This window comes from Lagopus leucura, unplaced genomic scaffold, assembly GCF_019238085.1.
Source record: "Lagopus leucura isolate 7727_CA_CO unplaced genomic scaffold, USGS_WTPT01 Super-Scaffold_100015, whole genome shotgun sequence".
Lineage (NCBI taxonomy): Eukaryota > Metazoa > Chordata > Aves > Galliformes > Phasianidae > Lagopus > Lagopus leucura.
In genome coordinates, this window is record NW_024962269.1 from 7,401,112 (window position 1) to 7,663,496 (window position 262,385).

The following is a 262,385-nucleotide window of genomic DNA, read 5'->3' on the forward strand; positions in this document are numbered from 1 at the left end:
TTAGAAAAATAATGCAGTGTTTGTGACAAACGCAACAACTGAAATAGTTAATTTTTACTTTAAACTGCAATCATTACGTTTTACTGCTCTCGGTTCTACAGGCTGAAAGGAAGCAATTCCCACGCCCAAGTGGCTGCGCTCTGCTATTGAGAGCCCTGCCCAGCTGTGCTCTGCATCTTCAGTGTTGGGACCCCACACTCAGTGGGATCTCAGTGTTGGTTTTAATTTTGTTGGAATTTAAGCCATGATCAACAGCAGTTCAGCAACAATTTCATCAGGTGGCAACTGCAAAAAAAGTTCTATCTTCCTAAAAGTCAGTCTGTACGTGATGTGAGAGAATGGGACTCCTCATATTCACATATTTACATCTTGAGAGTGTTTTCCATGAAAGATTATTTTCAGTTATTGTTCCCACCTATATGATGCATGTATGGTGGAAATATGCATGGCACATATTTTTTCTTGTTTTGTTTGCTATGGCATGAAAACACGCTTAGCATTTTCTAAACCTGTCCCTCCTCTAGAAAACCCTGAGAATTGCTTTTAACAACAAATACACTTCCTAAACCAGTTATCATTTGCAGTTCATTTAAAGATTCCTTTCTGCAAAGCCACAAGTATTTCCAAACCAGTTTGTCTTGCCTAAGACTGCACCTAACATACACTGCTTTACTCCGTGCTTAAAAAAGAAATAAATAACTACTCTGTAAATGAAACCTTCTTTTACAGAGGTGTTTACTACAGGACCCGAAGTAAAACAAATATCTTCCCTAAATGCTCTCTTTTGCAATTAAATACTATCTTCCTAGTCTGGGAAATGTGGTGGTTTTTAACTCCGGAAAAGAAAACATTTTACACTTCAGAAGGGCAAGCTATCAAATGCAACAGCCTGTGTGCCTGCAGGTATCTTCTAGAGACAGAGCAGAGCCCAGCTATTGCACAGCTAGAGCCCACCTACTGCACAGACCTTCACACCTGCAGCTGCGGTGCCAACCGCTGCCTCTCTTGCTCCCTCTCGCAGAGAAGTTTGCCTTCTCTGACTTTCTTCCTCCCCCGACCAGAATAAATCAATAGCACTTACTGACTGAGTTCCCCCAGATAAGAGAGCGTACAGATGCCTGATACAGGAATGAAACTGCATGTTGAGGCTTTAGTTCAGTGTGTTGTATACTCATAACCAGAAAAACAGCGCAGCATCCTATGCCCAGAACTTGGCATCAGTGACAAACGGGAGCCCTGCCCTACTTGATCTGCAAGGATAAAACCACTTTTTCCCTTAGTGGGGGTTTAAATCTTTAAACGATAGATTATCACCATTTTTTCCCTGGTGTTATGCAACCCTTAACCACAGCTTGGGAGCCTAAATCTAATCACCCATTTTTTAAGAAGGCTGCATAACAACATCAGACGATGACAGCAATTTTACTGGTCCTATATTGAAACAATTCACATCACCCCCACTCTCCCCAGATCACTTCTTTAGCTACTGAAATTACTACAGAAAACAAAACTGAGCAATCTGCACGTTGGTCCTTCCTTCCACAACACGTAGTCTATAATGAGGGGCTCAGTGCCCCTCACATACCCATCAGCTTTTCATGGTGAGGCAGGAAATACCTCCTGCAGGTTTAAAGGGAACCCATCCCACCTAAGGCTTTAGAAGCCTCTGCCTTCTCCTTGTTGGCCAGGGGCCTTCTCTGAGCTCAGCGGAGGAGGGACCCAGCCCCCCTCCTGGCCCATCACACCAGGTGGCACTGTTGCTGTTCACTGTATGCACACACCGTTCCACCTTCCCCAACACTAACACTTAACCTGCCTCAGTTTCCGAATCCCTAAACCCTTGTAAGCCCACTCAGATCTTTTACACAGGGAGATTGCTGTGTAGAATTGTTTCTCTGCCTCATTCTTGGCAGTACCCTACATATTCCCAGGACTGCAGGCTGGACATGTAAGCAGCAGATGTAGTCAGTATCTGGTAAAAGCACAGCTTTTGGAGGAAACAAACAAGCAAACAAACGAAAAAGCCACCATGGTAGAACAAAGGTGTTCATCCTTTTTAAAACATTAAGAACCCTGGAATAAATTATGTAAAATATTTGCCATCTGCAATTCTGTTCAATGCATGCATTTCTATATAACCATTTTTCAGTGCCCTCCCCCAACTCTATTACTGCTTTTATCTCCCCCATATATTATTGTCTTCAGCTGATAAATTTCTCATGAACTTGTTTACACTTGCTTGAATTTGCTGATGAGGGGAGTTGTGAATTGATGTGTTTTTAACGATACTTCTGCACAATGCTCTTCAGTGGCTCTACCCTTCCGTGAGCCTGTTTTGAATCTCTAGAGGATTTGTTTGTTTGTGAAGGAACACTCAGAAAGCTCTTTGAAGCTATGGGGAAAAGGTGCTACAATGGAGTTAGTTATCCTTCAAAATAGTTACATTTCATTGACGCACCACTCAAACGATCCTTAAACACTAAGAAGTCCTAACACACAGTAGCTCAAAGAGCTCCCTATTGCCTTTTCCTCCTTGGCACCCACTTGGCTTTAAGCGGCCGGCCTAAAATTAGTCAGTTCCATTTGTGGGGGCAATGTACCAAATCACTGATGATAACATCTCTCTTTCTGTTTGAGGGCTCCCCATTGAAAACACACTTGACACTCCCTAACATAAGGATCAAATCAATCTGAAATATGACTGAAGTCATTGATAACAGTTGTTATTCTGCTGAACACACGGATGGGCGTGGTAAAGAAGCAGAAAGTGAAAAGTAGCGAATGCTCCATTTGTCTCAGAATGCTCCATGGGCACATACACTGCTATCTCATTTGCCTTCTGTCTGGATCCTAATGAGAAAAAATTAGTGATCCTTAAGTGAAAGAAAGGATGAAATACAGGAATAAATTAAGTTATTCCATTGCTTCTTCTGTTTTAAAATGTATCAGCACGAACAAAAAAACAAATGACCAACAGCAACAAAAAAAATGTTATCTGTCTGATGACAACTGGCAGCAGAAGGAGACTCATTCTCTGTCTGTGGCTGCCAGCTTCTGTTCCACCTTCATATCCACGAAAAGTGGATCTTCAGCACAACTGAAAGCTCTTTTAAATTGAACAGTGAGTATCAGATTCCCAAAAATGATCACGCGATTTCAACAACTTCTGCCATACAAGAGAAACAGTGACTTCACAGTCTAAAAAACAAAAACAAAAAACCAAACACAAAATCTCTTAAATTCACCTCTATAAGAATAATGACAGAAAAATATAATACATTTAAGGGCAGGAAGATACTACAACTCAATCTTTTCCAGGAGAAAAGGCCTACTTACAGGAAGGTTCTCCAAATACAGCAATGCTCAATGATTATCAGGAAAAAATGGATACCTGCCACTCTCCCAAACTAGTTGTGTTAGGTGGGGATAGGGTGGACGGGGGCCTTGTGTCTTTGCCAATCCCCACATCCCAAACCATGGCCATTCCTCTTTAGCAAGAGATCTTCATGGGCCCCAAGTTAATCAGGGACAAGGCTAAAAAAGAAATCTAGAGCTCATTAGGAACAGAAGAGGCTCCTTATATACATATTCTGAAAGCACAGTCATACCATTTGAAACGATCTATTTATAAGCTCTTCATGGGTCTTTAAATATGAGAGGCACTTCAAAAATTAGCTTGGCTTGTAATTTCAGCAACAGACATTGTTTACCAAATTACTGACACTGCAACATTAGATGATCAAACTAGCAATCATTAGTGAGCGCACGGCTAACCATCCGTTTAACCATTGGTTCTACCAGAGGGACACAGCATGCTTTGAGACTGGCCAGTGCTGAACTGCAGGCACAACAGTGCAATCAGCTATTAAAATGCCTGGTAACGCAAAACTTTTTTCCCAGTGTGTATTAGGATAAAAGAGACTTAACCTCTCGTAGTGTTGTTGCATGCAGTAAGAAACACGTGGGGTTTTCAAATTATTTTCTGCAGAACAAATTCTTCCAACGGTTCTACAGCAGCCTTCAACAAATCTCTTCGTGCCTGGCACTAAATACAGTGCCGTCTCACCGGCCCACGTGCACCCATCCAGGGCATCCAAATAGTGCATCACTATCATTTAAAAACAGATTTGCTGTTTATTAGTGCAATACACAGATCCAGCTTTGGGAAAATAAATCCTCTTTCCTTATCCACCTTAAACACCTGCTGCCGCCGCAAACCGAAGCCTCTTTAATACACAATCAGCATCAGCTAAACGCGGCTAATGAAAGGCTATAAAGCGAGAGCCAGGCTGCGGCCCCAGCCGTATGTCGCCACATGTTCCGCACTTTAATCGTTATTACCGCCGAAGCTGCAGGGAGGGACCGAGCCCTCGCCGCAGGACGCGGCGGCGGCGGATGGAAGAGGCGTTCGGCCCCCGCGCACCGCGACTCGGCGGCGCTCCTCGCCGCCCGCGCGGGCTCCACAGGTCGCAGGGCTCCCGGCTGCTGCGGCACCGCAGCCTGAGCGCGGGGAGGGCCGCCCCCGCAGGGCGCCGCTTACCGATGCGCCGCACGTAGTGCTTTGCAGGAAGTTTCCACGCTCCCCGGTTTAATCCGCGCGAGGGGGGTCGGAGGGGAGCGCCAACGGGCCGAACGGCGATGGAAGGGGGCGGGCGGCGAGGAGGAGGCGGCGGCGGCCGCCTTTAATTTTTTAACGAGGGCGGCTCGAGCGGCACCCGGCGGGGTCGCGGCGCCGGGCGGCGAGGGGGAACGCGGCCGAGCCGCCCCCGCCGCCCGGGACTCCGCGCAGCCCCAGCGGCCGGAGCAGTGCCAGCCGTCGGGGCTCCCACCTGGGCTTCGGCCGGCCGGGCCCGGAGCTCCGCCGTCCGCCACCATGGGCAACGCGGAGGAGACGGGTCGGTAGCGCGGGCGGTTCGGCGGGGCCGGGCGGGGCAGGGCGGCGGGGCTGTGCCGGCGGGGGCCGTGCCGGCGGCCGAGAGCCCCGGGCTGCGGGCGGCGCCCCGGGGGGAACGCGGAGCCGGAGAAAGTAGGGGCTGCGCAGGCTGCGCATGGAGCGGCGGGTGCTCGGTGTCCTGCGGTTCTTGTAGCCTGCATGCCCCAGGGAAACAGGTAGCGGTTTTCCACGTTCGCAAGTTAAAGGTGGCACCGGTGAACGTTTTATTTTCTTGCCTCTGTTATCTGGACCTTGGCCGCATATCCGTGAATTCACAGCACAATGCATAGCGCAGGGTCTCTTGTTCCTTGGAGACTCCAGGCTTGTCTATCTACTAAGGATAAAATCTCATTTCTGCAATTCATTGCTTGCCTGGAAGCTGCAAATGTCACTGCCCAGCTGCTGCTTCTCTGCAGGAGAATGCAGTTTATGTGGAAAAGTGTCGTTTCTACCCTGAATTACATGCTGCAAAAACACTGCATGTCGGGGGGTGCTTTGATACACTCACACAAAAGTTAAATGTGCTCCATTTGCTGGGCATCGGTGCCCTGGCCTTCCCACCTTACACCCACCTGTCTGCTGCCTCAGAAACCTCACCCTGAGCAAGCAGTTTTCTCCCCAGCAATGTACAGAACACAGGCATGCAGCATGTGCATGAACATGGCAGGTTGGCTGTGTGCTCAGAGCTGCTTCTGCAGCATTTCTGGCCATGCATTGTTAACTCAGTTTGGATCCCTTGGAAAATTCCAAATTCATGCTGATCTCTATTTCATTTGGTCTTCTTCGTTGATAATCTTCTTACCCTACCACCTCCTATGCCCAATTCCTGAAATTCGGTTTCTTTGACCAAGTAGTTGAGCACAAAAATGCCAGTTTCTGTCCCTAAGCACACAAACACCTTTTCAAGTTACATTTGCTGTCGCTCAGAAACGTAGACCTTGGACTGAAACTATTTGAAGTGCCTTTAGAATGACCAGCGTCAGCAGCTGGACCTGCAGCACATCTAAAGGGAGAACAGATGGCAACTGATTTAGTGAATTCTGTAACACACTCTGGTTTATGAACTGAGTTTTCAGGACCTGAGGCTTAATCCTGCCAATGGGATGAATGCTTCCAGTTTGAGCAGCTGTCAAAGGTACTCCTTTACACTACTGAGCCACTACAAAACAAAACAAAACCAAAAAATCACCAACCAAACCAGAACCCCAAGGGGGTTCTGTGGGAGAAAGGATGAAACTCAAAACATAAGGGAAATTCCTGCCTTTCTCAGGATAGTCCAGAATTATTTAATCTTCTCAGTGTCTCTCAAAACATGAGGATCTGAAAAAGGTGACCAAAGAGCTGGGACTGGGAATCTCAATCAACACCAAACACTGGCAGAGTTGGTCTGGAGATCCACTAGACTAGTAAGAGTTTCAACAGTTTTCTTCCAGCTGACTCTCCGTGCATAATGCCATGGTATTGCTGTTCATCCCACACATGTACAGCCAGCATCCCCAGCTCACACCTCCATTCCCCTTACCTTAATGGTCTCTGTGCCAAGCTATTTTCCTCATTGCTATTTTCTCTTAGACTCGCTGTTCCAGCCTCACAAGGGCCTCCTCCAATGGCCTTTCTACTCACAGCAAGATGTTAAGGAGCCTTTCTTTATGCCAGTGTTTTTATATGGGCAGTAAATCAAAGGACGAGTGGTCTTCACCTATAAAAAAGTCAGGAGACATCAGTCTGAAGCCAGCCCCTACAAAATGACTCTGCAGATTCTAACTGATTTAATGCCTGTCCCCATCACATTGCCCTAGAGGTTATCTTCAAGAATTTTTGGATGCAGGCCATGTTAGTTAGCATTCACAGTCTTCTGACTCATGATTTGACACACACTCTGCAGCAACTGAAAGGATATCTGACTAACTGGGAGAGGACATCTAACCTGTATGCAGCACTGAAGTGTGAAAACAATGGAAGTGCACTCAAGGTCAATTTGGTACCACAGTTTTGGGGATATGTAATTAGAGCAGAATGTTCTGTGAACTTTAAAGCTTCAATTACAAGTTATGAAATTCAGGACAGGGGAAAGAAGCACACAAAGCCGTGTACTGGAGTTTCCCAGATCTCATTTCCCCAGGAAGAAAATACCCACTGTTTTCTCATGCAGCCATTTCAGACAAACTCTTGCCAAGTAAAACTAAGACAACCACTCCATGTCAGTCAAACCTTGCAGAGATTTGTCCCACAGTGTCTGATAAACAAACAAATCCAGCTAATTTAAGTGCATAACCTGCAAAATGAGTGTGACATTTCCCAGGATCCAGCTCCAATGTAGGGCTCCCCATGGCCATCCCTAAGATTTTTTCTATGTACCTTTCAAGATAGCAATTCTCTGCTGTTTTTTCATTTGTTTTTAGTTGTGGTGTTGTTTTGTTTGGGTTATTTGATCTGGGGGGAGGTGTGAGCTCTGTCTTCCTCAGCATCTACATTTCATTTTCCCATACAAGCCTTTCATTTAGTTTTTATAATCCAGTGTCTTAGGAATTCTGGAAGGATAACTTTTCTTGACTGGCTCTTGTTCAAATCAACTGACTTCTGACACCAATTTGTGATATTTTTTCTGCACAAGGTCAGACTTACAGAAAAACTGGAAGGATAAACAATGAAAACCTGTGCAGCATGTGCTATTATATTTCCAGAAAGTAAATATTGATTACTGTTGACATTACTTCTCTTGTAGGCTATATCCAGATCTTTTCCTCAACTTAACAGGAATTAAAACAGTGTTGACCCAAAGGGCAGAATGTCATTCAAAAGAAGGATCACATACAGCTCTATAGAATAGACGGTTTGTATGCTCTAGAAAATGTATACAGAAAGTAAAAGAAAATCACACTATTTAATACCTATGTTGAGGATCAATGCCTAAAGAGAAGAACAAAGAGTTGTGTCCCATCCTTTTCATCTTTGTTTTAAAGTTTGCATTCTTTAAGATGACATGTACAAAAATCCCACCAATTTCTGAAGTAAGAAAGGAGACATACACAACGTAAAAGTTTTGCCTGTTTTGATATTCTCAGGAATACTAAATCTTGTTTTTACTTCTGTTGCTATTAATTCTAGACTTAGTCAAGATATGGCTATAGTGCAGCATCGAGTAGAGATACTGGAGCTCTCTTTGAACTGGCTAGGGCAGGTACCAGTATCAGTGTAGTCATGGCAGCACAGAGCTTCCAGTGGCCTAATTACTCTGCCAAGAAATAAATGGATGCCTGGAAATCCCTGGGGAAGGAGGTGGTTGAATTGTTAACAAAAAGAGTTTTCCCCTGAGGCATGTTAGTTAAATAGGTGTTAACAAGAGCCAAAAATCCCCAAGCTCTAGCCTTAGAATAAAAATGCCTTTGTCCTTTGGTAGGTATGATGTCCCAGGCCTTCCAATCTTCCTGCTGTCTATTGAGACTTAAGAGAGAGGGGATTTCAGTATCTGACAGAACACCCAAAATAAAGCAAAACAGCTTCCTCTGCCTCCCCTCCCGCCCCCCAACTTAAATCTATACATCAGATCACCTTAAAGCTATAAAAACAAAAGTATTTCATGTCTGGAAATACACAAAAGTCTCCTGGTGGTGATGGCAGGGTGGGTCAATCCCCTGAGCTCAGCACATTCTAAGCTCAACTGTTTCAACAGTGTATGCCCCTAGGCACGCTTGGATCACATAAGAGTGGTACCCACTGCATGGACGTGTGTAGAGGAAGGTAAAGGAGCAGTTCTACCAATATATTCACTTCCAATTCCTGCATAGCTCAAAATGGAGCCCAAGACTAGAACTGCACACACCATTTTATTTTGCAAGTCATACCTATTTATTTAGATTTCTAAGCTAAATTACATGACCAAAATTCATACTATTTGGCTGAAATTCCCTTTGAGATCAATATGAGTTTAAGGACTAGATTAAGGACTGAGGTAAAGCCATTCCAGAAAATGTATTAGTTTATCCAGGCAGATACCTTGTGAGTATTGTCTAATTAAAATCTGCAGGCTTATGCCCAGTCTGACAAAATGCTATTTGCAACAGCCATGTGTGAGATCATTGTGTTGAGGAGATAGAACGCCAGAAAATTGTGAGTCTGCTGTTAGTAAGTGGATGGTACGTAGGAGCTGAAAGTTTCAATTTTATCACATTAACTTAAATGTGAAAAAAAAAAAACAAAAACAACAGGACACTACAAAAATCCAAGCTGTTTTTGATTTCAAACTGTTCATATGCCACAGAGCTCAGACATACACACCCCATTTAGTAACTGATTTCACTTTTCTATGCAGGCAAAGAAGCAATAGAGGTGAAAATCCCACAGAGTCACCAAGATGTGATGTCCAATGATGAGCAGTAATTACTGCGGCAACACTTCAGCCAGCATGAGCGTCAGTGAAATGTCTGCCTTCCCTCTGACTTTGGAGCAAAAAACTGGTTTTGCCTTTGTGGGGATTTTGTGTGTTTTCTTAGGACTTCTAATTATCAGATGCTTCAAAATCTTGCTAGACCCCTACAGTAGTATGCCTTCTTCAACATGGGAAGATGAAGTCGAGGGGTTGGATAAAGGGACCTTTGAATATGCTCTTGCATGAAAAGTCACATGATATCCTGCCTTAAATTTGATGTTGATTTCATTTTGGAAACCAACTGTTGGTACATTTGTTACATATGCATACGTACATTTTGGAGATGTGTTGGTATCTGTGGCATTCATTTTGTTAAATAAATGTTTATTGCAAACTCAGAAGTAGCCCATTTGTATGTGTTATATTGCTGAGATGAGAGGAGAATCAACTGCTAACTCAATTCTTGTCTCTCAAGAAGAGAATGTGCTGTACTAATTACTGTTTGTAAGGAACCTGTACTTTGCAACTCCTGAGTGAAACATTTAAGTGGTCTCCTGCAAACAATTCATACTTCTATTTCCTCCCACTCACCTGACAGTATGTCTTGATGGAACAGGTCTTCCTTCTATTCTACAGCAGTGGAAAGACAAATGGAACTAGTGGAAAGGAAACAAACATCATTAAAAATATTTTGTATTCTACACATGCAGTATTTCAAAGTACATTACCTACTCAAAAGTCCAGTAGGAATTAAGAACACCACAGTTCTACTCTCCCAGTGTCAGGGAGTTAAAAACTTAAGGTGAAAGAGACCAAGTAAACATTATGCAACTAACCTGATAATCCTACTGAACTGGTCAAAGCGTGTCAATTTTTACTCTCCTTGGGTACAGAAGATCTGGAACTTCACCTGTTGTACTATTAGTTGCAATCTGTTCTGTCTGGTTAATAGCTCCCAGTAGTAATTAGACCAACTTGTCAAGGCAAACAGAGACACTCACACTGCACATACTCACTTGCGCCCAGGGTCCAAGAGCTACGTGCAAATCTTTGTACCCTCTGGCTCCTCTCCTCAGCTTTTTCTTTTCATTGTGCTCCTACATCTGTGCACAGCGTATAATCTTGAGTGTCAAATGGGAAAACTGGTCACAGGAAATCTTATCAAGACAGAAGAACTGACAGTGAAAGTGGAGACTAAAACCACAAGGTCACCCTCAAATACACAGCTGTTTAGCAAGTATGATAGTACTTGACAGAAATACAATTTCACTTTTAAGAAAGTTGTCAACAAAATTTTAAGCACTGCCACCTTTGCTAAACAGCTCTCTTTGCAACAAGCAGTAAAGACAGAAACCAGTTACAGAGATTGGTTTCTTTTGCACATAATACACATGCAAAATACATGTGGTTCCTTTTGCTGTGTATATTAGGCAGAGGCAGCCAGTGAAACAGTGAACCTCAAATGCCATTTGGAACATGAAATACCAGATTGCACAGGGAAGGACACAATCTCCTGTCTGAAGAACAATAGGTACAGGCAACACCTATCAGCACTGGCTTATCTAAATTATAAATAATTGTATGAATGCAAGAGCTTTAAAACTGCTTCAGAGTCTGACAAAGAAAAAAGTGCCAGACTCTCAGAGATTCAGTATATTGCATTTATCCTAGTTAATTTAACCATAAAACCAAAGGCAGATACTGATATGCCGTTTCACATGATCTGTTCTGCTAGATAGGATCATCCACTGCAGTGACCTGACACTGTCATTCTTTTTACATACACCTAATCAGCAAAGCTGAGCTCTGTGCTGTCAGGTTAGCATGCTGAAGATACTTAAGTTATCTGGGATAAATATAGTTCAGTTATCTCTAAACTACATGGCAAGTACAGCAAACATACCTGAAGAACCCCACTACTTACTGACTTCTTCTGTTTTTGACCCTAATCTGTTGCTGAAAGCAATTACCAAATTTCCTTATGATTAAAAAGCTTTGCCATTTCTTTCTTGTCTTCCCTGTATCCCTGAAAAACATCAGTGCCAACCTTCCCAGAAGAAATGCACAAAACCTAATTTTTCAAAGGCTTTCCTTAAGTATACAGAGTAAAACTTTCAGCAGGGCTAGGAGTAATTAGCTCAAAACCACATGTGGGACAAGGAAACCCACCAGCGTCTCTTAAAGAGCACAGGAGGGATCCCAGTGACTTCACGGAGCCTCTTGTGCATAAATGCACTCTGAGCATTTTATAAATTCTTGCTATCTGCACTACAACATATGCACGGCTGAAAAATAAGATTATGATCTGTGCACAGCATCGGACATGGCGGGGAGGGAAATGGAGATAACAGAAGTATTTTTGGGCCCCCTTGGAAATTTTGCAATACCATAAAGCCAGTAATTGTAATGGATAGGTACATTTGCTGGTTAATAGTTAACAAGCTAGAATGCTTCTCTAAATCACCATCTAGAAATGTTTTGAAAGTAAGGGATTGGGCAGTTTATTCAATATATTAAGCAGAAGAAAAACCTGACCAATAAGGCACAGTCTGAAACACTTAAAAGTGAGGGACATGCTATATGCATGAATAAAAGAAGCAGCTTGTCCTTCCCAAAAAACACAAGGTTGAGTGGCAAGTTAAATTATCCTGAATAAGGTAAATCTGATAATTTTTGAATAATGATAGAATATCAAATGTAAAATTAATGGCAAGTAACAGTTGAGAGACTTCTGGAAATACACTGTGGAAAACATCAAGTATTATTTTCAAGAACAGCAGAAAGGTAAGAAGTTTTATTTTCCTAGCCAAACAGTAACATTATGGAAATAAGACAGTGATATTACAGTTATTTTATTTGGTAGCAAAAGTCTCATTGCCATCAAATAATTGTGATTTCACTCAGTCACGGGGACAGAAACAAACTTAATTTCACTGACCTTAGTGACAAAAGATTTGTTTTCACTCTTTCATGCCTGAAGATGAAACACATTCTTACAATTTTAAAAGGTTGAAGGAATACTGTGATGAGAAATGTGTAATTATGGTAATAATAACAATGCGGATCATCCAAAAGCAGAAGTGAAAGGAATTCAATAAATGTAACGCGTTGCTGTGAAACTTACAAAATGTTAAGCAGGAAAAGTAACAGAAATATGAGAGGGTTGTAAAGTGCTTGCATTGCAGGGAGGTTACAGCAGATTGTCATTTATAGCTGATGGAAGAAGGGAGGAAATACGCCTTAGCTGTACCTCACACTGAAGTTGGAGGACATCTGATTATCTGTTCTTCAAATTATCATTTTGATACACGATTTTAGACAAAAATACACATTGCCAAGGTCTAAATATCAACACAGTGTTTTATCTTGCAATGCCAGAGCCAAATGCATTTCACAAAATCATAGAAAATTTTAAATTGGAAGCAATATCTTGAGGGTTCCTAGTCCAACCTCTTGCTGAAAGTACGAAATTCTAAACGAATTATTCTAATGGGCTTGTTTACCCAGATTTTCAGTTCACATATTATTTTTATAGATATATTTTTAGAGCTTTCTGCTATTATGCAAACTTGCAAATTTTCAATATCTAAATAGGCTTTTAGTTAGTTTTAGTCAGAACAGGCCGAAACTGTTAGACCCAGACTCCTATTGAATTATACAGGTCAATACAATCACACTCTTGTGTCTCCTTTGAAAAACATTTGAAAACATATACATTGCCATTGCTTTCTATATAATCTGAGTTTCTCGAAAACAACAGGTGATGCATGCCACTCCAGGGCCATGTAGGCCATCCCACATGCTGCAGTGATACTTCACCAATTAAAGGCCTTAAATATTAGCACCCCTTTTGTTCTTGGGGTTTTTGTTTATTTATTTGCTTGTTTTTGAGGGATCTGAATGGAAAAGTGGAGGTGGGAAGCAGATAGTGCAGGTATTACGTGTTACAGACTGCCATTCAGAGGGACCTAGACAGGCTAGGCAAACGAGTCAACAGGAATCTCGTGACATTCACCAAGGACAAATGCAAGTCCTGCACCTGGGACAGCAATCCCCTGCATTGTAGGGGATGGGACCTCACTGGCAGGTAGCAGCACCGCAGGCAGTGACTGATGAGCCTGCACAGTCAGCAACATGCCCTGAGAGCAATGAAAGCAGTGTCCTGGGCTGTTTTAACAGGACCATAGCTGGCAGACCAAGCGCAGTGATCATTCCCCTCTTTTACACACTCATCAATCTGCACCTGAAAGCCAGCTTCTAGGTTTGTTTACCTGTCCCCTGCAATTCCCCATGTAAGAGAGAACATAGAAAACCTGCACGCATCACATGGGGAGCTTCTAGCAGAGTCAGGGGCAGGAACATAAAGAAACTGGGCTTGTTTAGCCAGAAGAAAATGTATTAATGTATTGCGCAGCCCCAGTACCTATGGAGAGGTTACCGACAAGGCACACCAAGGCTCTTCCTGAAGTACACAGCAGGAGAGTGAGAGGTGACGGTCGTGAAGTAATGCACAGAAGGTTCTAACTGGGTGCACATGAAAAAATCACGACAGGACAAATGAGTATTAGAATAGCTGCCCTCAGTTCTGGAATTTATCCTTGCAGGACAGGATTGGGAGACTTGACTGATGACAGCACTAAGAGGCCTGATTTACATTCAGTGTTCAATCTGCTTTGAGCAGGATACTGGACTAAATAAAACTTTTAAACTCCTAATCTGTGGGATTCTATGACTTGCTACACTTTCTATCAAACTCTCTTAAAGGGTGTCTTGAGTGTACAAGTGTAAAACAATAAAATTCTATGAACCTTTCAATGCTAAACCTACTGTTAATATTTCTCAATAATTAATATTTCAGCACAGATTTATACTCCAGTTATTTAGTTTGGCAAAGCTAGTGCTATTTTTGCATATGGCTCAGCTGTTGATCTATTCTTTCATATGTCATTAACTTTATTTACATAGAAAATAAATGAATTGCAGTGTATTAATTCTCTGCTTATAAACTGTTGCCATTCTGGAATGGTTGAAACTTGAAGTCTAACTTTTGTAACTAATTTAAAAAAGCGCGTTTGATTCAAGATTTTTAGGCCAATGTACTTGTTATAGACTGTGGGAGAATTATGATGCCATATGTAAGTGGAACATAAACAGTAGATGGACTTCATGTAATTCTCGTACTGCCTACACTTCCACAGGCTTCAGTTCAAAATTTGCCTTATTAAGAAAAGTACTGTATCTGAAATACAATTTCAAGCACTTACAATCTGATCAATAGCCCATTTTATTAAGATAGAAAAATCCCCACAAATTTCGTCTTTGATGGGACTACTGATTATTTGACACAGGATGACAGTCTCATAGAAGAGGGAAATTTTTTTTGGAAAATTTACCTTACTGTGCAAGTTAACAGAAATGTTTTACTCATAAATGTTTGTAATGGCAGAACCACAGTGGACAAATTTAGGAAGACTGCTTAGGAAGCTTATTATTTTAAGAACAACGACTTCATCTGTAACAGCACTAGCCCTTTATTGCAGCTAGAAGAGTGGTACCTGCAGCCACAGATCAGAAGACTCAGTGACCTAAGTCTGTCCCAGTCCTGAAGATGTCAATGAATAATTCTCCAAATGTATTCTTGGATCCAAATGCAAATCGGTTTCAAGTTAACATAATTAATGAAAGCCATGACAGCAACGAAGCATCCCAAGAGGACGTGGGCTCTGACCCACCACATTATGAAGAAACATCTTTTACTGAGGAAGCACACAACAGGCTGAGAATCAGTTACAGACCGGGAAAAAGAGAATTGTATGACAATTTTCTTCAAAATGGGGAGAAAACAGAAGCCAGTTTACATCCCTGTGATACTCACCATAAAATGTACTATCTACAAACTTTTGGCCATAACACCATGGATCCAGTTCCTAAAATTGATTATTATCGAAACACTGGCAGCGTCAGTGGGAATAAGCTCAACAGACCAAGCTTATTAGAAATTCATGAACAACTGGCAAAGGTAAGTGAAAAGGAAACACTCGATTTTTCTCTGTTCCATTTCCAGGCTGTTAATTCTGTTTATTAATATGAAAAGGTCCTTAAATTCGTGGATCTTGCCCAAGACAAAAGTACAACTAATCACCATATTTCCTATGGTAGCTGCAGTATGTTTTCTGCCCTATGACCTGCTTAAAGCAAATATTTTTATTAAATGCTGATAGCAATGAACTCGATTAGCAGGAAATCATAGCTTAATCTTCCCTAAAAATGTAAAACTACCATATTTCTTCTGTTTCACTTAAGATGGCAGACGATGAATATCAACCCGTAATTTAAACAAATTACACAATTCACATTTATTCCAAATTTAAATTTAACATCAATGCGTAACAAAGTTTCACAAACTCCTGAATTTTGTATTCACTAAAATATATATCTACAGTTATTATAAAATATATTATGAGCAATAAAAGCAATTTCAACCAGTCAGAAATCAAAGCACTTCCTGTTTATTGCAGTAACCATTCAGATAGCAAGAAGGAATCAAGAACACACATGGAGAAAGAGAAAAGTAGACAACAATTTTCAGGTACCAATTCAGTGAATGAATTTTGTCCTTGGTCATTGTACCAATGATTCTGGGAAAAATCTGAAGAGTCTCTGGAATGACCACATATAAAGTATTCATCGAAGAATAATCTGGCTGAATTGCTTCTAACCTATCATGAAGCTCGTCAGCTTTTAGGTTTGTCACCCTCTATACCTTCTTACCAGAAGAAAATACAGTGGTCACATATAATCTTTGGGGTTTGCAGATTCAAAATTTCCACTGCAAATAATTTGATAAGCTAGCAACATTAGATATCAGATTTCAGAATTTCAGTACCATGTGTGATCCTGCCTCAGCAAAATTCACCTATCTATAGAGCTTTTAAGGCTCAAACTCCAAACTCCAGGAATCATCTCCATGCAAAATAGCATGGAAAATTATTAAGGAACAACTAGATTAAGCACTTTGAAACAATTAAACTATTCAAAAATCTACTGCTAAGCATTACTGGAATAACTGCAATACTCAACTGACTTTGATGAAATCAGATTCTTTCCCCTTGAGCTATAATAATAAATTCTTCATAAAAAAGCAGAGGAGAGACCCTAGGATACTCCCACTTACAGAACTAAAATCAAACCTTTCTTGAGTTTCTTTTGTGCGCTTGTCAGGACAGGGCTGGAAAGAGATCACCACTATATTCAAACACACTGAAAATGTCAATGGGCAGACAAAAAAAACAAGCAAACAACTAACAAACAACCCACCACTCACTCTTTTTCTGTGTCAGGCAATACTGAAATGACAGATCTCCATAGAAAAAAAACACTCTCATTACCTGTCCACTGTCTTTTACATACTTCTGAGGTCTGAATAATTCTGATAAGCATCTATTTTTTGGTCCAGATCTTACTCAAACTCTATTTCTTTGGAGATTCACCTGTCCTAAATAGGATCAATAAAAATAAATGAAATGAAGCAGAAAAATACTAGGAAAATTAGGACCTTATTCTATAGTATCCGTTTAAGACAGCTAAATGTCTACAGTCCCACTTTTTTAAGGTCTCCACAAACCTGCATAAAATGGTTTACATAGAAAGGAGAAACAAGTTACCTGAGTAATCACTTATATTTCCATAAATGAATGCAAAGTGGATGTGAATAGGGGTGAATATGAATTCTGCTCTGCCAGATGTGCAGATGAGTAAGTGCTACTGAAGAAACTAAACACATTTCCATGCTCAAAAGAAACTTCCTGTTACAGAAATAATTTACATCAGTGGTAGGCAGGTAGAGGGAAAAATAGTGTATTTTGGCTCTGAACACAGTGCTAAACGAACTTGTACTGAACATGAGCATATTAAGGGATTTTCAGTTTTGAACACTACCAGAAAATTCAGGTTTTTTGCTATTGGGCATCTCATTTGGGCTAGCAGATTGGTTTGTTTGTTTTAAATGAACAGACAAATTGCTTGGGCTTTGTTACAACTTTCACTGAGAGAAGGTTAAAAAGAAGGCATCTTCCATTCTAGAATAAAATGAATGGAAAATTGCTTCATGGGTTGGGACTGCAAGGGATGAGAAAAGAGCATCGTCTAGCTCACTTGTCCCCATACTTTTTCTATTACCTATTATCCAGCTTACAGAAGAATAATCTTATGCTTCTCACAATACAAAGGTGAATGTCAGAGGTAATGAGATTTTTGTTATGCTGGCAATCTGCTGTGCCCATATGTGCAGTGAGGCCTTGGTTTGAGAATCACTGGAACAAACAACCCACCATTAGCATGGCTGAAGTCCATTCCTGACTGTCCCACAGACTCATTTTGTGACCTTGGACTGACAGACCTTTGTGGTGTTTTCAAGATAGCACTGAACAGGATAGTTCCTAAGATAGAAGAAATTCAGCAGCTGCCAGGTTAAAAAGTACAGGGATATTACAATATATCAATATATCAATACAATAAATAAACCTGAGATCACCAAAGAGTAGCTTAGTAGAGATGAGCACTACAATAATATGAAAAAACTGAGCTCGTACTAACAGGCGAGAGCAGAATGTGCAGCTGAAGCTGTAGCAGGCTCTATAGCAATCCCGAAGGAGAGGATGAAATGCCACAGTGTGTGTGGTGGGGCTTAGACTAATATCCCAGGATGCACATCCAGAGATGATGCTTTAATCCTTTTTTCTTTACACCGAAGTCTGGATTTACCACAACATACCCCAAGGCAATTCCTTCTCTCCCCAGCTTTTTTGAAACTGAAATTGTTGAAGACAGCTGTCTTGTCAAAAACCAATGCCAAATTTTGATAAGAAATTGCATGTATTTGACTTCAGATTTCTAAACATCACATAACCATTCCCATTGTGCTTTGATGCTGGCTTAACTTCAGAAGATAAATATTAATATTTAATACATTTTAATATGTAAGTTTTCAATGTCAGAATCTAAGGCAGGCTGAAAGGAACTTCAGATATCTAGTTCCCACACCGCTGGAATCAAATGTGCATCCTTTTTTAGCAAGATATGTCAGCTTTTGCACATATTAAGCCACAAAACACCAATTAAATACCTAAAAAATAGTCCAAGTGCTATTTCACAGCTGATGGATGGTGATAATTACTTGGGCTTAATATATGTCCTACATAAAAAATGATCTAACCTTTCTTCATCTTGGTTATTCTCCACACTTGTTATGATGACTTCATGAGCTCATCATCTTTATCCTCAGGAGAGATGAAGGCTAACCTGTTCTGAAACATGGAAAGGAAAATGTTGTGTTTGATTTTTTCTGTCTTTTTTATTTAAAAATCAATCAATCAATCAAACGAAAAAAAAAACCCACACAAAAAATCCAACAACAACAATAAAGTTTACTTCTGATTTTGGTAGATTTTCAAATTATCCTGCCACTTTATTCCACATACTTCATGCATGAGGGGCATGAGTACACCTACTTAGTAAACAACCAATCATTGACTAAAGCACACCAATTTAAAATGCATTTATGGAAGGTTTAAGGCCATAATTTATGATAATGGCATGTGAGAGCACAAATTAATTCAAAGTGTGAATGAAACAACTTGTTTCAAGTGCAAACACTGAACACTTCTTTTTTTTTTTTTTTTTTGCCTTTGAAATTCTAACCAGCATGTATGTAAACAAGCCAAAAAACAAACAAACGTTATTCTGATAATTCTCCATAATTCATTTTAATTATGTACTGCATTTAGAGCAAACACAGCATTGTTATTTTTGGGTGAGAATTGTCAAAAATAAATATTTCAGGAGCTCAGTCACAGGTTTTCAATAGATTTTGCATTCCCATTTCGCTTAGAGTCAAAAAGGCCATATTCACCAACTTGAGTATATGTCAAAATGCATTATCCAGTCACTTATTTCTCATCTGTGAGCACTAGCCTAAATTTATTGTGTCAAAGGCATTCTAAAATTTTCCATTGTGGTGACTGGAGACCCATCCATGAGGAATCCAAACATCAGCATAAATATCCCATACTACTGGTCTTTGTGCCTGTACCATATTTTATTTTTTTAAGTCTATGTACAAACACAGAAAGAGCCTTAAAACATAAGCAAGATCTAAAAACCTCATCTGTTTCCCAGAATCACAGATGGTTCCCCTCTTCAACTTGTTTAGTTAATCTGGAAACATCTTCATCCCTCTCCAAATCCTAAAAGCACCTTGATTCCTCTCCAGAAGTGATGCACACTCCTGAAAGTCTGCCAGGCAGTGGCAATGCACACAGTCCTTCCTGAAGGTCCTTGCACAGGACCCATACAACATTAGCAACAGTTAATCTAATTCTGATTAAGCAAAGCCAGTCAGAACTTTGTATAAACATTTTTACAAGAAAGAAAACAGCAGTGACAGAAAGTATAAACCTCAGCACTGTGACTAATTCCTATTCAAGCCACAAGAAACATATCATGGTGCTAAACAGAACTGATGAGATAAAGTACAGATTTAAGTCTGTAACTGAATGTGAAAGATCCAAAATTCTGGGCTATTTATTCTAGTTACATGGCAAATGTGCTGATTTTTAATCCTATCTAGGACAGTTAAACAAGAGCTGAATAAAACACATGAAGGGTTATTCATTTACCACATTATTAATCACATTTCACCAGTATTTCTGATTGTTTTCAAGAATGCGTTGCTGTTTCGAGGACATTTGCTGCTGGAATTATGTTTGTATATTCATCAATGGAAAATACCAGAGTTCATCTCACAACTTATTTGCCATGCAGGTAGATCTCTTTTCACCAGTCAGTCATTATCCTCCTTTCTATTCTACACTTATTAACATTCATAAATTGTTGCAGCAGAATACGAAAGACAGGAATGAGACCCTCATTACATTAGGAGATCTACTAAAATATCAACACAACATAACATACGTTGAACAGAGTTTAAAATAAAACCAATTTATTATCAGGTAATGATACATTTACTTTGCTTAAGTGATTCTATCATCTTGTCTTAGCTAGCAAGCCCACCTGTTGATGCCTGGTGCCAGCAGAGTACTGCACTCTATTCATGGGACAGTAAAGCTTAATTTTTCTTGGATTTGCCTTATTCTACATCTTTCTAACTCAACAGTGTGTTTGTTTTCTCTGTGATCCTTCAGAACATAGCTGTGAGCACTGGCTCAGTGGAGAGGGTGGCTAATGGAGAAAGCACTGCTGGAGATGAGACAGCAGCCAGCAAGGAAGAAGAAAAGAAAACAGGATTTGTCAAGTTTGGATGGGTGAAGGGTGTGCTGGTGAGAAACTTTTCTGCATTTTCAAAACATAAAATAAAATAAAATGTAGGATTAGTCCTACAATATCAAGCTCTTTTAAGAAGAGAGGGAGGTATAATTGAAGGATGTTTGGGGTGGTCCCCAGGAGCCTTCATTGTGTACCATCATGTTTCTGATTAACACTACTTTCAGTGTTATGCTAATGCAATATTATTTATTTAAAACCTAGGTAAGATGCATGCTCAATATCTGGGGCGTGATGCTTTTTATTCGACTTTCCTGGATTGTAGGTCAAGCAGGAATTGGTATGTATCTTATTTAATACCATTTTCAACAGTGAAAAGAATAAAGAGGATAAACTATACATGACTGTGATTAATATATAATCTGAGATGTGTATTTGCATGTGGAAATAAATAATGTTTTCAAATGCTTCCCAGGGTAAAATATGTTAATCCTCCAAACTATTGGAATTTTCCAGACTACCAGCCAAATTACTGCTTAGAGGCATAGATCTGTTAACTATGCATATGATCATCACATTTGAATATTTCTGAGCTTTGTTGAAATTTGTATTTAGATCCTGTAACAGATGTAAACTTTGGGACTCGAGCCAATTTCTAATACGTGTGTACAGAATTAACCTGTAAGAGTTCACACTCTGCTTATCTGTGAATCCCAAACCTTGTCATCTGCATATTAAAAACAACACTTCTTCACACTTGTCTGCAAAGATGAAAACGGAATTGGAAGGAGGTCTCATCTCATCAGGATTTTATTTTTAACTACAGCAGAGCACTAGATACTACACTTATTAAAACTTTGTTACCTCTTTTGTTAACAAAGTACACCTCATAGCCTGCTGTACCTTCGCTTCTCTACTGTATTTTAATTAACCCAATTCCCACTTCGCACCCCTGGGAGACTGGGCCTCAGGGGCTCCATTCAGTATGTTGAGCAATCAGTGCAAAAGAGCTCAAAACACAGCAAGAACCTCCCACAACTAGAAGCAGCCCAGGAAGGTATCATTAACTGCTGCGTGGCACAACTTCCTTTTGATAGCTGCTGTTGAGAGGAAACACACACTGAACCATGACAGCAGTGTCACTGTGTTACATGCTTAAAATTAAAATGGGGCCCTAATTTTTGATTAACATCTAGACATCATAAAAAGCACCAATCCAAAGGGCCAATGGCAAGTATTTCAGTTTGTATTCTCACAGAATGGAAATATTGAGTAGACATGAGCTGGAGTCCAAAGTCTGGCCTCTGGGTCTCAGCTCACCACATCTTGGACAAAACTCAGTGCTCAAATTCAGACAGAGTAAGACCATCACTGGTTGATTTGTTATTGGCTGAAATGAAACACTGAACAGAAACATCTCCAGAATTTTGCCCGACTGAGGTGGAACTTCCAGCAAAACACATTAACTTTACATAAGTTTTGTTTGAGGAAGACTGAACTTTAAAAAAACAGATACAAGTGAAATACTCATTAAGGGAAAAAAAAATAAAATCCAGCCACAAACCTCTAGGCACAAGAAGGAAAAAAAGCCAACACAATAAAAGTTCCAGAACTAAGCGGAAGAACTTTACCTACTTTTGCAGTGCTCCATGCATGGCTCCAGCACTGTGCCTGACAAAGGGGTGCTTGCTGACTTTATGATGCATACCAAATGAGAGCACGCAGCCCAGGGCACTCATAAGTATATGCCTTGCCATGAAAACTCTGCATCTTAATATTGCCAAGACTTTGCTCTGGGGTTTCATGCAAAATTAGTTTTTAAGGGCAGTTTAGTAACTTATTGAGATCATCAAGAAGTATTACTTTGTTTTGAGGTGTGAGAATAGCCATAGGCAAGAGTAATTCATTTTAGAACAACTTACTTAGCAACCATACACCTAGGTTTCAATCTAAATTTTAATCAGATTTTAGCATTAATTTGCACCAACATCAGTAGCATTTCTGCTTTCATGTTTAATTTTACCATTTTAATTCACAGATAAGCAGATCCTCTATTCCTATGCTTTATTGCCCTGCTTTTTTAAAATTGCATGTCTTATTTAAGGATGTTACTTCTACTACTTCTGAAAATGAAACATCAAATTCTATTCGGATAATCTCTCAGTACGTTTTCAGAATGTCTTGTAAACAATGAGTTTAAATCTGTAGCCAAAACTTAAAGAGAACAGTGATAGAAGCTCAACATCGTGATAACCTGGGGATTTCACACAGTAGTACTACTAACATGAAAATTAAATGTTCAACCTACCATCTAGGTACCATTTATATTCCCATAGTTACCGGGCCAAAGAGAGAAAAACCCATTATTTCCATATCCTAATAGGCTGTCTTGGGGAAAAAGCTCTAAGAAGGAAAAACCAGGGCCTGGGTTTATCATCAAGTAGGACAAAAGGCACAGGCTGATTCTGATAAGAATCAAGGTCCACAACCAGTCCTGTATTTTCATGATCTCTGGGTACTCTCCATCTGTATTTGTACCTAAACATAGAATGGTTAACCAAAGACACTGAGGCACCATGTTTATGTTAACTGAAAATGTGGCCCCAAATATTACAACAGTGTTACACTAGATTACATTACAATAATGTTTTGGTTGTGTCACTTGAATTATTTTATGCATTTTTCTTGTTAAATGTAAAAAATCTTTTTTTTTTAATTAATATTAAGTCTTCCCAAGCAGATATTACTCATCAGATTAGGAAAATATGTGCCCCTAATTAACATATACATTTACAATATGGCCTGTGAAATCTAATAGGAAATTCCAGAAAAAATAGTCCTCAGGATGAATGTGCACTTGACAAACGATTTTGGCACAACTTTAAGAATAATGTCTCTGATGTTCCATTTAGGATGTAACAGCTGATTAATCGCCATATTCAGCCACTTTTTGCACACAAAATGTATACAGTTCAACAAGATCCTTCTATGCAACATGTGGTGGTAGCTGACCAAAAGAAATGCCCACTGGGATTATTATTTTTTTTTTAATGTGGACTACGTACAAAATAAGTGTATGACTTGTTATAAAATGGTTCAGAAATCAGTAGGGTAAAAGTGATTTATTAGAGTCTCAAATCACTTCATATATTCTATGTTGTGCTATAAAACTTTTGTATTCCTGTGTTACATTGTTTTCAAAGGATTGTGATAACAAGTCTGTAACTTAAGCAGTGAAAAACATTCACTCATAGGCTGGATGTCTATAACCATACAGTATGAATAGAAGTTAGTAACCTGATCTAGAAACCGGGATGTAGAAATACAGCAGATGAATCAATATATTTGTAGTTCTAGTTGAAATCAGTTGAAGGATCCAAGTTCCAATTTGCAGGAGCCTTGGTCAATAAGTACTGCTATAGGCAATATATTATCTTCAGTTCCACACTGAAGACCTCTGTACTTTACAGAAAGAGAGCTACTCCAAAAGTGTCAGTAAGTTCAGATAAAACTAAGAACTGATTCAAAATTTTTCTCCAAATGATAATTATTTCAATTTTTTTCTCGTCTCGTAGCTAGAAATGGGAATATAAGCTATAAATTTGAGAGAAAGTATCTTATTTCTTCATCAGACTTGAAAGAAGAAAATACTCTTCAAATACAGAGCCAAACTTTTCTCCATATTTCCAGAAAGCATAGCAAAAGCAGAGGCCATAATTGTAGTTCAGGAGGTCCAGATAGGACATAAGGACATATTTTCTCCATGGGCGGGTCGTCCAGCACTCCAACATGTAACTCCAAAGAGGCTGGGGGATTCTTATGGAGGTTTGGGGGATCCAACAATCTGAATCTATCACTGAGTTAATCCAGTGTTGGTGATAGTTCAGCTCTGGCTGAGAGGCTGAACTCTACACCTTCAGAAGTCATTTCCAACTGATGTTTCTAGAAATCTAAAGCAAACTAGACACTTAGCATGGTTTCACAGTTGGAAACACACTCAAACTTCAAAGTCTTACTGAAATTGAGTTCACTTGTCAGTAATATTGATCTTCAGATGTTTATCTGTTTCCATTTAATTATATAATTTTCTGATGTCAGCTAAAAAAGGATGCTAAATTATTGAAGATTATCCATTACAGGCTACTTAAAGTGAATGAAATCTGGGAAGCAACATTTCCACTTTTGAATCTTGATCTTGTGTTACAGTAAAATTGCTTTTTGCAGGGAAAGGAGGAGATGAAGAGAGAGTAGGTTAGCACAGCACTTGACAGCCTAGCAAATAAGAATGTTGAAGGATCATACTCAGGCCTTGTTTCTCTACCTGATAGATTCCTTGTCCTGTCCTGTCTGAAACTATACAGTCAGTCTGTCTCCAATTCAATATTTAACTAACTGATGAAAGACAGAAACATTCTTACAAGAAATCTGGTTAATCTCTTCTCCTGAAGAGCCAGGATGTATATTAAAGGTACATAGAAGCATTCAGACCAAGGAATACTTGCTTGCTCATTTCACTCTGCTATTGAAGAAAAATATAAAATCAGAAAGGGGCTTCTGGCTAGGGTGCTCCTATCAGAAATCATCATTGCTCGGAGACTGAAGGGAATAATTTACTGCTGGCACACGGGCTCCTTGGAAGCGTTCTGCAAATTCCAAATGGTCAACAAACCAACTTTCCGTTTATTGCTCTGATTCTGGCCTGAAAATTCCATTTAAATAGAGAATGATTTGTAGGAATCATGGAACATGAGTAAACTATTTTATCTTGTTATTACTGACAGGTCTTGGAGTAATCATAATTCTCCTCGCCACGATGGTAACCTCAATTACTGGGCTGTCAACTTCTGCAATAGCAACTAATGGGTTTGTCCGTGGAGGTAAAATCTTTAGGGTTACTAATGCTTTCAAGCTCCAAAAGATCTTTATGTATTATTTTTCATATGATGCAAACCAGAGGGACGCTAAACCAAACGATGGATCTACAGGACCGGGAGGTAACAATTCTAGACAGCTCTAATCACAATTAACTGCGTGTTTGAGTTGTCACTTTTCATAAATTCCACATTTCAGTTCAGTCTCTGAAGTACATTTCAGAAGTTCCTGCCAAATGCAGAGTGAGGAGTGGCATCTGGATTTGCAATTTTTTCATTCTTACCTTTCAGCAGGTCTTTCTTATTCAGAGCCTTTCAGGTTGGACATCCTTGGACAAAACAAGCACTGCACTCTTCCTCTTATTTTTAAGTCTGATGCAGGTCGGTGGATATCTTCAATTTAATTCCTTCCAGTATAATTCTTCATAATACCCCTTACGTTTCAGCTACCTCCTTAGAAGATGAGCAAATATTTTCACTGGAAAAGTAAAGCACACATCAGATATCTTATCAAAAAAGGTTTCAGTACATTTCAGAGCCTTAAAGTTATAACCAGTCCATGCTAAACCTCTGTGGAAAACAGCAACTTCTTACTACATCATTTAAGCAGAACAGGTATTTGAATACACTTGAATATACTTTCTTTTTCGAATCTTTCAGGTCTTGGAATCATAGTTATTGCTCTGAGCGTAGTAGTAACAACTTTAACAGGTATCTCCATGTCTGCCATTTGCACCAATGGAGTAGTAAGAGGAGGTAAGTGAAAATCATTGCAGGAAAAATACAGAATTCTACAGATTTGAATTAGAAAAAAAGTGGGAATTAAGTATGTTATAAGCAAAATAAGAATAAATAAATATATTTGGGATGATCTCTCTCAGTGGAACAACAGTAATTTAAAACATTTATAGTCTTAAACATTTCTTGGCAAAAAAAATATTATGTAAGAGGGGATGAAATAATTAACTGGCAAAGTAATATGCTCCATTTATGGTGACACACAAAAAAGGATTAATGACTCATTGCATTCCTCTGTGGGAGCTTTAAAAATGTATCACAGCATAAGATTATACATGCTAAATTGGGATGGATCTAAGTAAGGTAGAACTTATCCTGAGGTGAAGTTTCCTCTACTCTGTAGAGGGCTCACAGTGGAGTGACCCACAGTAGAGTGGCCCACAGTGTCAGAGGCAGATGTTGGTGGTATGACAGTAGAGGATAAACCTTCTGTCCATTACATGTTGCCTGCTGTGCAACAGATGGCAGCAGAGGGGCAGTCTGACAAAATGGTGCCTGACATGGAAGCGCATATAAAGGAAAAGTGTGGAAGTGAATTCGCCCACATGGAAAAAATTTCACCCATTGAAATTCGTCAGTGCATAATGAGCATTTATAAACACTGGAAGTGAGCACAGTGAAGTGGTGGGTTGTAGATTTCAGCAATGATGTCATTCTAGCACCTGTGAAACAGTGGGTCACCTGCACTGATACAATTTTTACAAGCACAGCATGCACTCTTGTTCATCACTGGTGAAAATGCACACCTAATGGTGATGACTACATCCAAAAATAGTGTTCTGTAGCTAAGAATTTGCTATTTCAAACAGTGTTATTGCGCTCTTTGTATTTGTTGTAGCCTCCATGGAAATAAATAAATGGAAATAAATAAGAGGCATTACTTTCAGAGCAACCTACGTACATTATGTATCATGAAAAATTGTTTGAAGATCTAGTTTTGCAAACTAGCATGTCCTGAAGGATTACTGCAGTGGAAGGGCATTCAGAATAGTCTGAAGGCAGAGCCGGTACAAAGCACATTCCTTATTTTTCAGTGTCTTCTATTAATCTTTATTACGTCTGTTAGGTTTAAAGTAGATTCCTGTGGTATTATATGAGAAAAATAAGCAAACACTGAGCATAATTTCTGCCTGCAGGTGGCGCATACTATCTTATCTCAAGAAGTCTAGGTCCAGAGTTTGGCGGATCTATAGGACTTATCTTTGCTTTTGCAAACGCTGTGGCGGTTGCTATGTACGTAGTTGGATTTGCTGAAACGGTCGTAGAGCTTCTTAAGGTAAATACTGATGTTTCATGTACACTGTTAAGTTGGGGCTCTTTTTTTTTTTTTTAGCATTTGTTTAAATTGTGATACTTTTGCTGTACTTTAAGCAATGCCTTTAACAGGAAAGAAGCTGGTCTGTCTAACTGTGACACAGTGCTTCTCCATTATTTCTGTCTTATGAATATGCCAATGATTTCTCAACAAGAGCCTCAAAAGTCAGGAAAGGAGATAGATATCCATCCAATTAGATAGCCAAATAACCCCAGCTAAGTGCAAGCTGAAGCATGAAATATGAATAGTTTGTCTCACAAAGTGCTGAAACTACTTAAACTGTGACAACTCATTTCCTTTTATTTCACCTTGTTACCTAACCCCACCAGCTTGATTAAGAAAGGCTGGTTTTAACAGTATTTCTTACTCTTTTCAGGAGAGTGATTCGATAATGGTAGATGAGTCCAATGATATCAGAATAATAGGTACCATAACTGTTATATGTCTTCTTGGCATCTCTGTTGCTGGCATGGAATGGGAAGCAAAGGTAAAGCTTTAAAACTAAATACAAGCAAAGAATATATTAGAATACTGTGCAGGGTTAACACATGAGGAATGCTGTACAACAGGTGGGAAGCCTAACCTTTCTAAAAGCAAAGCAGCTTAATCATTACATTCAATGAAAGCAATACTACTCTATGTTCTTCCTTGAACATTCATTTAAGAGGGAAAAAGGAAGTTTACGTTCCACAGACCGCTTGTTTACATTGATTTTCATAAGCCATGGCATCATTTAAAGCCTTGAGTAAGCGCCCCTTTTGTCCTTATTTTTGAAGCAGCTTGAGAGAATAAGTAGCAGTTAAAACAATGTTTTTGTCACTGTACCCTCCGAAGCTCTGCCTAGCAGGAAAGCTCCATTTTCTGTCCATTCCATAATCTCTGATGATTTCTGCTATTCCTTTACCTTACATTAAAAAAATTAAAAATGGAAATACAAATGAAAATACCTCAGAATGTAGAAATCAGTTCTAGAATAGGACTTCTCTTTTCGTATTCTGCTGTGACAAAAGCTCAGAACTGCTTGTAAAAGATATCAGAAAACCAATTACATATTATAACACTTCAAGTGACCATTCACTGCAACTAAACAATTCATATAACAATATAAAAATGTCTCATACATGATGTTTATGCATTAACTTTTTCATTTTCTTTTTTTCCTTTGAAGAAAAAAATATAAAATAAATTAAATTATAACTACTTTATAAACACTGTTAGTAAAAACTATCTGCTGTTATAATTAGCTGATAGCAGTTTGTTTTCTTCAGCTGTTTCAATTCCTGGTGTTTTCTAGGTCTATAACAATTTGTAATCTGTCATAGGGAACACAAACATCACTTAATCACTTATATTTAGCCATCTCCATTGTCAATGTAAATTAAAATCATTGGGGAAATCTTTGTTTCTGTTAACAGGCTCAAGTTATTCTTCTAATTGTTCTCCTTATTGCCATTGCAAACTTCTTTATTGGGACAGTTATTCCTACCAATAACGAAAAGAAGGCAAAAGGCTTTTTTAATTACCAAGGCAAGTATTGCTTGTCTATCACAGAACAGTAACTTCTTTCTTTGCGGCTGCACGCTGAGTTGAGGATTCTACTGAAAGTCACAAGATCAGGATCTTTAGCCCAAGTTTAAATAGGCTTGCAAACCAAGGGAATTTATTTCACCTTCAATTTTGAGTCTGTCTCTCTGCTGCTGAAGCTGACAGCAAAGTTAGCTGCAGTTTGAGTCACATATATATCAGCAGAGCACAAACCTTTACACAGAGCTAAGTGCAAGTGCTGTAGTGACACTGCTGTCACTTCAATGTGGAGCTGTAGCTCTGAGATGCAGACAAGCACATCCTACTGGGGATCAGACTGAGGAAATCAAATTCGTTTTGCTATGATATGAGACAGATTCAAACCCAAATGTACAGACGTGAAAGACTAGATTATTCATCCCCCTCATTAAGTAACTTTGGAATCAAATCCCATCAGCTTCTTACATTTTCACCTGTATTTGCAGCATCAATATTTGCAGAAAACTTTGGACCAGATTTCAGAAGTGGAGAAGGATTTTTTTCAGTGTTTGCCATCTTTTTCCCAGCTGCAACTGGCATTCTTGCAGGAGCCAACATCTCAGGAGATCTGAAAGTACGTATTTCATTAATTTCATAATACTAGCTTTGGGTGAAGAAAGAACAAGAAAACTAATTATGAATCAGCACTGTATTCAGTTTTAAATCATGCCTGATTTTGGAAGCAAAACTCTCTTTTAAATATCTGCTATGTTATTTAAAACTACCAGTTCACATTTTCTTTCCTAATAGATTATGAGTATTTACACAAATTATTGCATTCAGATTTGGGTTTCTATATAATTTAAAAGCATATTTCCATAAGCTGCAGTAATGTAGCATTAATGGGCCATTTGCAGAACACTACACAGAGAAATCGTGTGTATCTCCTGGTGCATTTTTGCAAAATCTGTATCATCCCAAAAAAACACACCTGTAAAGCTTGTGTTTGTACTCACAAGAATCACGGGAGACCAGCTTTTTCTATTCAGGGTCATAGCAGAATGAACAGAGCGTTTATTGAAAGCAAATATGTCCCAATCCCTTGTCACTATGGCTGCTCAAAGGAAAAAATGCAAGTTTGCAGCTGTGACAGAAGAAAGGAGTCTGAGGAGAAAGGGAAAGGAGGTCCAAGGGCAACTAAATGTCTTGCTGTGGCTGTTCTGTCAAGCTCTCACTCTCCTCTTGCAATACAGCAGTTGTGTAAGATGGTACTTCAGTATTTAAACAAACTGGTAAGTCAGAGACAAGATATTAATTATAACTTTGAGTGCTCTCTAGTTTTCATGACTGTGCACAGCGAGTATATTGCAGAGTGTTTACAGCCAAATAGAAAAATGAACAAATTCAAAGCTCAGCAAAGCATTTTGTAAAACATCTCTAGTAAATATACAGCAGTGCAATTCTTCATAGCATTACAATAAACTAGAAATGTACCAGGGTGGGTATCCATGACTCAAGTTTTGGAATCTAGTGTTTAAAATTAAAAAAAAAAAAAAACCCAAAACCCACAAAATAACAAGCAAATAAACCAAAACACTAAAAAGTCACCAAAAGGACACAAGTCAAACCTAGCTTCCTCCAGCATATCCAGAGATGGCTTTATCATACAGACCCATTGTCCTTGCTACCTTAAGGATTCAACCAAACATCTATTAAATCTGTATTGGCACAGCAGTCACAAGTTCATCAGGATCCTACCATCCCTGATAATCAGATTTGTTTCCCTCCCTTACACTGATTGCATGCCTCATCTCCTTAGTTTCCAGAAGACTGCTTTGAAGCCAAGCACAGAGAGAAATAGGTGGAATTGGAGCCACTAATAATGATGTTTATGAGATTCCATTTTTAATTAAAAAGAAAACAAAGCAAATCATTGTACTTCTGCCCACTGAGACTGAATCAGCCTCACAGTCTCCATCTTTTTAACAAACAAAAATAATTATTTTGCCATATATGGTGCTCTCTATCTATGGTAAACTCCCAAAGTAGCAGCACTTCTTTCATAAGCTGTTTGAAAGAGTTTGAACAGACCAAAGGAACCAACTCTCCTGTTGGCTCCCTGCAGTTGTTCCAATCTGGCAGTAGGTAGAGGTCTATGACCAGCTCCTCCAGGCTGTAGATTCCCCACTGAGCATATTTAGATGCATTAGACAGGTCTAATTAAATTAACCACCTTCTCCAGAAATCTAAAGGACAAGCTAAGAATTATTTTAGATGTAAAACTGTCAAACTAGATTTCTTGTAAACAGCTATGCAGAGGCTTCCGTAGACACTACACATTCAAGCGGTGAGCTAGTTCAAAGCCTACTCACAGAAAGAGTCTGTCTTCCTAGGGACTGCAGAGGGCTTGGGAGCAGATATTAAAATGCTAGCAACATATTAAATGTTTCATTGCTAATATAATTTAAAAGTTGTAAGGCAGTAAGAAGCTCAAACCCTAAGATTTAAGGTTAAGGTGTTTAAGACTGCAACATAAGACTTGGCAGAAACAGTGACCCATGACACACACACCAAGACTGTACATATTAAAGCTACCACGATTTAAAGGGTAAAGATCTTACAGAGTTGAAATGACTTCAAAGTCATTTTTCAGTTCAATAAATCCTTACCTCATTAAAATTATGTTAATTTTTAAATGCAATTAAGTCATTCATCCCCATTTCACACAACTCACCAAATTATATTTTTTTCCATTCAATGAGCATAGTTGTTATAACAGCACAACAACTTATGGCTTAAAATGTATGCAACCAAAATAAACCTCACTGAAAACTTAAAATAAACCATCTGCAACCAAAATAAATCTCAATGAAGAAACTTAAGAAGACAATTCACCAAGTGCATTCTAGCATAAACAAACACACATTAAATTATAATGCAAATCACTGGACTCACAGCTGGACGAATGAAGTCAAAATTCTTGGGAACTAGTTTATAAGCATGATATTCCCACCTTATTAAATCTTCCAAATTCAAAGTCAGAACAGTGAAAAGCAGCAGTGTCTTGTCAAGGCGTAAGTACTAACAATCACTAGCTGCCAATCACAGAAGTCCTGTATTCTGCTCCACGTAACTTATGTGCAACTATCATGCTGACGAACCAAAAACAGTCTCATCTTCTCATCCACACAAGTGTCAAGGCAACTTCATAAACTGCATTAATGCAGAACTGCATTATACTTGCTTAAACAATTGCTTACACCAAAAGCCTGATCTTTATGAAGGCGCAGAAGGTTTAGTGCCAAGCTGTTATAGGAACATGAGCTGTAATCATGTCCTAAAGTGGCTGCCTGTACAACTGCGTCCTGCTGCCAGAGGAAAAGGCATCATGTTGAATGGAATAGACTCATGGCCTGAAAATGAACATCATCTGGACCCACTGAATCAAGCAGTTTGATTAGTTCAGCAACTATGTACCATTTCACCATTAAGACATTAAAATAAAGCTCACTGCAGTGTAGGGGGAGTTCAGAGCACTCAGAAATGCAGAGTTAGTCCCACTCCTGCTGAAAATCCTACACTATGCCGAAGGTAGGAGCACTGCACCAACAACCGCTTCATGGCTATGCATGCACAGGGACAGGAGATATGGGCAGCTCTAAGTGATAAAAATCTACCTTCTCCATATCACAGTGTGATAGGACTCACCAGTATACAGAGTGCAGCATGTGAACTCAGTGTTTTTTGGATCACTGCTTTATTTTAAGGATCCGCAGGGTGCGATACCCAAAGGAACAATGCTGGCCATTCTGATAACAACAGTTGCTTACATAGCCGTTGCGGTATGTGCAGGTAAGCAAAGAACCTCTGTTTCGTGACTTAATTTATACAGCTAAGAAAATCTGAAAGCCTGGTATACAAAGGAGTGATTAGTCCTGTGGATTTATTATGTAGAGGTAGTTGCTTTGATTTTATTGCATGTAAGAACAGCGAATTAAAAGAAATAATAAGCAGAAACAAAAGTCTCTGTTTCAGAAGCCGGGTGGCATTTGTCCTGTTTTAATTCACATAGAAGATGGATTTTCATGTACTTTGATTGCTTTTACATTTGATTCAGCATCAAAGACAACTATCTGGTAGCATCCATGAGTGCATTCAAGGAACCTCAGATCAATCTGCTCATCTTCGTTTTTCCTTCATATTGAGGTTTCACATGGCTTCTTCTTGTTCTCCTTAGTCTTACTGAGCACTCACAAGTGACGTGGCAACGTTTGTTTTATCTGTTTGTTTTATCTGTTGTGTGTCAACATTAAAACCAATTGTATCTCTCCATGAAGATGTGCTATGTCACTAACTGCTCTACAGTGTGAGGTAACAAAAAAGCACACAGGTATCAAAATGAGGCCTGTACTGCAGCCATGAACTGGTGTTGGAAGAACACAGAATTACATTCTCATTACAAGGATACAATAAACCTCTGTTCAAGAAATAAAGATTTTTCTTCTACTTGAACAGTACTGTAATAAAGAGTGTTGTAAATGATGCTCTTCCTTGTGAGCAAATACCTCAGCACTGTATGAAAGCCCTGCAGGGACTCCCTTTTTTGTACTTTATGCAAAAAGGCAGAATACCCAAGTCAGATGTTACATTTAGACCTAAATTTCACCTGCAACTACAGTTGGAACAGTTATTCTTCACTTTCTATTATAAACCTGTGTTACTGCATTGTCCTGTTTTGATAAGCAATAGCTTCAGAGCTGTCTACCTTTCAGTGCAATACTTTTTCCTATTTCCTTATCTAGTTTCTAAGGAGATGATGTTTATTTTGGGATTCTCAACATATTTGAAAATTTCATGTAAATTCACATTTTGGCTGCTAAAAATGTAGTTATCAATTGTTGGTGGTTTTTTTTTTTTTTTCCATTTCTGGTAGCAAACAAAAAAAGACAGCATAAATATGCCCTTATTAAACACAGAGAACATAGACAATTTACTCCTGTTAGAAGTTTTTCTTGCTGTATTAGTATCTGTAGGGCTGTGACAATTTAAACAGCTAAGGATCTGGGGCTCCAAAGTAATTGTGTGCCCTTGATACACCAGAAGAAATATGCCTAGACCTAAGATCCTCACTGCAATGATACCTTTGAATACTGTCTCCTGGAAAAGTGGCGTCAGACTGACAATATACTTCTTAGTTAATACATTGTTGATCTCCAGAGCATCTGTTTCTCTACTCTTAGATAAATGCATGTCTTCTTTAGTCAACTGGATTATTATTTTAAGAGTAACAGAAGAAAATAGCTGTCTACAAATAACATGAAAATCTATAATACGGGGAAGTAAATTGGGCCTAACACAAAACATTACTTTTTGAGATGATGCTAAAGTAGAGATTGAACAAAACATATATAGACCAACAATCACAGCATGGCAAGAACATCATTCTGTTGTCACAAGAAAGGAAAGTAATAGTATATTCTTGTTTCCACAGCCTCCTGTGTTGTACGAGATGCTACTGGGAACATCAATGATACAGTTACACCTGGGATGAGTTGCAATGGATCATCTGCCTGCAACCTAGGCTATGATTTTTCCAGATGCAGAAGTCAGCCATGTGATTATGGGCTGATGAATAATTTTCAGGTTTTAATAACATATACAACCATAAGTGATGCACAAACACTTTAGTACAAACATGCGAAGATATTATTTACTGACAAGTGACAGCAATAGGAAATTCACTTTTATCTAGTAAAAATCAAAAAACAGGAGTAATGTGAAAAGTCTGCGCATTTCATGTTAGCTTCATGGACGCTAACTGACGCCACTAGTCTTCCCAGTACTCTGGTAACATCCTAACCTCTTTCAACAAGTACCATGCAGGAGTATATCCTCCAACACCTTCAAACTCGAAGCCTAGGCTTAACAGAGACATCTGGAATTCCTGCCAGATGAGCAGTTCATCTCACTTTTCTTAACACATGGATGTGGTTTCACCTCAGGGGTGCTGCGGCTGCTCTTAAAGGTTTAATCCACAATACAAAAGCCAAAGTTCAGACTTCTTCTAAAAAAGTATCTGAAATAGTCAAGTGAAAAACCAAGTGAAAAGTAACAAGATCTTTCTCCAAGGCCAGACAGAGCGCCATTTCTATTCTTCAAAACAAAGCTTAGGCAAAGGATCAAAGTAAAGCAGTTCTGCACGACCACGACCATTGCTCCCAGATGTCTGTGCAGCCTCTCTGCTTCACAGCCACCAGAGGAGCTCACCGCCTACCTGCACTTGCTTTTCAACTCGCCATTTGGAGCTTTCAAAGTCACTTGCTTTTTTTCCCAACTGCTTCTGCTAAATGACAGGGCTGGGTAAAAACCTTTAAAGGGATATGCTATCTGTAGTGCAGACTGCTTTCCTTCCATCCTCATTTCCACCTGAGCTCAGATGCTCAAACTCAGGGGAACCCTTCAGAAAAAGGACCTCGCCAAAAGCATGAACAGAATTTCATTTTATGCATTTATCCTTGCCAGACTGACGTCAGAAAAGCCAAATTTTCAGTTGACAAATCTCTAGAATTAACTGTTCTCTTTCCTGGAGTACTTCTAACACACCAAAAGTATCAGGCAATCACATCCATCTACTTCATCTTTTTACCTCCTTCTCTGCTGCTTCTGAACTTAACAACCCTTTTGGTTTAATGGTGGTGAAGGCCAGGAAAGGCCCCAGGAAAGAGAGGCCTGATGGTGCCCACCACTGCTGTTTGCAGAACTGCTGTTGTACCAGCACAGACGCACATTCTCTTCCTTTTTTAGCTGTGTTAAATAATATTAAAACCCCAACAAACACAAATCTCTTTGACCATATTAAATACTTCAGGGTTCTGTCCTGCTGTTTCCACTTTCCCTTCTTGCTACAAGTGTTTACCTGTCAAGCAGAGGCCGTTACTTATGGCAGTAAATTAGTGAAGGAGGTAAGAAAATCTCAGAGTACTCATGTGCCCTTGCACACAGCTGCAGGTTTGTATTCACATTTGGCCGTGGCTCAGTTGCTTTCCACTAAAAAATGAATAATAGTATTCCCATACCTCACAGCAGCTTTGTAGTATATATATATATTGAATTTAGGACTACTAAAAGCTGAGACACGCAGAAACATACTAATTAAACAGATCTGTGATTAAAAAATGTATTCAAATGCAAGCCTGGCTATTTTTTTCCCTTCTTTTTTTTCTACAGGTGATGAGTATGGTGTCTGGCTTCGGTCCTCTCATCACAGCTGGCATCTTTTCTGCTACTCTGTCATCAGCTCTGGCATCTCTGGTCAGCGCACCCAAAGTTTTTCAGGTAGAAATCCAAGTATCCATTTCTTTATACTCTATTTTACTTCAAAAATAAACAATTTAGCTGAACTCTATGTGCCAAGTGCAATAGGTATTTGAATAATGCTGATATATGTATTTCTACAGAAATAGGCAGGTCTTATCACCTTGCTACAGACATGGGCATTTAGGATTGCTGCATGCCTTTGGTCAGAGCTCAGCTTGGTGGCAGGAGAGGAGAGGGGGATGCACACGTGTTTGTTAACTTCAAGGCTACCTTCAGGACCACTATCTCCTGAGAGAGCCAGCCTCAGGAATGCCAGGAATCTGCAGAAGCTCTCATTCCTGTGCTGGCAGGTGTGCTGAGACATGCTGTCCACAAGCTGTTGGAAGCAGCAACGCACACAGAATGGCAATGGAGGGCACGGGACAGACAGATAACTTGCACAGATCTGACTTCTGCTTCAGTTCCCATCAACTTAAGCTCTGTTTAGATACTCTATTAATGTCTCTTTAAAGCACTGAATAAGTGTTAAATGTCTGTGATTTTGTTTTGATTTGGCAAGATATTCGCTTATCACCTTATTTGAATGTTTATATGCCATAGCAGTAGACGTATTTAAACTACTAAGTTAGATTAAATTTTTGTTTAGCTAAAGTCTAGTAAGCTGTCACTCACAGAAAACTTCTTCCGATGCAAGAATGCCCTGCTTAGCAGAATTAAGTTCTGATTTGTCCCCCAGGCTCTTTGCAAGGACAATGTCTACAAAGGACTCCACTTCTTTGCCAAAGGATACGGAAAAAACAACGAGCCAATCAGAGGATACGTACTCACTTTTGTGATTGCTATGGCGTTCATTTTGATTGGTTTGTATGCAGTTACATAAATGCAACAATCTGATGTTCTGAAATTCTATAAACTGATATCTTAACACAATGATTAGCTATAGTTAGAAAAGATTCCAACCAAGTTAGCACACCCAAACTATGTCAAATATGGCAAACTTAGAAAATATATTTCTAGTTTATACTGCATATAGAAGTGAAATAATTTTGATGCAATTAGGAGGCCTGCTCTGCCAAGCCTTCTCTGTAATTAGCTCAAAAACACAGCTCAAATTACTAGCACTGGCATCAGAAAATCCCAGCTACTGTATTGAGTGTGCTATCACATACAATATTAATCATATATTAGCAGTACATTTGGAAGTGTTGAAATTTTAAAATTGATTTCTCCAGGACTTCAATTTCAAATCGTGTGGCACTGTCAATAAATGCAAAGTGTAGTTAGGAGAATCCAGATTGCCATTTAAAAAGCAAAACAATACTTTTTAACTACAAATTAATAGTAGCCTTTTTAGGATCACATCTGTCCTCTAAATTACATATTTGAAGTTCTGAAACTTACATCAGCTCCACATCATTAAGAGGCAATCTGTAGAATCAGAGCGTCAAGTATAACCTTGCATAGAGTATAGATTATATAAATGAACAGACACATTGGTATGAAATGAGGTATATCAAGGTGACCTTAAATTAGTTCCACAGAAAAATACTGGAACTCTCTCTGGACAACAAATCCAGACAGTATACAGATTTAATGTATTGTCAGGAAAAAGCTGTAACACAACTTAGGAACCTACGTACCTACGTCTGAATTGTGTCTTGCAGCTCAACTGAACACCATTGCTCCCATCATCTCCAATTTCTTCCTGGCTTCATATGCTTTGATTAATTTCTCCTGCTTTCATGCCTCATACGCAAAATCTCCAGGTGAGTCGGTATTCACCAGTGATTTCAGTGTGGGCTTCACAAACTCATCTCTGCAAGTTCTTGACTGTGTGTCAGAGAAAGCTGCAGTACCTGTAAAACATCTAAGCTACGTGATTTCAGGTTTTACTGCTCCCATTGAATATGATGACATTTTATTTATCTCCAAAAGACAAAAATAATGGCTCTTTCCCTTATGTTCCCTGCAGTTGTGTAAGATGAAAAAGGCTTTGGTGGATCTCACTGGAGCAAGAAAGCTGCTCCTTAGGGTGTTTTTCCCCTCACTATCAGTCAACAGAGATGGATAAAAAACGTATAGTATCTCTGACCACATAAAGTAAGTAAGGTGAAATGGGGTCTTTATGCCCTCCTGCCAAAACTACAGTCACAGTTGAAGAAAGTTTGTAAGAACAGTAATTGTGATGGAAGTGATACAGCCTGGAAGAAAACACACAGAACAAGAACAGTTCCCCAGACCAACATTAAGATAGCTCCGCAGTGGCTAGTAGCAGAATTGTAGGGTAGAGTACAATGAGGTCCTGTACAAGGATATCTTGAGAGTCACTCTCTACATTTGCACTGCAAGGGAAAATACAGGCTTACAGGCATACGCATCACCACATCAGAATAATCCACCTCAACATCATTATTAAGAACAAAAGTCAATCAGCTGAGCAGCACGACTGTGGGCAAAAAGGAAAGACAATTTCCTGCTACTATGAATCAGTTATTCAATTCTAGAAGCAAGGAATACATTTTTTATTTCCAGTGTGAAGAAACCTGCAGTGGTAGCATAAATGCTTACATCAACTTCCTTCCTACAGATCTGCATGGTGCCATTTGTTCAGAGGGCAGAAAAGATGAGCACTTCTGCTAATTACCTGCACAGCTGAACAAATGCAGATCTGCTCTATGTGGCCTTAGAGCTGAGTAAAAATTACTTTTACAGACTTTGTGTATGTGCATCTGTTTCAACTCTGCCACTACTTAACATTTTCTGACAAAACTGCAGCCATTTTTTTTCTTTTCTCATTTCCCCCAGTTAATTTCTGCCAATTCACAGTGATAGATTATTATAATTGCAAGCCTGCAGGACAGCAAATTTCTTCACAGCAGGACCTTCCCATTCCCTCATTACAAAGACGATCCAAGACAGGGTTGCTCAGCCTCTCCTTGTATCTTCAGTGTTTTTCCCTCTCTCCAGAAGGGTCTGCTCTGCAGAACACCTGGCAGAGACCTGCAAACCACGGAGACTCACTGCTTGTCTCATTTTAATTGCTAGCAGGGGAAGGATTCAATACTGCAGCTGAAGAGCAGCAGGAATAATATCTCTTTAAAGACAACTGCAAATTATTTTATTTTTATGCGTCAAGGCCAGACAATTGCCAAGTTTAAAATACACGTGTACTTGGAATATTAGTATATACTTTCCTCTCAGCAAGCATTTAGTTTCCATTAATAAGTTCTATACATATGCATCAAAAGGACATAATAGCCTATTACTGGAGTTAAAGGAAAACCTATTTTCAGTTCCGAACCAGTGAACTTTAATTTGGTAAAAATGTGTATAAAAAGAACAGCCACTCAAAGCCAAGCTGGACATAGGAGAAAACATTATAGCGAAAGCCTTGCAAGCTCCAGTGCTCAGTGCAGATAGAAATCTACATCAGTTAATACCTGGAAGCACCTGTTGATAAACTGCCTGAGAATATGCATGAATCTTTCCCACCCCTTCTGACAGAGCTGAAAAAAACTGCATGTGGGTCTGTATGTGCAAAGTCAGTGGATTGCCATCTGCTCAATTTATCTTCTACCCTTCCAATCCCTTCAATTCTCTTTAAACAGGTTGGAGACCTGCATTCAGGTATTATAACATGTGGATATCCCTTTTTGGAGCCCTGTTGTGCTGTGGCGTTATGTTTGTCATCAACTGGTGGGCAGCTCTCATCACTTATGTCATTGAACTCTTTCTATATATTTATGTAACATATAAGAAACCAGGTAAGGCCACAAGACTTATTTTGTGTATGTTTAGCAGCCTCACTGGACTTTATCAGAATTAATTCTGCTTACAGAAATAGACCGTCCTTTTTCTTCAGCACCATTCTTTAGAGGAAAGTCTGAACCACCATATTAAATCCCACTTTACATAATATACAGTAAGACAATATCCTGGTGAACTTTTCACTGTTAAACACTCATTTCAAAAATGGTTCAGGGCTTTCTATAAACATCCCAGTGCATCATTTTACTCCCACATCTTTAATAAGAGTTAATCTGGGCTTTTGCTTTACTACCACTTGTAACTTTTCTTCATCCATCCACAAAAGCTTGCTTGAATTTTGCTGTGCTCTTAGCTGTCTTATCTGGGACTCTCATTCAAAAGAGAAACTTTCTGCCCATTATATGACAACAATACAAGATGCATTATTTGTGAACTGATCTTTTTCCAGTGCCTTGCTACAATTTCTCACTAAATTAAGAAAAATAGGAACATTTTACTGTTGAAAAAGATTACTTAGTAGCTCAGTTAATCACAGGAGCAGTGCTCAGGAATCTGTGCGCTAATGTAGTACAGCATCAGTATGAGACCACTTAGTCTTTTTTTCATTTCCTAGACTAAATTAACCCACATTCAGATTTCATGCAAACCATCTGATTTACTTGTTCAGTAGAATAAATAATTCAAGGAAAAAAGATGAGTTTCCCAACATAAGACGTACTTTCATTGCTCATCTTGGGATAGCAGCACCTGGTCTGTGCCTAAGTTCCTAAGTTTTCCTTTTCTCTGTTTTCTCTATTTTTGCTTGCTCTCATACCTACTGAGATGGCATGTGGATCTCTTTCTGTAAAGATCATCAGCTGTAGGGAATGCACCTGTGAAAAGCAATGTGTCAGAAAGGCATCTGAAGATTGCTATCCTTCTCCTAGCTTATTGCAGTGTCCTTGCTGCAAAGTAGCAGCTTAAGGTCTGGTTAAATTCACTGAAGACACTGTACAAAAGCTATCAATTTCCAGCTCTCCAAGGATAATAACTTCTGTTCAGCACTCACCTACCAACAACTGAGTGGTTCAGAAAAGTCTAATATTCCTCAAAGGTTGTTTTTTCATCTGTCTCCTTCCACCAAATGGCTGTACAATAGAGAAGAAAGGATAGGTATGCCAAAATTGGTTCTGGAGAGCAACTTTTGACCCATATAGTAGAACAGAAGTAATTGGAGCTGGTGATGATGCCTCCTAATGGATTAATTTGAACTTCATGACGTTACATACAAATACAAATGCATTACTCGGGGCTGTCCATTTTATACATGGGAGAAGGGTACAAACTCTATGAAACAGAGAAGAAAACATTTATTGAGCAGAGGAAAAACACTGCTTATGTTTTACTTTGAAAGAATGAGATGATTTATTTGCATGTTTGCATAACCAAACCTATTCTCATGACGCACAAAGAATGATAGATGTGTATCGACAAAGCACAATAGAATATACCCTGCTTTGGCTCAGAGGTAAATGACTCCTGACCTTTGTAACAGAACAGAGAAAAGCCCATGGTTTAACATGCATTATTTATCTTTATTATATGCAGAAGTAAACTGGGGCTCTTCCACACAGGCTCTTTGCTATATTAAGGCCTTAGACAGTGCACTGGCATTAGCTACAGTGGAAGATCACGTGAAAAACTTCAGGTAAGATTTCCAGTGCAAAATAGAATGGTTTATTCAGGCTAAGTACATCTCCCAATTAAATACAACCTTTTCCCTCCTAACAGACCCCAGTGCATAGCATTAACAGGAGCTCCTATGATCAGGCCTGCTCTGCTCGACATCACACACACTTTCACAAAGAACAATGGTCTGTGCATCTGTTGTGAAGTGTACACGGTAAGGTCAACTCATATAGATCTGAAAATTCAGCACCAGTGGGTGCTGCAGATCCCCATTACACATTCCACTCTCACTTGGCACAAAATGTTCCCAATGGTGCTGATGGGCTTCTGTGCAGACCGTGAAAAAGATTCGTACTGAGAATGAATTTTGTCATAAGCCTTGACAAGAAAGCTATCGGCTGATACAGAGCCTCCTGGTAAATGCCTCATTGAGATGCATTTCAGAGTTCATAGCAGACGAACCAAAAAACCGATAAAGGTTTGAAAAAATAAAGCATTACAAGTGAATATATATATTTTTTAATTGATACAGTAAGGCTAAAAAATAAAATTAGGGAGGCAGAGTTCTGTCAGGAATATAGCAAAAGAGTCAAATTAACTAAGCTCTATTTCTAGCTTTGTCACTGATGTGCAGTGCTGGGATTTGGCATATAATTCAGACCTCTGTGCAGTGGTTTCTCCAAAATTGTAACAAAGCTGATTTTTGAGGATAAACATGCTTTTCTTAGATCTTCTTAGAAGCAAAGTATATTTCTAGCTAAAATTCATAATTTCCTGTCTACTTATAAAGGATGATCACCTAGCCTCTCATTAGGACAGAATTAAAATAGATGGGCTCGTAGTAGAAGATGTATTTTAAATATTACAACAACCTTTTGAGGGGAAAAAAATAAAAGGCTCATGGCATCAAAACATGCTGCAGAATCTAACTAATAGAACCAGTCCAGACAAGATAGTGTATTCTTCCACATGAGTATAAGAATAATTCATTTGATGCTGTCACTTTGAGGAAAGAGAGTATGGAAGAGCTAAATGTGACTCTTTCCAAATTGAACAAATCTATAAAAAGTGAATGACTGTAATCCTTCTCTACCATAATTTGTAGCCTTACTCCTGCATCCACTAAGTACAGAATCAAACCCAATAAGATCCTGAAACTAAACAGCTTCATAAAGTTGAGTTTCAGCAACTTTCCTGATTTATTAGATGTTTCTCTAAAATTAGCACTTTCTACGTAGAACTAAGATTTCACTGTAGTCTATTAAAAAACCTATATTTATTTTCCAAGAGTAAGCATTTTTTACTATTATTATTTCTTCAGTAACATAAAGTAAATTTAGTTTGGTTGGTCATGATGCTGTGACACAGTGAACCTTCACAGACCACAGAACCATGACCGCAAGTAAATAATAAAATTTCTGAGAGTGGGAATGCCAAGCACTTAGAAGCAGTTTGCTGGCACAATACAACCTTGTGAGATATCTTACTGCCACAGAAGCTTGCAGGGCTCCAGAAAGAGCCAGGACTGGGAACCCAGACACCATGTTGAAAACTACAGTATATATCATAACAAACATAGCAAGACCATTTAGCCATAAAAGTAACGTCCAATATTTTGCCTTAAAGTGGACACACTGCTAGCAACACATAATGTTTTGAGATACTGTGCTAAAGGGAACATCTCCCATTCCCTCTTTGCAAAGGGCAGCAAGAAATTTTCAGAGAACATGGTAATGAATAGTTTAGAGATAGGTACAATAAATATGGCATGTTGGTTTGTTTTTTTTTTACTCTCCCCGGTCCCACAGCAGACAAAGTAACACCTTCAAAATCACTCTATGATGTATAATACATAGCATTCTTAATAATATGTTACTGTATCACACAGGGACCACGCAAGCTGTGTGTTAAGGAGATGAACAGTGGCATGGCAAAAAAGCAGGCCTGGCTTACAAAGAACAAAAGAAAAGCCTTTTATGCAGCAGTGGCAGCTGACAGCTTCAGAGATGGAGTGAAAAGTCTCCTTCAAGTAAGCTTTTTGTTTACAGAATGCACACAAGAGTGATACATCAAAGCATCCTTATTTGGAAAGCATTTCTGTTTGCTTATTAACAAGTCCCATATATATATATATGGAAAATGTAGTAGAGAGGGCATTCTGAGGGTACATATGTTTACAACACAGGTTATTTCATAATAAGGTATAGTTCTGGGCTATGGAATTATGAGACTAGGCTGGCTAATTGTTTCCTAAATGAACAAAACAGGATTATTACAAAAAGAAAGAGAGAGAGAGAGAGATAGGTATCTACAGGACAGCATGAATCTCTGTGCAGCTGTCACATGATACACTTCAAATCAATTTGATTGCATGGCATTACACAACAGATTAAGTATCTAAGAATGTTACTGTGTTCACTGAAAATTCAGTGTAATAACCATTTTTTTTTTTAACAGCAAAGGCTATCTAAACAAGCATGCAGTATTTTTCTCCTATTCTAAGAATACAGCAGACCACTTCCAAAAGTTCACTTAAATTAACTTGAATTTTTAAATTTAAAATGATTTCAACAAAAGTAGCACAGAAGCCCTATTTTTGTACTTACCATCTCCCTCTCTCTCTCTCATATATCTGAAAATTTAAATATGTGGAGAATGTAGAGAAATTTCATTCTGAGAACAAATGTAGAGAAAATTCATTCTATCAGAACCCGACATGGATATTTCACCCTCAGTTTATGTATTGTCTCAGTAGGAGATCCCTGTAATGCTTCTAAGAACTGTCATAGTCAGATCTTTTCCTTTCTGTTACTATTTAAGCCACAAATTATTCCCTTCCAGCAGACAAAAGGATAACTTTATCATCATTATGATATGCTAAGGACACCTGTGTTGGTTTGTCAAGCAGTGAATCATTTAAGGCAATGCAAATGCAACAGTACTACTCTAATTTTCAGTCATTCTGAAAGTAATGCCTTCTATTTCTTTCCAATCACAACTGATACAAAGAGCACAGTAACGCTATGAGAGCAAGTTCTCAGCTACAAGATACTATTTCTCAATATATTCACCATCATTAGCTGATTCATGCAGATGAGCTGATTGAAATGCTCTTCATTTCACAGCGGGACAGTTGGGCACTGCCATGTAAAACATGGCTTGTGTTTCATGGCACTGGCACCACAGCTGAAACATACCACCCATCATCTCACTGTGCTCACTTCCACTGTTTGGTCTCCATAAATGTTCAGCAAGTGTCAACAAATCTCAGTGGGCGCAATGTTTTCTGCAAGACTTCTGTGTCAAGCACCATTTTACCAGACTGCCCCTCTGCTGCCATCTGTTGCACAGCAACAACACGTAATGAAATATCAGCAGGAAGGTTCAGCCTCTACTGTCATACCACCTGTGTCTGCCTCCTGTGGGCCAACATACTAAAACAGGAGGGATTAGGATTAGTTTTGGAGCGGCCCTCATAAAAACAATCTCCAAGACTCTACATTTCTATCTATTTTCCTTTTGCTTACAGTAAAAATTGGCAAGTGTAGTAACTTGTATAAGTTATAAGCTAGTGTATCTGTGGGTGTCCTCCTCAAAGTTCCCCCATACACTGAGTATTTAGATTTCTGTAAGAGTTAGGTTACCTGAATACAGACCTGATAGCCCTTATTTTTTCAGGTTTTAGTATCCAGACTCAGTTCTGGGGACGATCTAAAATCTTGACAAACCATTTGTTCATGTTTATAAACTGTACTTTTATCTATAAAGCATATCTAGCTAGTTTGGACAGATAATCCTTTGGAAAGAATATGACAAACAGAATAGAAGCAGTTTCTAAGCTCAAGGCAAAAAGGATATATATTATTGAGAGGGTATGCCTTCTCTGCATATCTGAGGTATTTAAAAGGAAGACAGGCCGTCTATTGGGTATTCCAAATCTGATAAAAGCTTTATGCTATTACGTTAGAATGAGCATACAAACAGCACTTGAACTCTCTCTTGATTCCAAGTTATTGAACCATTTTAATAAGAGCATGTCAGAAGAAATGCAAATGAATGCTAATTTAGCAAAACTACATTTCTGACATCTAAAAATCATTTATAGTTGGAATGATTTAGAGCTAATCTTTTTACACGGGTATGAGCGTGAAGGACATTCATGAAATGCAATCTAGGCACAAGCCTCTCCACTACATTACTTCAGTTATTTTTCACCATTACTTCTCATTTACAGTAAGAGCGCGTGTGTGTATGTTCTCATGAAGTGCTTTAACATTGATAGGCCTCAGGATTGGGTAGAATGAAACCAAATACTTTGGTGATTGGATTTAAGAAGGACTGGAGAAGTGCTGCTGTCACACAAGTTGAAAACTATGTGGGTGTTATACAGTAAGTACCAGATCAGCATCACCCCTATTTTCTCCCTCTATTCTGTATTAATACTACATTTACATACAGAATTTGACAAGTAGAAACAATGTAAGAATATACCTAGAGATCTGGGTTCACAAATGCTAGCTCTAAAACAGAAGTTTCTGTTCATTACAAAAAGCTCCACGGCTTCACGCACCTAGCGAGATCTGCTCAGCAAACATCTGGCACAATCAGAGATTATGTGGCTTGACAACGTTACATAAAGAAGCTGCACGGCTGTCAGCAGTGCTTTTGCAGAACTATATTTTCCCTTTTTTTTTTGTAGGCTGGAGCTCAGTGAAAAACAACCCTAATGCACATACTTAGGGAATAAGAGAACATCATGGAATTCTTCTTTTAAGCCTAGGAGACAGACAAAGAGCCTTGCTTCAAATCTCTTGTGTGCCAAAGGCTCAGCAGCTCTGTGGGTTGGGATTTAGCCAGAAACAGTCATTTAGAAACAGTCTTCTCGGATTCTTGTTCAAAATTCACCTGCAAAACTGCAGCAAAACCCACCGCAGCTTTTTTATTTCCTTAGAGCAGGGAGAAAAAATTACCTACTGGCAGCCTAGCTCCTAAAAAGTGCTGTATGAAAGACCCATTTTAAGGAATAGCCTATCTTTTCCCATACCCAGTAGTAGTACTCTTACTTTTTTTTTTTTTCTTTAATGAAAAATAATGTTGATACTGAACAGTACTTAATCTTGGACAATACCTCCTGCAATTTTATCCAGAACAGCCCAGCACACGGCAGTAATAACTCCCACTGAGTACTAACACTGAGCAGATGCTCAAGGTAGCTTTCCATCAGCAACATACATGATACAAAAGGATATATTCTCTTCTTTTGCAGTGATGCCTTTGATTTTGAACTTGGCATGATTATTGTCAGAATTAGCCAAGGATTTGATATATCTCAGGTACTCCAGGTTCAAGGTATGTGTTATCTCAACATCTAAATTATATTTCACATGCACAATTGCTACAGGCTCTGCACAAGGAAGACTGATGAATACATGTAGTGCCACTATCCAGCTTATAGAGTAGTTTCTACACGTGACCTCTACATTTCCTCATTGCTTCTTCAGTTTCAATTCTGCCAAAAATCCTTGCTAAAGCCAACATCCTCTGGCAGTTGCAGAGAAGGCCAAGCCTCACAAAGTTATAAGTTCTACACACCAGATAACTCAACTTCCAAAGCACTTCTAGCACAGGCACAAGCTAAAGCAGTAAAATCACGCTGTGCCAGAGCAGCCTGTCACTGTGCAGCATGGCTGCTTCCTGCTTTTGACACATCTTCCTCACTGCCTACCTGAGACCTATGGGCTGCTGGGAATTGGGAAGCTATGCTTTCAGTGACCCAGAAAGCCATAAAAATCTTGAAATCACAGGAAGCAATCAATTCCCCTTTCCACTTTTTTGTTCATTCTTCCTCAGATTAGCAGTATATACCCTTTAAGAGTTCCCTCAGGGAAAGAGTTTTCCCTCAAAAACCTTTTGCCATGGAGTTCAGGAAGAATGTCATATGGGTTGAAAACATGGAGAGAAAGCACACAGACAATCTAAACAAAGGGCTTTCAGGAATGACATACAGAGGTGGCCTTGGTTTTCCTCTTTAGGACACAAGAGTCCAACTGGCTCTTCATGGATGCTGGGGAGGGAACAGCTCCATTTAGGGACCCCATTAGAACAATAATTATGTTTTCAGCATGATAACTTTCCCACTTTCTGCAAGCTTCTCTACTTGAGCAGGCAGATACAACCTAAACCTAGAGATACTCCCAGAGCCCCATGTTCTTCTCACCAGAGAAAGTCTTTGTGCTATAGACAATACCTATAGAAAAGAGCAGAAATGCTCATAGGAAAGGAGAACGGCGACTCTCTGCTGCCGCCTGCTGCAAACTGCCTCCAGCTTCTCCCCACAGCATCCCCGAGCTGCTGACAGATCGCGCTCCCGGCTGTTAAAAGAGCACCCGGAAAGGACGTAAGAATCCTAGCTCAGCTAAATAAAACTGAGTCTAGCTCCTACCTAACCTTTCCTCCTTCTAGGATGGATTCTAGGGTAAGGCAGCCCTCAAAAGCAAATCACCTAAGAATTAAAACGATCCAGAAACACAAAAAAGAATATGCAAATATTTACCAAGCAGCCTCTCTGGCAGCCTGATGTGCATGGAGAGCTGCAGTACAAAACGAGAACTTAAGAAAATAGACCCAAAAGATCTATGCTTTCCTCAACCCCTCTAATACCTCCAGTAGAACTTTCTACCCTCTTTGCATGCTCTAAGTCAGAAACTGACTGATGAAAAAATACCTTAGTTAGAATACCAGTGAAACTACAGCAAGTACAAAGTATTAAGACGCTAGAAATGAGAGTTAGAAACAGTAGGGAAACAAAGAAAATCCTCAAATATACAGAAGTGCTTTGAAGCAGATGCAGTCTCTGAAATGGAAAAAAATGATTATTTTCTATTTGCTATGAAATTCTGTTCAAGAGAGAAACTGAAAATCTATTTCTGAATAACCATTAAGTTAGTGGTTATCATCAGCTCTAATAATTAGAAGCATATGGTTGTCATGGATTCTAAAGTAAAAGAAATTATATTCATTTATGTTGGCAACCGAGAGTGCCAGCAGTGGTGATGATGTCTAGCTGATGAGGTTTTTTCTTTGTTTTAAAACAAACAAAAAAAAAAAAACAACTTAACATTTACCTCACTCTTAGCCCACATACAACTCAAACGGACGACCTTCCCTCTAGAAAAAAGCCTTCTGAAGGTAAATGTTTGTATCATATTAATTAGCACCTCACCATAGTGTATTCCATAATAACACATGGTTCTCCTTTCTCAGCAGAAGTCTAATATTGCTAAGATGGAATTATTTTTTACATTACTGAATTTACAGAATTGTTCAGCTAAATCTTAACTCTTTGCAGCAAATGCTAAAAGAATAAATAAGAAATATTTCAGCATAGAAACCGATCACGTATTCAGTACCCTCACATTTTTCCACGAATCTCAAGTCAAATTGATGCAGCCCTGTTCTTAGTCCAGCGGCCCAAGGGCTTAAAACAAATACATCAGCTTTCTCACTATATGAAAACAGCTTTCCTAAAGTGTCTTCAAATTCTTAAGAAAAACAACCCACAAACATAACTAAATACATAGCGTACTTTAAGTGACCATCAAGTGCAGTAAGACTGAATTTGGCCTGGAAAAGGAAATCTGGGAAGAGTTAACTAATCCTTTAGTACACACCACTGCTGCAAAAGGCATGGGCACTCTGTGTTAAGGATTCCAGAGATTAATTCAGCTTCCTCTTCCCTATTGGCACAAGAACAAAGTACTTTCTTCCAGCAGCTTTACATTTTGTACTAAGAGCTACAACAGCAATTATAACATCACTATTATTTCAATAAGTGATTTTATTTAAAGTAGAAAATGATGTGTTCACAGTTCCCTTACGTTTTCCAATATACAGAGGAATTAGAGAAGCTGGAGCAGGAGAGATTGGTACTGGAAGCTACAATTAAAGAAAATGAATTTGAAGAAGAAAGAAGTGGCATCTGTGGATTCTTCAGAAAAGCCAGAAAGCTCAATATCACAAAACATGAAACAAAAAATGGTAAGTTTCAAAAGGAGAACTTCTCCCTGACACTTTAATTCATCACACTCTCACCAATATGCAAAAACTGGACTTCAACTCCAAGGCCAAATCTCTCGAGCCACACAGAAGCTCCTGGAATGAGGCCTCTCTTGTGCAACATGCCCTAGTGGCCATAATATAGTCCAGAATAGCACATCCTCCTGAGGTAGAAGACCATGTAGAACACAACTCCTGTCTGCTCCCATTCACTACATAGATTTAAAAACAAGCTCTCAGTTGAAAAGTCCATCTGCCAAAAATTGTATGTGATTATGAATGCTTGAGGAACACAGATCAAGTCTTACTTTTTACAGGTATTTTCTCTTTTTAAACAAAGCCACTTTATTCCCCCTCTAAAGAAAACAGGAACACATGCAAAATACTCAGATACGAAGCAATCCCATTTTATTCAACATTCACACACACACACACACACACACAATCCATCTGGAAAACAGGTAAAAACAGCACTACTGCTCTATATTCTGAGCATAATTTCACAAAAATGTACAAATGAAAATGGTAAAAATACTGAAAGTACATATACAGCATGTGGTAAAATAACTAATTAACACAACATAAATGTACAGCATATGAAATCAAAATTACGTTTCAGATATAGTAAAATGAGACAGAAGTACAGACAAAATTAAAGGTCTCATTTCAGAATTGCTAGGCTGCAATGATAATGACCCACCTGAAGCTACGCTTGTATGCAGATAAGTATTTTCAGAATTTTCACCTGCAGAGTCTATTACATCTGGCTGTGCACGCAGCTCTTGGAGGTATCAAGAAGATCTACAGACTGAAAACACAAAATGTTGTTATTCTTTACTTTGCAGACTTCAGTTCATTTTGCAGGCTTCAGTAAAATATATTTTTATTTAAAAAAACGCCAAGAGATGTGCACCCTTTCTTCAAATACCTGCTTATTTAGTTCAGAAAGGCACAAATCATATAATATGCTTCCTCCCCAAAGTTGTTGCATCTTCTAGCACAAATGTTACAATCATAGAGGAAAGCGCACAGCTTCTTTAGAACTGTTGTGTACATGCTTTAGAAATATAGGAAACAGAACAAAGCAACCCGGCAAAGTAAAATCTCTACAGAAGCCTGTCTGCTCCATTTATGCTGTTCTGAGATTGTCTTTTTTTAAGTCATTGGAAGAGAAGCAGTAATAAAGCCACAGGCTTCAAAAGATGGAATTAGAGATGCTATTAGTGCATAGACGGGACCATAACTTTTGACAACAGCCAAGCAAAGAGCAGGAAGCAAAGTTTATTTTCAGGAAATAACAACCCTCTCAAGCACACAGAAATTGCCATCCTTGCCTCCGTTTTCTGCCTTCCAGTCTTAGTCTAATGTGTGTTCTTGCTAGAACCAGTTAGCGGTTTGTATTAACTGTTAGCTTTATGAAATTCTGTACTTTCCAACAGAAGATAAGCTTGTAAACAAACACCAAACAATAGGCATTTATTTCTAAAATTTATCATATAGTCCTGAATTGCTTTTGAAAGTGCCAGTGAAATCTAGGATAGTTAACAAGATCCAGAGAACAGATAATCAGATAAACTTTTTGAAGACATTATGATGCAGTGACACAATATTACAGAAGGTTTGTTTCCTGTGTGTACTGGTACATTAGGAGTCCATACTACCTGTGCTGTCAACTTCTGTAGTTTTAGAGTACAGGAATTAAAGCACAAGCAAGTCATGTCTTTACACAAATATTTCACATCTGTTTTAACAAGACAGACTAAAGAAGAAAGCAAACCCATGTGACAGCAAACAAGTACTTTTCTAGTTGCCCACCTTGATTCAGGCAACAGAATGCAACCACACATTTCAGAAAGATGAGTTCTTGTTCCTTGTGGGAACAACAGCCAATTCTACTTCCCTAAGTTTATAGAGGCACTCACAGATCTGAGGTATCAAGCAGATTAATTGATTTTAGAATCTGATAGCAAACGTCATACAAACATGCCAGGTTAGAGAAGCAATTGATTGAGTTTGGACAAACCCAAACATACAGCTTGTTCCTAAGTAAAAGGTGAACTAAGGCAAGGTTAAACAAGATTTCACAAATCTTTTTCTCCTTTATTTTTGTACAAAGGAACTAAAAAAACTATGTGAAAGTGACAAAATAAGTCCAGATGTTTTTTCTCCAATGGCTCCCTACAGCTATTCAGCTTCTCAGAAACCTGCCTTATCTTCTTGTTCTCATTTCAGAAAGCACCATTAACACAGTACAGTCAATGCATGTGGGAGAATTCAATCAGAAGCTTCTAGAAGCCAGCACTCAGTTTAAAAAGAAACAAGGAAAAGGCACAATTGACATTTGGTGGCTGTTCGATGATGGAGGTAAGGAATTAATGTAAGAACCACAGGAAGAGAGATTTCTATGTCGCCACGCAAAAACACTTGGGAATTTGCACAAAACTGTTTTACAGTTATGTAGTTAAGTTTATCTTGAAATACTATAAACAGACAAAAAGCATCTCCAACGTTGGTGGGGTTAAGGATAGCATTTTTACCATACAATGCACTAATTCTATCTTCCTGCAATTTTCTATCTTTGTCTAGGTCTAACAATCCTAATTCCTTACATTCTAACTATCAGGAAAAAGTGGAAAAATTGCAAATTAAGGATCTTCACTGGAGGAAAAGTCAATAGGATTGAAGAAGAAAAACTAGCGTAAATATCCCTACTTTGCCTCACTGTTTAAAGAGTTTGAACTGATGAATATAACACATATACAGCAGAAACTGGAATTACTCAGGACAACAGGTTTGCTGTAGCATGGGCAGTTCTAAACGAAAAACAAAGTACCTCGCAGAAAGGTGCTGAGTTTATGGCATGAGCCTTAAGGCTCAGTGTAAATGGTGATTACCAAAGAAAACTCACATCCAGATATTTTCCCATTAACAGCTCATATTCCTTTCTCTGAGAAGAGCACTCTGCACACTGTAATGAGATTATCACTTGTTTTATGGGATTTACATGAGATTATCTAGTTAACAGTAAGTGAAATTGCACACGATGCTTCTCATATGCAACTATCATAGCCCACATGAATATAATTAACCATAGTAAAAATGTAAGGAAGGTAAAGATCAAGTTAATCAATTAAAGACCAAGTCAGTTAACTTTTTTAAGAAGTCTAGATTTCATAACCATTTGCCTTCAAGCAAATGAAAGGTACTCATACAAGCTTATTATCATCATTGTATGTAGGACCTTTTCTTCTGAAGCACTTTACACACTACAGGCACAGCCATTTCACTACCAGGTGAAGTAGGCAATTTAGGATGAAAATCTGGGATGGATGCTACTTCTTAAAGAAATATTAGCACTATGTAGTTAGTTATCTCCATTTAAAACTCCAGTGGAAAGCAGGCAAGACAGATGCAAGAACAGGAGTATGAATTCAGCCAGTATCACTAGGATTACAGCACCGTGCCCCATCAAGACAGTTGCCACAGGTTTTGTTTCCACATAAAGGAAACCTTTACGGAGGAGAGTTCCTCCTCACTGCTGTGGTACTGCCAGTTACAAGGACTACCCTTAAAGTTAATGTCCTTAAGCAGAACAGATATGTACATGTTTGTAAAAAAGAAATAAATTTAGGAGTTCCCAACCATACTTATACCAAAGGCAAAACTGACAACTGATTCTCTACACTCAGCATGAGCACACAAAGCTGTAAACTATTCCTACTGTCAATTGGTGCAGAAGAGCACTGTATTTTCTCTTATGAAAATATGGAAAGACAACATTCGAGTAGATCAATATAAACTTGTGCATAAAAATATTTTAGGTATTTCATATCAACATTCTGGACCACATTTTCACTAGAACATACACTACCAACTACACTAAGAATTGTTCTTAATCCATGCATTTTTCCAAAATGTAAACACTCTTCAGTTTTTGTTATTTTCATAAATCATCATTTAAATAAATTATACCAAAGCGATCACATCAATCCAGTTCTGTAATTGGAAACTGAAACACTAACTAGGGCATTTAAAGTACTCTGTCATATAGTTAAAGGTAATGAGACAAGTGCGTTTGATATCTTAACTCATTTACACGTTCTCTTTGATGCAAGGCACTCAGAAATACAATGATAAAATATTATCTCTTTTGTTTTCAGGATGGCTTCACTTCTAAGCAAATTTAGAATAAAATTTGCTGACATTAATATCATTTGTGACATCAATATGAAACCCAACAAAGAGAGGTAAGAAAAATTACCAAAATGCATTATTTAGCAGCAGGCATTTATCAGGAGCTTGTTTCTTGTATGCTGAGCTTTAAAAAAGAAAAAAAAGAAGAAGATGATGAAATAACAGTCACTTTATTGCAATAATTTCCCAAGTACCCAGAGCACGAAAAAAGAGAATAACATTTTAACAATCACAATCCAAAGTGTCAAAACTATAGACAGCCTTTTTCTTCATGTTGCAATGGTAAGACATAATTTTAATGAAGACTAACCAGACAATATATTTAAGAGCCACTACATTTAACAGGGCAGTTTATACTGGCTTTTCATATCCATTAGTTTGCAATACACTTCATCATATTAGCCAGTTAGTCACAGTTCCCTTCTCTGCTAACTCACTTTTCTGCATTTTACCATGCATTCATAAACTTAACAACTTTCTGGTCAAAAACAAGCATACTTTTTCCTTTCCCCTGAGAATAATATTATAATACACCCCCATAACTCAAATACATTTTTAAAATTTTTTATTTATCTATGGAATTAATGTTCTCAGGTGAGTTAGGAAGTTGGTAAGATAGTGCTCAGGAAACTCCACCTCCAACTGTATTAGCTACGCTTATTTTCAGATCCTGCAGCTACTAAACATTTTGCTCTCCATAGCAAATTATAAAAAATAATAATAGTAATCTGACCTTCACAGATGTCTCCTGGTTTTTCTGGCACTTCATATAGCAATGCCTTCCATATACACATTATAGGAAGCCCTTACTTCAGAATCTGTTGTAAAAAAGCCCAGTAAAAAGGATAAATGCACCTTCTCTCTTCTGCTCAAGGGTGATCTGCTTGCTCATATAACATTTGGATTTCTCCTTCCATGCATTGGAGATTATCCAAGATATTCAAGACTCCCTGCTTTCTAAAGCATCTCTCTATTACTATAGCCTATTTCTTCTACTTTTTGTATACAAAAGTATATAGTGCTTTGCTCTAGGAACAACTAAATCCTAATTAATAATATTGCTCTTGGTCCTAAAGAATGTTCTCATCTTACTATCCTCCCTTCCAACCCACCCATAGTCCATAGATACTTCACAGTCAAAGGGCTCCTCTTCTCCCCCCAGAGCCTTCCACTGAGCAACCTAAGGTTAAGTCTCTTAATTCTTTTAGGCTCCGGTTTTCCCCACAGATAGCATAGAATATAAAACACACATTAACAGAAATAGAAACACATTTGCATTAACAAAACATAAACTTCCTGGAGTCTCTGTGGGATTCTAGAAATTTCCAACCAACAGACAAGCAGGGATGTACGGCAGGATGATAAACTTCTCCAGATAATCAACAGCTTCAAGAACAAATTAAGAGAGAAACTATGGAAAAGGTGGAAAATGACTACAAATCTGATCTCCATATAACAAAAACTAAAAAAAAAAAACAAAACTAAAAACAAACAACAACAACAACAAACACCCAAAGCTGCAGCATTTCCCTCAACCCCTTGCTACAGGAGATTTATATCGTCTGTTTTTCTATTTCATTACATCTGTGACAGTAAAACTGTATAACCAGGAAAATGCAGCAAATTCTCTGCAATTGTAGCAGGCTAAACACAGTGTTTCATTATCCTCAAATAACCTTTTAGTCATCCTCAAATTACCTTAACATACTGAAGAAGTACAGATAAAACCTGGGGCATAATGCAGCAAAGAACAGTTAAAGTTTTTGCATGTTTTTAAGCCACATTTATAGTCAGCAGGGCCTGCCATACACAGCGTCTACAAAATAAGCTAGCGAGTGCATATCCTGAAGCAAGGCCTCCTTTGTAACTCCTGTTTCAGTTGGAAATTCTTTGAAGAGATGATTGAACCATATCGTCTCCGTGAAAGCTGCAAAGATATAACAACTGCTGAGAAATTAAAGCGAGAGACTCCATGGAAAATTACCGACGCAGAGCTGGAAGCATTCAAAGAAAAGGTAAAGCCTGGCCTACCTTTTTACTCTTGTACCTATTCTTATGCTTCAGACCAGATGTTTTGAGTTATTAGTAAGAAAATGTGAAATACGAGATATGAAATTAGAATCATGACATGAAATAACCTGTATTTGCTATTTGCAAATTGGATTTATGTTGTGAACACTGGAGGTGTGTTATGACTGCATTAATCAGCACTTTGTAACACCTCAGCATGTTTACAAAGTATCTTCAAGGCCAGTGGGAAGCTCTGCCCACATTCAAAGCCAGCCAGATGAAAGCCACTTCTAAACCAGAAGCCAGAGTACTGTGCTAAGCCTGAGCTAATAAGATCTGCTGAGAGGTTTATTGGACAGTTCCACTGTTTAGAGTTTGAATGTCTTAAAAAGAGAACAGTTCAAAACATTAACCACTTTGGGAAATTAGAGTTGAGCCCAGACCCTGCAACCAGCTCTAGGAATTTGCCCAAAAGGCAAGATTTAACATGGATTCTTACTTCAATGGCAGAGCTAAGTTTAAACCTGCCAATAATGCAGGAACTCTCCCACAGTCCGGAGATATTTTAAGGCTGATGCTGGCTAATCCACTGGGTAAACTGGAGACTGGGATGCACTTTAATATTGCTGGAATGCACCCTTCTAGCAGTGATCTGCCAGGCTTCATCAGGCCAGTGCTGACAGGTTATTGAGAAGCATTCATTCTTAAGAGACAAGTTCTGCTGCAACTCTCAGAGAATGAATCTAGGAATCTCATTTATGGCTCCTGCTGGATTAACCTGAGCGCACTTGGAGTTTAGTTATCTCTGCTTTATGGTGCTGGCAACTTCCTCAAGTGGAGCAAGGACTGTGAGTCAGAGCTCAGAGCTGTCAAGGGTCACGGTCTGACATATTAACATAAGCTGAAATCAATGCCGATTTAAGATCACACACCGTAGTACTGACGGCAGCAGCTGGGAAGCAGACTGGCTGCTCACAGTATCACCCTTTTCACAGATTTGATAGCCAGCATAACGTTACGGCAGTCAGCTGCCTGCAGAAAACTTTTAAAAGCACTCAGCATAAATCAAAGGCTGGGAGTCTTTATAACACCTCCATAATAAAAGACTCCCAGATGTAAGCTCTTGTATGCAGAAACAATGACAATGCAACAGGAGCAAAAATAAGTATCAGTACACAAACATTTATATAATGGTTAAGCTTGGTCCTGCCTGGTCACTGACTAAAGAACCAAGAGAAAAACCTCCATGTTTAAAGCAGTCAGCAGTATGATAAAGGCTAAATCTCCATAAAATAAAATCGCAAGGACCTCAAGAGATCATGGAGTCCAACCCCCTGTTAATGCAAGTTCCCTGCAGCATGTCACACAGCTTGGTGTTCAGATGGGTCTTGAACATCTCCATGGAGATTCCACCACTTCTCTGTGCAGCCTGTTCCAGTGCTCCGTCACCCCTTACTGCAACAAAGTTCTTCTACATGTTTGTATGGAACTTTCTGTGTTTGAGTTTTTGGCCATATGCACCACTAGGAGCCCAGCCTCATCCATTTGTAGCCCAGCACTGGCAGATATTGGAATTAATATATTATCCACCATCAAATAATAGTACAAAAGTCTCTGAATAGTTCCCAAACAGCTATATCACACAGCCAAACAAATACTTAAAAACTACATCTGATCCAGACATGGTACTGTGCCAGTACAAAACCAATCTCCATTCCTAGGAAACCTTAAACAGATGGGAATGACTCTGGCCCCTGGGTAACAAGGCAAATCAAGAAGAACATCCTAGGACAGGCTCATATTTTGCCATCTCTGTCGCACTGGGTCACAGAGCAGACCTGGCTTCCAGAGCTGCCAATACAGTAACAGAAAACCTTATGGGCAACAGGAAGGACTGCAGATCACTGGCTGAATCTTTTTCTTTAACCCATGTCTTGATTTAAACAGAGTTATCGCCAAGTTCGTTTGAATGAACTCTTACAAGAGCACTCGAGGGCAGCTAACCTCATTGTCCTGTGAGTAGCAAAGTTTTATCTTTAACTTGGAGAATAAGCTGACGTGAGCAGGGATTCTGGAGTAGATCAACAGAAATACTTGTATTAACTCACTGAGGGGAAAGTTACTTTTTAAGCATATTTTGAGAGCTTAAATCCAGGCTGACAGTTCTCTGGGACTACTCTAAATACGAATCTTTCCTCATACTTCTTCATAGCTTAAAGTAAATCTTTGAAAATGTATCAAAAATGTCATCTTCACACCCCACTCTACATGTCGAGCATTACACCTGCTTACCCACCTGCAGGAAATACTCATTATGCTTCCTTTCCCCTCTTCTCCCTCAAGCTATTAAGAACAAAAAGTGTGAGAAAATATTATTTTGGTTTGCACACAATCAATAGAGTTGTTAGCCAAGACTGAATTCAAGTTATGTGAAACTGAATTAGCTGATGAATTGCATAAAGGAAAATCTCACCAATAAAGATACAGAAACTCATTTTCAAACCAGTTTTCAAAAAGTTTAAACAGTTTCTTAAACGTAGTCCATAAATCAGTATTCCCAATGCAGAGATAAACATCTTTAGCCCACTTAACTGGGTCTCAAAATAGGAGCGATCGTGTCATATTTACCATAAATGGAATCACACATCCAACCTGCCATCTTACGGTATCTACAAATCAGGAGATACTGATGGACTGCAAAAAAGTGCATGCACTGCACTTTTTTTTTTTTATTATTATTTCACTGTGTGTGCAGCTTGATGGTGCTCAAAATGCTTCTTTAGCTATTCGGGGGGAAAGATACTCTCAAGCAGTTCAATTTCACCACAAATAGCCACGTTAAGCCAAGAGTTTGCAAGACTAAGACCTGGTGTTAGCTTTGTGCTCTCTAAGATGAAAATAATCATACAGACTAATTATGAACATTCTGAGTTGCACATGAATAGCCAACACTTTCTGCTTAATATTTAATGAGAATGCATGTCTCCCTTTTTCTTAATAATGTTAATGCTGATTTTCTATCTATCTGAACAGGAGTCTGCCAGTGGCAAGAAAAGGAGTAGTGTCCGATTACCTGTATATGGCTTGGCTAGAAATTCTCTCAAAGAACCTTCCTCCAATCTTAATGGTCAGGGGCAACCACAAGAATGTACTGACTTTCTATTCTTAAATCTGCAAATAAATACTGCTTCCAAATGGCACGGTCATAGTTACTAGCAAACACAAAGCAGAATGAATGAAAATCAAATGCACCAACTTGGAGGAGAGAAAAAAAATTATGGTATCCATTAGGTCAGAGCCATAAAGTGATATAAAGCAAGCAGAATACCCACGACGCTGTTTAATTATAATATTGCCAAATTAAAACCTATGCCTAGAGCAGATGCCTTTACCTAAATTGTAATGCTAATTTAATGCAATGTTAATTCAAATGCTTCTAATTAACTTGCAAACAAAAAAAGTTGCATAGATAACGAGATGGATTCTATATGACAAGAGCTGATAATGAATTTTCAAGCTCTGACATGGACTGGAATGTATGATTGCAATAACTAAAGGTGGTATGTAAATTTCAAAAGGAAATTAGTGAGCTACTAAATATTCAGACAATTTTTGCTATGAATGTTATGAGTTAAGAAAATCTGAGATTATACTTCGGGATAATATATACAGTGATTCATGCAAGTGATTAGATAACAAAATAAATTTGATTAGCTGAGTTGAATTGAGTTATTCTTTATTTATATAAAGTTTTACATAGTTTCATATTTCCTCGACTTTCTAAATAATACTCATTATACATCAACTTGAAGTAAAATAAGTCCATTAAGCTGTGCATTTTTCTATTTTCTATTCTGCACCATTATAGCACTTCATCATTTCAGCTGTCAATAAAAGTAGATTCTCCTTTTAATGGGGAAAGCTATATCCAATGGGTAAGCATTATTTGAATTAAAGACCATGAAGGAGTGCAGCTCCTCTAGAGAGCTTAACAGAAATCTAAGCCCCAGGAAAGCCAGCGGACCCTGATTTTCTCTAAATGCTCATCACAAAGCAGGCCTCAGACCCCATCTCTGCTTGAATTATGAGAACATAACTTGCGGAGGACCTAGCGCTTCATCTCCAAAAACACCAAACGCTTGATATTCATATTTTTCAAGTTTAGCAGCAGCAATTCAGCAGAACATGGTAATATAGTCCAATAATCCATGTTTTATTTTCTCCAGCTATTGAAGGCATAGTATGAAATACTGATATTTTCTCCCAATGCTCTTCCTTTGCCCCTTCTTACACATTTACAACCAGGGTGAAGGATCACTTTGCAGTTTAACTGCAGGACACAGATATATGAGTTTCCTGGATACAATAAGACTTCTTCACAGCTCTGAGCAAACCAAACCTCAAATTCTGCACTTGCAAAACATGGAAATTATTTCCATCCTTCACACTGACATTAGCAATACTAAAGGAGCTTGCTACATGCTGTCAGGTCCTTCTGCATTTGTAGAATTGCAATGGCCACCACCCTGTCGGTCTCTCACTGCAGACAATAAGCAGATATAATCTAAAAACAAGTTTTTAGTGAGGCTCTAATTAGACCTTCTGCAAGAGCCTCTTACCACAAGACACAGAAGGTAGATGAGCAAGGATAGCTTCCTAAATATTCTCAACTACTGCAAATTCTCAATCAATGGGGAACATCGCCCCAAGCTGATGGCAGGGACCTAAGAAGATCTAAAAAGAGAAAAATCACAATACACATTAGCAATGGCACTTTCAGTACTATATGCACCTTCTCTACAAACATCGCTGTGAGCATTGCAAAAATGAATCCCAAGAGGTTCATTTCTAAATGAGCAGCCATCAAAAACTAAGTACTGCCAGACACATCAATGTAAAACTCCTTGCTCAGACTACAGAGATAAATTAAAGACGTATCCACACCGCAGTGCTGTGGAATTTACAACCAGCAACGCAAACGCACAACAGTGCTTTACCATCTTAAAGTGAAGCATTATTTCCACAAATTGACAAGTCATTTCAACACAGCAGTTTCCAAGGAGCTTCCACTACATCGTCCTCACAGTATTTTTTAACACGTTTGCACAATTAATGTGCTGAAAATGCTAATTATGAACTCTCGAATTGCAACTTGCAAAATTTTATCAGTCCAGCTCCCTTCCCACTCTGAAACAGATACTTCCATTTTTTTTAGCATACATTATGCATAAAACAACTGCTGAATTTTAATCACTATGTTAGTAACTGAATTTTAATTACACATTTGACAACTCTAGGAAAAAAAAGTGGCTCTAAAACTGTCTAGCACATTTTGAGCATACACCACACTACCAACTCAACACATTTTTATAACCTAGCGTTGATTTGATCAGATACAACAAAAGCAAGCATTGATAAGGTGACCAAAGATATGCAAGATGGAAAACACCCTTCTACGAAGCAAGAGCAAAAATATTCTGAAATTTCTTCAAATGCACATCCTACACTTCAGACAGCTAAGCTACAGCCTAAGGGCTCAAACATACGGCTCAGCCACTCGTGGAGGTTTATGAATGGGCAAATTTACTGTGCTGCTCCTGTCCGAAAGGCAGATTCGTTACCCGGTGTGCAGTAAGCCAGCCTCACACACACAGCTGAGATACTGACTCACTGAGAACTGTGCAAGTTTGGGTGCCATGTGATCTTCCACAAAGCTAGCACACTCCAGGGTATTTGCAGCACTTCTTTATACCTGTTGTTATCACTTGACCACCACCCTGATACAGGCTCCAGTCTTCAGTGGATCAGTTAAAGATAGGGCTCATCTCCCTATCCTCAGGCTAACTAGCTGTGCTAATTAACTACACGCGTTCTGAAGATGTTCCTATCTTCAAATACAAGTTTAGTCACCTCACTGTGATTAAGAGTTGCTCTTCTTAATCGCTTCAGCAGTTTCAAGTAGAGAAAAGTACGTATTTTCTATATCTAAGGATTCATATACAAAGATTCACACAAAGTTTAGTTCTTACTGACAATTCCTTCCTTTGAGAATTACCTAACAATATAGGTTATATCAATCTCATACTCTCCAAAGTTTGGTTAATTAACATCAAGCAACACTTAAGATACACACTTCAATACAACATATAAACAGACAAAAGCTAACACTACCAGAAAGGCAGCTGCTGTGACTTTCATAAATCAGAAACTTAAATCAGGAAACCAGGAAGCCAACCATTTGAATACCTGTCAAACCTCTAAGCAGTACTGTCTTTTTGAACCTCGTGCAATACTTTTGCCTGCTTCCAAACTTCATCCAAATCTGTAGAAGTTTTACCACTTTGGTCTACATATAAGCAACAGCAACTTATATTAATTACTGTACAACTCCCTCCTTTTGGGGCAAACAACATACCTAGAGCCATTCTATTTCAGAGGGCTTCCGTTCCTGCTTGAGATATTTCTTTCTGTGGTGCATAAACAGCACCCGTTGTTGTATTTTGAATTACTTCTACAGTGGCTGACATATTCGTGATTCCCTTTTCCAATTCACTCACCCCTAACAAAGGAATAAATCATAGAGCAAAGGAGTGGAACGCACTGGACCTCCCAATTAAAAGATTCCCACTCCTTTGTCATCACCAACTGTAAAATTTGTCCCAACACACAAGTTTCTCCAAGATATATTAGCTAATGAAATTCCCTGCTCAGCATGTTCGAGAAGATGAGCACAATCCCAGCAATTGCTCTTATTAGCAATTTGAATTGCCTTTTGGATTATTTTACAAAACAGATCCCAATCCCTTGGGTTCCCTGGTTCCATACATTCCCCTTAGTTTTCTGTATCCCCCAAAGGTAACGGAGGAGCATTACTCCATTAGTTCTTTCATTTATTTCTTTAAATGAAACTGTATAACTAGAGAATTAAGTAAAATATAAAATGAGTAAAATCAGTTACAAAAGCAAAACTGATATTGCCTGAGTAAAGTCTACTCCTAAAAAGGTATTCAAACTGCTCCAAGGGCAGCTTATGTATTTCTCCTGATTTTTAGCTTCGGGAATTGATTCCTCAGCTCCCCATTTTTCCTGTGGATCTGCTATCTCCTGCTGTAATGTACCCAACAGTTAATCCCTTTTACTTTCACCACAGTGCTTGCTGCTAGGAGTACCAGACAAGGTCCCTTCTCAGAAAAAGGTTCATCTTTCTGAGATCAGTTCTCACACTTCCAAGTCACTTTTTTTTTTTTTTTTTTTTTTTTTTTTTTTTTAAAATCAAAGCCTACATACCCTACTCTTAGGCATCCATGTGTCTGACCAAATACAAAATGCTGGCTAATTACCAAACAAAATCAACAAAATGAAAGCCTCTTATTCTGCCCTGACACTGTAAGGTCAGTATCTCAATTTAAGTGTCACTTATCACCCCAGCAAGTGAGAGGATTTGATGGAATCCCCTAACAAAAGGCCAGTGGGCTCTGAAGTCCCATCAGTCCCCCGTCTCGTGCTGCTGCAAGTCAGTACAGGCAAAGCCTCTCAGCTGTTGCACCTGGATCTTTAGAAAACTGTTGTCCAAAAAGTCCCAGTGTGCAGTAAGCCAACCTCACACACACAGCTGAGATACTGACTCACTGAGAACTGTGCAAGTTTGGGTGCCATGTGATCTTCCACAAAGCTAGCACACTCCAGGGTATTTGCAGCACTTCTTTATACCTGTTCTTATCACTTGACCACCACCCTGATACAGGCTCTGGCCTTCCATGGGTCCATTAATGATAGGACTCATCTCTCTACCTGACTTAACTAGCCATACTAATTAACCACACGCGTTCTGAAGATGTTCCTATCTTCAAATGCAAGTTTAGTCATCTCATCATCGTTTAGTCATCTCATCTCTCCTCTACTTAATCACCCTACCAGTTTCAAGGAGTGCCATCCTGACTTATATCTAAGTACATATTTGCTATATATCTATGGAAACACAAAGATTTTACGATGATTAGTTCTTACTGACAACACTATTCTCATTGCATCTTTCTGGCAAAACAAAATATGACAGTTAACCTTCATTCTCAGAAAGCATGGACATACCTCATCCTTTCTCATTTTTGTACAATTCTGCATGGTATTTCAAATTCATCTTTAAGGCAAAAGCAGTTTTGGCAACTGGTAGCCTTCAAGTGACAGACATGGCAACAGGTAGTGTGATTAATTCTGAAATTCCAGATATGGTGCACACAGCTACACAGTTTAGCTAAATTGGGTGGGGTGGTGGGGCCACTTGGCAGAGTGTAGCCATGCAGCCAGCAGTGCTGCGAGAACGCCGCACGCTACCTCAGCTGCTGGGAAACACAGAGTACAGAGCTGTGCCAGTGTAACCACAACCAAATGCAACAGATTTTAGCTTGCATTCTCCACAAATAATAAAAGCAACAATTCACACAATTACGCCATTGCTGGCATTTCATCAGAGGAATTTTAGTTTCAAACAAGGCACTAAGGTTGTTCTGGAACGGCACTGACAAAGTTCTACAGCCCTCTGCACAGTACAGCAAAACACAAGATCAAAAATAAACTTAATTGCAAATAAACTCCCCCACAGCAGCCTTTTAAATTACACATCTTAATCACTGAGAGAGAGGCAGCTATTTTAAGTGAGACAGGAATGAATGTAAGGAAATCTCTATTTTAAAGGCATCTTTTTCTCCTAATAAAAATGCTCGTTCTAACACCAAAACTTCAGTGCAGAGAATTTTACGGATTACTATCCATAAAAGAAGCTGGCATCTCTTTCTGTGTACAAGAAAGCAGCCTCCACTCTTTTAGGGAAAAGGCAGATAATTTCAGTTTATCTCACTATTACTCTTCAAAGCCAGAAGGACATGCCTAACAGAAAGGCACAAGTCAGCAGTCAAGAATGCAGAAATGTTGACCAAATGACTGCTTATCTCCTGAGCAAACAGCACAATCCCAGTACTGAGGCTAATCTGCCACACTTTAAGCAGTGATCGGGAAAAAAAAAGCGTTGGGCAGTTGAGAACTTTCTCCTGATGACAACAGGACCTCTTCCACATTATGCACAGAGCTTCAGGCTACCTTAGCTGCAGGCAGAACTGAGCCCACCCCATGCCTTCACTACAATGCAGGATGTAGTTGTAATCATTGTGAAGTTTTACTTGCATAAATAACCACTTATAATTAGGCGTTCATTTGATAGAACTTAGAAATCCAGTTAGCTTTCAATTTGCCAATTATATCAGAAGTCAGATATTCTAAGCTTTTTTCACACATGTCTATGACACACAAGCATTCTCTTTCAAACCGTGCACATTATTGAAACTAAAAATGCTGAACGGCAATAAAGAAACTCCACATTTGCATGTTTTTCTGAATACTGTTTTTCACAACCGACCAGCAGCGTGCAACAATGATTTCACTGCCACCTGGCTGCATTTAGGAACTGTAACAGCAAGAACAATCACATACACTTGATCTCATGCAGAGATGAAATCCAAAGTGACCAGGCACAGGTATTGTAGCCAAAAATCCTGCAGGAATCACTTCCACATCAGGAAAGCTTAAAGAAGGCTCCGAGGGAAAATCTCCTCATGGCCTTCCAGTATACTTCAGGGGAGCTTATAAGCAGGAAGGGTAGCAACTTTTAATAGTGATAGGACAAGGAAGAATGGCTTTAAACTAAAAGAAGGCAGCTTGGGATTAGATGTGAGGGAAAAGCTCTTCACTCAGAGGGTGGTGAGGCCTGGGCATGGGCCGCCAGGAGCCGTGGGTGCCCCATCCCTGGAGGCGCCCAAGGCCAGGCTGAGTGGCTCTGGAAGCTGAGCTGGGGGCACACAGCCCGTGGCAGAGGCTGGGGGGGCTGTAGGGTCCTCTCCAATCTAAGCCTTTCTATGACTGTGTGTGCGAACTCAGGCAAGTCCTTTAGAAAGGGTGGTACGGGTGGAGTGATTATCACAACTAAACACCCCGAAATCTCACCAGAGCCGTGCTTAAGCTGAGACACGCGGGCAGCCATGACAGCAAGGGGTTTTCCTATCTGCAGCCTCCTCAGGAGAGCAGCTTTATGCCCCGGCAGAGCGAGGCGACCTGAACCGCTCCCGCCCCACGCAGGCACACCGCTCGGCGCAGCCCCTCCGACTCTGCCGGCTGGCTCCTCCCGCCGTGCACCCGCCATCGCTTCCCCCGGCAACGCTGCGAGCCACGCGGGGTCCGCCCAGCCCTGCGCGGCGCCGCCCCTCCTCGTCCCGGGGAGCCCCGCGCCGTTGTGCCGCTGCTGGGGCCCCCGCCACGCCCCATGGCAGGTACGGCCCAGGCGTAGGAGCAGTGGGGCCGCGGACACCCCCGCTGCGCCCCGGGAGGCTGTGACCGCCGGACGGCGGCAGGAAGCACAGCCGTCCTGACGCGTTCCGCTGTCCGTATGGCGTCCGCCTTGAGGCACGCCTTGCGCCTCAAACAGCTGCTACGGCCCCGCTGGCGCAGTAAAGCGGGGGGGAGGGAGGGGGGCGCGAAAGGGGACCGCGGTCTGCCTCAGCGCACCGCTCCGCCCCTCGCTCTGCCTCGCTCGGCGGGGAGCGCATCTGGGCGGGAACTCACAGCGGGAGGGCCCTCGGGGAGGTGGGCTGTTGGGAGGGGTCGGGCGAGGCCACTCCAACCGGCGGGGGGTTCGGTGATCGGGACTCACCTCCGCCTGCTGTGGGCGCTGCTGCTTTTTCGCGCGTTTTTTTGCTTCAAAAGCTCGTTTCCCGCCTTCACCCCCTCGTGCAGCTATGCCGTGCTCCGAGGCCGCTCTGCAGCCATCCCCCAGCAAGAGGCAGAAAGGCTCGGCAGTCGGGGAGCCCTCCGCTCGGCTCCGCTTCACCAAGCTGTCTGAGAATGCCTGCGCTCCGTCCAAGGGCTCTGCGCGAGCCGCGGGCTACGACTTGTACAGGTGAGGGAGGGGCCGCGCCCCGAGTCCGCGGTGATTTCAAATTAAACTTGCGTGCTTTATGTCTCTTAGCAATTAAAAGCAGATAAGAATAGCAGCCTCATGATTACGCTATCCAAATGACGGTACGGAAAGCTAGCGCCATCAAAAAGAGATTATCTCGTCTGTAAGGATCTGCATTCGGTATCGTCGGTCTATAAGCGTTTCTTGTACGATAAGCTCACGATGGTAGGTCGTGCTGCCTGCCACAGCCCAGCAGGAGTAATTCTTAATAACTTTGTACCTTGAGATACAGCATTTACTATTATTTTTTTTAAGGATTCTATATAAACTAGTATTTCTTCCCACAACGCAGTGCCTATGACTACATCATCCCACCCATGGAAAAGGCTGTCGTGAAAACAGACATTCAGATTGCCCTTCCTGCTGGATGCTATGGCCGAGTAGGTAAGCAAACAGGCTATAAAAAAAGCTGAGATCTCATACCAGGGAGGTTTGGAGCTGCCTTTACATTTAGGTTTTGCTTTCAGAATTACTCTACACACATAAAAAAGTTCACATGCCTATGTAATTATTAAGCCCCATGCTAGAGAGCTGCATCCTGCCTACAGCTTTGTGTGTGATGTGATTGATCACTGATTATTTCCCTGCAGTTTTATAATTAAGAAGGTGAAGACCAAAAGGTAAGGGGCATATGGAAAACACACAGGTTGTTTAAAAATTGGTCCTGAGGTTAGAACCTCATCTAATAGACTACTTTTAGTGACAATCATAGAAAGCCTGTCAGAAAACCCATACAAGATATTCTACCCCGGTGAAAGGAAATACTCAATTTGCTGTGCTCTTTCTTTTAAAAAGAGAGTGTTTATGCATTTATTTTATCCTAAACAAAGAAAATTTTGAAAACAATAACATTTAAGCATCTCATCAAAGTAGACCAAGGAATATAAAAAGCCCACACATAGTTTATCTGTATGCCGTGTTCTTAGTAAACTGTCAAATATTGTTTTCAATCATAACTAGAGTGGACTGCCAGAATAGTCCTTTAAGATCAGTCCAGAACAGTGGATAACATCCTATTCCAGCATTCTTTGAAGAAACCTGTTCTGTATTTGGTGGTCTAATCAAGGATGAATTTGAATCATCCAAAGGTGTCAATTTTACTGTAGTCTGTAGCAGCTGGTTTTGTTTGTATATACAATAATATCTATAGCCTTTCCTCTAAAGTCACATTTATTTTTGATAGACTGTGGGAACAGTTCCTGCTAACACAACTTTGTACAAACACACTAATCTATAAGTATCTCGTATTGCACTTACAAAAATAATTCTTTTTTTCTAGCACCACGTTCTGGTTTAGCTGCAAAGCACTTCATAGATGTTGGTGGTAAGATTTTTTGTTATTTTTACTATAACTTTGTAAATTTTAATTGCAAAATGCCCTAATTTCATATAGGTGTAAAATAGTGCTAGCTTCACTAGCTGTCTGGCAAAAGGAGAGAATCTGATTAATTCCACAGAGACTCAACAAATCACAGTTGGTTTAAAACTTGATGAGTTACAAGATACTATAAGGCTACTATAAGAAAATCATTGATAATGATCTTGTAAGCAATGTCTGACAAATTATATTTTGGTTTAGGCTTTAAAGATTACTTTTAGTCTGTTTTTCTTCATTTTCACTGAAGAGTTATGCATGATTTTTTTTCTGGTCTGGTGTAAGATTTGAATTAATTTAAATGAAGGCATATAGAATTCCAGCTCTAACTTTGTAAATTAAAGTCTGAAAGTGAAACAAAAAACCTACTTCCTACCAGGGTGCTCTACCACCATTATTGTAAAACAACTTTTTCCTTAAGTCTCCCTTCTTATAGTTTCAAAACATTTCCTCTTGTCCTGCCACAGCAGAACTCACTGAGGAGTCTGTTCCTTCTTTCTTGTTGCCCCCCCCCCCCCCTTAGATACTGAAAGGTCTCCCAGAGCCTTCTTATTTCCAGGTTGAACAGCCCCAGGTAGTTTAACCTATCCTCATAGGGGAGGTCACATCCAGCTTGCCTTCCACCAGTCCCCCATGTCCTCTTCAGAAGAGCTGTGCTCAGTTCTTTTGTCACACGGCTTGTAGCGATAGTGAGACATTGACACAACCCAGGTGTAAGTACTGAGCGACTTACAAGCTCAGACTAGTACTGAATGATGCTTAGCCTGTATTTGCTAACAGGCAGGATTAACTCTGGATATTAGGGATGGTAACTGCAGGCATTGTTCTCTGATGCCAGGCTAGCCATAAAGCAGAGGCAACTCTAAGTAAATTTAGAGTTGCTGCAGAACTCTTTATTGGGTTTGCTTTGTGGCACATGAAAGACTGGCAGTATCTGCTGTATGCCTCTGCTATCAGGTTAAAGCAGAGCATCTATGCCAGCTTTATGTTATTTAGGCTTTATGTTATATCAGAATTATTTTAGGCCTCCTGGTGTTTTTAGGCTTTCCTGAGTAACCAAAAAAACAAACAAACAAAAAAAAACCTAACATGGGAATCAAAGCTTCTCCATTCTATACCCAAAACACCATAGTATACATCATCTACTGTAGTGTGATTCTTACAGATAATATTTCTAAATTTTTTCTCCACTTTTATGAAATAAATATATGTTCTCTTGTAACGCTATAATATAATGAAAAGCACAGCAATAATAGCAAGTTAACAAAGTCCTTGGCTGCAGGAAGTAAGGATTAGCCCAGATACTGCAGCCACGGACACAGAAACAAAGGAAACAATCTACTTACCCTCAAAAGACCTCAAGGGAAGGCAGGAATCTTCAGCAAGACCCCCTTGCCTCCACTGCCAACCCTTAAATGAGGTCTGGGAAGGGGTGGATCCTTGCTGCACCCCTTCCAGTTACTCAGATGCATTGCATTTCATTGCATGCACCTGAGCTCCCCTGGGTTGGCCCTGCCTTCCCACCAGGTGCTCAATCACTGGTTCAGGCCATGACTTAGCATTTCTGCTACACCTCTGTAACAATCTTTCCAATCCAAAAGTTAGACTAGGAAGTGCTTGAAGGAAATAAACAGTGCTTAGCAGGATGACTTGCACTCAGTTTGTAAAAAAAAAAAAAAAAAACCGCTTAAAAATAATGAGTGAAATTATTACTGACAGTAGAGGACTTCTGGAAAAACAAAATCAAACCAGTTATAACATTTTAATTGTCCTTCCCAAGTACTTCTGTCACAATGAAAGCCGTTATCCATTTAAGGAAAAATACACAATAAGAAGTCCTGCAGATCATTGGGTTAGAGAAAAAAATAAGGGATCATGCGAGAACACATTCAGAATTCACATCTGTTAGGTGTGGATGCTTTCCCAACAGATGACATGCCAAACTTCTGACAGAGTAAGACCATATGTCACACTGCCAGTTCTAATGCACAATTTTTCCAAAAATGACTTAGATGATTTCCACCCAGTACACATATTTTAGAACAGCCTTGGTGCTCAGCAGTGCATATAGTTACTGCAACTTGCTGTTCTGGAATAATAATGCCAAGAGAGAAAACTTTTGGATACCACGTTTTGCCAGCATGCCCAAAATACTGAATTTCTGTTCAGGTGTTTCTGTAATAAAAATAGTGTAGTTTAAACTCAAAATCTAGATGGTGGTGGTGGTTAAATTCAGTAAGACCAATTGAGTATAATATGTGAAGAGAAAATCTTTGGAAGGCAATTAATTTCAGAAAATCTCTACCCGGATTTGAATCAATCGTAACTTTGTAAATATCACAGCCATTCAGCACAGCACTTAGAGTAGTAGTTTTGGCCACAAAGATTTTTTTTTTTTAAAGTTATTTCTTAATAATAATGGTTTTCAAGTCTGATTATATCATATATTATTGTTCTGTTTATATTAGATGTACAGCTGAGGAAGATTATCCTTCCTCTCTGTATTCTCTGGAAAGCTTTCATCCTCAGAACTGAGTGGGAAGTGCAGTTCTTGCCTGCTAGAGAACAAGTCTGAAGCAGTATGTAGATTCATTACAAATGTAGTTTACTTTATAGCTAAGCTTACAAAATTTGAATGCTTAGTGAAAGCTTTTCTCCCTCTGGTGAATAATACAAATGACTTAATGCCACTGACTTCAGTTTAAGCACTAAAATATTCATCAGTCGTTTCTATCTTGAGTATCGCACAGTTTTCAATTCCTAGAGAGCTAACCTATCTGTCTTTTTACACATCATTTCATTTTTGGGGGGCTAGATCATCGTCCCCAGTGGTAAGCTTGCTGAAACAAAGAAGGACGCCTGAATTCTGACGCCTGATGCCTGAAGTGACATTTACAAAGTAATTGAGAATTTCTCAAATGAAAGGAAGTAAAAGTAGCCAGAGCTCTTTCAGAGAGCAATGCTAAGGTCTAGAATTTCTTGTAGATGCTGCTGCTAAATATAAAAGCTAGCTTTTACTTACATCTTTCTTTGTTGGCAAAAAAAGGTATAGTGCCTGAGGAGCTGTGTTTTACTGAAGTCATTTGGCAAGATTCAGTGGTGCTCAAGCTCTTCTCACATACAACGTATCTGTTAAACCTGCATATTGGACAGGAAAGGATGGAGAGGGCTGCTCAACAGTCATTCAGCATTTGCAGCAAGATCTTTATGTAATTGGCACTTAATTAACTGGTGCCTGGTCTAAAATAAATAAAAATTGCCACTTTCAGGTCCAGAGACATACAGTAATGTAATGAACAATATATAATGCAGTATTTTCACACAGTTGAAGAAACTAATAAAAACCCTCAAGTGTCTATTGTTAAGTATATATGATCAGTAATAAACCTTCAAGACGTAGTCATACTACAACTTTCTTTGGCATTTATAGTCTCTATGGGTAGTATTTTGTATGTATGGTACCTGGAATGTCTAGGAAGGACATGTAACTTTGTGTAAGCAGACTTCAAAATACGTTGAATGCATTGAAAATTGGACCCTGTGTTTAATTGTGCATGAGCAGCATAAAGTGTACCAGCATGAGGTACTGCAGTTGTTACCAATGTAAACTTGTGTTGTTTAAAATAGTGGCAATGTTTATTAATTGGATATCTCTTAATTTTTCCATCTATCAGCTGGTGTTATTGATGAGGATTACAGGGGAAACGTTGGCGTGGTGCTCTTCAACTTTGGCAAGGAGACTTTTGAAGGTAAGCGTCAAGCTAAGCAAAGCCTGTTTTTAGACTTCTGGTGGGAAATGAGAAATTAAGTTTTCTTTCAAAATCTGTGAGATGGCAGTTTTATCTGAGACCGTTTTTACAGTTAACAAAATCTTGGCAACTTAACAATGTCCTATTAAGGAAATCTGAAAAGTTTGCACTCCTAGTAAATGAACCAGTGTGCAGAAAAGAACTACTTAGCTAACCTTCAGATTCCTTTACTGAAGGTTAAACCTTCCAGATGACCTTTACTGAAATGCAACTTTGTATTAGGATTCTTTCTTTATCAACAATAAACAATTTTGAGATAAAAACTTCTCTGTGATTCTGAGAAACATGAATAATAAAGAATGATTTTCCCTTAATCGTGCTCTCCCTTCCCAAATGCATCGGTTTAAGCTTCAGGACCCAGTTAAAATATTGCCAATATTTTTACAACTTTTTCTGCAACTTCACAGCACAAGCCTGTTAAAAAACTTCTGTGAATCAAGCTGGGTACTAGCCATAGATTTTTTTTTCCTTTTATCCATTCAATTTTTTGTTATTTTTTTTCATAGAGTAATAGAATCCCCAGGGATTAGAATATAGAATGCCCCAGGGAAACAAGTTTTTAGATTGAATCCACACAAGAGCTACATCATACAAGCAACTATCTGAGTCTCTGTAGTATTTATGCACAACAGTGCTTAGGATGCCTTGGTATAGCAGCAGGAATGAGGGGATTTCCCTTAAACTGCTATTGCTGCTGGAACTTCACGTAAAAGGGCTAAGCACAGTTTATCACAGCCTGTATTTGTCTGGGGTTTCTAATATTTGCTGAACTAAATTTCGAATAAGTATTTTATTACATTCTGAAACTCTTGGAAAGAGATCATCTAAACTTGTATGGATTTTTTTAAGGAAATAATAATAATTTAACTTCTTTGTAGTTAAGAAAGGAGATAGAATTGCCCAGCTCATCTGCGAACGCATTTTCTATCCTGAGCTAGAAGAAGTTCAAGTAAGTTGCCAAAGGGAAATATTTGCTTGTTTTCAACAACTAGTAGTTTAAGATAGTTGTAGATAAGATGGAATTTCTGCTTTAGGTAAATACTTTGCTTTAAAACTATTCTAACTATTAAGCCGTGATTCTGTTACTTTTTATGCAAAACCCTTTATGCTTCGCATGCATTATTTTATTTTTTTTTTTATTTCAAAGTTTTTCACAAATAGCAAGTAGGTGAGAAATGCTTCAGTGTATGCTAGTTTGTAGTCTCTCAGTGTGGGATTTATTTAAGCTTTTACGGAAGGTATTGAGAACTGACTCATAAAATATTTCGGTTTAGTTCGAGTTACTGACAGTTCTGATCTACTGTGAGAAGCCAAGTACGCAGGTCACTCTGAAAGCAATGCCTCCTATGTACTGCTGTGGAAACTACAACAGATACAAAGAGTACAATAACACTGGTTGATAGAGCAAATTCTCACCTGCAAAACATCATTGTTCAGCATAGTTATCACCATTTTTGACAGTGATGAATAAGACGCTGCATGCTGCGCTTACAAAAATCTGCACTAGCAGAATGACCACTGCTGAAATGCACCACCTGCTGCCTCACTGTGCTGGCATGCTCTTTGACTGCCCCTCTGCTGCCATCAGTGACACAGCAACAAAACGTAAAGGCAAGCTGGTGGGAAGGTTCAGCCTCCACTGCCCTCCCACCAACGTCTGCCTCTGATGTCATGAGCCAACATAATAGCAGGCGTAACTTTCAGGGCAGCCCTTGTACGTGCACTGTCTGCATGATAAACAATACTGCTTATATGGGAATTGAAGGCAAGTTAAAACTCTAAACAAGCTTGTTACAATTGTTGTCTTTCAGACTCTAGATGATACAGAACGTGGTGAAGGTGGCTTTGGTTCTACTGGAAAGAACTGAAAATGATTTGAATGTGCTGTCTATTGCTTTTTTATTGTTCTACTTCTAAATTTTCATTTGAATTGGATATAATATTTTGAATTACTTGGTCTATTAGTTGCTTTTTAAAAATATTTTGTCCTCATTAATATTTGTGTTAACCTCCTGAAAGAAAGCTTTTGTGTGTATCAATATTTTGTACCAAGAGTTTACTTTGTACAGAGATAGCAATAATATGTGTATTGATATGACTTCCTCCTGTAATCCCTAAATTAGAATATGGTGAAGATATTCAATATTGCGTCTCCTATGACTTGTCAAAAATGGTTGTTTCAAAGGTAATGTTCTAATTTTGATCCTTATCTGGTTCTCAGATAGCTATTTTTTCAGCTCACTAGATAAAGAGCAGGAATATGGGATGTAAAGGATATATTACAACTCATCTGGAAATTAATATAGTAAATAAATGCTGTGAAGCATGCTGCTGTTCACTGTTCATGAATAAGGTACTGTATGGAAGAACACACTGTTTTGATGATTCAGAATCAAACCTTTTTTCTCCAGTTGGAGTATTTAATCCATTTTGACCAGTTAACAAAACCTTTTGGAATGGATCCTAGTGGCAAGGTAGAACTTTGTAGACCCAGATGTTCACAGAATTCTCCTTGCTGGTCTTGGGTCACTGTTTTTTTTGTCCTTGTTTTGCATCCTTTTCTACTACTAGCCATTTCCAGAGTTTGGCACATCATGATGTTGTCCCACTACCCTGAAGAGCTGAAAAACAAAGATGACAGCATTCTAATTCCATTATCCACAGTCATTACTTTGACTTGGCAGTGGTGAAACTGCAAGTACATCTTTGACCAGGGTAAAAACCTTTCCCCTTATGTGCATTACCTGCTAAGCAGTGCTTCTTTTCCCTTAAAGCCTTATCACAGCATTGTTGTATGTATCTGTATATACAGCCTTACCATGCCAATGTTGTGAGTGAGAAGCACGTCACGTTAGTAAGGTTCTAAATCTGTTGCAAAAATGATCTTGATATTAAGCATCTTCCCTTTGTAATCTGCCAGAAAGGATCTTCAGTTACCAAAGACTATTTAAATATCTTAAAATAAGAATAAATCCTTTTCTGTAAACCCATTTCTTCTTGCTGGAGTTTGATAGTAAGTTTTGCTGCTCCTCTTCCCTCCTAGCAAAAACAAACAAACAAAACAAAAACAAGATCTTGTTAACATTAAAAATTTGGCATGTTTGAGAATTTTTGTGTAGGCAGAAAGAAGAAAGGACTGGTAGATGCATTGATGTTCATTACTTCATTTGAGATCTAGCCTATCTAAATTAAATAGTTGTGAATTACTTTGTGCATAAAGCTGGTTTCGTGTGTCATTGACTGGATGACATTAGGCCAAGTCATTCCACAAGAAGCTAGAAATATGCATCAAGTCTTACATTGAATACATCTACCTATACAGGTTCTTTTCTCCAGAATCTTCCCAAGGAGTAATTCCCAATGTCACTGTATGCGTGGCACTGAAGAAAATTGAAAGCTCTGAAGCAACTTGAAAGTAAAAATGCTGTACAAAATATATATATATAAAATAAATATGTTGTTGGTCTGCTCTATTATCACTAAAAAGGTTCAAACAGAGCTATTAAAGTCTATACTGTTAATTACTGGTTATATGTAGAAAGGACACATCTTCAAGAAGAGTTGTCTAAAATTTGAGGAATTGTACAGCTGTGTACTTGGAACGTGAAGCTTTTCTATTAGAAGATATTTGGGTGAGGAATTCCTACCTGCAGCAGAAAGTGGCTTTTTCCTGTAGAGAAAGGAAAGGGACACGACTAGCTAACAGTCTGCCTTCTTTTAGAAATGAATTTGACTTGTTACAAATCAGAGAATAGAAAAATCTGGCCTTGAACTCCAAGTGAATTGGGTGGAAAAGCCTAACTTGAATTTAGATAATTGGGTCTAGATTCATCCCTATGAGTTGGCTTCCATTTTGAGGTGTGAAAGGGTTCTGTTTTCTGATTTTAACTGAAGTACACCTGACAATTTGGAAAGATACGGATTCTGATAAGCTGCTGAGGGTCATGAAGGAGCAAGTGATCTACAGTTCCTACCATTTGAGCTCTCCAATTAAGGCTAAAAATCTTCAAAGTTACTTCAAAGATGCTATTTACCTTTTCCTGGTTCCCCAATAATTAACCAGGTCTTTGCTGGTTGTGAATTCAAGCACTGCTTCTTCATTTCAGCTAGTTACCTTGCCCTGTGTCATGGTCAGAATTTTTTTGATGTGATGTTTTTTTAATCTTCGGCCACTAGATGGCAGTTAAGGTTTGCTTTCTTTTCTACTTTTTTTTCCAAGGTATTTTTCAGAGATCTGTTCGTCTGTAATTAAGAGTTGATGACTCCCAGTGGGGCTAAGTTGGCAGAAAGCAAGATGCAGCAATATTTGAGTGAAAGCAGGCAAAAGTATAACCATTAAAGGGGGAACAATGACTATAATTTAAATAAGATTTGGGTGGTTGCAGTGTTTGCATAATCCCTCCTGGCATGCAAGAGCAGTAGAGAAGCCTGTGGCTTTGCTCTCCTGCTGTGTTTCAACAAAAATGGAAAATTGTAATGAACAGCAACATTTTTCCTATCTTTCATATTATTTTGCTCTTCCTCCTCCTTCATTCCTTTAAGAGAAATGCAGTTTACTTAAAGATTGAATTGTAATGGCAATAAGCATGTAGCGTGGTAAAACACACTGGATTCTCTAAATCAAATTCCTCTTGCTGCAGTTTCAGGGCATAAGTTAAAACTTCCTCAATGCACGTTAACCCAGTAGAGACAGGTGATGTACAGCAACCTGAATTGCATGAATTTTTGTTAAAGCTCCCTACCTTCTGTACTGGCTGTTGCTCCTGTAATAGCTTACTTGTATTTCTCTCTCTCCTCCCCAATATATACATATAAATACGTATATGAAAAAATAACATTGTATTTTGGCTTAAAGGTGGTTAAATAAGTTTCAGTATTAAGTAAACTTCTGTGACCCTGCCTATTTCCTGTCCTGTCAAACCTTTCCTTGTAAGAATAACAGTGTCCTTTTATTTGGTGGAGTGTAGCATGATGTTTTTGGCAGGCTCAACATTTTTGACTTGCATAAATTTGTGACCTCAAGTGCAAGAAAAGTGAATGCTTGCTTCAGTGCCTCACGGTTTCTGCCTAAAGAGAAAAGTGTCCACATCACTAATCATTACAGTTTCTGAAGGAAAATTATCAGCACACTTATTCCACCTGATTGCACATGACTGCATTTCCAAAGAAAAGAATCAGAAATAAAACTGTATTTTGTACCTAGTTATGTAAGGTACCAAAAGTCTGGAAATATAGGGCAGACTGTCCTGCCGTACTGATTTCTGGAATTGGCACACAGGGCACTTCCCTCACTAACAGCTCCTTGGCAACCTCTAGCTCAGTAAGGATGTTATTCTGCAAAGTGTAAATTTGGATCTGCTGCTGGGCTAAGAATGTCTGTCATTGCATGGTTAAAGGTCTGATCAGGTCTGAAGTGAATTAATGTAATTATTTTCCTACATTTTCTCTCCATTAAGTTGTGGTTATTTAGCTCCTTACTAAAGTAGTTATGCTTTTCCCCTTCTGTCACAACACAGCAAGAAAATCTTTTGCCCTGCCAGGTCTGAGAGCTTGACAAATTAATTCTATAATTTGAGAGCCACTATCCAGAAAGTAACTAGTGCTTTTAATATGAAAAAATATACTTAATTAAACAAATGAGAGCTGCTTATGCACACTTGCTTGTTTCTCCATAAAGTTTGCTTTTCTCCCTTATGTCACAAAATATTACTATTAATCATCAGCTTTTTACAAAATATTTATATAGTACATTTTTTAACAGAAATAGGAGTTTTGTACTAACGTTGTTTGTAGCCTTAACATTTAAAGGTGATACCCTTGAACTGAAGAAAGTTGTCTTTTGATTACTATTGATTACTGCAAAGGAATTTGTTTGTTTTAAAAAAGAAAAAAAAAACAACAGTCACAAAAGTAGCATCTTTAGCCAGATTCTTCTAGCATGAGTGTTTTGTGGTTTACGGATTCCTAGCTAGTCCGAGAGGTTGTCTCCAAGTGGCCAAGACAAAATAACTGCATGTCCTAGTTGGAAGAAAACTTCTCCCCTTCCTTTGCAACTAAGCTGACTGTGTGCGCTGAGCCTAGAGAGCATGTGGTATTCACTACTGCCTTGCTAAAACGCCTTACTCCTGACTGTAATCTTCCTGCTTGGGCCAACTTGCACTTCAGTTGCTGACAAATTACAGGTACCTTCCCTTAGGATAACAGCAGGGAAGCTCACCTCACAGGTCTTCATAGCAGCAGAGAAAACGCAGGTCTTATTTTCCTGTAGTTTCACTTGCAGGTACAAGTTACCTCTGAGCCACAGTCAGAACCATTATAGGTAATTTGGGCCATTCACATTCTGCAAGAATACAGCTTTTCTTTGGCTGCTGCCAGCCTATATATTGCTATGATGGACAAAATAAAAGGAGATCTTTGGAGGGGGAAATACAAAATTTCAATTATATTCTTACCTTTCTTCTCAACTTCCTTTAAAGCACTGACAGTGTGGGAGAATTGAAAAAGGAATTGTGATAAAGCCAGGAAATCGTGGAGCCAGCAATAGGGAATTGAAGGCTCTCTTGACATGGAGAGGAAGAGAGAGCTGTGTATAAATGGAGTGAGGATTCATCATCATCACGGTGAGGTTTTTTTGTTCTAATATTAACCAGATCAATTTCATTAATAGTAGAGGGTAAAACTGCCTGGAAGAGTGCTGAAATGCTGCTGAATGAAAAGCCAACCTGCTGCTCTGGAGAGGCAGCAAGCATTTTTGTCAGGACATTGTTCCTCACTCAAGTGCAGCAGCATTCTACATCATTTTATCATTTTCCGGCTAAGAGCAGCTGTAAAGAGGACTTCACTTTTCTGTTCTTTCTGGAAGCGTGACATAGATTGTGTCCCACTCCAGGCCACATGCACAGAGCTTTCAAACGCCATTTTCCCAAATGCCAGCTAAGACTTTTACCAATAGAACAAGCAAACCTGGGCAAACTTTCACCACTGTATTCTGAGCAGGCTGGAAGTCTGCTCTGTAGGAGAGGTAACTGTTGGCATTTGTTTTTTATTTGCAAGGCCTTTGAGATACTTAGCATTTAGAACAGTCTAGGCCAAGCAGAAAAACACAACTCAGGCACTTCTTTGATTTCCTACAAGAGGATTATGACTTTTTCCCCATTCCTTTCTGCTCCTGGGCACCTGCTTACCAACAGGACCTATTTATTTTTACATCATTATTTCTTGATAATAAAGATTATTTTTAATGTTTTTGGCACACATCAATAACAGTAATAATGCACTGGACTCTGTCTATGACCCTTTATTTCTGAAGTTTGCCTTTCAAAAATCCAGAACATACGTTGATGGCATATCTACATATATATTAAGCAAGTGTTTAGATGATCAGTGGTGCCAGGATTGCGTATAAGCTAAATGAAAAATGATTATTCATTTGCAATTACTCCTGGAAATTTTGATGAGATGCCAAAATAGTAGAGCAGCTGGATGAAGAGAGGAATACTGTCCATTCAAGCTGGCATTCGGAAATTCATGCAAAGCCACAGTTGTCTGTCACCTTTATCCCAGTGTTGAGGTGGTACACAGCAAGTGTGCACTGAAAAAGCTGTATGCTAGTGATATCTGCCCATCAAATGGGTTATTCCACCAGCCTCCGTTACATTTCAACTGTCAGCATCAAGTGCCACAGAGCCACAGATGAATGTAACACTGAAACTAGGACTATCTGGCTGTGACATAATTCCTTGGGTCTCCCTGGGTAATAGCTTTTCTCCTTATGCCTTTGGTCATTGCTCTTTATTTTCTGGTTTGCCACACTTTCATTTTCCAGGCCTTTCATCAGCTAGCAAGCAGTGCTAGGAATGTTTGAATAGCTACTGATCACTTCTAATGAACAGTAAAGAACAGATAGAGTTCTGTGTAGCCAATACAAAGAAAGAATGCTTACAAATTAGTTGTTTAAAACAAAAGTTAGACCTAAGAGCAAAACTTCATCCTTTAGTACTACAAAGGATATGCCAACACAGCTCAGGGAAAACCTTTTCATTACAACTGCACCATAGTTGCCTGTTCTAATGCTGACCTGTAATTAAGTACATTACATAGTCCCAGTGGCCTGTGCATGTTCCTGAAATCTGTTGCTGGCAAAGCTTTCTTATTATATTACTGTGTTACACTGAGCCCTGTGCAAATGCTAAACAAAAGGAAATTAAATCCAACTGCTAACAAAGGCATTTCATGTATTCAAATCCCCCCTAGCCCCACAGCCAAAGTGACAGTCAGACTACAGCTTTTTCTGAATCCTTGCTCATTTTGCAGAGTACAGCTCAAACAGTCACAAAAAGATACTAACCATAGTCTTCCATAACTCTACAACTGTTTTTAAACATTATCCTGCAGACTGCCAAACAGCCCTCATCAAAATGATGAGGGTAGTGGTGGTCCTTCAGCACGATCTCCACAGTCAACTTCAACAGTTTGTAAATACATAGATTTTCAACAAAAGTCAGAGGGCTACTGGTTTGAATAGCTGGAGAAGTTTTGTTGCTTTTTTTTTCCTTTGAAAAAGAGTTGATTCCTGTCATTTAATGCCCAATACACGAGGCCAAAAAGGACTTCATGTATTTGGCCAGAAACATTTCCTCACAAGAGATAAAGACATCAGAAAGTTATGACTTATCAACAGTATAAGGGAGCACAGGGAATTTGAATGAAAACTCTGAAATCAATAACTGTCAGAAGTCATCTGTCTATAGATACAGTTGGTTTCAGTAAACATCTGTGGAGTGTTTTTCAAGAAAATATTTTGGAATGACTTTTATGGGATTCTGGGACATCAGATTGCTAATTTCTAAAGATCTTCAGCACAATTAAAAGGTATAAGAGTCAGGCAGAATACTTCAAACATTAATTACAGCAAATTCTGAAGTTTTGCCATGTGAAATGGAATTGTTTAGGGTTTGTGCACTACTTACTACTTAAAGATGACAAAATCTGTCTAAGGAATAATTACTGAACAAGACAGCTGTGGGGTGGGACACTTATCCTCATATGATCTGTACACAAAAAATGATTAATCGAGAATTAGATCTGAGATACCGTATAGTCATAAGACTAAAGGTCCTTCTCTCAGAGTTCCTTTCCTCCATCAAAATGAGACTTAGAAAGCCTCTGTTATTTCACAAACTCAAAGTTGCTCCTAAGGGCAAGAGCTACTCTGCTATGTCATGCTTTCCCAAGGGAAGCAGTGGAAACCCCTTTGGCTTGATACAAACAAAGAAGGGGAGAAGCAGACTGCAGGATTGTTCTCTGCACTGGCAGATGGGCTGAGTAGATGACCTAACAGGTCTTTTCCATCTATAATTTTATTCTGTGCCTTTGATGCTGAAGGCCCTGTTGACATCCACAGTGGTATTGCTTTCCTGGAAGCTTTATTAAATATCTGGTTTTGAACTTGGAATCTAACACCACTGAACAAGTAACTCCACTCATGAGGTGACAGGACAAGAATGCCAATGGGAACATGCCCCGTCACAGCAGTTAGGTTCATCCTGGGCCTAAGACCAAGATACCCTGAAACACTTGCATCAGCATATAGTAAGTGCAGTGGATATCAGTGTTCTGCTTACTTGAGTGCAGAAGTTAAGCAATATGCAACCACCTACTGTACTATTTACCCAAGATGTTTGAATTTATATGCACATCTAGCATGAATTGAAGACTTAAGAGATGCAGGAATTCATCTAGAAATCCTCAGTCAGCCACAATGTCAATATTTCTTCCCTATTCTCCAGCCATCTAAGTTAACAGAAGCCTTACTCTCTCTTCACTACAACATATTCTTATGTAAAAGATTGGTACAGACTCACAAAAGCCTCTTCATCATTTGTTCTTCACTTGAAGGGCAAGAGTTTCTACTTTACCCCATGGTCAGGAGTTACTTCTGCAGCCAGCACAACTAGTTACACCTCAAAGCACAGCAGGAAGGTTTGTGACCTCTATTGTTGCCAAGATCTTGGGAAGGTGACAAGGCTCGATTCTCAGTGTGAGATACACCACTAACCTTAAGGGCAAAACAACTTTGTGTAATGTTTCTGTTGGTCCATAGAACAGAGCTCCTCATCTAGCGGTCAGTTTTCCAATAGCTCACAAGGCCTAAAGGTATTTTGCCAATACAGCAACTAGATGAAAAATGGTAGAACACAGCCCACCACAACCCAGATCTGAATCTGGAAGTCTAGCCTGCAGAAGTACGGTGGTACGAGAGGAATATTCTGACTCAGCTGGAACAATTTCTCAGATCTGAAAGAAACTTTGCCCAATGGGAGCTCACAGCAGGTCATAGCTCTGTTTCTTATGAGGTTGGCTACATCTGTTCTCTTTTATGCAAGAGAAACACTTCATTAGAACCCTGAGTAACCCTCTGTTGGGCAACACTGGGCACTTCTGGTTTCATCAGCTGATGAATCAGCGTGTCCCGTTATTGCTTCATACCTCATACAGTAAATTTTGGGTGGATTCTTCTTGGCTACAAAATGCATTTGTTCTGACAGCTTTGGACACAGCCATACTGTTCTTTTGTAACAAGTGTTTGAAATATTGTATTTGCTTACTTAAATCATTAAGCATAAAATGAAAGCTGTTTCTTTTGCTATTGTATAGCATAATAAGATAAAACAAACAAAGCAGCACTGGTATAACTCTTATTAGAGTTTGGGAGTTGCACCTCTCTACTGTAGGGAACCTGCTTTGGCAGGGGGGTTGGACTCGATGATCTCTGGAGGTCCCTTCCAACCCCTACAATTCTGTGATTCTCTTGCAGTTTCCCACTCACCCAGGTGCATCCCACTGTGGATTTAGGAAGGTACCTTAGATTCTGCACCTTTACATCTGCAGCAGAACAGCTGTGTGGAGAAGCCTTACCTGGAGTTGAAAGCAGGCTGTAGGGGCCCACACATGCCAGCGTTCTGACATTTAGCAGAACAAACTGGGCAGGTGTGGGAGGGAGAGAGGAATCTGTAACTTAGCAGTGAAAAAGTTGCTATTTAAAAGCTATATCAGGACCTCTTTAATGTTTTGTGACTTCAGTGGATTATTACTGGGCTCTGTCACAATCCACTTTTCTCTCGTATTTCCTGCTGATGGCAGAAAGAATTTGAAGCACATTAGAGAGCATGAAGAAGGACTAGGTTGTTATGTCAGTACTGATGGTAGCTGCAATTTTTTTTTCCTCAGAAGGGCAGTGGGATAAATCCCAACTCTACTGAAATTAGTGACATTCAGACTTGGATTTAACAACAGAACTATTTTTAAATTGAATGAATAGAGAGAAATAGTTTGAGCTTTAAGCTCTTGGCTGTTATCATCCTTCTTCTTTCAGGTTGGACTGACATGAGGATATTGGGCTAAAATTCTCTTACTTTTAATACAGCTGTAGACTTAAGACAGAGCAAGTGTAAGTGGATACCAGGAGTAAGGCTTGGTTCTGCCTCGAGGGACCTATACTGATACCTGTAAAACTTTTAAGCATGGAGTTGAAGGTGCAGACAGGACATTCAATCACCACAAATCTAGACTCAGGTTCATAATCTCCAGACCTAAAATAGCCATCAGTAAAACATTTAACTGAACACATTATCAGCTGAAAGCCTGTTTAGGGAAGTTGGTCCCTCACTGTATAAAAAAGTTCTTAGTGGATAAGAAGTTCTGTTCGTTCTCATTTTTACCTCGATGCAATATTGCTGTTGTATTTTATTCTCCAGAAAGCACCAGGGATGTGGCATCTCAGCTTTTTCTTTCCACTAAGTGCCTCATGTAAATGACACACCCTAGCAGTGTTGGGCCTTAGCTTGGGAACCTCAGCCCGTTCCAAAGACCAGAATTCCCGCATAACTACATAATTTGCTGCTATTGAGTTACTGACTGCCCACAAATTGACTAATGCAATACTCACTGAGGATCAGGAGATTGTATCATGAGTCTTTAATTCCAGGAGAGGGTGATTTGTCCTTTAATATCTTAAACGTTTTAATTATCAACACACAAATTAATACTAAACCTCTATCTAGCAACCAGACAACAGAAAACAAAAAACAGAATCCACATTAGTGGGGATTCTAAGACCTGTATCTTGCTGTATGTACCAAGACATTAGGGTCTTCTAAAGTCTGTCTTAAAAATTTGCACCACCAGTACAGCTCTGGTTGTGGGGTACAGGCCAAGGACAGCAGAGCAGCAGAGATTCAGTACTGCTTACCTTACTACAATCAAGGAAGACCATTCTCAGGTTAGATATCCCTCCCTCTCACTTCACGTTTTCAGCCCACAAACTAGACAGGAGCAGCTACAGAGAACCATTTTTCATCCCCCATGTGCCTCACCAAAAGAGGAAAGCTTTTGTTCAGAAAAAATTTCAGTCTTCAGAAGAATCAGAGAAGTTTTTTCTAAGCTTGAAAGGTATTTTGAAGTGCTCCTTAAACCTAGGCTTCACATCATTCATTGTGCGTTTCTCAAAGGCTCTTGGCAACTGAACTGGTTCACAACCTGCAAAGATAGATTTTGTTCCAGCTACAACAACAGCTTAGATTTGGAAAAACAGAACTTACTTCCATCTCCAACAGCTCAAAAGCCTGAACGCATTGATACTACTTTCTTCATCAGATCAGTTCAGCAATCCTACCAGTCCAGAAAGTAGGTGTAGGAGAGCAGGGTATAATTATTGGCTGCAGCTGTTCACACCAACCAGTCTCCTACGAGCTACCTTGAATTGCCAGCATTCTCCAGCACAGGAGAGCTACATAAACATTTGCAGCTGTTAACAGACATTTCTTGCTTATGCAACTTCCAAAGGTTATATAAAGATTTTTTTTTATACTAGGAAGGAAAGATTCACACTGTAACATTTTAAAAACCCCACAACCCTTAGACAGCACACTGAAGAGATGAGGCAAACTGCTGCAATAAAGGATTCTCTGAACTCATTGATTTAGAACTTGCAGGGAAGGTTTGGTACAGGTGTGCTTACTTCTGTTAGAGCTAACAATCTTTGTAACAATGTGTTTTCTGAAACTGTAAAATTTGAGCTGGGAAGCCATTTTAGAGCAGATCATCCTCTGGATGAAAAGGAACACCAGCAAGTCTTTCTTAGCATTTCACTTAGATGTTAATCAGTGGAGGATTTAACCCTAACACGCTCTTATCTTCTGTTAGCTATTACATTCACTGCATTATTTTATTTTATTCATCTGAAAAGGGTTATTATGCTTCCTTGAACTCCTCAAACCCCAAGTGCAGAGAGAGCAGCTCAGTTATCCACCCGTGTGACATCCACAGGTGTTCACTGTTCTCTATCTTAGTAATCTAAAGATCAGGTGGAACAAATAAGTCAAATTAGGTCTCAGAGCAAGCTGCATACACAGGGGTCTTTTCCTGACTGCTTTGCAAAGGAAGCAGGTGCTTCTTGTTTGGTGCTTATATTACACCATGCTGTACTGAGAGCTGTCAAGGAAATCCATTTCTATTTCTGTTTTGCTTAAAAAGAAATTTGGCTTTATGCCATCTGCTTCTTCTGATCTTAAGGGATCATAGATTCCATTGAAAAAGCTGAAGGAGTTCTTGTCTTAGTCTGATTGCTCTTTTGGACACCATTCCCTTCCCTGGGCAATGATTCTGAAGCCATGAAACACTGGGAAATGATCTTTGAAGTGACCACGAAAAGCAGAAAGGAACTGTGCATCCCAAACAGTGAAAGGAAAATAAAAATAATGGAAGGATTTTCAGAGTCCAACCTGATATGTATTTGGCTGCAAGTAAAAACCTATGTGCTGTCTCAGCACAAGGACTGTTTCAAACCTACCTCCCCAAAAAAACCAGAACAGAAGGCATTCACAAAACTTCAGATTCAAAGGAAAAAAAAAAAGAAGGAAGCACTTTTGTAATTAGCTTCTATAGTGAGAGAGAGAGAGAGAGAGGAGCGGAAAGAAATCTCTTCTATGATGCTGATTGAAACTGCGGCGAATTCTGCACGTTTGAACTTCATGGAGGCTATAAGCCATGAGCTAACTTCAGTTCTTGGTGTTGCTTTCTCTGTGTTAATGCCTAAGCACCTCCTTGTAAATTGCAAAGCTACTGGTCAACTGCAGCCAAACGCAATGAAGTGGTAAATGTCAAACAGCTGCTGTGCTCACACAGCCTTCTAGGAAAGCAGGCAGTGACAGGCGGGCCAGTTACCATCCCAGTGAAAGGATGGGGCATGAGATTCACCTCTGTTAGACCACAGTGACTGGGAAGGATCTGTTACTGATGTTCTCTCCCTGCAGGGACTGAACCCAACTGAACTTTGGGTCTTAAGAAACATTAAAAAAAATTCACATATAACTCATGCCTTTTCAGTAACGGGCTGCTTTTATCTCAGATTTGAACTCTCCACCCAATATTGGTGTTGAAAGAGCTCCATGTATCTGAAATCCCATGGCGTAGTTTAGAAATGAGCTCCCCTGTGATTGGTGGGAGGACAACTCTAAAGTATCAAAGAAGAAAAGTTGCTTGAATTCAAAATGGAGGAAATGTTATGGTCAGATTAGCAAATGAAGATGTATGGGAAAGTCAGCAAAACTAGCAGAATCCAGCGGCGTAACTTACATAACAGCACGTAACTTCCTTAGCTTTATTTTCTGGAATAAGATGCTAACCTTGTTCATTTACTCAGGCAGGTGGGAAAATATTGTCACCAGGAGTTGTATGTGCTGGGGTGCTGGGAAAGTATGAGCACGAAGCAGTTCAGTGGCTGTAAAAAAAGTTGGACGTGATATCTAGCTACAGACCTGAGCCTGTAGGTGGATAAAGCACCTTCAGTTATGGGCCATTTGAGTTCTCAAGTGACAGGTCAGACTTGTGAAGTGGCAAGCATATCATCATTACTGAAATAAGTGTTGGCAAGGGTTATGTGTCTGCCATTATGTTTAATAATGTTTAATTTTATAAGCTGTTCTGGATGATATCAAGTAGCTGTTCAGTCAGTTAAATGCACGCAGTGCAGTCACTAGAGAGGCTGGGTTGTTGGCACTGAGTCGAGGGTGTGATATCTCTCCACGCATAGAAAATTTTATTTGTTTGTTACTTATGCTCTGGCCCTCTGAGAGCTCAGGGCAATACTCCAATAACTTATAAGGTTCTGCTTCTGTGCCAAGGTATCTCTGTCAGCCACTTCAGACGCACACTGATCTCACAGCCAGGCCTGCCAGCGTTGCTGAAGTGGCGCGCTCAGCACATCCGTTTGAGCAGGACCCAGGATCAGCTGAGGAAGCACCTGGACCCTTCTCTGCTCTATTTCCTTTCTCCCACTGGAACTGTGGATGGCTGTGCTGAGCATGGGTGAGCTCCCATGGGCAATTTGAGGGTTGGGGTAAAACCTTACTCCAGTGAAATCAGTTTTGCTATTGACTTTGGTGGGGTCTGACTTCATTCATAAAGCGTTGACTGTTATAATAGATTTACCAGCCCTGCAGGCAGCTCATGCAAGAAGAGCAATAGATTTAGCACTCTTGCTTCTAGAAATGAATCCCCTGGCTCAGGCAGAGGTCTGCAGGGAGCAGCTTCCCTGAGCCAAGCTCTTTATCTGGGAAGCCTACCACCCAGTACTGCACAGCAAGCCCGGAGCCGGCCGGAGCCGACTTGCACCTCCACCACAGGAGGACAGGCTTGTGCTGGCACACTGGCCAGCTCTGGGAAAAGCCAAAACCCCACGGAGGTGTGGCACTGGTGGTTCTGCATTTCTGCAAGCCAGTCCCTCGAGGAACAGCAGCAAGGGCGGATTTCCCCGGTTTGCACCATAGCCAAGATGGCCTTCAGCAACCTCGGCTCAGAGCAGGCATGAGCCACTGTCTGAGCCAGCATCAGAGCAAGGAAAGGGATGGAGTCTGGCCTGTTACAGGGCAGGGAACTGCCGCAGCAGCCAACACTGACCCTGTGCTGCAGCTGCAGAGAGGACTGTGGTCTGAGTGCTGCCTGTCGTGTGTACTGCTCTGGCAGGATTTTAAAAGAAGAAAGGAGAGAAAGGGATTCCTGCTCCATTGTCCTTCTGCAAGTGGAAAAGGGCTGAACTAATTCAAACCAAACTCAGAACAGAAACTCCTCCCAGGCGGAGACATTTTTTCTGTCAAGTTTCAGCCCTGGGAGAATTTTTACAGCTGAGCAATAAACTCTTGAAACAGAGGTTAAGGGCCTCACTAGCTCCAGGCTTCTAGTACAAGGAGCAGCACAGAGCAGTGCACATTCTTTAATCCATAGGAATGTGTCAGGCTGGCAAGAAGCTGAAGATGCCAGGGGATGGAGAGGGTTAATCACCACAATTGCCCAACAAACATTTCCTAACATTGTCACTTTTTACCCACAAGTTACAATTTCTCTGTTACTATAGAGGCAAGATGTTGATACTGGATTCATTTTCTGGGTTTTATTCCTTTTTGTCATTTTTCCCATGAACTAATAAGCCACAGTGGATTTGAAAGTATGAGCAAATGCGAACATTATACAAAGCACTTTTATGTTCTATTGACATTTTCTTCCCACCCTAATAATTTAGAGCTGTTAACATAAAAAAAAAAATTAAGATGATCATACTTCCCATCACTTTCATTTCCCAAGTCTATGAAGGAAGAATCATGAGTAATTTCCCATAGTTATTGTTTGCAGCACAACACATGGTCTCAATTACCAGGATAAGAAACATGGAGAGGGTATTGGTGAGGATAAATGATTTGTCTGTGCATTTCATTCAAAATTCAGTTTCCATGCTATAGTTTATGTTGTACTGATCAACCATTATCCTTCTGATTTCACTTTATAAACACAACCCAGCTATTCTGAACAAGGCACCGGCTCATAAGAGATCAGTTTGCTGATACATTTCTGAAACACAGAGTGACCCTTGATCAAACCTGCCTGCCATTAAAGGAGGCTGCCCAAAAGAGCATCTCTGGACAGATCTGTACTAAGAGGGCACAAAATAACTCTTTGCCCACAGCTAATCTCAGCAGAGTGAGTTCCATCTGTGGAGCAGATGTATGTCAGCCTCATGGTTCGTTGCTCCTGCACAGGTAGCAGCACATGCTGTAAACCAATGGCTTTAGCACATACCAGAACAGTTTGGATGTGGCAGAACCATCATTTCAGGACTTCGATCTTGCAGTGAATTTGAACAGCGTTGTGTTGCCTCAGTGAGATGAGTTGACGGCAAAGCTGAAATTCACAGCAAATGGAGAGTTCTGTTTCTTGCAGGCTTTACAGGGTTTGGGGTTTAGCCCTGCTGACTTTAAAACCAGGATTCCGTGCTCTTTCACCTTATAGGACTAACCTTGGATAGAGATGATGAGGAACACAAGAGAACTGCTTAGGGGACTGGTAAAGAGGTCCCACTTAGTAAATCCTTTACCATTTCTCTAACTTTCAAATGGATTCCAGGCTGTTCTGTGGGGAACCCAGAACTGTGCTGTTTGTTAGCTGAGTGAATCGAACACAATTGGCCTTTTCCGCCGGAGTGTTGTGCAACTCTTGCCAGACTTGGCCTTCAACCTGGGCCCAGCGGTTGTGTTGAGACCCACAATTTCCTTCCATGGTTTTATCTATGCTGTCATTGTGGAGAAGAAAATGCTCTGGTTCCCAGCATATTCAGGGGTAGAGGAGTGTGTGGTAGACTATTAGACTATGTATAGACAACATGAACTTTTGTAAATTCAGCCTCATAAGTGATGTAATCAAATTACAGGGGCAAACAAACAGTGGGCAAGTTCACACAGAGTTGGCTTAGTTGAAATGCAGTTCTATCTCCTGAGAAGAAGCATCTTGTCTGTGCTCTGAGAACGTGCACAGTGGTATTTTTCAGCCTTTTTTTTTTTCTTTTTTCACTTCCCCTTCATTCTAGGTGCTGCTTTCAGCTTTAATCTGTGCAATATGGACATGATACAGTGATTGAAAATGAAGAGCAGGTCTGCTTGGGCAGCTTTTCTCACACTCCCCTCCATACCTCCACCAATCTATGCTGTGCTTCCTTGGCTTGAGCAGGATTCTCCAGCTCCAGAATGATGTTTCACAGCACAGCTGTATCCCAGGAGTAGAAATGGTCACTGATCTAATGCATGGCAGCACCTCATCTCCAGGGTGATTTGGTGGAAGAGCTCTATGGGAAGTGCTTCATTTCTTCTACCGGGGCTACTTCCTAGCACTGTGAGAACTTGGAAAAAGCGCTGAGATTTCTTACAGTGGCAGATTTGAAAACTGCAATTAAATATTGATAATGAAAAGCTTTTGGTGAAGGGTTTTATGCCTTTGGCAAGTACAGTTTCAACACGGGGAGTGGGTAATCTGTTAACCTTCTTGCCTCATTACACTTTTGAATTCAAAATGAGAAACTGTCTTTAAGGACTTATTAGTCTACACTCAGTACTTGCTAAGATCACATAATGATCTGGTTCTGATGTGCTTTGGGGATTTTTCTGTTTGACTCATTTGGTAACTGCTTACCCACCCCACAATAGGCTGCGCCCTCCAAAGATGAGCCACAGTGAGCCACAGTCCCACGGCCCTTAAGCCACAACAAACAGATAAAACTTTTGTCCAAAAAAATGCATTTTTCCTGCTGAATATTCGCACAGTTTCTTGATTTGAAAAATGAAAACACTTTCTAGAACATATTTTCCAGTTCTGCTTGCAGTATCACAGATGGAACTGCCCTCAGAAGGACAAATTTTGCACTGCAAAGACGGGTACCAGGTTTTGCTCATCTTAAAGACCTTGCCTTCCAGATCCATCCTGTGAACCAGCCATGCATGGATCACATCTGTGAGCTTGGAGCAGCTGAAATAACTATACCCTTCCCAGCTGAGTAAGAGACTAGCGGCGATGGGAGCTGTTAAGCAAGTAGGAGAGCTTTGCCCCATGCAATGACCTCTGCCTCTGGATTCAGATGAAATGGGTGAGCTTGAATCTTTGCTCATTCATGAAGGAATAAACACAGCAGGAAGGCAGCAAAGAGGGAGAAGTAATCGTTTGCTTGACTGCACACAGAAGGAAACCTGGACACATATGGCAAGTATGTGATAGTTATCCATCTAGCAAAGCTTGAAACTCTGTTCCTCTGTTCTTTTTGTCATTTTAACCACCTTCCTTGCTATGCTTTTTGCCTAAGGAGTTCCTGTTGTCCTTTTAACAGTGGAGAACGGACACCAGGAACATCACTGCCAAGGCCCCAAAGCCTGGTAGTCCCAAAGCTTCCCACTGTACCCCAGTTACAGTAACCCACTGAGCAGACACTCCTCTCTCCTCACTTGATCCATTTTAGTGCAGATGTGGTAAAAAAGCCCCATGTCCATCATCAAGTGCTTGTTGGCTCAGGAGCACCAGCTGAGGGAGAAGGTTTTGCACTACAGCTTGTAGCCTGGTGGAGCTGGCTACCACGAGAGCAGATGGCTGTTGATACATGTCAAAAAACTTCTGATCAGCCTTCCCGCAGCCGGCAGAGCCAGTGCTGCTGAGCTGCAGCCCTTTCTGCTTTCTCCTCGTTTCCTGTTGTTTCAGCTTTGCACTGACGTGAATACAGACTGACAGTGCGGTTCCTTGTCTGCTCCGCACTGGCACCTTCCTTCTCCCTTCCTGCCCATCCCTTCAGCCACGTGTTTCTCAAAGCAGCAGCAAATTGTGCTATCACCTTCTTCTCTGGATTCAGCACTTACATTCCCAGTTCAGCTGTTCATATTTTGCCTGGTAGTTGGAGCCAGATCCCGCTCAAATATTTTCCATCTACAGTTTATGTTTGGCACAAAAAGAATCTCATGATCAAGGGGTTTAATGATGATACATACTTTTTTATTTAAAAGGACAAGTTTCTGTCTGGAGATCCCTTTAAAACTCCTGAAGGAATCTTAAGAAATCTGCATGAAAAAAGTCTTCTGGGCTCTTTTCTATCTTCTGGGTATCCATGCAGTGGTAGACCTGGCAAGACTGGCAAGATGACACCTGTAGCCCCATTAGATGCCTCTGGGCTGCAGAACTGATGCTGCAGTGCTCTGAATTGCAGGAGTTCATTGAAGCAATAGGTAGAAAGTCTGTTCTCCCACTGTGAGCTTGGATGCGAGCCATGTTTTAACATAAATACGGGGATGAGGACCCTGGCCTTATTCCCCTGCATGGATTTCTTATCTGAATTTATCCTTCAAAATGCAAACATGCAGCATGGACTGGATTGTGGTTGCATAAGTCAAATCTTAAGTCAGTGTACTCCAGGCTTAGAAACTGCACGTGCAACTTCATATTCAGAGTTTTGAGGAAGGCTCAGTTGTTTGGACAACTTACAGAAGCAGCACTGGTGGGACATGCAGCGTTACCTTCAGCATGGGAACACCTCTGCTGCTGGCAGAGCATCACATGTGTGCTCAGTGTGGTGCAGGGCTTTGGGCTTCCACCCAGTGAACCCATTTCTACACTGTTTATTCACAGGACTCACCTTTCTGTCCCAGCTGTTTTGGGTTTAGGGTCAAAACTCAAGATCAAAGTGAAACTTAGCCAAAATGCCAAGATTTCCTGGTTACAGAGTGAAACCAAGCTAAGACTTCAGAGTATGTATGGTTTCTACCTAAAATCATAAATCATCTCTTATTCACCTAAAATTTGTTCCAAATTTACTCAAAACTTGGACCAGATTTACCTGAAACTTTGCCCAGAACTGTTTGAAACTGAGCCCAGCTTCAGAGAGAGGTTCATGAACCTCATCAAACCTGGCCTGAGCCTGCAGTATGTAATGAAACCTAAAACCAGGGGAGTTTCACCTGGTCTCTGTTCGGTTATACTGTTTCTCACGGCTCTAGTGCTTACTATGATTACAACAAAAATGCATCTATACAGAGCTGTAAACATACACATAACATAATAAAGGAGAAGAATCCAGGCAGGTTTCCTACCTGTCTGAGCTCACCTATACTGCGACACACCTACAGTCAAACTGAGCTCCATGCACACTGCTTAAAAAAATCTCATAAAATTCTTCTGGGTTGTCACAGAAAAAAAAAAAAAATCACCCTGAAGCACCTCATATAGGAATGATTGGAATAAAAGATCAATCTCCAAAGAAAACTAAGCAGTAACCCTGTTTTCCTGGCTGGTTCATCCCGCAGCCTTGGCTACGAGATGGGAAAGCTGGCAGAGCCAGGCCCTGCTCGCCAGCAGTGTCACTTTTGATTACCTCCACGCAGTCTGCTGACCTGGATACTCACCCAAAACCTCTTATCCAACAGAAAACCACCAGGCACTGCCACTCTGCATTTTTCTAAATGCTGCTGCAGCACCCGCAGGGCAGCTTCCCATGTGGATCCTTGTGGGGATATGGCAGCCCCAGGGGGGCTGGGACATGTCTTTTTTGCAAAGGGACTGTTGCCATGGCTTCATGCGTGCTGGGCCTGTGGTAGCAGATGAGCCCATTTGGCTTCTTACCCTTCACTGCAGAAACACTCCAGTATTTCAGAGCTGCTCCAGGCAGGACGGCCACTGACTATAGGCTCTTCCAAACTGGAAGATCTGGTTCTTGATTTCTACCCTGTAAACAGAGGATGACAAACACATCCCAACCTCACAAGGGTGTAGTAAGGATCAAAACATGTGTCTGCGAGGCACTTACATCCTACAGCCCTGGGAGCCATAGAGAAGGTCATAAACAAACAAACCCGCAGATGTGAATGCTGAGCCAAGGCCAGGGCTGGGCTCACAGTGCTGCCACACAGGAGGGAAGGGTCCTGCCCAAGAGACAGAAGAAAAAAAAAGCCTTTCCTGGGCACGCAGCAGAGGTTTAGCAACTTGAGGTTGGCCTGAAAGCACTGACAAATAGTTATCCCTTTAGATTCCTTAGAAATAGAAATATGTGTTTCCACATGTGCATGTGAGTGATGTAGGACTCAGCCATATACTAACACGCGCCAATAGCACACACTGGACCCACCAGTATGAACTCTAGGCTTTCAGCCAGCTCTGCCAGCACACTCCTGCTGCCCAAACAGCCCCAGCCTCCACTTCCTACCTCAGCAGTGTCACTTACAAGCACGTTAGAAATGGGAGAATCTGAAATAAAAAAAAACTCTTTGGTAACCTCTCTGGCCTCAACACTGCTGCACTGAACTCAAGGGAAGCTCATAACCGAGGAGTTGGCTTGGGCACAGTATTCCTCAAAAGCATTTGTTACAAGGGTGTGATGTATTTGGCAAGTTCTAAGGACAACAGAAGTAGATGGTTGGAATTTGTTAGAGCTGAAGTCATCAACATCAAGGCTTTGCTGGAAAGGAGAGGGTCTCATCTTTTGGCAAACCAAAGGGCACAACCCCCTTGGGAGAGTCCATGAGCTGCCCTCAGAAGCTCTGCATGGGCACTGAGGGCCTTGACAAAGCGTGCAGCAAACACAGCAGCAGCAACGTCTGGTCTTGCCACCGAATGCCTCCAAGGTACCTGGGCAGCACAGGACCTGTGTCTGTAAGTGAAACAACAGCCACGTGCATTGGGGCATTTTGAACAACTGCTGCATTCTCCCCTCTCCTCTTTTTTTTCCTTCTTGTTACTATTGCAACCATTGCAATCATTTGCCATTTACTTTGGTGTAAGTGATGGCACACTGTCACACAAAGCACAGCCGTATGCTCACCCTCTCCCCAAATTTTCCTCAAGTTCTCACAGCATCCAAAGCCAGTATGACCTCACAGTTTAACTCGATGCCTGGACCCACAGTGCTGATGTGTGGGCTTGCACGCAGAAGCCCTCCATACAGACATGGAACTGCAGGAGCTCACCCAGGAGCTGTGCCGGATTCTGCAGACATCCAACATGCTCAGGCCACTGCCAACAATGAGAAGCCCTGGTTTTTTTTGAACCGTTTTAGCTAAGCATTACCTTGCCAACACTGTGATAGGCTTATTCTGGGCGAATACCCTGGATTTACTGGATTAACCTGCTGTACATTGTATCTTGGCTACTCCTGCAAGCATGAAGCCAACTAAAACAGACAAAACTTAACGTCTTGCTCCAGAGAGAGGGTGAAATAGGTAAGATCCTGGGCTCACATGTCCCAGCTAAGGGAATTCCATGTGTCCCGTTAGTTCCTGTGCTACCTAATCTAAAAATTCAGCAAACAACAGTTTTTAAAGATGGTGAGAAGACTTCAGCCATGCCAGCACCTCCCCCTCCCCTCCAGTCTGGTTATGCAGCTGCAGGCTGCTCTGCACGGCACTTACCTGCCACAGTGCAGCCAGTAGGGACCAGAGGTGCCCGAACACGGATGGGGAAGCTGTAGGCAGCTGTTAGGCAATAGCTGTGGTGTCTGTCTTGCTCTCCAAACAGCCCAGGCCTCTCTGTGCTCAGGAGTCTTGTCCAGATCAGCTCTTCCAAAGCACGAAGCTGAACTTGAATCACAGCGTAGAATATTTATTTTAGAGAAAACCTGATTGTGACCCATTGAGACCTGCTGTAAGAAAGTAAACACTTTGGGTTCTTTGAAAGTCTGTGTAAATGAGAGACTGTGGAAAAATGCCAAAATACATGTCAGCCATCAAGTTTACAAGATACCGTTACAGTATACAATGAGAATGATTTGATATGCACAGTCAGAAGCCATCCTTGTTTAACAATTAACCAAAAATTATATTTATTATCCATGCATGCACCTATGCCCAGTCATATGCACAGCTGTGACAGAGGGAAGCCATGGGGTTATTTCACATTTTTCATCATTTCCTTGAATTTGAAAAGTAGCCTTTAGTTGCAAAAGCATACACATTGGAAAAAACCTCCAGTGTACCTAGTGCTTAGAGTCCTTGGGATCCCACTGTCAAATCAAACACAGGAAAACATTGTAAATCACACTTATAGGTTAAAACCACTTTTTAATTGCAGGTCTCATGCAATGTTTTCATGCAACCTTTGTGCTTCTTTGAGAGTTCAAGAAAACTGCAGAAATTCAAGCAAATGTAAATAATTATACAAATATGGCAACTAAAACTGACAGGCAAAATTGGGCTTTGCATCTTTAAACCACTAAAAAAGATGCTTGTTTTAAATATTTGAAATTTATCTTTTAGTCCATGGAAGGATAGAACGACTTCAAATTGGTCTCCTCCCTGTAGGACAAAATAACAATACTCTCGTATGTCCTTATTTCTGCAGTGCAACAAAGATGACTTGCAGAACTGTGCAGACAAGGCAGGAGCTGCTGGAACACCATCAAAGAGGTTTCAGCATATTAAGGTGTTTTAGGCAGCTTAAATGTGAAACAGAGTCCTGATAGCTCTTTCTGAAACCATTCTTCTCAGCTCCTCTCCATATTTGAGGGCTGGAGAGAGAATACCCAAACCATACACTTTAACCAGAAACCATACAATCTTACTAAAAAAAACCAATCCCAACCTGCTGAAGTTGAAGTGGCACATACAACTGTAAAGCTCTGATTATATTTCACCATAGTTACACAAGATATGGAAATAAAACACCGTTCAAGGTTTTGGCACATCAACATGTAAAATCCAGACAGAGTCTATTATAGATATCAAGGTAACCCCGTGCACATGCACCAGCTCCATTCTGTATAGCTGTATTTGTTAAGCAGAACAAAATCCAAGAGCTGAAGTTGAATTACAGAAAACAATACAACTGGGGGTAAATTGTTACAGTGCATTTCCTTTTCAAAATGAGCATGGCTCAGTGTATGTTCTCTCTATCAATCACAATGCAACCTAATCAGAATTTCCAGTGACACCATTTGCTACATTTCTGCCCCAGATTTTGAAGCATCACCTCTCAGTAGAATGTTCTTCAGCTGCTAGAAGATGCACTGCAGCACTTGAGTATACGAGAACACCGGCATCATTGAATAACTCCTTCCACATTAAAATGCATCTACAACCGATGGCTGCTTTTGGTACTGGGTTACGCCTTTGTGATCAGTCTTAGATTATTTGAGAACAGCTGTTGAAGGAGGGGTAAAAGAATTGAATATTTAGAACTAGGCAGTTTTAGCAAAAGACTTTTCATATGATTAAATGTGGATTTTTTTTTTCTGCACAGTGACTTAACATCCACTTCTGCATGCTCTGGCCGTCAACGTTACTGACTGATTTGATTATTCAGGTAAAGTCATCAGAAATGTTCTAATGCACTTTCTGGAGCCACACAATTATTTTAGAGTTCCACTGCTGCTTAGATTTGCGAAGCTTTCTGTATTTCCTCTGTTCTTTCTTTGCACGAAGAGTGAACAAATGGTAGCAGCATGCCTTCAAGAAGAAACCACCTGTGCACACATACAGACAACAAACCCTACCAAAATGCCTGAAATGTAAGAATTCAGTTTATCACTTTCAGCAAGAACACAAAGCCACAGAATAAACTAAAAAAAAAAACTGTTTTATTGTGACATTTATGACATTGAACCCTTGCTGATATGAATGACTATGGGTACTCTTGACATGTTACATAATGTCATGGCGTAGGATGGCACTGATTGTCATCTGACTTTTGAGAATGTTTAATGGTCCCTACTGACCTCAGTGCATTTTGGCAAGTCACAGAAACTTTATCATCAGGTTTGTGTATACAGTTAACAAGTAGTTGGTCTTATAAGCACCATTACAAACCCTCACATTAAGGGTATTATTAATCTAGTTTACAAATGCTTCATTGATAAAAATAGCATGATTACAGTATACACACACTTAATTTACATGTAATGTATTATAGGCATAACTGAGATAAACTACTGAGCTAACTTTGGTTGATTGAAGTATTTAGACTGAATAATGGCAATTTTGGCTTCTAAGTTGTGTAAATATTACAGTGCATTTATAAATCTAGGTTGGAAATTTACTAGCACCAAATGGATATCATAAATGGCTGACCTAGTAAGTTGTAGTTGGAGAAGCGAAGTTTAAGAATTACAAAAATAGAGCTGTCCATCAGTTGAAAGCACATTCGTGTACCTCTGCTGAAATGATGACGTGTCTCAGCATCAGTGGCCAACTTCCAAAGGCAAAAGTCCCAGTTTTCAAGATTCAACATATCAAGGTAGCTCAGCTACAGTTAAAAGCCTGAGAAAGTGGTTGTTTTGAGCTAGGGTATTCATCCTGTACCTTGTTTATGTAATAATATAATAGTGCTCGTTCATACAAATGTACTCATGTAAGATTGTACCTATGATATGGAGAATCTGATTGGGAGAAATATTCAGTCCTACCTATCTATCTTTGGTTTAATTATTTGGTCTTTGGTTGATGAATTAATGAAGCAATATCTGAATTTTCATTTTCAGGTTATCTCCCAGCTCACCACTGAGGTAGTCTTTGTCATGTTTCTCTTCAAGCTGGTTAAGTTCCTTCTTTTTATAGAGTGGAATGCTACTGATTTGTAATGAATAGTTTCCAGGCACTGGCTTCTTCTTTGTGAAATGAAGGTAACTTATTCCGTCCTTCTTATTGATTCTAAAGAAACCATCTTCGTTTCCGGAGTCAATTAAATATCGGTTATGGTTTGTCAGTGTTGTGAGGGCAGGAAGCAGTTTCAGGATGCGATCTTTGTTACTGAGATCGGAGATGTTGATAGAAAAGACTGCTGCTTTCTCAATATCCCAGCTGGCAAGACTGACTGGAGGCTCCAGCTCTTGCTCATCCTGCACAAGAACAAATGATGTTAGCTGCCTTTGTCAGAGAACGTTTCACAGGCATCTGTATGTGTATTTCTCAGCCAGCTCATCCATTATTAATGAAATAGTTTTTAAAAGGAGATCTATAAAGTCCTCTGTCTAAACCATTCTTGGAGGCTTAGTGGTTGTCAGAATAAAGTAGAGTCTTTGACACCGCCCCTGCATGGTAATGGAGGCACACAGTTTCTCCATCTGGGTCCTGCTGCCTGACATCTGGCTGTGCTCAGTGTCTGCGCCCAGTGTCCTACACTCTGCAAAGGCCTGTTGTTCTGCCTCTCTGTCAGGGAAATCACAAGCTAACAGGAATGATGCACAGAAGACAGCATGGTCTGTGGGAGAGGCATTCGTTTAGGTAGGAGTTTTCTACTTTGTGATATTTGCTCTGTTTAGACATGGAACTGGGGGCAGGCTGCTGGACAAGGAGCATTACCCCCTGCCTCCAAGTGACATCACTGTACTTCCCAAGTCTTGTATGTGTGAGTCACGCTGCAGGGGCAGACTGAAAACACTTCAGACAGCACATCAGCTAAACGCTATAATTTGGAAAGGAAGATACACATCATCTCAGACAAATGCCCTTACCCAGCACCAAGCACAGAGAAATTTGAAACGTGTTGCAGAAACAGTTTACAACCACACTCTGCTCAAAATCAAGTGTCCACTCTTCTGGTCAAAAGCACTCTCTTACTCTCTTGTTTTCCCATGTTAGCAGAGCCATACGCTGAGCACACAATGGAAACAGCTAACCTGCCCTCAGATCTCCTGTATTCATGTATGGAAAAGCAAGCTCTATCACATATACATGTGAGCAGAGAACACACATGGCAGCTCAGGGTCATGACAGTCTAACAACACTTCTGTACAAGAGTGTTCAGTGTATCTCTATTAAATTCTGAATGAAACACACATTTACATATGTGGGCACGTACTTTTAGCTGAATGGCAAATACCGCAGTTGACACCTGCCATGACCTACTGCTTCCCTGGCTAGATCAGGTCAGATCCCTTCATCTGTAACACCACTGTCACCATAGAATGGATGAAGAAGTGAGAAGTTGAATGACTGTGGACTTGGTGACATTTCTCCTGCAAGCTGTTTATTGTTTTTAAAGCCTACATTTAACTGGTGGGAAGAAGATTTAAGCGTAGTGACTTGTGCGGGACATTGGACTGAATGACTCAACTGGGCATTCTGACCCTGTATTCCAAGGTAAAATAAGCCTCAGGTAACGCAAGGGACTATTGTAAGATTGCACTTGTACTACAACTTTTGTACTCATGCTGGGAGAGTGACTTTTGGACAATGTGTGACAAGCTCAGTAGAACAAACCACCTCAGTAGAACAATCACATTGTGCCCCAGTGTTGTGACCAATACAGAACAAACTCCAGCAGGTGGGGTTTGGTAAAGGATTTACTTTTCATTAATGCTACTTCTCAAAACATTTGCCAAGAACTAATGGAAAATATTTCCCTCCAGGATGAATGAAAAAGGATGCCTTCTTCTTCATAGAAAGATAAAACTTGTCACACAGCAGCTAAGTTTTCATATAAACATGAGTGCAGATACCACTTGTTAATGTTTGGTTAATATAAAAGAAACCAATGACAACAGCTAGAAAGAAGTGGAGTTGGGTGAGCACTGCAATAGGTTTTACACATTCACTGGCACACAGTTATCCCACTGAGAGGCAAACAGAAACCTGTCTCTGTCCCTAGCAACTTCCAGGTGATGACAGATGAAGCTCAGCCTCCCTAATTCTGCCTGGACCAGCAGTGAGTACAATAGGTGACCTCACTGACAGCTTTGGCCCCAAGCTGGCAGCTTGAGTGACTGTGAGTGTGTGGATGAGCCCCAGGAAGAGCTGCAGCACTGGGATGCTCTGGGCTCCCTCGAAGTTCAATGTTCACATCCAATGCTCTTTGTTTGCTTTGCTGTGGGCTCTGGACCCAGACACAACACGATCCTGCTTGGAGAGGTCCATCCACCCTGTCCACTGCATGCCGCCTTTCTGGCCACAAGGTCACACAAATGCTTTACTGCCTGCCATCCTCTTACACCAAGAGCCCGTTTGGCGGGTGAGAGCACTGTCCTCAGGACAGCTGGGTGGGTGTTTATTTTAGTGTTGATGCAATGTAGGTAGTGGGAATCAAAGGGTTGCATGGGACAACCTTTGTGTGACAGTGACAGAACAATTTCAGAAAGCCCTGACCCAGACACCTGGTGCCCAAAACCAGCCCCTTGGTCTACTTCAGGATAAAAATTTTTCCCATGGGATTGCTTTTTGGCATTCATCAATCCGAGACTGGCTTTCATAAGATAACAAACCCCTTCCCCCCCCGAGGGTCAATTACCTCTGCTTCATTTGCAGTTTCGTTAGTACTCCTGCGCTTCCTTCCTCTCTTGGGATAGCCATTGATTTTACATTCATAGCAAGCTTCTGGAGAGAGGGAGTTGTCATCCATTTCTCCGCTGAGTGAAAGCTCTTGTCCTTGACCTTTGCCTAGCCCAACTCCAGAAACACAGTGTCTGAGGAAGGAAGAAATCCAAAATTAATTCCAGTGAGACAGGTATCTTAACAAAAGCTAAATTTGGGGACTGTGAATACAAATAATGAAGAAACTGTGTTGCACTCATTTCCCAGGAAATTTTCTGTCCAATTTAACAGGCAAAATTCTCATTGAATCACAAAGCAACTACCTCTTTGATTTCAAGAATCTGTTTCCATGGGGCTTTGTCTAAAAGAGGCCTGCCAATATGCAACATGTTTAAAAACACCAGTTTAGGCTCCAAGAAGTTGTTAGTTATTTCTGTCATCCAACCTAAGACGCAATGAGTGACCAATTTTCAGGAGGTGCAGAAAAATCTGAGAATTGGGGTCTTTCATAATGTAGTTCAAGTGAGCATCCCGAAGCTTTTAGTCACTTCTAAAATTTAAAGCACAATCTTTCTGCTTTCCAGTTCAGTGCTTGGTCCAACATGATGCACTGCCCTAACACTCCCAACTGGGCAAGTGAAAATTGGTTTCCTTGATAAAGCAGACATTTATTCAAAAAGTAATTCATTTGGAACACATAAGAATATGAAACATACAAGAACATATGAGCATATGAAATTGTAATTCCAATCACCACCTGTATAGGATCATTGAAGGAGGGAAGATTTAGGTTGGATGTTAGGGGGAAGTTCTTTACTAGGAGAGTGGTTAGGCCCTGGAACGGGCTGCCCAGGGAGGTTGTGGATGCCCCGTCCTTGGACGTGTTCAAGGCCAGGTTGGACGGGGTCCTGGGCAACCTGATCTGAATGTGTATGTTTGGTGGCCCTGCTAGGCAGGGGGGTTGGAACTACATGATCCTTGAGGTCCCTTCCAACCTGGGTGATTCTGTGATTCTGTGATTCTGTGATTTGTCTTTGGAGCTGGCAAGGCTTGTTTTGCTTTGCTTTTAAAACAGACAAGTGGTACACCACAAATCAGAGTGAGAGGTGTCAGCTCCCAAGAGGTGACCTCAGATAGCTTGGCTGGCTGCTGGGGTGTGCAAGAGAGAGGTGAAAGCAGTAACTTTAAAGGGATTATGGAATCTGGTTGTTGTGATCAGATTTCCTTTAACACTAAAACCCTGTAGCTCCTCCCTCATCTCCAAAAGAAGCAGGTGAATCCAACTCCTGAGCACCTCCACAATCCTGTCCATCTCTCTCAGTGGTGATAACACCCTGGTTCTGCTGCTCCACACTACAGAGAAGAGAGCGAGTTACGTCGCCTTTATGTCTGTTAGTTTAAAATGAGAATCCCTTACCCTTGTCCTATTCTGAAGTAACCAGGTGGACATCCACAGACATAGCCACCTTCAGTATTTGAACAACCATAACTGCATGGGGCTTGTGCAGAACCGCATTCATTGATATCTTGGCAACCTCCACTAAACTGTTCATACTGAAATCCGGTAGGGCACATACATTTATAGCTTCCCAAAGTATTGTGGCAAGATGCTCCTCCACAAATGTGTGCACTTAGACATTCATTTTCATCTGGAAAGGAAGAAGAACACACCATGTTAATTTCCACTCTCAGGTCAGTCCAACCTACCCCTTCAGAAAGAGGTGCTGCTGTACCAGATGCACAGAAACAAAGAGCAGGGCTCGGCCTCAACCCTGGCTGCTAGGAGGTGACTATGCCAGACAGTAGAGCAACACCTGGGCCACTGTACTGCAGATATCTCATACTACGTCAGTTCGTACTCTCAACAGCTGAGAAGCAGAGGAGGGAACATTTCTTGTTCCAGAAAAAAAAACCTGAGGATAAAACTTTATAAGGTCGAGGATCTGGTCTAGTAATCCCATCCTAGTAATCCCATAATCTACTCAAGATCAAAGAAAAACTAGAGGGAATCAGGCTCTGACACCTTTTCCAAGCACTGAAAATCCCAGCATGGATAAACATACAAAGCCCAGAGCAGCATCTCCAACCTACACGTCCAGGTTAGAGGAGAATAAGTGCTAATTCAGAGCATTACTGTCTTTTCCCAAACAATGTGACTGTTTGCTTTTTGTTTAAAAAGTGATGCTCTACTCTTTGCAGGGTGATTTTGCAGGGTGCTCCACAGAATTGTCTGCACAAGGCATGGGAGGAACCAAAGCATTCTTCAGTGATTATCTAAATATGTGCTGTATCAACATCAAAAGTCCCTGAACACTTCATCAAATAAGCTAAAAAAGGCACAAACTGTTTGCAGAGTTGAAATTGCAAAGTAATATGGAGGAATTGTTACAGAAATGCCTGTTACATGGATTCTTCCCCCATGTTATGCCCAGGAGATCTAGGAAAGTATCATAAGTATATAATTACAGACATCAAAAGTGAACATGTGAGGACCTGAAGAGTTAAACTTGGGTCTGAATTTTAACTAAGCCCATACGAGCTTTGCTATTAACTTAGATTGACGTTTCAATGCTCAACAAACCGAACACATCTGAATTCATAGCAATTAGGTCAACTCCATAAATGAATATTTGAACCACAGAAACTTGCTGAACCACAAGGATACATACTCTGCCTTGTTCCACAGCAAACAGAACGTGGACATCACCAAGGTTAGCTCCCATATTTTAGGTGACTGTTGAGGAAAAGGTACAGGAGCCTTGGACTGTATGCAAGCTGTGCCATCAGGTGTCAGCTTTGCACTCTGGTGTTCTGCACTCCAATACACACAGCTCTGCCATGCTCAGCCTCAGCAGGAATGAGAGGTGCTGTGAGCAGGTGATGAAACCAGGTCTCATGTGCCACTGTTTTGGGTTTCTGCCTGGACTGCCTCACGTCCAAGAAGGTGAAAGTGTTAGCCAAGTTTTTCCCCTCAAGTCTCATTTTCCCTAGTGAAGTCTCTGATGAAAGTATTTGTTGCTAAAGCGTTCTTTCATTGAGGCCTGAGAATTCAGAAACTGATAGTCCTGCCTGAAACCTGAACAGTAGTCCATGGTCACAAAAGATAAAAGTGTTCACCTTGTTTGAGAACCAGGCTAGAAATGCACTGAGTTTAAAGATGTCAGTCAGGAAGACTCAGAAACAGCAAGGATATATTGCAAAACTGCAGCAGAGCTGCACTCTTTCACATTCCACAGTGTCTTCCAGCAGTCAGAACTGCTAGTTCTTACAGGCTTGTCTGATTTTTCTCTCGTGCCAATTATTAGATTCTAATTCAACTCTATGCTCTGCTAGTTTAGTTAGCACTCAAGGCCATCCTGTATTTGAGTTCCTCCTTGTTCTCTTGTATGCAATCAGCATTAAGCACTGGATCACAAGCGAGCAAATGTCACAGCAAGGACTGCATAAAACGTCAGGAAACTTGGTAAGCACGATGAACAGAGATCTCCCCAGAGCACCACAGTGCTAACAAGCTAAGGCATTTTTATGTTTCTGAAAGCAAAGAAAGCTAAACAAAGAGATACGAAGCTCTTTGTTCTCAAAGTAATCAAACACATCTCCGCTATCTACACAAGACTAGCCTATGTGAAGCCCATTAGATGTAACTGAAACTGCACAAAGCTGTCACGAGAGGAAAACTTATTGAAGTGCTTCTTCTGTTTGCACATGCTGCATGCTATGGGAAGATACAGAGACATTTCTCATGACTCCTGCAGAGGACCCCGTTCTGTCTGCTCATGTCATACCCCGCAGCGACGCAACCTCTGCACATGCAGCCTCATCTAAGACAGCTCAGAGAACCAAATTTTAGACAAAAAGAAATATGCATTTTAATTTTCCAGTGTATTTACTTCTTAAAATAAATAAAGAACACTAGCTTTTGTCACTTATAACTAGTAAATTCTATTCCAAAGCTGCAAGGAATCATCTTTAGACAGATGGCAGCAGCTTTAGTCAGTTATGAGAAAAGACTGATTCTGTAAAGAACTTACACACAGCAAGCTTGCTGTAGGTGTTGTAACAAATGATAAAAGCATGGATTGAGTAGGATTTTAATAGAATTTAAAATTATTTACTCCAGAAGTTTAATTTTACCATATAACAACCCAAACTTTTAGTTTTGAATCTGCCAGGTTTAACCAACTCTCAGATTGGAGACTGCTGCATGGCTGAGAAGACTTCCTTCGTTCACATCACAAGATACATGTGAGTAATGCACTTTTCTTCAAAATCAATACAACATCTTGCACCCTCAAAGCTCACCTTGTTTGTACTTACCTCATCGAGCCAGGATATGAGCTACTGGCTGTTTCAAACCAACTGCCTTTCCAGGACAACTCAACTTGAAATGTAACTCCACTGAATGTAGTAAATTATGATCAGAAAAAAATATATGGCAAACTGAACCATTGCCCTTGACTTGTTGCTGCATGCATTTCCATACAGAAACTATAAAAAATGACTTGCCAACACATTGGTTCCACTGGTAATGCTGGAGATATCCTTGTGGGCAGCTACACCTGTATCCTCCGATTATGTTTTGGCAGCCATGCTGACACCGATGGTTTCCATCACATTCATCAACATCTAAAAAGGTGAGATACACTCTGAATTCTGGGAGAGAGGCTCAAATTGTACTAATTTGAAAACTGTGTTACAAGTAATCATCCATACGTACAGGGATAATGCAGGTTATTCCAAAACCCTGACCAGCAATGGGAGACCACTTCAGGCCTTTCAGGTTTGGAGTTCTGGTTCTACAGCAAGAACTTATGGCAGAAAAACACCAAAGGCTCAAATCCACCCACAGATTCCATAGCTACTGCATTCTGCTGTGGAGCAGAGAGCAGAAAGCCAAAAAAGGCTTTCCAAAGGATCCAACCTCCAAAGTGAAGAATTCCTTGCTTTTACCTAAGCATCAAACCCAGCAATCCCAAGATAACTTTTTTCAAAGCAAACCAAACCCTGTTCTGTGAAAAGGCTCTAGGGACCCAGAGAAATAAAGCCAACAGCCCGTGAAAAACCCATAGGTCACCTTGCAGATGCAAGACTTCCTGTCCTTGGTGAGTCCCTCAGAAATCCAGGCAGGATTTGACAGAAGTCCACTGAACTTGTGGTTCGTAAACTAAAACATTCCAGACTAAATTGAAGTATCCTCAGAAGATTTCAGCTCTCTAGAATCCCACAGGTTATCAATGTCTTCACACCCATGAAGAGAAATATGTCCCTGTTGATAAACTTCTAAATCCCATCCTCCCTTCAATCTGAATATACTCGATAGGATTTGGTTCTAACACTGTATATCCTTCCTTGGACAACAGCAGGATGAGAAAAGATGTAGGAAAGCAAGATGAGATGAAATTCGATGCTCTGTGCTGCACCTACCTTCACAGCTAAGCCCAGTCTGGTCGAGTGAGAAGCCACGCTGACATTCACACACAAAACTTCCCGGAGTATTCTGGCAAATACCTTTTGCCCCACATAAATTAATTTCTGTAGCACATTCATTATTATCTGAAGGAAATCAAAGTCTGAGTGTTACTTTTTATTCTTCATAGTAAAGATGATGATTTAGCAATGCTGACAATGAAAGGTTTGTGACAAGCAGTAAAGAGACATTAGCAACGTAGCTGGCTTACTGCCCACTCCATTTCTCACTTTTTACTACAGAAGAGCTGACAATTTTAATTTAAAAAAAATTAAGAACAGCTTTGGGAAAGGAAATGCTTCTTTTTTTTTTCACCAAGAAAAAAAAAAGTGCAGTTCAGTATTCCAGTCTTCAGACATCTTCACACCAATAATAGAGGATCATTAGAAGACCCAACATGCAGATCAGAAAGTGCGTTTTGCTGAAAGTAGTTTCATTTGACATTTCCACAGACCAAAGGTGCTTCTGTTTCTTTTGTGTTTCTCACATCACTTACCAATGCAGGCTGTATGGTGCTGAGTGAATCCCGGAGGACATTTACAAGTAAAGCCCCCAATAGTGTTGACACAAAGGAACTGGCAGTTGTGCTGCTTTGTTGCACATTCATCAAGATCTAAAAAACAAGCAAACATTTTTCATTTGTTTCCTTGCGAGGATCTGACAGTTCAGCTGGACTTAGAAGTGACTGCAAATAAATAATGTATCAGATAAAGGTATTTGAATCTAAATCTCATTTCCACACTGGCATCCAATTCCTTGAACACGGAGCCCCTCACATTACGAATGGGACTTCAGAGCTATAGTAGTGTCTGTGCTAATGCAGGATTACAGACACCACTCTCACCTGTCTGTAAGATGCTATTATACTGTAATGCCTGCTCTAGCTGTAGTCAGTCAATGTGAGAAGAAGTGGCAGATTGCAACATGGTATTGTATTGAAGAATGCCAAATTTAGAATCACTGCCCAAGCTTCTGTAGTTTCAGTCAGAGCTCTGGTACAAGATACAGGAAATAAGTGAAAATATAACAAATGTTTGAAAGTCTCTCCTGCAATGTTGCCCTTTATTCAGCATAATGCAGAGGAGGTAGGTTAAAACTCTGTTGATTCTGGACAATGCACTGAAAACAATGTTCATCTTTGAGCTGGAGACTATTAGAATTATTATAACTAGCATTGTAAAGATTTACCTTATTTAAATGTTCCTGGATTAGTATTTGCCCATGAAACATTAAGTTTCTGCAATAAATTGCTTGTTTGTTACCTTTGCAGCTTCTCCCATCTTCTTGAAGGATGTACCCTTTCGGACATGAACACTGGAAGCTCCCCTCTGTGTTTTTGCAGATGAAATTGCAAGGTTTGGGGGACTCATTACATTCATTCAGATCTAAAATAAGCAAAATCAGATAACAACCAGGTAACAGCCAGCATTTGTGATGTTTTTTAAGATGCTCAAAATCTGTTAATGAAGGACATTTTTTTCCTCATTTTTCAAAGTTTTTGTATTTCTTTCCACAAGCCATCTCTTCGTAATAACCTTCATGTACATGCAGCATAATAAACTTTATTTTCATAGAACATAATGAAAAACCTACCTATGCAAAGAGTGCCAGTTATATCTGTAGTATAGCCAAGGTTGCAGTGACAACGGTAAGATCCCCTTTCATTGATGCATTCCCCATTACGGCAGACATCGTGGATAACCTTGCACTCATCAATATCTGCAGTTAAATGAAGGTTAGTTCACAAGAGAACATCATAAAGAGCTAATTTTATAAAGTTACAGTAGGTTCTTGTGATCTGACATTAAAAAGCCCTACAGAAATTAAAAGACTACATAACAAAACACTGAACAGATTAGGGAGAAATATTAAGTGGAAAAATATGAAATGGAGCATTAATCTAACTTTCAAATGCAATAAGTTGTAAGTGTAAGCAAACAAGTGGAACTGATCATATATTAACTCCATGAATCAAACACCACTTTGCTCTCATGTACACAAATAGCTCTTGATGTGCACCCACAAGTCAAATGCGAGAATGCAAATTCCCACCTGAGAGCGTGTCAGTCAGCCAGCATGCCAAATAAATATCTGCCAAGCAAGGACAGATGCCTTCTCATCAAAGGCCTTTGGCTTTTCCTCCTCCCAAATGACTGTGCTCTCTCCACATGAAAACTCTTAGAAAATTTGGACTGATATCCAAAAAATTTAAATTATCTAAGGTGGTGTTTTTAGGTAAGTCAGTACCTGCTCCATTGGACATGTATCCCCGACCATGAGGACAAAGCTTCTTAAAGGCCACAGTGCCTGGGAAGGGGCAGACCTCGCAGTTTGGCCCCCAGCCTCGGCCACCATCACAGCAGCATTCAGACTTGGTGACAGAGTTTCTGTTACTTGATCCAATCTGACACATACTTTGTAAGACTTCAGTGAAGCAGTAGCCTTCCCTGTTGTCTGGAAGACAAATTATGCATTACAGAGAATCCTAATGGCAATGACCTCCAGAAGGTCATGAGATATTAGGAATTTAGTCAGAAATATAAAAGAAAGGGCATACTTCACCCTGGGACTGTGCAACTGAGAGTGAAAGACTACCAGCAGTAAGAAAGAGAGCACAACGTCTAAGGGAAACAAAGAAGACAGGAAATTTAGCAAAAGGTGGAACACAAGTTACATTATGCTTATAAAAAGATACATTTCTGTTTGATTCCAGAGAAGAAAGATTGGCTGAAAATCAGACCCAGAGAAAAGGCAGAGCAATTCCAGGCTGGCTGATACCACCCCACTGTCAGCTTGCACAGCTAGCCAACCCAATGTGACTGATCAAAGCGGCATACAGCCAGCACAGGAGGACTGAAATTGCAGGACACCTATTTAAAAAGGCCCCTTCTTGCAGGAATGTAAATTCAAGACCGTGTTTATTCACTGTTATATTTCTAAGTTTAAGCTTCTGAGTACTTCTGCAAAATAAGACAACTCACTAAGTTGTAAAGCAGCCTAAAACAAGAGTCACATCTGACTGCCAAAAAAACCCAGCTAGCGTGACTCCCAGACAACAGAATTCCTGTTACCAAAATGATTATTCATGAGGGTGTTACTGTTGGACTTACCAAGGCACTCGTTCTGAGTGTCACTGACTGTGAATCCCTCATTGCATTCACATCTGTAACTTCCCACTGTGTTCACACACCGACCATTCTCACAGAGTCCAGGCTTGGTCTGACATTCATTCTCATCTGTTTTTTTTTTAAATGATATGGGAAAAATCAAGTCCATTACTGTATTAAAGCAGACTAGAGAAGTTTTTACAGAGTTTTTGAGCTGAACACTATCTTGTAAAACTTGCACATATATTATTTATTTTTGTTAAAAATTCTATTAATTTTCAGAGGAAAGATGGCAGTCCAGCTCACTTTATAGATGTTGTTTCTAAGTTTTCTCTTCAACATATTCCTCAATGGTTTTCAAAATTGTTCATAGTTATAGCTGCATTTCTTTATGTCATCCAAAGTTTTACAATTCATATCTACCTTTATTCTTTTTAACAGAGATCAACAAGCTCACAACAGTGAGCCCAATTCTCTGCTCACCATGAGCAATTAATTCATCAATAGCAGTGCAAGCTAGTTGTACAGACAGCCACATCCAGATTTTCCACTTACTGCCCAGATCTGTGAACACCTGTACAGCAAAATGATATGTGTATAGCACTGATGATCCAGTATGCAGGTAGGTGCATAATTCTTCCCTTGAGTTCTTTAATGTTTTGCTAAATCCAAAATTTTCAGCTCTACTGAGAGACTGTGTGTTTCAAAAGCTTCAGTACTTCAGTGCCACTTACCTATACAACCTTCTCCATCTGGCCTGCGTTGGTAACCTGGTCCACAGATGCACATATAGGTGCCTATTAGGTTTTTGCACTCCATTTGTTTTGAGTCACAATCATGACTGCCTTCTTCACACTCATTCTGATCTAAAACACAAGGTTTAGACTTCATTATATGGAGAGATGCTCTTCGAAATTCATAATAAGAAATTCTGACTTTGCAATTTTAATCCAATCAAATTTAGTACTTTCTACCAGATATACCAGTCTAGAGCAAATTCATTTCTCCCTAGTGCCCTTGAAGAGAGCTGCATATCATCTGATGTGACCTCACTTATGCAGATGCCTAGGTTTACAGGCAGGACAGTAATGCAATCATAATACATAATACAATCAACTGTGTAATGCAAACCATAGAATTTCGTCCCAAATTCTTTCCGACGCCATTACCTCCTGGGATTAAAACTCTGTCCCATTACTGCAGTGAGTCAGAGCCCTACCCCTGCAGGAACTTGAAATCATTAGCTCACAACTGTGAGAGTCTGGTAGGAGTTTTACCTCTGCACATTCTCCGGTCCTCTCGCAGAACATACCCTGCAGGGCACTTGCACTCATAGGATCCAAAAGTGTTCACACAGCGGAAAGCGCAGAGCAGAGGGTTCTGAATGCACTCGTTGACATCTGGATTCAGAGTGGCAAAGACCATGTGAAGTGAAACACGCTTTTGCAAAACGCAGCAGACTTAAACACGCAGGTTTTAGTTACAGCCAAAGATCCCAGTTTAACACAGGCTAAATTTTAACTGTTGAAGACTCACATTTCTACTTGTTATGGATTTCCGTATAGGAAAAGGCATCAGACATGCCAGCATGTTTGCACAGCTACCTGAAGTCTCAATATCTCCAAAGAGAAACAGCCAACGCAAATGATTTCCACATCAATGTTGCCAAAATCCTGTAAGTTAAAACTATCTTTTTCATTTCTAGGCTCAATTTTTATTATTTACGTATTTTTAAATTCTAGATTCACTAATTCAGCTTCTTCATACACTGAATTCCTTAAAACATTGCTCTTACTAGAAAGTGCATTTACATACACTCTGGGTTACTTGAATAATTACTGTCATATAATGATGTTTACACTCTGCTAACTCCTCTGCAATTTGAGCTTTTGACCAAATTCCACAGGGAAGTAAATGAAGTTCTAACTGTATATAAAACTAATGTGAGCTGATGCAAAAATAGAACCATTCTTTTGTATGGCTTTGCAAACTAGATTGTGGCAGATAATCGAAGAACAGCTGTGTCAGGTCAGATAAGAGTGTCAGAATGTCCTAGGACATTCTCCTCTCTCTGGCTATAACTTAAGGGAAAAGTATTTAAAAAAATGCACCATGTATGCAGAGATCTTTCCCCTGATACAGCCTCTCAGTTTAAGGACTTCCATAGCCAAAAGCCACATCCAAACTATCAAGCTTAATTTCCAGTGATGGATTCCCACACAAATTTGTGCAAACTCCTTCTGGATCAATTTATATTTGTGGCCTCTCTAATGTTCTGCAGCAAAGAGTTTCACTACTTAAGTAAGCGCTATACATATAAAAATGTTTGCTTTGGTTTGTCTAACACGTTCCCTCTAGTTCTGGTACCCTCACCACTTGTGGCTTTATAAATTTAAATTATATATCTCTTCAACCACATTTACCACACTGAAAGATTCTACTCTAATTAATTTTCTGTGTGCTTCTTCTAAAACTCTGATCTTCCTTATTGCTCCCTTCTTTGTACACTTTCACTTTTTAATATCTGAAATAAGAGACCGAAGCATGAAAACCATTCAGCACAGGGGTACCACAGTAATTTTATAGTGCTGTGCTGTCTGTTTGTTCTGTTTCTTTCATAACAAACCCAAGTAGTCCATTTTCTACTTTCACCTTTGCTTAGCATTTCAGAAATCCTCCACAGACTTTTTAAGCTGCTTTACTCTCCTTGACTGTTTTCTGAAACGAGGAAGCTGTTTCAGCACACAACGGCAGTGGCTGTCCTTAACATGTGGGAGTCTCACCTTCACAGGTCATCATTGGTCCAGGCTCAAACCCATCAACACAGGTACATTCAAAACCTCCCACCACATTCCTGCAAGTTCCATTTCCACATGGATTTCCAACAGCACATTCATCAGTATCTGCAAGCAAATAAATCAAGGCAAGACTACGCAGTTATTCTCAACTAAAAGGTACAAAACTCTAATAAGCAACAACAACAAAACACAAGAACTCATTTAAGCTATTGAATTACAGTCACTTGAGATCACTGGTGGTTTTCTTGGGCAAACTCCCAGCCAAAGGAAGACTGACCTAGAACAGGTTGCTCAAGCCCTGCCTACTCAGGTTTTGATCACTGGCGTGGATGGAGACTACGTTAGAATAACATATCTCCATAACATCCTTAATGCCATACTTAGCAATTCAGTTCTTTTAAAATGGAAGATGAAGCAGCTGTACCTACCCACACATTGAGTTTCTTGTAGGATGTAACCATATGGACATTCACAGCGGAAAGATCCATCCGTGTTGATACACTGGCCAAATTTACAGTTATCTGGATCAAGGCACTCATCCACATCTGAACAACACAAGAAATACAAACAACACATTAAGTGTAATTTATTTCATATGGTTTTAGACTTCTCTCAAAGAACAAGTGTTATCCTAGCAAGAAACATTCCTAACCAAACAACAAAAAATGGTATTATTTGAGTTTTGACAGATTAGGTCGTGGGCACAAAATTTGGCTTACAGGCAAGCTTTCAGAACTCAAAAAAAGAAACTGATTCTAAATGTCATATAAAAATCTGAGTGATGCCACAAGGCTCTCCTTGAAAAGAAGAACAGCAGCCATTTAGTGCTCCTTGATTAAATGATATAGCTGAAATGATATCTGTCTTGGATGAGAGCAGAATGTACTGAAGGGATGTGGCAAACTGTGGTTTGCACTTTTGGAGCTTGGAAACAGGTTACATATATTACACAAGGAAAGCCGTGAAACACTGTGATCCATGCTCTGGGTCCTACACAAGTTTCTTAGAAAGTCTGAGAAGCTTAAATTAAAAATGCTAAATTAATTTCTGATATATGAGACATTGAGATTTATTTTTAAAATTGGTTTAAATAGTTGAAAAATAAGTAGAGAAGTTTCCAGAAGTTATGTCTTTTGAAAATATTGATTCTCAGTTGAAAGGCACAATGGTCTATGGATAAAAAATGGTGCAACAACAGCATTGGCAATTGTGTACTTCATGCACTTACCCAGTCTTGCATCACCAGGTCCAACAAGGATGCCAATTCCAAATGGACAAATTTGCCTGAATGCCTCTGTTTAAAAAAAAAAGAAAAAAAAAAGTTCAGAGCATAAGTAAAATTCTATTGTGGAGGTGAGCATTATCCATAAACTTTGCAATCAGACAGCAATTCATCCTTCTCGTGTTCAGATCCAGAAATATAGTACATAATGTACAGAATTTACTTTGGTCTTACAGCCATGAACTAACTGTACTTTTCATCTGATATCCTCTGTGTGCAAATGTAAAAGGCTGTGAACAATGAGCATTATGTAACTTGCTTCAAGGATCAAACAAATGCAAAATTTCCATCTTAAAAGTATCAGTACCAGTGACTGCATTCTTTTCTACTATAAACTAAAGAGCTCTTAGATTTTCTGAAGGAAATACTATCTCATCTGTAGTCACTAGTTGGTTGAAATAACTTTAATACAAGTAGGATGAGAGTATAATTTTGGGGTTCAGCTTAGACTGAAGTTGTGGTTCTGTTTTCAAATCCACAAAATGCTGTGATATGTGTTACAGTTTTCCAGCTGATTGGTTCAAATGCTCCAAGGGCAAATGAATGACTCACACAGGCAATATGCCCAGAAGGAATATTGCAGCTGGCACATCTGATTTCTCTTTTCTCCCCTTGTTTTTGTGTGGACTGTCTGCAAAACATCTACATGACATATTAGTGAAATGAGCTGTATTAATGTATTGCTGAAACCACTAATGCTGTTAACCACATCTGTCAGTATGAATTAAAGTGTGTTCAGCAAATTGCACTACAATGGTACAAAGGCCTGTTGACTTGTTTGATGCTTAGTTGCAGTCTTACAGAGGATGCTAACAAAGGAAAGTATTTCTTTAGTAACAGCCCATGGATGCTTTCCCTCATAAAGGCCTCTGTTTTGTCATTCTCTGTTATTTCTGCAAGCCATTTGCACTGAAAAGACTGCAAGTCAGATTTTTTTAAGAAGTAATAAATTTTAGTCACAAAATGCAACAAAGTGATTAAGGTGTAGATCTAGTTCTATTGTTTGTAAAATAAAAACACACTTGGGTTTTATTTTTATGGCACCTCTTCCTACACTTGGACTAACTCTATTTGCATCTTGCAGGTGTTTCCTCATAGAGCCTATTACCTTTCTACTGCAGTATGTGACACTTCCACAGCTAAACATTCACCTCCTGATCATATTAATAAAGCTATAAGCAAGCACTGAGTGCAGTTGAGAGATGCTTTATGAGACTGCAAAACCATCTACGTTAAAGAGGGCAAAGACAACTGTTAGGGTTAAACAGCTATGAAAAATTACTGTTCCTAATTTTTCCTTATAAGAAAGCCAGTCTTCTTTCAGTTCTGAGAGATTATCATGACACTGAGGTTACCAAGTCAACAACGCACCGTCTGCTTCCTCTGGGCAGAGTTCACAGGGATCTCCCCATCCCTGTCCTTTTAGGGCACAACAACATTCTTGTTTGGAGTGGTTTCGGGACTTTGGCACAGAACATTTTCCATCTTCAAATTTGGTAAAGCAGTAACTCACTCGCAGATCTGCATTGAGAAAAAAGTTGTTATGAGCAGTTAGAGTGACTTTGAGGCAGTTTTCAACTAGAGGTGTAAATTGCAAATTACATGAAGCCAACCCTCCAGGCCCCAACAAAACACCCAGCTTCTATATGAGACTAACAAGGACAATTACTGCCTCTGACTGGAGAAGACTGGAAGAGGGAGACACATTCTAACCCAGTAAAGGAAATCTACAGGATAGAGTGTCCTATCTCAGTCAGGGAAAAGGAAAAGATTTTCTTTTTGTTCAGCAGAAATGTCAGGGCTGCACCCTCCTCCCACCTTCACTCCTCTTCGTGAAAACTGAATACTGATTTATTTACATTTTGTTAGTAGTAAGAAACACTTCAGTAAAGAGATTTAAGTAAACTTGCAATGATAATGCTGCTTAGTGTTAAACTGAGGAGCAATTTTTAACAGCACTTTCCTTCTTCATTCTTTCCTGAGGCACACACAACAAAGAAAACTGGCCTTGCGGCACTCCTTCAAGCTGGGCAACCAGGATGCTGGAATAGAGCTGAGATCACAGACCACAAGCATCCAGCAGGCAGAGAGCTGGCAGCTCACTGGGCTGGCAGGGGAACAGCAATGGGCCAGTTGTGGAAGCAGCTGCTCATCCAGTTTTCTGGCCCCTGCATCAATGCTGGGCAACGTCCAGACTTTACAAAAGCAAAGTAACAGGAAGTTTTAAACAAAAGTTTGTTTGGCCCAAGATACTAGAACAAAACCCTCTTCTGGGGAGGATGAGGAGAAACACAGTTCTTGTGTACATACAAGCATGCATTTTCCTCTGATATTATATGTGAAACCATGGTCTGTTTTCTACACAGACGATTAAGCTGCATTTTTTATTATGATTTTGTTTCTTGTTTGCTTTTTTGTTTTCTCCTTACCTGGAGAGAACAACACCCTCAGGGTAAAGAAATCTCATACAAGCTACAAAAGCACAGCTAAAGCAGCTGTGTGACTTTCTCAAAGTTAAGGGAAGGAGCTGCGCCAAACTCCGTGGTGGTTTGGAGACTTGGACCAACGTTTACTGCAGGTTGGGTTCCCTTTTTTTTTTTTTTTTTTTAAACCAAAGCCAACCAAAGTTTCATTTAGCCCACTGTGAAGTGAAGAACTCACTACAGTGTCAACAAGTATCACCAGTCTGTGCCAAGCCTAACTACAGAGGTCCTTATAAAGGTCTTACTCATCAGCGGTTAGCACTGTGCACACTGTGTATGGGACATTTAATGATGTATCTATTTAATAATTTCCCAAGTCTTTAAAACAACTCATTCCCTAATTTGATGTGCTTTTTCTTTATCCACATTATTAACCAACCTGTGGGTTTTCATTGCTAGATGTTCAGCTTTTAGCATTTAACCTCCAGTGTACGTGGTAATCTTGAAGCCTTACATCTTGAAAAAGCTTCTGCAGATGGGTGCTTATTGTCCACATTATTCTGTTTGCTAATGTTTTCCATCTATCTTTTTTCCACCCACACATTTGAGGAAAGCAACAGTGTTTAACAAGTATTATGTAGAATTTGGTAAGTGCTAAGAACTGGCTTATTCCTGGAAATGCTGCCTGTGGCACTGCACTGCAGTAGTCTTTGGTGCTCATGCTTCATCACCATGTCAAACGTGTCACAGTCTATACAGAATTTAGGTAGCCTCAACATTTCTTCCAGGAGTGCAATAAAGGGCTGTGGAGCAACATAATTTCCCCACTTAGCACACTTGACATAATCTTCACCCCTTTTATTGCAATGTTCTCTTTAATGACAATCAGATGTTAGAGCGAGGCAGAACCTGGCCACAACTAAAGAATTATCATGTTTTTCTTGTGAAAAATACTGTTCAAGTCCAGAGCTTCCTTTGTATATTAGAAACAGGCAGCTAACAAGGCTTTTATGAAACAGAAAACAAATTCTGAAATGCCAAAAAATAAGGATGAGATTACCTTGGCACCGCCTTCCTGTGGAAGACAACACAAAACCTTCTGGACACAGGCATTTGAAACTGCCTGGAGTGTTGCTGCATGTGCCCAGGGCACAAATTTCTGGCTGTTCCACGCATTCATCAATGTCTGTAAGAAAAGTAATTACAGAGATGAGAAATAAAAATGTCTATACTGGCAGATGTTCTACATAAAATGTAACTTTACATCATTGCTGATATCTTACAGATCTGAAAATACAGATGTCAGCAAAAAGATAGACAGAAAGAGGGACAAGAAATCCAGGTACAAAATCTAGGGTTAGTTTTTCAAAACCTCATGCTGTGGGTACACCTCCAGCCATGTATCAGCAACAGGTTGAGGATCAGATCTTTCTCTTGGGATCTGATCAGGTAGTTGTGATTCAAAACAAAACTTGACCAGACCTCACCAGAAGCAAGTAACTTATCAGTGACTACAGTTCCAAATTGCATACTGCCACACAAAAAATAAGTATGATCCATGTTTATATGCAGAGGAAAGTGGTAACAACTGCGAATAGGTAAGGAAATGGACAAAAGGACTGGTCTATACACACCTTCACATTTGTCATTTTGCAGGACATATCCAGGAGGACAAATGCATCTGAATGACCCATCCAAGTTCTGGCATGTGCCTGGCGCGCATTTTCCAGGCTCCAGTGCACACTCATTGACATCTGAAAGAAAAGGAAAGCAACAGCAATTATCTCAAATAAGTTATCTCAATAAATTTGCCACTGAGGCTCCTACACTTTTGATTCCGACAAACTAACAGTGGAACCTCCTAGGAGCAGAAGAGTCCTCATCCACTTCATCTAGGTACAATGACAGCACTTTTGACAGTTCTCTGATCTCTTTCACTGTTTTACTGAACACTGTCTACTCACGGTCTACTGCATCTTTTTCCTTCCCTAAAAGAAGGCACTCACCAACACAAGTCCTTCCATCCAGAGCCACCTCATAGCCGTCATTGCACAGACACTGGAAGGATCCAATAGTGTTCACACACTGACCGTTCCTGCAGAGCATCCCATTTCCACTTGCACATTCATCCACATCTAAAAAAAAATAACATTGAAATACACCTGCACCAAGTAAAATCGGATAGCTGAGATTTCTGTTTCCACTGTATGAGCACAGTAACTGATACTTTATCAATAATCAATTTCAAAAGGAAGTGAAAGAGAAGTACTGCTACTGGTCTAATTCAAAGAGTTCTCAAAGCAAGAGTTAAAAAAGGAATGGGATATTTTACACATAAACATTTAAGTGGTTGCAGAAAAGTAAGAAGTAAATAATTGGAGGCCTTCTCAAACTGAAGAAATGGCTTTTTTTCTTATTAACAATGACCATTCAAGTGTGATCCTTTAATGCAGAGAAGATGGTACTAATGTTAATTTCATTAGAAGCAAAAAGTCTTAGAAATACTTAACTGGTCTCAGCACTCCTTACCTATGCAGTCATTGTTGTGCGAGAGGATGAATCCCAAATTGCAGCGGCAGTTGAAAGAGCCAATGGTGTTTCTACAGGTACCATTGCCACAGGCATCTCTCTCACATTCATTAATATCTACAAAGGAGAAAAAAAGAGCAGCAAGAATTGTCATCTCTGAGGGGGCAAGGAAGACTTGTAGCTATCCCACAGGCAAGAGAAGTAACCTACAGCCAACACAGACCAAATACAAGTGAAAAAGATTTTCCTGTCTTCCAAAAGGAAGATTTTACAAAGGTTTATATATTTGACAGTATCATTTATAAAAATAATCAAGCATTCAATAATAACTTATCTTTCTGTAGCTCAGCTTTCCCAAAAGACCTCTAAGCTATCTTTGGTCACAAACATTCTGAAATCTCCCTGTCTTACTCAGACAACAGACACTAAACTAACAGCTTAGAATGGGTTAAACACAGAATTTCCTTCTTTATGAAGATGTCTCTGTTTCTGAAAAGGCCATTTTTTTGGCAGGAAATCTATTCCTCACTGCTCTGTTAACAAGCAGGCTATATACAATTGTTGCACTGCAAAATTCATCTACTAGATTTGTTGCTTAAAGGAATGAATGAGACAAGTTTTAGAAAACTCTGAAGAAATAATTATTTTCTGAGAAAAAAAATGAAAGCATTAGCAGTTTATAAAACTGGATATATATATTTAAGCTGTCTGTCTCCAGTACTGAGACATTCTTCCTTCATTATCACCTTCTTATCATCTCCAGTTGTCAGCTATGGTGGTTTTGCATCTTTGCCTGAAGGTTGATGGTTCACAATCGGTTCTTGTAACTCCACTCCTTATGGCAGGGAGGTTAGACTTCCATTACAATCGTTATTAAGTACAACTTAATTTGGTATACTTGCCTATACACATTGTTCTGTCATCGTTGGTCTTGAATCCATTGTGACAAATGCAGTAAAAACTTCCAACAGTGTCGATGCACTGCCCATGGCTGCAGATATTGGGAATTTCTTGACATTCATTCCGATCTGAAAACAAAGTGACACGCAGAGTTAACACCTCTAAAAGACAAGGCTGGAAAAATGTAGTAGCAGCACCCAGGAGAGTTAGAAACCAGTGCATGTCTATAATGTAAACGAGTATTTTCAATTTAATAACAACAAAAGCATTTTAAAGAAAATCTCTGAAAATGGGCTATTTGATTGTAAATTACATAGCCCAACATTTGGGGAGCTGAAAAAAATCAAGTGTAAACATAATACTGATGAAACAAATTTTTGCTCGAAAGAAGACGTCACTGTGGATTCAAAAAGTAGAACTAATGACACAAAATTGTGACAGGAGATGTCTGAGTGCTTAAATTGACTTTGCAGCAGATGGAAAGCCTCACATATATCACGGTTGGTATCCTCATGAAAGCAGATACTTGCTTTAAGCCATATTAGATCATATGCTTGATTGACTTACTGAAATAATATAAAACCAAAATTGAGATGAATCCCCAACTTTTCTAAGTGAGCTTACAGGAAGTAAAGATGCATTAAAATATTAGCCACTCTATGCAAAGACAAAATGAGTACTTGTATACACGTGTGCTGTAGCACGCAAAGTGATGATCCTGAAAATCAGACAAATAGGGCACGATAAGCTCAAACAACAAGAACTGCTGCTGTATGAAGCCAGAAAGTGTTTTGCCAACAGAAGCAAGCACTCATCTGTATAATTCTGCACAGAAAGATGGGGAAATCTATCCTGCCAACACATTATATGCTGTCTTACAATAGCAAGGCATCTATTACACTGGTATAACAGCTGACTGCTTCCTGCTGCTCTTGTTATCACAGAATCACAGGATTGCAAGGGTTGCAAAGGACCTTTAGAGATCATGGAGTCCAACCCCCTGCTAAAACAGGTTCCCTACAACAGGTCACACAGGTCAGTGTCCAGACAGAGCCTGGATATCTCCATAGAAGCAGACCCTACCACCTCTTTGGGCAGCCTGATCCAATGCCTGTCACCCATACTGCAAAGAAGCTCTGCATGCTTGTATGGAACTTCCTGTTTTCAAGTTTTAGGCCATTATTCCTTCTCCTATTACTGGCCTCGTCTATTTGCCTCCCACCTCCCTTTAGATATTTATAAACATTAATCAGATCCCTCCCTTAGTCTTCTTTCCCCCACTTAGGAATGCTTCTAGGCAGAGCCCAGGATTTTACCAACAGCAATGAAACAAAATGTCAAAGAACAAAATGTTTGCTGTCCAGTACAACTTTTCCATAAAAAAATCAGAAACATAAACCAAACAAGGTCTATTTTTTGACCCTGTCAACAACAAAAGCTGGTTTGATTCAATATGCTTCTTGGCATTTTGCCTGCAGCTCCAAAACACAATAACTGAGGTGCTCTCATAAGCTTATACTATAATCAATTTTAGTGTTCTGTAATTTTCCTTTATGTACAATTTAAGCGGAACAGATTCAAAGCCATAACAAACCAGCTCCAGTGCTTTGCAAAACAAAGACTGAAGTTGTTCATAATTGCAAAGAACTGCATGTACTAAATCCTGCTTTTCTTCCTCCACTGCCTGTTCTCCACACTGTACTAAATGCATGGAGAATCCCAATAACCCCCGTCCTTAGGATTACTGTACTTCTACTGGGGACATCAGTAGCTTTGAATGAGGGTTCACTGATGACTGAGCTCTCCCAATGCTATTAATGATACTGCTGCTAAATAAAGTCCAAAGAAGGCAGGAAGGAAACCAATGCTGGACAACATTAAAACATCAGAAATCCAAATTCTCTCATCTTAGAAGAGTGATGGAGAAAGAAAAACTTGGACTTTCTTCAGTGCTCTGAAAACAGTGGATTAAAGCCCCAAGCAAAAATAACTTCTTTTGGGGTAAGGGGAGGAGGGTCCTTTAAAGGTCATCTAGTTCAACTGCCTGACCACTGCAGGGCAAACCAAAAGTTAAAGCATACTCATGAGGGCATTACCCAATTGCCTCTTGAACACCAACAGGCATATGGCATCAAACACTGCCATCCCTGAGAAACCTGTTCCATTGTTCGACCACCCTCACAGTAAAGAAACTGGGAGGCAGAATATAAGTGTTTCTATGAAAAATTATGTATTATATCACAACAGAATCATCACCAGAAGAATGCTATTTCTATAGTAAGGCAAATGCAGTACTCATAGCCCCAGTGAACATGATAGACCCTAGTTTTGATTCAGCAAGATGCAAGCCACTGAGTGCAGTTCTTTTTCATGTAGTAGCATGACTGATTCAATACTGCAAGGTGCTTAGCACCTTGCTCTCACAGCAGAGCCATTAGGAGTTTCCTTTCTTTGCTGGATCAAGTACTTTATCAACCACTTTTATTTTTACTCTAATTGTTTATTTTCACTAAACATAAAATAAGAGCAAAATACAGGGAAGTATTACTATTTGTGCCAATTCACACTGGTTTATTGTAACCCATATCAGAACCTTTCCTGGCTCTTCCTGTACTACTGTAATGAATGCCTAAAAACAATTACATTGAGAATATATTGAATATTTACATGTGCCACTGCATAGCTTTACAAAACAAAGTTTCAGTTCTCATGGTAGGGCTCTGGTTGCCCCTAAACCCTTTTCCCTTAAGAGTCTAATAAAACAATGAAGAACTACTCTGCAGGGAAAGCGTACTTCCTCAAACTCAAGAACTCAAGCAAAATCTCAAGCAAAACGTTATCAATTTCCTTTGTAATTATTATTTTGTTCAGAAATGTATATAGTATTTACAGCTGCTTGGCTCCCAGCACTCTTTAAAATCTCTGCAGTTCTTCAAGTAATCAACACAAATGCCTCTCTGGATTGTGATTTTAAAGGAAAGAGCAAATAGATTAGAGAAGGGCTGTCCCACTCGGGGAGTATTTAAAAATAATGTTCTGGGGCCCATTTAAACCCACAGAAAAGTTAGGAAGTTTAACAATAAGCTTTTAAAGTTATCTATTGCATATGGCCTAGCAGATAAGTCCACCTTAACAGAAGAGACCCCAGCAAGCAGTGTTTTATTTGTGAAAATATAGCTGGCAAATAAAATACTGAAAATTAAAATGAAAATCAAATAATTTATGCAGAGGAAGGGAAAAATACTGCATGTTCTCTGTCCAGACAGTAGCTAAGTTTTTAGTGTCAGAGAATAGCTAGTCAAGAAACAGTGAATAACTTGGACTACAGAAGCATCTTTGCAGTCTGTGGGATAGAGTGGAAGGCAAATACTTACTCATATGAGTATCACTTATGCCTTTGTGGAATAGGCCCAATAGATTTCTGGCAATTAGCAGAACATTTATGGGAATTCCTAAAGGGCTTTAAGAGGAGGGTTCCTGGAGCTCAGATCATCTCCCAGTACAATAAAATATACATCTTCCTGAAGTGGAGACTGCTGTTAATGCTCCTATTAAAAGCTACTACTTTCTGCAGACATTCACCCAAAGAAGCCAGGCGTACTCACCAGTGCAGCGGCCAGTTGATGTGAACCTATAGCCAGGTTTACAGTCACAACGGTAGCTCCCAGCTGTGTTGACACATTCTGCATTTTGCTGGCACACTGGTCCGTTTTGGCATTCATCGATATCTGTCAATACAAGAAGGAATTTGATGACTATGCTATCCACGAGAATGGCAACAAAACCATTTTGTTTTTAATGCAAAGGATACAGTCATAGCAAGTATATGAATTTCTTTTGAACTGTGAAAACATCAATATATTGACAAAAGTAGACATTTGGTCAGATTCAGTTTTTTCCCCCGAAATGACCCCAAATCCACATTCTCCATTTGTAAAATTCAATCCTGTTTAGAGGACTGATACGATGGTCTTCTGAAGGTATTAGAATGCACAGGAAAGGCCTGTAGCAATTGTTCATTTGGATGGATCACTGTCTTAGACTGCAATCAGAATACACCTGCATAGATCTCTAAGTAAATATCACAAGCACCTCTCTTGATTGTAACAAAGACTCGAGATCCAAGGTGGACTGTAGTAGCTCTCAATGTAAACATCAAATTTCAGACGAAAGAAATTCAACCAGTTCTCCTTACTGAGGAAAATTTAAGATGAATATATGAGTAACACTTATCCTTCTTTGATATTGGTCTGTGCTTACAATTCGGTAAGCTCAGCCCTGGTTTCTTTCCTGTGGATGGCTTCCTGCTCAAGGAAGCACACTCACTCAGGATAGCTGTACCGCTATTTCTGCTACTAGTAGGATCTTAGAGACCAATATTTCAGGCACTGGTGACCCAGACAAAGACTGTAAGAATCTGATGGAAAAAGTCATTCTCACAAAGTGTAAGACAAGGAATGAAAATAAATTATTGCAACTGGATTTGTTTATAAGTTCTGAAGATAGATTCACAGAAGTAGAGTTTTACTGTGGGTGGATTGCTGCCAGCTCCCTGGTTCCCAAAATCTGGAAGGGAGATGAAGCATTTTATAGAGAAGATGGTATAGCCAAGAGATAACTGTAGAAGAACCTTCTTAGAGAAATACACAGTGTTAGAGAGGTGAGTCACAACCACGTTCTAATAACAGATATTGACTGCAACAAATCAACCTTACTCTGGAAAAAAAAAAAAAGTGAGGGTGGAGCACTGTGCTTAAATGCAATTTTACTGTTCTTAAACAGTATGCTCAGCACTGGGTGGCACAGCAGATATCCCCTGAGCTGATTCAACCTCGGATCACAGTCAATGCAACCCTCATTTTCACTTGGGTTTTCAAATTAAATAGAGAACTTTATTTCCCTAGAAATCTGTTTCAGTTAGAAGGTGCGTACAGAAGATGCTTGTATTTGAAGGTCCTCAGTACCATGCTCTGCAGTACCTATTTTGTCAGCAGTCATAAACCACAGCAGGGAATGAAACAATTCATATTAGTATCTTCAGTTTCTTCACGAAACTAACAATGTTAGAAGGTGTTTAAATTGGCAAATAAGTTATCATGTGTTTTACTATGTACACAAATCTCTCCTCCATGAGAAAAAATATCTTGGAGTACAATAATTGTTCTCATGATCTGACTCAAGACAACTATTTTTTTTTTCTTGGCTTTACTGTCAAATGTGAAAAACAGTGTTTATTCCCATGACTGCTGATTCACGCTCCTGATGTCTGATGAAAAATCTGGCATTTTCTATGCAAAAGAATTCAGAAAGTCTTAATTAACACAGACCTATTACACCGATCCTGGTATTTCCCTTTGTTAAGACTGACTTGCAAACAGATCATATTTGCCACTGCCTGAATTGCCAGTTGGTGAAACAAGATTTCTCTGAATGAGATCAGCATTCTACCTTCACAGATCAGCAGCTTGTCATTGTAGAAGAAGCCCACCGGACACTCGCATCGGAAGCTGCCAACCATGTTTATACAGATTCCATTTTCACACACTCCAGGAATCTCTCTGCATTCATCAATATCTGCAAGAAGAATTTTTATAAATACTTGTAAATGGCACTTCGTGAAATTCTCTGTTACATGATACATCTTACATTTATCCTTCCTAAAATTACCAAATGTATGTGATCATCATAACATTCCCAACTGGACAGTGAGCATGGAAATGCAGAAATTCGCTGTTTCCTCAAGTACTCTTCACTGTAGGCCAGCTCTATCCTGCTACATGAGAAGGCAGAAGATAGCATGCGTCCTTCCTCATCTCTCCCACCCACAGCCCTGATGAACCTGCTCATTCATTCTGAGTGCTGAAATGGAATTACTGGGAAGAGTTGAATTGAAAGAATGCAACTTCCTTTGTTTTAATATAGGAGAACTGAATGCAAGCAGTGATCAGAACTCAATTCGCACTGTTTTACCCTTGTTAATCGGGGTAATAACCATGCATTTCTTTAACAGTTTGGGAGTGCCAATGCCAGGTAACATCTGCAGTGATGCCAATGTGCTATTAATTAGATTGACTAAGCCAGGCAGCCAGGGTTTGCCAGTATTCTTTATATACATGGGTTAAGTAATTGATTTAGGCAGAAAAAAGCAGCTGTTATTTCAATTATGTCTATTGGATTCTTAAGTTAATTATGTTTAATATTCTGACAACAATAAACAGACTCTCCCAAACCTCTCCTGTTAGTAAAAACTGCTACATGCATTGTTGGATACGAGACAGAATTAGTAGGGAATGAGCAGGTAATGTGAGTTTTAACCAGAAAATGTCTTTTTTTAAAAATTCTTTTATTTTTTTATTACTAGATTTGAGTTTCCTGATTAAAAATAGAAATTAGTAAAATCACCTTACTCTCTGAACCGGCCATCTGGGGTAAGTATATAGAACTTCAATCCAAACAACAGACAAGTAACATGTAAAGATTGTGACCAAATATTACAAGGTACACAGAACACTGTCCCTGCAAAGCATGTGCTATCTTGTTCCCATGCTTGGTGCCTAAAGATGTAAGGGACATCAGGAGATGCTAAGCAAAAGCATCAGGATGAACGTTGCAACCTAGTGACACCCACCAAGACATCAGAGCAGCAGGAAGAGCCTGTGGTTTGTATGGTGTAAAGCTGTGTGTTCACCCCTCTAATGCTGCACTGGAACATGTTGGTGGCCTCTCTGGGATAGCCCTTTTGTTTCAGTTGGCTCCTGCCCTGCTCTGTGGTGCGATGGGGTGGAGAGAGCTGACTGCAACACTCCTGGCACACACGCTGCTACAGGTGCAACTTTTACTTCTGTGCACGTTAGGCTGATGCACGGTCCCTCTGCAGTGCTATATCCCATTGAGTTTATATGGCTGAACATCAATTCCCATGATTCTGAATCGATGCTCAAGTCAAACCTCAGTGCCTTTTGTTGATGAATGGCCCAACTGATAATAATTTGGGTAATGCTAACAATGAGAAGTGGAAACTTTTCTCACAAGAAACCAGCCTGATAAATCATAATACTGTATATTTCAGTAACTTCTTTAAAAAAGACATTTCCTATTTTAACTAGAAAAACTTTCACCTAACTAGCTGAACACTGCATCACAGCGACAGCTTAATCCAAAAGCACCTGATTGCTCTCTATATATTGCCTCAGTGTGTTAAAGGTCACATTATCTGCTTCTTATTTGCATTCTTCTGTGAATAAAAGCAAAATGGAGTCCCAGTAGGGATTTACTCAGATCCTTGTCTTTGAATTTCTCATCCTCTCCCTCTTTTTGTTTTGCAATTTGTTACTCACCATTCAAAAGTTATACACAATAACACATGTGAGAAAAATTCCAGTTAAACAGAAGAAAGGATTTTTGTGTCAAACCAATACACTTGGGGACTGGTGTGAAATGTCAAATTAAATCCGTGCTTTAGTCTCAGGAAAGACTCCTCATTCTACCCAGACCAAATGCTGATTGGCCTTACTCCCAGTTCTTGTATGCTTGGTAATCTGTGCCCTGCTGTAGGCCTGATGACAATTTCTTTAGAGCTTTATTTTGCCTTAATAACAAGCAGCAATAATCATTGCTGCCAGCTAGGAGGAGCTATACAGAAAGCTTGCAGATTCAGAGCTAGATGGAAGTTTCAACACCATTACACTGTTTGAAATAAATAACTGGGAAAGGAAACTTCCTCTCTTCCTTGGACAGAGGTAGTATAGAGTTTAGTTCAGAACAGAAATCACAACCCACCAACTGGTAATCCTGTGTAAATGTCAATGAAGAATCCAGGCCTTTGACTTCCACAGAGTGTAGAAAACTCATCTGCAACAGGAAAACAAAACAGTGAGAAAATAAAGCATATTTTGAGTTAATCAACAGCCAAAAATTCACTATATCCTTAACCTGCAGTCCAAAATTCACTACATCTATTGTCTAAGAATTTTCTTATTCTGCTTTTAAGCACCTGCAGGACACACAGAAGTATGCAGACCTCGAGGGCTCACACTGTGATGTGCCTGGTTACACATGCAGGTTCTATTCAAAGGCCCTTGAGAACAGCATATATACAAAGATGCAGAAAACTTGGGCTCACATCCTGGTTTTCCTGTGCGTGTGCTTATCTTTGCATTACATTTTCTGTGTACAAGTCAGATCTGACTTTAAAAAATCTGAACCATAAGTTGGAAGTTATCCAATTAATTGTCTAGGAAGTCTGTTCTTGAAGCAAACCAACTCATAACAGAATGGGAAATTCTAGGCTCAATTACTAGGTCTAAATCAGTGTGGAGGATTCCTGTATCCCACACAATACATCCAGAAACTGCTACATCTTATATGTAGCTGTTTGACACAGATCATTCTCAGAAGACACTGAGGTACTTCTGTAACGGTGAACAGAAAGGCCCCTGTGGCAATCAGCAGTGAGGGCACAGCGTGGCACATACAATATTTGTTGGAGCAATGCCAGTTTTGTGCCTGCTTCAGTATGCCTTGAGTAATAGGCATTTGCAAAGAGGCAAGTGAAATCTCTCATACAGAGAAACTGTCACAGAGGAGGCGTGCATGGCCCACAGTCTGCACACACACCACTCCAAAAGGATTTAAATATACACCTTGATTGTGACTAGGGCTGATTCCACACTGACCAAAAGTAACCATTTCAGACACATAAGACAAAAGTAAGCCATCTCTTTCTCTAACAACATTACATCTGCTATCAGTAAACATGTTACTAAAGCTTTCACTTTGCTTTGCAATGAGGAAAAGAAAGTACCAGTGCTAGGGATAGGACACTGTTCACAAGGCTTATTCCATGCACGTCCAATGTTGTACGAACAACAGCACATTTTCTTGGTCATATTAAAGAGTAGTTCGCCATCACAGGTTTGATTGTCAGCATAATAATTTCTGTAGCATAGACTTCTTCTCATATCTGTAAAAATAAAAAAAAAAACAAAAACAAAAGAACAATGCATTAGCAGCTCTTACGGATGATGATGAACTGAAGGGCTTAGGAGCTACCTCCTAATGTATGTATTTTTTAGATGCCTGTCAAGTAGATGCTGTGGCACTGTAAAATACTACGTTAAAATCTGTTCCTACAAAATTTCTAGTTTTAGAAATTTTTTTCTAGTTTTAGTTTCACCTGCAGAAGCTTTTAACTGAAAAGCTGAGGTGAAAATTGGAAGGAATGAACACAGAAAATATCAAATCAAAGGAGTAATTCTGATGATGAGATACTAAAAAACCTAATAAAAGTGATCAACTATGATTCACGCAATAAAATTAATGAAAGAAGCTTGATCTTTTGTTCAGTTAACTTTCATATAACTACATTTGAGGAATAATTCTGATCTGTGCCAGTTACAGCCCTGGCCCAAAGCATGAAGATAAAGCTTAAAAAAGCCTACATACCCATACAGTTGTTCCCTCCATTGACTTGCATGTAATCAGGAGGACAGATGCAGGTGTAGTTCCCAACAGTATTGTAACACGTGCCAGGTCCACAAATGCCAGGTGTATCACACTCATTCACATCTAGAAGAGAACAAAAAGGCGGTGAGTGGCCACAGCAATTTTCTCATTATGCTTCCAAGAATGAAAACGCCTCAGCAATACCTAAGGTTCATTTTCAAGGAGAGATCGATTCTGCTACACGTTGATTTTTCATCATTTTATACAAATAAAAGCAGCAGAATAGTTAAGTGAATGCTACGTACCATCACATACTCGGGTCTCCTCATTCAAATAGTAACCTGATGGACACTGACACTGGAAGCTACCAAATGTATTAATACACTTTCCTCCTTGGCAGAGCCCAGGCAGTTCTTGACATTCATCAATATCTGTTCAAACAAATTCACAGACATTATCTCATTCATGCTTTTCCATGAAAATAACACTCCCTGAAGAGTTTTATAGTTTTAGATGTATAAAAATAGGAAAATGTAAACATTACCCTCTAATATAACTGTAATAGGGTTCGGTCGGAATCCTTCTCCTCCAGGGCAAAGAACCTTATACTCAGCTGAAAACGAAATAGAATTATGAATCTGCAATAGTAGAAACATTTTCAGCGTAATTACCTTTGAAAATTAGTCAAATTATTTCAGGAAAATTTAAATGTAAAGATACTAGATAACCAGACATCAACATTAGGTTTTACAGCCGTTATTCCATTTTGTATTGCCAAGTGTTTTATGTAATAGAATACATACACAGAAGTGATGATAATATTCTTAATAGATAATTTTTTTGAAAGGCGTGTAAAAGTTTTGGTTAACAGTTGCTGAGGTTCTCCAGGAACCTCTTTCCTGCATGTACAACAAATAACCACACCAGGACTTGAGTTACCTGGCTAAATGAGAAAAACAAGACAAAACAAAAAAAAGATGTATTGTTAACTCTAACCAGGGAAAGCTGACTTACTTGTGTTCACAGATGGGCACTGTTCACAGGGAACTCCCCAAGCTCTGCCCAGGGAGCAGCAACAGGAAGCCTTAGAAACACCCACTCCAATTTCATTGCTGCAGAAGGTGCCACCATTATCTCCACGAGTTTTAATGTCCAGGTAACAGTTGCCTGATCGTGTATCTATTTGGAATGCACATAATAACAAACATTACCAGAGAAGAAAGCAAATAATTAAAATATCTCATGAGCATATTCTTAGAAAGCCCTTCTTTTTTGCAGGACATTCACAGAAGGTAACTTGTGCTGTCCATGAGGACCCAGCCTTCCTCTCTTAGATAGGACAGTGCTGCCCCATCTCTTTGCTCCATTGTTGTACTTTTCACAAAGCAGGGAATTTCTTCAATATACCAGGGCAAGTTCAGCCAGGTCTTTTCTCATTGTTATTTACATTGTCACCCACATTTGTACATCCTTTCCAGAATGAAAACATCTACACATTAGGAATTTTAAATACGTTTGAACTTTTTTAGCATCTCTATGCTCACTTAAAATAAAAGCCAAAAAATATCAGAGGAGTACCAAGCAGTTAGACTCTAATACAAGAGCTCTTCCATTGGTCATGAAAGCTGCATCTAGCCAAGATGCACTCAATACTACAAGAGCATGAGTGGCTTTGTGCCACAGCTTCATTTGCCTATCATCCTGGGTCCAACTGGATGTTGGTTTAAGGTTGTTGAATTTTAAAACTGTCCCATGCCTTCTTTAAATTGGACACTTATAACAAGCCCCAAGGTGTTGGCTCTGACAAGGCACTGCTGGCACGCTATATCACTCTGGACATATTTCTACTGCACTATTAGAACTTTTAAAGCCAAGGGCAATAGGGTGTGAGTTTGTTCTAGCCCTCTTCCATGACCTAGAACTTTATTCCTAACACTTAGCCTTACAGCCTCTCTGTGCAACTTCACTTGTTAAATGCAATCCTTACCAACACAGCCAACGCGGGTGGGATTCAGCTCAAAATCTGGAGGGCACTCACAGGTGTAACTACCAGCTGTATTGACACATGTACCACTAATGCAGGTTGTGGGATCTGCACATTCATTAACGTCTGCAAGAAAAAAACAGCAGGAGGTAAGCAAATACACATGGACACTATCAATATATCAACTACACTGACTACCATAAATCCATTAGCTCTCAAGTACTGATATCCAAGAAGCTTTAAAATGTACACACACACTCTAGAAGTATAACACTAGCCTAAAATCAATTCTTCATTGCACTGTAAAAAAAAGTGGAAACATAATCTATGAATTCACATACAGTATTCAGAAATACTTAGAGGAAAGCTAGATAACAAGCTCACTGCTTACAATACAGTACTGTGAATGGAAACTACAGGGCACAACAAATCTCTGCCTGGAAGATGTGAACAGGCAGAACTGTTATCTTGTATTTCTTTCCTTCTTTACTTAAGGCAGTGTGATACTGGAGGCTGACAAAGAATGGGAAAGAGTAGAGAAAGCCACTAGTATCCATAGTACAGTGCCCGCTGCCTTTTCTTTCTGTGCTATACAGTAGGGAAGGGTGCATTTTCCTTATATCCAAACTGATATGTACAGATTTTTAATAGAATTTCCTTTGGAGTTGATAATAACATTAACAGAAAATTAAAAAGCATGCTGTTCAAAATCATCTTTACCTGTGCAATTACCACCACTTCTGTCCAACTCATAGCCCACTTCACACTCGCATCGGAAAAGTCCAGGAAGGTTATGACAAGTTCCATAGACACAGATGTTAGGAAGTGAGCACTCATCAATATCTGACAGAAATAGGAGGGGAAAAGTATGAATTTCCTTTAACTTTTTAATACAGGTACAGGAAACTACAAAAAGGTTCAGAAAACATGAATCTGGAAGCCAATGGCTCCTGAGCATTGGGTAAGAGCAAAAAAAAAAAAAATAACATGCAAGATTAATATTTGAGGCCTAAGTAACCTAATCCATAGCCTTTGTTTTGGGCAAAAGGCTCTTTTCAGTGTCACTAGAAGCCATGCCAGGAACAATCTGAGCTTGTTAGTGGGCTAACCTGACAACTAGCAAAACTAAACATGGCAGGAGATAAGCTTTAAACAAGAAGTTTTTCCTAAATCAGCAGCCATCTCCAGAAAGCAGGACTTCAGTGAAACAAAATTAATTAAATAAATAAATCAAAAACCAACAAAAGTGAATACTAATATTCAGGTTCCTGCATTTGACAGATTTTGAGTTTGGCACCTGGAGCTCACTTTTGTGTGCTTTGTTCAAATCATGATATCCAATTCAGCACTTAAGGAATGCTGCACCGCACAAAGAACAGCTAATTTGATATGATAAAAAGAAGAGTGTTTACAAAGAACCTTAAAATCCTGCATTTAGTCTGCACATCCAAGACATCCAGGATAGACTGTTATAGAAACAGGAATTAGACTCTATATAAGCTATTTAAAGTTAGCTAAAAGCTTTCTAAGTAAATTGTTGCATGAAACATTATGAAACCTAATATTGTTTTAGTTTACAGAAAAATTCAAGCTCATAAATTATTTCTCTTGGTAGATTACTTAAAATAATGCACAGAACACTTCTGAGGGGAAAAATCCTATTTATAGAGGTGCACTTATGAACTCCATCAAATATCAGTTCTTATTAGTATGTCAGATGATATGGCTGCTGCTTCTTAACTGACTGAACTGATAAGTGCCGCACAAACTGTGGATTTCAAATGTTACTGTTGAGAACATGACCTTAATTAAATACAGGTAAGTGACAGATTACTTTCAAAATAGTACAAAAACTTCCTGCAAGGCTTCAAATTCTGATTCTGCACATGGCAGAAGCTCTCAAAACGGGTTCACTGTGCTAGCTACAAAACCAGTGTTTTTCAGCTTCACATACACAAAGCCAAAATAAAACTTTTTCTGCTTAATTTTAATGAATAAAATTAAGAACTGTTTGCAGACTAACCAAGATAAAATGGCTGTTGACCAAGTCATTTGGATCACCAATCACACCACAAATAATATGTGGTAAGACAGTCTCCAAAAACTTTTTCTCTGTATAGAACAGGTTGATGAAGACACAAGGGCTCATAATAAATATTAGCAACCTTTTTCTGTTTAAATGACTATAAATGAAAAAAACCAAAAAACTAATGACAATTTTCAGGCAGTTCTCAACGCAACCATAACTGCAACCAATTGCAAGATTTTTCAGACATAAAGTATTATTAAGGCAGAGTTTGCTGAATGTTGTTCAAAGCTTATGGCGAATTACCTTCACATGCTTTCCCATCCAGACTTGGCAAAAATCCCATATCACATTCACAGCGATATCCTCCTGGGGCATTGAGGCACTGCCCATTTTCACAGAGATTCAAGTTTTCGGAGCATTCATCTAGGTCTGTAAAAGGAAGAGAAATTGAAGGTTTACAGTAAACACAGTGTTCTCAACACTTGTTTCAGCTACAGCATGCAGTGTTCAAGGATTTTAACAATTCTGCACATGCAGAAGAAACTACAGTCTACTTAAGCTTACAAGCTATTACATGCAACAGCTTGGTATATTTTCTACATTAGGAAAATGCAGCTTCTAACAAAAAACAAACTGAGCTAGAGAGACAGACTGCTAACATATCTGCAGTTAACAGAAACTGGAGGCAGTACACATGGTCAAATTTAGATTCAGAACAAGCATGTCTGTTTTATTATTGTTATGACTTCTATTACAGAAAGGCCTAGTGGCAGCAACAGAGATAAGAGATTTACTGTGAAATAAACAGGTCCAGTAATAGACGGTCTCTATGCCAAACATAAAACACTAGCAAAGTGGCACTGAGGTGAAAATATAACCAAAACCAAATTGGAATTAAACAGTTGAGAAAAGCCGTCTTGGTAGTACTGGGTTACCTGACCCTTCAGATAGACTGTGGCCATTATTTTCTAGCTGACATTTTATGCATCACAACCCATGTGTTGCAGCTGGCAGTGCGCAGGTTATGGAGGCCACTGAGGAGATGAATCAGATTCAGGACTAAATTATAGAGGAGACTGAATTAATAATTCAAATTTGGCCTTAAACCTGTGGAGCCATTTTCTCAGATGTCATGAAAACTGCTATCATTCATAAAGTGCTGCGGATTTGCACTAGCTGAAAATGTGGCCCAGCGAATGCCTTATCACATGGCTTTATACTGAACAGGACCCCTCTCCATATAGCGTTACCAGCAACACTGAATTTGTTAGTGTTAGCTGGGGTCCTGATGACCAAGTCTACGTGAGCTGTACTGTTCTTCAAAGTGTAAGTGAGGGTGGGAAACTCAGCTCTCTAGCAGTGATTTACAGTAACATTTACAGTTCATAAAATGAGGTTTCAGCATGTCAGCACTGTGTCTTGACACCAACTTTCAGGGTGATGCAGTAAAGTGGTCCGACAATAGAAACTTCCTTATGGAAAAACATTTTTAGGCAGTTTATACGATTATTTTAATACACATGCCCCACTACTTAAATATCAATATTGGCAGCCAATGAACTGCCTACAAATTGGATAAATTATATGACCAAGCACTGTTATAATGTTTGCAATCCACTAGCAAGAAAAGGTCAATGAAAACTTTCATTTTATGAAGAGAAAAAAGCAACTGCTTTAGGCCAGGTATAATATGCAGTACCTTTCAAGTTTTGGCAACTTAAGTGAATTAGAACACAGTGAAGGATGACATTCAACAATAATTTCAAATCTTTAAAAGGTGGCTGTTTTTTCTAATCTGACATTGAATCATAGACTAACTTAGGTCGTAAAGGACCATTGGAGGTCACCTGGTCCAGCCTCTGCCACAGAGAAGATTAATTTTAAAATTAGATCAGATTGCTCACAGCTTTGCCCAGCTGAGTTCCTAGTAATTCCAAAGATGGAAATCTCACAATCTCTTTGGGCGCTTGCTGCAGCTTAAATGCTATCCTCTGAAATAGCAACTGAATACTGGGACCATCACACTTAATACAACACAGTCCTTGAACTGAGTCGCATTTTATATTCCAGCTGAATGGAAATTATGAGTACAAAATCACAGAGTTTACACTGTGAATATTAATTCACTGATATCTGTGCTTAAATTTTAATACCAATAAAAGTAAGTGCCAGGTGAATATTCAAGCATGGCACTTCTCTTGTTGCTAAGAAAGCTCACCTGTACAAGTGAAGCCATCCCCAGTATAACCTTCTTTACACAGGCAGCGGTAAGAGCCCATTGTATTCTTGCAGTCAGCATGTGGGCTACACATGTGGGTTCCATTGGAGCACTCATCCAGATCTTTAAAATAATAATAATTTTTTAAAAAGCAACATTAGTCAACAAAACAAAACTGACTCAGCACAAATACACACTTTAAATAGCATATGGCAGACAGAACCTCTACTTAAAATAATCATGTCTATAATAAAACCTACATATCTGTGAAACCATCTGATTGGAAAAGCAGGCAGAACTTATTTGCAGGCCAGCAAAGCAGTCTGACAAGGTAAGTGTGAGTGAGGAAGCCACATGGCACCCTCAGGTTAAGAACTTCTGGGTTATATCTTGTTTTCACAGGAAGTACTGAGAGACCTCTCACTCCACAGCACAGCCACAAGCTGCTCCTAAGGACACACTGTCTCTCCCCATGGTCCAGTCCACTTCCACTGTTTCAAAAGCCAAACATGAGATAATGTTGATTTCAGTTACCATGGCAGAGAATTTGCCCTACAACGGATCATGTCAAATTGACCTAACAAAGCAGAATAACAGTTTCTCTTCTCAATTTGTAGGTGTGGTACTGTTTTTTCCAGAGTTGCTGAGCTACGGTATTGATCAGACCTTACAAATAAATACAAATGCATACAACTCTCACCTGTGCATTTGATACCATTTCCAATCCAGCCGCTGCTGCAGCTACATTTAAAACTTCCTGGTGTGTTTGTACAAACGGCGTGTCTATCACAGTTATGGGCTCCAATTTCACACTCATTGATATCTGTAAACACAGAGATGTTTGAAGAGCTCATGGATCAAACTTTCTCATAGACAGACTACTGATACAGTTATTTCTCAGGAAAGAGAACATGAACACAAATCACCACTTCTTTACAAAATGACATTTAGAAGTGATGCAGAGGGAAAGTAAAATTACAAAGAAGAGCAAAGAAGCATGCAGTGCATTTCACATGTGCTGGCTTACCACCTATTTTTCTGATAGGTATTTAAAGCAGTGTTTCTGCATTCCACTCCAAAGCTTTTTACAACTGAGGAGGAAGCAAGTAGCATAACATTCAGTGCATTCACAAAGAAGATGTGGACACAGTCTTTGGGAAGTAGAGGACTAAGAACTATAAAGATTACCACAGCAGATGTTTGGCATCCAGGGATGCATGTCTGTCAAGCAGCTTTCCCACAGGTTATGGGTCAAACCTGCTGACTAAGAGCTGATGACATGAGGACCTGTGCTGCCTTGACAACTCAGAGACACCACTACAATTTACTGGCACATTGTGAGCGCAGAGCTAAGTGTGTGTATGTGTGTGTGTGTGTGTGTGTGTGTGTGTGTAAGACAACAGCATTCCCATCTGCCTATCCTGGGGTCTACAGAGAAGGACTCAGGTGGCTCTGCAGTGCATAGTTTACTAAATGGTCTCAGAGGGACTACTGCACAGAGACTCCTGAAACATAGCACACCCATGTTCCCCACAGGTATCTTCAAGGATGCTGATAACACCAGCTGGGTACCATCTGCAGACCCCTAGGATTATCCCCAGATAGTTAATGAAGCCAGGTTCTGCTCTGCCAGATACTGTGTGGAAGGTGGAGGATGGGCTCTATCACTGTATTTGATGAGATAGCTGATGGAGGCAAAGATTACTAGGTATGCAGTTTATTAACACAGTGAAAAAAAGGTTAACATCCTCATCCGTAGAGGTACCAGGCAGCAAGCAATCCAAGCTTTAATATAAAGCATTCATGCCAGCACATTCTACTTGAATATTTGCTTTTTTCACATTATTTTGATTCTCAGGCATTCTCTGGCAATGTCAAAATTTATAGACAGAAAAAAAAACTAAACTGAACTCCACTCTTCCTTGTCATAAAACAATATTAATGTTCCGTATAAGTACTTGGAGAATGTATAAACTCAAAGGCAAAGTTTTCAGAAATTACTATTGGTAACTAAAACAAATCCATCAGAAGCTTTCTTACACATCTGAGCTATGGATTTTACAGAGCTTTCTATAACCAAGATATAACTGTGCTTTACAAATATATAGAATGTAAATTATCTAGAATTCACATCAAATCACTTAATATTTTTATCATTTTTTTAGCACTCCTAGATGCCTTTGCTATTGCAGTAAGCCAAAGCATGATATTTTGTACAAATCTGATGGAAAGGGAAAACAATCACACTAACTATGCACTATTCCATACATAAAAATCCAGCTCAGATCCCTATTGGGAAGATAATTAAGAAAGGGTATGAGCCACCAACCAGTAAGCAGTCACTGGGGGCCCCAAACCCTTAAAACTCACCTATCATAGTACCTAAAAGCAATTAGCTCCTTAAGGAGGGCAAAAGAGTGGAGCTACTGGGGAGACTGTCCAGATGAGATCTTAGCCATTTCTTTTATAGCCCTTAGGTTTTCTGCCCACCTTCTTTAGACGTAAGGCTTGATGTCCTTTTTTAATGCCCTACACATATATTCTGTCTTTTCACAAAAGCTACATGTTGCTCTGAGAAGCAGATAACACATCTTTCATCCTACTATTAAATTCTCAGGTCCAGAAATTACCCGAACACACTGACTGCTTCAGTCTATGTAGGGAAACTGCATCTAATCTTATTCCTCTGAGTTTTTTTCTAAACAAGACGCTGAATCAAAACTCCAGACATGAGTATTCCCATAATCCGAATATTGAAGTCCAGACACAGATCTAAGTCTGGCAGCTGGAATCTACTACTAATGAATGCTGACTGCACCAACAAGCTTGAAAACATACAAATGGACACTTACTTTCAAAAACTCTTTTAAAAAGAGAAGTGCCAGGAGCAGACAAACTCAGAGCATATTTGCCTTCATCATGTGCAGAAACTCATATGCCGATAACATCACCCTAACAGGAAACTAGCGTCTGTTAAAAATCTTCAGGGTGGTCAGAAAAAAAACAAAACACTCATTTTGGCTTGGACCGAAGGGAAAGACTAAAAGGAATTTCTAGAGGTCAGTTATGGTATAACATTGACATAAAAAAGCTGAGGCAAATACTCTATTTTTTAACCTTTACGTGATTTTTAAAACCAAACTGTTAAACCTCAACTAACATTGTGATTGCTCTGCATTTGATTATTTGATGCTTTGAAACAATCACATGCTTCCTTATACCCTTTGAAGCACAACAAAACAACAAAAATCATCATCAGTCGAGATACTTCTGCCAAGAATTCTTCTAAACCGCCAGCAAATACAAACAGAAACTTGCATGCAACAGCTACGCCACAATGAAGTCATGTTCAGGCTCAATTTTAAGGCAATCTAAAAACAATTTGCAATTCTACATGAAGCGTCTCCATCCCATTTTGCACTGGTTCACTAACAGCTTGCACCCAAGAGTCTCCACTATTATCTCCCAGTCGAAGAGAAAGAAATTGCTGCACCTTCTCACAGCTTATGGGCTGAGCACCTTCCCCACCACCCTTCTTGTTCACTTTGTGTCAGCTATCTGCCACAAAGGCTAAAAGGCTTGGAATCTTCTGCGGGATGAAAGTTGCGAGCACAAATGTATATCCAAACAGAGGTACTAATAATGGGATCAGCTTTCTCAGATATCACCCACTGAAATGCCATTCTACTTGCTTTGAACAAAATCCTGAGATCCTTTTTTAGCTTTTATCCACACACACACACCAAAAAAAAAAAAAACAAAAAACAAAAAACAATGCTTTTTTGCGTGGGTAAAGATCAAATGGGGAATGCCATGCCAAATGTATTTTCTAATACCAACTACCTTTAGAGGTACGTTGTAGGGATTATTTCATTGATGCATGAAAAAACTTTCATATATTTAGATGAAAGCTGATTGAAGTATATAACATACCATCACTAGCTTTGTCCCAGATTTTACTTATTTTCAAATCTATCTGTATTTAACTCACTCGTTACTTTACTGTAATCCCAATTCTCTCCTTTCATTGCACAGCTGAAGTTTAAGCCTAAATTTATTGCACTGCAATTATTTCCAAGGCAGAAGAGATCTCAGACCAAACATGGTCCTGTGTAAATGGGGCAGTAAAATCAATGGAATTTATGCCTGCTTATACTGGAGCTTAATATGGATTTATGTTGCCATAAGTATTGAATTATGACTTCACAGAACGAAAGAAAAAGGAGAAGTTGAGCTCTGCAGGGGAAAAATTAATACAACATAAATATCTTTAATAAGAGCAAGAGTCCAGATTGTGCTGTCTGCATGGCAGTACAAACAGTACTACTCTTCAAATAGCTCCAACTCTTTTCATGCAATTGTTTGAAGAGTAAGGCATTACTCAGTATGAGCAAAGGTATCAAGACCAAAAGAGCACACACGAGGATGCTACTCAGAGTTTAACACAAGGATGTCCTATTCCTATCGACTTCAGTGGGATTTTCATTAAAGAGTAAAAGAATGAGTCACTGATTTATATCAACCTTCTACTTCTGCCTCCAGTATGTGGCTGTGACAAGCCAAAGAAAATAAAGACATTCCAATCCAAGACTGACACTGCATCCTCAGCCAGTCCCACTGTGCCCCAGTCCTGCTGCACACATGTTCTCAGCTTTGTAATTGCACAACTCCCATTAATACTAAGGGAGTTGTCTGCCTAAAACAGATGAGAATACGCATGATAAATAATATGCAGATCTGACATCATAACAATCCCAAGCACTATGGGGAAAAAAAAAAATGTCAGTCACCCTATTTTGTTGGCTTCTTTAGTTCTCTTCTCTGGACAAATATTTTTTCTCTTAAGCCTTCGGCAATTAATAATGCATGTCTTCCATTAATCACAGAGGCCCAAGTTTTTAGGGCTATACATGTGCAGCAGAAATGCACACTTAATATATACCTGTTGTATAGGCAGTATGCTTGCAAATATGGCAATTGAATGCATGAGACAGACAGAATCTGCATGGAGAATCCTCACACAGTCTGCAAGTGGATCATTAAAAATCGTTCCAGGAGCAGCGCAGAAATAAATAACTTTATTCTCACTTGTTCTCTGGAAACATCCAAAATCAGAGGAAATTCTGTATTTGAACAGTGTGAGTAAACACTAATCCATGCCATGACAATTCACACATCTGTCATAGCACACGAAGGCATCGAGGTACTTAGTGTACATTTGCTGTTTAGTTTCCCTGTGGATTCAATAGCCTATAAGGTTTCTCAGCAAAGTGTGAATTTAGTGTCCGCCTATAAATTAGCGCTGCTGGTCAAGAATTATGCAAATCCCTTAAGCATTTTTTGGCTTTTTAATTTTTTTTGGCACTCTTTGCAGATCTGTGCATTCTATTCCACTGACGTTCCACTGGTATTCCAGGCCTGGGCCCAATTCCCACCAGGCTGGTTGTCTGATGGAAGTCACGAGGCATTTCCTCCTTCTGGGATGCTGCCCATGTAATCAGGTGAGTAAAGGCAGCCGTGAAGAGGGGAATACTTTTCAGAAAGGAGAAGACCATGAATTTCAGCTTAGTGCTCACTGTAACATAATGAGTAGAAATATATATGGAAAATTTCTCTAGTCTAGCTCAGTGCCTGTAAGATTGTTTTATTCTTTGGGAATCACTCTTAGATTTTATTTAGCATACTGCACCACGAGTTCCTCTTGGGATTTCACAAGGGGCAGATCAGTTCTTGCCTTACATCACCATCTTGGGGAGCAGTATGTTGTTGCTGGACAGATGCCTACTCACAATACTCTCCTTCTGTAGTACCCCCATTTGGCGGGCAACATCTTAACATTATCATTTTTCGGTATTTGGCCTGATACAGCCTGCTCCCAAATTCATAATGGGAAATGTATGTGTTTCACTGATATCAGAATTCTCTTGTGCCATCAGACTGAAGCAGAATGTACTATGAAGGGCAAGAAGCCAAAGGGAGGGGAGAGCTGTAAGCACACTGTACAAGTGTCATGGACCTACTTCTGAGGGCACATGCCAGGGCTTATCTCTTCTTTTCACTTTATCAGGTATCTTTATCTTTTTAGCTATGTTCTTTTGAGTCATGTAAGTATTGAATAGTGTGCACTCACTCTATGATTATCATTATTGAGTGATAGCAAGTAGCTTTAAACACCGAAGGGCCACCTCACCAAGGCCATGGTCATACACCCACTTCCAGCTTTTCCTGACACAGTACCACCACGGCCCTCATGAAGTCATCAGGGCAGCAACCAGCCCCAGCTCTCCAATCCCAAAGGCACACTGTGGAGAAGGCCAACTGACTATCTGATCATCTCTGGCTTTGATTTGATGAATGTCTCAGGCAACTTCGGTCCCCAAGTTCCACTCACTCAGCTTGACTTTGTGTACCCCGACCTTAAGTGTGTCCAAACAGAGCTACACTAGGAGCACACAACTCTGACTGGCAAAGATGGGTGGGGGCGAGTCAGAGAAAAATATTTTCCTCTGTGAAAGTATCAGAGCAAGGAAATTTAAGACTCTGCATCAACAGTGAAATATTGCAAATTTACAGGCAATGCTCCAGAGTGGCGATGAATCACAAAATGCAAATGCAAGTGCCAATACAGAATTCAATCTCTGCACAAACACACGAATACTTTATTAACAGAAAAAGCAGAGAAATTTGTCATGAAGCTCAGCAGTCTGGAACTGGGATAGGGGAAAGCTTGCAATCTTTTCTCTAGTGCCTATGTACCACTGCCTGCCTAGAAAAATCTAAAATGAACTGCTCTGTGTCAGTCTTGTCACAGTTTGCTTTGTAAATGGAAATTAAGCCATCTGTAGCACTTTACCTTAGAATTCTGCATTTACAATGTATAAATTATGCATAAAATATTTTAAATTTTATATTTGTTACTAAGCTCAGTTCACATTCTTAGTGAGAACCCAGGAGGAGGGGGGAATAACATCTGTGTGGGATGGGAATGTAAGTCAGTGGGTGGATTCTGAATCCTGTTAAATGATTGGGGAAAAAAAACATGTTTATTTGTTAAAATGGAAACAATCACTAATGACAAGGGAGATGAAATATTTAGACAAAACTGTAATGGAACCCAGAGGATGTTATTTAGTTGTTCTCACGAAATAGAGAACCTCCTATTGAACACATTTTTGTAAATTTTTTTTTCATGGGAGTTCCTAAAAACTGTGAATGCTTTTGATCTCTCTGTAAGACAAGAATCAAGCCCTGGGGGTTAAGGTGCTGTTGGTAGGGTCACTCCAAAAGATGTCTTGAAAGATGTTTTCATGGGCTCCTTCACCTGAGCAAAGGAAATTCAGTTCTGATAACTAAGGCCATGCAAATATGACATGTGGAATCCAGAGGTTTTCACCAGTAAAAATTTAAAAATCAGAATGCCTTTTAAAATCAGAATACCTGCACACTGCAGATCCTGCAGTAATACTTGTAACCTATGCTTCGGTCCCTACACAGTCTCTTCAGCATGAAACTAGTCTAAGAAGGTCCTGCTCTGCTTCCTCCCTTCTCTGAAAAGTCAAATCCAAAAGATTTTGGTGATACGAGTACGGTCCCATCTCAACTTTACCAGTGCAACTAATACTTCACCTTTTTTCCTTAGACCTCTTTTGAATTACTGAAGGTCTCAACAGCATCTGCCATAATAAAGGTACCATAATAAAAAGTATCATCCCCCCTGGGACACTGACATTTACCCAGGATAAGCAAAGGATGGGCTACAGAACAGGCAAATACATGGGAGGCAGTGGGAAAGACCCACATGGCAGATAGAATCCACCCAGAAGGCAGGGCTTGGCTGGGACCAGGAGGGAGGGATTTCCCTGCCTTTCTGTTAGCAAAAAATGTGTTTATTGGGACATTTGCTACTACCCAGAGCCACATGCTGCCAAAATTGTGGTTATTTCCAGGCACTTCCTCAGAAGCCATACCTCAAATTCCTCTCTTGCCTCCAGGACCTTTCTCTGCCTTTTGTCTTCTACTAGTTGCTTCGGCTTCCCTGTCTGCTCCTAACCATCACTTATTATGTTAGGAATGATAGTTGCGCCATGTGTAACTGATCAGCATGAGGGTTTTCAGGTCTAGAGAACTGAAGAGCTCCACATAATTCAGGGTAGAAACAAAGAACAATGAAATATTGGTCTACAGGGTACAATTAGGTTTTCTTGGATTTAGATCAGTTCATATGTAAGTCAAAGGCAGCTGTTACTAATGCATAACTATTCATCCACAATCCAATATGCAATGTACAACTTCAGCTCTCGGATTGTTCTATGAGAGCTGTTAAAAACCAGCTTCTATACTTGGGGCACTTACAGAAGTGTATTATTAACTCTGTACAATAAGAGTAGACCGAGAATAAAAGTTTGTCTCAAAAACATTGCCAGAAATGTGTTTACTCCAAGTCTACATTGAAAATTATATTAAACATATGTTTGCATTCATTTTTTGGGCAAAGCTTAAGACTCTCAACACCTTGGCTTGAGACACAAGCACTAGGATTATTTATATCGTGCCCTCTAAGTCTGTGTATTTGAAGCTCATTTATGTTAGTTGGCAATATATTAACTAATCCAAATTCTGATATTGCTCATACAATGTAGTTGGGTAGCTGTATTGTCGCCACTTTGCAAAAACTGAAAATATATTTTAGCACATATTTCAAATCATTTTTGTTAGCCAAAACAACACTTGGAACAGATACCTGCTATTTGCATTCATAGTATACAGTTCATTAATTTAAAACCACTGTGGTCCTCAGTAGTCTTCAGTTACAGCCAGCAGCATTTTCTGTTCTATTAAACCAACAACAATGTAGTGAGCTCCTAGCAGCCATTTTATCATTCATTTCAGCAGAAGGTGCATCGGGCAGAACGCTGTGCCACCCAAGTTCAGAAGAGAAGTTCAGCACATTTGGATAAAGATTATAGTATTTAAAGCAAATAAGTAAAAGAATCTCAGAAAGAGGAGAAAAAAGGGACTTGCAGAATCACAACTGTAACTAAAGTTTAACTATTAATTTTAAAACATACCTGTGCATCCAGTTGTGCCTTTCTTGCCTGAATATCCCATATCACAATGGCAGATAAATGAGCCTTTTGTGTTCTCGCAGGTTCCACTCAGACAAATGTTTGGATGCAGATCACATTCATTAACATCTAAAAAAAACCCCATAATTTAATATTTATTAAATAAAATTCTTAGGAAGTAACTAGAAAAATCTCTGAGATACGATTCACTGGAAAATACTCAGAATCATCACTATTGTCCAAAGAATGACTGTGACTGTTAATTGATGTTTTCTTTCTATATGCACGTTTGTGTGAGCAGTTACAGATAACTTTATGCGCACACACAGATGCATACATTATCCTGTTTTACACAAAACCTTTCCAAAAAATATCCTCCAGATTTTTTATTTAAATATGAAAATTTGGTTTGGATTCACCGTTTCTCTACTTTACTCTACCAAAGCACAGAACTTGCATAGTTTGATTAAGTGACTAGTTTAAATCAGCGCTGACAACTCAGCTTGCTAGAAAATTTCCACAGTGCCACCCATCCGCAGTTCCTCTCTACAAACCTTCTTTGATTTTAGCTGCATAAAATCTTTTTGGAAGAGCACCCAGAGATATGCTATTATAGATCACAATGTTTGCTTTTCAACTCGGTCTGGGAGTTTACAGGAACATACAGACATTACACCTGCATGTGATAAACATAGCTTGTGCACTGGAGCTCTTCTTATTTTTCAGTGGCCAAAACTAGAGCACAAGAGCAATACCCTGTATCATTGTATGTCTCCTTGGAAACAGTGCCTTAATAAATATTTTTTCCTTAGTTAAGGCAGATTGGAAAAGAGGTGTTTTCACTTACCTACACAAGTCTTCATGTCTTCAGATGCCATGAATCCATCATAGCAAAGACATCTGTATTCTCCTGGGATGTTTGTGCATTGGCCTCCATCGCAGATATTAGGATTATCTTCACACTCATCAATATCTGCAGGGAAAATTCAGATTAAAATATGTCTTAGACAGGTTACCTTCATGCAGTGCAACCAGTCTTAATCATGGCAAGCAAACATTTAATGCTCTGGTAATCACAATTAAGCTTGAATCCTTGTAAATAACTTGAGCGGCGTATTGCAAAATCCTCATGATGAGTAATCTCCCCTTCCTGGTAAAGTCAGTGGTAAACATTCCCCTCTGAATCCAAGAGGAGCGGGAACCAGATTTGTCAGTAGAAAAGTCATTAAGAGAAACAAAATAAAAACAAAACAAAACAGAACCTTTGTCACACAACATGGCTACATGTAATTGGAGATCCCGAGATACAATCCATCACTGCTGAAGTCAATGGAAGCTCTGAAGTCAAATTCAGACTTCACACAGCTTAAAAATGTTGTCTTAAAAATGTTGTGAGTGGTAACAAACTAGAAAACTGGACAAACTGGAGTCAAGACCATGATGGGAATAAGTACAGCACATATATTTAGTTCACTAAGAGATTTCATGTTTGTTTGTTTGGGGTTTTGGTGGGAGGTGGTAGGGAATGGGTATTTTAATGTGTATATATCTAATTATTTCATCTATTTACTTGTTAGCATTTCAGTTGACTGGCCAGCCGACACACGTATTTACATCTGCTAGCATATAAGATGCTTTTTCAGTTCTTGAAAGTAGCCATCAGTGATGGAGGCCAACCGCAAAAGCAGACACTTCATTATATTAATGCAGCCATGCTAGCGTCTGGAGTCTTTCAAAGTCTCTGGGATTATGTCAGTGCTTCTTGTAAAAATTTCTAGAATCTCCCTGTGTCAGCACCAACATAGACCAGCAAGAACAAAAATCTGAAACTGTGTACTGATTCCATGGGAAAAAAATCAGCACAAAAAGCACAAAATTCAGGAACCCCCTCTGAGAGAAAGGGTGTAACTCATTATCAGTCTGGTCTATTGTGGATTGCAGTAATTATGCAGCTGCAGAAAATGAACTCACTTTAACTTAAAATATTATCTTCATTATGCTTCTATATTTCTAGCAGCTAGTGTTTTTGTGAATACACAGCTTCTGCAAGGAAGAAGGCTGACCCATCCCTGTTCATCTTAAAGAGCAAATAATGTTAGCGTGGACATTAGCCTGGAAATTTAATTTGGAATGGAATTTGAATTAACATGCAAAATTAAGCTCTAGAAATGGGGATAATAATGACAGAAATAAAGAACTTTATTTACTAACCTGTCACTGTATTGATTTCACAGTTGGGGGAAAATCATCTGACAAAGAACCTGTTGTTTCTCCTAATTGAGCAGATTATTTATGCATAACCTCACCAATTCAAACCTGACCTACTACTGAACTGAACAGCATTCTTACCAGCTCAATTATTAAGAAATGTATTCTGTAATGGCTTCTAGCTTTGTATGATGTTAAAAATAAAAGACATGTTCACACAGAGTGCAAGCATAAAATGTAAAAAAAGTTATTTCACATATTCTGGTCACAGTGCTCCTAAATCATGTACCTTGTACAAACATACAACATACAAAAATCAGACATTCTCTGCAAAGTAGAAAATGCTGCAAAAAATATTTTTTCTTCTTTTTTAACTAACCTTGGGTAGAGACCAAAATTTCAACATGCAGACTGAATATTCACAATATATTTATATATGCAAACAATTTCTCTTCATGAGAAGAAAGCAGCATTTTTAGATACTAAAAGAGTGATGAACATGGCCCCTCACAGCTCTGAGCATTTTCTTGAGTAGAGTTTGACTTGACATCCAAAGGTGTCTGGCATTTCTGCCATCAGTATATGACATACCTCAAGAGATAGCTGATACCTGGCTACACAAATGGTAGGAAAAAAACCTCTGACCAAAATATAACCGTTATTTGTGCCCACAATTAGTTGTATCTACAGTCATTTCTGGACATGCTCAAAAAGATATGTAGTAATACCAAAAATCTGGTATTTCATCCTTCAAATCCCAACTATTGCCAGCATCGCTTATTAAAATTTCTTTCATTGTCACAACTTACATATTTAAAAAAAAAAACCTAAGCCAAATAAAGTACACAGGAAATATTGCTATTTCTCTATAAATACAGGATTATAACACTACAAATTGGCTTTAGAAATGGGGATAAAAAATAACCATTAGATTTGGTATAGCATCCTGCTGTAGCATAGTAACCTGTTCTAGCATGACATCAGTACTTTCCAGAGATGCAATCAGTTGTTGGGACTGTTAGGCAACTACTTACTATGATACTTTGTGTTAAACACATAAACAGGCTTACAGAAATCAGCAGAATTATGTAAGCCTCCTTACACACTGGCAATTGCATTCAAGTCTTTCTTAGAGGATAAAATTAAAATGAATAGTTCATAGCTTTTAATGGCTAAACTATAAGTGAAATTTGATTTTTCAGGGTCCATGTAAGATATAAATATGCAAAAATTAACACCATCTGATGCTTCAACATGCTTCTACCTGGTAAGACCTGACTATAAACCTCGAGGGACTTGTTTAACATCAAGTTAATGTTTGACAAAAACTCTGAGAACCTATTTTCTCCACTCAGCAAAGACAATTTCTGCCTCCCTTTTTAGCTGTGAAAAGAAAAAGATTATAATTTCCTATTCCAAACACTGTAGCCTAATAGGGAGGAAGATACTCTGATCTACTCTCTTCTTGGGTTTAGAGATTTGTCTGGGTGACAAGGGGCAAGTAGGGCAAAAGAGAGGAGAACTGTTTGTAGCCTGCTGACTTGAAATCCCTTCCTAAACATACACTTTTGTTATTCATTTCCTAGTGAAGTCAAGAAGAAGAAAACAGAAAAGTACATCACAGATCCCTGCTCCCTGTCTTCCTTTCCCTCTCATGTACATACAGTGTAGTCCTATCAAGTTTAGATTTTGATCAAATGGTTTTATTTTCTGCATTGAAAAGGTGCCCAAAACACCAGCAGTGATGTTTTTGCATGGAATTGCCTTTACTAGAAACTTGATCTATCCCTGGTCACTAAATTAAACTGTTTCTAATTTAAGAATTGTATGTTTTCAAACAGTTAATTTGCTAGAATTTTCTCACTGAACAAGGGTTGGATGCTTGCTGAAGGTTGGCTACTTTACAGAATTGTGACAGTGTAATCTTTCAGTGGGGGGGGGGGGGGCGGGAACTGAATTTAACTTTAATTTAAAGGCTCTTTTATCCTTTGCAATGGTAGCAAGCGGCCTCAGGGTAAATGAGACCCTGGTCAGAGGCTTATAAATATTCACAAATTCTGAATGTGAGCTCTCTCTACTAATTCTATATAGAAAACTCATTTGTTCAACTTGAAAGGCGATTCTATTCCAAGGGATTAAACCTGTTTTATTTCTCATGCTCTTCAAGGAACTGGCAAACAGCTGGCACGTGCAGTAAGAAGTAAGAAAAGAGCAGAGAAGAAATACTCCATTAACCTGTGTGGTAACTTTCCTGTAACCAAGCAGAATCCACTTACTGGGATTATGAATCCCAAAGGAGAACACCAAGTAGATACAGAGCTCTAACAATTTTCTCATCCATTCTGCTTAGAGTGCAAGAGAGCTGTTTCCTACGAAAGTTTAGGACTATTCAAATCTTAGTTTGTCTGAAAGTCATTCAGTTTTGAAGTATTGCAGGATATTTGCACTCAGCTAAATAAAGATTAGAAATAGGCCTTATTTTTGCTTGCTTAAGAGCAGGCAACACACAATGACAGAACAGGATAAAATAGCCAATTTTATAGCATTTCTGCCAATTAGCCCTCCAACATAATTATACAGTATACAAAGATGGCATTTTGATTTATGTTCACAATGATGTTTTCCATTTTAGATTTTGATCTATATTATGAACATCCAATTTCCTTCAAAGCAATTCAGCCTACAGTCGTCAAATTTTGACACTTTGGAGATCTTTACTTTAGAAGAAGACCTTCACCTTCCATGCATGAATTACATTATTTTGACAGTGTATTTTTAATAAAAGCCTTAATTAAAAAAAAAATTAAAAGGTCCATTTAAAAAATACTGAAATGATACATTACAGAAAAGCTCCAAAATCTCCTTACCTGTGCATGTCCTGTGGTCTGGCATGAGTGCAAATCCTTGTTTACAGCTACATTCATAGCTGCCCTCTGAGTTTGTACAGAAGTTCTCACAGCCACCATTCATTATGCTGCATTCATCAATATCTAAAATGGAGAAAATGACAATTAAAACCCACAATATTATTTACTTCAAAGCACATTTCATGGACATACTTGCACTAGCTTTCCAGAACAGCAGCAGTCCAGCTTCTACACTTGAGTTTTGCAAGCTCCTTGAACATTCAAGTGCTTACGAATAGAGGCTGAATGTCAGACAAACCATAGAGGAAAAAAAAAACGAGATTATCTGACTGCATATACAAACAGCTCTGAACATCTCTTTATGTATAAAAACATCACTGTTGGGTTACCACTGTGTCATGAAGGTAATAAAATTATCTACTAGGCAGAATTAAAGCCTGCAGACTTTTGCATGCATTTCCATTGCATATTAAAATGTAAGCAAATACAGGAGTGCATAACAGATTATTTAAGCTAAATGTTATTTACAAAACGTGGCTTTCGGGAAGTAGTTACAGGAAAAGCTTCATATTTGAGACGACTGCAGATCAAAGTAGGAAAAATTCCATTGAGCCACACAATTTACTTCATGGTCTCTCAAGAACACAGATTTTTAATAAAATACAGAACTCAGGAGTTAACAAAGAATTCTTGCTTCATGATCAAAGCCTGAAGTGTCAGGCCATTTCAAACTGTATTCAATTTTACGCACTGTGATTGATTTACTAGAAAAAATAAGATTTAGATAGTTAACTACAGCAGTGTCGTAATTTTACTCCTCTCAGGAAATGGTTAGACTTTTGAATCACAGATAAAAATATCTTAACTACTAGAAATAATTAATTTATCTTCCCCATTCATAGAGTTTATGGGTAGGTTTTGTCCTTACCAACACAGTATAACTTGTCAGGTGTGGACTGATAACCAGGGTTGCAAGCACACTGATACTTTCCAATCAGGTTGACGCAATGTCCGTTTCGGCACAAATTGGTGCTTAGGTCACATTCATTAATGTCTGTTGCAAAAGAAAAGGACAAACACATTTTTATGTCTGCATGGAAAGTATATTCAAGCAAAGAAAATAAATGCCAGGGCAGCACAGTATCAGTATAAAGAGTTGTGCACAATACTGATATTGTCTCCATGCCTCACCTATACATGCAGAGATATTTGGTGATACGTGATGGCCTGGAGGACAATCACACCGAAAACTTCCCTCTGTGTTGATGCAGGTGCCACCTCGGCAGAGAAGGGGATTGCGCTGACACTCATCGATGTCTGTGAGGAGAAAGGAAGGCACATCACTGCAGGATCCAGCACTGCCACCACAGCAGCCCAGATAACGCTTCAGCATTGCACTTCTTGTGAGCATACTTCTTGACCCAATCCCTTCCCAGGTACCGACCCTGCTGCCCTCCTAGGTGTCCAATCCACCTGCTGACACAAGGCACAGCACTGCTCCATGCACCATATTCACACAGCCCCTGCATGCCACTGCCCACTGCCTTGCACTTACATACACTGGGGCAGGCGATTACTACAGGTGAAGAAACATTCTCCTGTCCTGTCTGAATCTCTCCCCATAGCCTGCTGCCTCTCACAGCTCCATCAGCCCAGATAGACTGGAAACTTTGCTGCAGCTAGCTATCTCTTAAACCACAGTGCAGTATAAACATACAAATAAACAAAATAAGGCTGCTTTTAGATTTTCATCTGCTTTAACCTGACAGGTTGATATCCCACTCACCACACTGGGGACTCCTGGGATAATTTTAACCTCCTAAAATCCTGACCCTTGCTCGTTTATGCTCTGGCATCCTACAGGGCTAGGGAATTCACGTTTAGGGTAGAAATCAAATCAAAGTTTTCAAGTGAGCTTTAATAAGATTCAAAAATACGAGGGATCTAAATTGAGGCACAATCAGGATTTTAAAATAACCCAAGTGCTTCACAGAAATAAACCTTACATAGGATTTGTGCCTATAAAAAGACATACCCATGCAGTTCTTCATCATCATAAATCCACTTTCATAGCCTTCAAAACATTCACATTCAAAGTCTCCAGGAGTATTGACACAGATGCCTTGGCCACAAAGATCAGGAGAGATGCGGCATTCATCAATATCTGCAACATAAAATAACATCCTCAGTATTTTCAAAGCAATCCAATTTTGCCTTTTCCAAATCAAAGCTATGAGAGAGAGATCCATGCAGTTTACCTGTACAGTTCCTCTCTTCAGAATCAAGGGCAAATCCACTGTCACATCTGCATTTAAAACTGCCAATGGTGTTTCTGCATTTTCCATGAGTACAAAGACTGGGGACCATTTTACATTCATTGATATCTGCAAATGAAATGGATTGATATTAGGCATTTGACTGTACAGCAAGCTAGCAAAATGTCCAAAATTTTCCAAGGAAAACAGGTTAGTAAAAATGTGAATTCTGCTATAAGGAGCCAATCACAATTTAGACATTACAATTTACAATTTACACATACCTCCCACAACATAGCAACAATCATTCATATGCAACTATATCATTGTCATCTTTAACAATGGATTTTGGAAGAGCTCTACAGGAAGGTCTTCATCTCATAGCATCTGTTAAGTAACAAAGGTGCTAAGGAGGACCTCTGTTCAGTGCAATGCTATTCTAGCACTGCACAGATTTCTTGCTTCTTCTTAAGCCTTGAAACCTCAGAAAGGGAATGACTGAGAAAGAGGAGACACAGACCATGCAAGAGCTCAACAGCACATTCTCTTTAAAAAGCCACATTTCACAGTCCTTTTAGCTCCCTGCCTACACCTTTAATGGTAAGGACATACGATATTATCACTTCTTGTGAAAACAGCACACAAAAGAACAATGTTGACTTCAGAGGTCGTTCATTCTTATGATAGTGATCCCTACTTTTGGGAAACTTGTAGGACGCACTACATAAATTCACACTGCTTTCTGTATAGACATTCTGCAACGCAACTGCCAGGGTCACTTTCTGTTATTAAACACTACTTATTCCTCCTTTGCTCTGCAGAACCTAATTGCGGCTCACTAAAGTCAACAATAAGATTTCAGCAGACGGAAGATCAAACCTACAAAGGGAACTTCCAGAAGAGCTATTCTATCTGCTGGTTTCTGAGAAAAAATGTGACTATCATGAGTCACAGAAAATATGAGTGTAATTAATAGCACATGTCATATAATTAAAATTAATAACTTAGCAACTATTTATAAAACTAAGACTGAAACTACCAACAGCAATTGTCATTCACGTATATTTTCTCATCCTTTAAAATTTCAAAATGTTTAAGTTTTGGTAACTGGCTTTCTTTAAGTATATTCACACCCATTTGTGCTTCGTCCGGCTTAATCCCACTGGAAATCCTGGAAAGATGGCTTTTAAAACATGACACCAGGATGTCACTGTGTGATTTGCACTAATGCTGGATTTTAACAAGAGCAATCATAACAAAACGTAGTCTACAGTAAATTCAATTCTGCTGATTTGAGCTATCATGCTGGAAACATTTTTCTCTACTTCTCATAGTAGCTCCACTAGAAATTAACAAAATTATTCAACCTCCCTTGCTTGCTCCACAATAGAATTGAAAATACTACATGTAAGAAAGACTGCTCTTTCCATATGTCCAAAGCTAACTGTGCAGTTTGTTCCACTTCTTGTAGTATGAGGTGCCAGGTTTTCAAAGCTATTTCATCAGCTAGAGATGTCTTTAGATGCATCACAGGAGGCAAAGTCATGCATAATTTAACTTTGCTAGCAGACAGAGATTTAGTACTTTGCAATGCCATACAATTTTTAATGATCTGACATAGACTAAACAATCTCATGTTTTATTCTAGCCTTATTTTTTATGAAACCTAATGGGATTTTAAAGTGTGCCTCAGGATAAATGAATTGCCTAGTTATCAACTTCCAAGAATTTACCAAGAGCAGATCAAAAGGAAAAGCCAGCAGGATTTAGTAGCAAAGAAGCACAGATACATCACATACCTTTAGAGAAAGGTTTCCCAGTTATCTCTATCTTTGTAGAGAACCCAGACCCTCGGGGACAAAGAGCTTCAAATTCAGGCGATCCCTTCAGAGGGCATTCCTCACACTCAAAGCCCCACGCTGCCCCCACTGAACAGCAGCAAGCATCCATTCGGTGTCGGCCTGGTATTTGTGCAGCGCATTGCTCATCTTCATGTTGCAGGTAGCAACTCTCCAAGCGAATGTCTGTTGGGCAATTGAACAATATGTTGAGAGAGAAAGAGAAAATTTAGTTCACTGCAGAGAAATCCTTCTTCCAGAATCCCTTCACTAGACAATTTGCTCCATGTTTTTGAAGACTTAGGCACTGAGTGCTGAGACTGCATAGCTCCTAACAGCAAAATATTAACAGTAAACTTGAAAACCAACAACTGAAATAAGTTTTGTGTAGAATATTGCTCAATACTTGGAGCATATTTTGGATCAAAAAAATTGTTTTTAAGCATTCCAGCTTACTGTAACTATATAAAGCCCTTTAATTAATACAAGCTATACCTCATTCTGAGACAAACATTAGGCATTTACTATTATTAAGGGACAAAAGTGCTTTGGATGGACAGCATACAAAACTCGGCTATTTTGTTGCACAAGCCATTACGATACACAATGTGGCTGGCTCCTCACAAGCCATGGTGCTGGTCCACAGTGGTCCCACCACCGTCGTTGCCAACTTTGGTGGGGATCATGATGAAGAGCAATGATCAGCTGTACAGATCTGTCAGATAGATAATTTTGAACCAAATCTATGCCATTAAAATAGTCAGCAGATGGTGATTGACTTTTACCAATGCAATCCGTTCATATTCCAGTTGAACAGAGTTCATGTCCCCGATCAATTCTACTTGAAAATGACTTATGCCAACAAAAGTAATCTTCCTTATTTGTAAGAAAACAAGCTGCAAAAAACTATTTGCTCACCACATAGATTTGCTTTTCCCTATTAGATCTGTAAACAGAATAAATACCTACCAAGACAAGTCCGTCCAGAAGCATCTAAAGTCATTCCACTGGGGCACTGGCAAACAAACGATCCCAGGGTATTGACACACTGCCCATTGGTACAGACTCCAGGAAACACCTCACATTCATTTACATCTATTTCCAATCAAAATGTGATAAAAGTTATCATTAGCATGCTAAACATCCTCAAATCAGAAAAAGAAACGAACATTCTAATGTTTAAGATAAAATACAAAACCAGAGAAGTTTATATGACCTAAAAAAACTGCAAATATTTATGATTTCCTATGCAAGTTAGCCAGAATCAACTAATTACAGAAAAAAACTGATGATCATGAATATTACATGTTATTATTTGCTATTCCTACATATATTGAAATCAAATTCAAAAATAACATCCTTCTCCTCACAAAAAATTAAAATAGCACCAATTTTTATTTTCACTGGAGTCCATATGTTTAACTCATATCAGCAAAGAAAGAAAAAGGCAAGTGCATAATGAGAACATGCGTTATTCTGACAAGGTTTAGCTATGTTGCATTTTGTGATGTTTTTTAATATTTTTGCACTCCTACTGTTTCTGCCTCTTCAGGCACACCTCTGAATGTCTGGAAACTACAACACTGTTTGAAATCAAATCCTATGGCCACCTATGACTGGTGGGTCCTCCCACTGGTGTCCTTTGTGAAAAGCATATGCTTTGCAACTGCCTCCATAAAAAGCCTCCAGGCTTAAATATAACCCAAGATGAAGCATAACAATTTTGAAGACAGACAATAAGAACAAGCAGTCAGAAAGAAATGACTGGCCTACAGCTGAACAGTCACGTAGAGAGAGTAATCAAGAAGTGGGTAGGCTGGATTCACTGATCTTCCAAACAAAACTCCTAGAGTGAACCGTCTTTGCAACACTTGAACTGCACGGAACAGTGTGGAAGATACATGTCCAAGTGGACATCGATGGCCTCTGCCCTTTACTAGATATTATAAATAAAAGGTTCATCTTGACTGGAAGGCAGGAAGTAAAGCCAAGGGTCTATTTGAAATCACTGAAACACAGTTCACAGCTTGTGAACAATATTCCAGCTGACAATTCCAGGGCTCACCCATAAACTAGAGGAAGACTGCCAATTTAGTTTGCTTATTTCCTTGCACAAGTTCCATTACTAATTTTACAGGGGCTATGTATGGGAGAACTGAGTATCACCTTTTGGGAACTAAATTTACTCCCTTGTCCTATATCTCACTTGCCAGTAAATTTCCTAGAGCTCTTCCCTTGTCTTGAAAAATGCTTACATTGGTTGAAGCCCAAATACCACTTCAGTATGTTAAAACCAGGGGAAAGTACTCTGAACTATCTGGGGCTATCCAGGTCCCATTGAAATCAGAAAGATGAAAGCATATAATAGATGTAATCCAAAGTGCTAGTAAAGGAAATGCTGAAAACAGTTATGTCTACATCTTGGAAGGATAAATTTTCCATCCCAGCAGTGTTGAAAATGTTCTAAGACTTTCCCTGTGAATAGAGAAAGGTGGGGCCACTTTTTTTTCTTTTTTTTTTTTTTTTTTCCTTTTTCTTTCACTTACTCCAAAAAGTGTTGCTGAGGTCAAATAAGTTATGTACAATGGGTCTGCAGCATGGATGTGCCAAGGTATTCAGTCATCATTTGGAAAGCAAAGAACATGTGTGAGGGTGTTCCTCTTTCTTTCTTTCGTTGTTATTGTTTGTTTTATTTTATTTTTCTGTTACAGAGAAGAACAATGTTTCTTTATGGAAGCTACATATGGGAGCAATTTTTAAAACATATTTTAACTGCAGTGTCATGTCAGATGTTGTCAGTCAGGATGACCCATAGCAGTACAAGACACTCTGAGCTTCTGCATATTATGGAAATATGCAGTCCTTTGTCAGGGGTTCAAATCAATTGAGATGAAGATAAAATAGGGTGGGACCTTCAATTCTCACAGAATACTATAGAGTCATCAAGCAAAAAGCTTGATGAAAAAAATGTTCAATCTTTTCTTTAACCAAAGTTTAACTGTGTGCTGATGCCCATTTTTTGCAAGACAATAACTATGCTTTGGAACATGTCTTATTTAATATAATGTTACATGGAAAAAAAGCAAAGTTTAAGAAAAAAAGCTTTCATTTGAAATGTACTCTTTAAACATGCCTTTTCTATAGCATAGTAATGGTTTTGCATACTGTAACAATAATGCCAAGTTTTAATGCATATATAAAATGCACTATTTGCTTGCATGGGTTACACATTAAATAGTATTTGAAGGGAGAGCCATCTCCTTATGCTGGTAAATACTGTATTTTCAAGTGTGTCCTTTGAGACAAGCCGTATGCAGGAATGTTAAACAAACTGAAAACAAATTCATCCCTAACATAACTTTAAGGAAATCAATAGAATCATACAAGGTAAGAATTTGGCTTAGTGTTCCTCTACACTAAATTAACCACCTAACTCAAAACATTGGCATTTTTTTCCTTCGAGCTCTGATTTCTGTCAAGGCAACAATAAATACCTTCACATACTGTTCCTCTTACTCTTGAAAATCCCTTTTGGCATATTCGGTCTGTAAAACAAACAGAATGACCGTTTAGAATTGTATAGTCCAAAACTCACCATTAGCTTCTTGTGCAAAAATGATCATGTGAAAAATTATCTACAGTTTATTGTTGTGAGTGGTCTGAATGCTTAGACAATATCTCAGTATTTTCTGAAATAATAAAGAGGTAAGATGGGTCATACATAAACTATGCATACTGTCAGCCATTATCCTGTTTTGCCTCCAGTGCATCTTAGCTAGCTTACCCCAATATGGTTATATTATTCCTGCTTTGTTCAAATCATTCATTTAATTTGGTCTCAGCACATTACAGACATATTTACCAATGATAGACGAGGATGGATTCTGCTGAGGTATCAAAGATGAACTGAAGACTTGAACAAAGTAGCAGCTTTTAGCATGTATAAGTAATATCTCATGCACATTTCTGCATTCACCTGCTTATCCCGGGTTCCCAGCTCACCCCACAGTTCAGTCTAATTATCAAGTGCATATGCAGATCCTCAACTCTGATCAACCATATGATTCTCCAGATCATCAGTTAACGTACAGAGTACAATAAGGGCTACTCCCTCTCCTCCCTCCATTACCACACCAAAAAGATCCATTCGTTGCAAACATTTTCTTGAAAGCTCCAGATCACTGACTATAATAAACAATGCTAAAGTTATGCAGCAAGTTACAAGCTGTAGGCGTGGTCCTTTCCTTTCAGACTTTAACTTGTAAACTGTTTACTATAAAATCTAGTTAGAGCTACTTGCCACCTCTCAATATTTTGACACCTCTTTTTATTTATTTTTTTCCCCAGACTGAAAAAGGAATTAATGCTGCACAATAGAAAAAGTAAAGTTACTAGTCTGGCACGTGACCAAACTATGACAATACGTGGACCAGCCTCACAAAAGGAAAAATCCTAGGCTCCTGAGAATATGTGTTATATCTTATACAATGACACCTTCATCACAATAAAGCAAACCTAAAGAAGACATAGAACAGCGCCTCAGTCTCCTACAACTTTATGGATTAACTGAGAATAAAAGCTGGGTTTTTTTGTTTGTTTTTGTTTTTTAAAGTGAGTATCTGCCAGGGATTTGATAGCTAGATGCTTTTAAACAGCTGGTCTTCTTAAGCTTATTCCCCTGTGTGGAGTGCTAGATTATTCATGCATTTAAGTAAGATGGATAGACTTGTAATGCCACAGTTGTGAGGTACAGGAGCTGTGAATGGAAATTTTAAGCGAACAAATGGAGAGCGTTACCTCGTTCACACTGCGTACATGGGCTACCCCAAGCAGCACCCAGTGTTGAACAGCACTCAGACTTCAGAGTTGCTCCATTGATATTTATCTCACATCTTCCATCTACCATATTCTGCCAACAGGTACCCTTAACAGTTTCTGTCAGGAAAAAAGAAAAGGTATTGTCAGGCAAATAGTTAGAATTATACATGAAAATATTTGAAAATACATCTGAATTTAACCATAAAAAGAATCATACTTTCATCCTAACTTAACATATCAGACCTGAATTTATTTTAAAACCTCTTAATTTATCTTTTTCTATGACAGACTATAGCCTATAGTCACCTCAGCAAGGAGCCCTTCCAACTCTTAGTTTATGATTATTAATCCCAACAGAATATCTCAACACCATTCAAGACTTCAGTCGTGGTAATTTTCTTATTACTCTGATTTAAGGTACACACAGAAGAACAGGGTAGCTATGAATCCCTCTTTCACTTTCTTACCAGGTCCCCCAGACTGTATATGTGATCTTCTCATCAAGGAGAGGCAGGAGATGGCTGAGGACCTCCCAGAACTACAGTTCAATAATTTTTTCTAATTAGGCAATATCTATAAATTATCATCACTCCAGAAGAGCTGAAGGAAGAACCCAGGAGTCCACCTTGTAGTGAGCAAGTCACAGCTTTGTCCATGGCTCTCCAGAGCTGGTCTAAGCCAAACACAACTTATTTATGCTCCTTCTCAAAATAAAACCTGGCCTTTCCTGAGATCTGATCTTAAGGAGAACATGCCCACCTCTCTTGCAGGAGGACTTAAATGGGTGAGTCCAGTCCTGAAGAACTGCTCTGATCATTCTTACCTATGAGTTACAAAACTTTTTATCTCTTTCAAATCTGACATGAAATCACTCCCATGTGCTAGTCACACTTTGTTTTCACCATTACTATGAGTACATAAACACTTAAATATTGTTTCTGGAACATTTTCCACTGAACGTAACTACAGAAGTTATTTCAAAGTATTTTCTAAACTGAACGTCACTGGACATTTTCAACCAGAAAGCAATATTTTTAGAAGAATAAATACCTATGCAGATAGTTCTTGTTGTATCCAAAGTACTTTCAGGAGAACATTCACAAGCGAAAGAGCCTGGAGTGTTTTTGCATACCCCATTAACGCAGGGATTAGATTCGCACTCGTCAATATCTGTAAGAGAAGCACATTGCTGTTAGTGCCAGGAAACACTAACAAAAATACACATGGCCTTTATCAGCTGAGGTTGAACTGGAAGAAGCTCTTCTAATAGCAGGTTTCCTCATATTCTGGTTTATCCATGAAGCTCTTCACAGCAAGCTAATGATGCATGTGCCCTAAAGACACTCTAACATATTAGGACATTAAACAACTCAGCAGCAGCATCTCACTTTTCTGTGATATCCACCTGTTGCCCTGCTTTTCTGGTGATACCATATTGCTTAAGTGATTTGATACACGTCCTGTCTATGGATCAAAAAGGATTCAGACAACGACCCATCTGGCTCTGTCTTATCCACAAAAGAGAAAAGATTTGTAAAGCCTAGTAACTGCCATATTTCTCTCACTCTTGGCACAATGCAGGGCAACTGCATCATCAGTAAGGAGTGCTCGTACAGACCCGACACAGGCTATTCCACAAGTTTATGTAATGTAAAACTTTCATGTTTGAGTATACCATCTCCTCTTTTCCTACTTCCCCACATTTTCCCTTTTTTTTCTTCCTTCTTTTTTGTTTTATGTTCCATATGCAATAATCTCAGAATTCAAAGTATATCTGACGCAACACAATAACAATCCCAATGAATCAAATTAGAATGAAGTGCTATCCATTACCTTCACATGTTTTTAGGTCAGGAGTGTACACAAATCCTTTGGGACAAGTGCAAGTGAAACTTCCAGGGGTATTTCTGCATTGCCCATTATCACAAAGCAGCATGTTCAGCGCACATTCATCAATATCTATAATGAAAATTAAGAACTATTAAGATAGAAAACATTCCTAGACTAGAAACCAAAATAAAATTTCCACATTTATAGCCACATTTCATTAGGTTTTGTGTGTGTGGAGAGAAGGAAACAAAGGGATGAGAGAGAAAGAATACTTATACACATCTTCCACCGTTTATCAAAGACATTAAATAGATTTCAAGATTTTTGAGCAGACAACAGGTTTGGAATTATTTCAAATGGAAATGACCACTCCAAGTACACTAAAACTACACTGAAGATCCCATTTACTTCACCCTCCTTCATGAAAGCTCATTAAGATAATGAAAGCAATAAGTTATATGAATTCAAACTGCACAAATGTTACTAACAAAAAAACTATCATTTTCTTTTTGCTTTTAAATATGGAATAATGCAATTTTTACCCCTATATATTTTTCTTGTGCTTTTTTTCCTGCGCTTTATTATTTAGAAGGCTATTTTGCTTTTACAAGAGCGTATACCTGATTTCATAATATATGGCAGCCATAACACTGTTTAAAATAAAGCTGAGAATCACACTTTCATCTTGCATTTATTATGGAATAGGTCTATGCAGTCTCTAATTCCCTGAGCAATAGCCACCACACTCATGAAAGAAAAGAGATGATTGCTTTGGAAAGATTTGCTTGTCATTCTGGTCTTTATATCACCATTTTTTGCCAAGTCTGCTCTGAACTGTCTTAGATGTTGTGGTTAATAAGGCCAATGTGAATCTACACTTGTTTCAGAGTTGAAAAATTTAAACAGAAATGCCAGTGCTAAATTTCAAGAGCCCTTAGGAAATCTTTGGAAGAGCCGTGATCATTAGAGAGGAGTTCCAAGAAGGTGGCAGTGGGCCATGAACGGCAGGTGAAGAACAGGAGAGACCCCAATAGCAGACAGGAACAATTGGCTAAGACAGGGAGGCCTCAGAAAGCATTGAGAGAAGTTGGAAAGACTCAGAGGGTCAGCTCAGCAGCTGGGAACAACAGAAGTACTAGGAAAGGCAGGGAGATTTGCAGAATAAAGCAGACCGTGTGGGAAGCTTCACAGGAGTTCAGAAAAATTGAGAGAGGGCCAGGTAGAACATTATGGAGGAATGGGAAACAGCTGTGATGGAGCATGGATGTGGGCTGCAACAGGGCGGGCTGGGGAGCAGCTGGAAAAGTTACAGATGGAAGGGGAGAAGAGAAGGGATGCCATAAGCTACAGACAGACACTGAAATGGGACATGGATAATCAAAGCCAAAGAAGAAATGGGAAAATGGGATAAATTACATCATGACTTTTATCAAAGATGGATCAATTCAGATTTTTTTTTAAATAAGATAGTGGATAGTTTAGACTGGAATAACAAAGATGACTTAAGCCTTCTAGGTTTAAATAGAGAATACAGAACCTAAATAAAATTATCATGAAAGCTGGCGAAAACAGGAAGGAATTTAAGAACTTTACGGTGGATCCAGATGAAGCTGAAGGAGATATTACAGTAGGGTACATTAAAAAGGAGAGTCATCATAATGGAGAGATGATATTAGGAATGCTTTTCAAGGATCAGTCTTGGGAAAGGTCCTATAAAAATCTTTTTGAATGTAGAAATAAAAAATGAATGGGACCAAAACCAATAACCAACAATAAACTGGAAATTATTGCCAACACAGAGAATCATGCAATTCTTTAATCATGTAATTCAATTAAGCTTGACAACATGAATGAGAAATAAAAAGCAATCACCAAGGTCTGAAAACTTAGGAGATAACACTAACATGCTATAAACCAGAACTCATCAGTTGGAGGCAACTGAGAACAGAGAGCTCTGAGTGTAACTCCCAGATAGAAGATGACTGATTCCTGAGTACAACACGTGTTTGAGAAAAGACTCATTCACTAATAGAATCAATCCAGATAGGATTTTCCTGGGATCAATGGAATACACTGCTTGGATGTCATCAGAAGACTGTACAATGGTTGGGATAGTTCTGTGCCAGAGAAGGCTGTGGCATTTGCTTTTATGAAAAGACTGAAAGCATGGATTTGGACAGTTTAGGCAACAGAGTTTGAGAAAGGTTATGATGATTCTTTATAAACACTTCCGGGATAAGTGCTGATGGTGCTAAATCAAAGGATAATATTAGTTCAACATCAAGTGGTCATAATCAGTTGCAAATTTTAAGAGCAAGCTAGAAGAAATTTCTTATCAGTTGTACAAAGAAAATTTGGAACAATGCAATAATGCAGGAGTGGAAGAAAGGAATCTAGAGGGATTAAAGTAAAGTGCTTTTGATGGTAATGTGAAGTGGAACAAGAAAACTGTTGCTCCTGGAAGGACCTAGCATGCTGGTGATCTTAGATTTTTCTAATAGTACACTGTAATTGCAAGATCTTTTCATTTTGAGAAACACTGAGGTCATGAGGCATCTGTGAACTGACCTAAACTGTCAGTGATTTGAATTATCAGTAGTAATGGTCACTTGTATCCTTACATTGGAGGACCTCACAAGCACTGCAAAGCACCAAAATTAAACAACAATAACAAAAGAATAGCAAAATCATCCAGAAGAGCAGCTACTGGATATGATGAAATACTGAAGGAAAAGGCAGAGGAGGATAAACACACATATCAAACTTCACAACAAAAAAGTGGACATTCCATACCAATGCAATTTTTCCCAGTTGAATCCACTTCATACCCAGGGTTACAAATACATTTGTATGTTCCATGCAGATTCTCACACCTTCCATTGGGACAGAGATCAGGATCCAGTAAGCACTCATTAATGTCTACGTAAATGTTAAAAAATAAAAATAAAGAAATAAGGAAAACAACAAAAAATCCCCTTGTCAATTGTTCAGGACTGTGCAGATTCCCCCTTTTAATTCTCCAGACTAGAATAAAAAAAAAGGGATCCCCTTCATTCTGATTTAAGACCATCTCTAGCCCAAAAACATTTAAAAGAACATGTATCATAGATATGAAAGAGGATAACTAACATCCCTCCTTTCTGAATGTTTTTCCTTCTTTACTGCCAGTAAATCTACTAGTGAGCATTGACTGACTTAAGGTTTGCAATTTTTATGGTGCAAGCACAAAGCTTTTGCAGTAATCACTTGCTCCTGCTTCGTAATAATTAACCAAGCACTGTGGCCTGGCCTTTTGACTGAGATGAAAATAAGTGAGGAAGCTCAGTGTTCAGCATGATTTTATTCTTCAGGATCATTTCAGTTGAAAAATGCAAATACAACTTATGTGATTTCTAAGTCATATAGGTAATAAAACTGCCCAAAGATTTGACACTATTTTATAACAGCTATCGTATACTTTCAATGGCATAAAATAGGCCACACTGATGAAATGGAATGTTCCACTTATTTCATCCTAAGTTCATCTATTCTACCGTGTTACATTCAGCTAGATAAGCCTTCCTACCTCTCTTTCCAGCCATCATCACCTCCAGCATATTTAACAAATCAAGAATATCCAGGTTCAGTCAGAATGTGAATAGTTTGAATTACATAAGGTGATCTTACCATTTCCTCCTGCAGTCATACCAGATCCACTACTGCACAGAGCCTGATATTCAGCTGGAAAAAAATAAAAACAAAAAAACTTACTAGAATACTTTTCCTAGCTCACTGCTTTCACTTTCATCATCTACAACACATCAATTAATTATTCCAATTTAATATTAATATTTAAAGCCTTTTGGTAATTCTAAAAAAAAAAATAAATGTCCTCACAATACTCTGAACCTGTGAAACATTTTACACTCAGGGTCTGCACCTCCTGATGAGGATGGATAAGTAAATGGAATCAATTCTTCTGTCAAACAAAATCAAGTGATGCAAAGATGTTTTGTGTTGTACAGCTTAGAACAGGACTTTATAAGAGAAAGGACCTAACGCTGGGCAAACCTCCTATGACAAGATGGAGCTCAAAGGAATTCACCATTCATATAAATACACACCATTTCCCTCCTATCCCCTGCTGCTTGAATCCCTGCCACTGAATGCAAAAGAACACCTACTCTGGACATCCATTAACAAGATGATTAGTTTAGAATGGAACAAACTTCTGCAGAGTTTCTGAGGAGCAGAGTGACAATGTCTTCCTTTGAGGGATTCTTTTCAATCTCTCTGATGTAATGTTTCTTTGCAAGAAAATTTCTCCTTTACTCCTCCACTCAAAGCCCAAAGAAATGTTACACTTCAGTCTGAGGGAGACGGGTTTTTTTTGTTGTTGTTTTAAATAAAAAACACAATTGAGAGGGCAGACAAAACAAAAATGAAAAATAGCTTCCACTTGTGTAAGTGTTCTGCTAAAGTAATTCAGATATAAAAGAGAAGTCAGTGATATGGAGTCCAACATTTACAAAAGATTTCAACTCTACTGCATAGTATGAAGGGCCCACCAATAGCAGCAGAGGCTGCTGGAAAGGCTCCTTGCTGTGGTAGAATTCCCATGTTGTTATGCTAAATAACGTGGAGCATTACAACATGGTGGCCAATAAATTCTTGCTGAAGAGCTCCCATAAACTCAACAAGCCTGATCTGTTCCAGTTGCCCTTCTCTCTCTAATGCTTTACTTAAAGCCACCAGTAAAACTGAGATTTAAAAAATGAAAATGAAATATTTTGGTCTACAAAGCAGATACCAAGTCAGTGTGAGATGTTTTTGAGTTACATATTGAATGGCATATTTTGTTGTAACGACAAATTTGCTGAGTGAAAAGAATAACTTCAAATTAGTGCTTCAAATTAGCTCTCTTACAGTCACCTCCACAAAACCAGGGTCTTTTTATTTACTGGCTTTAGGACAAGGATTGTGTCAGTATAGTCTTCTTGGAAGACATGCTTTCCTAAAAGCAGATTCTACCCATGAGAATGATTAGGATTCCTCTCTTGCCAAAATGCAGTTATGTTCCAGACAGCATCGCTTGGTGGGGATTTTGGTGAGAGACTCAAACATTCTCAACTGTCTTAATCAGGCTTTTATTTTTGCACTGACTATCCAAAGTCTATATAAACAATTTAGAACACTTGGATGATGTAGAACTCAGATAGCAAATATCTGACTGGCAGGTGTACAAAAGTATTTGAATATATGAATTGCTGAAGACATTGCCATGAATAATTGGAGATTGAAATTACGCTTTTAGTAATTTATATCTATCATTCTAGAGGTTGCTGTGTAACAATCTATTTTCACGCATGTAATGACTCTGGAACAGATATGGGAATTTACTGTTGCCCCCCAAAAATCTCTTCTAGTATTCCAACATGCAAAATAGCAGATTGCTCAAAATATATCATTTGTTGTATGACAACTTAATCCTTCAGATTTAAGATTCAGTGTTAATACAGAGCTGTATTTTAACTTCCTAAAAATAGCTTAGCAACATCTTAAATTAGAACATGTACCAATAGTTATACTGTACCTGAATTTTGTGCTGGACAGGGCTGACAAGGCTCCCCGAAGGCATAGTCAGTGCTGGCACAGCAGCACTCTGATTTTGTAACTGCACCAGTTAATGGTCTCACACATTGTCCTCTCTTGTAGCCACCATAGCACGTGCTTCGCATATGAGTATCTGAAAAAAGAAATCCCTCTTAATCCTATTATAACCAACTACAATGCCATAAATTTCAAGTTTTAAATCTAGCTCTGGTGTCATAAACACTGTGAAACAGCTGTCAAAACAAATCATTTTTTGCCATTTCTCTATGCTTTTCACCTACCTATACGTTTGCTATACTTGGGACGGGAAATTCTTCTTCCTCTAGTTTCACTGAGTTCAGACATACAAACTAGCTACCACATTTAAGGACTTAACCCGCATTAGTGAACTACAGAAACTGTCACTGTGGGCTTTAATATGCAGCAAATGTTTTACGTGTAATGAATTACTGTGTAATGAATTCACTTAAAATTCTTTTATTGACCCTATAATACACTTTAAATTCCCTTCTCCTTTGCATTTAAAATAAAAATAGCTCTTCTGCCCATAGCAACTCTGTCAACTAAGGTAAATTAATTACATACCTAAGCAAAAATTAGTGAAAAATCCCTATTTTCAAGGCTTCTGAATGCTAATTGAAGTTTCCTTAATGACAGCAATTGTACACTACATAGGCATGTTAGAATTTTAAAATAAAGTAACTCAAACCTCCTTTATTTATAGAGAAAAAGAGGGAAGTGAAAAAATGATATGACCCATATTAAAGAGTTGAAAGACTAATTAAATCTTTAGTGAAAAAAAAAAATTTCAGGTTGACAGAAATGGGGCAGATTCTCACCTGCTCACTCACTCTCAACAGCACTGTGCTATATAGTCTACATGATTTCGTAATTTGGCCCACACATTTTTTCCCTTTAAACACAAATGGAAAGAAAAAATCGCAAAATAGGTCACCAAAGTAAATATCCCAGAGCTATTAATATCTACTAGTGTAGTAATTCACTACCCTAACAGGCAGCAATCTATTAAAAAAAAACAAAAAAGGTGAATTCTACATTCAAACTGATTTGTCCATGAGTTTAGCATTAATGCCTCAGCACTGTTAGTGACCTGCTCACATTGAGTTTATCTTACCAACACACACACGTCCATCGAGGCCTACTGCAAGGCCAGGGAAGCATTCACATCTGAAAGAGCCATCAGTGTTCACACAGCGTCCGTTCATGCATATTCCAGCTGTCTCACACTCATCGATGTCTGTTGGAGAACAGAATGAGCTTTATTAAATTAAATTACATAGTGTTCAATGCCTGGCTGAAACTTGTGTTTGTGCAACTTATTTTCAGCTGAAACTTGCATTCGCTGCTTACTTTCAGTGCATCCTATATAGAAAAATATCACATGAAAATGGAAACTAGTTCTGATAAAGATCTTATCAAGAATGATTAAACAATTCTGTGAAAAGGAAGAGAAAAATGCAAAATTCAGGAAAAATATGAGAAAAAAAAAAAAACCCCACACAAATAAAGCAGCCAACAAATTGACTCTCCTAGCATTTTTCTGCAGCTCAAATGTCTACATTTTCCCTAAATGTTCTCAGGAAGTACATATTCCAAAATAAGGGTCATTCAGGCAAAAACGGTATAGGAGGAACGAGGAAACCATGACTGCTAAGACAAAGGACTTCTGTATTGTGTAACAGGGTATTCCCTGTCTATGTTCACAGTTCGTTTGCATTGTTAAAAATCAGTCCAGATTGCAAATTGAATATTTTACCCTCTCGTCCTGTTCCGCTCCATGGGGTGCCTTCACAGGGACACCAAAGAATTTCCTTTCCTTCTGCTGCAGATTCAGTTTTTGGAAGAATATCTGATTGTTCACAGTTGGACCTGTCTGTACATAGCATCTTGCTGGATATTTGCATGATAATTGTTTTTTCCTATCAGATGTTCATTACAGGCCATACTATAAACTTTTAACAGACAAGCTACACTCCAGTCTTGAAAGGAATTTCTTAATGATTTGTGCACTGAGCCATTGCTGAGCACAAGCTACCATCTTTGCCCAACATCAGTACGTTAAACAGTAAGTTTCCTAGCAATGAAATACCAGAATAGAGCCTCATAATATTATCAGACTTTCATAAAAAGATGTCAAATTAGTAAAAAGAGATAAAATTATAGGATGCCTATCCTGTTAATAGCAAGATTCCCTAGTCACAGATTATACCATTATTTTATAAGTGATTAAGAAAAGAAGTGTTTAAAATACTGTTTGGAAGTAGGTATAACCTTTATAAAATAATCACTTCATAACAACTCTCCTTAATATATACAAAAGACAGCGTGTGTGTGACAATTTCCTTTTTTCTGACCTTAAAAGGGCAAATTGAGAGTGAAACACCTCTATGTTTTACTTAGTTTGTGTTGTTTGGCATAAAACATGGTTTGTATGATCCAAGATTCCTTTTTCAAACTGCATTTTAAAATAGAATTATATTTAAGTACATGGGCTCAATTAATTTCAACTTCACCCTGCAATCTTTTGTGCTGCTTCAGACAATTCTTAAATGTTTTTCCCTCTTTAAATTTAGTTCTTACTCAATGTAAGTAAAAACTGAGTCAGGACATCAAAATGTGTCCACGTTATTTAAAAGTATTGACAGTTTTTGCTTAAAAAACAATGAAATTCTTGGACAGATACATATGCTCAAAAAAAAAAAGAAACACCAAACACTTTTTGAAGGTTACTTACAGAAACAGAAAGGCAAAGTTAACAGTTTTTTGTTTTTTTCTCTACTGAATTTAAGAAAAAAGATTTTGTAAGCTAATAATGGCTGAAATGTGCAATCCATTTTGCTTTGCAGTGATTTACAGATGTGCTGAAAATACTGTCATCAGTGTTCTATGGAGAGGTACACTTGGTCATTCGGTATTGCAGAGGTAGCTGAAATCCTGACTCTAGTAAAGAAGAGCAAAATCCCTTTGCTTTTACCAGGCTGGGATTCCACCCTGTAAATCAACTGCATGTGCAGGCATACAGTCTAAATTCCTAACCCTGACATGGCTTAGCGGTAAAAGTCGCCATTCTGAAAACATCAGGAACTCTTTTCTGAATTTGGTCAGAATACCTCAACCTGGTTCTGGAAAACCCCCTATTACATTCATTCTCCATGTCCAACTGGTTTCAGCCTTTTCTGCTTAGCTTGCTCAGCAGTGCCAGCTGGGTACTCTAAGTCCTCTAATTTTAACCAGGAAAAATTTACTCAGACTACTAAACTGCCACTTCCAGTTGCCTTGCAAGAGCTTTTATAACGCTTTAAACCTCTGCCTGTTTGGTGGAAGTATTTCTGAAAAATTGCCCGCAAATTATCAGTGAAATAAGCTAATGGTGAAAAAGTTTAATATGTCTTGTATTACAAGGAATACACAAGACTATGGTGTAACATTATTTTCTGGCATGTTACTTCATAAAGTCTGAATGGAATTTTTACCAGACAGCCAAGTATATGCCCTGTACTTATAATAAAATTCTAATTTTATGGAACTAAGTGTCAATTACAGTATTCCTAACTTTGGGTTAGAAACTCTTCTTAAGATTTCAAAATTCAGCTTACAGTGCATCAAATGAGATGTTTATAGGAGTGATACATTTCATGCTGCAATTCTTACACTCTTTTGTTAATCCTCCAAAGCGCTCAGCAAAAACACGTGTTCAATTCCATACTGAAATTGCTCAGGCAGGTAGCCAATTTGCTGCAGAAATGTCGGTTTGTACATACACACATCCCCAACTCGTATGAGCATCAACTGCTTTAAAGCTTGTGTAAGATCTTAATGCATTTAGTGCACAAACAATTCAGGATATACAGGGTGAAGGATGAGTCTTTCAGGGGCTGAATGTTCTGTAGGACTGAAATTATTTACTCTGCACATGCTATATACAAAGAGGACTCAATAACAAGCACTAAAATGTACAGAAGAAGTCACGGAAGTTTGATTTTAAACTTTCATTCAAGTGACGAGAGACATTTACCAGAAAGTTGTGTACACTCTAGCCACTAAATTCCTGGGAATTATTTCATGATCCATTGGGTTAGTGGAAGAAAGAAGACATACAAAGTTGAGAATAAAATTACTTTGGGTGTCAAGGTCCCAAAACCTGGTTTGATTTTGACCCAATAGCAATTTCACACATAATGAATGCTTGCATGCTTGTTCATAGAGAGCAAGGCTTACTGTAAGTGTTGAAAAGCAGTGGGAGAAATCCCTTACTTTACTATAAGATCTGTTCCAACTTTCAGTAGGAATCAGTTGAGTTGCCTGCAATTTTGGATAATTTTCAAATATGTTCCCTTTGATGCACAGAAGAAACATTTCTCTAGGGCCAGAAACCCCATTTTGGCTGTATCCATACTCCTGTTTAGCCAGGAGGTGCGTAAGAGATGCTGTGAAGACCAGTATCTCAAGTTTGATTTTGAAAGAGTCAGAAGAAATTTATGTACCATTTTCTTGGATGTCATTTCAGTGAACAGCGTGATGGAAAAAAAAAAAATATATATATATATATATCCATCAAACAAAATTTAAGAACAACAAAAAATACACAGAAAGATGCTCAGGAATAAAAACAAGACAAGTTTTTGGGCTGAGTTTGCATGAGAAAGTCGCATCCCTGATAATGACACAGTGGTCTTTGAGAACACAACTGGCTGGTGAACCAAAGCCTGTTGGGCAATGAGGTTTTCCCTAACAAGTTTGAGACCAATTCTCACTGTCTTCCCACACACAAACCAGCAGGAAAACAATCTTTGACAAAGCACAGACACACATCTATGGCTTGGAAAACAGGTAAGAATGTAATTAAAGCTGGTACTGTAAGCGTGTTAAAGCTGCAACCAACACAGACAGTAGCTTGTATGGTAATAGTACCCTTGTACAGATCCACGCATTTGTCATTTGAGAAATTAAAGGACAGTTTATTTTCCCAATTGAAACAACCTTATTATAAAGCATGAATAGGGGCTTCTCTCACTAAAAATAAATGAATCCCCTGCCTGAAATCTGGTCAGCACCAGGTTGCACATTTGGTGCAAAAGGTACCCAAATGCAAGAGAAGTTCCAGACGTATTACCAATAAATCATAGCTCTTGTTTGGACCTAAGCCTAGACACTATGCAAGCTCAGATCTAGGACCCATACAGTGCTCAAAAAGTAAAAAGATCCAAATTAACCTGCCTTTAATACAGTAACTCTCAAAATCCAATTATTAATTCAAACATTAAATGTTGTTTCTGGTTCCCAGGATGCTGCTGTGTATCCCAGTGTGACTTAAAAAAAAACAAAAAACAAAAAACAGTTGAAGTGTAAGCAGGCACTTTTGTTGCCTTGATTCCAAGAGCTGAAAGACTGCACACTTTTCAAAAAAGAAAAATCCTAAGTAATTTGGCCCTGTACTTGTCTTCTTATTTTGATTTCTGATTTGCATTTGTACAATGTGTTGAAACATGAAGATTTATAGACAGAAAGTTTGCAGTTCCTGATGGGACAGAACAGGAAATCTGATGACATAACTAGCAAGCAGAATACTGCAGCATCTCCCACAAGGGCTATTGCTGAACTAGTGCAGGAAATGAGAAATACAATTTTGCTGTGGTACTCATGTCTTCATCTTGGACACATGGGCTACTGTGCATTTCTCAAAGATACTGTATTGAGTAGGAACACCCAGGCAGAAATGAGGGTCAAACCCCAGAAAACCAATGAGCAAGGATGTTTGGTAGTCAAAGGCAGAAAACTTCAAATGACAAATAAAAAAATTGAGGTATAATGAAATCAAACTGCAGAAGACCTCATAGGCCAAAAAAAAAGAAAAAAAGAAAAAGGAAAAGGAAAAAAAAAAAAGAGTTTAACTAGATTGGATATAACAGCCCCTGATCAAAGAATACTTCCCACTGATCAGTTAAGGCTATTGCTTAACACTGTGGAGAAGACTGAGTGCTGTTTTGTGCAATAACAAATCATTCCAGCCAATTGAAAAATCTGATGAGAACTCTGCACAGTACTTCTTGTCCCCAAGGATCACTGTAACAAAATTAGGCAACTCTTGAAGCTACCATAGAATTCAGCTCTCATGAACCCTTTACTTATTGTGCTCACCTCTGCAATAGCGTCCATCAGATGCCAGCTGGAACCCCGGTTTACAAATACATTTAAAACTGCCATCTTCATTGATGCACATTCCATTCAGGCACATATTCCTTATGTTGCATTCGTCCATATCTGAAAGTGCATATAATAAACATAATCTTAGTGCTGTTTACATACAAGAACTTCTAATTATATCCAAAAGATAATTTCCTATGTGGTTGGTCAAAACCTTAAAAAGGTGAGAAGGTACACGACTGAACAGCGCCTACAATCTCAACATCAACAGAAGCCAGGTTAGAAGCAGAGGGCATTTGGAATGGCAATGAACACTTGTGTTAGGACTGAAAACTTCTGTAACCTCTGTTTGATGAGCATAAGACTTAGGATGTGGGAGACTCCCAACACTATTCAAGCATGCAGAAGCACTCTGCATTCTGTTGCATTTTCATCATTGCTTCCATTTAAAATAAAACATATTCCTCCCTGGACTCCGCATAATGGGTCACATAGGAAGGTACTTACTAATTATTGCTTCACATTGGCATTATTCACTCTCTGACCTAACGGCACAGCATGAAGAATTCAAATAGGAAAAGGTGGAGGTCTCAGACAGTGCTACTCTGAATCCTGCACAGCCAGTTAGTCATACACACACAAGAATTCTGTGCTTGATTTCAGTAAGCTATTACATCCTCTTTACTCTTTTACTCTTTATCCTGGCACAAATCAAATCCATTCTGGACATTACCTACAAGAAAACCAGCACTATTTACTAGTTTCATGTAAAGGATTATACGCAGTAACATTAAGGGATGGCACAGCCCCGTGGTCTTTACTGATTACTGTGTGCAGATGTGTTCCTAAGAACAAAACTCAACGCATTACAATGCCAGAGATGAAACTGTTTCATAAGTGGATGCAACAGACATTCTGGCAACATATGCAATGGAATTAAAAATGTTTTACCAGACTGCTGATGTCCTGGTTCTTATTACTATTAGCACATGGTATTTGGTGGGAAAGGAAGAAATCAGAATCAAGTTTTTTTTTCCAAATTATATTCATTTTCAAATGTATTTAGGCAATACAGTTCTGTAATTAGATACTTCAAAACTAACTTAAAGTGCTAAACTATATCTAAAAAAGAGTCAGGGAAAACAGTTTTAAAATGTCTGTCTCTACTAAGGATTAACAGAATCACTACTAGCACATAAAATCATTGGATCATAATGACATTACAATGTATTCAGAATCATGCTATTTTCCTTAATGCTGCAGCTGTCTTGGACAGAAATTACGCTTCTAGACATAGTGTGTTTTCTTTTTACTTACAGGCTGTCAGACAAAAATAATTTATGATTAAAAAAAAAAAATCGTGTATCTATCCCAACCAGGAATTTTGGCATTAAATCTTTGAGCTGAATCACTGAGATAATATTCTGCCAAAAATGTTTCTAAGAACAGTGCTTGAAATTCCTTTAATGTATGAATAGATCATTGGGAACCCTCCCAAGGACCTTGGGAAGCATGATAAAGAACATTCTTCTTTTTTCCCCCTCTTTGCTAAAGGTCCAGGAGGTAGGAACACATCAATTATGTTTACAAATTTTTCCTAAAATGGTTTGTATAGGTCAGACCAGATTGCATCTGCATGAAACACATTTCTAGTCACCCAGTTAGATCCCATACAGCATACTGTTAAACACACAGTAAAATCAGGCAGCATGTGACTTGTGCTCCGTTTTAAAATGTGCTCCATTTTAAAATGTACCACTCCCATCAAAGAAACTGCACTTTGCGATAGTGGTATGTGCTATTTCTCCTGCTGGACAGACATCCTGTTGAGGTTTGCCAAGCCAAGGCTCCAGAACTGGCTGCAAAAGACAGTTTACTTGCCCTCCCAGATACAGTGAAAGGTACTCAGAAATTCAATTCCTTGCTCCTTCCCTTCCCCCCCTACCAAAGGTCCTCTTATTTTTTATTGACACAAACAATCTCTTGCAATTACCGATACGGAGTCGCTCCAGAGAAGTCTTACCTTCACAGTTTTTCCCATCAGCTGCCACTTGAAAGCCAGCGTTGCACACACAGTGAAAACTGCCATCTGTATTTATGCATCGTCCATTATTGCAGATACGGCCATTCTGTAAGCATTCATCAATGTCTGAAAGCCAAACAGAAAGAAAAATAATGTTTGGATTTTTTTCTTTTTTATACTTGGGAGGAATTTTTCCCATTTCCCCATTCCCATGGTTTTTAACCCCACATGGAAACTATATTCGCCTAAGAAAGAAATTATTTTCATTTCCATAACCAAATGCGAAAGGTGGGGAAAATGTTCATCAGCTTGAAATTTCAAGTTGCTGTGAAAGAATTTCGGTGAACATTACCCTGCAGCTTGCTCAAACATGAATCAGATCTTTTTAACTTTTTTTTTTCTCCATTTTCATTCATCATGAAAATGTTTTTACTGAAATTTAACTTAACAATAGCTAACTACTGAAGGAAAGACAGGGGAAGCTTGTTTTTGTAAGGTAGGAAGAAAGATTGAGATTTTCCCACATCAGAAGATATTTCCCCTGCTTATTTTATATTTGAAACATCAGCTCCTCATTTCCCCCTCTCTGCAGGAGGTGCTTGGCAAGTGCTTTGGAGGACCTGAATAGTGATATCACACAAGGCTGGCAGCTCTCCCTCGCCTCCAAACGAGGGGAGAGGAGATGCTGAGACAGACTGTCTAGACATTTTTCAGATTGCTCAGTGTTCTCCATCAAGGCCTGGACCATCTCCCAGAGATTCCTGCACACAAGGGACTCCGTTCACAGAGATCTCAACCAGCCTATGCAAATGCATCTAATGTACAATCACATCATCTTCACAGATATTTGGGGGGGTGCCCTTCTCCAAGCCCTCTTGACAGCAGGACACTGCTGTGCTTGAGGAAGGAATAATGGATGAGGTATCCTCCAGCACGGTGCTTCTGATCTCTAGGCAGGTATTTGAGGGACTGATGCCACTCAAAATCCTGAACTTCAATTTGCAGCATTGTAGTTCTGGGAAGCTGCTAAGAAATCCATTAAAATAAGTGTTTTGCCAGCAAGGAAGCAGGCCAGCAGAGGCAAGAGCTGCTCAAGTGGCAGTGGCAGCTTGCATCTCTCGACATCCAGCAAAAGCATACAGGCTTGAAAAATGTTTTCTCAACTGATAAACAAGCATAACTGACCAGTAACACAGAAAGTGAGGCTTTTTCAGTGCTCTGTGCCTTTTCCTTACTTTCATGGCACTCAGCTGTCCCCGAGCTTGGCTTTAGTTACTCTGCCAGTTTTCTTCCTTGGGGTAGGCAGAAATGCTAAATCATCTCAACATTTTCCTGGCCCTTTACTTTTTTAGGGTTCATTAGGATCTTTGCCTTCCTGCATGGATAAAGATCTTACACTAAAAGAGGGCAGATTTAAGTCAAACTTGAGGAAGAAGTTCTTCACTATGAGGGTGGGGAGGCACTGGCATGGGCTGCCCAGAGCAAGGAGTAGATAAACAGCTGGTCATCAAGAAGATTTCATTTTTCAGAAGGGGATGTAAGGAGTACATTTGCTGTAAAAAGCATATCAGCAAAGACAACATTTGTGTATGCAAAGAAATAAAATAATATACAAAATAGTCGTGTAAAGTAATTTTACAGCAAATGTTGACTTTGGGAGGCTCCAATGCTATATGCATATTTTGCCAAATGCATCCCACTAGCCTTTTTCTTTTCCCTAAGCTAGTCCTAAAAATACCTTCAGAAAACAAAGATTCTGCACATCTTAGCACTTTCTGAACTGCCTGTCAAGCAAGCACAGTTCTCATAGATTGCAAAGGAACTGCTAAGTGACCACACTTTAATGCCATTAAGCTACTGGGCTTCTGACAAGCATGTGTTTGTGTAATGAATCAGTCAAATTAAAAGCGTGTGACAAAAATGACTCATAAGTAAATTCATCACCACTGAGACTCCACTTCAGCACTCCTTCACCACTAGCAAGCTGAGTTATGAAGATGCTTCTACAACTTGGCTGTTTGGCAGCAATTAGCAATACTCCCAGCAACATGCAGCAGCAGTGCTGGCTCTGCGCGTCACCCTGGATTGGAGTAAGCTTCTGTACCACAAATACATTTTGGATTCACAAAGGAAAAAACACACTAATGCAGCTAACTTTCTTTTGGCTCTTTAGGAACTGCTTCAGAAAGCAAAAACAAGCTAAGATTTCGAGCATTCAAATTTATCCTGCTTCATTTAGACACCACATTTTTTATGGAATATCAAAGTAGTCATTAATTCTCCTGCATGTTGTCTCTTATTATGGCTTAGTGATACAATGTTGCATCCACCTTTGCTGTTCAATTACTACCCCAGGACAGTTTTGGAGTCTTAGAACCCTTATCACTGAGGAGTGATGCCACTCCTGCAGGAAGGCAGGATGAAGACAATCAGCACTGTTACTGAGCCTGTTCTTCAAAAATACCAAAAACGGGGAGTCTACAGCTTCACTGTCTAGCCTTTTCCCATGCTCTGCTACTTTCTCATACTTTATCTATACTTTATCTAAGCTGTCATTGTTGTACTGTTCTTTGATTTCTTCCTCTTACAGTGGAGAGGAAGAATACATGGACACTGTGCTCTTTATCCACTGGAAGATTTTTTTTTCCTTCCACCTCTATTAGTCTCTCAATGATCTCTTAACAGCCTTTTCTCCAGCTCCAACTGGATTCTTAATCGTCCTTAGGATCCTCATGTATCAAAAGTAAAAATGATTAAACAGTTAAAAATAATAATGTCTTTCAGTTCATAGCCACAAATGATGCCAAGATACTTCCAGCACAGGACAAAATGTCTTTCTTCATAATCCTGCTCTTAGAAGGTCAGCTCTGGCAGATTAACCATTTCAAAACAGTACTTTTATTGCCTTATTTGATCATTAAAAAAAAAAAAAATCATACATAACAAATGTTAAATGTTGCTTAAAATGATTTTTCCCTTCTAGTATGAATACAATAAAACAGATTTGGCTCTAAAACAGTGATTTACCTCGGCACTCTGTTCTAGTTGGTGTGCTCTGATACCCTACTCGACACTGGCACATGTAGGATCCCTGGGTATTCACACAGTCTCCACTGATACATGGATTCTTCTCACATTCATCAACATCTGCAAAAAAACAGTATATTTTTATTAAGACATTGGCTGAAAGGCAGTCAGGTCTGCAGAGTTATTTTATTGTTTCATAGTTGTGAAATAGTGTACTGCAATCTAAAAGGAAAGGGGACACCAATGAATTCCTAGTAACAGGACATCACATTCTAAGCTAAATAGGAACTGGGAAACTCAGCAAGACACTGAGAGTACTCAACAAGACAAGATACTACAGTAAAGGCCTCTATCCCATACTTAGGCATTTCCAGCCCCAGAAGTTACAAAATTATTGATAGAAGCAAAATCTTCCATGTTTGAGACAGCTAATCCTTGCTGTTATTATCAGGCACTGTCTGAGTTCCAAAATCTAAGGCCTTCAGAGTCCAACAGGATACTCCAGATCAGATGAAAGAGGATTTGTTCCTTTTATTAAGTGTGATTTCATGACTGCTTTTTATTTTAATTTTTTTTTACAATAGTTCATTTGCACACTCAAAGAGCTGGTAGCTTTCTGAATCGGTTATCTTGAATCACTAAGGAACATGTCATAGTCACAGGTTAATTAGGAATTCTTATTTTTGTATAATTCTGTGACAAGTTACCAGATTTGTTAAATGCTGTCCTAAAGGCAAAGCTACTCTAGAAGTAAATTTGCAGTTGAAAATGGTTTTGACACCATTTTAAATATGAAGTCTATTTACTGTTGCTTGGGGTTTTCTTTTTGAGAATGTTCGTTTCCTATAAGAACTCAGAAATCATGTAGAAAATAAAAAGTTGGCTTAGAAATTTCCCCCATTATTTAAGGTAGAAAATCTCATACCAATACATTCCCCTCTAACGTCCAGTTGGAAGCCCTTGTTGCACTTGCAGCGGTAGCTCCCAGGAGTAGGAATACAATGCCCATTAAGGCAGAGATGCCGGAACAGCTGGCAATAGTCAGTGAAGTTCACCGGCAAGATCACTGAAACAACAGAGTTAGAAAAATATTTTAATAGCTCGTCATAATCATTTTTGGTAATCTGCAACTTGGACAGCATTTTCCATAAAAAGTCAACATTTACTTTTCCTCACAATGTGAATGACATACTACAACCAGCACTGAAAGAGAGAAAGTAGCACTACATCTCTAAGAGATCTGTCTGAAAACAGCTAGCAACCACTGCCTTTTTAACTGTGGTAAATCTGATGTGTTTTTTCCTTTCATCCTGCAAAAGAAAAAAAGGAAGAGGAATCTACTCACACCTAGGGGAAAAGTGGGTGAGTGGCACCCCAGATCAGCAGAGTTGGAATAATGGTTCAGTTATCTCTATTTCCACAGAAAGCCACTGAAAGAAGGCAGGAATAACACTGGAAGGTATGCCTATACGGTCTTTGGCAGGCAGATGTGAGCTGGCTCTATTCGTGCTCCCAGCTGACTAGAAGCTGTGCAGCTACGTCAGTGTAGTGTCAGGCCTGAGTTAGCATACTTTGCCTCTCAGGATTATTAGCTCAGCTTGGTGCTGACCCAAGGCTAAATAGCTTCAGCTGGTGCCAGTGCAAATGGAGTCTGCCTGCATCTGTACAGAGCATGGGTGAAACAAACCTGTGTTTATTTGCAAAAGACTACGTGGTTACACCAAATGTTTTCAGGTGGTACGTGCCTACAGCAGACTATATGTTCACTTAGTAAATTCCCTGAGAAAGGAACAGAACAAAGAATGCATCACTATGCTGCTCTGGCTTCCTCCTCGCTCTAGGGAAATCTTACCCAACCCTGTGTATCACCAGAACAGTTCCTTCTTCAAATTGGGTTCACTTCAGTACACACCAGACTAATATTTTTATCTGTACATCTCCTACTTGGCCAAGCAAGAGTGAAGAAAACAACTTGAAAGAAGCAGCTTTCTTATAGCCAAGCCCTTTAAAGTAAGTAACAGTCATAACTTAAGAGCACGTTCCACAATGTTGACATGCAGCAAAGCTCACAATAGCCTTAAACAAACATAACTGTTATAATATATACATCTCAGTACAGATAGTGAGGATGTAATGCCGTAATCCTATTTTAAGAAGAAAAACACTACCTATAAGGTATACTTGCCATAAAATACATGGTAACCAGGCTATGATTAGAAGGATATCCAGTTAAGTTCCAGATAAAGTAAACAGGAGATACCATGAGCTGAAGGGAATATACTGCACCTGACAAATGTAGTTTTAAACAGAAGCTAAATGCAAATGGTGCAGCAAAAGGTAAATGTTTCCTTCTTACCATGAGGTGGTGGAGCCCGAGACGGATAGACAATTTCTGGCTGCTGAGGGACTAGGGGAGGGTAAGGACCAGGAAGAAGGGGTGGAGGGATGACTTCAGGACGGCCTGGAGGAAGGTCAGGTCTTGCTGGCAGCAGAGCAGCTACTGCGCACAATTTGCGATACTCATCTGAAATGTGAAAACATGGATGCTGTGTTAGACTGCTGCAGCATATCCCATTTTATCCAACTCTCTGCCTTTTCACAGCATTTCAGATAAGCAATAACAAATTTTAAACAATCTGGAAACCCTGAGCCTATATCAGTTTTCTTCATAGCAATGAGCTTTGTTCTGTGAATCAAATCATTAATCCAAAGGAGGATATTAATACTGCTTGTCAGAAGAGTGTTAGAAAAAAAGATAACAAAACTGACATTCTGGATATGAAATTTAACAGTGAGGCTGCGATCTGGTCTTAATCTAATTTTAATCTGATTTTAATCATCAGATCTTTGATGAACTCGGTGAAAAGTTTACCTAAAGAAGGACTTTTGGACATGATCCCAAGTTAATTTAATACAAAGCTTGCCATAAAGTTAGAAAAATACTGAGCAGGGAAAAAAGCCCAGTTTCAACTGGATTTCTTAAAAGTTAGTCTCCTAAAACAAAGAAATATAAATATTAGCCAAGAGGCAAAACCAATTAGAGAATGAATGCACTAACACTATTTCACCGTCCAAAGAAAGTTTGCCAGTAAAAGCAGGAACCAAACAAGGTGCATTCTAAGGAGCACAGAGAAATGGAGTCCGATCCACAGAAAATTCCTCCTTCCCCTAATGGGAAAATGATCTGTTTTGCTGTAAACAACATCTATACTGAGTGTCATACATTCTTTTATTATCTCTATTAGTGGCATCTGTCCTACTAACCCACTTTCCCTCCTGCCCCCAACTCTTTTGTCCTCGGGAAGTGTGGTTTTGGAAAATTTGATCCGAAGAATGCACATAGAGTATCACAATTAAAGATCACATTTCCAGCTGACCTGATTCATGTCCGCAATTTGTGTGTACACAAATTACCACTTGTGCAGACAGTATCTTGGAACTTCTAAATTTTAAAGTTTATGGCATAAGAGGGGAAGGGAATTATGAAAACAAAAAGCTGAAGAGATGCATGAATTGCTGAAGCAATATAAAATGAGAACTGAAAAACAAGTTCAGTGTTGGGAGAACAAGGCTGAATATTTCAGCCTTCAACACTTTTATCAAACCTTTTTTTCCACCTGTAAAACATATTAGAAATTCATCTGGAATCACAGAGGCTTTTTCAACAAACATGGTAGCCCAAAATTCTGCCCTCCCTGATTATTATCACGTTTATTTTAATGCTCTTAGGTAATCAGTTTATTTGTCTATTCATTTCCCTCTAGTGTTCCTTAGGGTGATTTTAATCTTTAAATCATTTCAAAGAAGTATTTATTGTATTTTATTTGTTTTGTTCTAGCATTCTATTTTGCTGATTCATAACTAAGCTGCATCTGTTCTCTGTCAGTGGTCTATCTGTGATAAAATAGACAGATATTCAGAAGAAACAGAATCTGCATAACTGCATACACAAACTGCACTATGCAAATGTTTGCTAATGATGGTTTTAAGAGTTGATTCTCTAATCATCCATTCTCTACAACCCACTGATCAGTCTCTGTGAAAGAAACAATACTGTATTTCTTTTCTACTCTGGACTGGTAATGCCCAATTATCTGAAGGCAATTCACCAGGAGCAGAGGCCTTCCACACAAAAAGAAGTCATGGCCTTGGGGCTGCCCATTTACTGAATGGAATTAGCACACATGAAGGAGCTGTTTAGGTGAGAATTGAACAGATGCATTAGTGGATGCCTGAGACGCCACTTTTAAAGCATTTACAGCATCAGTGGTGAACACTGCCATTCCACATAAACAATTATTGTCATGTTATGCAAAAAAATACAGTGCAAGCTCTTTTTACTGCAACTTTAATCTCCATGTATAATTTCCAGCCATAAACAACCTATTTTATAGTACCATCTGATCTGCTGCTCACACTGAAAATGCAACCCCCCTTGGTTATGCTATGCAGCTAGTGCTCCACTTCATGTTGCTATGTACTCCTATTTCAGAACTAGAGACTTTGGGACACTGATACACTTCACAGGCAGCTCAAAATTCCTCGTCTCGCTTTCTCAGGATATACTGAGGAATAAGTGAACACGATTAAATAATGACAGCAATAACTTGCACATATTTAAGTCATTTCAAATAATTTGAGAATATATTTGAAACAAGCAAGTTTGGTCTCTATCTATATCACAATCCAAGTCAGGACAAAAATGTGGAATATAACCATGGGGACACCCCGTATGGATTTTTGCATCAACAAGTCCTGGATGCTAACTCTTCCTCATTCATCTCTCAGTCAGCACCGTGAGCTGAATTACTTCACTTTTCCACCCAGCTTATTCAGCAGTCAGATATCAATAATTAGAAAGTACGTAAAGAAAACAGGGATTGTCTCAATCTGTTAAGATTGAGGAGCTGTCTCCTTCCCGTTTCAGATGAGTATCAGTAGATTACACTATTTTCTTAGCATCATTTGTCAATATTGGACATTTGACATATTTAAAAACTATTAGTAAAATAGTGTCAGAACCAGGAAAAGACCTTCCAGAGTTCTGATCTTGGATCACTCTTCAGTATTATATTTCCACTCAAAGAATTAAAACCAAGAATTACAAACACTCCCATTGTGACCTCTGACAACTCAGAGCTATACTGCAGTACTGTCATGACCTCAGTTCCTCCCTAAACCTTGCACCTCTCATGAGTTTGCCCTAGCAATCCTTAAGCTTCTTGTGTTCTTTCTTTCCAAGGCAGTCCTAAACAAATTCAAAACCATATTTCCTCCAATCCCTCACACTTGGTTTTACAATATTCTCTAAATTCTAATCTCATATTATCTGGGGATCCTGATACACAGCAAGGCAATAAAGTACAGCACTTTTTGGTAGCAGACAGAAATTATGGTCTTTGTCAAATTCTGGTACAGCATCTCAGAAAGCTAGGTATAAGGGAAAGGAAACCCCAGTTGTCCAATGAGAACAAAATTACAGAGGGTTCTATTAGAAGGCTCTGGAGAAAGTAACTTGGGCCTAAAGAGGGTGTTGAAAACAAAGACCAAATCAGGCTACAAATCATCAGTAAGCAACAGGTCAAGTCCTTTGACTATGTTTGCTTGCCATAGCCTGTTGGGGGGTCCTGAGCCACCTGCCATAAGAGACTCTTGTTTGAGCAGTGGGATTAGACTAAACGATTTCCCAAGGTGCCTTCCAGCCTCAATTATTCTGTACAGTGCTGTAATGAAAACATTACTGATAAAAGAAAATGACTGCCTAATTCAGTGCTTGATCACAGCCATAAAAATACAGGTGGATTCATACCAGTGGATCTGATTGGGCACATTTCAGGGGCGCTGGCTGCAGTAGAAGACCAGCATCGGCCGCTGTCACAGCAACACTGCATTTTGGACAAAGGCTGTGGGAGCTGATTGCCACAGCGCCCATTGGTCAGAGTAGAGAAGCAGTATCCAGGACGCACATCTACCAAAAGAGAGAGACATGGATATGTAACCATCAATCCAAAGAGGAATATGACTTTAACAGAAAGGAAAAGCCCTCCTTCACTTGGTTGATTACACAATCTATCAGGCAGCACTTGCAACATCACAAAAAAACTGAAAGCAAAAGGCACAAAACCAGAAAAACATTGATAAAATTTTGGCTACTTGGAGTTCAATGCAGGTGAAACGCTTTCTGTGTGAACGCCAAAGTGAAACATGAGATGTCAATGAATCAGAGAAGGAAAAAAGAATGGATATGCCTCAGTGTCTCCAGAGAAAAATTCCAGTGTAATCTCTATTAAAGATAGTATCAGATCACTGCTGTTTATGCTTTGATTTGAAAGACACAGATATACAGCAATAAACTCAGTGTTGCAGCTCTCAAAGCAATAATTCACTTTTCATTAGTCATGGCTTTCCCAGCTGAAGTATGTCATGATTTGACAAGATATAGGCTTGCAGGCAAGAAAGAGCAGCAGCTTTAACTAGTGCCATCACATTGTTTATGGAGATGTGCTGGCTTCCTGTCTGAAAAGGGTGAGCACGTGCTGTACAAAGAACATCTCGTACCCAGACTTCATACAGTTAGTTCTAACAACATTGTACTGAAGATCCCCTACCTTAGAGAAGGGAGAGAAAATGTGGATGGAAGCAAAAAATAAAATAGAAATAAAATAATCCTGTGATAAATACACAGCTCTGAGCAATTGTTTAACAGTAGGTCACATCATGTCAAATTCAGTAAAAGCTGAAGTGTGACTTGATGCTGCATGATAAACCGAATCAACTTTGTTCCTAAAATACATGAGCATTTGCTGTCAAAGTGTACTGGAAAAAGTTGCAGATATCACCCTACAATGGCAGACACCCTTTACTAACAAAACAGCATCTCAGTTATACAGGGCACGGTATATTTATCTGCCCTTCTCTCTGCTTTCCAGAATTTACTAGATCATCTAGTGGATATATATGCATAAAAGAGAGAAGTTTCTTACTATTCTGAGGAAATTTTATATATAGTGATACACTGGGAGAATCTGTGATGGTTCTGCATTAGTGGAGCCCTGAACACAGATGTTATTGGCAGCAGAGCTAAAAAAAAAAGTCAGTTGGCCTTTGTTTCTAAATTTTAGTTACTTCAACCTTATTATCATATACTGGAAATCTAAAATAGAAAAAAAAACCTATTCAGTTCTGTAACTGGCCTTCTTGTACCCAACTAAACTGCTGAACACGTGCACTCTTTAATTTACCATTTTAAAACCAAAGAAAGTGCTGACACAAACAGTTTCTCACTGCATCTGTTGTTATTTTTCTCTTCATACAGAGTAGAGGTGTATTCAAATGCTTGGTGTGATGTTGGGGTGCACTGTAAGGAATGGAGTACCTAAACAACACTATCATCATCTCCTGTAATCTGTCCTTCTCAGTTTTGGCCCGTATGAACTTTTGAAACAATTGAAAGCAGTAATGGGCAGAAAAAAAGTATCAGACAGGTTCTTTGCATCTGCAAAACGTGTCATTAAAAAAAATAAACAAAGAACAAATATCTTTTTCTACCTACAGGTGTAAAAGCTTATCCCAAAACCAGATCATTTTCAGAAAATATGGTAAACTTGAGAGGAAAAATGGCAAATCTTTTCATATTCCTAATTATTGATTTTCTTATTTAGTTCTTTTTTTGTTTTTCTTATTTAATTTTCAGTTGCAAAAGTGAAAAGAGACAAAAAAGGTCAAGACCAGCTGAAAACAACTTTTCTTGTGTTTCAGAAACATAAAATCATTTTCAGCTTTTACAATTTTTATATTTTTCAGTAAAAAAAAATACAATTAAAAAACGCCATGCATATAAGCTTTCAAGAAAAATAAGCTTCTTTTTTTCCTCTTTAAATACATTCATCTAAAAGTAAGACTGAGATCTATATGATTTCTTCATAGCGTTCTCCATGCATTTGGTCAAGATGTCCTACTTCTGTTCCTGCTCTCCAGCTCCAGGAGATACCATCTTTCCTTTGTTTACTCTAATCTCTTAAGGTTTATAATAATGGAACTCCCAGTTCCCCCTTTGGATATTTGTCTCCATTCGAGTCCCATAAGGGAAATATTTCTCAGAAGCACTTCCTTCTCTGTAACAGAACAGACACGCTCAGCTCATGCTTTTCACTTAAGATAGACATGTTGTAATTGAAACAAGAGTACACATTTTGCCCAGCTCTAATACAGATTCAAGTTCTATCCCTGTTAATATGGCAAGTATGTGATATGCCTTTTAGACATTACTCCAAAATATCTGTAGATAATTAATAGTGCTTTCCATTTAGCACGTTTTGCCTAGGACACAAAGCCAAAATTTTAATGATGGCTCACAGTCTGGCATATTACTTAACAAAGCCTGTAATCATTTAAATCCCCAATTCTTCAGTTAAACTATTTCAGATTGCAAATGCAGTGGGTAAAAAGACTGGAAAAGTGCAGGAATGGGGTGAATACTGGGCAGTTCTGACTGAGATGTAAGTATAAAAAGTAAAAAGAAAATAGCAATTGAGCTTCTCCATAGAATTTTTTTGCTTCAAAAAGCTGCATAAATATCCTTTGTAAATATTAACTACAAGCAGAAATCAGTGATCCACAGCCATTTGAGAGCTGTTCATCTGGGGCAATACAAGCAATGCTCCATCAGCATTTTAAGTGAGCAGTACATATCTAATCTACCAAAATGCTTTCCTTGATAATGGAAGAAATACAGTTCACTTCTCTCATCCTGTAGAAACAGAACGGCAATAGAATATATTTGAATAGAATGTTTCAAAATTAATCCAAATTATTTCCAGAACTCTGAAGAGAATTATTATCACTTGGTACTTTCCTCTGTGAAGTCATTTCTGTTCAACTCTTTCCCAAACGATTTTCTACCACAGGTACTAAATACAGCAAGCTCTCTTGAACTCTGGCGCTGTCTCTGGGCATGAGCCTTTAAAGTTTACAAGCTAAAACCAAGGAAATACATCCTTCATTTGATTCCTAAATAATGACAATGACTGCTCAGAATTCAGCACTGGCAGTCAAAAAAAGTAATTACTGCATTAAATTGAGAGAAAGGAAAAAAATAAAAGTAACAAGATACTCGACCTGCTGCAGAGCATGCTATGTGATTCCCAGAAGTAACGTGAAAGTGCACTAGCACGGCTCTTTCATGGCTTTGGCACTGCAGAGGCAATCATTCAATTCATACAGTCCTTTGATAACTAGTGTAATGTTTGAAACACTGGTTCTGCTGTACCACAGTGAAAGCCAGAAAGAACAGCACTGCAACATCATCACTGTTATGAAAACAGATCCAAGTGCCCCACACCCAGTTTATCATGCTGTTTCTTTCAGTGACAAATATCTGCACTTTAGAATGAGAAAAAAATAAATTAAAAGGCAGTTTGGAGTGAACTATCTTCTTTCTGAAGTGTATTTGCTTTTCTAAATGGCTACTGAATTTAACATAGACTAAACTAAAGACAAACACTACAGCATGAATATCAAGTAGATCTGTTAATTAAGTTCTGCCTACTTTAACACAATAAATATGGCATGACAGAAAAATTCTAAAATGAATTATGAAAAGAAGGTTACAACAAAGAGTGAAAGAGGAAACATACTGCAAATGGAAAAATTATTTCAGAATGCAGATATAGACACATGATGGACTTCTATACAAAAGGATTTAAAGATGACAAGTTGAAATATGTTTCTTATACACCATTACCCATTTCTGATATTCATGAATGCTCGTGACATCTTCTGACTTACCATTTACAATATACTACTCACCTATGCATTTTAAGCCATCAGGAGCTGTATAAAACCCTGGAGGACACTTGCAGAAGTAACTACTGACTGTGTTTGAGCACTCTCCTCCATCACAGATTCCAGGAATGGTGCTGCATTCATCAATATCTTCAAGAAAAAAAAAAAGAGAAGCAGGGTCATATTATTTATATTGGGCAGATAGGTGCTTTATAATTATTAGTAATGACCCAACTTTCTGGTGTGAGATCCTTACTAATTCACATACTAAGAACATGGTCAGAACCACTTTTGAACCAGGATCAGAATCTTTCATTACATATCTTAAACACAAGCAAAATGAAATCTAAGAAAATATGTGTAAATTGCAAGAAGAAAGAACGTTTGTTTTACTGCTTGATAATGATGGATGAAAATCTGTAACTGTAGAAAGTAAAAGCAAGCAAACCATTACCTCTTCAAACCAAATTCTGCACATTAAGAAAATTTACACAGAGCCTGTAACAACCGTAGTGATCAGAAGTATAACTGTTATGGTATCTTCAGCAGTACTGCATCTCCTGGCACCAGATAGCCAATGGTTCAATGCTGACTCGAAGGGAAGCACAGCACCTTCTGAACTGTCTATCCATCTTACTGCACTTGGTTTTTCTTGGAAATCCCCAATAAAGCACTGACCAGCTATGCAATTTAACAGGATTATAGCTCAAAGTAGGATGATTGCAAGCAACAAAAATTACCTTTTCTGTTTTTCACTTGTTTCTTTGGCAACAAAAAGGCTCTCCACTAGGTCAATGCTCTGAAGTTCCAACAAATTTCTGGACTAGAAACTAGTCTAGAAACTGAAATATCCACCATAGAATGCACGGCAGAATTCATACCCAGAATTCTACCCAGATTTTGTTAAAAATTTTAAAATAAAACTCCAGGCCATGATCATGTCCATCACTAACAGATTCTGACCCATGCACTAAATATCTGGTCATAGCTGCATACATGGACGGAAGGAAAGTAAAGGACTTTTTCCACAGTTTGCAGTTCGAGTCGCATAAAGTCCTGCAAGAAACAAGCTATGCTAGCCCTAATTGCTCCTTTATTACCAGCAGTAGCCTGCCTGTGATGTGTACTTTTCCCCTGGTTTCCAGTGACTGTCTTAACAATGCAGCTGTATCTACTTAGCAGTGCTCTCATCTTCTAGGAAGCTGGAGTCCAGCTGAGCTTAAAAACAGCTCACTTTTTTCCATGGTAAAAAGGTAGGCTACTTCTAGAGTGATCAATGACCACTGCCTGTCACAGCCATCTATGATCAGTGAGTATCTCTACTGATAGAGACAAGCCAGAAATAATAGCTTCACAGGATTCTATCCAACCTCATCTCCAGAGATCTACAAACAGATAGACACATGGCTATAATAATGATTTCACCAACCACAAAAATTTTTGAGATGAAATAGTGCAACACCACCCAGTGCACCAAGGCAAGGAATGAATAATACTGTAGTCATTAAAAACGATTGTAGGAATTTAAATGTAACGCCTAAACTGGAATTTGGCCCCAACAGATGGGGGAACACCCGAAGTCCCACAGGCCCATTAATGAGCTTTTAAGCAAGTAGAGAGGATCTCTGTTCTACTTCTCCTGTGAGGGCTGTAATATAAAAGTTACCTATTCTTCTTTCCCTAGGTGAAGATTTGGAAGCTCTACTACCTTTGTGGCCCCTCACCTTTGCAGAAAAGCAGAGGGACTGAAATGGCACACGGACAGCCAAACTTCACAGCCCATCCTAAGCTGTGCCGGGCTCTGGGCCCCCTGAGCACACATTCCTCCCCAGCATCTCGCTAGCTGTCGTGATGTGGGTCGCATTCCTCACTTGGGTGTGCAAGAGGGGTGTGACTTTTTGTTCAGTGCTACTTTAAGGGTGTTGCCAGAGCCCTGAGTCTGAGTGCCGTGGGAGCACTGCTAAGAGACTTCTGGCTTCTGCCCCAGGAATATACTCTGCAGGAGTCCCGAAAGTCTCAGTGACAAAAAATGTGGAAATTGAATTTTGGTCTGAATAGAGCCCTTAATTAACAGAGAAAAATGCAGTTGTAAATGGATCATATTCAAGCATCTTCTGACTCAAATTCACCAATGTTTATCTTAAACTCAGTTTTGCCACTGTTTATATAGTCTGACCTTTTTAAAAGCAAAATCACCACTCTTTATTTTAGGGTTGAGCCTAACCCAAACAGTATTTCACTGTTTATATTAGTGTTGACATTCATGTAAGCAATATTGTCGTTATTAAGCATGCAAGTTTTATAAAGGCAGGTATACTCGATGTACTCACAAATATGAATGTCATTCTGTGAAAAATTGTCCCACCAATCACCACAAAAAAAATATATTTACCTCAGCTTTAATGCAACTGGAAGAGGAATGCTGATATGAAGCAGTGAAATAATGCAACACCTAAAATCCAATTTTCCACTAGCTGTGCTAATAAAGAGAACTTCATTCAACACATCTCTTTTTCCCATCTTCTTCTATTTCTCTCTGTATCTGATGATTTTTATCATGATCCTACTTGAACTGGGACACAAAATAAAATGGAACTGCTAGTTCAGCAGATAGCTCCTAGTTCTAGTTCTTGGGCTCAGTCAACTATTACTTAACTGTTACCAACTGCAAGCTCTGAAGGTACTCTTCTACATGATTTAGCAATCAAAACTATTGTAGCAATGTTTATACAATGTAGCATATGCAAGCCTACAGTTCTCAGTTTTCCAAGTATTAACACTTAACAAGGCACGTGTTCAGTTCTTTTTTGTTCACCATGTTCTTGGTACTTCATCTGCAGAAGGAAACATTTGCAATGTTGTTCTACCCTGGAGTTGGCCTTATTTCTGCCAAAACCACTGTCAGTCAGTAAGAAAGCCATGCTATCAACAAACTCTCCTGAAACTGCTTTCCTTAATCTGTAATTAAACTATAATGTTTTCCTTGAAATAGGGTATTTTTCTTTTGAAAGACTGTCATAATTCTTCCAAACTGACTAAAATTTCTTTTAGTACTTTCTTAAAAACACTTGATGCAAGAAAAGGTGGTGGATGCACACCTTCAACTCCTGGTGGTGGCGGTTCATCATTTCTGCTATCTGAAGGGTTTAATCTGCAAGGTGCTAAATGCTTGTAAAGCAATGGAAAATGGGGAGAGTTAACCAACTAGTGATTACTCAGATTTTACCCTTCAAGTTTAAGATTGCAGTAAGTATGCCTGATTATTATATTATAGGGAAGAAAAAGTTGTAACAAATCACACTTAAAAATTTCCGAGAGTCTATAATCATGCAGCCAAAATTTTCACAATAATATCTAGTATGCACTCCTCTTCCAAATGATGACTAGCAATAAGGAAAGATAACATGTTTGTCCTTCTTAAACATCTGCAACCATAAGGATAAGTCTAGAGTTTAGTCCTGCAGTCAACACTCAGCAGTATCCAGCTCTCATTAATATCAAATGCAATTTAACTGAGTATGTGGGGATGCATTGAATCTTTCAGTCACATACACTTCTTGGTTAAAAGATAGACAGACAAGTGCCTCAAATGTTTCTTAAGAAACATTTCAGTGAAAAACTTTTTTTAGTTTTAATGTTTAATTTGTTTCAGATGTACCTTTAAGTCTGCAAAATTTACACGAATAAAAGGTTGGGAAAAGTTGCAGGGCTAATATTTAAGACTCTGGTTTAGAAGGAGAAAGGACAATTACCCATGTTTGTTGTGAAGAATGCATTTACATATTAAGGAAAAACAGTCTGGAAAGTTTGTTACAAACTTGTAAACAAAGTTGGCCCCGAAAAGAAGGCTTCTCTCTCCTTCTTTCAAAAGAAAGTTCTGAAAGTTCTTACCATCACATTTTTGTGTCACTTCATTAAACTTGTGTCCAGCTGGGCATTTGCACTCAAAAGATCCAACAGTATTAATGCAATTTCCCCCTTGACAGATCCCAGGGATAGCTTGGCATTCATCCACATCTATCATATAAAAAAGGAAAAAAAAACACCCACTTTTAATTCATTTCTCAAGAACAGTCATAATAATTTGTCTACATATAAATTAAAGTAAATATGCCTAAATCCATTATTCACCCATCATAATATTATGATACTTGCTTGTGAAGACAGACACTAATTTTGTAATTACTCTGTGCAAAGTATGATTAAGTGCAGTACTCTAAATATTTTCTGCAAGAAATCACATGGTTATTATTGTTACAGACATTAAACATCTAACTGTTCTTGCTTTGCTTTTGCAAAACATCTGGGGAATGGTGATGCAGAGAAGACAGCCTCCTAAACCCAGGTTCCTTTAAAGAATCTGAAGCTGGGCATTCAAAATCACTTGCCACTTTGAAAATCTTGGCAGCTCCATACAGCATGTAGCCAAGTGCTGAGATTCAGGAGCCCCAGATGAGTGAAGGAACAGTGTGTAACGTGCATGAAGAGTGCCTCATACAGGGAACTTCACAGTCGTTATTGATGGAAATGATTAACTCTTCACTCCAGTAAGATCAGCATCATGACTTTAAGCTGTGGTTAGGATTTGACTCAAAGAGTTTCACAGCCATAATTAATAATATCAAGAGGCATTATTGATGATTTATTTAGACATTCATAACTGTTGGTTTTTTTCTTTCTAATTTTTCCCTTTATTTCTCTCTCTTTGCTTTTAATTTTCACTTAAGATAATGAAATGACAAAGATGATATCACAGGGTAGGTAGGAAGCACAAGAAAAACATTTTCAAGTTTCTGGCCTGACAGCTATTTTAGCACAACAACATATGTGTCATCACTAAGCTGTGAAAGTGTTGCTATGGCTTAGTAATAGCCACAAAAAAAAAGACTAAAGGAGGAGGAGTGACACTGCAGTAGGAGACAGCAGAGGTCTGGCTCACACTCCCCTGAGGGCAGCCTTGTGCCTGCTGCTCCTTAATCTTTTGGGAGCAAACAGAGCACTCACCACTCTCCAACCCAAATGGCTGTGCTTTCCATATTTCCCCAGGGGTTACTAGCCACTGCTGGCAAAATCCCATTTATTGAATTCTTGGGCTTCACGCTAGGGTTAGTTTCTACACAGGAGAGATGCTGAAGGAGGTGATGCCTTTAAACCTCCCTGTATAATTCGCAGAGAGACAGCTGTAATGTGTCTTCCAGCCTGAAAAGCAAAGTATTATGTCTGTACAAAAGGCCAAGAAGCAATTTCCCTGGGAGCCACAAGTAGGAAGTTTCAGAAACGCCAAGGGGCATATCTGTACCACATTGCAGAGCATTATGTAAAGATCCCTGGGCTGTCTGAACCAGGTCGGGAAGCACAGCAGAGTCAGAGCACCGCCATGCCTGCATTACCCACTGTGCTGGGAAGCACAGACAGTCAGCACAGCTTTGGCACCCACTGACAGAAACACTGCTGCAGGGACTCAAGCTGAAGCAGTATGGGGCTCTTTAATAACAGCAGTCAGGCCAGACTTCATGGCACTGTATTGAATTTAAATGAAAAAAGTAGAACTCATGCTCCTGAGTCATGATGTCTGTTTCAAGGTCCCACCTTTTGGCTTTCGCTTTTGTAGTGTGTATCTTTAAGAAATCTCAGCTGTAATATTAATTTAACTTTCAGCCAGCCAGACAAAGTCAGGCTTTGGGCAGTGATGCTCTATTTACTTTTTATAACAAACTTGTCCTCCCCTCCATTTTATTTCTTCTGATTTCTCCACGCAATAATAATGGTTTCTTTTCTACGCAGAGATTTTATTTAACCTGTTTTTCTTCAGTTAGATTGAATATGGATGTGAAAGTCTGAAATGTCTTCAGTCTGAATGGATGTTATCTGATTTCAAAAGGACTGGATTTAGCACAATTGCATGAAAAATAAAGCTAATATGTGGCTCTATAGCAGATCTGTTGAAATTATGAACACATTACAAGAGAAGAGAAAAGTGGAAAGTACAGGTCAAACATACAGTGCCAAAATTGTGTTGGCACTGCAAATGAATTAGCATAAATGCATCTGAATGCGAAGAAATGCGTAGCAAGCAGGGGTAGCCTTATTGTGAACTGCACAAAACCAGAGGAGAGGTCACTGCAACTTTTCCATGGCACAAATAAGAGGGATATAAGTAGGTGTGGCATGAGGTCAGGGGTGTGGTCACCTATTTATGCACATAAGATCCCAAAACATCAATTTACAGATTTTGACACAATTTAGTTCTGGCCTTTAGTGAGAGAGGGAACAGAATGGCCGAGGTCAACACATGTGCAAGTTACGTGCATACGCAAACATGCCCATCTTGAAGTCCATCATGCCTATCTGCAGGCATCAAACAGGACATGGCCTGTGACAGATATCTACATTTTTTAATACAATGGAATGCCTTGAAGTCCTTTCACTGGAATTTCATGATTAAATCAAATTATTAGTAGATTTGTAATCTTTATCTCCTCTGTTTTAAAAAAAAAATACTGCAACTTACTAGAAAATGTTATACAGATCGAAATAAACTAGTCCCAAAGATACGGTCCTGGGAATTTATAATCCACATCAGTTTAATACATAGCTGCCCCTGTTAACTTTCTCCTGTTTCCTGCCAGACATCCAGACAATAAAAGAATTTATACAGCTGGAAGTATTAGAATAAAAGCCAAAAGCAGTGTAAGGACTTTCTGTGGTAAGGCATGCTCAGAAAGAAGTAAGCAACATCTGGGTGGATTTTACGATTTGAAACAAACGCAAATACATTTCCAAAATTGTATAAAATATATAGTAAGTAAAGTAAGGCATTTTAAATGGCACAGCACACATTTTTCTCCATGCTGAAACAGCGTAGCTTGAGAGGCAAGATACCCAAACAAATCCAAAACCAACAAATTTTAGCTAAAAAACAACAACAAAAAAATCCCACACCAGATAAATAGAACAGCATTGCCATGGATTGATTCATGTTTTGAGTGAGTTCTGAAACTGAATATGTTCCTCCATGGAATGGCTGATTGGTAAACTCTGAAAAACACCGTTAGAGAACCAAGGGAAAAGGCTGCTGGCAGTGAGAAATTCATTAAGATGCTGGCTGCTCTCACATGACCTAAGTTACTAATGTACTCACTTGAACATCAGGCACTCACTGAATCATGAAGTAATGCATTTGACAATGTTTTTCCATACTTCACACATATAGCCAAGAATGGCTTAGGACAGGTTATTCACAGCAGTGTAACTCAATTAAGATTAATCCAGTAACAATTTCAGCAGCTTTTGGGGAAGCTCTGCTGTTAACTTACCTTGACAGGCCCCAGTTCGAATGTTTGGAATGAAGCCTCGTCGACAGGGATGTGGCTGTGCAGGACACATTTCACAGGGGTGGCCCCATGCTCTCCCAACAGTTGCACAGCAAAGGGTTTTTGTGCAGACTATTCCACTGAGCTGTCCCTGGCACATCTGGTTCGTGACCAAAGTGAAGCAAGGGCCGGTCCTGTAATCTGTTTCAAAGATAGGAAACATAATGAGCACCACAATAAAAATTTGTAATAAAGCAAAGCAACAAGATTCAAGCAAGTCTTTTGCACATAAATTTCTGACTACCCCAGCATTTTTACTCAGTTGTGCTCTGCTAAAGGTTTTTCTCAGATCTACTTCTCAATCAGATCCATGGAAAATAAGCAGCTCTATCAATACACTGTGACTATTTTACCAGTGGTATTATATGTTTAAGATTCTCCACAACCTCTTTGCAGCTTGGTTTAATACCTAGTAACACTATCTGGGCAGTCTTTATGCTAGTTTGTTTTAAATATTCAGCACATTAATTAAAATAATACAGATAAAAAGGTTAGGATGAGTTTATTTCCACAAGTTATTCTCAAATGAGTCTCGAGGGATATGAATATAGATTGCAGAAAGTTTTTTGAGGACAGTTTTCACTGTTATTCAGGCATATGCTGTACCAGATATGTGGGTAAGCTTTGCCTACAGCTGAAAGGAGGGCATGTGGAACACATCTGCTTTGATTTGTTTATGGTAGGACAGGCCACTTATCCAACAGAAAGAATTAAACTAAGATGTTAATAAAATACTAGTAGACTTTATTTTGTTCCATTCTCCAAGGGCAACAACCAAATAGTGGTACTGCCAACTCCTGCTGTCTCCTGCATATCCGGGGTGCACACTACAGTTAATTCTTTGTGAGTGACCCTAAAATGTTTTTCTGTTACACAGCACCCAGACAGATTCCAGTGTCCTGTCAGCACAGCCAGCAAATTATAAACCTGATGTTTGTCTGTACTGAAATAGTTACCAGCTGCCTAAGCCAAGGTCACTAAGCAATTCACACTGCCTTGTAGTGATGACATCATGAATTCCTTCAATTTTCATGCCACTTCCAAATTTTGTTAGCTGAAACATGTTTCCATTAAACCATTGGTATTAAGTGTTAAAGACTGGACATCTTTCTCTTCTGCCCACAGGTCTCTTGTTAGACAACCAGGATTGCTTCCCAATCCAGGGGCACCTTGAAAACAATCATTCAACTAATCTTTATTCCATTCCAAGGACACCATGTGGATATACAATAATTCTGTTGACTAATCAAGCCACTCTTTGACATAATAAGTAAAATGGCTTACAGTAGTCCTGAATGCCACCAACAGTCATCCCTGATATTGTGGACCAACATAACACTTTTGGAGCAGCCGTCATTAAATATATAATATATTTAATGCATATAAAGTAACAACTTAGTTTAATTATTAATGATTTGTATTAAAATACATAAATAAGAGAGCAACAGAAAATAAAAAAGGATATTTGATCTTGTTTTTGTGAAACTAATGCATTAGTCTGGTTTGATGGCAGTGGCTGCAATTCTCAGTGAATTCTCAAGGTGTTTGTCAGCAATTTTTGATGAAATTTTACTTTTCCTGTACTTCATCCTTCCAAGTAGTTGTTCACGAACGTATGTAGTGCCAAAAAGCGATGACACAAATAAGGCATGATTGTGAAGTGAGGGGTATTTCTCTCTGCTAAGAGAGGTCTCACAGAAGTCTGATAAAGAGGCATGATCCATTTTTTAATTGCACCGCACCCCGTGCCCTGGTTTCAGCCCGGATGGCGCTCATAGCACAGCCGTTGGTTGTGCTGAGGGGATTCGCCGGGCTGCTTGGCGGGAAGAGCAGACCATGATGGCGCGGGACAGGGCAGCGGCAGTGCAAGCTGCACCAAGCTGCATGCAGCCCGCGGGCTGGACATGGCTGACCAAGCCTACCCACATCTCTCTGCAGAGCTTCCTACCCTCAAAAAGATCAACAGCCTCATCTAATTTTGAACAAAACAAGGTCTATGAGAGATATCTCTTCACTGAATGCAAAACTCCTAACGTTAAAACTTCTAATATTAAAACAACAGATGGTAATTCTTTAGAAACACCACAGTTTGGTGTTGTCAACGTGAAAACTCCAGCGTACCTCCTAAGAATGAAATCCTTTATTGTAGATTGTCCCCATACAGTTTAAATATAGACGGTTAAAAGAGGAGGCATTTTGTTCTCTGTGGAAGCACACATCGGACAGCAATGAATAGCCCATCTTGTATTTTATGTTGGAATATGAATGGATCAGCATTTACCATTGTTTGCTTTCAAACTATAAATGACCTAGCAGTGGCTAATATGACTTCGAAATATGAAGTTTTTTTATAATTTTTTATCTTTTTTTTTTTTTAAATAATTGCAAATCTTTCCTCAAGGTTTCAGTGACAAGAAATAGGCTAAATATGCACTCGAAACCAAGCTATTCCAGCTTCTAATTGTTATTACCTAAGTTCATAGCATTTCAGTATAGAGAATTATTAAATCTCTTTTAACCTAATCCTTTCCCTTGATAAATTTTGTTCTTAATACTCAGTTTTCTGTTGAGTACAACTTTCCTCCTATTTTCTCAAATACAATCTTCCACAATCTTAACACTTTGGATTTTCTTTTGGGTTCTGAATGGGAAATTCTAAAGGCCAAAAAAGGGGCAAGAAGATCATCTGTACGTACTTAATACTTACTGACCTATAACCACAGGGAAATCCACATTCACTTGAATTCCAATGTTTTTATAGAGGTTTAATCAAAAGAGCTCTAAAATTAAAGCACTCTTAATATCGAGTTGAAGATTTTTTTACATGTTACAAGCATAAGCCATACAAAAAGGAAATGGTATTCCACTAAAACAGTGACAGAATGAGAAGGTAGTAGTATAACAAGTAAAGAAGTTTCCTTGAGCTACATCATCTCCCTTTAATTTTTTTTAAATTATGAATTATGCTGATTTCAGAAGATGTTGCAAAACTTACATAGCCAGTGCTACAAGGCACTAACATGGAATATGAACTTAAAATCCTAATCTTTACTTTGTCACAATGAAGTTCCCTTATGCATTTATGACTGCAATTAATCTGCAATTACTCAAACTACCTTATGAGTAAAGCTCAAATACAAGGTTCCAAGTTATCAATAAGGAATTGAAAAGAGGAGGGGGAGGGGGGAATACTTCCCTTTTTTTTCCCCAAGAGATAATAGGATTTTAAATGAAAAATATTGAGACTTGACAATATTTTAGTAAAATTACATGTTAAAGATGTACAGCTGATGATTCCAATGTTTGATGATATTTCTAATGCAAACTTCAGCATGTGCAAGTAACATTCAGTAAGGCATCAGCCATGGTTGTCTAACAATTTCATCTGCCTCTTCACATATTTTTTAGCTATTTCTATAAAGAAACCTCAGACAACTGAGAAGACAGCTGAAACTCTAAAAGCACTTTAAGTTCACCTGTGTCAGAAAGAGCAAGAGGGCAATGGAATGAGGGTAGTGTACATCATGTGAGAATCCAGTTTGTTAAGTCTAAGGGAAAGAATCAAGCTGCATTTTGATCTACCTTGTTCCTGTTTTAGCCATAATCAGCAGACAATTTTTGTTATCCTCACAGAAGATCTTTTATGTTCCTAAAGCCATCAGAGAGGTGACTGAAATATGTAACTCTGTCAGACTTTGATCAAAACAAAGCGGAGCAATAAATACCAGTAACTGTTCCAGTTAAAGCTGGACAGCACCAATGAGACTGAAACACCAGGATAGTGCAAGACTTTCAATATCAGATACACTTCTTAAGTTCTCAACTCAGAAAGCTCTCAAGCTCTCATTTCATGTTAACTGCAGTTTGTTTTCAAGAACAATATCCTATTTCATGTAAAAATAATGTTTAAATACGATTTTGAGCAAACAGAACCAATATTAAGCAGTTACGCCAGTGCAAGGATGCTGAATGAAACTCTGCTCAGTCTCCTCCAATATTCATCCCATATAAACCTTCTATACAGAATACTTGATGGTTCAAATTTACAGCCTTATTTTACAAACTTAATCACCTGTTGGGGAGGTTGACAGATTCTTCCAGCCCTGTTAAAATAAACTGATCACAGAATGAGATGCTAGCAAGCCACCAATCATCTTACCATAATCAGGATTATATTATTCAAAACAGGAAAACACCACTTCTTGCCATCATGGATGATGACAAAATGAGTGCTGCTTTGCTGGTTCTCAGCACACAGCACACACAGCTCATGCAGTCCCACATGCTACAGCACTGTCTGAGCAACAAACCCAGGAGGTTGCTTGGAGGAAGGAAGCGTTTCTGTTAGCTGCTACCACTCCATATGGGTAAACTCTGCATGAGCCCCAAAATCCAGCCAAGACTACTGTGCAACTGAAACCACTCGGCAATGCAAATGGACAACTTTCCTTTTATTCAGTACAGGGAAAAAAAAGGAGTAAAAATAATATTCCATTATCACGCACAGAATAAGAAAAGGTAAGAAGGGGTTCTATGTCAAAGTGCTGTAGATCTCATCTTTATTAGAACTTACTTTCCCACTTAGTAGTGTTTTTGTTTCTAGTATTTTGTGAGGAGATGATTAGAAGGGAGACAGAACTACAATGCAGGAACACACCACTCTGCATAGCCTGCTCAGAACTGTGCACTGGTCACAACGTAACCCAAGTGAAATCCACTTGACAGTCCATGCCTCTGCTTGGTCTGCAGTCGGAAAAGAGAACTGCAAGTAATTGTACCTGAAAACGCTCATTAGGAACTTGATCTCACACAGTCAAAGAACAATGTTCACAAGGTTGCCAGTCTAAGTTTCAAGAAGCAGTGTCCTTTTAACACAGTGCACAACTTAATAGGTAAGTACAGTTCCAGGTGTCTCCAGAGTCAGGGATCCCACTGCACAAATTTGTGCTTCTGTGCTCAAGTATAACATTTGGGAAATTATCCTCATATTTTATATTATCCTCATATTTTAATAGCATAATTTTAATAGCTCCTCATATTTTAATAGACCCACAACACAACTGCCCTGTGTCTGCTCAGTGCACCGACTTCCAACTATTTCAAAAGTCAGACACGGTAAGTCTCCACTTGCAGGTGACACTGAAATGCCAGTTGATAAATGCATCCAATCCCAACACTTATTTCCACATGGGCCATTTCCTCAAATAATTACTCACTGTTAAGCTCTCCTCTGTCCCCTCCTCCCCTGAGCCAGACACCATTACTCATCCTAGTCAGATCTGAATGTGTCATAGCTGGAAAGTACATGGCAAAGATATTAGAGAGTGTTCAGAAAGAAAGAAAAAACTTTGTAAGTATTTTAAACCTTATGTCCTACAGTGCCCAAGCTTCTTACCAATGAGGCTTGGTGGATTTAGTTGTGGTATGTGAAGAAAGTATTCCCATGTCACTTCTGTCTGCTGCTTTCCAGTGCCAGAGGTGGCTTCACATATTAACAAGGCCACCTTTCAGCTGCACCAGTGCACAGTTCAGCACAGAGCTCAAATTGTTAAGATTTAACACTGTTTACTGCTAGGATATCACTGGAACTGGGGAACCAGTGCACCTGGTCAGTGCTGTAAGGCAGAGGTATGAATCTGGCAGTAGAAATGGCTCAAAATACCACAGCTGTGCTGTGGACAGATCACTGCTCCAAGTTGCCTCTCGTTAATTTAACAAGAGAAAAAACATCCATGGAGGCATATCCAACACCTGCAATAAATAACTTCCACCGGTATCATAATTTTTTGTTCTGTATTAGTTAACCACAAAAATTAGTTCCTGCCTTATGTATCCCAGACCTACAAATATTATCCTCTAATTCATGAATCCGACGACCCCATTTCTGCACGTCTTCCTCACCTTTGCTTGTCGCAAATTGTTCTCATATATTGACTTGCTGGCACACTTCAGCCTAGATTTATTTTCCATTCTGTAAGCTTCTTCACAAATGCCTTTTTGCACAGACGATCTGTTTAACATTTCTATCTAACAAATATTATCTAGTCTTCCTAGGATACTGGTTAAAGAACAGGGCTTTTAAATAACTGCTTACTAACCACATAAGCCTAACGTTATCAGCAGCAGTGGGTGTACAGAACAATTCAGGCTGGCCATTTAAAAGAGTATTTTGGCAATCCATTTTCAAGAACAAATATACAACTACTTTCATGCCAATTTTATTCTTGACCCAGTTCTTGAAGTCTGTAACTGAAAAGTAATAACATTACCATAATAAAATAAAAAAATAATGTTCAAAAAATTATTACAGAATTGGAGTGATTTGTTGCACACATTTTAATCCAACACGCAGACTAAGCATTTCACCAAAATCAAGGCTGTAGCTCTGTTGTTCCCAATTATGTACGGCTGCAGTCCAAATACAGAAAATTGTTACCACATTTTATCCTTTTCCGTGATGAAGAAAACAGTAAGCAATGCAGCTAAATGCAGAACAACCTCTCATTTCTGAATAAACAGTTACCTGACAAACTCTGACCCACTCTACTTTGCTGTGTGAGATACAAAACAACACTTCTTTACAGATTTTAATTTTTCCAGTTTCTTTCACAGGCTAAAAAGAAATGCCTCTTTTTTTTGCAGAAAAAGTAACTAACATTGGTGACACATTTATTGTGAAGACCGGGTGATTGTTCAGAAGAATAGATTCAATTGAAGAACTCTGGAAGTTTCACTTAAAAAGACTAAGTTGGCTGAAGTTTATTACTACTTTTTAAAAAGTAGAGTTCTTAAGAAGTGCCACGTTATAGAAACAGTCTTAACATACCACAAAGTATTAACTATTTAATAGCAAGGTAAGGACAAAGCTAGTAGACAGGCTCTGCTTTTTTTCTTTGGCTCCAGAAGACACTGACTGTAAAATAGCTGAGACCATCCAAAAGTAGTGCAAACTGTGTAAGAAAAATAGACCCTAATGAGTTACAGTATATTAAATAGACCGACATCCAAAGAAAGGGAAAATGCTTTCAGACAATGCAACACTCAGGACTTAAAGACATACTGCTCACATTTTCAAAGAAGGAGCGGTATAAATGCATTAGAAAGAACTGTGGGGGAAAGGAAGGGGGGAATAGTATATAAATGTTTCTCTGCAGTGTCATGAAACAAAATACAATTGCAGATCATTGGAATCAAACTCAGCCCAGGACTAAAAATGGGTTATAAATAAAAAAGGGAGGTGAGAGAATGGAGGAAAGCCAATTTCACCATTCAAGCTAAGTGAAATACGAAGAGTAAACATACAGCAGGAACAGCAAGAAGTCGACTTTCTTTCAATGTGGATAACTTAAAGGGAAGGCAGTAAATGTAATTATGGTGTTTGGGGTGTTGGTAAGTATATATTATCATAACGACACACGGACAAATGTTTGTGGTCCTAACGAATGCAAAACTTCTAAGCTCTTGGCAGCTCCTTAACAAGGTAATTAGAGCAATCAACAGTTTCTTCTTACTCCTTCCCAACAGCTGCCAGGAATTGTCTGGCTTGCCCTAAGAAAGCTCCCCCTTTTCAAGAACTAAAAAGGACCAGCACTCCCAAGGAATTATGGAAGTGGAAAAGCAAGGGGCATGTAGATCATATTCCTGTAAAGACACTCTTCTTCAAATGGCAGCCAGCTCCCTGACCAAATCTCTTCAACCAGGCACTTGTCTGGGTTAATGCATTCTCTGTACTTCTCATATACACATTTTTTAGTGATGACTTTAGTGATGACAGATTTGACATGATGTCAATACTCATTTATTTTCCTTTTAATAACTAATACTGTTCTTTTTTGGGTAAATTTTGAACACACTGTTTAACCTTGTAAATAGCCAGCTAAATGCGTTAAAAATATATCAGAAAAACAATGATAATATTCAGTGCATTATATACATTTGCACATAAATACTTTAGCAGTGATTGCACTATGCTCTCCCCGTATCTCATAAAGTGTTACAAATCTAAACTGATAACGTACAAAAAATTACTTCAGGCAGTAATGTCTCATCTCTACCTCTACAGTGAAATGCATCAACTTGAAACACCATGCCTCTCTTGTTTTGGAAGATCCTTCCTCAGTGAAACTGTGTCATCACTCTGTTTACACCAATGCAATCATGATCAGCACCTGGCTCATTCTGCATAACTACGCATACGAGATCTGCACTAATATAGTGATCCAAATATAAACACAATAATGGCATGCACTAGTTAATTCTGTGTAAGTTTGATGGTATCTCTGTTGAAATGTTATGGAACACATACTGTAACTGCAATTATTTCATGCAATTAATAGCCACTGCCAGAAGTAGGAAACATCTCTCTTCATGAAGGGAAATGATCTGATCTTGACTGACAAATATTTTCAAGTATTTCAAGCCAGCCCCTACCAGCTCAACTGACAAATACTTTCAATGCTGATTTCATACAAGAACAGGATCTCCTAGTTGAATGAAAATGATGGCTACCCATGGTGTTCCCTGCTCACATACTTACACTTACATGACATACTAATACTCATGTATTTAATCACTGGGGCTTTTTTATTTGCGTGTTTTATGATCCAGTAGATACTGCTACAGACTACTTCTCAATTAGCATTCTTCTGGTCTTTGGATTTTACACGTTTTCAGCGAGCCTAGGGCTCTCTCTTCATAATTACTTTCTTTTTAATATTTACTGAAGCATTAAGCTGTTCATCATGAACAAGCTGCAGAAAATCTAAGTTATTCAGAGAGCTTCTAGACTTCTATATTTATTGGAGAGCGCCAACGAACATCAGCTACATTATCATTTAATGAAAGCAAGGCATATTATTTCTTCAAGATGTTCTGCCATTCCTGTCTTCACTGACAGCTTAGTTGAACGTGTGTCCTTGCATAGCACTAAGAGGTGGATATCAAAGAATGAACGGCTTCAAATGTCTGAGGATTTTCTGCATATATCACGTTTTTAAGGGATTCTCAGGATTTAAGGGTTTCTAAGGATTAGAGAAACCGTTCCTGACAATTCTCAATTAAACAGCCTGTCAAAACTAAATCAAAACTGTTTCACAGGAAGTGATTATAGCAATATACATTCTTGGGAATACATTCCTAATGGAATATACTCACAAAAGTTGCCTAGACATAGTCCTGGCAACCTGCTGGAAGCGTCCCTGATTGAGCTGGGGACTGAACCAGATAACCATCACTGGACCCTTCCAACCTCAACCATTCTGTGATTCTGTGGGGAAGCTCATTTCTTGTGACTGTGCATGCACAAACTGCCACACAAAGAAACAGCCACTAAGGGGATAAAGATAATGGAGAGACCCATTCTGCATCAGAGGCCTCCTTCCAAAAGCTAGCCTATACCAGCTCAACTGAAAGTGACACACACCAATTGTATTTAATTCATTATACCCTCATGGGGAATAGCATCAGACTCCTGAAAACATGTGCACTTCAACAAAGTAATGCTGATTTCATACAAGAATCTCCTAATTGAATGAAAATGATGGATACCCATGGCATTCCCTCCTCACATACTTACACTTCCATTTGAAGCACAGAATGTTTCAGCACAAGTTTTCTAACACTGGATATACAGAGAAGACAAGAAATTACTCAATAGAATAGGAATCTCTCAGAGATAAGACAGGAAACCACTAGCATCACTAGCTCCCCACATAGGAGTACTTCACCTTCAGGTAACACGGGTGAATTAGCCTGTTATGCCATCCAAGCCTCCCTTTTTCAGTATATGTTGTGTATTACGTAGCTTGGTATAGCACATCACTGCTGCCTAATCGGATAAACAAACAGGAGTGGAACCTAAAACACATGAAAATGAAGAGCGCCGCAGAACGCAGAGTCCTTTAAATACTTTTTCCATACATTTTCCATTCTTAAAAATCATCAAAATGCTTTGTAATTAAGTTTGCTATGTACAGATTTAACTATATAAAATATAGATAAAATAATAATTTATATGAAATGTACAAAACACTAACAGGCTTTGCTGCTGTTTACAGATAAAAGAATCTGTAGAAACTGCTGTTGATCCAGATGCCTGTCTAATACATAATACTTCACAGCCTTACAAAATGCTGTGTAGAAGAGGATGGAAACTACTTTTTGGCCTACTTTCTACACTGACATACTGAAGAGGAGGGATAGTCTTGTGGTTGAGACACTTGGCTGGGACTGAGATGACCTGGGTTCAGTTTCAGACTCCACTACAGACTCCCTGTATACCCTTACACAAGTGACTTAATCTCTCTGTATGTAACGTAGGGCTGCCAATACTTCTGGACGCTGTAAGGTTTTTTCCTCTTCAGACTACACAGCCTTCGGGACACAGATTTGTGCGTTCTGTGAACGATAAAGGAAGCTTTGAGCTGAATTCTGTCCTCTTGGCATTATTGCAATAAAAGGAGAAAAGATTTTTTGCATAATGTTTTTTAGTTTTGAATCTTCAAGTCTTTTTTAAATTCAATTAATTGTCTGTTTGTAATAAATGACCAAAAGAATTAGCTCTTGAGATTTTCTGTGCTGGGCAAGTGCAACACAGCAGCAGAACACATTCCACAGAAGAACTCATGCACAATCAATTAGGTCGTCTAATTAATTTTCCAACTCAATAGATGCTATGAACTATTTTTTATACAGAAATATATCTATACTGGACACACATGTGTAAAAGCAATCCAAAAACTTTAAAAATCATAGAGGAGAAGGACAGATGATATTCACTTGAAGGGAATGGGCTGCTACATGGGAACAATGCCTTCTCACGTGGGATTCAAATTTCTGATGTGAGAGGAAAAAGCACATGGGGGGGGAAGGGGGAAGGGAAGAGTATTTTCCAACTGACAAGGCTGTGTATTTACCACTAGAGACTGACTTGTTAATCAGTATTTAGAGTGATTTATGACATTTATCCCATAATCAGGAAGAAAGAAAACTGGCACACACAAAAAAAGCAAAAGCACTTAAAAATAGACTTGAGTGAAACAGGGACAAAACCACGGATACTTAATGCAGTTCTTGAGCAGAGATGACATGAGGCTATAGAATCTAACAACAGAGATGTACTTGTCTACTCCTAACTCAGACAAAACTTCAAGTAACATTAGCATGAACTGTTACTCGAACTGACTGCAGAACAAAGTTTGAAACAAGTTGAAGAAGGGCCACAGAATTTTTTCTCTCACAGCATCTTCTGCACTAGATCTTTGCGATGAATTCTGCTGCACTGCCTTTCCCATTGCTGTGATCACCTGAAAACGATTCTCCCACATGAACAAAGAGAAGCATTTGTGAGACTACAGTTATAATTGTGATGTCTCAATCAGAAGAGTGAATTGACACATTTCTAAGTCCTAAGGGAAATGCCAGGCAGTTTTAGACATACACCTTATAATTCACGATTATGGGAAAGATGTCACAGAAGCACAAGACACTTCAGTTAAGGCTTTACCATAGGCATTTCTATGTAAGCACAGACTGCTTCATAAGTGAACTTAAAAATCCTATAGTAAATAAAAAGTGATAAACAACCATCACTCCAACCTACAGCATTTCTTCAGTTTTCTATTAGTAACCATACAATGTCCTCTGTTGCAAATACAGAGAGCGGATCTCTCCAAGGATCCAACAAGCCAAGACAGCAAAAAGAAGAGGGAAGAAAAACACAAAGGCAGCAAAGACAGGTTGGATCAAAGCAAATCCAACACAAGTGGAAGCACAAAAACATGGAGAGACAAACACTGGGAACCAGCAGGCATCATGTGAGAAGGGCTGAGAAAGAAGGGTAGGAAAAGGACAGCCTGAGAGTTTCACCAGCCAGTAAGGAGAGGGATTATTGCCAGGACAGGCTGGCCTACTAACTAGTGAAAAGGGAGGCCTGGAGAGCCAACTAGTGAGGAGCGGCCAGCCAGGAGAAAACATCCAGGAGAGCAATCCGCACATCAAGCAGAACAGGAGCAGCCAACAGTGCTCACCTTCACATGCTGAGAAGCACAAAGATGCCTGAGAACTTCACAGCGATGCAATGAGTTTACCACTGATGCAACAGACCTCACTATTCCATCTGAATATGCACTCTGAAATATTACATACTAGCAAGCACTCAGGTGACCACAAGAATAAGCAATGATTGCAGAAATCACAGACATTAACCTTGTATTTTCCAGGAGGGCTTTCCCCTCCTCCCCTACTCTCCCCATCTGTGGAGTTGACTTCCATATTTTTTCATTTTCGATATTTTCAATCTGATAAGGTACAAAGTATTATTTGTGTAGCTGAAATACTAAACCAGTGATAAATTACATTAGACAAAAAAAAAAAAAAAAAAGACTCAGAAATGAAGGATGGCCTGATTCAACTGCACTGACAACATACTGCTTATCTGTCAAATTAGGCAATTGCTATCTATCCATCTCAAAAAAGTAAAACTGAGACAAAACCGAGCACTGTAGCTAATGGATTGCCAGTACTTCTGATGTCTTTTGAAATATTTCTAACCCTGAAAGAACAACAACTGAATAAATGAATTGGAGCTGAGTAAACCACATCAAGGCTTAATTTTGTCCCCATCTTAAGGCATCTTTCAAAACTAGAATAAAATTAATGAGCAGTAAAAGATGTAGTTTAAAACTGTTTGCTAGAAAAGCATGTTCCATTTGCAGTTTCCAGATTGTTAAGCACATCCCATTCATTTTTCTCTCTCCCACATATCTTCCTGTTGTAACTCAGCAGTGTTGAAGCATGTACTGATGTGAAGATGCTTCCATCAATACGTCAGGATTAACGGAAGGAAAAGAAGTGAGGGAATCCATACCTAGGAAAGCTTCTCTTACCCTTCTGGATATAGAATCTCAGATACACTACTGAAATCCTTGAGTATCTTTTGCCTTTTAATTTCAATGGGCTTTAACTTCAGTATTAAACTGCTAGGAACCCAGTGATTCCCTGAGCTCTCAGGCCAAAAGCAGATTTGCGCCTGAGACAAAGAGTATGTTAAATGTTAGGAAGTCAAATTCTTGTTGGAATTGAGCATAAGAGCGTTGCACACAATGGACAGCAGCCCAGGATTTCCCACAACTGGTAAGAGAGAATGGAGGTGGTAAGCAGGATGCAGCTCCTATCTACTGCTGGGAGTTAAGAAGGGTAAGTGTACAGAAAACAGTATAAAGCAGTTCAGAGTTCCTCAGTGGGAGCTCTGGCACCTATCTAAACTGCAAGGTTTAGTAATTACAGTGCCAATTTAAACTTGTACTTAAAAATATAGGAAATATCTTCTTTTCTTTTTAATAGATGGGTACCTTTAAGAATTGGTCACTGATACACACATGCATCACTCTAAGCAGTGCTAATGGAACAACAGACGGTGTCTGTTTTTAGTGATGTCTAAGGTTTCAGCTGGTTGTAAACCAGCACTGTGGGAAAACTTTTAGGTGGCTTTAAAAAAATTCCCATAAAACAGTAGAAAGCCCATAATTTAAGACGCTTCCTCCTGATCATCAGAGGTATTGAGCACTATATCCAAAAGGTAAGTAAGACTGCTCCCAGAAATAACATATTTTATCTACACCATTCCTGTAAGGAAATATCTATTTCAGTAATTAAGCTTCAGGCTTCAACTATGCCTGTGTTCAAATTAGAAAAATGTTTTTAAATCATCAAATAGTGTAGTCTTATAAAATAAAATATGCTTGCAGTGGTTAAACTGCCCTTACACACCAGCATTTTATTAGTGTGTGAATATACTGTAAGCCTAAATTAGAAAGATAATGTAATTTAGCCCACATGTTTGAAATGAGATAACCACTGGATGGAACTCCTGTCTGGAAGCATTCTGATCTCCTTCCTTCCCTCATTTAATTAGGAATTGGAAATGGGATCAGCATATTTTAAATAGCTGATTAAAAGCCCTGCTCATAGAAGTGATCTTATTTATTTTTCATGTGAGCATCAGGCTGCCCCCCTACTTTGAATGAGGTGCAGAAAGTCATAGGCATGCTGAGCATTCCATCTGCACAGGACATCACCTCATGGGAAAAGGATGGCCCAAAACTCCAGTCCATGTGCTCAAATTTGGGTATAACATGAATCCAAGTGAAGTGCATGATAAGGGCCTTTGGATTTCAAAAAAGCTATTGGAGGACACATACACACTTTTCTATGCTTTAACCAGTGTATATTAGCATATCTGCGCTCAAGAAACATTTTAGAAATGAGAATATCAGACAGATTGTGTAAGCAGCACATAAGCCCAAAAGAAAAGGAACACTATATCATAAAAGGGAAAGAGACAGTAAGTGTTTCGCTTGCTGTTTATTCTGTTAGAATATCTTATTCATCATCTTGAAACCCCAAATTGCTGTTAAATGAACACCATTACAAGTAGCAGTATTTCTGTACCTTAGAGCCAGAAATAGCAGCCTTCTAGAGTTGTTAGAGCTTGTTCGTATTTCTGGCTTATGTCTGTGAGCTTTTATCCAGAATTACTAGCTGACATTAATGCATGGTACTACAGCACAGAGCTTTCTCATTAATCTCATGTACTTTCTTAAAATCTGGCAGAAAATAGTCTGTCTGCATCAACTCTGAGGTCTGATTCAAAGCCCACCCAAGTCCCCGGGCATCCCTTTCTCTGACTTCACTAGGGTTTCAATCACCTCTGTACTTCCTTCCTAAGAGGTTTCATCCAGGCTTCATTCCCCTGAACACTACAGGACTTCCACCATCTGAGTTTGAACTGATGCTATTGGTATTGGTATATACAATTGGTATTGGAGATGGTATTGGGCTGTACAAGCAACATGAGTTTCTTGTAGCTGTTGTTGTGCATGAAATGTACGCATAATCCACCCTCTGGTCATAGCCAAGCAAAGACATGGAACAAACATAAGCCACTGCCCGCAGGGTTTTGGCAATAGCTTACAAAAAGTGGCAAATAATTACTGGGTTTGATGGTCAGTGTAACATTAACCATCTTGAACTTTTCTGGTATTTCTTTGGATACAGTGAGCAGTTGCCTAGAAATTTCACTTGTACTCTTCAGTGAGGAGTCATGACGTAATGTTTTATAAGATTACCCAAGTATTATGAGCAAAGAACGAAAGTGAATGTGCACGTGCATATGCAGAACATACATTTATCCAATTTGTTTGAATGATCTCAGACACTGAAAAACACACCTCTCATATCAAGAATTCCTTCAGCAAACATACACTAAGAACAATAGCAGTCTCTAAACAGTGGCAGATGTCAACAGGGCCTTGTGCAGCCACACTCCAGACAACTAACATTAACGATTCAAAACTAACTCGTCTCTTAGTCTGTCCTCTATCACACTGAATTCAAAGGAAGCATTTCTACTGATTTCAACGAGGGCAGAATACCAATTCTGGTATGTTTTGGGGATAGCTGAATCCTTGGAACTGCAGCAAGACTTTGCATCACAGTAACAGAAAGAAATTCCTTCCTGCTTGAGACTGAAGCAGACATCGACGATATAGGCTGAAGGAAGTTGTTATTTCTATTCAAAATTCTGAACAGCTGTTTTCAAGACAGATTAAAAGATTTTTCAATGTTTGGATTCAACTCAAGAGCTTTATCTAATGCATACTTCGTATTTGAGTATTTGTTGAATTAGAAATTTAATAGAGCAGCTGAGTATTTTAAAATCTTTTGGAAGATGTGAAAAAGGGATGTGAACTCTAGCACACCCTGTAAAACATAAATTTCTTACCAAAAGAATATGTTATTCATGTGCTCTGTACATTAGGTCAATTATTACTCACTTTCTTTGGAGAACAACCAAGTGCCTCCACCCTTTATAACAGAGAACTGTAATCAACCGTAGTAAGAATAGCAGAGCTATTCTAATACATGTTGGTGGCTCAGGCCCTAGCTCAGGAAAGTTTGAAGAGTAAGAGACTGAGAGTGATTTGCCATCACCTCTACTTATTTTTTTTTTTAAAGAGAGAGGGAAGAAAATCGATGTTTCCTTTTATGCCTCAGTAAATAATTTCAGTTTAACAAAAAATGGGAAAAACAACTTTTTTTTTTTTTTTAATGAATGCTTTAAATTGGCCCTCCAATTTAAACACTTCTGTTATTTAATGACAAATTCCATAAACATTCTGAAACTAATATTTCTTCCACTGCACGCCTTTCATTTCCGCTAACCCAATTTAACCTCTCATCTTCCTTGTAGTCAGCAGCTGTACAAAGCATTTTTTTAATACTGACATCAGCAAGTGACTGAAGTGCTAGTGCTAGATTCAAAATGCCTTCTAAAAACATGACTTTTTGTATTGAATTTGGAACTGAGTTTGATACAACTTGTACTGTTAGTTTAATATAGTATCACCTTTCATGAAGCCATATCTTGTTGGGTTCCTGCTGGGACCTTAGAGCTGAAATAGCACAAGGTTTAATGCATGGCACTTCATTTTGCCCAGAACTGACGCAGGCCAAGAGAAGCATTTCAAATTATTTAGATAACCACACAGATTAAATACCCAGCAAGGTAGCTTGCTAAGTCATTCATCATTTGCCATTCCTGGACTGTGCTCACGTCTAGCCATGTTTTTACTAGAAGAGCCATTCAGATGGATGGAATGCACATCTCTGCTGGTTTTCCCGGCCTAAGAAGCAGTCTAAACTTCTCAACCTGCTTTCAATGCTCTCTTCCAGTGAGATGCATGAAAGTACTAGGCTAGATGCCCTCTGCCATCTTTCTATCATCCTACCTCACCTGCTTCTTTTGTTTTTCCTTTGTGACTTTCTGTATAACAAAACATATCTTTCCTTACTTTAACCCCTCAAGAAGCTGGCACCAACAAACTGTCCTCTTATTTCTCAAGAATCAAGTCCCTGGGATAAGTAACACTGTGTCACAAAATTCTATTCTACACATAGTATCTGCATCAATAAACTATACCTTAAAGGAGTCGACTGATCTAACACTGACTCTCCTTTCACAGCATGTAACACTTCTCCATTTTTTAACTGACCATTTCAATGGCAGATCTTTTTGCCTTTCAAGCCTGCAGTCTGGAAGTCATTTTTGACCCTGTGGTTTCTTTTGAAGCTTGTATTAATCCGACTGTAAAGCTGTCATACTACCATTTTGCGGATCTCTCCAAGTTACCACCCATACTGTCCCACCGGGACATGGAGATTCTCATAAAGGCTTTCATCATATCTCAGCAGGACAATTATAATTCATTGCTTGCTGGTTTTACTATTACCTCTTATAAACATTTCAGGCTTAAGTAGTATTCTGTAACTTATACTGCTCAGCTGAGCTGAAATGTCTGGACATACTATTCCAGCACAGAGACACATCCAATGGCTCTCGAGGAGCATTTCGAAGTGTCTCACTGTAAGACTCATCCTAATTGCACTTTAAAGGAATTATACAGCATGCTTTTCACAGCAAATGCTTCTTGCTTGCTTTCTTGTCCTAGTTCTCAGAAACTGAAGCAGACACAGGAGTTTTTGTGAGCTTAAAATCCCACTTGACTTAGGGACCTGGTTTCCTTCTAACTCAGATGAAATTAACAGTCAAGACAGCGGAAAAAATCTCAAAGCATGTCTATGATTTTGCTTATTTGCATGCTCCTTAACTGTACCAATTACAATATAGAGTATTTTCAAGCTAAAATCTCATAGTGAAAAACAAACAGAAACAGTGAATCACAGAAACACGGCACTAAGAACAATGTGATGCTGTGACACACCAGCATAGCAGGCATAATGTGATGAGCATGAACGAGTACTACAGCCCAGTAAGTTACCTGTGGATTCAAAGTGCATAGATTGTTCATATTCACTGGAAGAACATGTCCATAATTTTGCCAATTACCCTGAATTCTACTACAGATTTGCCCTCCTTTCTCCCCTCACAGTCAAGCTTGTCAATACCCAGTCACAGAGGGTGCACCAGCAACCCCAATATGTAGCCTTACAGAGGTCTGATTATACATGGGACTCTGTAGCAGAAAACATCACCTGCTACTTTGTCTGCACTGTAGTACTGACGTTATTAGGAGTTAAAATCATTCCCTATCCCACAGAGCAGTGTAAGTTTGTCAGCTCATTTCATATTTTTAAACAAATTGCTCAATTTTCAGAATTTTATTAGGCAATAATATATGCTTTCATTTCACAGCCTCAACGAATCACTGTCAAATACACTTCAGACAATATAAAGCACAAATAAAAACAAATAAATAACACCTCCCCCCACCCCCCAAGCACACACACAAACACACACCACTACTATCAACAAACAAAACATCCAGGATTATGAATGTCTTGACAGAGTTAGCACTGAATCTTCCTTCAACGGCTAACAGGCTTGAATTGGATGTGCTGCAACAAATCACAGACTAAACTACATTTCACACATTTTCTGGGAGGTGACTGGACAGAGTCCTAGACAACCTGCTCTGGTTCTGCTCAAACAGGAGGAAGTCTCTTCCAGCCCAGAGTGATTCTGTAAGATGAAAAACTTAGAAAGTATCCCCTCTCTCTTCTGTAATTCTTACGGCTTTATTAAAATCAAACAAACAAAAAAAGGGAATAGCTTCTTTGGTATGTCAGAGTCACTCCACTGAGTGACCGATCTCCCCAGAATCGCTGAAAACTTATCTTACAGTAGATTCAATAGGACTATCACGAGCAGTGGGAACAACATATGCAATATAAGCATCTCATCTTACAAAAGCAATGGCTTAATCTCAAGACTAAGGAGAGCTAAGAAATCACTATCTATACAAAAGAAAAAAAAAAAACAAACAACAATACAGTGAATCTAATCAAATATCACTAAATTTATTACCACTGCTGCAATGTCAGTGAGGTCCTTCTGTCTCAGCACAGCAGAGCAGGGGCTCTGTCCCATGTTCACACACAGTGACATAGACAGAAAGCCCCAGCAACCACTTCCCCAAGGACAAAACTGCAAGCATTCTCCTAAGCTCCCATTCCCCTATGGCTGTCAGCACCTCTGTCTAGGAAAAAGAAGTGTTAGAGAGTCACATCCCAAGGAGTGAAGAGGTAAGGACCCTACTGAGACTCCTGGAGATCACCTGGTAAACTTTGCAACACTGACTGATGAGGACAGAGCCACTGTAACACAGTCCCAGCATCACCCAGTAAGCTAGTGTTTGTCAAGTTAAAAGTCACATGCTATACTAAACATTCATGAAAAAAAGCAGTGCAGAATCCACCCCTTCCAAATGAGGCCTGGAACCTGAATTATACCACTGGAAAAGAAAATTAAGGCCATGGCTCAGCAACCTGAAGTTGAGGCTGCAATTATGCTAGCCTACCTGTGTTAGCACAGCATGGGCAATACCAGCAGCAGACACATGGTAAATGTGTAAGATCACAATCCAGAACCAGGTGCTTTCTTATTTCTGTTTTAAAACACATGTGTGCTTGCGTATCTGTGTGTACACCCACACACTTCACTAACTTTCAAGATTTTCCTTTTGTTGTTGGTTTTGTTTTGTTTTTTAATTCCTTATCTCTAGCTTTTACATGTCTTTTTACAAAGAAAAGAAATGAGTCTTGGTTTCTTTACATAAGGAAATTCCCTCTTTTTCCAAAAGAGACTCTTTTTTTTCTTTCTGGATAAGGAGTGCAAAGCCAGACTGTTTTACAGCATAGCAGTTTGGAAAGTGATCTTTCTCTTAAGGCTTCTTTCATTTTAGACCTTATTTAGGCCTCTTTTCTTTTCCTACAGCATTTCTCCAGAGTGCCAAACCGTACAAGCTGTCACTGAAAAAAATTATAAAAACCACTCAGTCATTATTCCTGAACTTCTCGAGGCCAGTTGGAAACGCAGAAGTGACTGTCCTTACAACCACTCTTAGGCAGTTGTTTCCTATAACTGTTTGCCACTTCTACGCTGAAGTAGGATATGAGCTATTTTTCTAAATGTAACAGATTTCTTCAACTCTGTTACAAATATGTTGCAAGACAACTTACATATGACATAACAGTAACACTGACCATTTTGAGCACCTTTCCTTAAGATGTGTTTTCATTAGCGTTTCCTAGCTGACCTACATAGAAGAATTGTTTTTCTTGGAAATGCCCTTGTGAGTTTATCCTTGCATTAGGTAAGACCTATGAGATTTTAAAAGAATTCTCTTTTCTTTGTTAGAAAATACCATCTTAGAAAATACCAGTCTTAAAAACACCTAAGCTCTTAATCACTTCAAAACAAACAGCACCAACAAAACGTGTGACCAAACCTGAAGAGGAATCATATGTACCAATATTTTCATTTTTTCTGCTGTAACTGAGCTACTTTACATTCTTAACAGTTCATAGGGACCTACAAATGGGGAGACAGCTGACATTTGAAAAAGGAGAATATTGTGATGGTACTAAGAGGGCAAGAGTGGTTTGAAGACATTTACCCTGAAGGCCTCGAATGCAATGCTGTGCTGCAACGACAACTAAAATCAACAAGAGCTGACTCAGCCTCTCAGCACACACAGAAAATCTGACTTTTGTGATACAACATCAGACAAATTCTTCCCAGTTCTCCCTGGAGCTCTGCAGAGCACAAATCCAGCAGTGCAGGCCACTCAGGAAGTTTTATCTTTCCACCACCTCTACTGTGTACAGAAAAGTCACATCCATGTTAATGTAACATCCTATAACCAAACATGGACATCTCTTTGTGAAGGTAACTTCAACAAACCCTTCTGATGAAAGCACAGGGTCCCTTCGTTATTTCCTAAGGCCTGATCAAGCAGACCACGTAAACAAAGCCAGCGCAAGGTTCAGCCCCTGACTGCAGAAAGCAGGAACGAATTTCTTGTGGAGCAAAGGCATGCCTAGAGGCTGCCAGCACACCTGGAGGTAGGCATCGGGTGCAGCAACACAGCTGTCTGCAGTACAGGAGAATGATCTCAGTGACCCTCCTGTGAGCCCCTTCATGACTTCCGTGCAAGAATCAAATCACACCAATTAGAACAACGCAACAGTTTCATTCAAATGTTTGTACGGTAATTAAATGTATTAACACATGCCATTACCACTTAATAAGTGTTTCTACCTTGACCAAAGCACGGGCTCCTCATTTTGTATGCAACTCCACTGCCACAACTAAAACCGAGTCAAAGCAAAATACAAAGGCAGGCCAAGCAATACCTTGCTGCACATCTAAAGGTCAGTGCCCTTAGCAGCCAATCAGGAAGGCATGGAAATACAGAGAGGGCTGCCAAATAGCTGAATGAAAACTCTGGATTTGTTTGACTGAAACCAAAACTCAATTTGGAACAAAATGTAAATGTTCAGCTTCATGTACAAAAGTTGGAGTCCTTACATCTCACAAGAGACCTAAGCCGATATGTACTGAATCATTTATGGATCTTGATTAAGGTTTAAGCATATATTTTAAAGAACATTTTAAAACACGTTATGTGGTATTTTCAGATGCTTTATGTATAGAGCAAGCAACACACAATAGCTGGATAGTGTATTCACAAGAAGCAGAACAATGGATAAAAGCTTTCACATACAAAAGACCCTAAAAACGCTTTTTGGCATTCAAAAACAAACTGAGCTTAGCACCGAGTCCTGGTCCAAAGATCTATTGATTATATTGCTAAGTATTCTAAATGGTCTTAAATCACACATCCTAATTCTGTATAGAGTTACTTCCTCAGCGTTAAGCTGCGGCTTTGGTTTAAAAAAATGTAAGAGCTCCTCATCCATTCAACTCAACTTTTTTCACAAAGATATTCTTAGCTGCCGATAATGAATTCCTGTTTTAAAACTGAAAGATACTAAGGATGGCAACATGAATTAAAATTCTAATAAAGAAAGTAAAACATCAGTCCGTGACTAAATATATTTGATGTCAGCCTGAAGCAATCTTTCATAATTTATAGATTCAGGGGAAAATGGTGCATTAGAATACTTACTCGAGGCCTTCAAGCTTAGCCATCCTTTAGTTTGCTGCTATAATACTGTACACACTGTATTCATGTTGCAGGGCTGAAGAAACTACATGTCTATGTCAACAGATGTGTTTCTTGGAAGACAGCTACAAAAATCAAGTTTATTCAAATGTTTGCCAGCTACCATATGCTGCAATACTACTTTAAATGCAACATAAGGCTTTGGGAACATACTTTTACTGCTATCTACACTTTGTTATTTACTTTCCGTTCAGACTAAATACCAGAGACGGGGCACACTAAGGGGTGCAGTGTCCTCTTTGTGAAAACATTCTGCTCGTTGTAATATTTAGAAAGCAGAAAACACACACGGCACTACACTACTCTCGACCACTTTCAGCGGCTGCAGTTTCATAGAGAGGCTCTGGGAAAGATATTTTTACATATGGCATTAATTCTGGGAACTTTTAATAATGGCCAAATATAATTAAAAATTAGGCAAAAATTCCTGCCATGGAGCAAGCAGTACAGAAACAACTCTGTCTGAAGAAAAAGCAATCATTTGCTCATATTCTGAGTCCAGAAAAACACAAAACACACGTGGTACATTTTTAATATTTGAACTACATCAGGCCCTACTCAGCTCCTATGTGAAGCGAGTGGCAGAACTCCAAGATGCAGCAGGACTGAGCCCCTGATGTTGTCATAAGCATTCAAATAAACAAACAGGGCTGTAACACATTCTAAGCTTCCACTGTGTTCCTCTAACTGGATCCAGACAGAAAAAGAAAAGGACATTTCACTGCACTTTTTTCAATAGCAGAATAACAACAATATACGATTTTATATTCTATGGAAGTGACTCTGCAACTATCCAAACGTCCAAAGGAAAAGAGATTCAAAGAGGTTGAGATTGCTATTATGCATTAATTGGGAGGACATCGTTCTATCAAATCTGATTGGGATGTCTGATCTCTCTGAGTCTGTAACATCTCTTTTGGACATCACTCAGGACTTTCATCAAATGCATGAGAGAGGGATGTTTTCAAACGATTCCAAAGTGGGCATCTAATGCAGCTAGCTCAATTCCCCAGGCTCTATTTACAGACAACAAAAAGAGCTGGCGATGTTCTGAATCATCCTCAGGGAAAGCTAAGCTAAATCTCTGACTCAGTCTCTTCAGTGACTCTTAAAGGAACTGCAAAATCTGTACCTCATTCATTATTGAAAGTTAAACGGTGTAAAGGTGGCATCCATTTCTTAACCCAGCAGAAGAAATTTAGGTTTGCTTGCACCTTAACTTTTCTATAGCCTGTGATTTATTTTTGTCAGCAATACGACTAAATGATATGCTTCAAGCTGAGTACACAACTCAGGCACACCTCTCAGAACTCAGGACTGACTCTGAAGGCTTTGGCCATAATCCAGCAAGACCCTTAAGCATTTGAATAACATTATGCACATTGACATCTCAAGTTTGCATTTAAATGCACGTCAAAGCCCATCACCGGATCACAGCCAGAGAACTCAGCACCTTCCAGAATGAATGGCTAAAGTTCAAATTTTAACTGAGTCAATATGCATGAAATATTTTCCTTTCTGGACTGTGTATATTAAACATATCTTAAATTGCTGTAGGAAGCATTTCCCAACTCCACTAGTTTTTTACTGTTCAGCTTGCGTCAAGTTCACCTTTTTGATGAACATTATCTCAAAGGAAAAGCAGCTCCATCGTGTTTATGATACACCTGCATACACTTGTCAGTGTGCTCAGGAGGCTCCCCCTGCTCTGGAAGGGCACCAAGCACACAGACACAGCTTAGGAGCTAATGATACACGTGATGGACTCAGCCGCATCGCAGTTATCAGTCCAGCCCTCACAACGCATTTCTCACTGGTGACACGATATGCACTCTCCCAGAACATGAAGAGGAACTCCACTGATAGTAGTGATTGTAAAAACTCCTTTTGATCATATTTTGTGGAGCTTTATACCAACATTAACACTTCTAAGCCACACAGAAAGTAATTTGTGGGCTGAAACTCTTCAGTGCTTCTCCCCGAAAAAATAAATACACAAAACTGCTGATGCCACAGGTGTGATGGAATTTGCTGCACTGTGAAACAGTAGGTCTTTTACCAGATAAGCTCTTTCATTATGCATGTATTTGAAACCATTGACAAAGAAGTCTTGTAAATATTCATTAACAATCATATGGTCAGCATTTACTGAGGTACTACCAACCAAGCTAATTAGTCTTACAAATACGGGCCAAATGTATGGAAAATTAAAACATCAGACATAAAACAAAGCAATGTGCTGCTGAACTTCAGAAACTGGCTCAAACACCAGGAACATTTTCATTGTTTTCCATATCTGGTTATTAGAACAACCTCCCTAGATCTGGTTGCCTCAACACTTTTTATTCAAGACAGTTCTAAGCTACGACACACGCAGCAATGGCTGGAGTACACCTGGCTCTGTGACATACACACCACAAACACTCTGCCGCTCTTACTGTTAGCCAGTGCTTGCAGAGCAAAGCACTGTGTGATATGCAGTGGTAAATTACTTACATCACTGTTATCCTGTGGCATGGCATATCCTAGAAGTCAAGCCACAGCCAAACACATGGAAAATATGCATGTCACAAAACTGTAGCACTTCACATCACATTTATATTGATAAATGGTATTTTCACAACAATCTGCCTCTCCTACTTCTCCCAGAAATGGGATAGGTTCAGAGGCTATTTCTCTTGAGTAATTTCCCATTTTTTCCCTTTCCAAGCTTTGGTTATTTAAAAAAAAAAAAAAAAAAAAAAAAAAAAGAAATCTCTTTGCAGGGCATGAAACTTGTCAATTTATTTACTGGAAAATGGCCATCCACGCATATACATCAGAAGCCCACTAGGGAACATCACAAATCCACATAACATTCCAGAGCAAGATCCAAAATATGGATCTCTTTCTTAGTTGACAGATGTGTAAAATCATATGCAGCCAGACAAGTCCCTAATGACCACACAGGTGCACGTGCTGAACAGTGCAAGCCTACTAAGATCAGCATGAGCTTATACTTGAAAAGTTATCTTCAGAAAACATTTTTCTGATGGGATAATGTGATTCTGGGACCAAAAAAACACCACACCCTTTTTTAGAGGAGGGGAACATATTAGCTCAGCTAGGTAGAGAGGCTGGAGAGAATCCCTGTGAAAGAAGCCAACTGTCAGAGGTTTTCTGGGAAGATATGACTATCACTTGGCTTCAGTACTGCAGTGATCTTTCACTAGAAATACTGCACTGTATTAATGTGTATGTTCTCTTTTACTGATAACTACAGGATCAAGCACATGTTCTAAGTAAAAACTGCTCACGGATGGCACCTACAGACTACAGCTTTCCACTTCAATTGCGCTCAAAGACATGTAAGGGATTCCATGACAGTATGACTTGGCTCAAAGGGCTTTGTGTCACCAGTTTCACACTCCACCCGACACTAGGAAGGAGCCCTGAGGGACTGACTGAAGCTGTTAGCAGGCTTCAGCCCAATCAGGTGGAGTCAAACTGGCCACTGCAGATTAGGCAACATAAAAGCAGCATTGAATAACCCCGTTCAGAACTTGCACAGCTCCAGACTGAAGGCTCAAACCTTCACCCATGGAGAACAAACAAACAGTAACTGCTTGAAATTCAACAGATTTGTAGAAATACTCAAAACAACCATAACCTAATGTCATGGTTTTATTTTTCCAAACTCCAAGCTTTTAACCAAAGACAACATTTTCCATTCTTCTTGCTGAAGAATGAGACTTTCAATGAAATAGATCAACTGCTAACTCTATCAAATGAAAATGTATTATTTTAAAGATTATAAAATTTAACAGAAGGCTTATGCCTCAGTATTCCTTGCTGTATCTCTCTCAAATGAACAACTAAATTGGTTGAATATCATGAAACAAAAAGCATATACCAGATGAGGCAGTTGGCAGTTGGATAACAGTACAGCTGTGCAAGATGGGAAGCAGAACTGAATAACCTCTGCCATAATATAACACACGAAACACAGAGGCAAGGTGCTACTTATCACTGGTAAGCAAACATATCAGAGAGATGCAAACGGCTCTTCTGATGACTTAATAACTAAATCAAAGCTTGGGTAAAAGCAACCATCAATAGTTTTCATTTGTCAGCTCTTCCACATACCTCTTTCACACTGGGGTCCAGTAAATCCATATGTGCATGCACAGCGGTTTGGGGCAACGCATCTTCCTCCGTTAAGACATCCATTTTCACAGACAGCTGTATCAAAGGGAAGGTAAAAGTAGTCTTTACTATATTATTCCCAGAAAAATAGGAAACTACATGCCTAACCAGCTCAGGTAAACTAGTAAAAAACAGGACATGTTTTTTCTAGAATCCTTTGCTATTTCCTGGCCTCATTAGTATAATGAATTCATCTTTTCAAGGAGGTATAACGTAAACATGCTAATAACCACAGTTCCTCTGACCTCTCAGAGCCTCTTTGATGACCTGACAATTCCACAACACTGAAATAACGTTTCTTTCAAACTCTCAACAAAGAAGCACAGAAAAAGTAGAGATTGCTCATAGAAGGTGCAGGTGAAAAATGCACCTTCAAATTCTCAGAGGTGTTTCTGATATTCAAGCACATTTAGCCGTGCATTCACTACTCTGCCATCATTTAAAAAAATAAAAACAAAAATTCTGTTTTAAAAGGCTTGTTACTGGTGTTTAATAATCCATGATACCAAACAGGAGAGCAATATGCAATCAGTGTCTATTCTGATTTAGTTAATCCATGATTCCCTGAACTACATAGTCACTAGAGCCGTTTTCCTCATAATAAACTCCAAAAGCAATTTCCTTCAAAAATAATCAGAAAATGTAACATTCACATGAAAAAAGGGTTTTTAAGTACAATTTGATGCTCATTGAGTAATGTTATTCTTTGTTCCGTTCACGTTCACTGCAGTAGAAGGAACGTTTCCATTTATCCTCTTTTATCCACTTGATATTTCACAGGGAAGGCAGAAATATAATTCTTAATCCTTTCACCATGTGATCCTCTTCCAGATTATTAGAGTAAATTCCTGGTCTCACTGAAGTTCATGTAAAGTGTGCCATTGACTTTGACAGAGCACAAAAGGTTTTCATTAAATAAGCTAAACACATTTTCTCTGTCAGACCAATAGTTCACTAGATAGCAACACGACAGCCTTGGTTAAAAGCAGCATGTACATCCTTATTTGAGTTTCTTCACAGCATTCTAGCCAAGAGCAGCAAGGGACCACCATAATCAGTTTGGGAGAGGCTTCAAGCAGCAAATCCAGGAATGTTGTTGGTTCAGGATTGATTGAGGAAACAAAAACTATGTCGATCGACTGTATCGAGACAATATCAAAATAAGTAAAACTTGTAGAGTGTAAGAACCAACTCTTAGATAAATCCCTAAAACAAAAAAGAGGCTTTGTATTAAAAAGCTCAATGTTATCTAAGATGAAAATTGAATCCCATGTAAATTCTCTATTTATGGCCTCTTGCTCTAGTGAGTGTAAAGCCCTGGAGGTCAACAGGAATTATGGCAGTGTGAGAACTGCAGGATCAAGTTATATCCAATTATTATGAATTCACATGATGTTTATTTTAATAGCACCGATCAGAAAGAATTCACTCGGCACTCATTACAAAGTCATGTGTTTTCCTGTAAAATTCCACTGTACCTGATCAAAAACAAGCTCAATACCAGCTGAAATTTAGTGTTAAAGGCATCCAGTTCACATACCTTAGAATTACTTGATTATACACAGTATCTCTACTAATAAAATGTACTTACGCTGTCCACAATGCGTTCCTGTATATCCCTTCTGACAGAGGCAGTGGTCATCACTACAGCTACCTCCATTCATGCACCGGATGTTACAGTGTTGTACTTGAAAGGAAAAAAGATTTTCCTGAGTTAAACCAAGCCAAGCAGAAACATACAACTATCTGCTAGGGGATTTCTTCAGGGACTGATTATATGAACTAGAAAGCAGTACTAGAAACAGAAGATGCATATTTTAAGATGTATTTAAAATAGCAGTACAGAAAACAACACTGATCTACAGTTCCTAACAACTACAAGCTGCAGTGCAAGAATTTGACACTACCTTCACTCACTGAAGTCAGCAGCACTTCCTACGAAGCATGAATCTGCAGAATTCATCTCCTAGCTCCCAGTGTTGCAAAGAGATCATCAGTTAGGGGAAAGTATCACAGAATTGTAGGGGTTGGAAGGGACCTCCAGAGATCATCGAGTCCAACCCCCCTGCCAAAGCAGGTTCCCTACAGCAGGTCACACAGGTAGGCATCCAGGCAGGTCTTGAACATCTCCAGAGAAGGAGACTCCTCGACCTCCCTGGGCAGCCTGTTCCAGTGCTCCGTCACCTCACTGTAAAGAAGTTCCTGTGCACATTTGTGTGGAACTTCCTAAGCTGCAGTTTCCGGCCGTTTCCCCTCGTCCTGTCTCCACTCACCACTGAAAAGAGTACTGAAGTACTGAACTTCTGCTAGATATCACCAAGGAGTAACAGTGTTATCATACGGGCAATGGGAAAAGGAAGCATTAAAGGGAAAGAAATAAGAAAGCTCCTGAGGACAGCCTGGCTCTGCCAGAACACACAGTATCAGAAGTTGATCTGCCGAGGTAGGACTTCTTGTACAAGAAGGTAAAGTTACAGGGTAATTCTATGGGCTCGCACCACCGCTCCATAAAGCTGCTGCTAGCTCCTGTGCCTGCAGAGCTCACAGACAGCACTTCCCCAGAGCCAAAGACCTTTCCTGCCAGGAGCAGAGGCCGGGGAGTAGCACAGCCTGCTCTCCTCAGCAGCAGCCCCACCATTTGTAACGATTAGCATGCAGGCCAAGTCCAACGCCAGTAAAGCATAAAAGCATGTGCTGCGTTTTTCTAATAATAAGGACAAATATGCTTTTTAACTAGAGGTCAGGAACAACTTAAAGCTTTTCATCAGGCACAGAGCAGCAGGCAGGCCTCTCGGCAAAGTCCTCCTCACAGCTCCCACTGCCTGACACAGCTGCTAACAGGGGCAGGCACACAAGTACGCAGCCGGGAAATGCTTTCCCTCTTAACAGGAACCACATGAAAGGCTCCTCCCCAGATAGGATTACGGGAGATCAGCATTTTAGTAGGTTGTGATGGAGCACTGGATACCTACCCCATGCTGTCTGAAATGCTCAGGTCAGAAAAATACAAATTGCATGTACTGCCAAAGCCTGCTGCTAACAGGTGCCATGCCAACCACTGAATTTTTCCTGTTGCACAAAGCCCTTAAGCATTGTTTGGCTTTTTACAATTTAAAAGTATGTGAATGGAATCTTTTTTTTAAAAGCAGAATTAATAATTTTAACTGTATTGCCATCTACAGAGATATGAATCCACAGAATACAAGTTAAACATGCAAATAAAAAAAGGATTTAAAATAATCTAGCATTTGAAACACCGGTACACTTAATTCCTCAATTATAAAGGTAAGCACTCTACCTCACATTTCCTTTGTGTCTAATATTTACGATACATCTTTGGATGTACTTCAGGCAACAAAAATGTGCTAACATTCCTCAACAAAAAGAGAAATTGTCTGCAAATACAGGGTGAGCATCTGGTGAAGATTTTTGGACAATGTCCTAAGTAGGTCAGAAAAAGGTGTATAGTTTCTTTAAAATGTGTAGTTCAACTTAGCTTTATACAATCTTAGAAAAACAGAGGGGATTACAAAAAGCATAGGAAATGATATCATCTGTCAAGCAGGGAAGGAACTTAAAAACCACAAACTGATTTCAATTAGAGCAAGCTATGCCAAGAGCTAATTTCCATTCCCACATGAAGACCAAAGCCATTTAAATAGTTTGAACTACATTTGAGATAAAAAGGTTAGCAGTAGCTTATATGATGATTTTCGTATTATTTGTTCAAGTAACAGTAAAGTATATTTCCCCATTTTGGGATAAGGAGTGGTTTTACACATAACGCACACACACAAAAGTTTCCATAATTTGTCTTACTGCTTCTCAAAGGAACTTTTCCAAGGTAAAATATTTCTTCCTCCTTTTTAAACTAAAATCATTACAGGAGAGAATGCTGGGACAACCCATCGTAATTACTAAAATGAACTATTCTAATCAGTGATCTTTCCCTCTTATTACTATGCAATGAAATCAGTGACATCGAGTCAGTAAACTAATAATTTTCTGTCGTCTTTTACAGGAATGTTGAAAACAGTATTTCCAAAATAATACTGACTATTCTGAAATATTACCCTTCCAAAAGTTTATAGAAAAACATGCAAAAGTCTGTCTGGAGCTTAGATGACGATTTTAAGGCTGCATTTTTGAAAAGTAGCATACTACTGCAGGTCCAGAGCCTCAGCTATATCAACAACTCCATCTGTGTCAGTAGAGATATTCCACTAAACGAAATAACCTGTCCCAAGGTACTGCACTGACTGAGACTAGAGGAAAAAGCACAGGAATTACTGTAAGGATGGCAAGTCTATTCTTCCAGCTTTGCCTTTTCTTTCTAACATTAACAAGTTATTGCTCTTAATAAATTATCATTCTCTTTCAGGTTCGTTTTGTAAACAGTCTGCAATGGAAATTTCTCAAATCAAAACAGAGGCAACGGCAGGAATGCAGCTTTATAAACCTGCAAAAGAGACGGCAAGATCAAGTACATCCACGCACACTGTGTGTGGGCAATGTTTGTACTGATTACCAAAGAGAAACGACACGCTGCGCATTTAAACATCACAGTTTCTGACTGTCTTAGTAAATTCCAAGCAAATCTGAGCAAAAACTTCATCCATACAGAGTACACCACCACATCACAACTGCTCCCAAAACATTCAGGGGATCACTAAGCAGCCAGAAGGTAACACACCCACACCATCAGCTCAGCAGTATCAGCTAAAAAATATGGGGGTGAAAAACCTGAGGAGCAGAACCTGGTGCCTGGAGCCCGGGGCACTCCACAGGAGAAGCTGTCTCATCTCTCCATGCCACTGCTGAGGAAACGCTCCCAGCCTGGCTGTGCATGACGCAGGGCTTTGCCTGCCAGGAGCTGTAAACAAGGAATGATGGCCTCACTGCATCCCAGATGCTCAGCATGCTTTCTCTGTCGAGTGACTGAGTCAGGAGATGGCAGCCAGCACCAGGCCGGGATGCAGGGCTGCATCCACGCGAGGCAGCAGCTGCCTGAGAAAACCCACAGCAGCCTCAAAAACTTCGGAAACTTTCAAAAATCGAGGCTTTTCACCACCTCTGACAGCAGCAGAATAAATCAAGGTGCTGAGCTCTGGCTGAGCAGACATCTCCCACACCACCTCAGGGAGCAGCCTCCGCGGTGCAGACCTGAGAGCCTCAAGGCTTCCCGCCCAATCTCAGAGGAAACCTCAGAAGGATGGCTGTGACAGCACGCACTGACTGACTGACCAGCTCTGTGCTTGGCTGAGCCAGCGGCAGGGGGAGCGGAGCAGGCCCCATGTTGAGCTTGGGCAGTGTACCAGCCTGCTGGGAGCAGCAGGCACCCCTCCCCTCAGCTGCTCCCTCAGCACCCACCTGCAGCCACGGGTCTCCCTTCATAAGAACCCCATCAGTTAAAGCCTTTCTGCCTCAGCCAGCCCAAAAGGGCAGACTGCCTTCCCCACCCTATGCACTGCAGCGTCAGACTCACGCGCAGCAGGTTGAGGGATGCCTCCGCATGTGGCAATGCTATCTCCACGCCCACTGTAAACAAACCCCAAAAATTCAAGAATTACTGAGAAACAACCACTACTCAGCCAGCAAGTTCACTGATGTCATGAAAATCCCTGCTGAGAAAACCACCAGTTGATCTTTTCAACCACGAATCAGATTCCTAAAGCTGATTCGTAACCAGAAAAGTCCCAACAAGTGACCTGCGTACGAATCAAAGTCAGAGGCTATGTTTTGCTTTTCAGTCTGCACCATTTGAGTCCAGCAGACAAGAAGCCTGTCAGAGCTATTCTGAGTTAGGTTTCTGACTACGGTTGTGCACAAATTAAAACCTGTAATCACTACTGATTTCTTAAGTACTAAACACAGATATAGCTTAAAATATTCAAAGGAAGACTCAAGCACATCTCATGTATCAGGGCCCATATTTTTAATTGTGTGAAGTCCTGGTATTTTTACCTTCTGTTATTTGTACTTTAAATATAACAAACTTGTTTAAACCTGAGATGTAAAGCAACATCTACATATACAGAAAAAGACAACTGGCATTTATCTACCTGCCAGCATTCAGGGCAAGGCACCTAACTTAGCACTCCTGCAATACTCTGACTTTTGGCATTCACTAGATTTTTACACAGTATAAAATGAATTGACAGATCATTTGATATGACTCAGTCAGCGTGCTAATTACACCAGCATACTGATTGGACATCATCCACTTCTGATTTTCTTGTATTACTTGAGTAGAATTTTTTCTCATTTGTTAAAGTGTGATTAATAGATTGGTTTATGGATGCATATACCGACAAAATATTAACTGTAGCCAATGTGAGTTGACAGTAACCCTTTGATGTCAAATGGTATTTTTTATGTTTATGTTTCCTTTGTTTCCTAATAGCAGATCTAAGCCACTGTGGTCTATTGTGTAAATATGCATTCATGGGCTTTGTCTGCAGTGCCAACAGAGCAAATGACTTTCAGAAATTGTATGTTCTGTAAGTCCTAATGAGGTGCTGGGTCATAAAAGTTATTACACAAGAGTGCACAGAAGCAGTAATTTCTCTCTACAACTACTCAAGACACTTTTCCACTTAGGATTGGTTTGCTTTACTAAGTAGAGGTGATGTAAAAAGACACGTAAAAGAGTATCTGAAACTATTGCACTAATTAAGGAAGATATAAACAATATGTTTATATGTTTTTACTCCACTGCTAAATGTTTTGGTACAGTTTACAAAAAAGCAATTTTAATGTGAGCCTTATAGACACATACAGCAGTGTAAAGAAGAGGATGTCAGCACTGATTAAAGCTTAAAATTGGTAGAACATACATTCTTAGAGAAAGTAACCAAAATAGCTAACTGGTATAGGCATTAAAAGCTTCTTGAATACCAACAGTAGTAAAGTGCTCTGTGGACCATTTATCTGTGCATGCAACTCCAATGAAGGTTAAAACTATGGAGACAAATGGTACAATTTATAAGAAAAAAACCACAGGAACAACTGTAACTTTACTCATACTCTATTTTGCTTCTAAGTCTTGACTCATAAAGTACTTCAGTGTGGCCTAAGAAAAAATGAGGTAATACTAAAGCCCACTCATTCCCGTCTTTTACAAAGGTGCCAAAACATGTAACAGATGTAGGGATGTACTTCTCCTTCTGTACTCTGGAAAGGACTTGGGAGAAGGTCATGATTTTCTTTACTAGCTTACAGGATCAAGGCAGATGCACCTGGTAAAACAGTAGCTGCAAACCCAGGCAGGGATAAACACAGACACTTGTGCAGATTTTGCACTCTTTCTCCTCCCAGTACTCTCTGGAGCTCCACAGCTCCAAACTCTCCTCACTCCAGCCTCTCCTAACAGGCATTGCAGGAGCACGAGAGAGGGGTTGAACTATGAAGAACAATATTTACCATTTTAGTACATGCCATTCCATTACATTCCACAGTTGTTATTGTTTTTCCACTGTTACTGCATGAAAAGGATGCTAAAGCCACAAACTGAAGTGGTCGGTTATGTGGGAAAACTCTTCAGCTAGGAAAGCAGGAAAACAGCAAGGTAGAATATAGGGACAAGCAGGCCACACATTAAGATCAGGGAGATATTCAAAATGAAAAGAATTATAGTTTTGCTTAACGTTACAGACTTCCCCACTGACTTCAGTTAATATGTTGTTCAGATCGTTATAGGCATTTGTGTGGAAAAGTTTCCCCCAACTATATTCAAAGAGACAAACACCATATTCAAATGAGAGTACAGTGGAGATTAAAGCTGGCATCTCATATATGAATGGAGAGACTATCCTAAGCATGATCCTACTTCATAATCAGATGTTCAAGATTAACCACTGAGTTGGTTTGCTCACTGTATGAATTTCACTTTACCCATTTTATTCTGGGTCTGGGAAACATTCCTTGAATAACTGAAATCCAAACATTTCTAGAAAAGTCATCTCTGAAAATTTTTGTTTCCAAAGCATCTGAATTTTTCAGATGAAAAGCTGTTTCATTTAAAAACTTTGACCTGTTCTGTACCTCCAGCATCTACAGAAGTGTCACTCTAATGAGGTCAGCAGCATTAGATACAGTAGATATGTACCAAGGAAGTCCTATAGCACTTGATTAATTTGCTGCAAATCAGTAGGCCTACATGTGTAAGCAATAGAATAGTGTCTGGCTACAGTGATAGCAGAATTACAAAGCAAGATAAATTCAGCCAATTGCCAGCAGAGATCTCTCTCTCTCATTACAACGGCATATCTGTACACCTCTAATGTTGAAGAGAGATATGATATTTTCCAGAAAGCAAACTAAGACTGGGATTTAGTATTACAAACTGACAAATAAACATAACTTATAATAAAACTAACTTAGCCAACAAAAAGCATCTTCAATAGGTAGCTTCTGAGTCATTCTTCAGTTTCAACACAGAAGGCTACGCTCACTGTCTTTCCTGTGTTGATGTACGCCTGGTGACTCAGATGCTATTTGTCTTAAATGCTGAGCACTGAAGTATCTTATGCACCTTACCAACCTGATGGGCTCAAAAGAGCAATATAAAAGACAAAGAAGCAATACTTACTTGATTTTGAGCCACAGGAGGGGGCTATCTGACCATTTGGGCATGTGCACATGTTTGGTCTAGAGCAAAATCCATCCCCACAGGAATGTCTGCAAATTGCTACAAATAAAACAAATACCTTTAAAACTTGCTTTAAAAACCCCAAAACACATTAAAAAAACCCAAGGACCTGATAGAAAATATGTATTTAGCACCACGACAAAAACACATGTAAACTCATTAAATTGCATACAACGGATTCCAAGAAGGTTCCTTCCATTCATCTTCGTCTCTATAACGGACAGCTAACACTTGGGATTGTAGTCTCTTACGATAGGAACATATCACAGACTGCATTAAATACATAGGCAGGTTTCCTTAGAAAATGGAAAGTGCGGTGCATTTTCCCAAAGCCCTCCTGGAGGAAGGATGGCTTAGATGCAGCATTACAATGCTCCCTTTATTTCTGCACCACAGATACAGCAGTGTAACAATTCCCATGAGAGCAAACTGCCTCAGTATCTCTGAAGAGGATCTTATCGCCTTCGGGAACTGCTTACGGTACAACATACCATTATGTGTGACTACACATACAGCAACATGATGAACATATGTATACACTGATGTCCCTATGTATACATTTCAGGGAGATGGTCCAAACAAGCAGAGTAAATGTACTTGCTGGCCCTGCCTCCTTCCATTTACTTAAATAGATTAACATATTCCACAGCTACTCGCTCCTGAGAGTCCACACACTCCTTGGATCGCTTTACCACAGACTTAAACAGAACATGTGGATGAGATTAATCCTTTGTTAAATACTGGTATCACATCACTATATTGTAGCCCACAAAACTTTGTATATTAGCTTAAAATATTTAAAACAGTAAAGAAATGATGTGTAGCTGCTATTGAAACCATACAGAAACACATTTCAGTTCTGGAATACAATTAAAAATACTCTGACATACAGGGACAAAGATAAACCTCAGTCATAACATACAACTAGATTTACTTACGGACTATGCATTGGTTTCCACCAGGTAAAGTTTTCCATCCAGGGCAACAGTAAGCATTGTAACGTGATCCACACACATTTGGTCTGGAAAAAAAAAAAGACGATTTCTTATTTTTGCTCAGAAAAGTGTTTTAAAACTAGAATCATAAAGATGGAAAAAGTAAATCACTGCAAAATACATTTCAATAATTAAATCTTGAAGTGTGGTATGTTTTTAGCAGAACCGTATGCCTATGACCATTAGGTTTTTTAGGTGACACATACTTTTATGTATTAAAGATGACATAAAATAAAAAATCAAATCAGTAACATGTGAACAACAGGAAAAGAATGGACAAAATTGTCTTCTATCAGGCCATATAAAAAAAAAAAATACCTCACAGGGTTTTGCAGCAGAACTACCCTTTAAATACAAAATCTATTAGTGAACATGGAGGAGCATTTTGCATCATAACTTCTAAGCTTTGTATTGTTTTCGCTTCTTCACTTTGTAGCATTATTACTGTTCCCTGCTTTGTCTCTGAGCAACACTTTGCATGTATGTATGAGTGAAATCATGCCAATCGTGACATAAGCCAAATAAATGAGCCCAGTTATGCATAACAAAAATGAGTTGCTATAAAAAAATCAAGGATGTGCATGTAGACAGACAAGGTTCATGTGAAACGCAGGTGAAGGACCTACTGCAATGAGAACTTACTGAACTTCTCAAATGATGGATCCACATGATTTTTTTTCCATCTTATCCCCCTCATCAATATTTGCTCTTTCAAATAAGGATCTCAGAAGAGTCTCTATCAAAAGCTGAAGGGACGTGACACCAGCCCTACCATGATTTCATTGGTAAAAACAGAAAAATGGAAACTGTTCTATGCCACACAGTAATCACTTCTTTAAAACCTAAGTCACATTTATTTAATGCAACTCTCCGTGTATATAAAGCCAGTAAGGCACACCTCTGAAAAAGAAAAAACTGCCTCCTTTTGCTGTGTTTCATAATCTTAAGGAAAATTTTACAGCCTGTATAACTATTCTGAGGAATTACTCAATAGATTAGCGGAACTAAAGCTGGCTATAAACTAGTACTTCCTTCCCAGAAACTGCTATTTTAAAATGTTATATACAGATTAGAGACAGATTTAAAGTGCTTATTGTTTCAGGAAAGGTTTCTTCATTATGATTTTGCCCTTTCTCTTTCACAAAATTCTTCATCTCTGGTATTGCAAAGTAAGTAAACAGCAGTTACCTCATATGGTGAGGCAACTTAAGAAAAACAATCTTAGTATATACAAACATTCATTTATGCACATTTTCTACATAACAAGATTTTTTACTGTATTTATTTAGGGATTTGCACTGTTAATACAATTTCAAGTACCCTGATTACCCCAACTTTGGTGACACCTAATATTTTCACTAAGTGCTTGCTCAGAAACATTTAAGTCAATGCAAACATTACCATTATCTTCCACTGATCTTCTGTAATTACAAAGTGGTAACTGAGACTGTGAGCAACACAACTGGGCATGTTGCAGGGCCCTTTTCCCTTCCTGCAGTCTTCTTATTCATATAATTCCGATGTATTCAGTTTTAGTAATGTCAGCTACTTCCCTGCAGGGCTATAACCATGTAACTTTCCTAGAGTTCCCTGTTCATCAATGCCAAATGTTGCTCCATGATCATCTGCCAAGTAAGACTGGCAAGCAGACAAGTGAGATTGCTTTTCACCTTCTCCGGTCAGAAGAAATAATGGAACTTACTAAGACAGAATGGATTTGTTGCTACCTGCTACAACTACAGGCATAAACCACCCATTACTGATCCAGGTTGTTAATAATCTGTAACCAGCTGATCATAAAGTGATATGCAGATGCTCTGTTAAATTTCAGTCTCAGCAAGTAGTTGGTTTTGGGGACCATCTGGTCCAAGTTAAGAGCCAGGAGCAGACTTTTGAGTCACGGGGAAACCCGATTTTTAAAATCTGCTTCCAAAATGGCGCTCTGGAAAACCTAGATGTGCCAGCAATTGTGAAGTCAGAGACCCTGAGAGCCTTGAGGCTGTCCACATGGTAGACTACGCCATACACCCAAAAGCTCCAACTTTGAGCCAGCTTGCTTAGCTTTCAGAAGAGAAAAAAGAAGAAGAAAAAAAGTCATCAAACTGTACTTGCATGGAACAGTCTGAGTCTGACAAGTGTATTTTCCAGTGGAACACTTTTTCGTCAGAAAGCTGCTGTCTAGCTTATAAAAGAAACCTGTATTAAATTCTGAGCTCTACTGTAGCCTTCTTTCAGAGGGAGGAGGTGTTTTCTCCTTGTGCCTATTTGTAAAATCTTTAAAAGGAGTTAAGTTTGAAAGTTACTTTCATTGATATTTATGAGGTGATCAGACACTAGGCCAGTAAGTGCCTGTAAATAAATAAAGCATTTAAGGGGATAACAATTTACCTCATGCTAAATCACGGACACCATCTATCAAATTTCAAAGGCTCTATCGTGGTATTTAATTTAAGTAGTTAAGCACTACTGCATTTAATAGAATGCATTTTCCCGCTGATATTATAGGCTATGAATACTAAAGAAGCATTTTATATTCTTATAAAACTGTTCTCACAAACAGCACTACCGAGTTTAGTAATAAAACCTGAATTGTAATGGGAAAGCAGGAAAAAATGCACCTACACAGCCCTCTTAAAGCACAACCTCACCCCTCTCGCTAAATAGGAACCTATTTCCTATAACTCAGCACTCTCACCACAAAGCCCAGCATGGAGACAAAGATGGCAGGGACAGACAATCCCATATCTGCAGAGCAAGTCATGCTTTTGAAAGCTCTTGCGGTCCCAGCCAATGTAGTAGTGTCAGGAGCCAAGGAGACAACTCACTGAAAAACAAAGGTTCAACAGCTCCTGCAGCCTTGTAAAGAGTGAACTGTGTCTGAAATGGTTAAAAAAAAAAAAATCCGACTGATCTTCCCAGCCCCCCCCTTGTTTTGGGCTATAAACTGGATAAAATAATGACCTCCTTTCCCAGATTGATAATTTATGCTCTTAATTTCAAGGAAGGTTTGGGGGGGGAATTTCTGGAGGCTTTTCTTGCAGGAAGAAAGGGAAGATTCAGAGGAAAGACTTTCACTTTATTTTAGTCACTTCTAAACTTGTAAATCATTAAGGATTTATGTAATGGCGCAGTGCTGAGAGACACTGACTGATATCCAGAGTTTCATCGAAGACATCCAAAATAAACAAGAAATTATGTCTTTGATGATACATAAGTACGAATTCAGTAGCAAAGTGAGTTGAATAATTATCAAAAGACATTAGTCATCCACTAAAAAATAGCAGAGAGAAAAACATGCATCTGGAAATTGCAATAATTAATGTTTGAAAACGACAAGCTTGGCTGACAAGATCTGCATGCACCAAACCAGCAGATTTCTTTAGGAATTACCGCAGGGAAGCTCCATCCCCGCTGAGAAGGGACCACCCAGCACAGGAGCAGGTACCTGCAGCATCGCTGCGCCCTCCCTGGGCCCTGCAGCCCATCCAGGGGCGTCCTGTTGCTGCGTGTCGCCGTTCGCCCTGCCCAGGACCCCTCTCCTGAAGACAGCATCGCCCATCAGCCGCTCCCAAGGCAGGAAGAGCTTCTGGCAGTGCTGCGTGTGAGGCTTCGGGCAGACAGCCGGACAGCAGCACTGCCATGCGCCGGCCAACACTGGTGTAACCCAGGTTGAATCAAGCCCAAAGCGTGGGTCTGGGGTAAATGAGACAGAGAGACCAGACAGAGTGGGCAGGGGACGGCTGAACTCCAGACAGACCTGAGCCAGGGCGCTGGGGAAGGTTTCTCTTCACTCCCACGTCCCTCTTCGCTCCCTGTGCACACACACGGGGATTCCTCGTGGCCTAATGAACAATTTTGATTAACTCCTTGGCTGCAGCAGCTGGCCTATGTTTAACATAATGTAGAGACACAGCTTTCTGGCAGAAGAGAGGCAATTTAAAGCAGTACTGTCAGCCAACAGTTATTTTTAGAGAAGCAGTTGCCTACTTTTCTTCTTGTGAGCATAGGACCCGTACTTGCTAAAACTGACAACAAAATTATTTGCTGATCCTTTCCAGCTAGAATTTGAGCGGGGCTTCCTTGCTTGCACAGAGAGTTAAAATAATGACAAACTGCATTGAAAAAAAATGGTATTCTGCACTTAAAAATGTGTCTCTTTAAGTCAGACTCTAACCAACACACTAAGAAACAGTAGCTCTGGAACGTGAAAAGGAGCAACTTTCACTCTTTTTTTCCAGAGACACATAATCGTATCTCTACCTTTTGCTGTAAAACAGCTTTACATACCTTCCCAAACTCCTCAGCACCTCAGAGCAAATGCTAAAAGCAAAGATTGGCCCCAACCTGTTGACTGTGCTGCAGCTTTACTCAACTTTCCCACAGATTCAAGAACTTCCATCCTTCAAGATGCTCAGAGTGACTGGGCAGAGCTGGAAGCAACCCAACCTAAGTTCACCTGCCCTGAGCAGGGGCTGAGCCAAATTTCAATCACGTAAAAGGAAAATCTCAGAAACAATGCTAGACTCAGAACAAACAAAAGAAACTGAGTTCCTGCTATCCCACAAAGTACACATTTTTAAGCAAAATACGTGTTTTACACACAAGGGATTGCTTTTGATATACTTATTTTTGCCAAGCAATAAGTGAGCCTGGATGTTTGTGCCATGCAGAGAGCCTAATACGATAACTATTTCTCACTCTGACAGTAAGGATACCGCTGTCCCAGAATCCTGGCTCAGTTCAACAAGAAAAATAACATGCTGAGCAGCTCTACGGGTGTCTTTGGCTCCGGCCTATATACAAGTCAAGAGTTCAGAATGACACGCAAGTTTCCTGCAGCAAGACTGAACACTTTTCTAACCCTAACTTCCATCACACTGTGACAGCTAAATACAGCAATCCCACAGCAGTATTTGACATTAAATGAATTCTTCCACGCTTGCTCTGAAAATCTGCCTGTGTCTTTTCCACGGACAGACTCATCTAACCTGACAGCCAGGCTTTGTTCCCATTCACAGCCAGGGACAGACGCGTTTTTGGCACGTATTCCCTCATTGTTCCACATGAGAATGTCAGTGGGTCCAGAGTGACACCCAATTTACATGGCTGTACAGGGCATGTAAATAAAAAAAGTATGCCGCCACAAACACCGTCTGCTGGACAAGACGAGCATAGCTGGGACCCAGCAGGTACTCCCTTAAGTCACATTAAAAATAAAAGAATAATAACGATAATGATAATAAAATATTTAATAATTAGAACAAAATATCATTATTACAAAGTGCATTCAGAGCCAAAGAAATCGGAGTCTTTCTACCCTGGTGTCCCTACACAGCACCCCACAGGAAAAAGCAGTAGCTGTGGCTCTAGGGCAGTGCTCAGCCCTCCAGACATCACTTCCTTTGGGGGTGCAGGAAGAGGTGAGGTTGCAGCTCCCGCACCGCTTCCAGCACTCGCTTTGCAACTGCTGATATCAATGCAGGTGGACCTCTAACAATCTTCCAGGCTACCAGCTAGCACAGGATTTGCCAGCCCGTGCCGTGCACTGATGGGCCAGCAGCACAGGAACTGTGTGTGGCATGTGGGAGTCTGGGATGGGCTGGTGCTATGCCATCCCTCCTCGGAGGGCATCCAAGAGCTCACAGAGAGAGTCTCATAAACCTGACAGCTGTATCAATGCTTGTCAGCAAATGCCCTTGGGTGTTAAGCAGCTCCTCTAACTCGTACTTTAAAATGCTCTCTCGTAGGCTACTGGAAGATTTATTCTTGCTAAGACAGAAGCTCTCCTCCTCCTCCCTCCATCACACTCTGTCTCCTACCCTCTGACTCTCTCCAAGCTGGGATAGCAATGCTGTGGTTTTGAAAGGTCAGTTAACTGTATATTAGCTATCGTGCAATGGGAACACCCTGCTGGTGATCCCAAGTTCCCGTTCACCTTGTCCCCAGCAGTCACTGGTAGTTTACTTCGTATACAGAGGGAAGAGGAAAAAATCAGAGGGAAAAACAAAGAAAGGGAAAAACAAAGAGAAAAGAGGCAGAAAAATAGCGTTCCTGAAAGGAAACAAATTCTATTTTGAAACCTCAGCTGAACATCACTGGATATTCTGATGTCCTCCAGCAAAACACGAGAAAGAGGGAAGCTTGAAGAAGAGGATGAAAATGATTAAGCCTGTAGACAAAAGAACTGCGGCTTTCTTTCGGTATTTTTGAGGCTTTAATGGTCATGAATCATTTCATAAAATGAAAAGTAAAAAGGAAAACAAAAGATTCTCCAGCAAGTCAACATTCAAAATATTCTTCCAGATAAAAGCTGGAACTCCTTCATACTTCAATGACTATGGACACGCAAACGCAGAAAGCACAGGTTTTAATTTAATAGCTCCATTTTGCCTTCCAGGGTACCTTCCAGAGAAAAGCTCAAACTTTAAAGAGCTGCGATAAAAAAAAAGAAATACAGACACAGGAAGAATCAATCTACACATCAACCTTAGCATAAATGAGGCGTTTCTGTAGGTCTGAAATTCTAAAATAAAATAAAATAAAATAAAATAAAAATTAAACTGAAGTGGGAAAATCAGAATTGAGGAGAAAACAATCAAAAGAGACATCCACAATACAAGACTGAAGAGCTAGAATATATTTTCCAGCGGAGTGCAATGGATAATCAGAAACACTCCAGGCCACAATTGTTCCATTTTACAAAAATATTTACTGAGTCTGGGGAGTAAGACCAAAGTGACATAGATGCATCGATGTCTTCTTTGTCTTTAGGATTCAGGATGGAAATGAAGACTAACAAGATGGAAGGTGATCCTACTGCGAGAGAAAAAGCTCATGATTAATTTCTGACTACTTCCATATGTATACATTCAAATATCCCTAACTCCTGAAGTCTTGTTTAAGGAGAGATGGCTTCTGACTAGCCAATGTGCTTACATCAAGAGGAAGTTCTGGTGATCCCTGCAGCTAAATAGTTCGTATACTACTGTTCTAATATCCAGGCTGCTAAATCCATGTATGTGTTTAAAGTGGCCCTTGTCAAAACTTGCACTGAAGTTTATACAGAAAGCATTCACATTTGCAGGATGGAAGATAAATGATGACAAACAAGACTGTTTGAAGCGAGCAGCACAGCTGAACGACACATTGCAGGAAAGGAAAATAGGCATTAGGAAAACAGAAGCTGCTATTTCATTCAATAAGAGTCACTGTAAATATATTAGACAGCCAGACCATTCCTGCCAAACCTTGGCCCAGCAATTCTCCCATTGGTTCCAAAGACTTGAGGGCAGCCCCATGCTTCAAAGTCAGTAGCCTCAAGCCCACTGCAGTCCCAAATGCTGTCACGTAGAGCAGCTCAGTCAGGTAATACAGCAAGCATATCTAGATCAGACTGGATGACCTCTGAACACAAAATGAAGTTGTACTGGCTGTCAACAAAGGAGAAGTTTACTTTTGCAAATCTTAAACTACCCCTTTATTGAGGAATATATTTTCAGAACCATGATTTGGCTTCTTCAGTCTCCTGTAAACAATCCTCCCTGCAAACCTGCACTGTAACCATAGATAATTCTCTACATTCCAGATGCCCCCTCCACAGGTGCTGTTCTTCCCCTCAGTCTTTTACACATCCTGCAGAGCTAACACCATCTGCCACTTGAGAAAAGTTCAACAAAACTTCCACAAACTGAGAGCAGAAAGGGTCTGGGCAGACAACCCTGCACAAGGTGAGACCCATCATGTATCCAAGGAAGAAAATGATTACCTGGAAAACGTGGAAAGAAACAGCGTAATCCACATCTCTTATTTTTGGAGCAAGAAATGTAGCACAACTCTCATTCTAACTTGCCAGCCAGCTATTCATAGCCACAGCTTTCGAAGGACACATCCTGGATGGAGAACAATAATGTTCCTTCCTACAATGGACACAAAGTGGCAAACCCAAAATGAAATTCTCCACCTGGAGACTAAGCACAAAGTGATGGCAGGCCAGCTGAGATCCATTTAGCAGCACCTGGGTGAGGGCAGCAGGCCAACCTGATACAGGTAAGAGCAACCTGGGGCAAAGTAACTAAATAAATACATAAATTAAGTAAGTGAAAGAAGGGAAGAAAGGAAAGGAACTACATCCAACTCCTGATCATCAACATGTTGTCTTGGCCCCTGAGCCAATACTACAATATTTCCAACGCAACCATGTTTCACAGAGTATGTCAAGAAGATTGCTGCACTGCTTATCGTAGCCCTTTTCTTCTGTTTGCTCTTGTTGTGACTTATTATCGTCAATGGAAAATAAACACCAAATAATTCAGAAGTATTTTTCTGATGTATTTGGGAGGGAGGGGATCTGATTCAGATTTCAAATAACAGACGCAGAACAGATCAAAACTACTTCAGTCCAGCTGCAGTATGATATGAGAAAAGCTCACGGGGGAAGACAGGCTGAGAGGCTGGTAACAGATGCATGTGTGTCACCTGTGAAAGGCAACCTGGGACAGTACTCACCAAAAGTTTACACCATAGGATGGCTTTTCATGGGCATGCCCAAAATGCATTGCATCCTAATTCTGAGCTACAATCCATACAGGCCTGGGAGTCCAACCCCATAAACCATAGATTATAGACTGGATTAAGGCCATTTTAAAGAGACGGTGTCCAAATGACAGGATTTGGAAATCTCAGTGGAGAGCACTAGGATTACGTAGGCCTGGAGATTTATTTACTTTTTAATGTCTGCCTTCAGGCTCAAGAACAACGTGGAGCTACAAGACGAATGCCATCATGGGAGCTCCTGCACTGCTCCTGGCTCTGGATAAAGAAACACAGGGCACACTACTGTCAGATAGCTCTCATTAAATGCATTTAAAATTTACATACAATGCTTAACTAGTATATTCAAAAACATAACTAAACCACCTTGTGGCAGTGAGGAGGACATCTATCACGATTAAAATGGAAAATAATATGTTATCCCTCTCAGCATGAGCCCTTCAGCAAGCTCTGATAACAGCCAGTGCCCTGCATCCTGCTCCCCAGAGAAAGTCACACTGACACCAAACCACATCCTGGGAGCAAGCGACCAGGCAGACAGGACGCGATGCCAACACCGACAAACTCATTTCTCTCCTTATTAGATTGCCATTTATGTACAGAATAATACTATAAGAATAACAGCAAAAGTAGAATCCCGGCCTCCCTCCTGCTCACAGAGGGACGCTGGCAAAGCGTGGCACCAGCAGCCAGAGGTGTGCAGGCCAAAAGTGGTACGAAAAATGTTTGAGGTTTTTCAGTATAAACCAATATTTACCGGTACAGAAAGTCTGCTTTTCTTCAGCAAGCTTTTAGTGGTAAATATTGGTTTAAAAGGAAAACCAGAAGCCTTAATTATATACTTGAATACTGGAATTATGTTATAGGTTTATAAGATCTGTTTTATTTCTGAGTGGTGATGCACAAATCCAACTGAGTTTATTCAAGGAAGCCTATCAGAAAACCTGTGAATTTCATTGTTAGAGTACAACCAATAGAGATTGCTCCAAGAAGACCAACTGCCTGTTGAATAGCTTTAATCTGTGAGTTTATGAATTGCAGTGGAGCTAACTATTACGTTCTGCAATATTCACTATCATTTCCCCTTAGTAACGACCATGAAATTAAACCACTCCTGCACAAATGTATTTAAGGAGCATCTGAACTACATGCATGCCACAATTCAGGTATCTTGAAGAAGTTTTAGTTCTTTCAAAATTTCTGCTGAGTTACTTGTTAGGCAAATAATTGCTTTCCTTGGCCATTATACTGATGAGAGGCTGAAAAACGTTATTTAAAAACTTACTAAGAACTGATTGATCCTCACTGAACTTGAGGTCCTTGTCTGGCATCATCAGCAAATGGGAAATCTTAATTAATGCTCGGATCTTGAAGCACAGTACTTCCTGTATTCCACCAAGTACCAATCAAACTGCCTGTAATTTATCTTTGACTTTCTATTCCAACGATTGAGTCATATAAATGGTTTTCTTCAAGTACACACTGTTTAGGAAGACCTCCCCATTCACGGCCCAGTTTTGTAGTTTTCATTGAAAAATCAGTGCTATACATTTCAATGCTTAAGAAGTAGAAGGATAAAGGCTCAATGCCTTTGTGCTAAAGCCTTAGGGATCTGAAGATGAAAGTGTCTCGATAAGATGCTTATTATTTTAACTTGCTGAACCACGACAGATTCCAGCTACGTTTCTGTGAAGGGGGAATATGAAGATGATGAATTTCGTCATGTGCTGAGATAATTACTATCTTTATTCTGATTGCTCTGCGATCACTCAGAGGCAACAGGCACCACGTGCAAACACATGGCATTACAAAGACTTCCTTGCTGATGTCCTCACAGCCAGATCAATTCTAACTACATGAGCAGCAAGCTTTAAGTCAGCAAGCTTTCCCACTGCATTTATAATCATTACAGCTAAAACATACTTATAGAACCGCAGTATGTGATTGGAGAACGCGCTGGCATCAACCATAAGACAAAGGTCACAGGAAAGACAGCAAACATCTGCAATCAACAGCCTGCAGTAAAAGATGATGATAAATTCCTAGAAACAAACCAGCAGACCTCAGGCTTCTTCGCTGTTGCAAAAAAAGATCCAATATTCACAGAGACCTCCCCCACTTTTTTTTTAATGTTTTTTTAATGCTAAGACACTTCCAGTAGTCATTACAATCAAACACCTACGATGTCTAAACTTTAAGGATTTATCTAAGAATGTATCCTCGTGCTCTTAGCATGAGAGCAAGAGTTCACTTCAAGAAAAAAAAAAACAAAAAAAAACAAGAAAAGAAAGTCTTAGTCATCTACAATAACATCAAATACAGTTTCCCAGCAGCTGTTATGACTTGTAATACAACTCTCAGATTCCCAAATGTATTTGTGCTGATGAACACGTTAAAAAACCTCCTTGCAAAATTGTATTTTTAGTGTTCTAGTCCATTCAATAATGAATTCTCCCTGTCTAATGTATATGCAGTTCCTGTCCATTCAAAATATGTTTTCCATCTGGATTTTCAAAGAATTAGCTCCAACCTTGTCTGTTAAAATAACAATTCTCTTTATTCATTCCGTACAGCACGCTACCACACCTAAGGAAATGCTCCTTTCCAAATGGGCCATGTCATGTGGGATTCTCCCCACAAAGATAGAGGACTGTGTGTTAACAAAGGATTTCCACCTCCTCCAAGCAGCCTGGGCACTCTCAGCCTCAAATGAGACTTACAAAAAAGGCCTATCAACCAAACTAACAGCTTGCTTTGTCATTCCTGTATCTCAGATCTCGAAATTACGCTACCTAAGAATCTGCCCTCCCAAGGGCACTCTCTCAGAACTGTATTATTCCAAGATGCAGGATACCTGAATTTGATACACCGTTATCGCCAGCATTGTGGATTACCACGCTGATGTGTAACTCACATTAAAATGAAGAACTGTTGCAAAGTACACAGTAAGTGGAGGCTTCAGCAAACACAGGAGCCATAAGACTGAATACTCACCCTAACCCATTTTAGCTTCCCAAAATAATTAACAGTGAAATACCATCTGTTTTATTATATATCTTTATCACGGTCTGAACAGCACAGCAACTCAACAAAGACACGTATCCTCTGCTATGTGCCTCCATCTCCCACTAAGGCCATCTGGGCAGTGCCCATGAGTTGCGTGGCATACTTTGTCCCAGAGGTCAGAAAATGGTGTTTGTCAGTCTGATATTGACTTAGAGTTCTAAAATGAGGAAATTTACTAAAACACCTTGGAAAAAAAAAGGTGCTTTCTGGTAAACGTATTTCCTTACAAATTTTTATTACTTGCAGTTAGCCTGAAAAACTTTGCTATAATAGCCCTTAACTTCAAGAACATCCTTTATCAAAGAGAAGATCTGCTTTGTCCAGCTGCTCCTCTGGTGACAAGGTATGAGGAAATGAAATGAGCCCAACCCTACCACAGATCCCTGAAAAGCAATGCCTACAGCTTGCACACATTGCTGTGGAAGAAACACCGAAACATCAACCCTTCCCGGTAGGAAAAAAAAGCCAAGATTTCAAATCTGCATATAAATAAAATTACAACACAAGGATCAGGAGATTAGCAAGAAATTAAGGCATTCTCATCAAGGCCTCTAAAAAAATAAAGTTCTAACAACTCCTTCTGGGGAAGCCAAGAAAACTGAGAAAATCCTTTGCATCCTTACCACGGCACAGCTACCTCTGTACCCTCTGTGTCACATCTGCCCCCTGCCTGACCAGGAGCCATCTGGCTGCGGGCTGAGGAGCTCCATCAGAGCACTCGAGGAACCAAACCTCTCTTTTATTTTCCCTTCCACTGCTGCGAGGCTTTCAACCTCACAGCAAACTCAGTTATCAGCTGCACGCACACGCGATACCTTTCAGCTGACCGAACGACTATTTTCGCATCAGAAAGGTGCTCCGTTAGGAATCAGAAAGTATTCTGCCTGACGCAGCTTTGCTCGTCCTGAGAGCGCCGCGCCAGGCGCGCACCACAGTGCCTCACGGTGCTCTCAGGCTCTAACGAACGCAGGCTCCCTCGGAGCAAGCACCAGACAGCACCGCCGCGAGCCGTCCCCGCTCCGCCTCTCCTCAGGTCACGAACAGCGGCAGATAAGCGGAGCCCGCCGAGCAACGGGGCGACGCGCAGGCAGAAGCCTGAAGGCGGCGGTGGGGACCGACCGCTGAGGGGACGAGCACGCGGGCCTCCGCGCGGCTCCCCTCCTTTGCAAAGAGGGACGGGGGACGCGGGAGGAATGCGCGAGCCCGCAGCGTGCCGCCCGCGCCCCTCCCGGCGGCCGCCTCAGCGGCCCCGCTGTGCGGCGGCTCTCCGGCCCGGGACGCCGCGCAGCGTGCAAGGCGGAGAGGCTCCGCTCCCCGGGAATGCCGCGGACGGTGCCCGACGCCCCCCGCCCGAGCCGCCCCGCAGCCCGGGGGCCCCCGGCAGCCCCATCCCCTCACGGGAACACCCCGCACCTACCCTTTGAGCGCGTCGTGCCCGCCGCCGCCCTGCCCTCTCCTCTTGGCCCGGCTGGCCCGCAGCTCCTTGGCGCTCGTCCCCTCGGAGTGCCCGGCGGCGGCGGCGGCGCCCGCCTGGGACGCCCACAGCACGGCAACTCCCAGGGCGATCCCCAGCAGCCGCCCCCGCCACATCGCGTCCCCCGAGCCCCCGGGCTCCGAGCGGCCGCCGCCTCCTCCTCTCCGCCGCTGAAGTCCGCCGGTTCCCGCCGCGCCGCCTCGGCCGAGCTCCCTCGAAGTGAGCTGCGTGGAGAAAAGGGACGAAGGGACGTCAGGGGGGGAGCGGGCACGGCCGCCCCGAGCCCCCCGCCCCCGCCGGCCCCCGGCCAGCCCGGCGCTGCCCGCCCGCGGGAGGCGGCGGACGCGCGGGATGGCGAGGGGCCGCTCGCGGCCGCGCTCCCTCCACCCTCCCTCGACGGACGGCGGTCTCGGGGCTCCCGCACTCGCCGCGGACCGCCCGCGGCCGCCGCCGTCGCTCTCGAAGCCGCTCCGGGGTGGAAGCGCCCGCCGGGCACCGCGGCGAGCCGGGAGCGCGGTGCCCGGCTAGGACAGGGAGCCCCGCGGTCACGGAGCCCCGCGGCCCCCCCCCCCCCCCCGAGAGAGCCCGCTGCGAGGGGCGCGCACCCGCTCGAGCCGCCGCCGCCGGCTGCCGTTCCCGCTGCTGTTCCAGCTGCGGCCGCTGCACCCACCGCTACTCCAGCTGCGGCTCCAGCTGCCCCCTCCCTCCCTCCCTCCTCCTCCTTTTTCCCCTCCTCTCTCTCCCCCCTCCTCTTCAAGTATCGCCCGCGCACCGCTTTCTCGCGAGAGAGAGGTGAATAAAAATGTCCCCCCACCCCCGAACCGCCACCCCAGGGGCTCCGGGGCTTGGAGGCGGCCGTGCCGTGCGCCGGCGGCAGGAGAGCCTCTGGCAGGAGGGCACCTGCGCCCCGACGGACCCCAGCCCGCAGGCGGTGCTGCCCGGAGCCGGGGCTCGGCCGCTGCCTGCTGCCGTCACCCCACCGGTCCCGAGAGAGGGAGGCAGCAGCGGGAGCTCGGTCACGTTAATCTGCCTACAGAGATGAGGGGGACTGCTGCAGCTCTGTCTAAAATAGAGACAAGTCCTAAAGGTACAGCGTTATGCATCCAGTTAGCAGCGTTCAGAAAGTAAAACATAGCATCTTTACTTCCCTTATAAGGAAAAACAGCAGCGAGGGGATCTTCACCTTCGAGGATCCTGCATAGCTGACAATGCACTGTCTTTTACTTAGCATGGCAGGGGTAGGGACCCATTGCTTTGAAAGCCCTGGGGCAAAAGCGGGAAAGAGCAAGAGTCCAAGTTTGGCGCTCGTGCGTCAGTACACTAACAGAGTGGCTCCATTTAAATGACAGAAACAAAAACTAAGTGGAAAATCTTAATGCTATAGATCCGGTGTTGCTTTATTCCACTCGTAGAAGCAGTGGCTTTGATAGATTTTATTAGCATTATCATCTATGCCCAGGAGCGGTAGGGCAGTTCTGACACTGCTTTATAGGAAAGCTGAGTTAAGGGCAAGAGAAGCACAGTGAATACTTTTGTGAATCATTGTGCATCTTACAACACTGCATTTCTTGATTCTTAGTCTCCAGCAGTTGTTCTTCAGCAAAATGAAAGATGAACTCCTCAAAGTGGAAGTTGCACTCTCCACCCCTGGCAGAGGCAATTCGCATACAAGGATGACATGGATCAACTGTCAGTGGTGGAAAACAAACACATTCAATGTGGCCCAATCAACACAACCCATACAATCTGAACTGTTAGCACAGAGCCAGGGGAATGATGAGTCTGCACCAAGGGATGGCCATTGGAAATAAAACACTAACAGGATGGAAGGGGTAACAAGAAAACTCCATAAATTAACTTCCAGAATTCCACAAGAGATGTTTTTCTGCTTTCAAAATTGCACTCAGCTCCTAACACTAATGGGGAGTTGCTAACCATGCTGTGGCCCTGAATTTACCGATGTCAATGAAAGCTCTTCTCCAACTCACAGAACTGTGAATTGGAAGGGACTTTTAAAGGCCCTCCAGTCCAACTCCCCTGTGCTGAACAGGGACAGCCACAGCTCGATCAGCAGACTTCAGCTCAGTACTTACAAAACCAAAAAAACTCAAGCCGTGACCCAGCCCTAATCATTAACATATCTGTAGCTTTCTCAGGGCAAGAGAGCACATCGTACATGCTCCTAATTCTGCACAGACAGCTCCAGAACGACTGCATGCCTCGTTCTTATCAAGGAAAGAAAACCCATCCTGCAGTTTGTGCTTCTGGGGATCTGTTTGTTTTGTCGCTGGCATGCTCTGCTGAGACTGACTTAGAAATCTCAACAAACCCACCGCCACCATGGAATGTAAGAAACTGCAATTCTGAATGAAACGTCCAGGGGGTGTTGGTTAATAGTCAGAACTCAGTCCCAGGTTAGATTCTCCAATGAGTAGATACCTTTCAGAACTAAGCTCTTCCAACAAATAGAGAAAAGACAAAACCAGCAAAAGCAACCATCGTGGACTGAGAATAACTGATATTTATGCATTCAGCTGCTCTTCACTAACTAGTATTTCGGCAGATATAGCTCAGCAACAGCACACCTGCCAAGCCACTGCCAAAGGTAATGCTGAGTGTGCTGCTGGTGCAATGTCTTAGGGGAAAAAAGGCCATGTCAGACTCGCTGGTACAAGGCTGTTTGCAGCTTAAGTATGACGAAGAAATAAAATGATAGATGCTATTTTAAATAAGATGTTTAAATCTCCTTTTATAGTATTATTTGTTTTACATATATATATAGCACACGTGCAATATCCTTCTAAACATTCACAGAAGCATATAAGCTACTACAGGAAGTGCTGTAGCTGCACGTGCTTGGCACTGTAACAACATTCAAAGCATTCTGGCTGATTTTTATCATAAAGGACATTGGCAGTCATTTGATTTTGGCCATTCTGGTATCACTGATTAACGTGGTAACAGGAAAACACAGGTACAGTATAGACACGCAGTGGCATAATAGGAGATACTGACAAAAGAAAGAAGTAATGCTGCTCAGAGCATAGCTGTTCAGTGTGTCTGAACAGGCCCGAGACAGTAACAACCCAAACCCTGCACCACTGTTTTGTAGCCTGTACAGAATATTACTGATTTGTAGTCTGCATCACAGAGATGTGAGGGAGTTCAGTAAATCTCACACGTTCATTTTGCTGCTACAATCAGTATGGATAAATAGGAATTTGACGTTTCATGCTTTTTTTCATGTCAGCCTACCACAAAAGGATTTCATAGAGCAGATATTTTCAAGCCAACCTTATTAAAGTGACAAGGTAACACTGTGCAAAGGATTTTGCATTTCTTTAGCAGTAGAAAGTAAAATTCATTTAAAATAGCAGAGACCAGGCGTTAGGAGCTCTTGTTGCAGTTCAGAAACCTCAGAGGTGCAGAACATTGACATGCAGTTCTCTTCCTTCACCTACCTGCATGTACAATGAAATCTGACCATCTACTTCATGAAGATAGAAGGTCAATATCTTCAAACCACACCATTGCAAAAAATAAAATGCTGTTAGATATTTACCAGTTATGTTTATAGAACGTACCTGTAAGCAAGTGTAAGTTATAACAGGAATTTTGGTTTATTATCTATTCTAACATTCTTTTGTTTGCAGCATGCTCAGTTACAACAACTTCAATTTTCTAGATGAAGAAAGAAAAAATGTCTACCCTATACACCAGGCTAAGGGGATGATTATCTCATATCTTCGAGGACAGTTAATGATGTATTATTTGGTATCTTGCATGGCTGCAGAAATATGGATTACACTATATGAAGTAATGTTACATGATATGTGGGCTGTCCGTTAATTAATCTAGTGAAATATGCAGCACATCATCAACTTGTGATGTGTCATTTTAAATAATATGTTTATATACTAGAAGTATTTAAATTATTCACAGCTTTAAAATAGTGCCAACCTGGGTTCTTCAACCACTAGAAGAATACACTGTCACAGGCAAAAGATTTACAGCAGCTTCTGCCCTTTGCTGCTAGCCAGAGTTATGAATAAAGGTTATCCACACACTTTCCTACAAGCACTTGAGTATTTTCAAACATTTTGGACTTTGAAGAACATCCACACAAATGGATTTCTATTCAGCCTCCAAAGTACTTGTACACTCACAAGTTTCATTCAAGAAAACAAAGCAGTCATTCTGATGATCCAGTTGATCACTGGCCCTAATGGCAAAAAGCTGAACGCTTAGATTAACTGGGATCGAATCCAGAACTGAGAGATGCTGAGAACAAAGCATACAGCATTATGGTTACATGCCTAGAGGGATTTGACATCACACATAATCAACTGCTTATTCGAAACGCCGATTCTTCCAGCTGATTGTCAGTTACAGTCCCAGAGGATCTGATAGCATTTCTTGGAGGTTGAGGGTGGTATGGATTACGACCAGAGCCCAAAAGCAGGGGAGAATAATCATAGTTATATGAATTATATCAGGGAATGAAGACAGACCATCTTTGTATCCCAGCTGATACCCAACTGCAGTGATCCAAAATATTTACATAGCAACTCCCCCCCACCCCCCTGAACACACACACGCCCTTTAAAACAAATCAGGTGCATGCCTCTAATAAAAAATACATAGCAAGCCATGCCACAGGGCACTGCCTCATGCTTATCAGCATCACAGATAGAAACACTTCATTCCGTACAGTGACTGAATTATTCACAGATGTACCTGTTCATCCTGCTATTCTATCTTCATAAAACCAGAGAACTGAAGTTTTTGGTGCCAGTTTTCTGTGTCCAGCAGCAGTGCTGTGAAACACCATCCTTCCCCTTTCCTGCCCTTCAGTGAGCTGGCCCTTTTCATGTCGGGCAAACATTCCTCCCTCTCCTTCTATAGGATGCTTATAAGAATTTACATATTCATTAGACATTTATATTGGTTTGAACGTTTGCAAAATATATGTATACATATATGTATATATCTTACTGCATGGAAGTACTATGGTAGGGTTGGGAATTTATTTCAATTCTGTGAATTCTTGTAGTATTTTTTAGATCTGTAAACCTACCCACATGAGGAAAAGTAAGTAATGTCCATTGTACATATTTCTTAATAAAGAAAGCCTTGATTAAGCCAATGCAAACAAATACTGTGGGAAAATTGTGGTGTGCATTTTTTTTTTTTAAGGTACATTACAAGCACAAAGAGTGATTACATCCAGACAAAAGTTGAGACCAACTAACTGGTTCAAATCTAAATTATAAAAAAAAGTGACAAAATAAATTATCGGCCATTTTTCTTAATGCTTCTTGGTTCGATTAGCTGTGCTAATTAGCTGTGAAATCCATTAATGATAGCTCGGGGGGGGGGGGAGAATTTCACTGAAGACTTTTATTTTTGCAAAATAAATAAGTAAGAGGTTTACTCTGTTAACTTAGTTCATAATGGAGGAGTAAATCCAATCCCACATCAGAATGTAAACTCATAATTTGATAGACTGTGTGAGGTGCTAGGATAACATCTCAGTAGTACTATGAGAACTGAAGGAAAGGCACTTTTAGTGCAGACACTGGGGGTCTGTGTACCACTGGAGAAATTCTGGCTTTTTACCTCAGCTGTATCTCAGGTAAGCGTAAAGCTACTAATTTCATACAGGTTTGGTACATCTCTCTCCTATTTATGTGTGTGGAACAGTTTTAGTACAGAAATCATCATCTTAAAGAAAAAAATGCATTTGATTTACAAGAGCAAGGCACACTTGGTATAACCCCACCAAAATTTGGAGAATTCAAAGAATGAGTGGACTTGCCCCCACAAAGCTCTGAAGGAAATGGATGGCCTTACTCTGCTAAAACACCGGGATTTTTAAGTATCAGTGACAAAGAAATCACAGGGAGACCAGAAATGCCCTAATGCACGCACACTTTTTCCTCAGTACTGCTTTAAGGAATTTTCGGTACACATTCACAGGTATTTTCTTTCTAAAACCGCATTTTAAATCAACCTTCACCTAATAAGAGCGACCCTGTTATACTACAAGTCCTTATACTGAAGACATACGAGATCACATTAACAGCTATTCACGTGCCCTGAAAAAAAGCTAAGTGAACTGGAAGAAAACCTACAATTCCTATTCTGTCTTCCAGGAAGGGGAAGCACAATCTGGTTTTGTAAGACTAGTGCTGAATAGAAATACAACTGAAATACAGAGGAAAAAATATAATTAAAAAAAAATCTTGGCTCAATACAGCGCACACTGACATACATTCAATTCTACACATAGAAATTTTAAATAGCAATTGTTTCTTTGATTTAAATATGTAACAGCCTTAGTGCAAGCAGAGGAAATATACGTTCTTGTACTGTCAGCTATAACTCTGTCAAATTTAATGGGAATTTTGCCAGAGTAACAGTTGCAAGACTGCTTCCCTCAATCTTACATTTGTCCCAGGTGACCTTTTAAATCCCACCTGTAAGCACAGAAGTAAAGTGAAAGAAATTTCATGGCTTAGCATGAAATGTCAACTGCTGGGTGATTTTCCAGGCTAAGGCATTGAGAAAACGGATACAACTTTTTATGAGAATTAGTTCATTCCAAGTGGGTGGAAATCAGTAACTAGCCTCTTCTTGTAGATCTCATTTATTCAGAACTCCCTACTGACTCAAACAAAGACAGCTGAATCAGGCCCTACATTCCTTCAGACATTGTGTCAGCAAGGGATTGGGTGTCTCTGCCTCTGTTTTCCATCCCAGTGTTCCTCTAGCTATGAGATGTCTCAGTTGATAGGGAGTTTCCCCATGATGCAGTTGAAATAATAAAATAGGTAATAGGAGACCAGGGATTAGAGTTCGAACCCACCACATGTCATATTTGAGAAATAATGCTATGATAGCATTGCATATGGACTCTGTGCAGAATCAAACACAAATTTATGTTGTGGAGCTCATCTGGTACCAACGTATGGGCAGTGTGTTCAGGCCTAACCCAGCAGATTCCTCAGGCAATTCCTCAGCCTCTCTGGGACAACGTATTGCAGTGTTTGAGGACTCTCATTGTTGTGAATTTTTCCCAGTGCTCAATAGGAGTTTCTATTGTTAAAACTTGTGCCTGTTGTTTCTTATCTTCTCACTGCTCACCACTCAGAAGAGTCAAGCTCTTTCTCCTCTGAAAACTGCACTGACATCCTCCTTAACCTGCCCCCAGAGGTCACTTCTTTAGCTCCTAACCATCCGTCTCCCAGATGCCAAGAGGGGAAAAAATCACTTCTCTCCACTGCCTGGTTCCTGCTAACACTCCTGTCTGCAGTTGGTCTTCACTGCAAGGGCACACTGCTGACTCACGTATGATAGTGATTAGTCTCCAGCCAGTGAAAAGTTCAGTACAGCTCTGCTCTGCTCTTTCCTTTGTTCAGTAACTTTCCAAAGGCTGACTTCATTTCCTCAGCTTTTCTAGATACCAGTCAACTCAGTGAGACAACCTCATCTGGAGTCTGGGACTTCTTACTGGACATAAAATTATTCTGGGACATTTTTTCCTCCATCCTGTCTGTCTACAGTGCTAAAACTTACTTACCGACACTCAGTGCGGGGGCTGTTTTACCAGGCTCATAAAGCATCAGCAGGCGGCCCTCATTGTCTCAAAATGCCTGTCAGCTGCAAGGTTCTTTATACACCACACTGGATAGAACATAATCCAATTATTAGCACATACTTTCTGAATGTACTGCGTATCAAGCTGCAGTACTGTTACATGGCTACATTCATCCCACAGAAGTCAATATGAAACTTCCTATTACCTTTAAAACTATTTCATCTTGCTACTAGTCCATTCCTATTTATGTACTGGCTCAGCTGCAACAAGCTGATTGTGTTCTAAAACAAGTAGCTACAAAGCATATAAAGCAAATAAATCAGGTTGCATTTCATTTTAAGGAAACATAGGAAACAGTCATTGCAGTTAAGTCAAAACCATATAATTTTTACAATGAACCAAATAAAGTTAAGGAAACCATTTGAGTAGGTAGTTGCAATAGATTCCAAATACTGCAGCTCTAATTGGGAACAAGATGGGACACAGGAGGAAACCTTTGCATGCTTTTGAAACCCCTTTTAAGTAAGGGTTTCAAAAACCCGTAGGATTAAAATATATGGATAATTTAAAATTCATTTTTTAGAACTCCTGAATTGTGAATGAATTGTACTTGTGTTTCTAGTATAAATTACTCAGACATAAGTAGAAGAAGAGCTTCTAACAACAAATACATTTAAACCTTATTTTGTTTGTCCTCTGAAAATCAGTATTACTGTGGAGGACAGAGAGGAGTTCAGAAGAGACTGCACTACTGCATTTTTTATTTTTATTTTTTTTAGAGGGACAGGTTTCTGACATTGGAAGTTTTAAATAAAAATGCTGAAAATCATTTCTAGCGATGTGAAATCCTTCCCACACCAACAAAAACACCACATAACTTCAGAAAAACAAGAACAGAAGTCACACAGGCACACGGTCAAGTAGAGGAAATGTCATCTGACACCCATAAGGGAGAGCCAAGGAAAAGTACTTATGGGTGGGAGGCGCTTGGGAAAATGGGGACCTATATCTATCCATCTATAGATACATGGATACATGGTAAGGCTGACTTTTCCCATTCCAGTTTGTCACTAAAAGGAAGGAAGTCTAATTTTATGGATAAAACGGTGGGTGGTGTAAATAAGGAGATTCAAGCTGCCTTTTCAAGATAAGTTAATCTTCCAGAGACTCCAGTCTGGACGCATATTATGATAAACTATTGGGAAAACAGAGTTTCTCTGCACTGCAGTGAACTGGAGAAGCTTCATTTGGCAGTAAAAGCTTAGTCCAAAGCCTGAGATCATTTTTTTCTCCTTCATTTATTTCAGTGGACTTCAGAACGTGCCCTTACTGCAGTGTCATGAGTGCTATTCCATCAGTTAAACTTAGATAAAGCAATGGAGTTCCTGACAACAGCATTGCATGGATTCTGATGCATTACGGAGAACTGGAAACAATTCCTTTCATACAGTTGGTTATAATGCCTTTCCTCCTTTTCAGAACATGCAGTCATTACCATTATTTGGCTTATAGATGAGGCTTTTTACTTATGTGGCTGAGTCTTTGTCACTAACAGTGAAAGAGCAACAAGTTCTTGCAGTTTTGCTGGCTAAATATTCAGATAATGCATGATGAAAATAAATCTTTGCAACGTTGTGTGAAACAATAAATCAACACTTTTTGAATTTACTCCAACTCATAAAAACCAAGTCTTCAGAATTCACATACATATCATGCTCTAATACACACGTTCAACAGTAACAAATTCAGAGCTTTATGTGCTATAAAAACAACTGCGCTGTTGTATCAGCTCAATGGAACCCTGACATGCATATGTGCTGATGAAGATCATTCTCCATGGGAGGCTGGCAAAACTTGTTTTTCCAAGGGAATCTCAGCATCTGAAATATTTTCAAGAAAGGACTACAATTGATGACTGAATCCCATAGCATGAAAAAGATTAGCTCTATCCTTAACCAAGTAACGTTCTGCAGAAGACAGCTCTTCTGGCATATCTGGGCCTATTTCTGTGTTCTCTTAACTCTAACAGAGTAGGAAGAAAACCTAAGTAACACCTTCCACTTGTGTTGAATGCAGGTGGGATTGAGCCCAGGCAGACGCTAGGAACTACAACAATGCATTAATTCAGGAGTAAAAAGCACACTGACCTAAAAGGCATAATCTGTAGGAAGGGGGCATGAACTGTTGGGGGTTGGATGTTTTATAGATGTCCCTTCCAAACTCAAACATTCTGTGAATCTGGTAGCAACTCATTTACTAAATCTAAGTCTGCCCAAAATAAATAGGAACCTGCTTTACCTCAACATCTACCTGACAAGTGGATTCTTAGCCAAGATGAGACCTTCTTGAACTACTAAAGAGATTTGGAGAAGGTGACTGAGCACTAGAACAGGTTACATGGATAGGCTGTGGAGTCTCTTCCCTTGGAGATATTCAAAACCCTGTAAAACTGACTCTGGCTGGTCCTGCTTGAGCAGAGGTTGGACCAGACGACCTCCAGATCTACCACACAAACTCAATCATACTGTGATCTGACAAGTAGGGTTATAGGGATAATGAATTTCTTCCAACCATTTCTTCTTTGACACTTCTACTACGGCACAGTAGATTTTCTCTCCTTTGGAGACCTGGAGTCTTTGAATCTGAATCCACACTGACCAAGATCCCACTTCCCCCTAAGCACAGAGACACAAAGTTCTACTTAGACTCACATACTAAGTTGCAGAGCTCTTAAATGACCACATTTGCTTTTTGCAGGAGGGTAACTGGGGCATACACATTCCTGAAGTTGAAAGCCTATGGAACTCCTGCATGGATTTGATGCAGAGAGCTGCAGAAAAGAGTAAAATCAACACCAACTATCAAACCCAAGTGCCCACATTGCAATGTTGGTGACACAGCTGGGACATGCCCCCTTAAGCCCCATAGGATTACCAAGTGTCACACAGGACACCCCAAGTGGCAGTGGATCTCTATGCAGGCCTATGAAGATCCCTAGGCAGAGCCTGATAGCTCTTCTGAGTAAAAAAACCCTCTCCATCAGCTGCCTGCTGTGTGGTTTCTACAGCTAAAGAGATGACTTTGTCACAATACATATCTTACCTGCTTCCACATGTGTACATGTGATTGATTTTGATCTCGTTTGACTGTTGACTCTGCTGTTCAAGAGGAGAGTTGAGAACAAGTTAAACACTTTGGCTGATGAACTGATCAAAGGGATTGCTCAGACATACAAAATGATAAGTAGAGTCAAAGCCTCCACTGGCTCAGTTCCTGTTTATTAGAACTATCTGTTAATGACCTAAAAGGGAACAACATTGAGAAATATAGGAAATAGTTTCCCCAGCTATTGGTTGTTACAACACGCGTCACTGACAGGCAAAGCATCTCTTGCAAGCACGGAGCAGGAAGACAAAAGTTAATTTTTATGACAGATTTTACTTTTCGGATTTGGTTTCCTTCCAGCTTGGAAGGAAACTGAGATATTTAAGTTTTCCACAAAAGAAAAATCCTGGAGGAAAATTTTAAAAAGAAAGCCAGGTTTGTATCTCCTGTACTGTATCATTTTGAATTTGTCTTTTTTGAAGTTGTAAATTTTACAAACTAAGACTGATTTAAAACAAGAAGTTTCACTCACATAGTAGTAAAACGTGTTCGTGCTTGGAATGCTTCTGTTGTTTTTTTTTTTTTTACTAGCTAAGTACGAAGACAAATACAGATTTGTGATGTATTTTAAGATAACTTTATTTTCTACTTGTAAATAACCTTTTCTTTATCGACTCTATGCCCTTCTTGTTTCCCTTTCTTTTCTTCCAAATCATATTCCAAGAAAAGAGTTCCAAACAGATCGTTTAAAAGAGCAGCTAGCTTCTGAAAAGCAAATTCTCTATGTACATTTTTCTTAATAAATTTCTGAGCAGAAAAAGGAGAAAGGAGTCAAGCATCTTTTGTTCTCCAAGCATACTGTATTAGCAACTCATTTCCAAGCCTTTAAAACATAGACCCTAGAACACAAAGACAAATTTGGCAAAAATGTAACTGCTGCTCAACGAAGCCCATGCTGCATACCTCCGTACTGTTGATTACAAAATCAGTAATATGAGCAAAGAGCCAGGGGGATTATTGAAAAGTAGCAGTTTCCATTCTGATCCTGCACGTTCTCATCTGTTTCCCAGCTAATGAAGCTGCATCCTACACAAAGTGGCCAATTGGCAAGCTTAAAAGGCAGATCCCAGTCATTCAACAGCCTCTGTATGTCCCACAGCTCGCAGAGGCTCAACTGACACTAGGTGCACAATAAAACTGCCATATCTCACAGAACAAAAATAGAGCTCTACAGATTGATTAGTTTCTGCTGATGTTTCTACATCCTTGGTTGCAGTTTGAGTCACTAACGTTGAAACTAAAGTCCCTTTGAAGCAGTTTTGAAGGCATGTGGAAAAAAATGGCTTAGTACACAGCTTTAAGATTTTTTAATGCATGTTGATTTTAAAGCTGTGGGTGCAGATTGGGTTTTAATAGAGTCAACATAAAAAGAACAGTTTAGTTTAGAGAGTTGCATTGGCAAGTGCCTGGTTTCACTGCAGGAAGAGATAACGAGCAGAGTAATGAGTAGTTAACAGTAGACTTTTTTTTTTTTTTAATAGATTATTAACATCATCCTTAAATCTATTGCGATTAGGTGTTATATAAAGTATATATGGTATAAGACCACTAGAGGGGAGTAAAGTAATTTAAAAGTGAATATTTCCTCTATTCAGTTTTGCTGTATAAATTGCATTTGCACATGCTAATTAACAGCTATAGTGAAACTAGAGTATTAAAGAATTGCATTTGCTTAACATTCTAAAGCAAAGTTGATTAGATAATTACAGTACTTCTGTACCATTGTCTTCTCTCACTAGGCTGCAGGCTTGACAGGGAACATTCATCATCTGGATGAAGCCAGAACACCAGGGATGGCATCCAGCCAGAACATTTGGCAACAAACATGAATTTCTTTACTTGTATTCAGATTTACAAAACGTATCATTACATGATGGAAACAGACTTATTTTATCAAGTGTTAAAAAGCTTGCTTGGTAGGTAAGCATATACAAGAGGCAGGAAAACAAGATTCTTTGTTCTCACATAGATCACTGCTCCAACTCTGCACAACACTGAAATATTTGCCCAAGCAATGAGAACAGAGAGAAAACTATGATTAATTTGGAAGTTGAAGTACTCTGCAACAGAATGCTGGGTGAAATCTCACTGCAGCTGCAAGTAATGTGCTCCTGTATCACTGCCAGGTTACCATCGTCTCCATTGTAACCCATCTACACTGTGGGAGACAAGACTGTGCAGTGAATCTGCACAAAAGAACAAACATTTAAAATAAATTTCAATGGGAAATCTTAGCAACTCCCACAGAACAAAAGGAAACATGAGAACAGAGTTCCAAGAGTAGAAGAATGGCTTTGACAGCATATTTTAAGGATGAATGACTGAAACATATATATGTGTCTGTGTATCTGAATGCTTCTGGGAAGTATACCCAGCTTGAGATTTTATGGGAAAAGAGGCACTATATGGTAGTAAGTAGATCCCCAAGCTTCAGGGGGAAGTACCAGCTTACCAACTGAAAAGCAAAAAAAGAGATGAGGGCTGTAATGAGATATAAAATTCCAGAGGTGCTAAAGAGAGCCTGGAAACACAAGCCATAGTTTTCCTTTGTGGAATATCCACAGATTTCACTTATTGAATGTCGACTTAATCATAGCAATCTGAGAATACATCCATAATCACAGATGGGTGTTCTACAAACACTGTAGTAACTCTGCAGAGGAACTGACCAAGAGTTGAACCAGTCTGAAAACTGTCAAGCATGGTTGGACCAACACTGAGTCCAACATTTTTCCCCATTTACAATTTGTGGTCCTTCAGACTCCTCCTACATAAACATGCAATAACAGACCTATGTATCTTAAAAGACATCTTATACCAGAAAGATTAATAGAAGCAGTGTTTGTTATCAGTCTCCTCAATTTTCTTTCATTTAACTGTTTTTTAAACATGCAGATAAAAGAAATCCCTATTCCACATCTGTGGTACGCTGCAGAAGTAGTAATGGGCTTAAAGTAAAGAAGAGCAGCTCAGGTAAGACACAGAGGGAGTGGAGAATTAGATTTCAAGCATTAAGAATAATGAGATACTGAAAAGGATTCGTCTGGGTAGCTGTACAGTCTCCATCACTGGAGTTCTTGCACAACATAATGGACAAACAACCATTAGGACTGACATAAGCAGAGCTGACTGCACTGTGGCAGGAAAAAGAATGGCATGTCTTCTTTAGAAAGCTAAAGGTAGAGAAGATCTGTGGTATTACATAATAGTAATTCATGAATATCACACATGAATCAGATAAGAAAAATAGTATCTGTCACTCTGGTGAAGAAGTTGATGACAAATAAATATTCCCTCACTGGTGGAACACCAGGACAGAGGGGAAAACATTCTTAAGAACAACATGATCTTCAAGCAGAGAAAAAAAGAGTCCATGCAGAGCCAAAGGGAAACAGTAGCTAAGATTAAAATTGATGAAGAAAAAAAAAAAAAGAGGCTGAGTGCAAAGGCAAACAAAACAGGCCAATGTAATGACAGTTTGTTTTTTTTTTTTAAAGAAAGGACAAGGGGATAAATTAGACTAGAACAGATCACAAATGAAAGAACTATAAAAGCATAGTAAAGTCATCAAGTATTTAAAAGAAAAGTAACTTAGAGTTAAAGCTCAGTCCTACAATTTAAGAGACCTGTTTTTACATTCCAGGCTTCTGAATTTACTTAAAAAGCTACCTCACCTCTCACAGCAGCCTCGGTTCCAGCTCATGACTATTCTTCTGCACAGGAACTTGCTGTGGTGGGAGACAAGGTTTCAAATGTGCACATATGACCACAAAAAACAAAGAATGTGGGAATTCAAGTCTTGTTATTGCTAAACCTATTCTGAAGCATTTTCATTAATAGCTACAGATGTTGCTCAAAGATGCCACTGTAGAGATGAGATAAAACACTGAGTATGTATGAGTTACAGACAAATGCAGTTATCCAGCATCCCTGTTATAAATATCACATAAATACTTTTTTCTTGTATTTGATTTTGGAGTGAGATCCCACGGCAATGAGAACTGCATAGCTGACAGCTCTAGAGAAAGGCAGTGGTGCAGCAGGTCCCAGCCACCAGGAGGAAAGCGGGGGGCAGTTATTTCAGGAAGCACATTTAACCACGCAAAAGATGAGCAAGATTTATATAAAAGATGGATTCTAATTAGCATCTAAATTGAGTATGAAAAAATGCATCTTGGAAATAGCTATTCATTTGGTATTTTAGTATGAAGTTGAGTGACATATTTACAAACAGGTTATTCTAAGAAAGAATGTACAAACATAGTACAACTGCTAGATAAATCACCTCAAGAAAATACGAAGAACACAAACACAGCAGCACAAACAAAGTACCACTGCACCATGCCACTTTGGGGATGAAAGTATTAAACAGGGCTTGAGGAAAATAGAGCTGAACTGCAACATCACTGGAACAAAACCAGAACTCTGGCTACCATACAATATATGCAGTATTAAAACAAGGAGCCATCTGAATGAAAAAGGCATAACAGCACATGAAGAATTCTTGAACAAAACAGGTAAGTCATTTCAGAGTCATTTTGTGAAAACATACAGCCAATTTATTTTCAGATATTTGTGGCTATGCATAATTGAGCCAAAAGTAACAAGTGCTACCACATATATTACACAATGGTACATCTCCCAATCCTAAAGCTGTATGCTGTTCAAATTCAGGAGTTGTCACATCCTATGCTAACTTGTCGTAGCTTCTTTTTTCCTATGGACGTCAGGAGAAGGACCAAGCAACACTGATTCTTAGGCTAAGTGTCTCCTTGTTCCTGCAACATTACTCACCAGGGAATGATTGGTGCTGCTGGAGTATGGAGCTTCACTTCAGGCCTCTGGAGTTGATTTTCCTTATGGAAAAATTAAAATTCCATCAGCAGCCTCAAAATGCTCTGGAGATGCACAGCAAATACAAGTTGAGCAAGGTTTCAACTGATTGTTGTAATCTACATCTGTATTCTCACACATCCATTGATGTTTAGTCCACTTGTGTGGCACGGAGCTAGGATGTGATAAAAATAAAACAGCAACCATCTAGACTTAAACATTACCCTCTTAGTAGCAGTGATTAGAACAATTTTTCTTTCCCCTCCTTCCTCTTTCATCAATCTGCTTAACGTCTTCCACCCGGTCCCATAAGACAGAATGAACACATGTAGGAGAACCTTTCCTTACAACACATTAAGGAGCATCCTGAAGAAACCACCACCTGCTTTCCTCCTGCTGGCTGGGACTTGCTGCACCTTCACCTTTCTCCAGAGCAGTCAGTAACACAGATCTGTTCCCATCACTGTGGGACCTCAGCTCCCAAGAGAAACACGTACAAAATATTAACTGCTCAAACCTTTAGTGCGAGTGGGGTCACCAAGTATTTTGTCCGGCTCTAAAATCACAGAACACGTTTACTTCTGCAGATGCATACTTTCTTCATCCAGCAAACATTTCTGAACTAGCCCAAGGAATAGGTTACTATGATTAATTGACTTAAACACCTGTTCAAGTACCACTTAAACGGGAATAAACATACTTTTTTTTTGCCTTCTGCTTGTGTGGGGGAAATGTTTGAACAAACCAAAAAAGCCACTCAGTATTGAAAAAAGAACCTCCCCATAGGTTTAAAGGACAACCAGAAAAAACTTTCACCCTGCACGCAAGGCCACAGTCATTTCCTCAGCTTAGAGATGGGAATTTGGACCTCAAACAACCACAGCTCATGTTTGTGTAGGCACAAGCCATCTCTCGTGGCCTCATTTCGCTCCCACTGACGATGACAAACCCCTCCTTCACCAAAGGGGAAGTGGGGCTGCATTTATGGGCAACATTAAAGGTCACCAAGAAATTTAGAGCTCTCATTTGACCACCTGACCAAGCCTCCAGTCACAAAACAGCCTTGCCGACCAAGAACCATAACGCATTCTGCCATTTCAGGCCAGCTGGCCTGAAATACAAGCAGCACATTTTTGTAAAGGAAGCTAAACACATTTTTCTCCCTAAGATTCCTCCTGGATCTTACACTCTTTTCCTCTTAAAGGAAAAAGTAAACAGAAATCTATCAGTTGAGCACACATGAGTCATGCAGCAGTGTCACTGAGTGACATTGGTCATGTAAGGGACTCAATAAAACAGTTTTTCTCCGTTTCTTTTAGTTTTAGTATTTTACTCCTTTTAAACCAGGAACTGCTGATGAAATATGCTCTTGGTTGTTAGCAGCTGTAGCTCTTTTTGTATTGAAGATATTTCCATTGCCTTTGATAAATTATCTCCAAGGAATAATAATGTTGTCTACAGTACAAAAGGACTCTATGTAAGGATGCTCTGCAAAGTATGCATCACTACAAAAATCACCTGAATTTTTATTCCTAATACGAATATCTGGAGTTTCTGTTTCAGTCTACATTGTATCAAATTATTGTTTCAAGTCACATAATACACATTTCTGAACATCATTCATCATTAGTTTCTCCAGTAATATTTTCACCACAAGATTTGCTTTCCATATGGTTTGCCCTAGTTTGAGACAGACAATCATTTTGTCAGTACTCTTCTCTAGTAGGCAGGTCAGAATTTAACAGCAGAGCTAGAAAAGGAGGGAAGGAAACAGAAGGAATGAAGGAAATGTTAACAATGGAAGAAAAAAATAAAAGCAGATGCAGCTTGAGCTTTTTTAAATAATACACCTGCATTTTCATCATAGAATCACCTGAGTTGGAAAGAACTTTTAAAGACCAACTAGTCCAACTCTCCCACAATGAAAAGGTGCACCCACAGCTAGATCAGGTGCTCGGAGTCCAGTCCCGTCTGACCCTGAGTGTCTCCAAGCATGGGGAACCACCACCTCTCAGGACAACCTGCTTCGGTGCTTCATTACCCTTACTGTAAAATAACTTGTTCCTTATACACAGTCTAAATCTCTCTTTCAGTTTGAAGCCATTTCTCCTTGTCCTATCACAACAGACCCAGCTAAAGAGCCTGTCCCTTTCTTTCTTATGTCCTCCCCTGTTGATACTAAAAGGCTGCTATCAGGTCCACCAAGAATCTCTTGGTGGATCTCTCTCTCTCAGCCTGTCCTCACACAGGAGGTCTACCATCTTTAGGATCATTTTTGTGGCCCTCCTCCTGATACCCTTTAACAGGCCCACACTTCTCCTGTACTGAGGACTCCACATCTAGATGCAGTACTCCAGATATGGTCTCACCAGTGCAAAGTAGAGGGGCAGAATCACCATCCTTAACCAGCTGGCCACACTTCTTTTGATGCAGTCCAGGATATGTTTAGTTTTCTGGGCTGTGAGGTTATGTTGCGCTCATATCTAGCTTACCATCCACCAGTACCTGTAAGTCCTTTTCCTTAGGGCTGTCTCAATCTTTTCATCCCTTGTATTGATAGAGGGAGTTGCTGCAACCATATTTGCACTTTGATTTGTTGAATTTCATGACACTCACCTTGGGCCCACTGCTCAAGACTGTCTAGGTCTCTCTGGATGGCATCCCATCCCTCAGGCATGTTGGCTGCACCACACAGCACAATGTCATCCACAAACTAGCTGAGGGAGCATTCAATCCTACTGTCAGCGTCACTGATGAAAATATTAACAGCACTGGTCTCAGTACTGAGCCCATGAAGGACTCATCACTGATCTCAATCCAGACACTGAGCCATTAGTCATCACTTTCTGGGTGCAATTTTGCAACTAGTTTCATGTTCATTGAGCAGTCCAGCCACCAAATCCTTATCTTTCCAATTTGGAAAGGACATTGTGAGGGACAGTGTTCAAGACCTTAGTGAAGGTAGATGGTATCAGTGACTTTTTCCTTGACCACTGATGCAGTTATGCCATCACAGAAGGCCATTAGGTTAACCAGACAGGACTTGCCATTGGTGAAGCCATGCAAGTTTGCTGGCAGCATTCATTAATTTCTTTTCAGCTCTACTGATAACCACAGAACATGAAAAAAATTAAAGATGTCCAGACTCTGAATTTTACATAAAAGTAATGACAGCAAAAGTCAAAGAATACTGAGAAGACAAGGTGTCAGACAGCTCAGCAATTCTCTGCCAGCAAGATCAGCAGCCAACCTCGCCCAAATCCACAAGCTGCTGTGATACACAGGCTCCACACTGCTGAAAGACCCAGAGCCAGCCTCTACAAAAGCATCAGACACAACAACCTAATTGGCTCACCCTGCACCTCCATGAGCATTTAGCTCATGGAAAACACAAAGCACAGGGGTTTGAGATGAATGCTGGTTGGTACATCCAAGGCTTGTACCA

General features: G+C 39.6%; 4 protein-coding genes and 1 long non-coding RNA gene across 8 annotated transcripts; 3 read left to right on the plus strand and 2 right to left on the minus strand.

The window, feature by feature from the left end:
* Positions 1–4,812: 4,812 nt before the first annotated feature.
* Positions 4,813–9,700, plus strand: CTXN2 (cortexin 2). Of its 2 annotated transcripts, none has more exons than XM_042875764.1 (2): positions 4,813–4,895; positions 9,246–9,700. In XM_042875764.1, the coding sequence occupies exon 2, from the start codon at positions 9,300–9,302 to the stop codon at positions 9,546–9,548; it is 249 nt and encodes an 82-aa protein (XP_042731698.1). In that variant the 5' UTR covers positions 4,813–4,895; positions 9,246–9,299; the 3' UTR covers positions 9,549–9,700. The 2 variants fall into 2 exon arrangements, with proteins under 2 accessions (XP_042731698.1, XP_042731699.1); XM_042875765.1 differs by lacking the exon at positions 4,813–4,895 and adding an exon at positions 5,040–7,766.
* Positions 5,017–66,228, minus strand: LOC122182462. The gene is made up of 11 exons (XR_006179813.1): positions 66,075–66,228; positions 54,139–54,195; positions 50,578–50,685; positions 29,556–29,697; positions 27,934–28,583; positions 25,738–25,931; positions 18,517–18,607; positions 16,691–17,740; positions 9,894–9,958; positions 6,456–6,632; positions 5,017–5,343 (listed from the first exon to the last, which is right to left on the minus strand). It is a non-coding gene; the product is annotated as an uncharacterized LOC122182462 (long non-coding RNA).
* On the plus strand, positions 11,942–59,794 carry SLC12A1 (solute carrier family 12 member 1). The gene is made up of 27 exons (XM_042875766.1): positions 11,942–12,086; positions 14,843–15,321; positions 20,504–20,638; positions 20,847–20,922; positions 26,114–26,209; positions 27,388–27,527; positions 27,943–28,053; positions 28,982–29,093; positions 29,576–29,703; positions 32,837–32,921; positions 34,561–34,712; positions 36,297–36,404; positions 37,123–37,246; positions 38,051–38,152; positions 39,995–40,150; positions 41,742–41,841; positions 41,925–42,036; positions 43,711–43,851; positions 46,105–46,211; positions 47,089–47,171; positions 49,716–49,859; positions 52,110–52,241; positions 52,464–52,575; positions 54,038–54,124; positions 55,951–56,086; positions 58,029–58,096; positions 59,115–59,794. The coding sequence occupies exons 2-27, from the start codon at positions 14,911–14,913 to the stop codon at positions 59,248–59,250; spliced, it is 3,294 nt and encodes a 1,097-aa protein (XP_042731700.1). The 5' UTR covers positions 11,942–12,086; positions 14,843–14,910; the 3' UTR covers positions 59,251–59,794.
* Positions 66,229–66,336: 108 nt separating the features above from the next.
* DUT (deoxyuridine triphosphatase) lies at positions 66,337–75,720 on the plus strand. 3 transcript variants are annotated; one of them, XM_042875761.1, is made up of 7 exons: positions 66,337–66,397; positions 66,861–67,023; positions 67,376–67,467; positions 68,363–68,407; positions 72,133–72,207; positions 73,146–73,216; positions 74,079–75,720. In XM_042875761.1, exons 1-7 carry the CDS (start codon positions 66,391–66,393, stop codon positions 74,133–74,135), a joined length of 510 nt encoding a protein of 169 aa, XP_042731695.1. In that variant the 5' UTR covers positions 66,337–66,390; the 3' UTR covers positions 74,136–75,720. The 3 variants fall into 3 exon arrangements, with proteins under 3 accessions (XP_042731695.1, XP_042731696.1, XP_042731694.1); XM_042875762.1 differs by lacking the exon at positions 66,337–66,397 and adding an exon at positions 66,501–66,507; XM_042875760.1 differs by lacking the exon at positions 66,337–66,397 and adding an exon at positions 66,517–66,574.
* Positions 75,721–97,662: 21,942 nt separating this feature from the next.
* FBN1 (fibrillin 1) lies at positions 97,663–243,458 on the minus strand. The gene is made up of 65 exons (XM_042875783.1): positions 243,286–243,458; positions 230,196–230,278; positions 229,198–229,296; positions 222,199–222,294; positions 220,548–220,643; positions 194,320–194,517; positions 190,895–191,020; positions 187,028–187,153; positions 183,030–183,188; positions 179,577–179,744; positions 178,146–178,286; positions 177,221–177,340; positions 174,194–174,319; positions 172,165–172,287; positions 167,141–167,263; positions 165,986–166,138; positions 164,080–164,133; positions 163,207–163,332; positions 160,417–160,542; positions 159,634–159,753; positions 158,563–158,700; positions 157,260–157,310; positions 154,735–154,860; positions 153,727–153,951; positions 151,931–152,056; positions 151,708–151,836; positions 150,864–150,989; positions 150,601–150,726; positions 149,673–149,795; positions 145,445–145,570; positions 144,601–144,726; positions 136,233–136,355; positions 135,533–135,655; positions 133,618–133,743; positions 132,006–132,128; positions 131,289–131,411; positions 130,316–130,480; positions 129,846–129,914; positions 129,607–129,732; positions 129,302–129,424; positions 128,661–128,819; positions 127,637–127,708; positions 125,306–125,431; positions 123,463–123,585; positions 119,860–119,985; positions 118,958–119,074; positions 118,435–118,563; positions 118,063–118,182; positions 117,489–117,614; positions 115,377–115,526; positions 113,952–114,017; positions 113,152–113,268; positions 112,709–112,828; positions 111,203–111,325; positions 110,660–110,791; positions 109,929–110,054; positions 109,066–109,272; positions 108,412–108,537; positions 108,081–108,203; positions 107,315–107,431; positions 106,776–106,904; positions 105,858–105,977; positions 102,769–103,000; positions 101,329–101,503; positions 97,663–98,941 (listed from the first exon to the last, which is right to left on the minus strand). The coding sequence occupies exons 1-65, from the start codon at positions 243,456–243,458 to the stop codon at positions 98,552–98,554; spliced, it is 8,610 nt and encodes a 2,869-aa protein (XP_042731717.1). The 3' UTR covers positions 97,663–98,551.
* Positions 243,459–262,385: the final 18,927 nt, after the last annotated feature.

Bases quoted from the DNA above. Each gene is read 5' to 3' on its own strand.
- SLC12A1 (XM_042875766.1), top strand. From the start codon at position 14,911: ATGTCAATGAATAATTCTCCAAATGTATTCTTGGATCCAAATGCAAAT. The intron at 47,172-49,715 runs GTATGTGTTATC...TCCAATATACAG, and splicing joins TCAGGTACTCCAGGTTCAAG to AGGAATTAGAGAAGCTGGAG. The intron at 56,087-58,028 runs GTAAAGCCTGGC...TGATTTAAACAG, and splicing joins TGGAAGCATTCAAAGAAAAG to AGTTATCGCCAAGTTCGTTT.
- DUT (XM_042875761.1), top strand. The intron at 67,468-68,362 runs GTAAGCAAACAG...CTTTTTTTCTAG, and splicing joins TGGATGCTATGGCCGAGTAG to CACCACGTTCTGGTTTAGCT. The intron at 68,408-72,132 runs GTAAGATTTTTT...TCCATCTATCAG, and splicing joins GCACTTCATAGATGTTGGTG to CTGGTGTTATTGATGAGGAT.
- FBN1 (XM_042875783.1), bottom strand. From the start codon at position 243,458: ATGTGGCGGGGGCGGCTGCTGGGGATCGCCCTGGGAGTTGCCGTGCTG. The intron at 130,481-131,288 runs GTAAGGATTGCA...CATTCCAAATAG, and splicing joins CACCCGCGTTGGCTGTGTTG to ATACACGATCAGGCAACTGT. The intron at 105,978-106,775 runs GTAGGTGCAGCA...TCACCTTTTTAG, and splicing joins GACTGGGCTTAGCTGTGAAG to ATGTTGATGAATGTGATGGA.
- CTXN2 (XM_042875764.1), top strand. From the start codon at position 9,300: ATGATGAGCAGTAATTACTGCGGCAACACTTCAGCCAGCATGAGCGTC.